The 288,358-nt window shown below is 38.4% G+C and overlaps 2 protein-coding genes and 2 pseudogenes across 2 annotated transcripts; 2 read left to right on the forward strand and 2 right to left on the reverse strand.

The window, feature by feature from the left end:
• Positions 1–11,596: 11,596 nt before the first annotated feature.
• On the reverse strand, positions 11,597–183,715 carry CCDC192 (coiled-coil domain containing 192). The gene is given in 7 exon segments (XM_060007165.1): positions 11,597–11,674; positions 11,677–11,918; positions 78,182–78,314; positions 159,514–159,570; positions 160,498–160,629; positions 179,946–180,053; positions 183,695–183,715. Coding segments are annotated over 7 exon segments (771 nt in total).
• Positions 20,053–20,625, forward strand: LOC132421618 (double homeobox protein B-like; annotated as a pseudogene).
• Positions 61,107–61,900, forward strand: LOC132421620 (rRNA methyltransferase 2, mitochondrial pseudogene; annotated as a pseudogene).
• An 82,080-nt stretch (positions 183,716–265,795) lies between the features above and the next one.
• On the reverse strand, positions 265,796–266,041 carry CTXN3 (cortexin 3). Its single transcript, XM_060006960.1, has one exon. The coding sequence runs from the start codon at positions 266,039–266,041 to the stop codon at positions 265,796–265,798; it is 246 nt and encodes an 81-aa protein (XP_059862943.1).
• Positions 266,042–288,358: the final 22,317 nt, after the last annotated feature.

Consider the following 288,358-nt stretch of genomic DNA (forward strand, 5'->3'; position numbering starts at 1 on the left):
AACCCCAGGATAAGGATAAAGAAAAAACAATCCTAAACAGACTGAGTTTTGTTTCCTATTAAATTTTTTATTCGAGATCATTATAGATTCACACGCTGTTATAAAAAATAATACAGAGATTCTGTACATTCTTTACCCAATCTCCCCAATGGTGATGCCTTGCAAAATTTAAGTATAATATCACGACCAGGATATTGACATTGATTCAGTCAAGGTACAGAACATTTCCATCACCATAAGGATCTTCGTGTTGCCCTATCATAACCACATGCATCTCTATAATTTTGCTGTTCTGAGAAAGTCTTTATTTCTCCTTTAATCTTTGAAGAATTATGTCACTGATATAAAATTCTAGGTTGATGGCTTTTTTCTTTCAACACTTATAATATTTAACTTTCTTTGTACTTGCATGGTTTCTGACAAGAAGTCCACTATAATTCTTATCCTTATTTCTTTATAGGTAAGGTGATTTTTTCCCTCTGGCTTTATTAAAGATTTTCTCTGTATCTGCTTTGTGAAGTTCGAATATGATATGCATAAGTGTGCATGGTATATACCTGCTTGGTATATTCTGAGCTTCCTGGATCTGTTGTCTATCATTAACTTTGAAAGTTCTCAGTCATTATTACCTCAAATATTTCCAAATTGTTTAGCTATTCTTGTTCCTTTGCTTTTACATACAAATTTTAGAATAATCTTTTCTATATATACAAAAATATCTCTCAGATTTTATAGGAATTATGTTAAAACTTTATATTATTTTACGGAGAGTTGATGTCTTTACTATGTTGAGTCTTCCAATCTGTGAACACAATATGCCTCTCCATTTATTTAGCTCTTTGATTTCTTTTATTATCATTTTACAATATTCAGTATACAAGCCCTATACATGTTTTATTAGATTTACACTAGCATTTTTTTAATTAAAGAAATAAGGTGATTGTAAATGGTAATGCATTTATTATTGCAGTGTTTTAATTACATATTCATTGCTACTACATAGAAATACAATAATTTTTGTATTTTTATCTTGTATCCTGAGACCTTGCTGAACTCACTTATTATTCCTATAAGTATTTTTTCTAGATCCTTGGGATTTTCTACAAATTTGTAATTTGGGACAGTTTTATTTTTTCCTTTCCAATCTGTATGCATTTTATTTCCTTTTCTTGCCTTATTGCACTGGCTATGACTTCCAGCACTGTGCTGAGCAAGAGTGGTGAGACTGGACATCCCTGCTTTGTTCTCAATATTAAGGGGAAAATATTCAGTCTTTTCTCATTAACTGTAATGTTACCTGTAAGTTTTTTGTAGGTGCTCTATATCAAGACAATAAGTTCATGAGGGAATAAGTTGAACAAATTTTTCTCTATCACTATTTCTCTGAGAATTTTAAAATTATGAAAGGATATTGAATTTTGTCAAATGCTTTTTGTACATCTGTTGATGTGTTATGTGATTTTTCTTCTTTAGCTTGTTAATATGGTAGATTACATTGATTTAGTTTTGAGTATTGCACTAGTCTTGTATCTCTGGAATAAACCTCTCTAGGTCATGATGTATAATTATTTCTCATTATTGCTGAATACTGTATTGCTAAAATCTTGTTAAAATGTTTTGAGTCTATATTTATGAGGGATATTGGTCTTAGTTTTCTTTATCTGGTTTTGACATCAAGGTAATACTAACTTTATAAAATAAGTTGGAAAGTATTCTTGTGATAATTAATTTTGTGTGTCAACTTGGCTAGGCCATGGTACCCAGATGTTTGGTTAAACATTATTCTAGATATTTCTGTGAAAATATTTTTTAAATGAAATTAACATTTAAATCAGCTGACTTTGAAAGCAGATTACCCTCTATGGTATAGGTGGGTCCCATCTAAGCAGTTGAAGACCTTAATAGAAAAAGACTGACTTCCCTTGAAGGAAGGGGAATTCTGTCAACACACTGCCTTTGAACTTAAACTACAACATTGATTCTTCTGTGGGTCTCCAGCCTACTGTGCAGAGTTTGGACTTACCAGTCCCTATACTCACATGTGCCAATTCCTTAAAATAAATCTCTCTCCCTTGCTTGCTCTCTCTGTCTCCATGAATGCATGCACACACACACACACATCTATCTATCTATCTATCTATACACACACACACACACACACACACACACACACACTACTGGTTCTGTTTCTCTGGAGAACCCTGTCTAATACATTTCTCTTCTATATTCTGGAAGAGATTACATACAATTAGTATTAATACTTTTAAATATTTAGAATTCACTGGTAAAATTGTTGGGCCTGGGGATTTATTTTTTGTTTTAAAATTATTAATTCACTTTCCTTAATATTTGTAGCACTATTCAAATTATCTGTTTTATATAGACTGAGTTGTAGTGGTCTGAGCTTTTTTAAGGAATTGGTTCATTTCTTCTAAATCGTCAAATTTCAGTGTGCAGATTCTCTTATTATACTTCCCAGGAACTGTTTTGTTCCTGATATAACATGCTGTGTCTCCTTTCTTTTTTCTTTGTCAGACTTGTGGAAGTTGTCAATTATATTGATCTATTCAAAAAACCATCTCTTTTATTGATTTTTTTAGAATTTTTATTCTTCTCTTGTTAAATGGAATGTTCTGTGAGTGTTGATTAGATACTGTTGGTTAATGGTGTTGTTGAGTTCTTCTATATCATTGCTGATTTTCTTTCTTGTTGTTCTATCAATTGTGGAGAGAGGGGTTTTAAACTATTCAACTACAATTGTGAATTTGTCTGTTTCCCTTTCAGTTCTATCATGTTTTATTTCACATATTTTGCAGCTCTGTTGTATATGCCAATATATATAGCATTGCTATATCTTCTTGGTGGACTCTTTTATTACAATATAATGTCCCTCTCTATCTCTGGTAATTTTCCTTGCTCCGAAGTCTACTTTATCTGATATTAATATAGCCACTGCTTCTTTCCTTTGAGCAGTGTTTGTATAATATATCTTTTTACATTTTTAAGTTTTCAACCTGCCTATATTATTATATTTGAAATGGTTTTCTCAGAGGCAGCATATAGTTCAGTCATATTCTAAATCTGCTCTTCCATTTCCTGTGTTTTAATGGTATATTTATATCATTTATATTTATATGGAACTGTTACTATGTTAGGGTTTAACACTATTTTATTTTTAAATTTTGTTTGTTTACTTATTTCTCTATTTTCTGTTTTTCTGTTTTCTTTTGGGTTATTTGGGCATTTTTAAAAAATCTATTTGATTCATCTGTCTCTCTTTGTATAGCATTTTTAGTGGTTACTCTAGATATTACATTATATATATATTACTTATTAAAGTCTCTTATTGGCTATGGGAAAGAATTGCACATTTTCAAATGCATTTGAAATGATAGTTATCTCAATCATGTGTGTATTGCTTTCAAGGTGAAAAGTATGTCAGTGCCATTTCATTATCCAACTGACTATAATTCTGTAAAATTCTTTAAAAAAAATGTAACAGAATGAAGAGTCTCATAATGAGCTCTCAAACTGGGAGCAAAATTAAATTGTTTATTTTATAAAGCTGCCATAATATTCCCTTTGTTCCAACACTACTTAGATCATCAGGAAGAATTAGGAATCATCCATGAGCATCTAATATATATAAGACATGTGCTTTACCAAGTTATCTAACTTTAGGGCAAATTCTAATCAACTTCATTTTGGGGAAAATTCCACCAAACTCATCTTAAAACAAACCTTTTAGTATAACTAGTACTAGCTGGCAATAAACAAAACATTTAACTCTCTCATTTCCTTGATCTGGGAAAGTGATGAGCAGTTCAGATTGGAAGTTCCCTGTTCTGTGTTTAATGATTATAATTAATTGTACCTACAGTTAGGGGTGAGAACAGCAGATTGAGGTGCTGAGTCACCAGCAAGGTGGGATTTCCATAAGTTTCTTGGGGAGCAGAACCCAATGGAAGTTTGGCCCCAGCAAGAATTTTTGGGTGGAGGTGTGGAGTCTTTGTGATTTGCATTTTTAATGGAGACTTTAAACAGTAGGGCTCATGTGAATCTCAATCTGCAAACTCAAGTCTGCACAAATTCCTTTCTTTATTTTCTATAAATTATTTGAATAGTGACTCTGAGTCCCTATCCCACTAAGGAGGCAGGAAGTTTGACTCATTTTGAGTCTTCCCTTCCCCTGGCTTCATGCCAGGATTCTTGGTTCTGAGACACTTCTCTGTCATTTGCTGATGCTGAGTCCCCTGTCTTCCCAGTCAACTTGGTCCCCTCAAGTCTGCTGCTTCTTCACATTGAAGACACACATGGGTATGAAACTCGTGGCAGGGCTTGAAATCCTGGTCCTCAGAATCCAACCTGCCTGGTGTTCCATGTGGCTGATCCCTTTGAGATCCTGCTGCATCCCTAAAGCAAGGGCAGGGAGAAGGGACAGGTTCTTGCTGCTGATGGGGCACACATGCCTCTCTTGATCTCCCCTCAGGGGTGGAGGGAATCCCTCCCTGTCTCCTCACACTCCCCTCAGAGACTCTTTCTCAACCCTTCTTTCTGCAATGGACTTAAGCTTTGGAAACAAAAGCATAGAAAGAAAGTCTCTCATGGTTAGCTTCTCCGTTTGCTTTTATACAAAACTCTTGGGTTCTAGGCAAGAGAGCAGAGAGCAAGCTACATTTTTAATGTGGGAATAGAATGAGATAAATACAGGGAGAAAAATGCGTTAATAATCTGAAAAAGCATTCTGTTACAGAGTAATAAAAGACATATGAGCTTATTTTTTAACCATAACCTGGTGAGATTTGGCGATCCCTGGGTAACATATTTTCCTTGTGATGCCAATCTGAGAATGAATCTGTGTAAACGTGTCTGTATCATAAGGAGTCAAACTGGAGTAAGAACATCACACTCAAGCCTAGTTCTGAAACTTACTAGCTGTATGACTTAAGGCAATTCATTTAATTTGCTCTAGACAAGGGGTCAGCAATTTTTTTCCATGAAGGCCTCGATATTTCGGCTTGCTGGCTATAGGTCTCTGTTACAACTATTCAACCTTGCCACCATAGCAGGAAGACAGCCCAGAGACAATACCTACACAATGAGCATGGCTGTATTCGGATAAAACTTACCTTATAGACAGTGAAATGTGAATTTCATATAATTTTTGTGTTATGAATATGATTTTTTTTGTTCAACCTTTTAAAAACGTAAAAACCACCCTAAGCTCACCAGCCACACAAAAACAGGTGGCAATCCTGATTTGGCCTGTAGCTGTAGTTTGCTGACCCCTGTTCTGGACTCTACAAGTCTAGCTCCAACGTTTGGAGCTCAGTTTTCCCATCTGTAAATAAGAAACACAGAGTTGTCAGTCAAGCAGAGGCATAATTTTTATTTATTTATTTATTTATTTTTGCGGTACGCGGGCCTCTCACTGTTGTGGCCTCTCCGGTTGCGGAGCACAGGCTCCGGACGCGCAGGCTCAGCGGCCATGGCTCATGGGCCCAGATGCTCTGTGGCATGTGGGATCTTCTCGGACCTGGGCATGAACCCGTGTCCCCTGCATAGGCAGGCGGACTCTCAACCGCTGTGCCACCAGGGAAGCCCCAGAGGCATAATTTTTAATTCTACTTTATAAATTTAAGGCATTACTACTAAATATGCTAAATGTGCTAAGGAAACCTAATGCCTAAGTTTTCATCTAAATAGGAGAAAAAAGTAACTAGAAATAGAACAAACAATCTTTACAGATGTCCCTTAATTGTCTTTGCTTCTCCATCTGCATGAAATAGAACTGATGCCACTGGATGCAAAGGGGAGTTTTGTAGATGAAATAAGTAGAACGTCTCTGTGTTGGATTTCTTCCTTTAGAAAATACCAGTTCTGTTAGTCATCATTTACCTACTTACTTGAGCTTTGTGGTGTGGGTCAAATGACATTTTTCTGTCAGAATTCCCTTCTGCACAGCACACACATTAAAAAAGAAATAGAGAACAAATGTATGGATAGCAAGGGGGGAAGAGGGGGGTGGGATGAATTGGGAGATTGGGGTTGACATATATACACTGCTATGTATAAGATAGATAACTAATGAGAACCTACTGCATAGCACAGGGAACTCTACTCAATGCTCTGTGGTGACCTAAATAGGAAGGAAATCCACAAAAAAGGGATATAGTATAATGTATAGCTGATTCACTGCTGTAGAGCAGAAACTAACACAGCATTGTAAAGCAACTACACTCCAAAAAAATTGATTAAAAAACCCCCAGAGATTTAGAAACTGTCCTGAACTGATGAGGAAGCTACAGTGAACTCTTGGTTACTTTCTTTAGGTCTTTGTGCTGCCTCTGTCATGCATACGGGAATATGCATTACCACTGAATGTAAAATGAAATAAAATAATCTATTTGAAAATGTTTTAATTAACAATTGAATGTAGGATGTAATGTACTCATTTTGTCTAAAATTTTTTATCGAAAAATTTCTTATTTTGAAAAAAAAAAAAAAATATATATATATATATATATATATGACTGTAAATCAAAAACTCAAGACATTTAAATTTATGGTAACAACATACCAAACTGGACCTGGCGTACGCATTGTATTCCAGACAGGGATTCCAAACCATTTATCTATAGGGCAAGGCAGTTAAGATAAATGTCTTAAGCAGCCTGGTATAAGACAATAGGAAATGGTGGGACCCAGGGCACACTGTAGAGTGCGGCCCCACTCTTCTTAAAAGCAATTACTTTAAAATAAAACACAATGAGCAAACCAAAGCCAAAACACAGTTTTGACCAAACCAATTAATATGATCAGTTGAATCTGGACAGCTTTTTGACTCCTTTTGTGGAATAAACTTGAGAAAGAAGGTACCCATGGAAAATTGTTTTTCCTTTAAATGGCAATGCGGGCTGACCTGAAAAGATGTGTAGACAATGAATGTCTTTGTTATATAACTGCATAGGGGTGGTGAGTGTTGTGAAAGTTATACTGGCCTGGGGCCCGCGGGCCCTTGTTCTGGCATTTCCTAGTTATAAGCTTGGGATTAATTACCTAGCTAAAACCTATCTCATGAAAATTAAATAAAATAATCTATTTGAAAATGTTTAGATAACTATAAATTGCTATGTAAATATTAGTTATACTCCTATATACATAACTGTTGGCTAGCAAATGCAGGTCCCTAGCAAGATAATAGGGCATCCACTATAGCTGTTTATTGTTTCTTTCACTGTTACCATACCAACATCATTCAAATAGGAGCTACACAATAAGGCACACCTTGGTTTCCCTGGTAGCGCAGTGGTTGGGAATCTGCCGGCCAATGCAGGGGACGCAAGTTTGGGTCTTGGTCCGGGAGGATCCCACATGCCGCGGAGCAACTAAGCCTATGCGCCACAACTACTGAGCCTGCACTCTAGAGCCCATAAGCCACAACTACTGAGCCTGTGTGCCACAACTACTAAAGCTCGCACGCCTAGAGCCCGTGCTCCGCAACAAGAGAAGCCAACGCCATGAGAAGCCTATGCACCGCAACGAAGAGTAGCCCCTGCTCGCCACAACCAGAGAAAGCCTGCACACAGCAACGAAGACTCAATGCAGCCAAAATTAAAATAAAATAAATTTATATTAAAAAATAAGGCACATCTTTTTAGTACAGGGCCAAAGATTATATTATCAGCTTTTTTCTTTTAACTAGAACTCACTGTTATTATTGTTTGGACCCCATATGACAAAGAGCTGGTGCTAGGCTAGCTCCTTCTCTCCCCTTCAGCTGTCATCTTTTGCCTGTGGTAACATCATTCTTTGAAAAATGTGACATCAGACAATAAACTTTTGTTTAAGCTTATTTGTGACTTTTAAGAAAATGGATTCAAGAGTTATTAGACAATACATCATGTGAGTTTTTTCACCCAAGAACAAGAGATTGGGTATTATTGGATTTGAGCACTAAGGGTCATTCTTGTTAAATAAAAAGCAAACTTAAACCTTTGGGATGGAAATGGTCAGACAATTCATTAAATGTCCTCTTGCCACAGGTTCATGTTTTTGGGAATGTACTGAGTATCTAACTCAGATGCTCAATTGCTCTGGAAACCTGATAAGAACTGTTTTTAGTGGTTTTTTTGTTTGTTTGTGTTACCGTAAAAGACCTAATTTCATTAGGTATGGGAAATCTCACGGCCAGCCCTATCTTTTGCTGTGAACTTTGTCCCAGTGTACTAGTACTTTATTTTAAAAAGGTTATTTCCTACTTGAACTAGAAAAAATGTTCTCTCGTGTATGGGAAATCTTAACAAAAGATTTTGTTGTAATAGCAGTAATAATTTAGCCTTTAAAAATTACTTTTTTCTTTTTTTTTGTCTAATTTTTTCAAATTATGAGAGTCGAATTTTTGAATCTCAAGCTGATTTTCCAAGTCCTTTAAATATGTTTCTTTTCTTATGTCTTTTGGAATAGGTTTGTCTCTGCAGTCCCCATACTTGATAATTGCCAAATATATATTATTTTGACTTAGGCCGGCAACGTTCATCAGCACTTCTCTATTTATTGCATTAAAGCAAATAAATACTTCAGTGTAATACTTCTTTACTTCAGTGTAACGTAGAAGCAAATGATTGGGTTTGGGGATAAGCAGAGAGTGTAAGAGATAACTAAAACTTGACTGAATTCATTCTTTCCCAGAAATGCATTTAGGCAAAAATATTATAGTTTTGCTGAACTTTATTGAAACCTAAGGCACCCCCTTCACATTTCCGGGTCAGTTTCTCCAGTGACTTACTTTTCTGCTAGTCTTTAACAGGTCTATTACTATGATTTCAGCTTGTCATGCACATAATAATGAAATTAAATTGTTAAAAAATCCAACATTTATTTAAATTGATTAGCCATACCACACGTTCAACTTAACTTCCTCCCTGAGAAAAGTTAATGACTGGTGAAAAAGGAGAATTAAAACTCTGCATATATTTCTGTAAATGTTTTTAGACTATTAGAGAATGGCTTTTGTTACTTGTTAAATAGTTTAAATTTTTAATTTCCAATTATTTTGAACCAGGTGTATTACCTGATGATTGCCTAAATTTTCTTTAAGAATAAGGGCATCAGCATGCTGTCTTGTGATATTTACAACAGATATATTAAAGATCAGTAAACTGTTTCAGCAATCCAACTGGCTCTTAAAAAATGAGACTTTGGCTTTACAGTGTGGGCTATAATCTGATTTGTAGTTTGTCTGAACCAGGTATTTGGCACAATCTGAAGTTTACTACCCAGTTCTCTGGAGGAATGGCAGAAAATGGAAATGAAATTTGGGGGGCACACAATGGCATAAATGTTCAGCAGGGAATGTGAAATTTTGTACTTATGAATGTCTCAGAGGCCAGAGGCCAGTAACAACTCTTCTCACCTCCCACCTCCTCATAAAACCTGGATATCTAAAGAATTCTTCTTGCTTAGGTGTCAGTAACAGAGATTAGTCTGTTCACCTTTGGACCAAATCTCCCCCCCCCCCACCACCGATTCTGATTTGAGGATAACCTAGACCTGAGTCAAGATCAGTTTCTTGTAAAGATGGGTTTGCAGGGTAATATGACTCTCGATGCTTTCTTCTTCAGTGGCTGGTCCTTAGATATGTAGAGGTGACAGGCTCTATTAATTATTAACAGCAGCTCCAGCTCTGTCATTTTATCTCCGCTGTAAGGCTACTTTCATGCTGAGGGTTGGCCAAGACATTAGCCAGGGGAAATTGATCTAGAAGTGAACACCCTCCTATTTGGGGTGTGATGAGGTGTTTCCCCCCCACCTCCCTGCTTTTCATCTTTCTCAGCCTCAGTATCCCATGGGATTAAGATAATCTTTGGTAAAATAAAGAAATGGAGACTTGGTGATCAAAATAACACAAGAAAATTGCAGGGAATAGTTTGTCTTGGAGATAGTCCACTCTTACCAAACTGAAAGATTTAAAGCTTTCTCACAGTAATATGCAGTAAAAACATGGCAACTTTCATTCTTACCATGGTGTCAGATGCAATGGGCAGAACTTCAAGACTGGAACAGGGTACCCTCATCAGTACCAGAGAAACAGGAAAGACAAAGGGGATCATAAGGTTTGAAGAGGTGAGAAGGAGGGACAGGAGAGAAGGGATTTCTGAAGTGAGGGACTGATGTAGACTCCATGGAAAAGCTTCTTTTGGAACCGTGGAAAAGTGCTTCAAGTCACTTTCTGGGGTAGGTGTGTATTCATGATCATAGAGTTGTAAGTTGGTTTCATTTCTGATAATGGACTGCACCTGTACATACTTGCAGACATTTCAGGTGAAATTCTGAGGTTATGTACAGATATGGGAAGATTCTAGCTTTATAGGAACATAGAACCTACTGGTAAAACCATGGTTTTATTTTGTGGTGAACCTGTAGAGTCAATATTGCAAAGCTATTATGAGTCCAAAACTCAATACTTCCTTAAAAAAAAAAAAGTCAGGTTTAAAAACTTTGTTTTAAGGAGACTCTTTAACTGTTCTTGTGAATTCCTGAATGATAAAAGTTGTGATTTTCATGTTTTCTAGGATATTGCTAACATCTACTATTGTGCCTGGTAGATAGAAGAGTTCTGATGAGTAGTTGTTGAACTGATTGAATTAAATCGAGAAGTAGCAATACAGTCAGACTCATGGGATAGCTATAGCTGTTTGCCTGAGTCCTGCAGTACAGAGAGAGTAAGAATTAAGCACCAAGGTCTTAAAGTTAGTAACTAGCTGGTCTTTTTGGATGAGAAATAGTTCATTTGAAGGGGATGAGTGGGATATGATATGAGGTCTTCTACTCCATTAATTACAGGGCAGCTTTCCTTTGCCCATCCTCTATTTTTCCTGATGTTATTTTGTGCCATCCACAGCTCCTCGGTACAATTGTAATGGTGTATTTTGCTTTGGTCTTAATGTTGCTCGTAAGGGAAAAATCAGTGTTATGTGTTTTCCCAAGGAGATGTTGTCCCAGGACACTTCTCCCAAAGGACTGCGGCTCTGATTCATCCATTCTTTATTTCTTTTGATTGGTTTGGTTTTACTTCATTTCTACCCTTGCTAAATGCTAATAAAATACATGCCATTGAGAAATATATTCTAGAGGATACGAAAAGACAGACCTCATGGCTATTTAATCTGTTGGCAATGATTCTGCTCTCAGTACCCCAACATTCCCCAGTTTGAAGCTCACCCTCCATGACTGCTTTCTGTTCACAGTTGAGCTGCATAATAAAATGGGATTCATGCCACTCTTCCCTTGCAGTGTGACAAACCTCTGGTAAGAGGATAATGCTAAGTTCTTTGACCATCTCTCTAGCTTTGTGTTTTTTCCTCTCCCTCTGTTATCAGGAATGTCTGAAAACAAAGTATTCTACAGCTGTGTGGATTATGTGACAAATGTCTAAAGGGGAAACATTCAGTGTTTGCGTCTGAGGACTTCCCTTTGTTTTGTTTCCTTCCGATATGAACCTTATAGAATAGGTCAAACCCGTGAACTTGAACTTGAGTTTGCCAGTGAGTCTGCTTGGGCTCTGGACTTTACCTTGATGACACTTAATAAACTTTTATTGTTTTTTTTTTACTGAGAATCTTTGAATATCCTCGTCATAGACCACAGGAGTGATGCTATTATTAAAGAAAATTAAAGAAAATTGGCCTCTTGTAAACATTCTGGAGAGTCTTTGACCTCTGGGAAAGGATGAGCCTCCCGCTCGGCTTCCAGCTGCTGAATCTTCCTTTCCTTTTCTTCTAAAATTTCTTCCAGCTGAGCGATCTTCTCGGTCTGGTGGGAAACCTGGGTCGACAACTCCACAATCAGGTTGATTTTTCGGTCACCTTCTTCCACAGGCAGGAGACCACCACAGCCCTCTTCCAGTAAGCTGTCTTCTAAAGCAAACAAGAAAAGGAAAATCTGAACAGTTTTAATTGGATTTCCCAGAACTCAAAGAAAGGGAAGATGAAAAAGTTTCATTTCTCACGTTCTTAAAAGAGAACACAGATGTTGCGTCATCTGGCCAGATATACTGAGAACGGAATCTGCACCAGTGTGGGGAAGGACCCTGGGTGCTCGTGAAAAGAAATCTTAGAAGCCTCTGGAGAGGGAGGAGAATCAATCTTTGCCAACTCTTGTTTATACGCATTTAACTTTCAATTAACCATGGGAATGAGCTGTCCTTGAAAATCCAATCTACAAACAGTAGCCATCCCAGACTTCGTGTTATCGTTTCTTCATAATTCTTCACAAGAGCTACAATCAAGTAGAAATACACTTCAATGTGAATTTTAATTTGACTGGGAAAAAAAAAGTTGCCATTGTCCCTTTTGGGAAAAGTGATAATGAGAAAGGACTAGTTTCTTAACCCAAGTCAGCTTTAGAGTTGGCAGGGGTGTAATTTGAGGTGATCAGGAAAACTCTGTAGCAGGGTATAGAGATTAATTTCTTTTAGGTCTGAATACTTTTCAGCATGTCAATAAAATCACAAATGCCTCCTGAATATAAAAACTTATCTTTATCAATTTCTATAAGGTAACCCCTCAGATAAGGATAAAGGTCTGAGTAAGGAAGGAGACAGAGGCTGTGTCAAAGAGATAAAAGATTAGTGACTGGAAGCAGGAAATCCTTGAAAACAAATATCACTAGATGGTCAAAAAAATTTAACTACTGAAAGGAAACCTCATTCTACTAGATTTTAGCAGTACCACCCTCCACATCACTCATCCTGAAATTTCTACCATTAAAATAATTTCTCTACGTTGTATAAAAGGCAGACTTCAGCTATAAAAAGTAAGGGACATCAAGGGCTTGGGTACCATGGTAGGATTAATTGAGCTAATAGCATATGAATGAACTTGACACATGGTGTCTACAGCTAATTGCTGTAATTGAAGGTCCAGCCTCTACTCAAACCGCAGTGAAAGCAAACCCACAGCTGCACTTGAAAGAAACATAACAGTAAGTCCAGGGTACAAAGGGCTGCTACTATTGTGTACCTATACACCTGTTAAAGCTGGGGCAGCTTTGTTGTGATAGCCAGTGCAGGCAGGGAATCACCCATTTCTCAGCAAATAAAACTAATTTGTGGCCATAATTTTCTCGAGAAGTCACGGGGTGAGAGCTTGAGCACCGCATTGCACACTGGACACAATGCTTTGGCTTCACAAAAGTGATGAGAGGAGAGATCAGGCTGGTCTCTGCTTTTAGAAATTACTGTCAGCAATGTACTACGTTTCAAGAATCTATGGAGAAATCTTTGTTCTGAACATATGAGATTCTAATGATAATATTTAAGGAGATGGTAGTTTGGGTATCTTTCTTAAAAAGCAATGAAAAAAATCTCAAATCGCAAAGAAGCATTTGATTTGTGCCCTCTTCAAGAGGCCTGTGCTTTCAAGCCCAGAAGAAGGAGTCCATAGGATGGGGTGGGGGGCTTCCTCATTTGCTGATATGCTGGGCCTCACCTTTCCTTTTTTCTGACTACAGCTGTGCTGCCCAATACGGTAGCCACTTACCACATGCTGCCATTAACCAACTGAATGTGGCTGGTTTGAATTGAGATGTGCTGCAGGTATAAAATACACATTTGATTTGGAAGACAGATTTGAAAATAACGTGAAATATCTTATTAGGCTTAAAAAATTGATTATGTATTAAAATGATATATTTTAGATTACATTGCACTAAAATATATTTTTTAAATCAATTTTACTCATTTGTTTTTACTTCTTAAAAATGTGGCTACTAGAAAATTTCAAGTATCATTTGTGGCTCTCATTATAGTTCTATTGGATAGTGCTGAGCTGGAGTTTCCTTTTGGATGAGAACTCTTTTTTTTTTTAACATCTTTATTGGAGTATAGTTGCTTTACAGTGGTGTGTTAGTTTCTGCTGTATAACAAAGTGAATCAGCCATATGCATACATATATCCCCATAACTCCTCCCTCTTGTGTCTCCCTCCCACCCTCCCTATCCCACCCCTCTAGGTGGTCACAAAACACCGAGATGATCTCCCTGTGCTGTGCAGCTGCTTCCCACTAGCTATATGTTTTACATTTGGTAGTATATATAAGTCCATGCCACTCTCTCACTTCGTCCCAGCTTACCCTTCCCCCTCCTTGTGTCCTCAAGTCCATTCTCTACGTCTGTGTCTTTATTCCTTTCCTGCCCCAGGTTCGTCAGAACAAAATTTTTTTTTTAGATTCCATATATATGTTTTAGCATATGGTATTTATTTTTCTCTTTCTGACATACTTCACTCTGTATGACAGTCTCTAGGTCCATCCACCTCACTACAAACAACTCAATTTCATTTCTTTTTATGGCTGAGTAATATTCCATTGTATATGTGTGCCAGTCTTCTTTATCCATTCATCTATCGATGGACACTTAGGTTTGGATGAGCAGTCTTTGAAACAAAGGTGGATGTGTTCCCTGCTGATGGCTCTTGTTAACATGTACAGTTGTTATTCGGGAGGGAGGATTGCTGGTCCTCAACTATTAGCACAGAGATCATGTCTTCTGTTACTCTAGAAGGTAGAGGCATGGAAATCTGGGCTTGGGAGAATGGGTTCTTAGGGGTTGAAGGGAGTTTCAACAGGAGAGGAAAGAATAGAAGGGAAATGGCAGCAAGCGGCAGTGGGAAGATGTTAAGGAAAGGAATGGCAGGCAGGATAGAGAGGGCTGGGCACCATGAGGCTCAGGGACAAAGGGGGCATCAGAAGCACCTCTCCTTGTCTATGTCTGTCAGATTCTCCTTTCTCGTTGACCTCTCCTTCAATACTTTCTTTCCCCAGTTTTCCCTCTCTTTTTAGGAGAAGTTATTTTCTACCAATTGCACAGGGAAGAAAGGAGTTTAGCATCATTCCCAAAGGCAAACTGGTCAAAAATATTTTTTAATTTGTTTTTTAAAAAAATAACGCAATATAGGTAAGACACTTCTTTCACTGAATTCTAATGATAAAGGGGTAAAAATGCAGCAAGGTGGCCTTACATAGGCAATCACAGTCACCAGGTCTATACCCTCTGTCTCTGCCCTCTCGGAAGAGTGTAGTAGAGGGAGAAAGTAGAATGACAGTGAGAGAAAGAGAGTCAGGGTGTCTTGGTTAGCTCAGGCTACCACAACAAAATACTGTAGACTGGGTATCTTAAAGAACAGAAATTTATTGTCATAGATCTAGAGCTTGGAAGCCCTAGATCAGGGTGCCAGTGTGGTTGGGTTCTGGTGAGGACTCTCAACCTGATTTGCAGACAGCTGCCTTCTTGCTGTGTCTGCACATGGTAGAGAAAGAGATCACAGGTTCTTCTTATGAGGGCACTAACCTCATTCAGAGGGCCCTGCCCTCATGACCTCATCTAACCTAATTACCTCCCAAAGGCACCATCTCTAAATACTAGTACATTGGGGGGTTAGGGCTTCAACATATGGATTTTTGTGGGGGACACAATTCTGCCCATAGCACAGGGAGAAGATAATTGGAAAAAGTGTAGAGAAGAAACATGAGGCTGAAAAAAGGAGAGATGGCATGAGACCTTTAATTCTACTGTAATGTTTTCATGTATTACATGAAAATGCCAATAAGGAGACAAGCTAAAGAATTGGTGTGCCAAAAAGGAGATTTCTCATACAAGTATATTTTACCATTAAATGATCTCTTTACACATATAAGAAAAATATTTTTGTTCCATTTCTAAACACGTATGAATAATAAAAGTGTTTTAAACTTTTCAATAAAGTGAGGGACTCCAGGATTCACATCCTATTTGTATTGGAAACAGCCCAAGGCCACTCCAATAAATTTTTCAGACTCTACCACTAAACTTCACATAATCTTGTCTGCACTGCTCTTCCCTACTCCAAACTCCCTCATCTGTAATAGGAAGGGATGTGTGTCCCTAAGGTCCTGACAGCTCTACATGCCCCCAGATCTCAAACACCTGTTGTCTTCCATGGCCTTTTGCTAGAAGCTCAGATAGTCTTGCCAAGGCCATGGCTGCCTGAGATGTGGAGGATTCTGTCTGCTGACCAGATAATCTCAGGTTTAACCTTATACCCAGAGGCAGTAGGAGACCCAGAGACAAGAGAGAATCTTCTCTCTGTCAGACAGAGGGGACAAACCTGACTAGCGACAGTCAGGGTATGACGTCATCACAATTGCTACTATTGTAGAGGTTTTTACAAGCGTACATTATTTTTCAGGATTTCCCCTCTTTCTGCCTTACAAAGGTGGGAAGCAGGAATGAGACTGCGGGTTTAGGGTCACGGCAAAGAGGAGGCAGGAGAAGGGGTGGTGATAGTTGTGCAGGTTTAGAAAGAGGACAGACAATAGGAGCCTTCTTCCAGCTGGGCCAGGCTATGTTCAGGTTTCTAAGTCACCCTTGAAGGACAAAATGCCTTTGGCCATTTGCAGCTTCCCATTCTTTATACCCTCAAAACCTTCATGCTCTTAGCACAGGGTCACATGAGAGTCATGTCAAAAATGACTAAATTGACAACAGCAGAGGTAATTGTACTTTGAGAAACTTAGGGACTTAGAGTTGGAATGTGTGCTTTGCGGGTGCTCTGATCTCACCTGTACAGGAATTATTTCTGCAGCATCCCTAAATGATGATTTTCTAAGTGGCTTGCAGACATTGGTGTCCCTCAAGCTCTTCCTGGGTCAGCTGCCAATTGTAATCAAAGAATGAAATTTGCATTTTGCCACAAGTGCAGCTGCCTTTTGTTATAGAGCTATCTGACAGGTGGAAGGCTGTCATGGACAGACCGGAGGAGAGCAGAGTACAACTTACAGCTAATCAGAGGAAAGAGGTGTAGTGTGAAAAGTGGCCAACAAATGGCTGGAAAGCTTTTTAAAATTTTTATAAATATTTCTTTCTAAAAAGGGGTGTTCCCCTTTTGATCCCTTTACTGATATCACCACCCAAAAATGTTCATTGAGCAGAGAAACGCTAAGAACCACTGATCGAGCATCTGATTCCAATACCTCTAACAGTGGGAAACACACTTCTTCCCAGTTAGATCTCAAGCATCCTTCATGGTCATCTTTTTCATTCATTCATTCATTCATTCAATAATTAGTTCGGTAACTGGGACCCTGCACATAGAGAATAAATCAGATGCCTGCTGGCTCCAGTCACAGTTCCACAGTTGGGTAGGAGAGGCAACACTGAGTTAGGCCCTAGAGGACACACAGGATTTAGCTTAAACAAGCATCTCCACTGGGTACTCACCTGTGGACATTTACTTTTCTCTCTGCCTTTCAAGCTGACTGCTGAGGCTGCCAGGTATTTAAGAAAGACGCCCACTGGTGAGGTGATTAAATACCTCGCTCCCCTCAGAGGCACCCAGGATTACTGTTTGGCCTAAAAGACTATGTCAGCTCCTCCTCTGCTCAAATGCCCATCACTCTGACTCACCTTCATGCTGGTCTTGAAAGCTGTGTATATTTCACAGTAACCACCGAGGGAGTACAATTTCATCTGTTGCCATACTTGGACTTGAACATGGGCACATCCTTGTAAATATATCCCTCTCGTTACTCGGATAAAATCCAAAATGACAAAAACCTTCCTAATTTTCTCTCCTTCTCTAGACTGTTGCAATGAACATTTGAGAATGGTAATTCTCTGCAATAAAATGATTCACTTACATTTTGCATTCTTGTAGCACAAATGTTTTACCTCTTGAAAATCAGGTTTGTCTTACATCCTGCAGACTTGTGTATCCTCCTCCATCAATGTTTTTATTTGAACGCTTAGAATACATTTGAAGTTGGCAAATTTGTTGACTTGGGAAAAAACCAAGTAGCATTATAAGAACAGATTGACCTGGCAAATAAGTTTAGTCAGCTAAAATAATTAAAAACAGTCTGATATTTGCTAGGAAGTTTTGATATGTATCACAAAACTCCCCATATCATAATGATGACCTGTCTTATAACAGGATTGTGTTTTAGAGGAAAAGTTTGAGGTGCAATTGTAGACTGGAGCAAATAGACATTTTCACCCAGCAACAGCCCAACAGTCCCATACCTAAGAGCTTAAAAATATCTGTCTGTTTTAATAAGTGCTTTGGAAGGACAACATACTTAGTTGAAACCTTGATGGAAAGGCTGTAGCCCTGATGACATGGGGAAGTGCTCCGGAGAGCAAAGGGATCAGAGAGCCTATAGAACACTTGATGAAAAAAAAAAAAAACACTAAGGAAAAGCAAGGAGTGAGAGAGACTGTGTAGGAAGTACTTGTTGCTTCAAGCTCCCTGGCCTCAAGCAGACGCTGTTCCTGCGCCAGTCCCCAGAGCCAGCATGTGGGGTCTGCTGATACGGATGCTTTGAGGACTTGTTTAGTGTTTGGGTACCAGGTGGAATGAAAAGCACTACTCACTAACCACTAGTGTCACTCCTGTGCTGGCAGGATGCTCTCACCGTGAGACGTGTGTGGGAGCCAAGCAGGCCGAGGGAACTGCAGATTCTCAGTGTCCTTCCTTTGTCACTCTGAAGCATGAACACACTGTGATATCCATGCTTAGCATTTATGGAGATGGTTAATGCTCTCTCACCCAGAACATGTAGTTGAAGTACTGCAATAGCTTCATATCTGGCCACACTGCTTCTGCTACTGCCCTTTCAGTCTGCCTTCAACTCTGCCCGGAGAGGTTCCATTAAAACATAGGTTGGGTATAAACACTCTCTTGTCCAAAATTCTTCAATAGTTTTTCATTTCATGTAGACTAAAAACCCAAGTGCTTACACCGACCCGTGTGATCTGGCCCCACTGTGCCTCGCTGACACACCTCCTATGCACCCTCCTCTCTTCATTCACCCTGCTACATTCCCACCAACATCTTTGCTATTACTACCAGACCCAGCATATTCCCACCCCAGGGCCTTTGCATCTGCTCTTTCCTCTGCCTGATAATTGTACCCCTGATCTACACATGGCCAATTCCCTCAATTCCTTCAGGTCTTTTCTCTCCAAAGTCACCTTCATATAATGAAGCCTTCCCTGGCCATCGTGTCTGAAATGTCAACCCAACCCCCATTGCTGAACACTTCAAATCCCTGTTCCCCACTTTAGTTTTACTGACAGGCTACATCTGACTACTCTATATTTTATTTTTATCTTGTCGCTAGTCTCTCTTCTCCACTAGAATAAAAGCTCGGTGAGGGCAGAGTAGCTTCACTACTGCATCCTCTTCTCCTAAAACAGCCTTGGCCCATAGTAGATACTCATTTGTTAAGTGAATAAATGAATGAAAGTTAAGTGCATAAATGATACAAAATCACCATGGCCGTGATCAGTCCAGAGGTTTCAATTGGTATATCACTAGGCTGGTCCCTCAGTTTTTTCGCCAGGCACATTTTTTCTTCAAACAAAATTTTTCACTACTGCAATTTTTAAATAAAATAAGCTGTTATGATTGTACAACATTGCAATTAACTTTTCTGAGTTTAATTTTTTTTAAATAGAAAAGTGGAAAAGTTAGAGTAGATCTCTTCCAGATCTGTGGCTTAGATTCTATAAGCTATAAAAATGGTTTTCCGAGTTGTCCACTCATCTTTTTAGAATCTGGATACCTCTTCCCAAGATGGATTTGACCAGCACTGCAAGTGACATACTATTACAAAAAGAAACCTGGCAAGGCAAGATTATTTACAACTAGGGTCAAAAGAATATCCTGCAAGCGTGGCTTGAACATGACCCTTACCCTGAAAAAGCAAACAGGAAACAAATGGCCAAGGAAATTGGCATTCCAGAATTTAAAATTCAGATTTGGCTTAAAAACCACAGAGCAAGACAGAGACGATTGGGGATCAGCTCCTCCCTAGGAGAAGACCAAATCCATGGACAGAACCAGCCTCAGCCTTATACTCAAGAATACTTACCAAAAGGAGCCACACGAGACCAGACATCCGTCCCAAGATCTCAATCAAACATTCTAGTTCAAGCCTTCAAGAGGAGCCAATTCCTTGATACTGCAAACAGGAAAACACTAGCCAAACAGGCATTCCAGAATCGAGAATTCAAATGTGGTTTCAGGACCCAAGATCTCTGTACCCTGGGCAGAACAGAAGTGAGCCTGTGAATTCCTCGGTGGATGGCCCAAATGGGAGACCTGGTCTGACAGCTCTGCAGCACGAAATTGACCTGTGAACTCTCCCAGGCAGATCTCATCATTTTCCTTCCTCCAGTTCTTTCAGCAGGAACCAACCATTTCTACCTTTCTCCCATCCCATGTATCCTCTGTCCCTTGTGTGATCCAAGGACAAAGTGTCATGATGCAGCCCATGCAGGCTGTGCAGGGAGGAGAGAACTCTCCTCTACTCTAACACTTGGGAATTATGTGCCAGGACTGCTGACTATAGGAGGAGACCCAGATACTCAGTATCCTTTCTGGCCCCAATACCAAGAAGAACGCCAGGATCACCAAGAACAGACTGACTACTGCAGTTGGAAGACTATTCTCAGCCTCAAGCTGAACACAAAAAACAACCACCACAGGATCTGGGCCAGGTGGACATATCTTACTTTCTGCAGTGGTGGGATGAGTGCTGCCAGGCTCTGATTGCAGAGTGGGATCCTCAAAAAGGGACCCACTGAGGCAGACTGTTGGCCACAGCACACAGAGTCATGCCCTCAGCCAACAGCACCAGCAATATATAGAAACCTCAAGAAGCCTTTAGGTCAACTCCTGCCATCCACAGATTGTCAGTAAAAGGTACAAACTTTTTTGAATCCTGATCCCCAGGAAGAGGACCCTCCAGCATTTTCAGGCTCTTCTGAACACTCTGCAAAGCTCACCAGGGCTTGGGCTTCAGAAGGAAGAAAATAGCATTCTGAACCTGATCCAGGCCTCCTTTTTTTTTGATGCAGATCAGAGCAACTTAAAGAACAATGAATTAGGAAATCATCCTGTCAGGGGCAAAACTAAAGCCGGGGAAAGGAAAAACCACTCGGAAACCAACATGGAGGTTGTTTTTCTTGTGGGCAGTGGTTATCTTCCGTACTCCACTAAGTGAAGGACTGTTTCCAAGCTCCCCACTGCCTCTGGAAGCACCATGGGCACTAGGTGGTGGACATGTCTGCTGAATTCTTGCAGAGAAAAAGTATCTTACTGACGAATATGACCTTCTCTCTGTAGTCACCACATCCTCCACAGTCTGGAAAATCCACAAACTGTAACCTAACTCAGGCAAGAACAGATCTCTGAGGGACATATTAGAACTTCTTTCCCTCCTGGCATCATGAGAGGGCAAACTTGAAATTAGTTCACTGTGTAGAAAATGAAGGGATGCTGTACTTCCTGATGATGTGAGCTCATAAAAGTGAGCTTTTCCCCAAAGCTCTGGGGGTTTAAATTGTGAACTAGATACTACCTCAGCATCCATCATTACGGGAATGATTAAATGGATTAGGACAAATCCATAATACTGAGTAACCTTCACTTGGAAGTGTATTTTTACTTTGACTATTTAAAACATACAAAAGATTACAAGGAAATTATAATAGCAATACCATATCATCACTGAACATAGTCTAATGACGCTAATATTTCCACATTTTTAGTTTTTTGTATATATTTGATATATGTATATATATATGTCCATAAGATTTCTCCTCTTACTATAAATACATTATATATTAATCTAAAACCTGGGATAATCATTCTCAGTCTTCTCCCTTTTGAAAAGGTAAATTCTGAAAACAGATTTTGGTATATGTGGGTTTACCTTGGCACTAAAAATGTTTAAAAAAAAAATGGTTTTCCAAGTTGGCACCTGGCAAGCCCTGTCAATATGGAGAATCCAGGGCCTCACTGCTGAAATTCTGCTCAGGTGAATCTAGGAGGATGTCTGGGAATCTATATTTTTATGAAGCTCCCTGGGTAATTCTGATGATCAGCTGGTTCTCGCACTTGAATTTCTGCTGACCTACGGTAGACGTGGCGAACAAAGCTTTTGGTGAAATCCTAAGAGGCAGGCCCAGGAGTCCCCTAGGCAAGCCCCTTCTTGACAAGGCTGCTGTGCACACAGCTAGAGGAGAGAGGTCACATCTGATGTGCTCTTTGTGTCGCTCTCTGTTTACCCGAAAGGGCTCTGCCTGCAAATGTAACTAGCTGACCCAATGCATCCGTGGTCCTCACAGCCCTGCTCCTCCTCTAATTGTCTTAAATCTCATCTTGCCAGTTCTAACGTGGCTAAATTATCTCCAGAATACCCAGAGAAAATGGTGAGTGTTTGGGAGTTTTTGTTTTTGCTTCTGTTTCCCAGGGCGTGGATGGATCCATTTCCTCAAAAGCTGATGTGGAGAGGAGTCTCTCTTTTCCTTCCCATGAGGAGTGACTCAGAGGAAGGGAAGGGAAGGGAAGGGAAGGGAAGGGAAGGGAGAGATCAAACCTTGGAGTGGAAGCATGGTGACCCCCAGCTTCCATAAGTGTTTAACAGCCACCATGGCCATATAGGGAGCAAGTGAATCCCCTCTGCAGATATGAATCCAGGGTTTTCTTCTTGGAGCTTGCTGGAGTCGTGACATGTCCAAGAAAACTGATAAGAACATTGTCGCAGAAAGACATGTGAATACCTTGGCTCTAGCTTGGGAGGTGAAGGAGAGTTATTTGTATGGGAAAGCAAGTGAGGACGTCTCAAAGATGGTGCCACAAAATGAATATAGGCTGGGACAGGATGGAGGGGGAACACCCAGGGGCCAGAAATTGCTGGGTGGGCAGAATGTAATGCTGTGTTCCACCTCCTACCTACACCAGTAGGGCAAAGGTTTTACTAGGGTGAGGGTAGGACAGCATAAGTTAACTTACTCCATCACTCCCTTTTGGTGCATGGTTCCTTCCCACCCACTTCAGGGTCTCAGATCACAGCAGACTGTTCTACAGAGGGGTTCTTTGATAAGACACATGAGCATTGTCAGCATAACAGTGCACCTGAGTTATGCCAAGAGGAAATCAACCTAAGCAGAAGAAAGGTGTTTTGGAATCTCTCTCACCTCTTCCTATGAGCAGACCTGAAGTCCCCTCCCATAGGTCTGGCTCCTCAGAAGATAATAATGGATGAACACAATGACAGACAGCCTGGCCAGAGGCTGAGAGGTAAATATGGCTCCTGGTAGGGAAACAGAAAATTCAAGGGAACGGGAGACCCAGGAGTTTGGGAGAAAGGAAGAAAAGGAAGAGACAATAGATGAAGGACAATTTCTATGCTTATCTGAAGTGGAATCCATATGGATTCTTCTGAAGTGAATCCATATGGACTGAAAGTCACTTGGAGGAATAAAATAAGGAAGATTTCCATCATTTGAACCACGTGTTGCACTAGAGTGACCAGCAGTGAGACTTTCCTGCTTTTCTTCTTGGGTGCACAGGGGTTATATGAGCCTAAGTCCTTATCAAATGAGGAATGCCAATTTACTTTGTTTGTGTTAATTTTCAAAAGATAATATAGTTTCTGGTGTTGTATGGCATTGAGAAATAAAATGATGCTGTAGTAATAATAGTATTGGCAAGGTTATTTTTTGCTAATGAAAATTAGCTGTGGAGAAAGATGGGCTAAAGGAGTCGTCATTTTTGTTGACCAGGACTTTGCTTGTGTAAACTATGTAGGGGAACGGGGTTTGTGGAGAGGAGGCAGAAGTCATTTTAGCGTCACTGACTTGACACTGCCATTACATGTCTGTGACGACAGGACCCTTGGGTGCAATCATTTTCCTATGCAAAATTTTGAGCGACTTGTTCAGCTCTGCTTCACAACACACAGCTCTCTTTCTTCCCTCTCACCTTGCCCCTCATTTTCTTCCTTTAGATTGATTAGCCCTGGGATGACTGTGATGCCACCATTGAATTTTTCCAGTCCCGTAGATACAGTGCTAGGTCTGGACTCAGTACTTCTTGAGTGGAGTTAAGGAATCTATGCATAAGGTGTAACAAATTGCAAAAAAAATACTACAGTGGCAAAGACTCTCTCCTTGACCAAACTTTAGTCAGGCTCCTCTGGGCCGTTTTCTTGACTAGACATCATCCTTGAGCCTTGTCCTCAAGAGTCCAGTTGTAGTAAGACTCCTGCTAAGTTACTTTAGCAAGAATCTCCCATCCTTTGTATCTGATCACCCTCAATTTCTGATCCAATTCCTTATCCTCCTCCACCCCAGGTGATATCTGGTGAGTAATGAGAAAAATCTATGCATTATCAGAGGCCCAGAAGCTGCTTAGCCAGGGGACTTGGATTTCAACTAAGGGAAGCTCAAGGTTCCCAAATGGATAGAGGTCTGGATTCCAGGCCCTCCCGTATCCTATGGAATTGTATGCCATTGTTAGTCCCCCTTCCTTGTCAATGTTAACTTTTTACTGGCTCCAAGCGATTAGCATTTAAATGTAACTCAGTTGCTACCATCTTAGAAAGGAAATAAAATCTTTTTACTACTTGAAGCCTCTTCAGCTGTTGCTCTACGACTGTATTACCCCCTTCACAGATACATCTCTTGGAAAGGTTGTCTATACTGTGACTCCCTTTCCGCATACCTGCCTCACGTTAACGCATTAAAAGCACTCTAGCTTTTGCTTTTAATGACATTACTAAGCTAGGATTTGCTGAAGTTACTAATGTCACTGAATCCAGTGGACTTGCTTCAGTGTTCATCTTGAATGACCTCTGAACACTTGCCACTGTTGACAGCCCCCCTTAAAGCACTCTTCACTTGACTTCTATAATATGATGCTCTGTTTTCCTCCAAACTTTCTGAATACTCCTTTGGTCTCATTTTGTGGGCTTCTCCTCAGAGCAATTACTGCAGGGAGATCCTTACATTCCTGGTCTTAAACTTTCTTCTTTCTCTCTATAGATAATTTCATTTACTCCTGTGGCCATGGTTGTAATCTGTTTGTGTGAACGATGCCCAAATGACCAACGCTAGGTCACCCATGAGCTCTGGACCTTAGACTCCTCTCTTGAGATATCTCATAAACATCTCAGATAAAATATGTCCCCAGCTGAACTCAGTATCTAACGTACAAAACTGATCTCCTTCCTAGCTGAGTAAAATGGCATCACCATGCATCTACTTGCTAAGGACAGAAACCTGAGAGTTACTTTAGATTTCTCCTTTACTCCCATCCTCTTCCATCCATCTTGTCACAAAGTCCTGTAGATTCAAACCTCTAAAGATTGCTTAACTCTGTCTAATTGTCTCCATACCCATGAGGTCAGGCAAGATGCTCCTGCAACATCTTTCACCTCTGTGGCCTTGTAATTCTTATTCAAAAATTATTTTTTATATCTCTGTGAGGTACTATTTTATCAAGGACTTTTCCAAACTCCACTATTTGCCCCTCAGGTTTAGTCCTTTATGGCCAAAAGGAACTAACAAGCTGCTGGGGACAGCTTATCAGGTGATACATAGGGGCTTTAGAGTGGTACACCTGAGCACTTGGACATTTATTGCTGGAATCTACGGGGTCCAATTAAGAAGAGACCAAGTGAAAAGTGCGTTTTAGGGAACGAACCATAAAAGTGGTTTAAGTGCATGAGAAGCAATAGTAGAATTGAAATGGGTAAGAAAATATCAAAGGAGGGAGGCCCTTGTACACTTGAGAGGAATAACAGAAACAAATACTGCTTATCAGTCTTACCTCCTATACAAGTAATTGTACCTACCTTTATTTTTATTAACTTTTTCTTTCACTTTTATTTTGTGCAATTGGTGTTAGTTTAAATTTCACAGAAATTAGACAATAGTAAGTTATTAACAGTTAACGGTACCTGAATCAGGGATGGGTGGGGACCAGACGTGCCTCTGTTAAGTTAAACTGGCAGCATAAAAATGCCCTGTTCCTGAGGACAGCCTGTGGAGCATGATTCTTTCAATTCCACCTCCCGGTGGAATGCCATTCCAATTTTATCAGCTTGATTTTATTTTTTTGAAATTTCAAGATGTAATTTCATCTTGAAATTACAAAAGATAATTCAAAAGCATTGGAGAAATTCCCCAAGAGGGAACTCAAACAAGCTGTTCTTTATTTAGGAAATCTTCTGATATTTCGTGCAAATTCATAGATGTTTTCTCATTAGTCACCTATGCTGTCATGTAAATTATATGCCTTGAGAACATGATCAAAGCTAATGGTAAAGGAGTTATTTTCAGGTTGGGCTTAAGTCCAAGGCACTTTAGAGAAGCACAAAAAATTGTCTAGGAGACTAGTGAAACACTTAGCAAAATGCTTCCATCCTGATACTAGGAAATTTTGTATCTATTTTGGATGTATTGTACATAAACTTTGGAAAAATAATATTTATAATTTTTAGAGATGTCAAAGAACTTCCATAGCTATGGTTTCACTTTTTTCTTTTTTCCATAGCCCCCTCCTCCATACTTGTAAGAGAAGGAAAAGGGGCGGGGGGAAGGGAAGTGGGGAAAGAATGAACATTTATAGAGCACTTACTTTATGTCATTTTACTAAGCACTTGTTTAGCAATCATAACAAAGCAGAGTAAATCTTTATTTCTGTTATTTTGTTTCTGTTATTATGACTGATGCCACTAGAATCCTTATATAGGACCAGATCTGAAATATGCAGGCCACTTTCCAACTTCATCACTCCACTCCCCCTCTGCTGTCAGGTATTCATGTAAATCCAGGCAAGCCTTGGCCCATTAGCATATCCTCCTGATCTGGGGTCACACCATATCCATAGGGGTCATTTTCTGAGCACTTCTCAATTGATTATGGAATATTCCTGGCTTTACAAGAATAAAATAACAAGCCAGGTGTCTCATTCTTTTTTGTTTTCATCTATTATTAATTTCTGATCAGAAAAATGCTAAGATAACAGGAATCCTAGGAATTGGCAGCAGGATTACCATTAAGACTTGTGGGCATTTGTTCTGGCCACTTTCCAAGATGACCCTCCCAGTGTCTCTAGGTTCTAACCACCTGGATAAACAAATGCTTAGTGACACGTTCATTTTCAGCAGGCCAAGTTCTCATTTTGTCTCTGGTTTAAGATATAGAAATTATTTAAATTTAATCTGTATTATGTATTATTTGGTAACTTCTATTCTTTAAACCACTTAAAGTGAACCTTCAAATGAGAAAGTGTGCCTAAAATTGTAAACGTTTCTGTTTTTCTAAAGACTCAGATTGGATTTAGTCAATCGTGTAAGGTGATTTTTACTTGAGATTAGCTTCAAAGAATCAATATCGTCTATGAATGTATCAGTCACGGTGATTTCAGCTTGGAATAACAGGACATGTGACTCGCAGCAACTTAGACAATGGGGAGTTTATTATTGCAGTGAAGTCTGGGGAATTCCAAAGTTAGCTCATTCTGTGGCTCACAGAAGCCAGGTTGGCTTCTCCTAGATTCTCTTGTTTCTCCCTCCTATTTGCAAGGTGGCTGTTCTTTACAGGGCATTGTCTAAAAGTTGGAAGACAAAGGAAAGTCTTGTCTTTTTAAGAGTTCGGAAATCTTCCATGATGCCCGCTGCAGATTTACCTTACGTGTCTTTGTCTATGATCATATCACATTCCTAAAGCAGCCCTTGATGCAGAAATAGAATCCCCATTATTGGTTAAGACTAATAAACCTTAACATTTTAGGGTGTGTGGGGAGGACCTTTGAAACACATTACCTACCTAATTATTAATAAAACTGGGATTCCGTTAAGAAGGAAGAATAGCGTTTTTGTTTTTTTTTTTTGGTGTGTGTAGGTGACTAACAATGTCTGCCATAGTGAATTAAATTGTTATACAAAATGCCAATAGTAGTGTGGCATTCAGTACTATTTTTGTTGCAAAAAACCTGAAAGCCCAACTCTAACTGGCTTACGTAATAGAAGGAATGTATTGAGATAGGACTAGTTTCAGGCAAGACTTAAACTAGTAGTCCCAGGAATGTAACTGGAGATCTTTTGGCCTCTCTGCTTTTTCTTTATAATGTCGTCTTCTTCCTAAGCCTGGTAGTATCCTGGTAGCCAGATGATTGCCACTGTCTTCCAGGGATAAACCTCCTTCTGTCTAATGTCAAAGAGAGTGTCTACCTGTATCAACACAGAAAAGTAGGAGGATTCTCTTTCCCATAAGCCTCAGCAAATATCCCTCACTGGCTCATATTTAATTACAAAAATCTCATCTCTGAACCAGTGGGTGGGCTATACAATTGACTTTTAAGCTTATAACATTGTAATGCATTTAAAGCAACACAATTTATGACAGTGATTTTCTGACAGAAGTGAAAGGAAGTGAGGCAGACCAGCAAATGAATGAATGAATAATGAAGAAATAAAGACCTTTCCCAATTATTATGAGTTTCATATTGCAGCTATTTCCCTAGCAAGAGTTCCAATAAATTAAATAATCATTGTCTGGAAGACAGCTTAAAATAAAGCAAATCATAAAAATCAGATTTATAGGAAACATCTAGTAATAGCCACACCGGTATTAAAATTCTAGCAGAATAAGAAACTGGTTGTTTTGGATGGAATTTATTGGTTTTGAAAAAGATGAAAAAGTTATGCACGGTGACATTTTGATATTGGGGAAATTGAGTTAATTATTTTTTGGCTAAAGAACTCGTGCAGAATTAGTTTAGGTTCGCATTTGGCTTGGACAGAAATAGTCACAGAAGTAGAGAACAAACTTATGGTTACCAAGGTTGGGGGGGGGCAGTGGGAGGAACTGGGAGACTGGGGTTGACATGTATACTCTACTATGTATCAACTAGAGAACTAATGAGAGCCTGCTGTACAGCACAGGGAACTCAGTGCTCTGTGGTGACCTAAATGGGAAGGCAATCTAAAAAAGAGGGGATATGTGTATACGTATAACTGATTCACTTTGCTGTACAGCAGAAACTAACACGACATTGTAAAGCAACTGTACTCCAATAGTATAAATAAATAAACAAACAAGTAATAAATAAAAATACCCCTCCCCCCAAAAAACCCCATATTTGGCTTTGATATTTGTTTATCATTTGAAGGGACTTTTAAAATCTAAATAAATAAGAAGAAATCTTTTTAGTGGCATGTACTTTTTAGCACACAGTGATGTTTAATGCCAGGAATGTCAGCATTTCTGAAATGTCTACTATATACATCACAGACTAGAAAAAATATATATTCGTACATTCTAAAATATACCCTTGGATAAATTAATAGTGTGTAAGAGCCAAAAAGTGAATTTTATGATTCAGCATGGAAAGAGAGGGCAGCTCCCAAAAGATGCACGGGGAGGGAGGGAGGGCTCAGGGCCTACACTACTTGGGTGGCCACTGCAATAATTTCCTAAAATCTTGGACAAATCAGCCTCTCTGTGTGTCAGCCTCTTCATTTATAAAACAAAAATGTCAGCCTATGTAATCAATGAAAAACTTTCCTGACTCTAGGATTCTATGATTGTATTAGGGACTTTGGACTTCTGGGCATATATTCTAAACTATTTTGGGACTTAATGTGTTGTTAGTTTACAAGTTGGTGTTTAAGTTTCTTAAACCTGGTATAATAGCCCATTCTACATCTATATTCCTCGGTAGTGGGTACATGGTAAGTGTCAGATCTTGTTGCATGAAATTGGAGGCGACGATGGTGATTATGACTCAATCTTCTTTGGCAGATGAATGGTAGGAGTGAATGGCTTATTTAGTATCTCCCTCCTTAATTAGTAGCCCCCCAAACTACTTGTCAATCTTTTCTTATAGGGAAACAGCCAAAGGGTGAGCAGAAATAACTTGGGTAATACTTCTTTAGTTTTTTTCAGCTTCCTGGAATTTATGAACCCTATTGATGATAAACCACAAAGTTACATATTTACGTTTGTAACATTTGTAATATGTAACATTACATTTCCCATATGGGGGAAATAAGAAAGTTACCAAGGAAGAATTTCAATTAAAATTGAAAAATAAGCTCTTAAAAATGATTCTGTGTTAATGGCTGGTTTAATAAATGTTTGTAAAGCCAATAGGACAGCTTAAATCTTCAAATTATCATCTCGCGGCAGGGATGGTATAGGAGTGCTGGCGTGTGTATCTCTGCATGTGTACGCACATGTCTGTGTGGTCCAAGAATATCCAGAGAAGAAGTAGATAATGTGAAACAGAAAGAAATAGGGTAAATGACTACTATTCAATGGGGAGTCCTTTGTCTGGACTTACCCCACCTGAAAGCTGCACTCTCTGTCAAAATAGCCCATCTGGCCCCTGCAGTACAGAATAGATAGAAGTACAGAGGGACAAAGGGAGGGAAGGAAGGAGAGAGGGAGATCTAGCACGGCACCATAGCAGAGGAAAAGCTATAAGAATGAGGAGTTATGGGTAATTTTGCAGAGGATGCTTTGGAAAAAAGTGACTCTCTAAAGTCCCAGCACTGTCCTATACAGTAGCAGAGTAGAATCTGCTATAGAACCTCAATGAAATAAACTTTGTGCTTTGAGAGAGAACTTTGAGCAACTGCAGATAGACAGACTGAGAATTCTCTGTGTGAGTACAGAAGCCCTGAAAAAAGTGATTCTACCATTTAAGTCTGAAGCTAGAACAGTGCAAGACATAGGAGAATCCTGTGGAGCCATGGCAATGGTGCAACATATGGCCAGGGCCAGGAAGGAATTGTTTTTTCATCCACAAATTCCTTAATGAATAGGATTGAAAATTAATAGGAGAAACTGAACAGTTTGCTCAAGGTAAATTTAGAAAACTGTATATAGTATGGCTTATAGGATGGTTTCTGGCACTCCCAATCTTTTCATCTTTACAAAGTTCTGAGTCAAGGAACTCTTCAGATATTGTCAGAGACAGGCATGGAAACCAGGTGGAAGCACCTGACTGTAGCAATCCAGTATTTGGAGTGGTGAAACTGGATAGGCAGCACCATTTCCCAAGTGCTGCTTGTGTGAGGCCTGATGCTATCTGGATGTGTCACACATTCCATGTGCATATGTACACTGTAAATACGTATACGTATCAGCGTGGCCAGGAGTCAGTGGAGCCCAGCTAAAATAATATCTACATTCGACCAAATGCAAAGTGGTTTACCTCCCATCCATTAATGCTATACTTTTATATAAAAACCAATCAACATAAAGTTTTGATCACATTAAAAATTATAATGAATTAACATCAATGAAGAGAAAATGTAAATAAATGGAATAACACAAGTTATCATTTTTGAGTGGGATTCATCTGGTTTGGGGGGGTTTGGAGATTTGAACTCATTGATTCATCTAACAAAGTACCTATTAGACACAAACCTCTAAGACAGGCCTTAGGGATAAAACAGTGACTAGAAATCCGTCTCTACCTTCAAGGAAAAATGTAATTGCTCAATTCCTCTTACATTACTCACAGTAAACTTGTTTGTGTCAGTAATCTGTTAATTGACTCAGTTTCAAGATAAAGAATTACAAATGCCCTAATACAAAAGACATTTCAGGATGAAAGCAAGCATCTTGAGAAATATTATAGTAACTTTAAAAGTAAAATACACCCCTTCGTTTCCTACAGGTGAGAGGAATGTGAATAGAATGATATATAAGAACTGTCTTCTTTGTGTAGAATATAAAACTGTAGTACAAATATTCAGGGACGGGAGCAATCTGTGTTCAAATTAGGGCGCCTCTGATCATTTGCTCTGTGTGCTGTGCAGGGTTACTTAAACTTTCTGTGCTTCAGTTTCTTCATTTGTAACTAGGCCTGTCAGTACATCAACACAGTATCTCATAGAATTATAAGAGACTTATGTGGGTTAATTCATGTTGAAATCTTAGAATAATGCCTGGCACATGTGCAAGAAATGTTAACTATCATTATTAATGTCTACCTACTGTTTCTAACCACATTCCCCAAATCAAAGTTCACCATCTTCCTGTAAATCACTTGATGTTTCTATTTAGCAGAATGGTCAAGTAGAAGTTTTCATTTGTACAGTTTCACAATCCCATAGCTCTATTTCCAAAATCCTAAAAGCTCTGGAAAATGAAAGTTTTTCCTAGCTCACCTGGTGGCAAAATCTCATCTGACCTGATCTGAATTCACCTGGCATCAAAATCTGATCTGAACTGATAGGAAGCTATTTATAGTATTTATACATCCCATTCAGTGTAAATATTAATATATTTGAGTATGAATATTATCCCCACCCCTGTTGGAATTACCTTTCAGATTTGAAAAATTCTGCATTCTGATACATATTTGGCCCCCAAGTTTCAGATAAGAAATTATAGAGCTGTACTAGTGAGGACAGAGAGGGTAGAAGAAATTTCCATCTCTGGCTCTGTAAGGCAAGATTTATTAAGTGAGGATGTGAGTTTCTCCAATTATAAACATCTTGGACCAATCAGCTCTCCAGATCTGAAAAAATGTGAAACTCGTTTCCTCCATGATATTCATTATCACCAGATCAATCTTCCCTCCTACTTATTATATCTGCTATAATTTCCAAGGAGCAGTTATTTTGGTTTGGGAACATTTATCAAGATACGTAATTCTATCCCTCCTCCAATTATTTTAATTTCTTACCCCTCTTTCCCATTCTCTATCCACATTCATACATATACACCATCAGATAGAGGTCAAAACAAACTCAAATTTTGGGGTGTGGGTATATGTCCCCTCAGCCCCTTTCCCAGTTGCCTTTTCCATTTTCCTCCACCTGGGACTAAGTCAAGCAGTCATGAAGGATGTGTCCTGCCAAGCCTCTTAACTCCATTTTGCCCTCCAGCACATGTACTATTATGAGTGAGCCACTGGTTTGAAGAACTGTCTAGTCTTTAGGCAATTTTGTCTGGTTTTGTCCCAGAAAGTTAAGAGCAGATCCCAATCTAAAAGGCCTATCCTTGTTAACAGCTCTTAAGATCTCCAGAGTTGTCCAGGAGAAAATTCTTCTAAGGCTTCTTCCTCTCTTTCTCCAGGGAGTCTGAAGTCATGTGTTTTAAAATTCTCCAAAATAGACTTAATCTCCACATCAGATTTAACCACAATAACTACAGCTGGGTTTAAAAATCTGCACCACCCCCCCCCCCCCCCCTCACGTTACTAACAGAAAGCAGCAGTCTAGCTAGAAGTGAACCTGAAAACCTCTTTTCCAGTGCACTCACGATGTTTTCTTTCCCTTTTGTGGTCAAGGAGGCCTCAAGATGTAGAACTACTTCGTTACTAAGGAGGCCAACAGTAAAGAGGCAAATGCAGGTTTATAAAGATATTAATCCAAACAAGTGGAACATTCATGCCCCAATGAGGCAGAGACCCAAAGGAAATATGGTAAAGAGGCATCTGCATTTGAATTCTCCCTGGGCCATTTACTCATTGTGTGTCCTACTTTAACTTCTTTGGGCTTCATTTGCTTGATCAGTAGCATAGGCACCATAATATCTGCTTTTGCAGAACTACCCCAGGTCACAGAAGAAAATTACTGAATGGGATTCAAGTTTATATCTGTTTGACTCTAAAAACACTGATCTTGTCCTTGCATCATGTGGTCCTTAGAAAGTTCATGTGTAAAACAGAACACTCCCTCTGCTGCTAAACAACCATGGCTAGCTGTCAATACAGCGTGAGAGAGCATTTGGACTGTTTAACTTTTGATGATGGAACCTGGTATTGATCAGGGCTACAAGCAGAGCATAGTGTTAACTCAGTGTTAAATCTAAAAGACTACCTTGACCTAAGTAACAGGGTGTCAACAGGTGGGGCAATCTGCAGCTGGCTGTGGTTCTTCTGTGGTAGAAGGTAAACCTGGTTACAGGGTAGCACGTAGCAAACCTTAGGAAGTCCCACTGAAAGCATCTGGAGCTCATTGAGAGCTGAACAGAAGAGGAAAAACTATAGCAGAAATTTCAGTTGCATACAAAAATCTAAACAGAGAGTGGAGAGTCCCTCTTCCGGAGCAATCCTGGGTGTCTCAGATATGATGGCTCCAAGGAATACTTCCTTATCACCAAAAGGAATCCATTTAAGACAAGAGACTGACTGCCCGCATCCCTTTCAAGAAGATTTTCATTACCTAGGAGCTAGTTTTCTCCCCTGGTTTCTGTAAAGGCAGAAGCCCTTGGCTTCCTGAGATACTTAAGTTTCAAAAGCCCTTTGGTATAACCCTTAACCACCACACTTAAAAAGTTAACAACAGGGTCCTACTGTACAGCACAGGGAACTATATTCAATATCCTGTGATAAACCATAATGGAAAAGAATTTTAAAAAGAATGTATATATATGTATAACTGAATCACTTTGCTATAGAGCAGAAATTAACACAACATTGTAAATCAACTATACTTCAATTAAGAAAAAGAAAACAGTAAAATATCACTTCTCTTTTTCCTAAACCCAGGAACATGTTCACGCTGGAGATAACAGGAAAACAGCTTTATAAGCCATTGTTGTATGCTGTTAATGAGGGTGTGCAATTTATGCTTTGAAAGGGGGCACCTGGAAGAACAGCCTGAAGACACCGTCTCAGGTCAGTGACATTTCCTGCTGGATATTGTTTGCTGACAAAAACCTTTTTTTGGTGAGAGGTTGAGGTGGTGGGTGTGTAACTAAGTGGGTATAGGTCTTAAACTAACGGGTGAAGGGCTTGAAATAAGGTAAAAATAGGGAACTGTGGTATTCATTCCCTCCCTCTTTCTCAGTTTTACTGTATGTTGTCACATCCCTTCTGTGGACCATGAAGAAAAATATGCTCCCTCTATATCTCTATTTCTATCAATAAATACATATAAATTATGGAGCACACCAACTGACTGAGAGGAATACATTATGTTCTGTTTTAGTTCCCCGTGATCAAGTTATAGGAGAGGGTATAGTTTTAGGGTCCATTTCGACTATAAGTAAGAGTAACACGTCCAGAATCACGAGGACCTCCCGAATTTATACAGTAGCAGCAGGTTTTCGACAGCCATCAGCGCACTGTGGATTATTGTTAGTATTTGCCCGTCTAAATCTCTGACCCCTCCTCTGGCCTGTGAACTCCTTGGGGACTGAGACAGGGTGTCACCCGGTTTCTGATCTCCAGGGTTTGCACCATTACGTGGCCCACAGTGGTGCCCCACAATGTTGGGACTCTTAGCAGTGCTGTCGGTCTCAGGGTATGCCTTGTGAAATTTAAGAAAGTGATCTCTGCTCTTGGATCTGATGATTGGACTGACTGTGGAGGGACATTGTTGGGAGCTATTTTGTGTTCTTAGTGGATGATGCGCCATATACAGCTTAAAGGTCACATTTTACATAAAAATAAATATTCCAGTTGACTAATAAGTCACTGAGAGCAAGTTTGTTTGTGTCTAATAAAATTGCATAATGCAGGAAGCTACAGGAAACTCACATTCTGCCTGTCTCCATTTTCCAGCTAAATTAGACTCCGAGAAAAGAAATAGGCTTCTCTCTCACAGCCTGCCACTTTTAAACAACCTCAAAGGTCTATTCCCTATGGGTCAAACTTTGGCAGAATACTGCTATTAGCCTGTGCATGGGGTCATGTGAAATACTCTGATCTGGACAGTTAGTGGTCCACCGTTTACTATTGGATACCACCTTTCTTATGGCTCCTGCATGGGAAAAGAACCCCCCAGGTTTAATGCAAATGCGAAAACAATGGGAATGGTTGGAGGTCCTGCATACAACTATTTAAACGGCATATTTATTCAGTTCTGAACAATGACTAGCACAACTCTGGGGGTTTATTATTGTCTGGATTTCCCTATCACACACCCAACCATTCAGAAGCACAGCTGGAAGTTTCCTTTTATATTACCTCATTCTACATCGATCACTCTCTAATAAAGATGGATACACTAAACATCAAACCTGAGAAGTGCAGAGCATTGGTTTCATTTGAACATGAGTTCTTTGTGATTATTTAGGAAGTCTGTATAAAGTGCTGCCACCCATTCTTGCCTGTTGAACTTTTGCATTTTCTATTTAGTGAGCATGCCAAGGGTTTCTGGGGATCCACTACACAGTGACCCAGTTTAAAGGCAGTTAGAGGATTTTGTAATACATCACCTGAAAAGCCATAAAGGCACATATCATTTTGCAGATGTACAAACAAGACAGGAAGGGTCTATCTAGCCCGTAACCTCAGGCAGAAGATGCAGCCCTGAGATCACTTTGAAGCTTTGGAGACTCAGGAAGATCAACTTTTCTTTGTAACACATTCTGATTATTTTCATCTTCTTATAGGCACTCCCTCTGGTTTGTCTAAGTTTGACATGTCTCTTTCATGCAGGCGCTTGACTTGGCAGACACAGAGGAAATGAGGAAACTGTGCCAAATTAAAATGAACACATTTTGTAAATACTGCAATTGGATCCTAATATTGATGCTTTTTCATAGGAGAGGCAATAAAAAACATCTTAGAGCTGAATTGCGATTCTGGTCTTCTCTGAGAAGTAAAAAAGTACATATAAACCATTCTATCAGGTTTTGAACTTTTCTATTTCTCTATCTTGACCAGAAAACTTAAAAAAATAAAAGATGTCATTTACCAGTTCAGTAAATTTCAGTGCATCACTGTCTTAGGTACTTTACAACTAAAACTTAAACAAAAACCTTCTCTTTATTAGAAAGAGACCAGGTGTCAGAAAATAGGAGTGCTGCTTCTAATTCTTTCATTAACTAGCCAGCAACAATGGACAAATTGTTTAACATTACAGTTTTATAGCTGTTGAGATTGGGACCATCATATACTAAGGGCACAAAAGACTGCAAATTAGGTAGCAAATTTAAAAGTTGCAAATGTTAAAAATAGAAAAAAAATGTTTCCTAAATGCAATCCATTTCAAAGAACATGTTTATCCAAATCTAGTGTGGCATAACTCAAAATTTAACTGACTTCTTTTTATTGGTCTCCTTTTTTCTCTTGGTAGCAGGGGGGAAAGGTGAACTTGAACTTGCCCACATAGGGTGACTACATGCTTGCAGTTTAAAACAGTAACTTCTCAATCCCAACCGGATTTAGGTTAGTCAGCTCTGGGGTCTTTTCACCCACCTTCTCCTATAATTTTCCATGATAAGTTCATTAAGAAGTTCATACACCATACTGCTAGGGTTTGGCAGGAAGATGCCTGGTACTTGTGTGGTCCCCTGTGGTCAGTACTGTCCCAAGGTTTGCCTGTGTTCTTTGCTGATTGGTGTCTGTTGAGCTCTGGCTGTTTTCACCTGCTTTTTAGATGTTGCTCTGGAACTGCACACGGAAGGCCCTGGTTTCTGACATAGCCCATCTTCTCTAGGTTTTCATGCCATCTCCTTGTCCCAACCCTAGACCTCTTCAGGTCTCAGCTTTTGCCCCTACCCTCTACCCTAGGACACACACTGACTTGCATATCTCCTTGATGGTACGTATGTGTGACACCTGGGAACCAGAAGTGCTCCTACTTCTGGCCAGCCAGCATGGGCTATTTTGAAGGGCAAACTCCTCAGGCTCTATGTGGTAAAGTGGTGAATTAGCCCACAATTTAACTGGGTGTTTATACCACTGCCCATTGCTTCCTCCCAGAGGTTTGACCTTGTCTCTGTCTTGACAGACCTTTTCTCTCTTTTTCTTCTTTGTCTCCTCCTCCCAGCAATATTAAGGAATTAGGTTTTGTTTTTGTTTTTGTTTTGCATCAAATTGCATGATCTCCCTTCCTTCTCTATAACGCAATCTAGGGCCACTTCTCCAAGGTTGGGTTTTTGATATATACTATAGGTTGAATAATAATAAATTTCCACTTTTGTAGGTAAAAAATGGTTAAATATTAGAAATTTCATGTGATTCAACCTATAAAAAATATGATTTTGAGAGTCTGAAAAAATTATTATTCTTCCTTATCAAAGCCTGATTTTCAGAACTATTATCTCCCTATAGAACTTAGAAATCTCAGTTTGAATGCCAAAGTTAAACAATTATTCTTTGTACTATATAATTGCTACTCTGCCCTATCCTGAGGAGTAACCCTCAGTCTCAAAGCCTATACTTAATGGCAAAAGGAAATTCATGGGAGAAATAAAAATAAAACTAAATTGCTGAGGTTAGAAATTATATCAGAGGGTGTTTCAAAACATTATTTTTCTACCACTACAAAAATTCAGATCAGAAACTGATGTGATAGTTCTAAGTTTTCATTGAGAAAGTGATATGATAGCGCTAATGCACCTATATTTTATCAGGAAGAAGTGATGCTGAAATTTATTTCTGACCTAATTTAGTTGAAGTTTGTATTGTGTTTTGGGAAAGTGAAAGATGGGACAAGAATGACTGGTAATGTAGTTTTAAGAATAATATTCCATTATACTTCTATAAATATTAAGATTAAGAAAACTTTTCATTATAAACTTTATTTCATTTAGTTCATGGTAAAAACATCTCTTAAATTTTTAATGGAGAAACTGGTTTGGCCCAAGTTAAAGCGCTGTTAAGTTACATGACCAGGGGAAATGACTAGGCTTAGACTGTTAGTATGTTTTGAGTATTTCCCTCCTCAAAATAATCATCCGTCCTGGGAAAGAACCATAAAGTCGTGTGTCCCAGAGCTGAATAAGCTGTGAGATATGGACAGTCAGCGTCTATATAAGATGAGGCATCCTGTGGTGTGACTCTTCTAAAGGAGAGCAAAATTATGGCATTAAACCACTCTGAGTTGTGATTCTCTTCTGAGAAAGCACCAACCTTGAGTAGACAATAATCTGCACTCCTTCACAACTATACTTCCTATTTATTACAACCCGATTACCCTGTCTGCAGAGTTTTACACCGTTCCTATTGTGTCTAGAAAGGCAGAATGCTGAGGGTTACTGAATCAAATATCAGGCTTGTCACTTTATATTAATTCAACTGATTATGAAAGGGCTAAGAATTCTTAAAAATTTTCTTGGTTGTGCCATTTAGAGAAGTGTCACCACCATACCAAAGATTCTTGGTGATTTTATTGTTCATGTTGTGTCTACTAGTTTCAGCTGCTGGCGGTATACTTAATGGAAACTTAAAACCTCTTGAAATAAAATTGAGGTAAAATTTTTAATTACTTGAAATAGCTGATTAAGATAAAGTCAGTTTAAGGTAAAAAAGTGAAATAGTTGTCAGACTTTAACATCTATCTGTATCAGTCTCTTAAGAAAGTAAATAGTTAAAAGGTTTTGTCATATACCTAAAAATACTGTGATACAATGAATTATAATGGCTAAAAAATTATAATATGCAAAAATTTTTTTCAATGTAAATTTCTTGGGATAAATTAATAATCTAAATCTGAGGTCTCAAGTTAGGTAAAATACTTCAATTTGTTCTAAAGGAGAAAATTTGAAAAAAGTTTGCCCTTAAATGAATTATTTTTATTTATTTTTTTGTGTTGCTTTAAAAGGATTAAAATGACTGCAAACTTGTGGGCTAGTTGGACTTTGTTCTTAGTATGATTCCTCTTGTAAGTCGTAGTTCAGACATTTCCAAATTCAAAAGGGATGGCACATTAAAATAAAAAGGCAGTGGTAGGGCTTCTCAGTAGTAAAACGATATGATTTTTTCCAAAACTACTACATCCCTTAGGATGGCTATTATGAAATCAAAGAAGAAACACCCCTAAAATCTGAGAAACTATTACACCGAATGTTGGCAAGGGTATGGAGGGAGAAATTGGAACCTTTGCACATTGCCTAGTGAGAATGGAAGATGGTGCAGTTTCTGTGCAAAACACTATGGCAATTCCTCAAAAAGTGAAACATTAAATTACCAAATAGCCAAAATGAGGAAACAACCCTAATGTCTATGGACAGATGAATGGCTAAACAAAATGTGGTGTATACATACAATGGAATATTACTCAGTTTTAAAAATGAAGGAAATTGATAACATGCTATGATATGGATGAATCTTGAAGATACAGTATTATGCTTAGTGAAATAAGCCAGGCACAAAAGAACAAATATTGTGTGATTGCATTGTAGGAGGTACTTAAATTAGTCAAATTTGTAGGGACAGAAAATAGAATAGTTGTTACTGAGGGCTAGAGGAGAGGAGTTATTGTTTAGTGGGTACAGAGTTTCAGTTTGGGATGAGGGGAAAGTTCTGGAGATAGACAGTGGTGATGATGGTTGCATAACAGTGTGAAAGTACGTAATGCCACCAAACTGTACATATGAAAATGGTTAAAATGGTGAATTTTGTGTTTTGTATATTTTGCCACAATAAATAGATGGTATTTTTGATCATGTAAATCTAGCTCGCCCCTAGCAAAATAGCTGCTTTCTACCTACACTTATATTTGCTCTCACATATTATCTCTCCCATTGGCTAGTGAAATAAATTATTTAATTTTTGTGGTCCTCAGTTTTCTCTTCCATCAAATGGAGAGGAGAAATTGGGCAATCTGTAGCTCTATTCGAGCTGTTATTATCACCTTGGATGATTAGATGGAAAATATTATGTCATTACTCTATTTAAAATAGACTATGGTTTGGTTTACTTTTTTGCATTCCAGTTCTCTAAGGAAAGGTTTACAGACTGTGAGTTTACTTTTCCTTGTCTCTTGTACCTTTTGATGGCCATAAGAAGACTGTTTTACTAAGGTTCATTAATATCTTGGCAAATGTCTTAAATGTGAAATATTGATAGAAAAGTACAATTTTCATCATAGAACTACATTTCTATCATATAAGCTTGACATGAAAGCATAATATCTGCATTATCATTACCTGTTCATGGCAGAAAACTGAAAAATTATTTATTAATAAAATGCAAAACTTGTTTTTATTTTCTAAATTAAAATTCATCACTGTATGATATAAACAGCAGAAATGAAAGGAATAGTCATTTATATAATATTGAATCTTTCCTCAAGTGCTATATAAAATTACATATCTCTCAATTGCATGTACAGGGAAATTGAGGCATAGAAGATATAATTTAATAGGTTAATTAGAGAGGGTTAGAAAGTAGTTTCTTTGTTAAACTTGATAGCTTGGATTCTTTGCCTCTTGGGATAGTCTTATCCTAAGCAAGTGCACTAGTCAGGATAGACTTTGTTAGGCTACAGAAACAATTAAACCTGGAAATTTCAGTAGTCTAAAACATAAAAATTTATCTTTCACTCATACAAAATCTGTTGTTAAGTCCAGTGGTTCTGCAGGCAGCTCCTCCCCAGCAGAGTCTCAGGGATCCAGGATGTTTGCGTCTTGTGACACCACCATCGCAGCATGAGCCTTGCAGTTCTCCCAGGCAGAGAACAAAAGAGCTGGGGGGAAGGCGTGCAGGGGCATTTTGTTGTATCTGTCTGGGACTTTACATATGTTACTTAAGCTCATAATCCATTGACAAGAGAAAATGATACTGACCCTACCTAACTGCACAGAGGCCAGGAGTGATACATCTGTATTCAGTGAGCATTAAATGTCTCTGCCAAAATGAGGTTCTTTGGTCTGAGCTGTTCCAAATGGTCTGAACTGATCATGTCCTGAGAATTGAGACCACACGATGTAAGATAGTGCCAAAATAGCTGCTACATTAGTTTTCTATTGCTGCTCTAATGAATTACCACAAATGCAGCTTAAACAACATGCACTTACTCTCTTACAATTCTGTAGGTCAGAAGTCCACCATAAATCTCACCAGGCTAAAATCAAGATGATGGCAGGGCTACATTCCTTCTGGCTGCTTTAGATCCATTTCTTGCCTTTTCCATTTTCCACAGTCTGCCCACATTCCTTGGCTCCTGGTTTCCTTCCTCTGTCTCTACCTTCAAAGCAATAATGTTGCATTTCTCCCTTCACTCATGATCACAGCTTCTGACCACAGCCAGGCAAGGTTCTCCACTTTTAAGGACTCCTGCGATCACATTAGGTCCGCTTGAATAATCCGGGATGCTCTCCCCATCTCAGGGTCCTTAACATTAAATTCATCTGCAAAGTCTCTTTTTCTACATAAGGTAACATATTCACAGGTTCCTGGGTTTAGGATGAGGGCATTTAGGTGGGGGTCATTATTCTACCTATCATATCTACTGTTTATCATGATGAAATTCACTCATTTACATTTGATATTAATAACTAGCTGTCTCCTTAGAACAAAACAGGTTTCTTTTTTGTTGGCATTGTTTATATATGTTTTTTGCTCCTTTTTTGGTGAGGGTTCTGCTACTCTATTTCTTAATTGAAATATAGTTGATGTACAATATTGTGTTAGTTTCAGATGTACTACGTAGTGATTTGACACTTGCATGTATTATGAAATGATCTCCAGGATAAGTCTAGTAACTATGTGTCCCTATACAAAGTTATTACAATATTATTGACCATATTCCTATGCTGTATATTACATCCTCATACAAAACAGTTTTCAATAGAAGTTTCTGTTTCTTTGGATTTTATTTCTTTTAAAAATTATTGGTTTATAATTTGGTCACATAAGACCAAATTTGAGATCAAGTTTTTAGCATTTCTGTTTGTAGTGGACAGCTATTTTTTTGTCTGTTTCTGTCAGGTAGTCCTATTCTTAGCAATACTGTTCCAATTTTGTTTGGGTAATCTTCCATTTTGGCTCTCAGGCTATATGACTTGGGTGCAGCTGACCTTACTCAAGGCTCTACTGGTGCCCGTATGAACCAAGCATGCCCATCCACAACTTGACATCACCCAATCACAATGATTCATTCAAAAAATTCCAAGACAGTGAACTGCAGAACTTAGTGAGATTGCTCTAAGAGTTCTTATCCCACTGGGGTTGCAAAGAGTGTACAGTTTAAGTGTGGAACCACTGGTGTCCTTCTCAATCTAGCAAGGGAAAGAACATGCCTAAGAATGAACTCGTTGTGGAGGAAAGCAGGGCTGGAAGACAAGAGACAGAGTCCTGGCTCCCACTGACATTATTCAAGCATCTAGAACTAGTCGTGCCTCAGATGTTTATTACAGAAGTCTATATATCCTCTTTTTTGTTTAAGCAAGTTTAATTTGTGTTCCTGACATTTGCAATCACATAAGTCTCGACTGATAGGGGCGATAAAGTTAAATAGTGGTAATAAGTTCACATGCTCTAGAACAACCTCTGGTAAGTAAGATTTTTGACCCACACACTGAAATCAATCACTGAAGCACTAGGCTACTTCATTGGCTTGACCTGCCCAGAATAACTGGTGTCATCATTTATAAAAATACCGCTGCTGATTGCCCAGTAGATTATTCCCTCTGTGATGTCACATAAGCTCAGAGAATTGTCTATAGCTATGGCAGGCAGCAATCTGTGCAGGGTGTTGAATGCTCTGCTGAAGACCAGTCCAACAATGGATACATCACTTGACTTTCACTGCCAAGTATGATGTATGTTTCATGAATGCATACAGATAGGAGGTATGTGAAAACTGGGGGTGATGATATAGTAAGGAACATTTGTGAAAGTTAATTGAAGAGCATTTAATAAACCGTTTGAATGAGGACAGGAAGTATTTTTTAAACAAGCATGCTGTGACTGTCAGGACCGAGATCCAAGAATGGAAAAAACTGTTTTATAGCTTCTGCTGTTATGTTCTCTTTAGATTATTTAGTTATTATTGTTAAAGATTTACATTCTTCAACAATTATTCTCTTATATATACAATTTATTCATCATTTTGGGATCCCCTAGTAATAAAATTTGAAAGATCTTATTAAAATAGCAGAACACAAAATATAATATTTTGATCATAAAAATATGTATGTGTATAAATATATTTATGTAGAAAGAGAGCTGATATGAAAAACATTTTGTTGGGGCAATAGGATGGTTACTTTTTAATCTTGCTTAAAATTTTGGTTAGTATTATTAATAAAATATTTGTTAGGTACTATATTTTTGGTAGAGATAACCAGCTATGTGTAAGAATGTCAATCTATGATCTGATTATGTGGATGTATGTAGCAGTTTCATTGTGGGTCATTGACTTAAAGTAGACTATTGTTAATTTTCAAGCATTTTCCCCCTGACTTCTGTTTCCCAAGGGTCAGAATTAACATAGTCTTGGGAAACTGTCCTAGTTTCGCCTCTTAAATTCCCTAACGACTTCTAGCAGCCTCAGAAGAGGTGACATAAAGATATATTGTATTGATTCCTTTGTTCAGCCATCAAACAAGGACAGAGCTTTGGGAATCAGTTCTTGGGCTGCTTGCTGACAGCTCTTTGGTGCGCTTAGAGAGACAGGCCATAAGCTTCCCCCAAGTTCCGAGAGACTGAAAGTAGCCACCTGCCATATTAGAGTTGCTCCATTTCTAACTTGAAGTTTTTTCTGAACTGAAGAAAATTAAGCAGAAGAGTTTTCCAGAAACATTTGTTAGCAAGTCTGATTTTTCAGAGGCTGCTGGTCCTCCCTCATCACAAAACCCAGAAGGCTCTCAATCAGGGGTTGAAAATACAAGTTCCTCCATGGGACAGTCAGGTGAATGTGAGTGAGTGAAGGGGGCTAGCAAGGATTGTAGTGAACTCCGACACTCAGTCCCCATGGAAAGGAGGTGGCCACACAGTGCTGGAGCCATTTCTCACTGTGCGTGAAACCAGCCCTGTGCACAAAAAGCCAAAAATCTGAAAATTGCTTGGAAGCTTGTTAAACCTGTGAATTCCGGGGCCACCCTAGATATTCCAATTCATCTAATCTGGGGTAGGCTCAGGATTCTGAATTTGTGTCTCTCATCCAAAGTAATTTTGATACAGAAGATCCCAGCATCATTCTTTAAAGAAACACTCTTAAAAGATAGTGAATGAATGATCGGACAGAACTTTTCGGGCTTTAACTGGTAGCTGGTGAAAGGGATTAGAAAATGTCACCCCAAAATATGGTGCTTTGGCTTATTGATTATTTTGAGCTGAAGGGAACTGAGAAACAGATGCAGGAAGGGCTCTCTACCCTTCCCCTTTCTGCCTAAAAGCAAAAAGCATAAATTTCCCATGAGAAAGGTGTCCTCCCTGTACCACTCTTATTACTGGAGACAGGGAGTTGATGCTGAGATGAATCTGTACCAACAAACCTTACTAAATGACCCTTATCTTCCATTAATTGCCCCCATATATTTACCTTCCAACAATTTATCAACTCTAAAAAGCCCAACCCCTTTGTTCAAATGGTATATAAGCTCTCAGGCCTAGCCAGTTCTTTGAGGTTTTCACCTCTTTCCTGTAAAGCTCCTGTGTCATGTAAAAATATTAACATCAAATACATGTGTATGCTTTTTTTCCTGTTAATTTGTCCTTTGAAGGTTTAATTTGCAGGCTCTAGGAGCTGAACATAAGAGTATAGAGCAAAAGCTTTTGCTTCCCTATACTAGTATTCACCTATCTGAGGAGTAAATTATCTGCCAGGTCCCTGACCACCTTATCTAAACCATTTAAGACCGTTATCTGTATGTGGCGCAACACTGAGGCTCCGAATCCCTGGGCAAGATGTGTGTGAAGACAGAGGTCGGGGAAAACGGAAGGTTTTGTGGTTTTGCTGGACTAAGACTAGGGATGGCGCCTGGTTAATGCTGCTTACTTGAGACTTTGGCCTTAGAGCAGGAATGTGCTCCAAGGACCTTTATAAAAAGAATACCTTGAGGGAATTTCACAGATTTTATCCTGCCCACCCTGCTACTCTTATTTGTACCTCATTTCACTTGACATGCTTTCATGTTGAGAAAACAAGGATACTCATGTCTCCTTTGACTCTCTGTTGTTGACCAACTGGTCCTGAATGTAGACTACTTAGTCGGTTTGACGAAGCTTATAAATATGATATTAAGGAAATGATAAAAATTAGAACAAAATCGAGGGCCAAAATAGGAAGGAAGCACATGATCTGGGCTATGGTAGGTAGGTCAGTAAGGGACTAAGTTAAAATAGGATTGGGATGTTGCAATAGCTGCAGGGTGGTGGGGTTTGAGGTGAACCAGTAGCAATGCATGGAATGGGGACAGATAAAGGAAAAGAAGGCCTGACTGATTTGAAGCATAGAGGAAGATTCTTGGAGGTAATGTTCTTCCCCTAAGCTTTCTCTGCAGCAGAAAAACAACCTTCTTCTCTTCTCTCAGTCCTTCAGTAATTATTTAACTATTTTTGGTTTAATTTTAATTGTGTTTGCTTTTCATATCTAAATAATAACTCTTCAATTTTCTTTATTAATTTTCAGGCTACTTCTATTTGTTCACTTTTCTAATCAGTCAAGTTCATAGGGAATATAATTTACGAGACCCCCATTACCTCACATACATATTTTTGTCATTAGCAAAAATTCTTACTAATCAGTAGTAAAAATACAAATGGGAGATAGTCTTGATAATAACCTCCTAAGCATTCCTTCTTTGGCCTAGGTTTATCCAAAATAACTGCAGAACACTGATGACTATTCATGCCATCATGATTTTTGGATTGACTGATTTTTGCCGTGTGAATCAGAATTCTTTTTCATGTCATTACCTAGCAATATTATGATTTAACAAAACAGTTTAATTTCTTGAGGAATATTTCAATGAAATAACATGGAATGAGTTTCTTTACCTAAGCTTCATGGAAGAAAGGAACACAGTTTTTTTTTGTTTACTGCAAGTAGATGCTCAATTTTATTGTGGGGAATACAACTGATTATAATTTAAGCCATGTCTCATTGTTTAGACTATTTTACATTTCTGCTTAAAAAATAATTTCTAAATACTTAAACTTTTTAAAAACCAAATTGTGTTTTCTCTGGGGAAAACAAGATTTATTCTGAACCCAGAATTTAAAGTCTTTTTCCTCAAATCTGTCCTTTTCCAGAAGAGACTATTATTTAGTAAGACTTGAGCTACAAAGTAATATCAATTTTATATAGCACTGCTTTAATTTAAAAATGATCTTAAAGGAAACCTAATTGAATGTAAGAGTTTGGGCTGCCCCTCTTACTTGTTAGTTAATCCTGTAGGAAGCCAGGCAATTCTGTCCATGAGGTCATGGCTCAGGAACCTTGTCAATTTATCTGAGTCATAGGTGCATTTGTGAGAATGTTTTGTAATATTTAATGTGTTTTTTTTCTTTTGTTTTCCTGAGTCCAAAAATCCTTTGATCTAGTCTACTGTAAGCATTTGTCTGACTCAGAAGAAACTGGAATTTGTTACAAAAAATTCGCAACAGGCTATAATTAGTGTTTGATCTTCAAAATTGGGTCATGCAAGCAAGCCACTTGTGGCTGACAGTATTTTCCCGAGATGGCCACAGCAATATGTCCTGTCCCACATGCTCTCTGAAATGTGAACCGGCCACACCCCTTCAAGAGGTGGAATCGAATTCCTCTCTCCTTGAATCTGAACTGGCCTCAGTGACTCTTACAACTAACAGAATACACATAATTCCGTTGTGCTTATACATCTGAGTTTAGGATGTCGCATTTCTAAAAGAGACACCTTCAAGAAAAAGAAGGAAAGGAGCACTCATGATGCAGGAGTTTTCAGATGATTTTTTTCAACAAAATCTTGCAGCACTATGCCAGTTTTACAGCAATGAACAAACCAAGGCACAGCCAGATATTAGATTAGCAGAGCTGGGGGATTTGGAGCCCTGTTCTTCTGTTTCTCTGCACTCTCCACTCTTTCTCCTGAGACCTAGATATTCAAGGCAAGTGTTAAAATGTCTCTGACAAGTAATGGATATACCTGCATGTTATACTAAACATCTGTGGGTGCAGGTGCCTTTTGGACCTGCTGGGGAGTTTTCGCTGGCGATCCGAAGCCATTACGTAAATGTCAGTGGAAACATGAACTTGAGGGTAACCGTCAAGGAGATCTGCCATCCCGCACGGAGTTCAGAGCCCTTGCCCCTTTTATGCCATTCTATGGGACATCCATACATGCAGGGTGTTTGGGTAAATATTCACAGATAAACATGCAGGTTGTTTTGAGAATTTTCTATATTTAAAAAGATACTACAAATAGGGAGTCTGGCCCTGCAAGGTCAAGATCAGGCCTGAATCTTTAACCTGAGTTCCTGCAAGCTCACAAATGAGCAGAGAGCAGGTGCCCTGCTGGGTGATCGGGTTTGAAGGGACAGCAGTTTCCTTTTTCTCATTCTGTGTGAGCGTGTGTGTGCGTGAGCGTGCACGTGTGTTTTGTGTGAACAACTTTTACGTTTATGTCTGCCAGCTGAGAGGCTGTGTTTATGTCCTTTAAGTTCAGGAACAGGCCCTCGTCTTGTTGACACTGCAGCTTTATGACTAAGCCAGCATCCCTGTCATCCCAGAAACTCTCTCTCCGAACATTTCCTCTCCTGCAAACATGTGTGTCCCGACGGGGCCCGGTCAGCAGCCTCAGCGCAGGGCCTGTTTTTCTGCTTCTGAAGGTGCCTTAACCTTTCCACCACTCTCTTTGCACACCTTCCTCCCCCGAGGCAAAGGTCTGTTCAGAGTGGTTCTCTCTTCACCTATGTATTAAACATTTCTTTTGTTTTATTGGAAAGAAGTCCCTCTATGTCCCCAAAATGCAGAACAGAGAAATAAAGACATAATTCCTAACTTTTACTCTGGAGCTTAAAATTATCAGCATTCTATAACTTTGGGAAGCAAATTTCAAAACATGTCTGTGACTCACTCCTCATTCATAAACTTTGTATTTTCTTCCTAAAAAGCTAGTTGACTCTAAGGAAACTACTCTCTTTTATCACTGCCCTGGAATCCAGAGGAGGCACCACAAAGAAAGCAAAACTGAGGCCAGGGACCCCTGCTCACAGTGCCAATCTCTCCTCATTAGATGTGACCCATGTGCCCTAGAGCCACAGGATTATTGGAAAACCATAATTCTGTCCTAAGTACTGAACTGCTACAGATTTACCCTGGAACCATTTCAGTCAGAGTGACCTCCATCTTTCTACCTTCCCTCCCGGGCCCTGTCAGCAGGATGGAGAGTGCTGTGCGGAGTTGGGAATAGGCTCCCCTAGAAGACCGGTCCTTCCATATCCTGGGTATTTCATAGGGTCAAACAAGCTTCTTGCTTGCTGGGCTGTGTTCAAGCCCATCTCCCGTCTCTCTATCCTACTTGCCCCTTGTTCCTCTACCTCCTCATTCCTGCAAAACAGGCTACTAATTGCTGCCTAAAGTAGGGCATGATTTCAGGGGTTTTTTTTCCCCTTAAATTACTGCATGTATAAACAAACTATTACATAGGGAACTCGGAATCAAGTAACTTAAGTCAGCTCTCCTCTACTAACTGATACTTGGACCATATTAGGAACTCTTTCAGGCCATTAAAATATTCTCTAACATGTTTTTAAGCTATCCAGTTCCGAAATTCCTGTGTTAATGATAAAGTTGGAAGTTAACTCTTGTAACTTATTACTGTTATACTACCCAGTACGTTAAGCTTCTCCTTTGATATCAGGGAGGGTATTTTTTTACTTTATTTTATTTTATTGGAGCATAGTTGATTTACAATGTTGTGTTAGTTTCAGGTGTACAGCAAAGTGATTCAGTTATACATATACATATATTCATTCTTTTTTAGATTCTTTTCTCATATAGGTTATCACAGAATATTGAGTAGAGTTCCCTATGCTATATGGTAGGTCCTGTTGGTTATCTATCTTATACATAGGAGCGTGTGTATGTTCATCCCAAGCTCCTGATTTATCCCCCCTCCCACGTTTCCCCTTTGGTAACCATAAACTTGTTTTCAAAGTCTGTGAGTCTGTTTCCCTTTTGTGAATAGGGAGGGTCTTAATTACTAGATAGAATCCTATCAGTTAATTACTTCTGCAGCACATTAACTTGTGTTCTATTGAAATAAAATTTACTTTTGAAGTAAAATACATTAAATATTTTCACATTCTCAAATGATGTTTTAAAAAAGTACTTTCATAAAGTAGAACACCGATTCTAAGGTAAAATTTTGAAAGGTAAAAAGGGAATGAGACAATTCTCCAAAGACTAAGTCCTAGGAGAAAAACTGAAAAAAGAAAACACTATATATGCCTTTTTTCTAAAACTGTATTATTCTATATATACAGAAGTTTTGTTTCCATAGATAATATTAAAAATCCTCAAGACCTTACCTCTTGCTATAAGAGTGGCCTAATGATATATGCCTGCTTTTACATCAAGAATTACTCTATTGTAAGCACTCATAACCTGAGAGCCTTAACTTTCACATTCAGAACTATTCTACTGGGAATTCAGCTCAATGCTTCGATGAAGTTTTTCTTCTTCCTCTTCTTTATCTTCTGTAATGTGGTGTTATTTCTGCAGTTTCCATATGGATTGATTGTGGACAGACATATTCCTTTTCTGCAATCTCTTCCCTCTAAGAAATGAATTTTTCGTTTGTGTTTTGTTTTTTTACTTTTTTTGGACTTAATATAGAATTTTTCTCTTTAAAATTTGTTTAAATAAGGTAAGCTTAAATGGCTTCTCATATAATATAGCACATGAGATACAGTTCAATTAGGTGGAAACAAATAATGGTCCTATGTGAGGGAACTACTGTGTAAAAGTGTTTGTTTGATTATATTAAACATCTGCTTAAAAGGTGTAGAAGATAAAGTATAAAACCTTGAAAGAACACAAGTTTTAGGGAAGAAACACAAAAGAAGTTGACTTGAAGTTTCAAACTAAAGTTATAAAATCTTCTGGTAGACTTTGTTCATAAAGGAAAACTTTTTTCAATTTGAATTGAATCTTTTTTTTTCAATTCAGAGAAACCATTCTTTGGAAAGAGGAGCAGTAGAGTGGGTAGGCGATATTGTATATTAGTAACCTAGTCACTGTGGTAAAAGCATTCAGATTGAGCAATTACATTTAGGTAGTTACATTTAGAGCCTTCATGCTGCACCAGTCATGATGTCTCTTTGTTTTTGTATTTTCCCCCTTAAACCACAAAGCAGAGAACATAGAAAAAGAACGAAAAGAATCAGGGACCACAGGAAACTTCTGTTCTGTGAATAAAGGGGAACCGAATACCATGCTTAAGATCTAGAGCTTAAGATCAGAACAGAAGAAGTGAAAGTCTAATGAGTAAATGTAATAAATCACTTGTGATATCATCAGAAATGCAAATTCCTGCATCTCCACACAGACATACTAAATCAGAATGTCTTTAGAAAGGGCCTAGGAATTTAAATTCCACTAATTCTCCAGGTGACTTTTTAGTATATTAACATTTGAAATCCAAATAAAGCCAATTTAGGGATTTTTATTTAAAAAAAAATCATACAGAGCCAATTGCCTGATAATAATTAGGCCTTATTCTAAGAATACGTTTGTAACCTAATATCAAGCTAAGTAGCCACTGATAATCAGTAATATTTTGTCTGAGGTGGCACAGCTTTTTACCTAAATGTTTCCTTTCTTATAAATCTTGCTCTAGATTATATTTTTGTGTTTATTCATCTTTTAAGAAGTAGTTAACAAACTAATACTCATTAAAGACTTCTCAAATGGGAGAGCCATAGTTGACTGGGACATCTGGGTTCTGGAACTAGCTTCAGTCTTTTGATCTCTCTGGGCTTTGGTTTTTCTCTTCTGTCAAATATCGTTTAGACTAAATCAGGAGCTGTGAAGTTAAGGACCATGGGTAGAGTTGGCCTGGCTAACCTATTGGGAGAGACGGGAGATGGGGCTACTGGAAAGGGGGCTGGCCCTGTTCAGCTCTAACCAAAAGTTGCCAGGAAAGAATTCAGACTCAGGATTGCCTGAGTGTCCAACTTTTCAAGAGAAGCTGGAAATCCTGCTTGTAATAGGAAATCTGATTGTTAAATGGTTGCAGCTAATGCAAAATATCTAACATATAGCACGGGCCAATACTTTAAAGAACAATTAAAACACTTTGGTTGGCTAGATTTAGCCTGTAGGCTAATTTGTGGCCTTGTTAAGATCCTTTCTAGTTCCCAAATCCTGTATATCCTCTACGTTTCACAGCTCTCCAGTTCTATATTGCCATATTGTCAACTCTAGGCACCTGGAGACAACATAAGTAGTAACTAAGAGAAGCTAGTTACAGGGTATTTCCTTATAGACTTAATTCTGCTTCAGTGTAGGACATTCATATTAGTTTCAAAGGGACAATACTAAGAAGATATATAGCAGAGCAGATGCCTGGTTGTAGACACTTAAATTGTCCATCCTCATTTAACATGTCATGGCTGATGACTGTGTCCATTATAAGTGAGTTAAGATTAGACAGGACTAAAGGATCTGAGCAATCAGATTGCCTGTAGTTTTTGAGTCTGTCCTGTAAGTTGTAGGGCCTATGTTTCCATGTCATGTACATATACAGTAAAGATAGGTAATTAGGACAAATAAATGTTTCTGCTGTCTCACTCTTTTACAAATCATAAAGCCTTTAGGAATCTTTCTTTACCTCTCTGTATAATTCATTCGATCTTTGAAGGTTTGGATTTTTTTCCAACTCAAATGTTAGATAAATCTAATGCAATTTTGTTGAATTAAAAAAAATAGACCATTAAATCAAAACTACAATGAGGTATCACCTTATACTGGTCAGAATGGCCATCATCAAAAAGTCTACAAATAATAAATGCTGGAGAGGGTGTGGAGAAAAGGGAAGCCTCCTACATTGTTGGTGGGAATGTAAACTGGTGCAGCCACTATGGAGAACAGTATGGAGGTTCCTTAAAAAAATAAAAATAAAGTTACCATGTGATCCTGAAATCTCACTCCTGAGCACATAACTGGAAAAGATGAAAACTCTAGTTCAAAAAAATATATTCACCCCAATGTTCACAGCAGCACTATTCACAATAGCCAAGACAGGGAAGCAACCTAAATGTACATTATCCTATGAGTGGATAAAGAAGATGCGGTATATATATACAATGGAATATAACTTAGCCATAAAAAAAGAAATAATGCCATTTGCAGTTACATGGATGACCTAGATATTATCATACTAAGTGAAGTAAGTCAGGCAAAGAAAGACAAATATCATGTGATATCACTTATATGTGGAAACTAAAAACACAATGCAAATCAACTTATTTAAAAAACAGAAACAGACTCACAGACATAGAAAACAAACTTATGATTACCAAAGGGAAAAGAGAAGAGGGAGGGATAAATTAGGAGTATGGAATTAACAGATGCATACCACAATATATAAAATATATAAACAACAAGGGTTTACTCTATAGCACAGGGAACTATATTCAATATCTTGTAATAATCTATAATGGAAAAGGATCTGAAGCTGTACACCTGACACTAACACAATATTGTAAATCAACTATAGTTAAATTTTAAAAAATAGACCATTGTATAATTGCCAAAACCTACTTTCGCATACATATCTGCAACATTGACACCCCATTCTCACACATATTTAAGTATAAAAGCTTAAGTTCAGAAAGATTCCTTCAGTTGTATTTAGAGGTGTTATCCCAAAGTTATTAGATTTCTACCCCTTGTGTTGAACTATCCTTTGCTATATTGAAGTCCTGGAAAATTTTAGAAGTACCATTCAGCATTTTATACAGTACTGACGGACTCGATATTTCCAGATTACTAAAGGCCTGAGTATTTATAGAAGGGTTACCACCCTCTCTGTTCACTCTGTTTCTGAGAAGAGATTTACTGACTGGGGAATCTCTAAAGGTATATTGAAGACACACTTGGATTGAGATGGGCATCCTTGTTCTGCCATGAACCCAGGATTTTGGGTAATAAGACCTGGCATTTGTTGATTCTCTCTGTGCCAGATACTTTATGTACATTATTCATAATCTTACAACCACCTTGTAAAGTAGCTATTCCCATATTACAGCTGAGGAAATTGAGGCTCAGAGATAGTAAGGGACTTGTCTGAATGACCAAACTGGGATCCGAAACTAATTCTGCATGGTTCCAAGGTCCATATTTTGTCCATTACTTCCTGGTGCCTCCCAGTATTGCAGAGTGGAGAGAGGGTTTTCTGGGCCCCAGTTTTCTCATCTGTAAAACATGGGAGTTGGACAGTATGATCACTGAAGTCTGTTTTACTTTTAACATCCTATACTGATATTTTAGGGCTTTCTGTTACAGAGACTATGACTCATTCCTAGGCAAAACCCGCTTTGAATGTTTTCAGATACCTCAGATCCTGGCTGAGATTTTCAAACAGGATGTTGACAGATATACTTAATATTAATCTTGTCTCTTGTGGTATTGGGATTCCTGCCAATTCTTTGTCACTCAAAACAATGGAGAGCATTATTTTCCGTTCTATTTTCACATAAACCTACTCTAGACTCTTTTTCTTCCTTACCCTGAGCTATGGGCTTATATTTAACCAGACTCTTGACTTTTTAAATCTTTATTTGCACATTTGTACAACTATAATAAAGATTTCTAAGTCTTTTTTAAAAATCCACAGTAATCTACGTTCTCTTTAGAATATCATATAAAACAATACCACATAAAACTGGACAATAATAATAAGATGATGTCAGACGATCACGTTGCTAGTTGCCAAGTGAACTATTAGAGTTAGTGAAGATAAAATTTCAATTCTCTCCATATTACTTACCTATGTATTTGAAATCTCTATACACACTTGCAAGTACTTCTGTTTATTAAGGAAGTACATTTTAAATTCACGTAGATTAAGGTATTTGGAAATCTAAGCTGCATCTCAACTAATGTCAGCATCTTAGATACTAAACCAATTTTTATACAAGTTGGAAATGACTACATTACCTTTCTCTACTGCTAGTTCTATCCAGGAATTAATCTTTCTAATGATTAGATTTGCATAGTAACAAAACAGAACAATGACAACAACAAAAAACAGCCCCTTAATTATCTCAGGATTGTCTAGCTTTTCTTTTTTTCTCTTCATTTATTTATTTATTTATTTATTTATTTACGGTACGTGGGCCTCTCACTGTTTTGGCCTCTCTCGTTGTGGAGCACAGGCTCCGGACGCGCAGGCTCAGTGACCATGGCTCACGGGCCTAGCCGCTCCGCGACATGTGGGATCTTCCCGGACCGGGGCACGAACCCGTGTCCCCTGCATCAGCAGGCGGACTCTCAACCACTGCGCCACCAGGGAAGCCCTAGCTTTTCTTTTGAGATAGTGAGGTTCTATGATATTTATTCTTTAACTTAGGGGTTTCCTCCATTGCTCCAAAAATGTAATGGCATCAGATAATTGTACAACTTAATTCTGAAAAAAAGAATGCAAAGTAAAAATCTTCAGATAATAACTATTGTAACCAACATTCTTTATAGCCTCTTGGCTATAAGTCATCATCATTCCTGATGATGATTCTCTGCTGAAAACCAACATTTATTGACAGTTTTCTTTATGCAAGGCAACAATACTGGATATTGTTGGAAGACACAAATATGCTAAAGATGTAATGCATGCCCTTAAAGAGCTTATGGTATAATAGGGAAGAGATGGACAAAAATTGTTAGATAAGCTAAAAGCTGATAAACACCATTAAAAGAGCACAGATAAGTGCTTAAGGGGTTCTGAAGAGCTGGGCATTTCACCTTGGACTTGAAGATCAGGAAACATTTAGACATTTAGGGGAGGATGTTCTAGAAACAGAAACAAAACAAAGATCTTCATGACTTTTATCATTTGGTCCATTCTTTTTGAATTTTCTTTTGCGGCCACCCCATCTCATGCATATCTCTCAACATGGTTAACACTCGTACTTATCATTTAAGACCCAATGGGGGTCTCATCCGTCAAGAATCCTCCTCCATCCAGGAGGTTATGAATTCTAATTCAGTTTGATTGAGATAAATGAATATCCTTCTCAAGTTTTCTCCATTTTATTAAATTAATCTCCTGCCACTTCTTTTCACGAACCCAAGGACTCATCTTTGTTACCTTCATCTCCTTCCTTCACCCCCACATCCAGTTTATCACCATGTCTCACTAATTCTTTTTCTAAAAATAAAGATTAAATCTATTTTAGATTAAGAAAAGGCATATGCATATACATATGGCATACAATACAATGGAATAGTGTTCAGCTATAAAAAGAAATGAAATTTTAATATATGCTGCAGCATGGGTGGACTTTAAAAACATTGTGTTTAGTGAAATAAGCCAGAAACAGAGGGATAAATATGATTCCACTTATATGAAGTACATATAATGGACAAATTCATAAAGACAGAAAGTAGAATAGAGATTACCAGGGGCTGGAAGGAAGGGGAGTTATTGTTCAATGGGTACAGAATTTTTGTTGGAGATGATGAAAAAATTTTGGATATCAATAATGGTGATGGTTATACAACATTGTGAATATGTTAAATACCACTGAACTGTATAGCTACAAATGGTTAAAATGATAAATATTCTGTTATGTGTATTATACTACAGTTAACACTTTTAAATTCAATCCATTTTCTCCAATTCTGCTTCTGTGGTCCATACCACCACTTCCTCTCACCTGGACTATTGAAATACTACATTTGATCTAGTCCCTGCCCCTCTTTACACACTCATCCCCTGCACTTTCCCCTTCATTTACTTACTCCACTTCAGGGATATTAGATTTGTTACTATTGTGAACATACATCAAACTGTTTCCCTGAAATAGCTTTATACTTGCACTTTCCTTTTGGAGTGTGCTTGTCCTCTTCCTCTCTATATGCTTGACTACTACTCATAATTCATGTTTCAGTTGAAATGTCATCTCCTTCATTTTTTTGTTTGTTTGTTTGTTTTTGTGGTACGTGGGCCTCTCACCGTTGTGGCCTCTCCCGTTGCGGAGCACGGGCTCCGGACGCGCAGGCTCAGCGGCCATGGCTCACGGGCCCAGCCGCTCCGCGACATGTGGGATCTTCCCGGACCGGGGCACGAACCCATGTCCCCTGCATCGGCAGGCGGACTCTCAACCACTGCGCCACCAGGGAAGCCCTGTCATCTCCTTCTTAAAGAGGCTTTTGCTGATCTACCTCATCAAAGTGTTCTCTACCCTACTCCAACTTCTATTTTATATCATAAAATTCCATGTAGTTTCTTCACTGCACTTACCCACTTTGTAACTTTTCTTTTTACCAATTTATTTATCTTGAGTAACGGGGTAAATGGTGGTGCCACAGCCTAAGATGGGAGAAGATAGTGTAAGACCATCTTTGAAGCATGATTAGGTTGGAAGAGAAAATGTAAAGTTGACCTGCAAACAGATGAATCTGGAGTTAAAGGGAGAGAGTTGGACTGGAGATACAAATTTAGGAATTATTAGACGATAGGTGATATTTAAGGCCATGAGAATGAATGAGACAATCCAGGGAAAAACTGAAAATTGAGAGAAAGAGGGGGCTCTGGACTAGGTCTAGAAAGTCTTCAGAGGTTCTATAAAGTAGAATTCAACACATTAGAGAAGTAACCAATAAGGAAGAAGGAAAACTAGGACTCTGTGGTTTGACATAGCCAAGAGTGGAAATGTGTCAGGAACAAAGCAGTGATCATCTGTGTGGTGTGATGCTATGAATTGAAGTAAGATGAACACAGGGAAGTTTACATTGGGTCTGACATCATGAAGATAGTTGGGGACCTTGGTTAGAGTACTTTCAGTGGAATACCATCATCTAAATGGGGTGGGAAAAACAAGATTGAGGTGGATTAAACAGCAAATGGGAGGGAGGTGAGGAAGTCAAGACAGTCTGGAGCTGTTTACTTTAGAATAAGAGTGGGAAAATGGTACTGAGTGATGAGGAATCAAAGAAGTTTTTGCAGGGATGTGAGATACCAGCATGTTCCCATGCAGATAGGAATGAGCTAGGAAAGAGTATATGATGCAAGCGTGAGGTTGGATAAATAAGTGACGTACCTAAGAAGGTGAGAACCGCGGGATCTGGAGCACTAGTAGGAGGATAGAACCTTGAATGAGAGGAGGGACACTTTCTCCACTGGTAACAGAAGGCAATCAGAAGAGCACAGGTGACCACATGAAGCAAGAATTAAATTCCGTCAGTAGTGGAAAGGCGAGAGTCTCCATTTGATGACCCGCGTATTCTCAGTGAGTTACAGGTGAGGTCATCAGCTGGGTGTAAGTGTGGAAGAGGAGAGGGAAATTTGAGAAGAGACAGGAGGGTACAGAATAGTTGTCTAGGAGAGGGAGAAAGCAACTTACCGGAAAAAAATCACAGCTGTTCTGCTGGGAAAAGTTTCATGCTCATCTGAGGTCTGTAGTCATACAAACCAATCAGGCAGGTTTTGTTATTTTGTCAGCAGATATGAAGAACAGAGATAGAGGGTTTCTATCAGATATTTTGTCAGGCAAGTGATGGAGAGAGGGAATATGAGTAGGTAAAAGGAGGTTTTAAGAAATAAATCTACAAAGGTATGTTGAGGCCAGTTCATGGAGAACTCTGAATGTCAGGCTAAAATATATGACCTTTATTTCACAGACAATGAGAAGCCATTAAAGTATGTCTCACTATGAAAGTGACATTACCAAAACTATATTCTTGCATAATTAACCTGCCTTTAATGTAAGGCAGTGAGATGGTTACAGAATAAAACCAACAAGAATATTTGTGAAGGACCAGGGGTTAGATAATCAAGACCTAAATGAAAGTAAGCAACAGTTGACTTGAACCAGACCACTGAAGGTTGAATTCTTAAGAGATCTTGGTATCTTTTGGAACTAAACCAACTTGATGGGATTATCAGGTTACAGGGGAGAGAATCCTACAAGCTGGACAGGGATTAGGCAGGATATTACTTAAAGCAGCTGGCAACAGCTGTACATCAAGAGACATACTGATTAATCACAGAATGAGTGAGAACTTAAGAGTCACCTTGAGTATTGGAACCAAATAAATAATCATTAAACTGTTGGTCATTGATAGGGCCAGTGGAGGTCAGGAAGAGTTCAGGAAGTGGTATGCATGATGCGTGGAGTCAGAAGGCATAGACTACAGCCAACACAAGGATGCCGGGTGCTGGCCCAAAGTGCTAAGTAGGGCAGGGAGGCCAGCCAGTTTAGAGAGTAGAATGGAAAGGACTTTGGATCTAATGTTCAGTTTAGTTTTTCAGGATTGGCCAGTTTAATGATAATGCTTGGATCTGAACCCTGAGTCCTAGATTTTATGCCATCTAAATATATGTATTTACCATAGTATGAGTTGAAATGGTGAAGTGAAAAGTCATAAAATAATATAGTTGGAGATAAATCAATATCAGCTTGTTACAATACAGTGTAGAAGAATTAGTAATGCTTTAAATCAATCCTAGGATTTGATAATCTCCTTCTACCAGGGAGCCAGCATCTGTGCTAGTGGTCCTACAGATATTACTGGCAATCTCTTCCCTGGTAAATCTGCCACTCAGGGTGGCTTTAAATTTTTAATTTTATAAGCAAACTTTCTCCAATGTGTAGGAGTTCATAACCATATTAGGCAACAGAACACTAGGACAGAATTCCATTAAATTTTATTTAATGTCCATCCATCCAACATTTCATGACCATTAAGTATCAGGCACAGTGCTAGGCTGTGGATACAATGAAAAAGTAAGATGCCATCTCTGTTTCTCTTCAAGGAAACTCTAGATCTGTTAGTAAAGAAAGATAAAGAGATATTTATATAATAGATGTTATGACTGTGGTATGCATAAGATTCATGGAAAGGCTAGTGAGTGGGTGGGGAGATGGTAGTGGTCGTGGAAGTGGTTGCAAAAGACTTTCTGAAGAAGGATCAGAAGACACGAAGGGGACAGGGCTGGGAGAGAGGTAAAGGGTTAAGGCATCTTACAAAGAGGAAATAGCTGGTGCAAAGCCTTCACGAACCGAGCAGAGTGGCACTTTGGGGGAAATTTCTAGTAGTTGCACATGGCTGTAACACTTCAGTTAGCCCTGAGTGGATGGTGGCGGCCAGAGTCGGACCCCCAGCCACACTGCCCAGCTAAGCCAAGAGTTTCATGGAAGCGGCATTGAAAATCTAATTTAAAATAGCCATGGCGAGAAGAAGTTGCTGCTGCAGGTGGCCTGGCTTTAGGAAGACCAGTTCTGGAGGCTGGGGAGTCCAAGATGAAAAGTGCCAGCTAATTCAGTTCCTGTATAAACTCCATGAAGCCAGACATTTTGGACTGCTTTTTACTACTGAAATCCACAGATCTAGATTAGTTCCTGGTTCATAATTTTCAGAAGGAGTGGAGAAGAGCAGAGATGAGAATGACTTTCAGAATTACAACAGCTTGGAAATCTTGAACAGAAGCCAGTCTGACAGGTAGAAAGTTTTGCTTTTACCATTTGGTTTAGGATTCTATCTGTTTGTTTTTTATTTTTCCTTTTTTTTCTTCCTTTTCTTCTGAGCCATGTGACTGACAGGGTCTTTGTGCTCAGGCCGGGTGTCAGGCCTGAGCCTCCGAGGTGGGAGAGCTGAGTTCAGGACACTGGACCACCAGAGACCTACCAGCTCCATGTAATATCAACCGGCAAGAGCTCTCCCAGAGATCACCGTGTCAACACTAAGACCCAGCTCCACCCAAAGGCAAGCAAGCTCCAGTGCTGGACGCCCCATACCAAACAACTAGCAAGACAGGAACACAACCCCACCCATTAGCAGAGAGGCTGCCTAAAATCACAGTAAGTTCACAGATGCCCCAAAACACACCACCATACGTGGCCCTGCCCACCAGAAGGATAAGATCCAGGCCCACCCACCAGAACACAGGCACTAGTCCCCTCCACCAGGAAGCCTACACAAGCCACTGAACCAACCTCACTCACTAGGGGCAGACACCAAAAACAATGGGAACTACGAACCTGCAGCCTGTGAGAAGGAGACCCCAAACACAGTAAGTTAAGCAAAATGAGAAGACAGAGAAATGCGCAGCAGATGAAGGAGCAAGATAAAAACCCACCAGACCAAACAAATGAAGAGGAAATAGGCAGTCTACCTGAAAAAGAATTCAGAGTAATGATAGTAAAGATGAATCAAAATCTTGGAAATAGAATGTAGAAAATACAAGAAATGTTTAACAAGGACCTAGAAAAACTAAACAGCAAACAAACAATGATGAACAACACAATAAATGAAATTAAAAATTCTCTGGAAGGAATCAACAGCAGAATGACTGAGGCAGAAGAGCGGAGAAGGGACCTGGAAGATAAAATAGTGGAAATAACTACCTCATAGAAGAATAAAGAAAGAAGAATGAAAAGAATTGAGGTAGGTGGTGGTGGCAGCTGGAGCAGGTCAGCATTCATGGCCAGGTCCTTGAAGCTGGTGTGGTCTTCCTTTCAGCGTCAAAGGTTCCACACTGGTGGGAGTTGCTTCAAGGGCCGGACCAGCGCTGAGCACCTGTGGCTGATGCGGCATTTGAGGGACCCGTTTGTGAAGGCTGCGAAGGTGGAGAGTTACAGGTGTCGAAGTGCCTTCAAGCTCCCGGAGGTGAACGAGAGGCACCGGATTCTGTGGCCTGGCCTCTGGGTGTTAGACTGTGGTGTCGCTCCTGGCGCGTGGAGCCAGGTGGCTGTGCACAGTGTCAACGCTGCAGGCACAGATCCCAGTGCTCCTGTTGGCTTTGTGCTTGGGGTAGATCTCCTTCACGTATTCCCCCGGAAGGAGCAACTTTTCTGTGCCCTGCTGATGTGACTGACCCAAGAACCTTCCAGAGAATCTGAGAAGTGCTACCTGCTGGGAGAGCAGATGTGATTCTGAGTGACATGGCACCCAACGCCACAGGGATCCGGGGCCTCGACCATGACAGGCTCATCAGCTTTTGCTTGTCCCTTCTGGACATGGCTCCAGAAGTCCTGCACCCAGGGGGAACATTCCTGTGAAAAACCTGGGCTGGAAGTCAAAGCCATCGGTTACAGAAGAGACTGACAGAGGAATTCCAGAAAACAAGGACTGTAAAACCTGAAGCCAGCAGGAAAGAATCATCAGAGGTGTACCTCTTGGCCACACAGTACCGAAGAGGGAAGGGGGAAGGTCTGTTAAAGAATGAGAGTTTCTTCTGCTGTTTCTGGTTCTTTTTCACTGCAAATGTAGCTTGAGCCCTTTCCTGAAGTGTGGCTGGGGAGATCCGAGCTTGATCTGGGATGCAGCGGGCAGGACAAAAGGGGGACCTTTTCTTAAAACCCAAAAGATATGACAAAACAATTCAGAGTCTAAGACATATGATAAAAAAGTCTCTATACCATGATTCGTGAGGAGGAAGAGATAGGCAAAGATTAAAGAATGAAAAGGCAGACTGAGGGAAGGATAAAAACATTGGGAGTCAGGCTTCCCTGGTGGTGCAGTGGTTGAGAGTCCACCTGCCGATGCAGGGGACACGGGTTCGTGCCCCGGTCTGGGAAGATCCCACATGCCATGGAGCGGCTAGGCCCGTGAGCCATGGCTGCTGAGCCTGTGCGTCCGGAGCCTGTGCTCCGCAACGGGAGATGCCACAACAGTGAGAGGCCCGCGTACTGCAAAAGAAACAAAACAAACAAACAAACAAAATACTGGGAGGCAGAGAAACATACACATGGACACCTTTATGTAACTTTCTCTTCATACCCACGTTAGTATGTTACAGAGAAACAGGCGGCCACCCTTGCTCCGAAACAACCCACAGGTTTCCAGGTGTTATTTTGGGTTTATCGTGTAATGTAGAAAAAATCTGAAGTTTCAGGCTGGGTATTTTTATCCATCTCTCTGGCGAATGATCTGGAAATACATCCATTCTTCAAGCAGTGAGAGTTCTCAGAACAATTAGGGAAGACATTTGGTATGAATTATGCATGGGGTGGGTGTGCTTTGTTTTTTCAATGGAATTGTTGCTGTAATACTCCAGCCTCCAAAGACTTAAAGGTAAGTGCCAAAGCAAGCAGAGAAGTGGTGTGTTCGTTTATTTCCTTTTACTCATACAGGAACTCGATGCAACTTTACAAAACAATATAGGCCATATTATTTTATGGTATTTCCATGTTTTTAAGTTCGTCTTTTGAAAAATTAATTTCTTCAAAACCATTTCCTGGAGGTGTGCTCATCTCTTAAGAAGAGTTTATTGATTGTAATGATGATTAAATGTGTAGACTGAAATAAAACGCAAAAAAAAAAAAAAATTGAGGCAGTCTCAGAGATCTCTGGGAAACATTAAATGCACCAATATTCGAATTATAGGGTCCCAGAAGAGAGAAAAAGAAACGGTTGAGAAAATATTTGAAGAGATTATAGTTGAAAATTTCCCTAACATGGGAAAGGAAACAGTCAATCAAGTCCAGGAAATGCAGAGAGTCCCATTCAGGATAAATCCAAGGAGAAACACACCAAGACATATATTAATCGAACAACCAAAAATTAACTACAAAGAAAATGTATTAAAAGCAGCAAGGGAAAAGCAACAAATAACAAACAAGGGAATCCCCATAAGGTTAACAGCTGATCTTTGAGCAGAAACTCTGCAAGCCAGAAGGGAGTGGCATAACATATTTAAAGAGATGAAAGGGAAAAAACGACAACCAAGATTACTTTACCCAGCAAGGATCTCATTCAGATGCGATGGAGAAATTAAAACCTTTCCAGAGAAGCAAAAGTTAAAGAATTCAACACCACCAAACCATTTTTACAACAAATGTTAAAGGAAGTTCTCTAGACAGGAGACACAAGAAGGAAAAGACCTACAAAAACAAACACAAAACAATTAAGGAAATGGTAATAGGAACATACATATCGATAATTACGTTAAATGTAAATGGATTAAATACTCTAACCAAAAGACACAGACTGGCTGAATGAGTACAAAAACAAGACCCATATATATGCTGCCTACAAGAGACCCACTTCACACCTAGGGAAAGATATAGACTGAAAGTGAAGGGATGGAAAAAGATATTCCATGCAAATGGAAATCAAAAGAAAGCTGGAGTAGCAATTCTCATATCAGACAAAATAGACTTTAAAATAAAAATTATTATGAGAGACAAAGAAGGACACTATATAACGATCAAGGGATCAATCCAAGAAGAAGATGTAACAATTGTAAATATTTGTGCACCCAACATAGGAGCACCTCACTACATAATGCAAATGTTAACAGCCATAAAAGGGGAAATGGACAGTAGTACAATAATAGTAGGAGACTTTAAAACCCCACTTTCACTAAGGGACAGATCATCCGCAATGAAAATAAATAGGGAAACACAAACTTTAAATGACACATTAGACAAGAAGGAATTAATTGATATTTACAGGACATTCCATAAAAAACAACAGAATACACATTCTTCTCAAGTGCTCATGGAACATTCTCCAGGATAGATCATACCTTGGGTTACAAATCAAGCCTTGGTAAATTTAAGAAAATTGAAATCGTATCAAGTATCTTTTCCAACCACAATGATATGAGACTAGATATCAATTACAGGAAAAAAAAACTGTAAAAAATACAAACACATGGAGGCTAAACAATATACTACTAAGTAACCAAGAGATCACTGAAGAAATCAAAGAGGAAATCAAAAAATACCTAGAAACAAATGACAATGAAAACATGATGACCCAAAACCTATGGAGGCAGCAAAACATCTCTAAGAGGGATGTTTATAGTAATAAAATCCTCAAGATTTTAGAAACCTCAAGAAACAAGAAAAATCTCAAATAAACAACCTAACCTTACACCTAAAGCAATTAGAGAAAGAAGAATCACCAAAAAAAACCAAAACAAACAAACAAAGTTAGCAGAAGGAAGGAAATCATAAAGATCAGATCAGAAATAAATGAAAAAGAAATTAAGGAAACAATAGCAAAGATCAATAAAATTAAAAGCTGGTTCTTTGAGAAGATAAGCGAAATCATAAACCATAAGCCAGACTCATCAAAAAAAAGGGAGAAGACTCAGATCAGCAGACATAGAAATGAAAAAGGTGAAGTAACAACTGAAACTGCAGAAATACAAATGATCATGAGAGATTACTACAAGCAACTATATGCCAATAAAATGGACAACCTGGAAGAAAAGGAAAAATTCTTAGAAAAGTACAAGATTCAAAGACTGAACCAGGAAGAAATAGAAACTATGAACAGACCAATCACAAGCACTGAAATTGAAACTGTGATTAAAAATCTTCCAACAAACAAAAGCCCAGGGCCAGATGGCTTCATAGGTGAATTCTATCAAATATTTAGAGAAGAGATAACACCTATCCTTATCAAACTCTTCCAAAATATAGCAGAGGGAGGAACACTCCCAAACTCATTCTATGAGGCCACCATCACCCCGATACCAAAACCTGATGAAGATGTTACAAAAAGAGAAAACTACAGGCCAGTGTCGATGATGAACATAGATGAGAAAATCCTCAACAAAATACTAGCAAACAGAATCCAACAGCACATTGAAAGGATCATACACCATGATCAAGTAGTGTTTATCCCAGGAATGCAAGTATTCTTCAATATACGCAAATCAATCAATTTGATAAACCATATTAACAAACTGAAGGAGAAAAACCATATGATCATCTCAATCGATGCAGAAAAGGCTTTTGACAAAATTCAACACCGATTTATGAAAAAAACCCTCCAGAAAGTAGGCATACAAGGAATTTACCTCAACATAATAAAGGCCATATATGTCAGACCCACAGCCAACATCATTCTCAGTGGTGAAAAACTGAAACCATTTCCACTAAGATCAGGAACAACACAGGGTTGCCCACTCTCACCACTATTATTTAACATAGCTTTGGAAGTTTTAGTCATGGCAATCAGAGAAGAAAAAGAAATTAAAGGAGTCCAAATCGGAAAAGAAGATGTAAAACTTTCACTGTCTGCAGATGACATAATACTATACATTGAGAATCCTAAAGATGCCACCAGAAAACTAATAAAGCTAATCAATGAATTTGGTAAAGTAGCAGGATACAAAATTAATGCACAGAAATCTCTTGCATTCCTATATACTAATGATGAAAAATCTGAAAGAGAAATTAAGGAAACTCTCCCATTTACCATTGCAACAAAAAGAATAAAATATCTAGGAATAAACCTACCTAAGGAGACAGAAGACCTGTATGCAGAAAACTATAAAACACTGATGAAAGAAATTAAAGACAAGACAAACAGATGGAGAGATATACCATGTTCTTGGATTGGAAGAATCAACATTGTGAAAATAACTATACTATCCAAAGCAGTCTACAGATTCAATGCAATCCCTATCAAACTACCAAAGGCATTCTTCACAGAACTAAAACAAAAAATTTCACAATTTGTATGGAAATACAAAAGACCCTGGATAGCCAAAGCAATCTTGAGAAAGAAAAACAGAGCTGGTGGAATCAGGATCCCTGACTTCAGACTATACTACAAAGCTACAGTATTCAAGACAGTATGGTACTGGCACAAAAACAGAAATATAGATCAATGGAACAGGATAGAAAGTCCAGAGGTAAACCCACGCACATATGGTCACCTTAGCTTTGATAAAGGAAGCAAAAATACACAATGGAGAGAAGACAGCCTCTTCATTAAGTGGTGCACAGAAAACTGGACAGTTACATGTAAAAAAAATGAAATTAGAACACTCCATAGCACCATACACAAAAATAAACTCAAAATGGATTAAAGCCCTAAATGTTAGGCTGGGTATTATAAAACTCTTAGAGGAAACCATAGGCAGAACACTCTTTGACATAAATCACAGCAAGATCCTTTTTGACCCACCTCCTAGAGAAATGGAAATTAAAAAACAATTAACAAATGGGACCTAATGAAACTTAAAAGCTTTTGCACAGCAAAGGAAACCATAAATAAGACGAAAAGGCCCCCCCAGAATGGGAGAAAATATTTGCAAATGAAGCAACTGACAAAGGATTAATCTCCAAAATTTACAAGCAGCTCATGCAGTTCAGTATCAAAAAAAGAAACAACCCAATCCAAAAATGGGCAGAAGATCTAAATAGACATTTCTCAAAGAAGATACACAGATTGCCAGCAAACACATGAAAGGATGCTCAACATCACTAATCATTAGAGAAATTCAAATCAAAACTACAATGAGGTATTACCTCATACTGGTCAGAATGACCATCATCAAAAAATCTACAAACAATAATTGCTGCAGAAGTTGTGGAGAAAAGGGAACCCTCTTGCACTGTTGGTAGGAATATAAATTGTTACAGCCACTATGCAGAACAGTATGGATGTTCCTTAAAAAACTAAAATTAGAACTACCATATGACCCAGCAATCCCACTACTGTGCATATGTCCTGAGAAAACTATAAGTCAAAAAGAGACATGTATCACAATGTTCATTGCAGCACTATTTACAATAGCCTGGACATGGAAGCAACCTAAATGTCCATCAATGGATGAATGTGTAAAGCAGATGTGACACATATGTACAATGGAATATTACTCAGCCATAAAAAGAAACAAAATTGACTTATTTGTAGTGAGGTAGATGGACCTAGAGTCTGTCATCGAGTGGAATAAGTCAGAAAGAGAAAAACAAATACCGTATACTAACACATATATATGGAATCTAAAAAAAGAAAATGGTTCTGATGAACCTAGGGGCAGGAGAGGAGTAAAGACACAGACATAGAGAATGGCCTTGAGGAGACGGGGAGGGGGAGGGGGAAGGGTAACCTGGGACGAAGTGAGAGAGTGGCATGGACTTATATACACTACCAAATGTAAAATAGATTGTGGGAAGCAGCCGCATAGCACAGGGAGATCAGCTTGGTGCTTTGTGACCACCTAGAGGGGTGGGATAGGGAGGGTGGGAGGGAGATGCAAGAGGGAGGGGATGTGGGGATATATGTATACATATAGCTGATTCACTTTGTTATACAGCAGAAACTAACAAAATTGTAAAGCAGTTATACTCCAATAAAGATGCTAAAATAAATTTTCAGTTAGGTTTGGACTTCATCTGTTTCATGTGGATTTTATTTCTCTAGTGTAATCTTCATGTATTATGTTTTTTACCCTCCCTCGATTTGAAATTCAATCGATTTTTATTCTTGCTTAACTTTCATAAGCAATGTGCTTAACAGTAGGTGCATGTAATAAATCAAGGAATAATATACATAAACTTTCACTAATGTAGAAAGACGTGTGAAATCAGTCATTTAAAAAGGATAAGAATATTAATTTATTGCCTTAAATTAAGCAAAAGGAAATGATGTAATTGAGGCAATAAAAAACTAGGTAGTCTTTTATTTTTCTTTGGGAATGTTTTTCAAGAAGGACCAAAGCCTTTTTATATAATATAAATTAGAGTGTTCATTAGCATGTGCTGATGGGGAAGGAAAAAAGAAAACCTTCAACCAGTTTTTGTTTTCTTAAGAATTTATTCTGAAGTGAATTTTTAGCATCTTGATACTGCTTTATTGGCAAAGAAATTAAGGTACTTTATTTTGTTTGCCAATATTCCCACATATACATCTTTGTTTAGAACCCACAGTTTCTGCTAAATAAATTAATTCCCTTTGGCTTTAGATCAAAGCAACCTCAAAAGGACATCTTTTCTCAAATTCAATTACTGACTCTTGGGACTTCCATGGAAAAGTTATGGTTATAAAAAAGGAAAGATCAGCCACTTGCATCTGAAGATGTTTATAGCATTAAGATAGATGGATTATACAAGGTCTGCTTCTAATAGTTTCTCTTCTGATGATACAATTTAAAAAGATAAGCACTGATTCTTACTTTCAGAGTAGTCAGCTCTGTATTTTCCTCATTGTCCCCTGACGTCCTCTTGGATTTGGGGTGTTAATTATATTCCACTAACCTTCACTTCTAAGATCCCAAGGCTCTTATCTGCTCAGATCCACAAATAACATCAATTAGGTAAATGTGGCCTTTCCACTCTCTCATGCAATCCTGTTTAACTATCAGTATCATGATAATACATCTAGGATTCTGTAGCATGGTCCTGGTTTCAAATATTTTTGAGTATGGATGTAAATTTATATGTTAGAACTCAGGCAGCGTTTTGATTTTTAGTTCTAATAATATAATCACTATAAATATATGAGACATTAAAACTTTGAAATGAAAAGTGCATTTTAAAAGAGTTCTCGGGCTTCCCTGGTGGCGCAGTGGTTGAGGGTCCGCCTGTGGATGCAGGGGACACGGGTTCGTGCCCCCATCCGGGAAGATCCCACATGCCGCGGAGCGGCTGGGCCCGTGAGCCATGGCCGCTGGGCCTGCGCATCCGGAGCCTGTGCTCCACAACAGGAGAGGCCACAACAGTGAGAGGCCCGCGTACCGCAAAAAAAAAAAAGAAAGAAAGAAAAGAAAAGAAGAGTTCTCATTTTAAAACTGCAGGTAATCTTTTAAAAACAGTTATATATGAATTAATTAACATTATATATTACTATAAATGAAAGTGAATAGTGTCTGGTGGTGGCATACATTACAAAAAGTAAAAACATATTGAAACTACCTTTTGTCAGAAATTTACTTAGCAACATGGCATAAGATGAGAGCTCTTGGCACTCATCTTGAATTAGAAAAACCTATTCACCCTAAAGAGCTATCAAAATTGTTACTCTGGTCAACTGGGATAAGGGCCTGGAAGGGATGATTTGTTAAACAGTTGAGGTCAGAATCCTGTCATAGACAGTTCAGTGTGATAAAAATTTTGCCTTTCAATTATTTTTTAAATTTAGGAGCTTTTAAGATTTAAGGTAATATTATGATTCTATAGAACTAAGTAAGTTTTATCCTACTGACCTGAGTCTTTTAATGCTTGTTCTGCCTTTGAGGACTCATAAGAATTCTTGTTTTCACCTATGCATGAAGCATATGGGTATCTCTGCACCATCTCTTTTGCATCCTTTTATTTCTTTGACCTCAGAGATTCACTTTTTGGAGTTATAAATGATCACTTTATGAGAATACAATTTCTGTTTGTGGCCGAGGGCTCCTCTCTTCTTTGTTTGACAAGTTCTATACAAAATTCCCTGGAATAGGAGCAGGGTTCCTTCTTTATTCACTAGAAATGACCCAGGAAAAAAGGGGCCTTTGGACGATGTCTAGACTGTCTGTCTTTGCAGAACAGGTGTTCTAACAGTGTGCCCAGGTTGAAATGACAGCATGTCATGGCAGGACTTCAGGTCTTACTGGAAAATCACAGCAACATTCTCAATGATAATTTCTGGGATTAAGGAAAGCATGTGCAGAAGAGCAATAATGTTTTCAGATCTTGCAGGCACTGATTATTATGCCAGCATGATTAACACACCTCCTGGATCCAATGCATATTAAGCAAATCAGGAATAATGCTGTGCCTCTTACATTAGCTCTTTATTTCTTCTTAGTTCTATGTTCTTTGTCCAGTATTAAATTGTGGCTTTATTTAATTGAAAAAAAATTAAAGGCATGGTAGGGTAATCTAGTCCAAGGCAGTATATCTTTAAAAACAAATATTCTTCCAGACTACTACACTGCACATATGTATCTAATATATACATAAGAGTATAAATTGAACCCAATCCCACTGGCCAGAAAGAAATCCTGTGTCTTCAGAGAGAAGTTTTCCACTCTCCAGGACAATCTGGTCCTAGGCATCCTTTCTAAATTTGATTTGATGAGCTCAAGCCCCCCACAAGTATCCACTCATTCCTCCAAATTCATGCATATGACCAGTGTATCTAGCTTCTAACTTCAACCTCCTATCAGGAAACACTGAGTCATTAAATAAAATAACATTGTGGTTTCTGGGGAATACAGGAGAGAACATCGTTCCCTTTTTGTACTTTGGCACCAAGAGGTTGGTATCAGGAATGGCTGCACCAGTATCTACAGCTGACTGACAGTTGTTTGCAACCTCAAACTCTCCAGTTTATCTTCTGTTGACAAATCTCCATCTGCTGTGTGTGACAAAGGAGTGCTATTTCTCTACACATTTCTTAGAAGGAAACATCTTCCTTCTCGCCTCTGGTCTGGGTTTTTTAGCAGTATTTCCAAATAGCACATGCTCTTCTGGTGATCATAGCACTTGCCACGGTTAAGTAAGAAACCTTTGAAATTGATCAAGCTCCAATTCCCATGTGCCTTGTCTGACATTTAGCTGGTGCTTGCCCTTTCATCCAAACTCTCTGGATACAGAAGCCAGGAGACTTTAAAAAAATAAAAAATAAAAAATAAAAAAAACTATTCCTAAGGGATGGACAGAAGGAAGGGAGCACCATTTCCTGATAACAGTATAATTCCAAAATTAGTCTTACAAACAAAGGAGGGAGGGGACCCTGACATCATTGAATTCCCACAGCTGATATAGCTAGCAAATACTGGACCTCAACCAAAAATTTCAGAATGGATCTTCTTACCCTTTGCTAATTATAAAATAAATAGATTTCCAGACTTTTTGCAAAGAAAGGGCTTAAATATGCACTTTGAAAATGATAGGGAGAGAAAGAAGAGAAATTTTTTACTTTCCTCACAAGATAAAACTCATCTTCATCGCATGGCCGTATTCTCCAAGTTTATGAGCTTTAACTAAAATAGATTAAAGGGGACAGTGAAAAGTATTTGGGTTTTTTTTTGGCTTCTGTCCAGAAAATTCTCCCATCTTCTTTTATCTGATAGTGTCCCCTAGCCCTTGACCTCTGGCACATGACCCAGGTGTGATAAAATCCCATTGCCCTGGCCAGAGCAGTTGATCCAAGGGTGATGGAAGTAGAGTCAGTCAAACGGCTTCCTTGAGATTTCTGTATAGATTCTGTGAGAAAGAAGTTCTGTTCTCTTTAGTTGGGTACAAATTAAGGTTCTTTGGTTGCAAGTATTATAAGCCAATGCAGACTACTTTAAGCAAAAAGAGAGTTTATTGTAAGGATATGAGAAAGCTCTCAGTGATGAAGGAAAGCTTCACAGCCTGACCTCGTGGAGTCAGCCTCTAGAATACGGGTATCAAAATAGACAATTTCTTCAGGCGGCAGGGCCCAACCTTCGGAATGAATTAGCTCTAGCTTTTTTCTACCCTCCCTCATTCAACTCAGCTCAAGATTCAAGTTCCAGAAAAAAAGCAAGTGTGATTGGCTCAGCTAGTCACTAGCCTTTTCCCAGGTTAAGTAGGAAAGGGACACTGATTGACAGTCCCCCTGGACTGCAGAGAGCAGGAGAGGCATAGTTCCCCAAAGGAAAACCATGTTTCTGTTACTAAAAGAAGGGGGAAGTAGTTCTGAGCAGGCAGAAACTGATGTTCACCAAAGATTGATAAGCCAGGGCAGCCAGGGGACCTTTCCTGATCTGTGCCTGCAATAGCTCAAATGGGGCCAATAGGCAAAGAAGAGCCAAACGAACAGTCCAGAAACCCTGCTCGGCCTCACTGCCAGCCTTAGCAGCTCAGACATTTCTGTTTAAACCAGTTTCATTTTGGTTTCTGTCACTTGCAACCAACAAAGTCCTGAGTGACGACTAGTTTTTAGGTGAGTTATTTTTAGGCCTAGAGGCCTCTGGAATGTCCTTTTGAAATTAAGAACCACCCTCAATTTGTACATATTGAATAAGTATCATTTCTTGGGATCTCCTTGCAATAAGTCCCTAAGTTTTTCAGGGACTCCTGGAGGAGTTGTTTATCCTTGAGGGAACTTCTGAAATCGGTGAGAAGACTTTGCCTTTGGGGTTCTATTCCAGGAAACAGCTCTATTTCAGGAAGACTTCAGTGGACAAAGGAAGAGGCAACCTGACGGGTAATCTCTGAATAAGACTAGGGATTATAAAGATAAATATAAACTATTTCTATGAGGTAAATACTAAAACTCCTTAGGAACTTGTTATACTTAAAAGGTACACCTTGAAGTTATTATTCGTACATTCTCTCATTTTTCCTAATTTTAATTTCTGGTGTTTATTGGCCTAAATATAAAATATCCCACTGTGGAACAGTTTCTGTATCTAAGGATTCAGTAGGAGTGCCTAAAAGAAAACTCTTTTCTGCAAATGTAAGGATAATTATGTGGGTGGGAAAATCTCCACCTTTTGTTTCCCTGAGTTCTTGTCACTTTCCATCAAGGCAGTAACACAGTTGGCAGCAATAGGAAAGTGCAGGCTGCCTGTTTGTGCTTTGATCAAATGTCACACTGAGCTTCACGCAATCTGATGCCATGGGTGGTGAGCAGTGCTTTTGACAAAGTCCCAGCAGTTGAAACAGTGAGATCCCAGGGCCCTCCTTGTTACTTTCTTAGAAAACTCTAGGTAGACAGATAAAAAAAAAAAAAAAAAATCTGTGTTCAATGGCAAAAGAAGGTTGTACGCAGAACTATTGGTCAAGAAATTGGTTCCTACTTTGAGGAATAGCAGCCTTTCCAAGAGCTGTGCTGAGAGACAGTAGGAGAGGATGGCATTGTTTAAGAGACTAGACACACAAGGACAACTATTCAAGACTAGCCTTACTCCAATAAATATTAACATGACCGCTCTCTAAAAGCTTAGAATTCTACCAGGGCAAGATTTTATTTAGGCCCAAAGCATTCTCATTAAAATACACTTGACAGGGTGTTACATCTTTGTGAGGATTATTTTAATCACTGTTTTTTTTTTCTAACTGAGATAAAATTCACATAACATAAAATTCACCATGTTAACCATTTTAAAGTGTGCAATTCAGTGGTCTTACTGTATTGACAATGTCTGTGCAAGTGTTGCCACTATCTTATTCCAGAACATTTTTATCCCCCTCAAATCCCTGTTTTCTTAACATCTAGTTGCAGTAGTAGTTTTGATCCCAAGGAGGTTTGCAGGAGGAGAATAAAAAGAGGGAGAGAAGGTTTGGGCTGAGTGCCTGGGGATGGACATCATGATAAAAAGATACTCTTTAGAATGCTAGTTAGAGTTGGCTCTGGGGTTTTGGCAAAGAGATATATCTCCTGACTTTCATAATTGTGTAGGACAGCAAGTATGATTCTTAAAATTAATGGGATAGTGTTTAAAAATAATTTTGTGTCACTGAAAAGTCAATCCTATTACAAGCCTCCCTCGAAAGTGTGTTTGGCTCTATTCAGACCATGAGCCCTGGGTAATGCCCAGGGATGTACCTGTACTACCTGGGAGAGTCTTCTTAATGAGAGTAAAACCAAGAGATGACTTAAAGTTGATACGGCTTTCAGTGGGACAATGGGAACTTGCCTGTGGGAATTAGATATATGTTATTTGATATACCAGCTATGCATATTAAGAGAAAAGAACTAAAAGGAAAATAAAATCCAGAAGAGTGCATTCCTTTTAGTATGCTAGCTTGAAGTCTATAAACCAGGTCCCGGACGTTTCTGGTCAAAGATACAAGCTTTCATCTTAGCAGGTGACTTGATGCTTATGTGCCAACAACAGGACTTAGTCACCAAGGTCCTTTACAAAGTAACTTAGTGCTCCAAAACCAAAGGGAGCAGAGATGGTTTTGAAATCTAACCGTAGGTTCCTGCCTACTAATGTTTACCAAAAGGTGGACACAAGCTTTGAACGGGTATAATAGGCGTTTCACTGAATTCTGTGAGTGAATTAAACTGTGAGCACTTCAGATGCAGGTTGTGGAGGTGAGGCAAGGAATATGCCCTGGGCTGTGATTATCTGTACAAAGTAAGATCAGCAAACAAGGATAGGCTGTAAGTAAGTTTCCTGCAGTGCCAGTTTTATAATAAAGGTGTTTTGCTTTTTGTTTGAACTTGCCATTGACTAAAATCATTTATTTCCTTGGAGGTAGTTTAAGTACATAGCCAACGAAATAGTTTTTCTGTGTTTACGTGTTAAAAAAAATTTGGTAGCTCACTGTTTCATCAATTTGAACATGCTTAAAAGTATTCCTAGTATTCCAGGACATTCCTCTGATCAGAGGTTGAATGGCAACCTTATAAATAGTCTTACTTAGAAAATGAACCAAACAGGGAAAAATTGTGCACCTTTGCATAAAAAGAAATTCTAATTTATTTGCATCCATCTCTTTAATCTGCTTGTTATAACTATAGGCACTGGTTTGTAACTATAGCAGAGAAGTAGCTTCATGTTAATCCAGATAGCATGTCAATTAGAATCAACACTTTTTCCCCTCCTGCATTTTCAATTGTTACAATAAGATCAGCTTTCAGAGTAGACGACCACGATGTCCCTTGATGGAGGCTGGAAGGGGTCTCCTTTCCCAAAGTGGTTCACTCTCCATCTACTGTGGGGTCAGAAGTTATACTGCTGGACATTTATTTGTTGGATCATGAAGATCTTTTGTTCATCAAGAAGAATCTACTTAAAAAGTGCAAATACACATGGATGGGTGACTCATTAAGCATTTTATTATATTTTAACTTGATTACCAGCTGAAAGTGGATCGGACATATTGATTTTGTGCCTCGCTCTTTCTTTCCTGCAATGGGCTATCCCTTCCTTTAAGGAAGTATTCTTCTCCCAGTCCAGCTCTGTGCTTCTGGGAGCCGCTATTCACAACATCCTCCTTTCCCCCTCTTATTTCCCTGTGCCCCTCCGCCCGGCGGCTGGTGCATGACCAGGCTTGTCCAACCATACTTCCCCACCCCTGGCTACAAAGATTGATTCATGGCCCTGGATGAGTACCCAACCCAAACCAGGACAGAGTATTTTCTTGTACTTTTTCTAACTGGAGCTGGTGGAAAAATGCTTTTTTTCCTCTCTGGAGGAGAGATAAGGAGGGCAGCCCTTAATTAATTGTGGCCATGTGTCCAGACTCTCCTGACATCCCACTTGAGGGAATGAAAGTCTCAATGCAGAGAGAAGCAGAGTGGAGAGACACAGGTGCCCTGATGGGATCTGAGACCCTGAATCTATGGGACTCTAAGGCTGATGGCATGCACTTTCTTAGTTTGTTTACGCTTCTGCCAATACATCACCCTTTCTCCTTAAGCTATTATAACTGGGGGCATCTGCCATTCACAAACAGATGTCTAAAAACCAAAAACAAGCATTTTATAAAAGGACACAGGACTAACTAGGGAAGGAGTGGTGTTTTGGTCAAGGACTATGTGTGGGAGCTGGGTCAACCCTAATTGTCCAGCGTTTAAATGGGATTCATTGTGTGTTAAAGTTACCTACATCTTTTCAGACTTTACTTTCAAATCAATTGAGAGGTAGGGCAAGGTGACCAAAGTCTCTGAGAATGAGAGCTCATATTACTCTGGGGCCACAACGGCCTTGACAATCTCCTGGGTTATTGAATGCAGGGTGAGGCTGCGTGAGACCCATGGGAGAGTAAGATTGTGCAAATATTTGGTTTAAGACCTTCCTGCTGTATGTCAGTTCACTGACTCAGGTTCTCCACCAAATAAAAGAAGCAACACATGGGTTGAAAAGGGAGTCCCTGCTTTCATCCATAATTGACCTTGGAGTACTTGACTTTATTTAAATTTATATCTGTTCATAATACATTAGGGTTTTTGTTTTGTTTTTTCCTGTACAGGTAGTTTTTTCCCCTTTTAAACAGAAATATAGAGAAAAAAATGGACAAAGAAGCAAAGGTGGGATTTAATGTTTTCTAACCTCCCTCCACAACCATTAGAGTCCTCGTGCCTCAGTACTATTTTAATTTTGACCCATCAAACTCTCAAAGGGACAAAATCATCATTAGATAGCAAATGATATTATTTTTGTCAAAAATGAGAGTAATGAGGGCTTCCCTGGTGGTGCAGTGGTTGAGAGTCCGTCTGCTGATGCAGGGGACACGGGTTTGTGCCCCGGTCTGGGAGGATCCCGCATGCCGTGGAGCGGTTGGGCCCGTGGACCATGGCCGCTGGGCCCGTGGGCCATGGCCGCTGGGCCTGCGTGTCTGGAGCCTGTGCTCCGCGACGGGAGAGGCCACAGCAGTGAGAGGCCTGCGTACCGCAAAGAAGAAAAAAAAAGAGAGAGAGAGTAATGAGAAGTAGATACCTTGCAATAAAATCTTTTTTTCCACTAGATTCAAAATACAGTTGAGAAGTTGAAAGCTTCTCTCAGGTGAGCTGGAGAACTTTCTCCAATGTGCTGTACAATCATCATGAGCTTCTTCTTATGCAACCAATTTGAAATATGGCCATGATACCTTAGAATAAAGACCTTTAAATGCATAATATTCTCTATTGGATTTTATTCTTTTAGGTTTCAAGGTGGTGAAAGCAAATTAAACTGTCTTTATGTTGTTCTGTGGAAAGAGAAAAGGCTGCGTTTCAAAGTGATGGTGTTACATGCCATTTCAATCTCGGGGAAGTGCTATTCAAAATTGAAAATTAAAACCAAACTCATATTAAACAGTTTCCCATGTGGGCAGGATGCTGGGAGTGTCTCACTTTCTGCAGCCACCACGTCACCTACTTTCTCCTCCTCCACTATTTCCACAGTCCTCCTCTTTTTTCATAATTACTTATGAGTAATAAAGGAAGCAGGAGTAAGAACAATTGCATGTTCCTGGCTTTACAAGAGTGCTGCACATCAAAGGAAAACATTCATCCCAAGGAATCATAGTTTTGCAAGAGTTCCACCCGGCAGAATGAGGTTTGCTATCGCTGCCGCAGAGCAGAGAAATAGCCTCACTGCACCAGAGCTGCGCAGGCGCCCTGGGGTGATTGCCCAGGTTGCCACACATGTCTGTCCTGGGGCAAGGTAATAATCCACATCTCTAAGTCTGTGCTTATTCTTGTGGAATCCGTAAATGTACTTGCTTCGGAGGTTATTCTGAGAATTAAACGCACATGAAATACTGAGTAAAATGCCTGCCATGTAGTATTAAATGTGAACTCATATTATTGCTGATGATGACAGTCCGAGGGGTTTTCTCCCCCAGGTTGGTAATCATCTCTGAGAGAAAACTTTTTAAAAAATCCAAACCAGAGTGGCTATTAAATTTTTCTGAACCACCCAGATTTCATTCCCAACCAGGCTCCGCTGTTTGTTTCTAGCTCGTTAGCCTATCGTTAAAACACAAATTTCTTTCCTTCCCCATGGCCGTCTTAGTCAGTCTGTTGGCCCGTCTACACTTTTAGAAAAGCCCCTCTCCTTGCCCCACTTCAGAGCCCCGTCCCTGGGGGCCTGAGGTCTCCTCCTTGGGCCCTGCTCTTCCCTCACGGCCACCCAGCAAGACACTTATCAGACCTGTTTCAGTCCCCTCTTCAGTCTCAGAGACTCTTCTTTAAGGAACCGCTTATTCATCCCCTGCCTCTCGCACGGTGAAATCACACCCAGCTTGGAGTTAGGAGTTTGCGTGCTGTCTCTAATCATGCAGAATGGAGATCGGGCCAGACCAGCACACTGCCTGGCACTGTGGCCTTGCTTTCTGCTTTGTTGCCAGAAAAGCTATATGCATCACCTAGGACCAAGGGCCAGTGTGTGACTGTCACATGGTAATACTGACCTCTAGGGGCTGGCTTTCCTTCACGTAGAGTCTTTATCTTCTCATTGAGTTCCAGGACTGTGATGGCAGCCTCTTGCTTAGCTGTTGCCAAATCAGTTTGTAGCTTTTCCAGTTTCCTTTTGTGCTTTAGTTTCTTAAAGAAATAAGAGTTTCCGTCACTAGAGACACATGCATCAAAGGAATAAAAAGAACTAATGATGTCTGAACAAACAGGGCCTTTGAAAGCCGGCTTAGATGAAATGCTCCCTGTTCATCTAGACTGGGTCCTGTCTGAGGTACATGTGCTCCTGTCAGAGACCTGGAATCACCAACAATAAAAGCCTACTCTCTGCATCATAGTATCATTCACCCTATTGAATGGTTTTTATCTGGATCTGAGCCTTGTGTTTTGGCTGCTTATATAGAGAGAGGCAATTAGAAAAGAACTCTAGCTGGCAGTCTGCATTTTACCATTGAAGTGCCCAAACCTGAAAACATCTGATTTTTTTTCCAGTCTGTACGTAGACTCACATGAAATAATCACCGCCTTGATTCTGTCACTTCTGCCCTAACACCATAACGGTGTGCATTCAAATAAACTCTAAAACATGTGATGCTGCCATGAAATGCTGATGTTTATAAATATTTACCAGGGTATCTATTTAGAGAATTCGAGACAGTGGTCAGTGGTAAGAGGGTTTTCAAGCAATTGAAATAGCAAGGACAGGAATTCCTTGCTATAAAATAATCTGATTTATGACATCGAGACCTTTGAAGGAACTACATTAAGAAGTTGTTACGTAACCAAAGGATTCCCATTGAAACTCTATGACTAGAAGGCTCCATTTATGGTTCTCACGATGGATTTGATTTATCAAACTTGGATTTCTCTGCAACTACAGAGAAGCTGTCTGTTGTGAAAAGTTCTGCGTTTGCATTTTTGTGTTGCTGCCTTTCCACTGAAGAGCTCACCTTGCCAAGTCTTTGTGGGCTGGTAATTAGGAAGCCCAGAAAATAAACGACTAAAATTTCTTGACATAAATCTTGAGATAAGGAAAGGAATAGTTTTTGCTCACCAGGGAAGATGGTGTTCCCTGATCTTTAAAAAGAGTACACTCAGGTAGCAGGGAATCACTCCCTGTTTTGAGAGTAAAGCCAATAAAATCAGTTTATCAAAGATGGGATTAGATAGTCACAGACCTCTCATTTTAAAGACAGCAAGACAGGACTTCATGAAAGCTTAATTAATGGCATATGCCCGGATAAAAGAAAATGCATTATTCAAAGGAGAATGGTGGTCATGGAACTTCATTAAAGAGCATCAGAGGGGTGGAAGTGGGCAGAATTTACTCAGCCCGTCCAGGTGAGAGGCGCCCTGAGCCACAGACGTTCCGCTAGAGGAGCAGTTAACATTCATGTGCTCATTTTATCATTGTACTAATTATGAAGCACCCCTTTGGTGTTAGACACCGTGCTGGCCAGCTGTTAAAACAGTGCTGATAAGATCTCTTCTCCATGTCACTAAGACCTTCTTACTCACTGTCTTTCTCTGTGTCTCTGTTCACCTAAACCCTTCACAATTTGGCCTGTCATGCAGCTTAGTTCAGGGAGAGACTGAGCTGATGGAGAGATGCAGGTGCCTAAGTATTTGGTAGCTGTGTTTCTGACAGTAAATTAAATTGTCTTGCTAATCTGTACTTCTCTCTCTTGTAAATTGGTTTGCATTAGCTTGTTCATGCAGACCTCATCTATCCCAGGTCTATGGTGATCACACCTGTGAGGGGCCTTTCCTGATGCTGCTTCAAGACGGCTCCGTGCTCAGATTTTTCACACTTTGCTTTTACCACTTAGGACATTGGGGATGGAAAGTGGGAGGAAGGATGTAGAAACGAAAATTGAGAAAGTGGAGGGAACGAGGGAAAGGATGGCAAGAGGGATTCAGAACAGAGTGCTAATGAGAAGTCTCAAAAAAGAACTGATAATGATATACCAGCTGAAGTGTCAGGGATTTGGTGTACTGATGAACACGATTTACACTGACACGTGTAGGAAGGTAAGACGGGTTGATGGATGGATAGAGAAACTGATAGATACGTGATAAAGTGAAGATAGCAAAGTGTCAGTTGTAGTGTCTAGCTATGAAGGATATAGGTGTTTACTATAAAATTATGTCAACTTTTCTGTATTGTGGAATTTTACATGATAAAATTTTGGGAGGAGAAAGAACTAAGGATTTAGTTTCCTTACATTGCCCCTCCCTTAATTCTTAATAGGTGGTATTCAAATTCTGAAAACGTGTCACATCTATTCGTATGCAGGTAAATATTCTTCCAGAAACTTTTCTCAGAGTAGACATTGATACTAAATAAAGCAAAAATAAATGCAAGTTGGTGAGAATTGCTGGCTGATCCCTAGGAGCTGGCATGGTGTCATTAAGTAAAACTCTTAACGAGCTACATTTCCATCCTGACGGGATGACTTAAGGGATAGCACACAGGAACTCAGTGGAAAGATATAGCGCTCCTCAGTATCACTTAAAATTTTCAGCTTTTCAGTTAAAAAGACAACTCTTTTTTTTTTTTTTTACATCTTTATTGGAGTATAATTGCTTTACAATGGTGTGTTAGTTTCTGCTTTATAACAAAGTGAATCAGTTATACATATACATATGTTCCCATATCTCTTCCCTCTTGCGAAAAAGACAACTCTTTTAAAAAATTCCCGTTTCCAGACCACCTTTTTGTCTTTCTCTTATTGTTTTTTGTCTCTTACTATTGTTATAATATTTGTCTATTTGCCTTATGATCTGAGAAAGAAGCTGAGGATATTTACTTTGGAGGAGACAGTATATATGGGAGTTATGACAATTGACTTCAGTTATCTAAGAGGTACTCAAGAGGAGAGGAGGTTGAGTCAAACAGTATTGTTCCAGAGATAGCATGAGAAACAATGTGGAGGAAACACAAGGAGGCAGATTGTGGCACAGCATGAGAAAGCACCCTCCAGCAGTTAGAGCTTGAATCCACAACAAGATAGGATGAGGCAAAGACCTCCTGCTCTGGGCAGACTCGGGCACAGCCTGCCGGGGTGGACATCTTCAGGCAGGCCCGGAGTAACCTCTGGGACCTGGGTCAAGAAGTAACTGGAGGTCTGGCTTACCCCCAACTCCTTCCACCCCTAGCCCTCCAGGGACACAGCACTTGCATGAATGGACACCTCAACCCTCATAGTCTCTAAGGTGGATACAGCTGTCAGAGATACTTTAGAGATAATTCTGGTATTTGTGAGATGTTGGCCAAGGAGGCCTGTGGGTCCCTCAGAATTCAAGAATAATGTGACTCAAAATGTATAAACTTTCTTATTCAGCTGTAAGAGAAAGGGGAGGGGAAATTTAAATTTAAAGTTGAATAAAGGACCTAGATTGGTTGCTTAAGATTTCTGTTTGGACTTTTTGGTTATTCAGATAAAGTTTAAAACAGTTTAACAGCATTGTCTTTTTTTAATTTTCTCCAGACAGAACTACTGTATGCTATTAATTCATAGCTTTAACCAAGTCCTTTGGGCATTTCTAAAAATTCCGTTTGCCAACATGTGTTTTATTAGTCATAGACATCAAATGATTTCAGTAACAATAATATTTTCCTTTGCTTTTTTGGCATTCTCTAGCCAGGCAACCAAGTGTTGTACTTGAATCTAATGGAGTTTGTTATGGTCTCCCCAGTAAGCAGGAGCTCCCCACAGTGATTACTGAAAGGATAGGAAGGCTTTATAGCTTAGAGGTAAATTCCTATTACCTTGCTCTTTTCCTACTTCTCCTACAGGGTGGACAGAGGGAGGAAATCATGTATTTGTGCAGTGTTTTGAAAAGGAAATATTTATCCATATCACATTGCTGAATAGCTTGCATTATACCAAGTCAGTGGGAATTAGGAATAATCAGGCAACTATTTATAGAAGAGTTTCAACACAGAGTTGCCAGCACTGTTTAAAATTTCTTGGTCTTTCTACACACTTTGAATCATGGCCTCGGATTCTAAAGCTGGGCTTTGTCAATTATTGGCCGTGAGAAATTAGGCCAGACGCATGACATCTTCAGGCTCTAGATCCCATTTCAAAGAGTTGGTGGGGATTAAATGACATAACACATAAATGACAGACCCCAGTGCTATGTTTGCAATGTAGTGGGTATGCCTTTCTGGTTTTTGTCATTATTCCTTGAAATACGTCAGGGAAACTCTAAACTGGCCACTAAAACACTAAAGTATCTTCTCTACAGATGACTCTGTCACACTTTACAAAAAATAAAATTTATACTTCATTGAAAGCAAAATTTTGTCTTTTCTTTCTTCTTTTCCTCCTCCTTTTTCTTCTTCTAAATTACTTTTCTGCCTGATTGCATTGATCTCCTCCTTACTTTGTATGGGTAGACAAAACTTAATGTCCTGAAACAGACATGCAAATAGCCTTGATCCAATCTCCTGCCAGAGCTGGCCCGACGCCTAGGCAAAGTAGGTGGCTGCCTTCCTGGAATGATATGAGGAGTGCTCTAAGGCCCTGCCTCTTGCTTCCTGTGGAATCTCTGTCTTGGGCCTGCCAGAGCACAGCTTCTTCCCATTTTGTCTGAAATCTACCCCATCCAGCCCACCGTCATTCCCTTAGAGAGCATGCATAACAGGTAGGTTTTGTCTCCAGAGGACTGCTGATAAAATGCTCACTACCAAGGACATATAAGAGAATGGTTTGAATACAGAAGGTATAGCTAGTTTTCTCCTTTCACTTCTCTTCTAACAACCCATCATTAATAATGAAACTATTAAAAGTGAGAGCAGCATTTGGATAAAACTTGGCTTAAACAATCAGTTTCACGTCTGTTGTTTTGTTTTATGTTTATACTGCCTCAGGTGAATATTTTAAAAGCCCAGGGACGATGAATATGTTCCATGGATGTTTCTTAGTGCTCTATGGCAAGCCTTTGATGTGGGGATCCCTTCACAGGTTGCACCTGTGGCTTCATCATCCTTAACCTGCACTCCCAATAGCCGCTGCTCATTGATGAAACCTAATTGTCATCTACGTTAGCGTCTCTATTTTGCAGAGGAGAGAGCTGAGGTCCCAGAGAGCTTGAGTAGATCTAATCATGGCGTCTAGTAAGGAAGTAGCTAAATTGACTTGAATCCAGGTCTTTCGATTCCAGATGCTGATTTTTATTTTCAATGGTAACATGAGGCTTCATTAATCAATAGCACCATTACTTTGTTAGGTTCGTAAAGGTAACCTTGGATAGTTACAGAGTGAGTACAAGTAGAAAGTCAATATAACAGAGTTGATTATAAAAGAGTAGGATTGAAGTGTGATGGTAAGGCCTTTATAGCTTGGGTTGTGATAGGCAGGCAGCCTTCCCTTATAGCCCACTTTTAACAGGAATTACTGGACTCAGGTCATTCTATATGATACATATGAGGGTTACACTTGATAGAAAGAATAATTTTTAGGTAATTGAGATCCTGCTAACTTCAAAAAAATAAGCTGCACCAATATCTACCAGCCAACTTGCTTTCATATAGCATCAGAATATCTGTACTGAAACAAATCCATTTCTGAGATAACGGGTACTGCTTGTACGTTCTTTCTTTATGTGAGTGTAACCCTGCCTCAATATTCTTACCCAGTAAACATTAATCGGGCTGACAACTGAGATTTTTTTTTTAACTTCTTTATTAGAGTATAATTGCTTTACAATGGTTGCAGCCGAGATTTTTGAGAAAGAACCTACAGTGCAATAAATAGATTTTTATATTATTAGCTGAGCACAGCACAGAACAAAATAGAGTGTTCAATAGGTCTTGTGAAAAGAAAACGTAGCCAGTGTTTGCTAAAGTCAAATCTACTTTTTGGGCTTACCATCTCAAATCACACCCTGAGAATGGCGGGAGAAGTGCACCTAAGTCACACACCTAACAGAGCCTGCTAGGAAGCCTATTTTTCAGTCCAACCCTCTCCGGCGACAGAGAAAGCCCAAAGGGCCAAAGATGTATGTGAAGCAATTTCAGCTTCTCAGCCCCACCTCTACAGGTGTGGGTAACATAGGCAAACATCCATAATGGAAGAGCACAGAAATCAGAGGACAGAATATACAGGTGGTGAAAAAGAGTTCCTATATCTGCCTTATGACAGCGCTGCCCATCTCCTCCAACATGATTATTAAAATAATGAAGAGCTTTTTCTCTGCAATGACTTTATTACTGGGCAGATACTTGTTTTGTTTTTCTGTGCTCAGCACTCCTTTGGAACTTGACTAAGGCTGCCTTCTGGGAAAAAATTTGTAGCTATTGGCCATCTGTGGCTTATCTTGAATCACAAAGCACAAGCATGTGTTCGAGGACTGAAAAATTAAGATCCTGAAGCACCAAGTTGCTTAACTCACCTTGAAGGGTTTTTCTGTGTGATAAAGAACCTAATTAAGTTAACCTTCCCAAGAAATATCCCTCTCCTTCAGAAACACCGCTCTTCCCTAAGAGCAGTGAAATTATAGGGGATATAGGCTTAGTGAGGATAGGAGCTGGTCTCAAAACAGCTTAACAAGTCATAAGGAAATCTAAGTAGAAGAGATGAAAATTATCATAGGAGAAATGATTCTCATATAGCATGAAATAGCTTTGTACAGTGTTTAAGAGAGAAAGCAGCAAAGTAGGAAGTTCTCTGTGATGTGTATTACTTTCCCATGAAAGACAATGTTTTTAAAAAACTGCTGCTTTCTTAATGCAAAATTGAAACAATTTTACAGCAGAAATTTTTAAGTTTAAGGTGAAATGGATCTGATCTCATATAAAAATGTTTACGATGTTAAAAGTAAGAGACTGAGTGTATGCGTGAATGTTTTGTAAATTGCTTAGTGGCATTGTATTAGTTAATACTGATAGTGATATTATTATTTTAGGATATTTATTCTTTATAAGTAGGACTTCTGAGATGTTGGTTCTTGGCAATGAATTATTGAGCAAAGGGCTTTACAGTGATATCTATTAGTCAAATATTCTCTAGGTGCAATTAAATGAGCAGTTTGTCCATTCTTTAATTTTTCAATTCCTTTAATCTGGTATATGTCTGGAAATAAAAATAATTTCATAAGAGGCAAGAATCTCAAGTTTCTCCCTAAAAAAATTTAAAGTTTCCAGTCAGGTTCATTGCAAGCCATGTCTGACGGTTAATTTGACTAAAGACATTTAAATGCATATGGAGAAATCACCAGGAATTAAAGCATCCAGCTTGACTCCTAGCTCAAGATTTGTCTAACTCTTTTACTTGAAAGGGAGGATTCACTTGAATATTAAACTAATCTGACAATATAAATTCAAGTGAGGAGAATAAATTGCTGAAGCAGATGTTCGGAAGTGACAACAGAATCAACGATACATAGTTCACATACGCTGAGACCAACTACTTTTATCTAAAACCTCAGACAGTGTTTAACAGTTCAGTTATTATTGCTTCCTAAACACTCTCTTTTCTTGATTTTCCTCCTCTCAGTTTCTTCTCAGCTATCCACTGTAATAAATAGGAAGTCATATTGTAAAAAAAGACTCAGAGGGGATATCAAGTGCCACTAAAACTGTGTCCTGGCCTTCAGTTAGAAAAATCGAATTCTTCAAAGATGCTACAGGAACAAAGCAAACAGTTGATATTCAAATAAATTACAAATATACAGTCTTGATGACTGTAGATATAACCCAATGATCAAAACTGAACTGCTTTAGGGTTCATTTGTCCAAGTGCTGCAAGGCAAGGTCACTTTGGGGGTCTCACTGCAAAGACATTTTGTAGTGCCCTCCCCCATTCTGTTCACATTCCTGATACCTTATGAATGTGTACTCATGATGCATGTGTGACAGATGACATTTTATCTAGTATTGGTGACACTGTAGTCTGTGTCCATTTGATAACAAGAAAACCATGTTTCCAATACTGCAACAAAAATTTTCTTTGGTTTTCTAAAACCTTTCAATCTGGTGATCATTCGCTTAGTCTCTCCCATAGGGCTTTCTTGCAGTTTCTGTTCTTGACCACTGGGGCAACCTGTACCATAAACCTTTAAAGATGACCCAAGAAATAGCAATGGTTTGCCACACCTGAAAACTTCCATTCTAAAAGGTGTCAGTCCTGCTCTGTGAAGGTGGCTGAACATTGGGGGAAACATTAAGCAACATTTACAACCTAAATTCAGTTTCACTCCTCATAATCCAGCTATGATTTTAGTTAAAATTTTTGGGTCTTTTGTGTCTGTGTGTCTGTGTGTGTGTCTGTGTGTGTCTGTGCGATTTAGCCCAGAAAACTTTTTTGTTTTTAACATCTTTATTGGAGTATAATTGCTTTACAATGGTGTGTTAGTTTCTGCTGTAAAACAAAGTGAATCAGCTATACTTATACATATATCCTCATAGCTCCTCCCTCTTGTGTCTCCCTTCCACCCTCCTTATCCCAGGAGGGATAGCTGGCCACAAAGCAGTGTTGGCCACAAAGCACTGACCTGATTGATCTCCCTGTACTATGCAGCTGATTCCCACTAGCTATCTATTTTACATTTGGTAGTGTATATATGTCCATGCCACTCTCTCACTCCATCCCAGCTTACATTTTCCCCTCCCTGTGTCCTCAAGTCCATTCTCTACGTCTGCGTCTTTATTCCTGTCCTGCCCCTAGGTTCCTCAGGACCATTTTTTTTTTCTTTTTTAGATTCCATATATATGTGTTAGCATATGGTATTTGTTTTTCTCTTTCTGACTTACTTCACTTGGTAAGACGGTCTCTAGGTCCATCCACCTCACTACAAATAACTCAATTTCGTTTCTTTTTATGGCTGAGCAATATTCCATTGTATATATGTACCACATCTTCTTTATCCATTCATCTGTCGATGGACTCTTAGGTTGCTGCCATGTCCTAGCTATTGTTAATAGAGCTGCAGTGAACATTGTGGTACATGACTCTTTTTGAATTATGGTATCTCACGGTATATGCCCAGTAGTGGGATTGCTGGGTCATATGGTAGTTCTATTTTTAGTTTTTTCAGGAACCTCCATACTGTTCTCCATAGTGGCTGTATCAATTTACATTCCCACCAACAGTGCAAGAGGGTTCCGTTTTCTCCGCACCCTCTCCAGCATTTAATGTTTGTAGATTTTTTGATGATGGCCAATTCTGACTGGTGTGAGGTGATAACTCATTGCAGTTTTGATTTGTATTTCTCTACTGATTGGTGACGTTGAGCGTCCTTTCATGTGTTTGTTGGCAATCAGTATATCTTCTTTGAAGAAATGTCTATTTAGGTCTCATGCCCGTTTTTGGATTGGGTTGTTTTTTTTAAATATTGAACTGCATGAGCTGCTTGTATATTTTGGAGATTAATCCTTTGTCAGTTGCTTCATTTGCAAATATTTTCTCCCATTCTGAGGGTTGTCCTTTGGTCTTGTTTATGGTTTCCTTTGCTGTGCAAAAGCTTTTAAGTTTCATTAGGTGACATTTGTTAATATTTGTTTCTATTTCCATTTGTTTCTAGGAGGTGGATCAAAAAGGATCTTGCTGTGATTTATGTCATAGAGTGTTCTGCCTATGTTTTCCTCTAAGAGTTTTATAGTGTCTGGCCTTACATTTAGGTCTTTAATCCATTTTGAGTTTATTTTTGTGTATGGTGTTAGGGAATGTTCTAATTTCATTCTTTTACATGTAGCTGTCCAGTTTTCCCAGCACCACTTATTGAAGAGGCTGTCTTTTCTCCATTGAACATTCTTCCCTCCTTTTTCAAAGCTAAGGTGACCATAGTTACATGGGTTTGTCTCTGGGCTTTCTATCCTGTTCCATTGATCTATATTTCTGTTTTTGTGCCAGTACCATACTGTCTTGATTAGTGTAACTTTGTAGTATAGTCTAAAGTCAGGGAGCCTGATTCCACCAGCTCCTTTTTTCTTTCTCAAGACTGCATGGGGTCTTGCAGGGGTCTTTGTGTTTCCATACAAATTGTGAAATTTTTTGTTTTAGTTCTGTGAAGAATGCCATTGGTAGTTTGATAGGGATTGCATTGAATTTGTAGATTGCTTTGGTACTCTAGCCATTTTCACAATATTCATTCTTCCAATCCAAGAACATGGTATATCTCTCCATCTGTTTGTCTTGTCTTTAATTTCTTTCATCAGTGTTTTATAGTTTTCTGCATACAGGTCTTCTGTCTCCTTAGGTAGGTTTATTCCTAGATATTTTATTCTTTTTGTTGCAAGGGTAAATGGAAGTGTTTCCTTAATTTCTCTTTCAGATTTTTCATCATTAGTATATAGGAATGCAAGAGATTTCTGTGCATTAATTTTGTATCCTGCTACTTTACCAAATGCATTGATTAGCTCTAGTAGTTTTCTGGTGGCATCTTTAGGATTCTGTATGTATAGTATCATGTCATCTGCGAGCAGTCACACTTTTCCTTCTTTTCTGATTTGGATTCTTTTATTTCTTTTTCTTCTCTGATTGCTGTGGCTAAAACTTCCAAAACTATGTTAAATAATAGTGGTGACAGTGCACAACCTTGTCCTGTTCCTCATCTTAGTGGAAGTGGTATCATTTTTTCACCATTGAGACCTATGATGGCTGTGGGTTTGTCATGTATGGCCTTTATTATGTTGATGTAAGTTCCCTCTATGCCCACTTTCTGGAGGGTTTTTATCATAAATGGGTGTTGAATTTTGTCAAAAGCTTTTTCTGCATCTATTGAGATGATCATATGGTTTTTTTCCTTCAGTTTGTTAATATGGTTTATCACATTGATTGATTTGTGTATATGGAAGAATCCTTGTGTTCCTGGGATAAACCCCACTTGATCATGGTGTATGATCCTTTTAATGTGCTGTTGGATTCTGTTTGCTAGTATTTATTGAGGATTTTTGCATCTATGTTCATCATTGATAATGGCCTGTAGTATTCTTTCTTTGTGACATCTTTTTCTGTTTTTGGTATCAGGGTGATGGTGACCTCATAGAATGAATGAGTTTTGGAGTGTTCCTCCTCTTCTATATTTTGGAAGAGTTTGAGAAGGATAGGTGTTAGCTCTTCTCTAAATGTTTGATAGAATTCACCTGTGAAGGCATCTGGTCCTGGCTTTTGTTTGTTGGAAGATTTTTTTTATTTTTTTATTGCGGTACGTGGGCCTCTCATTGCTGTGGCCTCTCCTGTTGTGGAGCACAGGCTCCGGACATGCAGGCTCAGTGGCCCTGGCTCACAGGCCCAGCCACTCCGCGGCATGTGCGATCTTCCCAGACCGGGGCACGAACTCATGTCCCTTGCATCGGCAGGCAGACTCTCAACCACTGCGCCACCAGGGAAGACCTTGTTGGAAGATTTTTAATCACAGTTTCAATTTCAGTGTTGGTGATTGGTCTGTTTATATTTTCTGTTTCTTCCTAGTTCAGTCTCGGAAGGTTGTGCTTTTCTAAGAATTTGTCCATTTCTTCCAGGTTGTTCATTTTATTGGCATTTAGTTGCTTGTAGTAATCTCTCATGATCCTTTCTATTTTTGCAGTGGCAGTTGTTACTTTCCTTTTTCATTTCTAAATCTATTGATTTGAGTCTTCTCCCTTTTTTTCTTGATGAGTCTGGCTAATGGTTTAACAATTTAGTTTATCTTCTCAAAGAACCAGCTTGTAGTTTTATCGATCTTTGCTATTGTTTCCTTCCTTTCTTTTTCATTTATTTCTGATCTGATCTTTATGATTTCTTTTCTTCTGCTAACTTTGGGTTTTATTAGTTCTTTCTTCTCTAATTGCTTTAGGTGTAAATTTAGGTTATTTATTTGAGATTTTCTTGTTTCTTGGGGTAGGGTTGTATTGCTATAAACTTCCCTCTTAGAGCTGCTTTTGTTGCATCCCATAGGTTTTGGGTCATCATGTTTTCATTGTCATTTATTTCTAGGTATTTTTTGGCTTCCTTTCTGATTTCTTCAGTGATCGCTTGGTTATTTAGTAGTGTATTGTTTAGCCTCCATGTATTTGTATTTTTTACAGGTTTTTTCCTGTAATTACTTGATACGATTTCAATTTTCTTAAATTTACCAAGGCTTGATTTGTGACCCAAGGTAGGATCTATCCTGGAGCCTGTTCCCTGAGCACTTGTGAAGAAAGTGTATTCTGTTGTTTTTGGATGGAATATCCTATAAATATCAATTAAGTCATCTTGTTTAATGTGTCATTTAAAGCTTGCGTTTCCTTACTTATTTTCATGTTGGATGATGTGTCCATTGGTGAAAGTGGGGTGTTAAAGTCCCCTATTATGATTGTGTTACTGTTGATTCCCCCTTTTATGGCTGTTAGCATTTGCCTAATGTAGTGAGGTGCTTCTATGTTGGGTGCATAAATATTTACAATTGTTATATCTTCTTCTTGGAGTGATCCCTTGATCATTATGCAGTGTCCTTATTTGTCACTTAAAATAGTCTTTATTTTAAAGTCTATTTTGTCTGATATGAGAATTGCTACTCCAGTTTTCTTTTGATTTCCTTTTGCGTGGAACAGCTTTTTCCATCCCAGCAGTCTGTATGTGTCCCTAGGTCTGAAGTGGGTCTCTTGTATACAGCATATATACAGTCTTATTTTTGTATCCATTCAGCCAGTCTGTGTCTTTTGGTTGGAGCATTTAATCCATTTACGTTTTAGGTAATTATTGATATGTATGTTCCTATTACCATTTTCTTAATTGTTTTGGGTTTGTTTTTGTATATCTTTTCCTTCTCTTGTGTTTCCTGGCTAGAGAATTTCCTTTATTATTTGCTATAAAGCTGGTTTGGTGGTGCTGACTTTTCTTAGCTTTTGCTTGTCTGTAAAGTTTCAATTTCTCCATTGCATCTGAATGAGATCCTTGCTGGTAGAGTAATCTTGGTTGTAGGCTTTTCCTTTTCATCACTTTAAATAGTCCTGCCAGTCCCTTCTGACTTGCAGAGTTTCTGCTTTGAAATCAGCTGTTAACCTTATGGGGATTCCCTTGTTTGTTATTTGTTGCTTTTCCCTTGCTGCTTTTAATATTTTTTTCTTTGTATTTAATTTTTGATAGTTTGATTAATATGTGTCTTGGCATGTTTCTCCTTGGATTTATCCTGTATGGGACTCTCTGCACTTTCTGGACTTGATTGACTATATCCTTTCCCATATTATGGAAGTTTTCAACTATAACCTCTTCATATATTTTCTCAGTCCCTTTCTTTTTCTCTTTCTCTTCTGGGACCCCTATAATTCGAGTGTTGGTGCATTTAATGTTGTCCCAGAAATCTCTGAGACTGTCCTCAATTCTTTTCATTCTCTTTTCTTTATTCTGCTCTGTGTTAGTTGTTTCCACTATTTTATCTTCCAGATCACTTATCCATTCTTCTGCCTCAGTTTTTCTATTGATTCCTTCTAGAGAATTTTAAGTTTCATTTATGTGCTGTTCATCATTGTTTGTTTGCTCTTTAGTTCTCTAGGTCCTTGTTAAACGTTTCTTGTAATTTCTCCGTTCTATTTCCAAGATTTTGGGTCATCTTTACTGTCATTACTCTGAATTCTTTTTCAGGTAGACTGCCTATTTCCTCTTCACTTGTTCGGTCTGGTGGGTTTTTATCTTGCTCCTTCATCTGCTAAATATTTCTCTGTCTTCTCATTTTGCTTAACTTACTGTGTTTGGGTTCTCCTTTTCACAGGCTGCAGGTTCATAGTTCCCATTGTTTTTGGTGTCTGCCCCCAGTGGCTAAGGTTTTTTCAGTGGGTTGTGTAGGCTTCTTGGTGGAGGGGACTTGTGCCTGTGTTTTGGTGGATGAGGCTGGATCTTGTCTTTCTGGTGGCCAGGACCTTGTCTGGTGGTGTGTTTTAGGGTGTCTGTGAACTTATGATTTTAGCTTCTCTGCTAATGGGTGGGGCTGTGTTCCTCTCTTGCTAGTTGTTTGGCTTATGGTATCCAGCACTGGAGCTTGCTGGTCATTGAGTTGAGCTGCGTCTTAGCATTGAGATGGAGATCTCTGGGAGAGCTTTCGTTGTTTGATATTATGTGGGGCTGGGAGGTCTCTGGTGGACAAATGTCCTGAACTCAGCTCTACCAACTAAGAGGCTCCAGCCAGAGCCTGGCCGGAGCACCAAAACCCTGTCAGCCACATGGCTCAGAATAAAAAGGAGAACAAAAAAGAAAGAAGGTAAAGAATAAAATAAAATAAAGTTATTAAAATTAAAAAATATATTATTAAAACTAAAAAAGTAATTGAAAGAAAGAAAGAAGAGTGCAACCAAACCAATAAACAAATTCACCCATGATAACAAGTGCTAAAAATTATGAAAAACAAAACCCAACAGACAGAACCCTAGGACAAATGGTAAAAGCACAGCTATACAGACAAAAGCACACAAAGAAGCATACACATACACGCTCACAAAAAGAGAAAAAGGGGAAAAATATATATATATATATAACAAAGGAAGAGAGTAACCAAATCACTAATCAAATCTACCAATGATAATAAGCTCTAAATACTAAACTACGATAAACATAAAACCAGAAAGAAATTAGATGCAGAAAGCAAACCCCAATTCTACAGTTGCTCCCAAAGTCCAACACCTCAATTTTGGGATGATTCGTTGTCTATTCAGGTATTCCACAGATGCAGGGTACATCAAGTTGATTGTGGAGATTTAATCCACAGCTCCTAACGCTGCTGGGAGAGATTTCGCTTTCTCCTCTTTGTTTGCACAGCTCCTGGGGTCCAGCTTTGGATTTGGCCCCGCCTCTGCATGTAGGTCGCCTGAGGGCATCTGTTCCTGCCTGGACAGGACGGGGTTAAAGTAGCAGCTGATTTGGGGGCTCTGGCTCACTCAGACCAGGGGGGCAGGGCGGGGGAGGGTGGGGTATGGAATGCGAGGTGAGCCTGAGGCAGCAGAGGCCAGTGTGACGTTGCAGCAGCCTGAGGCATGCTGTGTGTTCTTCCGGGGAAGTTGTCCCTGGATCACGGGACCCTGGCAGTCATGGGCTGCACAGGCTCCTGGGAGGAGAGGTGTGGATAGTGACCTGTGCTTGCACACAGGCTTCTTGGTGGCTGCAGCAGCAGCCTTAGCATTTTCATGCCTGTCTCTTGTGTCTGCGCTAATAGCCACAGCTCGAGACCGTCTCTGGAGCTCGTTTAGGCGGTGCTCTGAATCCCCTCTCCTTGCGCACCCCAAAACAACGGTCTCTTGCCTCTTAGGCAGTTCCAGGTTTTTCCCGGACCCCCTCCCAGCTAGCTGTGGCGCACTAGCCCCCTTCAGGCAGTGTTCACGCCGCCAACCCCACTCCTCTCCCTGGGATCCGACCTCCAAAGCCCAAGCCTCAGCTCCCACCCACCACGCACCCCGGCGGGTGAGCAGGCAAGCCTCTCAGGCTGGTGAGTGCTGGTCGGCACTGATCCTCTGTGCGGGAATCTCTCCGCTTTGCCCTCCGCACCCCTGTTGCTGCGCTCTCCTCCGTGGCTCCGAAGCTTCCCTGTCCCACCCAGCCCCCATGTGTGCCAGTGAAGGGGCTTCCTAGTGTGTGGAAACTTTTCCTCCTTCACAGCTCACTCCCAGAGGTGCAGGTCCCATCCGTACTCTTTTGTCTCTGCTTTTTCTTTTTTCTTTTGCCCTACCCAGGAATGTGGGGAATTTCTTGCCTTTTGGGAAGTCTGAGGTCTTCTGCCAGCGTTCAGTAGATGTTCTGTAGGAGTTGTTCCACATGTAGATGTATTTTTGATGTATTTGTGGGGAGGAAGGTGATATCCATGTCTTACGCCACCACCATCTTGAAGGTACCCCCCCAGTTTACTTGGTCTTGTCTTCCACTATTTAGAGAAGCTGTCTTGTTTATGTCATGAAGCCACATTTCACAGATGGTGAGATAAGGATATTTGGATTATGTGTAGTTACTTTCAATAGTCCTTAGAACAAAAGTTAAATTTCAGAATCTGTTGCTGTATATGAATCAACTTTTGTGCATTCAAGATGATGTTGCAAAGGTATAACCCCACTGAAAGAGGCATTGTGAATAGTATGCAAAGAGTCAAGGGTTGTGGGGGAGGGAAGGTGTGACAATCATTGGAACTTTTGCTATGTAGATATTTGCAAGTTTCAGATTGCATATTTCAACAAGTCTAGACAAATGTCTTTGTTTTAAGACAAGTCACCAGATATGGATCGTTCCTTGGTTTTTTGGACTCAAAAGTCTGTCTCTCTTATTTCCCTCTCTTGCATGGTGTTTTCTCTAATTCCGTTAAGAAAGCTAGCAGTGAAAAGATAGCATATGAATCTAAACTTCCAAACAGGAGTCTTTAAGTAGATCTCAAAGTGCTATCTGGTAGACCTCTAAGCCTGTTTCCCATCAACACACCTTTGTTTCTGAGAAGGGCGAGGATAATTCATAGGGCGGGGAACATGTGTACTGGGCTTAAAGCTACTTGCCTCATCTCTCCCTATTGACTTCTGGTGTCACACTCTCCAGAGTCTGAGACTGATTGTAAGATTTAGGGATAATCAGATGTGTTGTTCATCAGGAACAAGTTGAAGATTTCTCAAGTTAGACAAATGGTGAGTTTTCTGTTCTGGTCCTGACCTAGAAAACCCACAGGAGAAATATTTGATCAACGCTTCTTTAGATTTGAACTTCCAGGTCATCCTTAGTAATAGGGGGAACAACACTGACTTGACAGGAGACCACCCAGATCTGGACATGTCATCTCCCCAGAAATACATACTTGGGACACCCTGGACTGAATCTAATCCCCTCTAGATAAGAATGAGGCTGACTCAATGCCAGCCAAGCCTTTATGAAACTAAAGTTTAGGAGATGCACAACAAGTAAATACTTTTTAACTATCTAAAAGAATGGATAGATGAATAATATGCTCCCTAATTTTGCTGAAATATCATGTGTTGAAGTTAAAGCTGACAGCTACTTTCTCTAATTTCAATTCTAGAGTGCCTTATCTAAACTGACAATATCAGTTACTGAGTCACAAATGCACATGGCTTTTCAACTGAAGACAACTTTTTTCTTTTTAATTGTCATAAAAAGCACGTGGCATAAAATTTATTATTGCAACCATTTCTAAGTATACAGTTCAGTAGTGCTAAATATATGCACATTGTTGTGCAACTAATCTCCAGAACTGTTTTATTTTGCAGAACTGAGACTCTTATACCCATTATATAACAACTCACCATTTCCCCCTCCTACTTTCTGTTTCTATGAATTTGACTACTCTCATACCTCACATAAGTGGAATTATACAATATTTGTCTTTTTCTTATTGCCTTGTTTCACTTAGCATAGTGTCCTCAAGTTTCATCCATGTTGTAGCATGTGTCAGAATTTCCTTCCTGTTAAAGGCTGAATAATATTCCATTGAATGTATGTATCAGATTTTGTTTGTCCATTCAACCACTGAAGGACACATGTTGCTTGTACCTCTTGTCTTTGTGTTGAAGACATTTCTTGCAGTAGCGATCATAGTAGTACGGTAATCACTTGTCTTTCCTAGATGAACTGAAACTTTTAATTACAAATTGCATTTTCATTTACTAAAAATGTTTACTTTTTGTTTTTGTTGTCAACCAGGAACATTGGTCCCAAATTGGGAAGTCATTTAGAAGTCATCTCAGATATTATTAAATGATTTTGGTAAGATTTCTATCAAAGATTTCTAAATCAGGCATTTATTTTATGTCTGACATAGGGCCTTCCTCCTTTTTAATAAAGGAAAGTCCAGTGATACTGTCAATACGACTTACAACTCTTTTGTTAGGAAATGTAAAACCCCACTGACAAACAGTCCTGGGATCATCAGGCAGATATAACTCAAGAATGCAGTAGCCTAAGAAATAGGTGAATTTTGATAGGTATTTAGTGGTTGTTAGAAAAGCAGCACAGAGGAGCAGATGATTATCAGACAAGCTAATTCAATGATGAACCTTTCTTTTTCAACTGCCCTTTCAAAAAGGGGCTGTTAAGGCTTCCCCTCCTGCTCTATACGTCAACCGACATCTGCGTATCAGAGCCATCTGAGGAGTTTTGAAAAGAAATACATCGGCTCAAGCTTCTCTCTACTTCTACTCAATCAGAATTGGAAAGAGTTTGGGTATGGGGTTGATAATCTGGTTTTTAAGCTTTCTGGTTGGTTCTGATATGCATATCTGTATAGGTTGACTGGAGGAGTACCTATAGACAAGAGCCAAGTGCTGGCCGCAAAGGCAGTGTGAGTTTCCGGTGGACATTTGTGTGCTCGTATATCCGAGGGCAGGCAGGAATGTGAGTTGGGGAATTGGGAGAGCAGCAATCACAGTAAGCTGCAGATGGGGAGGTTTCCATGGGGGCTTGGTCTACAAAACGTCTATTTTTTCTTTAGTTTACCGGTTTCAGCTGTAGAAAGAAAGGAACTAGTTGGAGCAAAAGAATCTCTGGTTCTGGAAATCACACTATCCTATGGCAGTGCACTTAAGGAATTTGTGAAGTACATCAGCTTCCGTTCTTAGGGTAAATATGAAGAGATAGTAATCAAGGTACCAAAGGGCACCAAGCCATTCAGAGCTCCAGCACTCCCTCCCTCCCAGACTTGGTGCAAAACACCTCAGTCCCTCTGATTTCTGAACTCCCTTGAAACTCTTTGCAGGTCATAGCAGCTGAGGAAAATTCCCACACCTGCTTTCACACTCATTGCATTGTTCAAAGTTATTTCATCAACTTTCATAAGCTTCAAAGAAATCTAGCAGGAAAATTTTAAGTTCTGTTCCCGAGTCTGTCAACAACACAGAAATCTGAGGCGAGTGCCTTGATATTCACTCTCTAATGACAAATGGAATTTTTTAAACCACCTCAGGGTTTACATATGGATGAATTAACTCATTCCGTTTAAATGATTTGAGCCTTGAATATTCAGGGTGAGGTGGGGAACAGACACAATGAAAAGGACACTTCAGGAAAATCTCCTTTTTTTTAGCTTTAAAATTATATCTTCTTTTTCTTTTTTAAAAGTAATTCAAGATTTTTTAAAAAAGGAACCTGTGCCTCTTAAATGTTCTAAATCCCTTGATAATCCCTGTGTGCACTTAACACACATTCACACACACACACACACACACACACACACACACACACACTAGAAAAGAAAAAGAAATGTCATTTTTGTGGCACAAAACACCTCAAAGATCTTTGCTGGCTAGCTTAATTTTGGTGCATTATAGGGGGAAAAATACTTTATGGGACCTCAAAGTACTCCAAGGTAACGCCAAGCTATTCCAATATATGAAAAGGAGGAATCTTAAGTTGACTGAGAGGCTTAATGTGGAGTATAGTTCCTAGACAGTCTTTGATCATTTATTTCTGTTTATTTTTTTTTTCTATCTGAAACTGGAGTCACACTGTGCATAATTTTAAAGAGAGAAAAGATGGTATCTAATTATTTCTCTCTTATTTTCCAATGGGATTGTTATTACTATCTTCTATGATAGAGTAAATTAGGGAAAATCTGTAAATTAGATAAGAAATTATACTAGAGGTGACATTTCTAGCAACCTGGGGGAGCCAAGTGAGCATATCATCAAGGGTTGAATGTTTCTACTGGACTAATCCCAATTTTCCAAGTGCATAAACTACTAGAAAACTTTTTAGTCTATGACTTTTGAGGATATGTTTTTCTGACCAGGTTAAAATTTTCCAAAGTAGATAAAATTTTAAGAAAGAATCAAGCTCATTAGAAAGAGCTGGCTTTGTGAGATCCTCAATAATAATTTAGTTCAACAAACATATCTACTATGTGCTCAGCCTCTAAACTAGATGCTAGAAATACAAAGATAAAGCATAATCCCTTCTCTTTGGAAGCTGTTGTCTTGTGAAATAAACAAATATATAACAAAGTTTCAATATAATGTTTTATGGCAGAGTATGTATAGGGTCCTTTGGGAGCACAGAGGAGGGACACTTAACCCTGCCTGGAGGGTCAGATAAGGTTCCCTAGAGGAGATATTGCCTTAGTTGAATCTTGAAATATAAATAGGAGTGAGATAAGTGAAGAAAGGGGTATGTAGACAAGGTCATTCGCGTATGCTCAAGACTGATGTTCATAAACATTGTCTATGTAGGAACCCTCATGAGGTCAAGCTCACGATATCAAGATAAAAAGCAAGAGTGATAAAGGCTAGATTATGCATGATCTGTTATACAGTTCTGGGAATTTTGGGCTTTATTTTCCAGAGAATGGAAGTATTTTAGACTTGGAGAAATGCATGCTATAGATAGATCACCCTCATGGCCTGAGGTGAGTAGAATTTTAAGGGAGAAAGTCTAGATACAGGGATTTCAGTTATAAAAGCATGTCAATGGTCCAAATGAACTGAGGAGTAATAGGAAGACAAAAATATTTAGGAAGTAATATTTGATTGAGTGATTGGCTCTGTGTTTGTGGGTGGTTTGGGGAGGGGGTAGTGGTGAAAGAGAAAGTATTGAATTCCATCACGCAGTGACTTCCAAACTTGATGTATGATTTCCAAACTTTAGTGTCTATAAGAAGTACCTAGTGAGTTTGTTAAAATGGCAATCCAGACTATGGATCAATATGACAGATAGGATTGATCTGGGGACTCATCCTTTCCACTCAAGTCATATGGTAACACAGAAAAATACATTACAGGTCTAAAAACATATATATATATATATATATATGGCTCCAAATCTGGAAAGTAAAATATCTGGGTCTCAAAAATGCAAAGGAAACTCAAAGCAAGTAATCATGAACAGGAGTGGAAATGAAGCAGCCTGCAGGGATATTGTGAGCAGACATAAACCTTTAGGGGTGGGAGTTGTCATGGTCAGTTAGGAATGGGAGTCAAGCTTTGTAGGCCTTGTGTACACAGTTAGCAACTGGAACAGGGCTGTCCTTCCCCTGCATATTCCCTTGAGCTAGGAAGAGGCTTTTCAGTTGGGAAAAATGGCTACAAAGATACCACCTCCAATTCAGGGACAATGCAAGAATGGAGGAAATGTGTGGCAAAGAATCATCCTGGAGAAATATGAATCTCAAATCCATGTCATGTATGGTGTGTGATTCTGATTCATACTTGTCATACAGAAACTGTTAGCCAAATATACTTTTTAAAACGGTTCAGAAATAATGAAACATGAAGGGTTCTAAGAGAGGCCAACTTGGAACTGAATGTTTGGAGCTCCCGTGGAAGCTATTCCCACTGAAGATAAGCTCACAGACCAAAATTGCAAGGCACAAAAGTTGACTGCAATGAGTGAGAGGATGTCAGTATACACAACAAATAGAAGAACTCACACCCAGGAACTATTGACAGTAGAGGAATTAAAGGGGTTTTAATGTTCAAAAATAATTTTGAGACTCTTATGACAAAAGTAAGGGATTATAGAGAAAAAGAAAAAGTATGCAAAAGAACCAAGCAAAAATTTGAAAATAAAAACTATGATCATTGAAAAATGTATGTGTTAAAAGACAAGAGAATTAAGACATTGGTAGACAATCTGGGGATTCATGAGAACCTACAGAAATGAAGAGATGGGAAATATGGAAGAGCGTTTAAGAAACATAGGGTAGGGAGGAGAATCTCCAAGGTAAGTCTAACACGTTTTCCAGAAAGAAAGAAGAGAGAATGAAGGAGATGCAGTATCTGAGATAAAAATGGTGGAAAATTTTTCTAGAAATTAAGATATAATTCCTTAGGCTTCAAAATTACATTGAGTTCTAGCAGGAAAAGTTTAAAATAGGCTTCATGGGTCCTACTTCTAGAGATCCTAATTCACCAAATACTTATCACTATAAATATTTACAACCTTCAGAATCTCATGGCAGACCTAGAATCTGTTATTGTTACACAGAGTTCTCTGGCACCCCTGCTGGTAAATAAATTGTGTGAGATACACCAATAGCTAGACAGGCATGTGGGCTCAGGGCAAATCATTTTACGTAACCAGGAGCTATGTGGTCATAATCCAAATGTTAACAGGAAGGATCTAGTGAGAGGGTGAGTTTAAATATACAAGAAAGAAATGAAGAGTTGATATTCTAAGATTCCTGAGATGGTGCGAGAATGGGATCTAAAACCAGATGGGTGTTAACCCAGAAGAAGTAGGTATACCTATATGTGTGGTGGTAGGAAGGAGAAGAGTCCTGTCTGATAACCTTTCTAGGATAACTTTTAGCTCTAAAAGATAGAGAGGTACGAGAACCAAAGTACTCTCTGTGCTGATCCCTGCTGCATATGGTTCTTATTTGTAAACCACTGAGACCAATTTAAATACAAAACAAATTTACTGCCGAGAAACTTGGAGAATCAAACTGGGAAACATATTGGTCACAAGGGAGACTTTGCAGCAGCCGGAACAGCAAACACTCGACAGAACTAGTTTAGAGTTGCAGGCAGCGCAGCCTGCAAGTCCTTCATTACGGCCCTGAATGAGGGATGCTCGCTACAGCTCCTGCTACCCCTGCCTCTGCTGCTTTGGGAACTGAAATTTGCTCCTGCCCCTAGGAATCCTCCCTGACTTTTTCTGTGCATCTTCAACTCCCAATTCACAGTGCAGGGAATGTGCATCTGGTTGCTCGTATTCCTTCACTCTGGCTGCAAGGGAACCTGGAAGGTGATCTGGCCTGCTTGGCCCAGTGGCTCTGCTTTTTTTTGAAGACCTACATAATGGAGAATTCCCCCTCTTAGGTAAGGGGATTAGAATTCTAGGCAGCTCAAAATGTCCTCTGAGATTGTTGCTGCATCCCACGGAGCACCTTTGTGGGAATTGGTAAAAGGTGCCCCAGGGAGATAGGTGCATCTTTGTGTTAGCCATGAGAGCATCTTTTGAGAGAATTTTTAAAGTACCCGTTCCTCTAGGGGATCCTTTACCGAGTCAAGGTGCTCAGCTAGGCGAGCAGGATGTAGCTGGATACTAGTCCACACTTGCCAGTCAGCTGGGTGGCCTTGTTCACAGAATAACCTACCCAGCTATACTCAATGTTCCTGATGGCGCTACACCTGCCAAAGGTAAGGGGATTAAACGTGATCATGAAACCACATCACAGAATTGGCAGACTTAGGCGGCAGCACTGATCCCACACTGTATAATCCTTAAAGCCATAAACTATTGCTTCACAGTCAATCGGCAAAATGTTATCAGAAAAGGCAGATAAATTCCCTTTTTTACTCTTGTTGCTATTTTCTGAGTGCAGATGTCTGGCCAAGTATGATAAATTCAAGTGACCTTATTGTGACTCAGGATTCGAAGGGTCTTCCTTGGCTTTTCTGAGTCCTGTTTTGAGAGATTCTTCTTCACAAGAAAGTTTTCTTAGCTTAGAACATCCTGAGCTGTCGGTCTTGATTCAGGCTAGGAAGCAGGACTGGCTTTAGGAAAATGTATCACTGAGAAGTTGAAGATTCGTTTCCTCTCCCTGCACCTTGTATCTCTCCCACCTGTCATGGGTCTTGTGTGTCTCTAACCCAAGTCAGGTGTAAATTAATCATTTGGTGTCATTTTGATTTTTACAAGCTGAAGAAACTTAAGGCCAAGAGAATGAATCTCTAATGATGGAAATTAGGTATACTAGGCAGTAGAGAAATGTTCTCTGAGGGGTACTGAAATCACAACATCCCAGGAAAACCAGCTCTTTCTGTATTCTTGTATTCATGAGGCTGACTATCTTCCAGAAATTCTCCAAAACAGAGGTGAGCCAGGGCTATGACTGCCCTAGATCAGAGTGGGCCCCTAGCAATAAGCCAGATGCAGCCAGCGTCCAGCCCCTGTGTCTGTGCCGTGGGCTGTGGCTGGGCTGGGAGTGCCATGAAGGTGAAATAGTAGGTAGAAATTCCAGCTCAAGTATTAAGGCACAATAAGGCAATCTGTACTTACTAATTTCAAATAAATTCGAGGTAGGAAATAAGTATTTCTAATGTTTACACAGAAGCCTTTATCTCAGGGTAGGTGGTGAAGTGCTCTATTGTATGTTCTAGCTTCCACGTGAAATTTACATAACTAAAGTTTTTCCAGTTTCTACAATGGACACCACCTTTCTTCCCAAAATGAACTAAGTGTCTCTGCAGTAATAATGAGAGTTGACATTTATTCAGTGTTTTCTCTATGTCAGGCACTATTCTAAGCACTTTACTTATATTAACTCATGAGAATCTCATAAGAATTCTACATGGTAGAGACTCTTATTAGCATCCTTATTTTGCAGTTGAGGAAACTGAGGCACAGAAGATTGGCCAAGGCGAGTGGCAGAGCTTAGGTAAGAGGACATAGCTACTAAGTGGCAGAGGTGGATTTTGAACCCCAAAAGTTGGCTCCAGGTCTGGGTTCTTATGCCACAATGACTCTGGAAAGGAAAGCAGCCCAGGCTTTCCAGGAAGAAAGGATGAACGCTAGAGGAAGTAGAGTCAGGTATGAATAGCCAAAGGATGGGAGGAAAATGTGGATTGAGAAAGGGAAAGTACGGATATGGAAACAGACTCAGGGGACTAGGGAATTCAGATTTCACTCTCAAGTTGGACAAATGCTGACCTCCTCTGTAGTCCATCTGTTGTGAAGTTGTTTCATGACCCTCAGAATAAAAGAACTTGGGAGTCTATGACTACGTTGAGGGTTTACTACAGGACAGTTCAAGGAGGACGCAGAAATGCTTCCTAGACTGCAACCATGAGGAAGAACCAGGCCCATGCTTAGGAGTAGCAAAGACAAGAAAACAGCTGTCACTCAACAGTTTGGCCATCTAATATATAGAAAAGGAAAATCAACTTAAGATGAAAAGGAATGAAAGAAATTTGTTATTTAGTAGGGTTATTAAAGGAAGACCAATTACAGGTATACGTTGTCCTCCTGAGTGAAAATACCTTTGTCCTTTTCAAGTCAGGTTAAAAATAAAACACAACCAAAAAGGCCAGACCTCCCTCCCTCACTTCTTATTACTTCCTATGGCTTGACCCTCCCATGATGTTGGTAGAGATGTAAAACTCAGGTCTTAATGAGCCTCAGTAGTGGGTCCAGAATTTCTAGACAAGAGGCTTTGGGGCCAATCAGATGGCTGGGTGTGACCAGGGCACCGGTCTAGGCCTGTGCTTTCATAGAAAGTACAGTGTTAAGTTAGCTCATGGTTTTATCCGGGGTGGCTTGGGGGATGAGGGCACTTTGCTCTCCAAGCTACCCTGTGCTGCTGTCACTGATAGGCATACTGCAGCAGAAATGTCTCTAGCCTTACAGCCACTTCCTTCAAATCTTCTCCGATAAGGTCAGCACATATGTACGAATGCATGTTGCCTGAAGACAAATACTGCTTCACATTTCCTAACCAGACATTCCAAATCCTCTGGCTATAGACAGCTTGTTCACTTGAACCCTTCATAGGTTTTCTTTTCCAGAAAAACAAGCCACATTGTCCAGAAGAAACAAATTCATGGCATACAACCAAAGGGAACAAGATTTATTTACTAAAAAATCTACCCATTCCTGTTAGGATCCCACTCCTGTTTGAATCTGAATTTCTAATGAGAAAATGAAAATGGGGGCAACTGAGGAGTTAGAAACAAACAGGCCCACAAAAGAAACAATCTTATCAATGCCAATTGATACCTGCATTTACAAATTTGAAAGATGTTATCACAAAAGGGTGCTTTGTGCCCGCCTGGAGGGGTGGGATAGGGAGGGTGGGAGGGAGGGAGACACAAGAGGGAAGAGATATGGGAACATATGTATATGTATAACTGATTCACTTTGTTATAAAGCAGAAACTAACACACCATTGTAAAGCAATTATACTCCAATAAAGATGTAAAAAAAAGGCCTACCAACTCACATTCTTACAAGGTATTTAAGAGTGCATATGTCCTAGCATATCCTGTTTTTTAAATCAAACTTTTATATTTTGCCAACCAGAAAGGTGAAAAATTACATCTTACAGTTTTTTATAGTTATTTTGACTTAATCTAATTACAAGGGAAGTAAAAGGTTTTATCTGCCTACATTTTATGTCATTATATAATGTTTAAATATTAATTTAATTTTGCTATTTTCTATTAAACTCCTACACTAATATTGTTCCATATTTTTTAAAATTGGAGGGTTTTTTGGAGAAATACTATTAGCAGCAAAGGTGTAACTAAGAAGTCACCATTTTAACTTCAAGTGAAGAAGCTTATTGGAAGATGAATTAATAATAGAGGAAAAGTGTGAAGGATAATTATAATTTTATGAGATGGGCTAGGACGCAGGAGTTTCTAAGCAGAGGAAACCTGAGAAAAGGCATAAAATTAGAAAGTATGGGTTCGAGAGTTGAGCCCAAGCTTTAGTCCAAGGAGAGGCAATAGGGTCTGCTGTAGCTGAGTTTGAAAGGAGAAAGTTAGTGCAACCCATATGCTCTGTGGTAGCGGAATTTTTGGACATTTATATGAGGAAAGAATATGTTAAAAAAAAAAAAAAAAAGTATGGGTCCATCCTGAATGGCAAATGTGCAAAGTGGAAAGAGACAAAACCCCAAGCATAGCAAGGGTTTAGACTGTGAAACTCTTAAAGGCCATGCTAAGGAAATTTATTCTGAAGAAAATAATGGGTCATATTTTTAGCCAGTGGATGGGCATTTAGAAATAACACTGGACCAATGGGGGAAAAAATTTGGTCAGCGAACCTAAATAGAGAACCAACACAATAATCTAGTTGAGAAATGACAAAGACCTGCACAGAGCAGGACTGCGGGAACGCTGAGAGGGGAAAGTATTGATCAAACTTTTGCAAGACAAAATTGACAGGATATGAGAACCAACTAGTCCTAGAAATGGGAATGAGGGAGGAATCATGGATGGTTCCCTGTTTTTTCATTTTATTGACTAGGTGGATGGAAACACCCTTAACTGAATTAGGTAATACAAAGAAAGATCAGATTCTTTCATGGGGGTGGGAGTGTGTGGGGTGAGAATGGGCACAAAATGAATCCAGTTTTGACTTTAAGGTGCTGTTAAGAGGTCAAGGGGAAGAGTCAGCTCAGTTTCATGTATTCATTTCTTCAACAAATGTTATTGAATACCTACTCATCCAGGTCCTATTCTAGGTTCTGGGGATACCATTGTAGGAAAGACAAAGTCCTGGCTTCTACAGAGGTTATATTCTAGGGAAAGTAACTAGAACATTAATTTCAGGACAAGTTTATGACGCATAAGAATTAAATTTTATTCCCTGGGTACATTGAGCTATATGGAAGCCTTTCGTACATATGTTAATATGCATAACGCATATATGTTCCTGTTGAGTCAGCATAATTTTTGTATATTAAAATATTTAAAAGATTTATAGTTTTATTTTCTTTTATTACATACTGTTGTTTCTGTTTATCCATTTGAAGCCAAGGTTTGGCCCCACAATGAAATCCTCATTTATTACAAAGTTCATATGGGAAACTGGGAAGTACATTATAATGATTTGTTTGATGACATTAGTCTTCAGAAAAATCAGTGATTAAGCATAACCTCCCTGAGCCTCAATTTCCTTATTTGTTCACTAAGGGGGCTTGTAGAAATGATCTCAGTTACGACCTCCCTGAGATCAGTCAAGTCTAACCACTGTGACTCTTTTGTCCTGTCACTTCATCTCTCTTCTCGGTATCTGGCACAATTTAACTCTATCATCCTTCTCTTGCCACCTTCCTCACAGGCTGCCCTTGATTCTTGTCCCTCTGGAACCAACGTTGGTGCTGCTGAGTTCTGTGGGAGGAAATCTTCACAATCTTGCTTTTAATGACACTTTATCATCTTGGTTTCTAGTCTCACCTGAGTTCTCAAAAGGGCCCGGCTATTCTTCTGAGTCTCTCTTGCAGCTTCCTCTCATTCCCAGCAGTGGCCTGGTCAGGCCTTCATTCATGGTGACAAATCTCCTAAACTACTTAACCTCCTCTCACTCTCAACAGTTGACCTTGCTCACCTACTGCACAGGGAAAAATAACGAAACTCACTCAGGTAAACAACTGAGACAGGAGCTCTTCAAATTCAGGCCCCGAAGGCCATAGAGTTATTGCTTTGGACTCCACCCTATCCTCCTTCCCTCGCAGTCGCAGTGAAAGAGGTGCCCTCCTTCTGCATGTGGCTCATTCCTCCCCCTTTGCCCATATATGATCTGACTTTCTTTGCCTCTTACTTTCTCAGGGACTTTTCTCTCTGATCATATCATCCCTTCTCCCACATCTTCATACTGCCCCCCTCAGGCTTATTCTTAACAGCTATAAATATGCATAAGACTTTCTTCAAAACAAATTGACAAATCAACCACCTTATTCATCTCACATCCCCCTCCAGCTATCACCCTCTCTTTACTTTCACAATCAGACCTTTTTTTTTCTTTTTCTTTAATTGAAGTATAGTTGATCCACTATGTTGTGCCAGTTCCAGGTGTACAGCAAAGTGACTCAGATTAGATACACAGATAGATAGGCTCTTTTTCAGATTCTTTTCCATTATAGGTTATTACAAGACACTGAATACAGTTCCCTGTGCTATATACTATACAGCAGGTCCCTATTGTCCATCCATTTTATATATAGTAGTGTGTATCGGTCAATCCCAAGCTCCCCATCTATCCCTTCCCTGCTTCCCTACCCCCTGGCAACGGCAAGTCTGCTCTCCATGTCTGAGTCTATCTCTGTTTTGTAAATAAGTTCATTTGTATCATTTTTTTAGATTGCACATATAAGTGATATCATGTGATATTTGTCTTTCTCTTTCTCACTTACTTCACTTGGTATGGTAATCTCTAGGTTCATCCATGTTGCTGCAAATGGCATTATTTCATCCTTTTTTATGGCTGAGTAATATTCCATTGTATATATGTACCACATCTTCTTTATCCATTCATGTATCGCCAAGCATTTAGGTTGCTTCTATGTCTTGCCTATTGTAAATAGTGCTGCTCCAAACATTGCGGTGCACGTATCTTTTTGAATTAGAGTTTTTGGATTTTCTGAATATATGCCCAGGAGTGGGATCACTGGATGATATGGTGGCTCTATTTTTAGCTTTTTTAAGGAACCTCCAGACTGTTCTCCATAGTGGCTGCACCTATTTACATTCCCACCAACAGTGTAGGAGGGTTCCTTTTTCTCCACACCCTTTCCAGTATTTATTGACTTTTTTTTTTTTTTTTTTTTTATGTGATACACGGGCCTCTCACTGTTGTGGCCTCTCCCGTTGCGGAGCACAGGCTCCGGACGCGCAGGCTCAGCAGCCATGGCTCGTGGGCCCAGCCGCTCCGCGGCACGTGGGATCTTCCCGGACTGGGGCACGAACCCGTGTCCCCTGCATCAGCAGGCGGACTCTCAACCACTGCGCCACCAGGGAAGCCCTGTTTGTAGACTTTTTGGTGATGACCATTCTGACCGGTGTGAGGTGGTACCTCACTGCCGTTTTGACTTGCATTTCTCTAATAATTAGTGATGCTAAGCATCTTTTCATGTGCCTGTTAGCCATCTGTATGTCTTCCTTGGAGAAATGTCTATTTAGGACTTCTGCCTATTTTTTGATTGGGTTATTATTATTTTTTTGGTATTGAGCTGTCTGAGCTCTTTGTATCACAACCAGACTTCTTGCAAGAGTTGCCCACCCTCTCACTATTTTCCACTGTCATCTCCCACTCACTCCTCAGCTCTCTCCAGAATGGCCCGTCTCCACATCTGATCCAAAGGTGTGGAGTAAATGAAAATATGTTAGACTGATTGAATGAAGTTAAATATCCCAGACCACTTTCAGATTTTAAATAATTTATAAGAATGTACATTAAGAAGGTTTTCTATGTGAAGTATATAACATCACTCTTTCTTCGGGATAGTTTACATTGGGTAAGTCATTCTAAATACTTGATTATATTCTTTTGATCTAAAGCATTTCCTCTCTCAGAACTGATCATTTTCCTGAAATCTAGAGGCAAAACTACCCTCCTTTGATAGACGAGGTTTTGACTGAAAAATGACTCTGTTCCATAGATCCAATATTTTGAAGTAAATATGGAGATGGAGTTGAACTGTGGGTGATGGAAACTGCTCTCAACCTCAAGCTATTACCTCCCCAGAAGAAGTCAATGCCCGTCACAGATGTGCCTGCAGGGTACTCTTATTTTGGGCTATAGTGTTTTTCACTAATAGGACAAGGCTGAAACCTGCAGATAAATAGGAAGAGTTTGCTGGTCATGTATACAGTGACTTAAGTCTGCTTATGGGGGCCAGATCCCAAAGGCAGTCAGTCTATCTCACATTCTGCCTGTGAACATCATGCGTCCTTGAGGAACACCACACTGGATACACCGAGACATCCTATACCCGTCACGTAGTGTTTTGGATGATGGCAACTATTTCTTAAAATGAAAACTCCACCTTTTCCTGCTTTGCTTGGACGGTGGTATTCACGTGTTTTATTACAAGTGTGTCTGTTTCAAGTCAATCCAGCTCCCTCTTATTATGATGGGGTTATTTATCTTTCACACATGACCCTTCTTAAGAACAGAGAAAAGCAATGGAAACTTGCTGTCTTCAACGTACCACAGAGAGAAGGGTGGCGCCCTTTGGCTTAAAAATAATAAACAAGTAACAAAAGCCAAATGCCCTGTGAAATGGTGGCACGAGGCCCTATGTGACCACAAACATTATTTCCTCCTGCCTTCCCAGGGCTACTGGGTATCTTAGGGGCACCTGCTGACGGTATCAGCTGCCAGAGCACTGCTGGCACCACATGGTACAAAACAACAAAGGAGCAAACACAGGGCAGTGCTGGCCCGGTGGCCCAGCTGGTTGCCACCATGAATCCACAAAGAGCAGCCACGCCATCCACATCCTGCTGCGTCCCCAAAGCATCACACTTGTCTGCCACAGATCTTTCCAATCCAGCCTTTGTCTCTGCAAGAGGGAAATCCAGTCCAGTCTAGCCCTGGGCGTAAAAGTGCAGCTAACCACTTGGGGTGACCTGGGGAAGAACAGACACCCTCGCAGGGCAGGGTGAGCATTCCAAAGAAAAACTGCTTCAATTAAATCAAACCCTTCATCGGGCTGGGACTAGGGCTCCATTATATCCAAGGCACAGGTTGTCTGTTTGGCTTTGACATTTCCCTTTATAGTCTGTCAAATCCACTCCTGTTAACACCTGTCTTATCCAACACAGTATTTTTCAATTAAGTTGTGTCTAAATCCTACTACTCCATTAGAAAGTTTAATCGACTTTGAAAATGAAACTTTGAGGCACACAGGAATGAAATGATTACAGTAGCAGCTTCAGGTATAAAATTTCACTATTAGAAATGTAATCATTGCCTGCTCCAGGATCCGTCAAAGCGCATATTCAATTGCTAATAGCCTACCAGAGTTCTCTGAGGCCACAGGATGCCAAATACCAGGGCAGAGAGAAAGACACAGAAATGGGGCCAGAAAAAAAAAGACATTTAAACTGGGGGACTCTTGAAGGGAGATTGTGGTTTTTATTTCACATTCTTAAAAAATAGGGCTGGGTTCAACACAAAATTAAAATTCATAAAAATAGCCAGTCCTTACAATGTCCAGTAACCCAAGAATGCATACCTTTCTAATGTACTAATGATTAAGGAGATTAAAACACTCATACTAGAATATGATTATACATTTGTACATGTTATTTTTCCCCCCTCTTACATCCCATAACGTGTTACCACAGGTGGTGGCTTGAAAAAAGGAGGAAAGAAAGAAATTGTCCACGTAAAAGACTGCAGCCCTTCGGGCTTCCCTGGTGGCGCAGTGGTTGAGAGCCCGCCTGCTGGTGCAGGGGACACGGGTTCGTGCCCCGGTCCGGGAGGATCCCACATGCCGCGGAGCCTGTGCGTCCGGAGCCTGTGCTCCGCAACGGGAGAGGCCACGGCAGTGAGAGGCCTGCGTACCGCAAAAAAAAAAAAAAAGACTGCAGCCCTTGGATGTGATCTGATAGTATAGTTCCTGCAGCTGACTAGGCCCTAGAAATGTATAGACCCCTGCCTAGGTCAAGAGATGGTACTTGGATAATCACTGGGTAAATCATAATAAAATCAACAGTGGCTCCCAATCACTGGAGAAAACACATAAAGTTGAAAGAAACTTTCTTAGCAGATCCACCATCCACAAAATTAAAATGTTGAAGCAGAAAGCACACACTGTCACAGATGCCGTAAAACTCAGATGCCTTGTGCTTGGGAAGCATGTCCAGGAACAGCTGCTCCTAGCAGGCCCAGGATAGCGGATGTTATATATGACAGCCTGTTTTTATTTCTTGTGACTCTTGCCTCATCCGGAGGATAAGGGGGTTGGCCAGGTTGCATCAAAAAGCTCACAGCTCCAAGTTCTAAGATTCCAGGATAATCACTGAGACGATCCACAGGGTTAAAATCTGTTGCCTGCTGCTAGACAAGTTAGCTTGCAAATGTGTACCATTCACTACCTTTTAAAATTTGAATTAATTGACAATATTTAAAAATTGGAATATACCACAGAAAAGTATGGATGCCCAGTTTCTTTTGAAAACAGGACTGGCCACATCATTTGGGGAGTCTAGGACAAAATGAAAATGCAGCCGCCCTTGTTCAAAAATAATTAAGAATTTTATGACAGTGACAGCAGAGCGTGAGAGCAAGTGTGGGCCCGTCTAAGTGCCGGGCTGGCGTGCCTCCACAGGTGGCATACCTAAGAAGCCAGCATCGTGTGAAAATTCAGAGGAGCTGGCACTCAGGCCCATATTCCTCAGACAGCAGTCAGTGGGAGCTGAATGGCAGCTCCCCCTTTAAAATGGAGCCTGCCTGCCTACAGTCATCACAGCCTCCTTCACTCCCTTTATCTCCTACTTTGAGGCCAAGTGTCAGTCAACATTCATCATTGCACTTGCTCAGTTGATTTTTTTCACCCTGACTTCACTGCGCCATTTATACAACCTGCCTGTCCACTGCAGAAATACAAGTTTGTGCCCTCTGGTCCCAAGGTTATAACTGCCCATACAAAGACATGCTTACTGTTCCCCATTGGGGGCAGTGACCCACTATGAGGCTTTTATTGCTAATTGAAAATACGAGTCACCCACACACAGGTTGGACAACACTTTTTGTTCTAAGACAGTGCAGTTAAGGGAGGATGGTGAACATATGTCAAGAGGTAGCTTGGCATGACCTCAACATGCCTCTCTTCCTCTAGAAGGATTACATGGACCAATGCAAGACTGGAAGATGGATGAAACCCCTTCTGCTCTAGGTTTCAGGAAAGTCTTTCGTTTTATGAAAACCGAAAAGATTTTGTTCTAAAAACTAAAACAAAAAAAATGGCAAGCACAAATGTTTCTTTAAAAAATCACCCTTTTAAAATTAACACCCATATAGAGTGTTAACTATCGGTCATTCCCTTCGACCCCACCTGATGTACTTTGATGAATCTTTCTTCTGAAAAGAATAAATCATGCTCTTTGGGAACTTGGAGGATAAATCCAAAGGACTTAGCTCTTCCTAAATGATAATATGTCCCATAATGATGGGCTTTGTTCTCTTGAGCTTCAAAATTCATAAGCTTGAAGTCTATTACAGACCTCACAACACCACTGTTCTGTACTCTAAAACAGATTTGCCTGCTAAGGACACATAAAAACTAAAGGAAAAATCTTTCTGTCAACAGTTCCTTTTTCCCTTTGACCTCCCTGCGATTCCTGGCATCATAGAGTATTTCAATTTTCTGGGCCCTTTCCAGGCCAAGTCTGTTTCTATACGAGATTTGTTCTATACCAAACCTGAAAAGGTTCATTGGTCAGGGTTCTGGTTGACTCATTCCACCAGATTTCCCCCACTTGGTCAACATTCTTTACCTCATTTCCTAGCTGGAGCTTTTGCCAGCACTTTTGCATTCATCTAACTAAAGCACCGACGTAAGTAAATATTTGATGAGTACTTTATATATGAATAAATAAAGACATAATAGATTTATTCTTTAAGTGACCAATATAAAACATATTTCTTTTTAATGCTTTTAATAACTCTTTCATTATTGCTGCTCTTAAGCAAAGATAAGTATGCATACTTTATGTTCAGTCACAATAGGTCTTTTTAAAAAAAAAACACTTGAAGAAAAGCATTAATTTCCTCGAGGCTTGTTGCAGTTCAGGAAATGTGAAATAGTTTAATAAAATTTTGTTTTAGCATGTCCCATTTTTGCATTCATCTTTATTCAGTTCTACTATAATGTATACTGTTATAGGCATGTGAATTGCAAATAATGCTGCATGTATGCCTTTCTTTTGTTCACTTGTTTAGAAAGTCCTTACGAAAAGAGATTGCAAATGTGGTTTTTCCTTGTGGTTCCATCTCCACTACGCCCATGTAACCGTAGGGTTCTTTGTGTCCTGTGGTTACTCAAGAGACAGAGATAAATGAGATAATTTGATGACTGTAATACTTAAGCCACTCAACCTCAAACTTTCTTCCTCTTCCTCTTTTTCTCTCCTCAACCCTCAACATTTAACTTCTTACCCAGTTATTTGAGAATTTCAAGTTTTAAGACCCTAATGTAATATTGCTTTCTAAAACAATGGCTCCGTTTTCTCATTTATTGATTCATTTATTTTTTGAAGTATAGTTGATTTATAATATTGTGTTAGTTTAGGTGTATAGCACAGTGATTCAGTATTTTTTCAGATTCTACTCCATTATAGGTTATTACAAGATAAAGGGTATAACTTCCTGTGCTATTACAATATATATCCTTGTTGCTTGTCTATTTTATATGTAGTAGTTTGACTGTTAATTCCATACCCCTTATTTGTCCCCACCTTCCTTCCATCTTTCCTTTGGTAACTACAAGTTTGTTTTCTATATCTGTGAGTCTGTTTTGCATATACATTAATTTGTATTATTTTTTAGATTCCACACATAAGTGATATCATATAGTATTTGTCTTTGTCTGACTTATTTCATTAAACATAATATTATCTAGGTCCATCCACATTGCTTCAAATGGCAGTATTTCATTCTTCTGTATGGCTGAGTAATATTCCATATTGTATGTTTTTGTGTGTGTGTGTGTGTATCTCACGTTTCCTTAATCCAATTGTCTATTGATAGAAATAGTGCTACTATGAACATTAGAGTGCGTATATCTTTCCAAATTAGTGTTTTCATTTTTTCTGGATTTTTTTCCCAGGAGTGATATTGCTGGATCACATGGTAATTCTATTTTTAATTTTTGAAGGAAACTCCATACCCTTTGTCATAGTGGCTGCACCAATTTATAACCTACCAACAGTGTATGAGGGTTCCTTTGCTATACATCCTCACTAACGTGTTTTTTGTAGGCTTTTTCTACCTGTGGCTCTCAAACTTAGTTGAGCAAGGGCAAGATGCTCTGGCCTCAGGTCTCCATGACGAGAGTCACTCTTCCTTACTGCTCAGCCACATTCGCTCTTGTTTTAAATGTCCATCTACATACCCTTCTCAGGCCTCTCAAGCTGAGATCTCTACCTTCACCCTCAGGGTTTGTCTTAGTCATCTCAAGTGAGTCTGCCATATACCTCACACTTGTTAAGCATTTATTAAGTGTAATGGACTTTCCCAAGAACTTTACATGGATTATATTATTCAATCCTCACAAAAGCTTATGAAAGTAGGTACAATTATTACTATAATTCATCAGTTCTCTGACATGTTTATCTCACATTCCAAAATAAGAATGTGTCTTAAAATGGAGTATTGGTAGCATTTGAAGAATCTTATTGGCACATAAAATGCTGGTGTATGTATTTTACAATCCATGGAATCTTCGATTTGAAGAAATATAGTATCCCCATCCAACTGACAAGGAACACAAGCTCAGAGAAGTTAATTTAAGGCCATGAGGCCATACAGTCTTATTCCAAAGCCCAATCTCTTAACCACTACTCTGCAACTCAGGGCAGCGATCCTTGATACTTTTCTTTTCTCCATAATTTCCTTTTCATAATAGATTTAAGTGTATCATTTTAAAAACCAATGATTATTTTCCTTTTGTGATTTAAAAGTTAACACATATTAATTGTAAAATTTAAAGAGCAAAAAATTTGATGAAATAGAAATCATTTCGAATACTATAAGATAGTAATATTGTCAAAATGTTGGTATATTTCTTCCTGGCTTTTTTTCCCCTTATGCACATTCACATACAGTTGACCAGGGGTTAGTGGTGCTGACCCTCCATGCAGTCAAAACTCTGCATAAGGGCTTCCTGGTGGCACAGTGGTTGAGAGTCCGCCTGCCGATGCAGGGGACACGGGTTCGTGCCCCGGTCTGGGAGGATCCCACATGCCGCGGAGCAGCTAGGCCCGTGAGCCATGGCCGCTGAGCCTGCGCGTCCGGAGCCTGTGCTCTGCAACGGGAGAGGCCACAACAGTGAGAGGCCCGCATACCACACACACACACACACACACACACACACACACACAAAATCTGCATAAAACTTATAGTTGGCCCTCCGTATCCGCAGTTCTCTGTATCTGCAGTTCCTCATCTGGGTTCAACCAACCATGGGTCATGTAGCACTGTAGTATTTACTGTTGAAAAATATCTGTGTAGAAGTGGTCTGGCACAGTTCAAACCCATGTTGTTCAAGTGTCTGTGTATGTATAGCGTTGGTAACTTATCAGTGATGCAGTTTTGTATCGCTCTGTTTTAACACTGTATGGCGAGCATTTCCCCATGTTTTTACGTGTTGTATAAATGCAACACTTTGAATAGCCTTCTAACTTACCATTGTAGGGTTGTACTATAATTGAACACTTAGGTTTTTGCCAAGTGTTCACTGTAAGTACATGTGATGGGCAGCCTTATTACTGTCTTAGGATTCCAAGAACTGTTTATACTTCTTTTTAAGTTATCATGGCCTCCTCAGCTTATCAGTAGAATTAAAAGAGTATGCGCCTCCCACACAGAAGAAGACCTGTGAGCATGAAGTATCTGAAAAATCCAGAGCTCAGGTGGGAAACATTTCCCAAAGAGCACACCAGTGGCTTCCTGTGGAGCTGCTACTTGGCATTATTCAGCCTCTCTGGAAGAGGATTTTATCCTCACTAGAAAAGGCCCAGGCGTCAGTGTGTTTGAGGTTGAGTTACCATAGCAATAGACCTTTGGGCCATACAAGTTCTGGTCACGACATTGTGGTGGAGGCTACAAAGTGAACACTGCTCTCACAATGTTAGGTTCTAGAGTTTGGGGCACGAAGAAACAGTGGATACAGGAATTGGAAACTAGGAAATTTGATCTAAGCACTTCTAGGGCTCATTTTCTTAGTCTCATTTTCTTTTTACCTCTTCTCACTACTGACAAGAGAGAGGGAAAATCAGCAAGTAATCATTATAGCAGAGCTTAGCCTTAGAAAAGTCACAGTGGACCATATAAAGGGAGTTTTAAGAGAGCCCTTGGGAAGACTTCACATTCCTGACAGCTCATCCATTAATCCCCAGAAAGAAATTTTGTACATATTCCCACCTTCAGAAAATAACTACTGTCAACTCTGGATTTTATTTCCTGGGTACATTCATGTTTACTATGGTGATTAGAATGTGTCTTGAGAATTAATGTCTTTTGATGACTGAGGGATACTTTCTCAGTATCCCCAATTAAAAGTCTTCAGTAACATCTTTTAATTTTCAATTAAGCAACCTAGAGCTCTCTAAGTAATCATAACTTTTTCTAAGTGAAACTAAAGCCCCCTACTATCTGTAACTGTTCTGCGCTCATCAGTATCTGCTACCTGTCACCTATATGTGTGACCCTGTGCTAGGTGCTCTAGGGACAACCAAGTGCAAATACTGTTTTCCCTGCGGCTATCAACTGCTGCAAAGTTTGAAAGTCTATTGGGTATCAGGGAAATGAAACAGAAGAGTGAATGGGGTTTCTTACCTACATGGGGGTGAGTCAGGTAGATAAAATATATGTGTATAACTAATGCTTCTAGAATTCACATTTCAGAAATTCAGTATGGATTCTGGCCTCATTCTTATTATTCAGTATTAAACAATGAGTATTTGTTTTGATAGTAATGGTGCCATTTTTCAGGGTGGCTCTTAAAACATAGCTAAAGCATAATCCCTGTGCACGAAGCATTTACCTTCTAAGGGGAGAGAGATTTCTCTAGAATCACTATAACTCAGGGCATTATCTGAGGAGGGTCATAAGAGAGAACCATCATTCAAAGGAAAGGAAAACTGTTTGGTGAAGGGCTCGTCGGGGACTTGACTAAAAGCTGATTAGGAATTTAGCCATAGACATTGGGCAAAAGGAACTTTATGAGAAGAGATTCCAAAGGGGAAAATATTAGCGTGAATTTGGGAAAATTTGCAGATTCTAGGTTGACTGCTGAAAAATATGAAATATTTCCTGGTATGTGAGACCAATTTTCTCTTTACTATTTCAGTTTAAGCAAATGTACCACCTAATTGAGAATCCCTCTGAATTTCTTATTAAATGAGATGGGATGTATGCATACCTAATACATACCATAGGACCAAATAGAATGAACTAAACATATTTTTAAAAGCATGCCTGTTAGAATGATCATTATTTTTCTCTCTCCTGTCAAGTTGCATATGCTTTTGAGGCAGTTGGCAGACTTTGGCTGACAAGATAGAAAAAATGTTGGAACTATGTCATTTTTAAATTTTATATCAAGTTTTCCAATAATTTAAACTCTGCTTTTCTCTACTTTGTGAAAGAAAAATACACAGTGGCCCCTGTAGGCTACTGGAGCACTGAACAACACATTTACCCGCATTTCATGATTGTGCTGTCATATTTTCTTCACTCATTAAATGATAATGTTTTTATCGGTTCAAGACACTCACAGCTGCATTACCTTAACTGGAGGCTTAAGCCATTAGCAGGCAATCCCTCAGAGAAGGGATTGCTTGACTCTACTCAGGAGAGCTAGTTGTTTGCACAAAACAGTTGCTCCCTTTAAAACATTCTCCTCGTGATGATTTTGGATTGTTTTTCAATTTGAAATCTTTGCCTGCAAAGATGCTATGATTACGACATGTTATAGTATAAAACAAAATTGTATGATTTATAAATTCATTTAAGCACTATAATAAAGTGATATTAAAGTTTCACTTTTTGGTATTGTGATTTTCATTTCTTCACTCGATCTCAAATTACTTCTTTTGGATGGATGGTAAAATATGTGTAAGTTTTTTGATGTGTGATCAAAGAGAAATTTTCAAGTTCTCTGTCTTGGTTGGAAATGAAGAACGTTCCTGAGAGACAAAGAATTCAAGTTAATTGTTTTTATACAGTTCATTCTAACACTATACTGCCCAACGGCAGTGATTTGATCTTACATAGCTCGAAAATTAGCTTTTTTATTAATAGGTTTATTCTAAGAGCACAAATAATAAGTCATCTGCAAAAAAGTACTAATTTCAAGCATTGGAAGTCTCTGGAGGTCCATAAGTAGAGAGTTTTGCTTTGGTAAGGAAAAATAAATTTAAAGTATTCTTCTACCTAAACAATCATTCAAGCAATATGAACCAATTGCTATGGGTATATAAATAAGGAATAGTAAAACGTATAAGCAGAGTACACAGAAGATAATGTTCCTGCTCTCAAGAAGTTTATTATTTTGTCTTTATAATGTAGAATAAACAGAGACCAGAAGAAACAAATCGAAGTTCAAATCATTATGTATTTATTGAGCACTGAGTGTGCCCAAAACTGGATACTAGGACAGTGAATTAGAAGCTTAAATAATTTTGAAAGAGATGACCGCTTAAAATAATTTTAACAAAATACAATTTTGGTATAATAATTCAAATAATTAAACTACTAGAATAGAGGTATAAATTGTGTGTCATGAGAGAAGTAATTAGCTGATTATCTGCTATCAACCATCTGTGAAAGTGAACAAGGTGGGACTGTGAAATGAGAGAGAAAGAAGGGGCATAAGAGGATGTTAACACTTGAATTTTACTCCAAGCTGTATTTTGAGTGAGAACTACATGGGGGCAGCCAAAGAATAAGATTATCTCTTAAAAATAGGGCCAACCCTTTTTAATGTGGCCATAATTAAATTTTTCCTTCAATTTCTATCAGCCTGAAGAATCATCCCTTTCTTTGCTTTAAAAGATGGGCTATTTTGGCTACCATTTCAACTATCAGGAGGCTCAAGCCTCTTGAGAGCCCACAGTAGCTTGGGGCTTGGACAGGACCTGCTAGCACAACTAAGATGACACATGTGCTCCCTAAGATAATTCAAGGATTCCCAGGCTCGGAGGTACTCTCGTTTTGTCTGGTTGGTTTTATCTAGAAAAGAACAGAACATAAATATGTACTTTGGTTTTTGGTGATTTAGTTCAGAGGCAGTAATAGTTACCATCTTGTTGAATGCATCATTTATATACATTACTAATAAATTTGAAATCCACTTTGTTCCAATCCCCAGTTCTATTTCCCAAATTTCTTTTCCCCCTACAAGCAGCTACTACTTTGATTTCTTTGGTGATTCTTTCAGATTAAATTTTTTTTATTATTCTACTTTGTTCCATTGATTCTCTTAAAAGTAGTTTTACTATAGACATGTTTTTATGTCTTTATTGTTTCATATTTTTTAAAATTTCACATTAATGCTATTCTACTATCTATCATAGCATATCTATGTCTATATAATAGTTTTCAGTGATTATCCTGGTGCCATAATTTCTTTAGGGAATTTACCCAGAAGTGGCATTATAGGGATACAGGACATGTGCATTTTCAGCTATATTAGGTATTGCCTGATGGCTCCAGAGTGAATGCACTACTGAAAACTCCTGCCAGCATTCTGTGAGACTTTCTATTTCGCACGTCCTCTCCAATATTTGATACTTCTTTGATTTTATCCAATCAGATGAGTGTGAAATTGTACCCTTGTATTAATTTCTCTTTTCCTGATTACTAGTGAGATTAAAGATATTTTCACATATTTATTGGCCGTTCAGTTTCACTTGTAAGTTCTACGTTTTCACAGTTTTGTTTTTCATACCTTGCTGATTTGGTCTTTTTCGTTTTTAAAAAATGACACGTAGGAGTTCGTATTTTTTTTCTATTTATTTCACTCCTTCCATTTATTTGAATTTACTCTTTTATTCTTTATTTAGCATTTTAAAATTAGCAGTTAAATAAACTTATTTTCAGTTTTTGAGAAATAAGTACAGTAAGGTTATGATTTTCCTTCTAAGTATCACTCTAAGTTTTATTCGCAAGATTTTTAAAAGTATTGATAACATTCTCAGTGTAATATTTTTCTAAGTATTTCATGATGTCTGCTGTGATTTTTCTAAACTCATAGGTTAATCAGGAGTGAGTGAGTGTGTGTGCGCATGTCTGTGTGTGTATGTTCAGTCTTCAAATGCATTTTTAAGTATCTATTAATGAATTCAAATTTAATTCTGTTTCAATAAGAGATCATAGTCTATGTGATAACTGAATCTTTTGAGGAAATAACTAGTTTTGGAAAATGTTTTATGTATCCCTGAAAATAATATATTTTTGCTAATTAATGGATGCAGGATTCTACATGTTAGGAAAAATTTGTCAGTTGCATTTTTAAAAAAATGTTCTATACTCTTTCTTCTAATTTTTCTGATTTATCCATTGTTGCTGAAAGAAGTGTATTGAAATATCCAGCTGTAATAGTGCATTTCTCTCTTTCTTCTTGTAATTCTGTCAGCACACACAAATACTTCTTGATCACATCGAAAGAGTATTCATGTTCATTGAGTGTTAATGTCTTCTTGGTAGAAATTTTTTATCATTATGCAGAGTCTCTTTATGTCACTATTAAAACTCTTGCCTTTAGTTCTATTTTGTTTCATATTATTATTATTATGCTAGTTGTGGTTGTAGTTTTATCTTTGTTTAGTATAAATAAGTAAATAAATAAATCTTTATTTTATTTCATTCCATGCTATTTTGCTTTAAGTGTACATCAGGTGAATTCCACAGAGCTGGATTTTCATATTTTTAATCCAGTCTGTTCATCTCTGATTTTTAGTGCCGAAGTTAATATGTATACCTTTATTATCATTCATATTTGGACTTATTTCTGTCCCCTTATTTTACATTTTTTAGTACTTTGTTTATTTTCTCTTTTTTCTTGTTCCCTTTCACGTCTTATGCTGGATTGATCAAGCTTATTTATTCCTTTTTTCTTTCTCATTTTTGTCTCTCAGAATTCTCTCATTTATTCTCATTAGTAGTTTGGCAGTTATATACTCTATTTCCTACATTTTCATGTTAACCCTTATTATTTTTTAAAACACATTTACCTGAACTAACAAGGTCTAAAATTAATCGGTACCTTTACATCCTATTCCAAATGTTACAAGAACATTAAAAATTTCTTTTATCAATTTTTTAATTGAAGAATAGTTGATTTACAATGTTGTGTTAATTTCTGCTGCACAGCAAAGTGATTCAGTTATACATATACATATTCTTTTTTAAAATATTCTTTTCTATTATGGTTTATCATAGAATTTTTTTTAACATCTTTATTGGAGTAAAATTGCTTTACAGTGGTGTGTTAGTTTCTGCTTTATAACAAAGTGAATCAGCTATATATATACATATATCCCCATATCTCCTCCCTCTTGCGTCTCCCTCCCACCCTCCCTATCCCACCCCTCTAGGTGGTCACAAAGCCCTGAGCTGGTCTCCCTGTGCCATGTGGCTGCTTCCCACAAGCTATCTGTTTTACATTTGGTATTGTATGTATGTCCATGCCACTGTCTCACTTCTTTCCAGCTTATGGATATTGAATATAGTTCTCTGTGTTAAGCAGTAGGAACTTGTTGTTTATCCATTCTATATATAAAAACTTACGTCTGCTAATCCCAACCTCCAACTCCATCCCTCCCCCCAACCTCCTCCCCCTTGGCAACCACCAGTTTGTTCTCTATGTCTGTGAATCTGTTTCTGTTTCATAGATAGATTCATTTGTGTCATATTTTAGATTCCACTTTTAAGTGATATCATATGATATTTGTCTTTCTCTTTCTGAGTTACTTCACTTAGTATGATAATCTCTAGTTGCATCCATGTTGCTGCAAATGGCATTATTTTGTTCAGTTTTATGACTGAGTAGTATTCCACCATATATATGTAACACATCTTCTTTATCCATTCATCTATTGATGGACGTTTAGGTTGTTTCCATGTCTTGGCTGTTGTGAATAGTGCTGCTATGAACATAGGGGTGCATGTATCTTTTATATATCTGGATATATGCCCAGGAGTTGGATTGCTAGATCGTATGGTAATTCTATTTTTAGCTTTCTGAGGAAGCTCCATACTGTTTTCCATAGTGGCTGCACCAATTTACATTCCCACCAGCAGTGTAGGAGGGTTCCCTTTTCTCCACACTTTTTAATGATGGCCATTCTAACTGGTGTGAGGTGATACCTCATTGTAGTTTTGATTTGCATTTCTCTAATCATTAGTGATGTTGAGCATCTTTTCATGTGCCTATTGCCCATCTGTATTTCTTCTTTGGAGAAATGTCTATTTAGGTCTTCTGTCCATTTTTCGATTGGGTTGTTTGTTTTTTTGTTGTTGAGTTGTATGAGCTGTTTGTATATTTTGGAGATTAAGCCCTTGTTGGTCGCATCATTTGCAAATATTTTCTCCCATTCTGCAGGTTGTCTTTTCATTTTGTTTGTAGTTTCCTTTGCTGTGCAAAAATCTTGTAAGGTTGATTATGTCCCATTTGTTTATTTTTCTTTTTGTTTCTATTGCCTTGGGAGACTGACCTAAGAAAACATTGGTATGATTTATGTCAGAGAATGTTTTGCCTATGATCTCTTCTAGGAGATTTATGGTGGCATGTCTTATGTTTAAGTCTTTAAGCCATTTTGAGTTTATTTTTGTGTATGGTGAGTGGGTGTGTTCTAACTTCATTGATTTACTTGAGGCTGTCCAACTTTCCCAACACCACTTGCTGAAGAGACTGTCTTTTTCCTATTGTATATTCTTGCCTTCTTTGTCAAAGATTGGACATTAAAATTTTTAAACTCAGATCTCCTTCCAATGCCTACAACATTTCATGTTCAAGTTGTGTAAAATGGTAATTGCATCTAAGTTTACTCCATCACCAACTTTTTATTTTGACAAATATCAAACCTACAGAAAAGTTGAAAGACCAACACATACAATAAGCACCATGTACCCTTCACTTAGATTCAGAAATTGTTAACATTTTGCAACTTTTGCTTTATCTCTCTCTCTCTCTCAAGTATGTTGCCGACATCATGGCATATTACTCCTACATACAGGCGTCGTTTTATTGTGCTTTACTTTACTGCACTTCAGCAAACTTGATAAATGTTGTGTGTGTTCTGACTGCTCCATTTACTGGCCATTCCCCCATCTCTCTCCCTGTCCTTGGGTGTCCCTATTCCATGAGACACAACAATATTGAAATTAGGCCAGTGAATAACTCTACAACGGCCTCTAAGTGCTCAAGTGAGAGTAAGAGTCACATATCTCTCACTTTAAATCAAAAGCTAGAAATGATTAAGCTTAGTAAGGAAGGCACGTGGAAAGCTAATGTAGGCAGAAAGGTAGGGCTCTTGTGCCAAATAATAGCCAAGTTGTGAATGCAAAGGAAAAGTTCTTGATGTAAATTAAAAGTGTGACTCCAGTGAACACACTAATGATAAGAAAGTGAAACAGCTTTGTTACTGATAGGGTGAAAGTTTTAGCGATCTGCATAGAAGATCAAACCAGCCGTAACATTCCTTTAAGCTAAAGCCTAATCCAGAGCAAGACCCTAACTCTCTTCAATTCTATAAAGGCTCAGAGAGGTGAGGAAGATGCAGAAGAAAACTTTGAGGCTAGCAGAGTTTGGTTCATGAGGTTTAAGGAAAAGGAAAGAAGCTGTCTCCATAACATCAGAATGCATAGTGAAGCAGCAAGTGCCGATGCAGAAGCTGCAGCAAGTTATCCAGAAGATCTAGCTAAGATAATGAATGAAGGTGGTTACATTACACAACAGATCTTCAGTGTAAACAAAACAGCTTTCTATTGGAAGTAGATGTCATCTAGGACTTTCACAGCTAGAGAGGAGAAGTTAATTCCTGACTTCAAAGCTTCAAAGGACAGGCTGACACTCTTGTTAGAGGCTAATGCAGCTGGTGACTTGAAAGTGAAGCCAGTGCTCATTTACCATTCTGAAAATCTTAGACCCTTAAGAATTATGCTAAATCTATGCTACCTGTACTCTAGAAATGGAACCACAAAGCCTGGATGACTGCACATCTGTTTACATCATTGTTTACTGAATATTTTAAGCCCACTGTTGAGACCTACTGCTAAGAAAAAAAGGTTTCTTTCAAAATATTACTGCTCCTTGACAATGTACCTGGTCACCTAAGAGCTCTGATGGAGATGAACATGAGATTCATGTTGTTTTCATGCCTGGTAACACAACATCCATTCTGCAGCCCATGGATCAAGGAGTCATTTTGACTTTCAAGTCTTATTATTTAAGAAATAGATTTCATAAATCTGTAGGTGCCATATATAGCAATTCCTCTGATGGATCTGAGCAAAGTCAATTGAAAACCTTCTGGAAAGGATCCACCACTCTAGATGCCATTAAGAATATTCATGATGCATGGAAAGAGGCACAAGTATCAACATTAACAGGAGTTTGGAAGAAGTTAATTCCAACCCTCATCCATAACTTTGAGGGGTTCAAGACTTCAGTGGAGGGAGTAACTGCAGATGTAGTGAATATAGCAAGAGAACTAGCATTAGAAGTAGAGCCTGAAGATGTGACTGAATTGCTGCAATCTCAAGATAAAATTTTTACAGATGAGTAGTTGCTTCTTATGGATGAGCAAAGAAAGTGGTTTCTTGAGATGGAAACTACTGCTAGTGAAGATGCCGTGAACACTATTGAAATGACAACAAAGGATTTAGAATATTACCTAAACTTAGTCGATAAAGCAGCAGCAAGTTTTGAGAAGATTGACTCCAATTTTGAGAGAAGTTCTACAGTGGGTAAAATGCTACCAAGCAGCACTGGATACTATGGAGAAATCGTTTGTAAGAAGAGGAGTCACTTGATGTGGCAAGCTTCACTGTTGTCTTACTTTAAGAAATTGCCACATCCACCCCAACTTTCAACAGCAACCACCCTGATCAGGCAGCAGCCATCGACATGGAGGCAAGACCCTCTACCAGTAAAAAGATTATGACTCACTGATTATGTTCAGATGATGGTTAGCATTTTTAGCACTAAAGTACTTTTAAATTAAGGTATATACATTTTTTTTCCGGGGGGGACCGTGCCGCGCGACCTGTGGGGTCTTAGTTCCCGACCAGGGATCGAACCGGCACCACCTGCACTGGAAGCATGGAGTCGTAACCCCTCAACCACCAGGGAAGTCCCTATACATTGTTTTTTAATAGACTACAGTATATAACTTTTGTCTGCACTGAGAAATGAAAAAATACATGTGACTTGCTTTATTTTGATATTTGCTTTATTGCTGTGGTCTGGAAGGAAACCCACAATATTTCTGAGGTATGCCTGTATTTCAGCAAGCACCTCCTAAGAAAACAACATTCTTCTATAGGACCACAATGCCATCATTACACCACCAAAATTCATATTGATACAATATCCAGTCCACTTTCCAATTTCTCCAATGGCTCTGAAAAATAGCCCTTGTACATTTTTCTTTTTAAATTCAACATCATTCCAAGGATCATATGCTCAATGCCTTTTGTTGTCATGTTTCTTTAGTTTACTTTAATCTGGAGCACTCCCTGCCTTTTATTTTCTTTCATAATCTTCTCATTTTTGAAGAGTTCAGCATAGTTGTCTTGTAGAACGTCTGACAGTCTGGATTCACTTGACTGTTTTTTTCTTATGATTAGGTTAAAGTTTTGGACCAGAAGACTATATAGATTATGTTTTATAGCTCTTATCAGGAGGTACATAATAACATGTTGTCATAGTACTCATGATGCTAGGCTGGATCACTTGGCCAGGGTGGTGTTTTCCAGATAGCACCATTGTATATGTCACTTTTCCCCATTTCTCATTAATAAGTAATCTGTAGCGGTGCCTGTCCTTTAGTTTTTTTGCTTGTTTTAATTTTTTGTTTTTTTGCAGCATACTACGTGCAGAAAAGTATACATATCATTAGTGTGTTGCTCAATGAAGTTTCACAAATTGAATGCATCCATGTAACTAATCAGCCTCCAGCCTGAGATACAGTATATCACCAGCACTCTAGAAACTCCCCTTATACCCTTTTTCAGGTACTTCCTAGGTAACTACTATTTGAACTTCTAACATCATGATTGATTTTGTCTGATTTTATACTGTGACTAAACACAATCACACAGGATATACCTTATTGTGCCTGGCTTATTTCACTCAGGATTATTTTTGTGAGGCTCATGTGTATTGTTGTATGGTGGCTTAATTTTGTTCATTCTTCTTGCTGTTTAATATTCTACTGTGTGAACATATAAATGATTTATCCATTCTCCTATTATAGGTTTTGGGTAGTTTATAGTGGAGATATTATAAATAGAGATTCTGTGAACATTCTAGTACATTTCTTCTGGTTAAATTTTCATTTATGTTGGGAATGTTCCAACAGAACAGAGTAGCTGGGTCACAAAGTAGGCCCAAATTCAGTTTTCAGAGTCATTGTGTTCATTTACCTGCCCACATAAGTGTTTACGTGTTCCAGTTGCTCCTTATTCTTGCCAACACTTAATATTATTAATTTCTTCCATTTTAGCCATCTGGGGAGTCTACAGTGGGTCCTACCTCACTTTTTAGGCTCTCTAAATTAATCTATTCAAAAACATTTTAAAGTGGTCAACAGTAAATTATATTTGCCAAAATCTGTTACCTATTTTTTTGTTCACCATTTATTTTTGCATCCAGCTACTGTGCTTCTTGGTTCAATTTCCTGCTTGATGAAGAATATTAGAAGTTCTTTCCATGGGAAAATAGTATAATCTTTTGACTCCGTTTATCTAATTATTTTAGTTCACTTTTATTTGAGTGATAATTTAGTTGTGTATGGAATTTGGGGGTAAATATTATTTTCTCTCAGCTCTATAAAGATTTTTTTTTCCATTGTTTTCTGCCAGTCATCATTGTTGATGAGAAGTCTGCTATCAGTTTTTTTCTTTACAGGCATATATCTTTTCTCTCTGGTGGCTTTTAAGATTTTCTCTTTTTTGACTTCGATTTGTCAAAAGGTCACATTATTACTTTTTGACATTTTACTACAATGTATCTATATGTGAACTTACTTTCATTTTTCTCCTGGAAACCTTAAATTCTTCAACTTGGAGATGTGTATGTTTCTTATATGCTAAATATTCATATTCATTATTACTTTGAATATTTCTTCTCTACTCTCTCTAGGAATTCTTAGCTTTTTTCATTCTTTTTTCCATATGTCTTAAATTCTCTTTCATGTTTTTCATTTATTTGTGCAGGATTCTGTGTGATCCAAGAGAATCTTCTCTCTTCTAATTCATTTAGTCTCTCTATGTTAGTTTAATGTTAAATTTGTTCTTTCGAACTTTTAAAACTTATAATTACTACATTTTTCATTTCTAGAATTTCTGTTAGGTAATTTTTCTAATCTTCCTGTTCTTTTTCATACCACCTCACCTTTGTTTTATGGTTTTCTTCCTTTCTATTTTGAACATTGTAAATGATTTGAAATCCTTTTAAAATTGCTTCATTATCTCCATTCCCAGTGTTCTACACAAATCCTCTGTTTGTTTGCCAACTCACTCTTATGGTGGTTACTTTATTCAGAGAGGTCATCATTTTTTTTTATTATAATCTCTTCTTTCTTGGGGTTCATCTCTGTGGCAGTCATATTTGCCCTAGTCTTTGGTAGATTTTTACTGTTAATTTCTCAGCTTGGGGACATAGGGCCTTGTGTATCACATGAAGTCAGACCTCTATTCTTCAACAGAGCAGGCTTAGATTTTCAGTTTCTTGTGGTTGATTATATTTCAACATACAGCTGTAAGTAGATAACAAACTTCCTCCTAGTTATTCCAGAAATTTCTTGTTTCCATTTCATTTGTGGAATAGTTTTTCCTAGCCCCTAGATTTATGCATGAAGGTCAGTTCCAGCTCTCTGCTCCCAGGGTCCCATGGTCTAGTTTCCCTTCTGACAGTAATCCAAGTCCCCGGCCATTAATCAATAACTTGTTCCTAATTTCTGTTGAGCCTCTTGACATCAGCTTCAACTCAGCATTTTCACTTTGAGTTACACTGGATGTCTGGCATCTGAGAATTTCCTCTTTTTTTTTTTTCTTTTTTTTTTTTTTTAGTTTCAATCTGGACTATGTATTCAAGGTTTTTTTTAATGGGGTGGGTGGATTGTTATAACCCAACATTTCAACATCTTCACAGCAGCTTGGGAGATTTCCTGCATCTGATATGTCTTCTTTAAAGGCTCAAAGTCCTGGGTCATTGTCATTGGCAGGTTACTTCTTTGCCCAAAAGTCTGCTAAGGGAGTTAATTCTAATATGGGAGGAGTAAGTTTCTAGTTATTTGATAATGCCTATTTTTACTAATTCAATATCCTTTTTTAATGAAGATAAATCTTCAGAAATATTAAAAAAAACTTGAAGTTTGACAGTGTCACTGACTAAGGAAGAATATCAAGGATATATTTTTCACCACTATGTCATAATATTTGAAATTCTACCATTAGGAATCACTTTTATGTGGTTATTATTTTATTTCCAAGACTCTTAAAAATCAATATGTTATATTCAGTGATTAATACCTCAAAAAATCATTTCCTTTTTGGCATTATCTGATTTCTAATAACAACTATCTAAAAAAACCCATGCACACATTATGCATGTTGATTTTTTTTTTTTTTTTTTTTTTTTTTTGCGGTACACGGGCCTCTCACTGTTGTGGCCTCTCCCGTTGCGGAGCACAGGCTCCGGACGCGCAGGCTCAGCGGCCATGGCTCACGGGCCCAGCCGCTCCGCGGCATGTGGGATCCTCCCGGACCGGGGCACGAACCCGTGTCCCCTGCATCGGCAGGCGGATTCGCAACCACTGCGCCACCAGGGAAGCCCTATGCATGTTGATTTTGATGGGAATAAAGTTATGTGAGAAAGTTCAGACTACAAAACTATCTCACATGAAAGGTTGTTTGCTAATTCTATAATTGGAGATGTATATGTATACATATACATATATGTGTGAATATATACACACACAGCATTTTAAATATTCTACAGCATAATTTATTTTTATATAACTACACATTTGATTTTAAATTCATCTCTTTTTTTTTTACTATAGTTAGTGCTAAATGCTTATGAACTTTAAAAAATATAGTATTTCTTAATTCTTGACAGCATAAGTAATTCAAAAACATTGAGATAGAAGAAATAATTGAAATTTTAGGGGAGAAAATTTATTTTGCTCTTCAGATTGATCTTTCGAACTGTCAATTATATTTAGAAAGACGCTAGCCCTTAAAAACAAACAGCAAAAATACCATGAGCTACAGCTTGTACAGATTTAGAAGTGGCATCCCTCAGAATTAACTGTAAACGACTCACCAGACCTCAGGTTTTGCCTCTGTGCCAAGCTTGCTATAGGTGAGTTTACTGAAAACAGTGGATTAACAGATACTCAGTTATGATTTCCATGGGTTGCCAAACTATGTCCTTAAACTATCATTTAACATTCTGTATTTAGATAACTTTAAATTTTTACTTTTCCATAAAGAAGAATTTTTTTAGTTCATTTGTGGATTACAAAGTCATAGGAGTAGGAGGAAACAGTGCCCATTTCCTTTTGCCTCCCAAGCCCTCTGACTGTGAATTTGAGGCAAGCATGGTGTTATGGGCTGAACTGTGTCCCCCGCCCTTCCCCCCCCAGAAGATCATATGTTGAAGTCTTAACCCTCAGTATGTGACTGTGTTACATTTGGAGGTGAGGTCTTTAAAGAAGTGCTTAAGCTAAAATGAGACCTTCAGAGTGGCCCCTAACCCTCTCTGAGTGGTGTCCTTAGAAGAAGAACAACAGGCACCCATAACAAAGAAGGGCCATGTGAGGACACAGCAAGAAGGTAGCTGTCTTCAAGTCAGGAAGAAAGATTTCAGGAGAGACCAACCCCGACAACACCTTGATCTTGGACTTTTAGCCTCCAGAACTATGAGAAAATACATTTCTGTGTTCTAAATCACCCAATCAGTAGTATTTTGTTATGGCAGGCTTAGCAAAGTAATATATAATCGCTCCTTTTTTTCAGTCTTCCACAGTAATTAATGGAAATCCCTGCCAGAGATCACTTTCTTTACTAGTCTTAGAGGCCTGGTAAGGACAAGAACGTATCCATTGACAAAAAATTAACAGGACAAAACACATAAGCACACTAGAGGAAATCTCTGTTTTCTAGAGACTGCAAAGGCAGCTGTATAACTCGTGCATGTGAGCACTTGACTATTTTTGTTTCTTTGCTATACAGAATGTATCATGATCTAACCATGTATATTGCTTTAAAAACTGACTTTGAGAGATGAATTTGGAATGACTAAAAGGTAGGTAAGAAATAGGTGTTCACATTTTATTTTTCATTCCGCTTCAATTTTTTCCAGGAAAATGGATAATTTGTTGCAAAAAAAGTACATTTTTTTCTTCATGACTCCGGTTAAACCACCACTATGTTATTCTCACTTGTCACTGATCCTTGTCTGCGTCTATATTGCCATCAGTATACAGTTATGGGGGTTACAGTTGGGAAAATGATACTGCAACTACATTTCAGTGTATTTAATGCCTCTGTAGAAATCAACAAAGACATGAAGCCCTGATTCTGGAAATTATTTATCTGAGAAGTAAAGTAACCTTAAAAAAAAAAAAGATAAAAACCCAGTAAAATATTCTATTTCTTCATGAATCTAATTTTTATTGCAAATATTTTATGAAATCGGAAAATTTTCACTGTGGGGATTTTAAAAATACATTTCATGGTGTTAGCTGTCCTTCGCCCAGCTCCTCCTATAGCAATTTCTTTTGTTCCTTGCTATCTTTTCTCTTTGGTTACCAGCAATGATGTTAAAAATAAATTCATTAGAAATTATAGTGCTGTCCCAGATATTTGAAGGACAAAGATGGGAGGTAGTTTGTGTTTTCTTCTTTGCAGATTCCAGAAAATGTTTATAAAGTTAATTGCCATAAGGCAATTCTGAGAAAATCATGTCAAGGAGGATCTAAATTGCCCATTTTCTTTACTTGACTTGTACTTGAAACTGTTTCCAACCCTGCTCTCACTTTTCACTTCAGATCCACAGTTTCAACTTACTTCTCACCAAGTGTACTTTTCATGTCCCATAGGCAAATCAAAGGCGGTGCGTTCAAGATCAAATTAATTCTCTTTCCCCCGCCTGCTCTTCAACAGCTTTCCCCCTTCGTGAGCGGCACCACGTTCCACTCCCTCCCCAAGCTTTTGCATCTGACAGCGCTCTCCCCTGTTCCTTCTGCACATCTCCAGTTCTCACTGTCTACTTTCCTTTTTCCTTCCCTGTTGTCTCTGTCCATGGGAGGTACCTCCCACCCAGGTTCCTGCAGTAGGTCTCCTGGGCTTATCCTCTCCAGTTCACTTTCTACATTGCCCTCAGTTTGATATTTCTAAAATACCAATCTGATTATATCTACAACTGTTCAGTGGCTACCATCTGCTCTTAGCAATACCTACCTCTTTAAACTTATTTCTGGACACCTTTCTGTTCCAAAATATGCCCATGCTCATTTTTAAAAATTTATTTATTCATTTATTTATTTTTGGTTGCGTTGGGTCTTCGTTGCTGCGCGCGGGCTTTCTCTAGTTGCAGCGAGCGGGGGGGCTACTCTCCATTGCGGTGCGCGGGCTTCTCATTGTGGTGGCTTGTCTTGTTGCGGAGCACGGGCTCTAGGCGCACAGGCTTCAGTAGCTGCGGCACACGGGCTCAGTAGTTGTGGCTCCCGGGCTCTAGAGCATAGGCTCAGTAGTTGTGGCGCAGGGACTTACATGCTCCACGGCGTGTGGGATCTTCCTGGACCAGGGCTTGAACCCCAGTCCCCTGCATTGGCAGGCAGACCCTTAACCACTGTGCCACAAGGGAAGTCCCCTGCCCATGCTCATTTTTGAAGAAATGAACATTATACTCCTTTGCTTGATAGTCTCTCTCACCTGTACTCTTATGCACACCTTGTGTCTCAATTTATATGTCATTTCTTCTGGGAAACCCCCTCACCTGCTCTCAGCCTCAGTTAAGGACCCTTCTCAGGTGTTGTCACAAAGATGTGTATTTACCCTGTCTTAGCACTTTTCATACTGCATTGCAAGTGCCTTTGAACTTGATTATGTCATCCACCAGCCTGAAAGTGCCAGAAGGCAGAGGCAATCTTTATGTTGTTCACAGAGCCTGGCACATAATAGACGATGAATAAGTATTTATTAAATGAACAGATAAAAAGTAATTAGAAAACAAAAATCACACTATTTCTGATGGACCCCTTGTTCTGTCTTTTTGTTTGAATATTTTAGAAGTGTAACAGTTTACTCAAATGTGCTTGAAAAATCCAGAGGTTACCTTAAGTGAACCTTTATCTTATTCCTCATACAACTCTCAAGGACAGTGTGATGACAGGGAAGGAAAGTTAGATGGTTCTGATTCCAAATGGATCAAAACATTGACTCTTTAGTCCATTCCTGTTATTTAATAATAGAGCCAATAAATAAGTGTCATGACTCACTGCTCTTCTCAAGTGTAATGTATTCTTCCCAATGGTTCCTAATTATTCAAGAGAAGTCTAGCCTTTTTTCCAGAGTACGTGCATAGAAAGTGAAGGATACATTTCTTTACAAGATTGGATGGAGATTTTACAAATGAATTGATGAATCAGAGCTGCAAATTGTTAGTAAATAAATGTGTGGGAAGTTTCTGACCTTGATCAAAGATTTTACACAGGGAGAGTCCAGGTATATGTATGCCTCTTATTTTTCTGTCTGGGAACTGTTAGGACTGCTCCAAACGAGTAGGAAGTTACTATCTGACAGAAAGATCAAGTTGGAGGCAAGAGTTCCTTTATTGTTTTGACGTTTATATGTTGGTCTAGTGTTTCAATACAGTCCTTGTACATTGCACAGCTGTGTCTGGTGCAGGGGAGACTTGCCAGCATTAATGACAGTCAACAGCACAAAGAGTTCTTCTGCTGACCATGCCTAGTGCTTTTACACTGATTAAATATTTAAGAACAGAAAGGTTCCTTATTTAAAGACAATAAAACATGCCGGTCTAAATCAAAAAGTTTTAAAATGTCAGACATCTCTAAGACTTTGGGCTAATCATTCACCATTAGAATGATAAAAATAAACTAATTTTCTAAACTGAAACTGAGTTTTTTCTGTGCTGCTATCAAGAATATCTGAAGTGGGAAAACTCCAGGGCAACATTCTCTTCTTTCAGGCTTTATTCCCAAAGGACACAGTGAATGTTATATGGGGCCCCCAAAAAGCAGATGCTAGAATAAAGCATTAGAAACTGCCTTTGAAGTTTACTACCAAGATCCAAGGTCTTGACAGACCAAATGTGTATTTGGTGCCTGCAAAAAACCTGTATTCCTTTTACTCTTCCTAGAAGAAATGAAGGCACAACTCAACTCTTCTGAAAAAGGCTCTGCACTTTGGGAATTTTCATGGCTGACTTTGTGAAGCCTGCCCAGTCCTCCACATATCTTGCTTCTTCCACTGCCAACATCTTGGACCACAGGCCTTGGAGGGAACATAAGTGGCTTATTTCCTCCACTTCACTAATGTTTTATTCAGCATTCTGTTTCATCTTGATTGATCATATTTTAAAAACAAGTATAAATGTTTTAATAGTTGATTTCAAATTATTCATAGAAAGGTATACTGATCAAAATATGGTTCTTTTAAAAAATTACTTTATTAAAATTATCACCATGTCATCAGGACATTGGAGGTAGAACTTGAGATGTGGTTTTTATTCTTGTTCTCTAGTAAAAGGGACTTATTTCTAAGTTCATTACAGAATTCAGTTCAAGATCACTATGGGTCAAAACTCAGCAAGAAGAAGAAGGACCAGGTTGAAACCATAGAGGAATTGGAGACAGTTGTTTCTCGAAGACATAAATTTCAGATTTTCTTGAAGCCAAATTTTCACTAAAGTCTTGAAGTACTTTTAAAAGATAAATGAACAGCCCATTTTATCTGTGGTTCAGAAAACACACAGACTGGGCATAGGACAGCCAAAAGGAGATAAGAATTTTGTCACTTGTTTATTTTCATCTATGCTAAAATGGTTTCTTTGGCAATCCAACTGTGTCCCCAGTAAAAAATAAAAAGCTTATGTTTGTACCTCTCTGACTTTAATACATTTCAGAGTTTATTGTGATTTAAAGCAGTATTTTCATCTATGCTAAAATGGTTTCTTTGGCAATCCAACTGTGTCCCCAGTAAAAAATAAAAGGCTTATGTTTGTACCTCTCTGACTTTAATACATTTCAGAATATATTGTGATTTAAAGCAGTGGTTCTTTCACTTTAAAAGAAAAAATCAGGACCTGCTTCAGTGAAGCGGGATGGAGGGAAGCCAAAAGTTCTAGTCCATCTACGTGGTTCATTCCTCCTTTTCAATTGATAAGAACTCAGTGATGACGATAGAAGAAAAAGGTAAACAATTTGTAGTTTGAGCTTATACACATGTGCTATAAAACAGTGCCCTCTACACCAAAAAATGATACATTTATTTTATCACACTTACCTTGATAGTGTGTTGCAACTCACTTAATCTGCACAAATTCAATTAGTACACCTACCAACAAGGTGCATGTACTTAGCCATTTGATGGAGGTGGGCTGAGGTGGTGGTATGTGGGTTGTACACATCTTCTCTAGCATTAGCGACGTGGATGATTCCTATTTAAACCTCAATAAGCACATATTCTAATAACTAGTTATTTGAAAGATATAGCTAAAAACATCATTAATGCAAATATTCATTAACAGATCATAACCAAATAAGCTTTAACCAAATGATCCTCAGTAACCAAAAAATCCTCAGTAAATTAAATTGAAAATTATAAAGCAAACTTGACATTAATTTATAATTACAAAGCAAAAATCAACCACAAGGTTGATGAAGTCCTGAGAACAAAGAATACTAATTGTTTACATGCATACCAGTAGCTTTCCAGTATTGCAAGAGTTGCCTCAGACTACTTATAAAATACCTTCTTCCTGAAATTCTAACAATGTGCTAAGTTTAGTTTATGAACATCAAATATTAGTAATGCATACTAACTCGTCTTCTGTTTAACTAGTAAAAAAATCTTCAATTCTTTACTAAAGTGAATGTGTATGGAATTGTACATCTTTGGCAATAAATGGAAGAAAGGATTCGTAGTTTTGGATTAGTTGAAGGCCCTGCCGAAAGAACCTGGGGCTGTGGGCCATTCTGTCAGAAACCTAGGTGTAACAAACTGAGGACAGCTGTAGCCTCCTGGGCTGTGAGTTGAAGGGCTGGTGAACTTCTGGGAGCCAGAAGCATGCCTAATGGGGCATATCTGGTCATCCCTCAAGCATTGGGCTGCTGCTGAGACATTTCAGCTGCTTATGGGCTTTCAACCAGATGGCCTCCAAGGCTCCTGCTGTCCCTAGGAGTCACCATTTATGACCGACGAGGAGATGACTGCACATGTTTCTGCTCAGAGTTTTATAAGCTATACAGTTTACTTCCAACTGTTTTGGAGACGGATACCACAAATATGACCTGCTGGCTTCTGGGCTGTGTCTCTGAACTGCTACTCTGATGCCAGTGTGGGTAACTTGTTTTTATATTCATTGTAAATTGGGAATGAGTTTTAATAGATAAAACAGAAGTAGTTCTATTAGCAATCCCTTTCCAAGTGACTATCCATTCTTAGTCCTTCACATGGCTCTTCAGACCAATACTTACTGAAGATGCTTTAATTTTTAGTTTTATAAGAGTACCAAAAACTGGTCAAAGAGCTGGACAGTTCTATCGTGGTATTCCTGTCAAAATATCCATATTATCTTAAAGGTCAGCTCATGTGCTTGAAAACTACCAAATTTGTCCTCTCCCATATTAAAGCCATTTAATAAAAACTTTCATTGTTTCTCTTGAAACAAATATGTTTGAATTCAAAGATATGGCACCAATACAGCCTCGTTTATTTTAATGCAGGTGGTGAAAAATAAGCTACTTTGTAAGGAGCTGTGTGACTTCCTGAACATTTTCTTTTCCAAGAGGGAGTGACTCTGACTGGAGGACAGCATCTCCCATGGGGCAGGAGGAGAGAAGGTGGGTGAGTTATGCGGTGACCCAGCATTCTATAGAACACACAAGGCTCCCATCTCCATGAATCACAACTGGTTTTTTAACACAGACTCTGATTTCATCTTGTTCTGTCTAAGACAATGTTGAAATTAATGCTCTCTAAAATCTGGGCAACTGTATCTTTGTCCTTAGGTCTGTGAAATTCCATGAGAAAAGTGCTCAGAAAGAACTTCATTCAGTGAGAGATTTGGGGAGTTTTGGAAACGCTCAAACAAAACCTGTTTAATTTATATGAGCCCCCAATGAGGAACACGTTAAGAACAGGAGTTTTGAAAGAAAATTTTTCCACATTATTTCACAGGTCCTGCTTCCTTTTTGAATATTGCTTGTTTGCTTTTATAAATAATATTTTCCCCAGCTGGCACATTTAAACAGGATCCATTCAAATAAATTTCATGGGACATTGAGCAATTCCAGTCCCTTTCTCAGTCAAAACTAAAGGTTATATTATTTGCTCTATCCCTCCCTTTGAGTGGCTAGGAAAGAACTTGTTGATATTATTGTTAATGTTTCAAAGAAAACTACAGCTGCTAAGTGTTTTCTTAAGTGAAGCCCAGCTTTCAGCCTTGGTCGTGTCCCTGAAGATAGGCTCTTTTAGGTGTTACTACCATTTCTCAAAGAGCGAGGGGTGGTAATAGAAGTCTTAAGGCTTCCATTTATTGGCTCTCATTTCCTTCCTGAGTATGTTCGTGGTTAGGAATCCTGCTGTTGGGTTGGAGGTACATGCTGATACGAAAACCTCACTGGCCTGGTACGCTGGGTGGCATGAGGACTGAGCATTTTGGAAATGCCCATGATTTCCATCAGCAAAGAAAAAATTGGCTAGCTGGCGATTAAATATCAAATCAATAATGATTCTTTTGTGTGGGCACGGTTGGAACAGAAAGCCTTTCACCAATTTTAATAAAAACTCTGAAACGTGATTGTAAAGGAGCATTGGGGAAAATCCTGTGATCTCCTTGGAACGTATAAGAAGGACACTCAGGGTGACCCTAGAGGTGAGAGGCGGATGGAGATTTAGGGATGGCTCCTTCCAAAGACAGCATCATGTTCTCACTGGCTGTTTTAGAAGTAAGGCAGAGACCTCAACAAGGCTTGAGAATAGAAGTTATTGATTAACATGGGGGAAAGTTGGCTCAGTACAGCTTTGTAGACTTTAACCCATATGTGGAGAGAGGCTAGTTCACTAGTAAAATAATCTTCAGTGTGGGGAATTGAACTGAGAACATAAGTAGAGAGGAGCAGAATATATTTAACATTTAAGGACATATTAAAATGTGAATTCTAACAAGGTGGCATATGGAGACTTCTGGACTATACCAAGGGTGTACGGGTCAACCTCGCACTCAGTAATAAAAAACAGAGGCCCCACTTTTAGGATATTGTGATTTTTACTTATACAAGAAACAACCATTGAAGCAGAGGCTTATAGTCAGAGATTTCTTTTCTTTTTAACATCTTTATTGGAGTATACTTGATTTACAATGGTGTGTTATTTTCTACTTTATAACAAAGTGAATCAGCTATACATATATTCCCATATCTCCTCCCTCTTGCATCTCCCTCCCACCCTCCCTATCCCACCCCTCTAGGTGGTCACAAAGCACCGAGATGATCTCCCTGTACTATGCGGCTGCTTCCCACTAGCTATCTATTTTACATTTGGTAGTATATATGTAAGTCCATGCCACTCTCTCACTTCGTCCCAGCTTACCCTTCCCCCTCCCCGTGTCCTCAAGTCCATTCTCTACGTCTGTGTCTTAATTCCTGTCTTGCCCCTAGGTTCTTCAGAATCTTTTTTTTTTTTTTTTAGATTCCATATATATGTGTTAGCATACAGTATTTGTTTTTCTCTTTCTGACTTACTTCACTCTGTATGACGGACTCTAGGTCCATCCACCTCACTACAAATAACTTGATTTCATTTCTTTTAATGGCTGAGTAATATCCCATGGTATATGTGCCACATCTTCTTTATCTGTTCATCTGTCGATGGATACTTAGGTTGCTTCCATGTCCTGGCTATTGTAAATAGTGCTGCAATGAACATTGTGGTACATGACTCTTTCTGAAGTATGGTTTTCTTGGGGTATATGCCCAGTAGTGGGATTGCTGGGTCATATGGTAGTTCTATTTTTAGTTTTTAAAAGAACTTCCATACTGTTCTCCATAGTGGCTGTATCAATTTATATTCCCACCAACAGTGCAAGAAGGTTCCCTTTTCTCCACGCCCTCTCCAGCATTTATTGTTTGTAGATTTTTTGATGATGGCCATTCTGACTGGTGTGAGGTGATACCTCATTGTAGTTTTGATTTTCATTTCTCTACTAATTAGTGATGTTGAGCATCCTTTCATGTGTTTGTTGGCAATCTGTATATCTTCTTTGGAGACATGTCTATTTAAGTCTTCTGCCCATTTTTGGATTGGGTTGTTTGTTTTTTTGATATTGAGCTACATGAGCTGCTTGTAAATTTTGGAGATTAATCCTTTGTCAGTTGCTTCATTTGCAAATATTTTCTCCCATCTGAGCGTTGTTTTATCGTCTTGTTTACGGTTTCCTTTGCTGTGCAAAAGCTTTGAAGTTTCATAAGGTCCCATTTGTTTATTTTTGTTTTTATTTCCATTTCTCTAGGAGGTGGGTCAGAAAGGATCTTGCTGTGATTTATGTCATAGAGTGTTCTGCCTGTTTTCCTCTAAGAGTTTTATAGTGGCTGACCTTACATTTAGGTCTTTAATCCATTTTGAGTTTATTTTTGTGTATGGTGTGAAGGAGTGTTTTAATTTCATTCTTTTACATGTAGCTGTCCAGTTTTCCCAGCACCACTTATTGAAGAGGCTGTCTTTTCCCCATTGTATATTCTTGCCTCCTTTATCAAAACTAAGGTGACCATATGTGCGTAGGTTTATCTCTGGGCTTTCTATCCTGTTCCATTGATCTATATTTCTGGTTTTGTGCCAGTACCATACTGTCTTGTTTACTGTAGCTTTGTAGTATAGTCTGAAGGCAGGGAGCCTGATTCCTCCAGCTCCGTTTTTTGTTCTCAAGATTGCATGGCTATTCGGGGTCTTTTGTGTTTCCATACAAATTGTGAAAATTTTTATTTTAGTTCTGTGAAAAATGCCAATGGTAGTTTGATAGGGACTGAATTGAATCTGTAGATTGCTTTGGGTAGTATAGTCATTTTCACAATGTTGATTCTTCCAATCCAAGAGCATGGTATATCTCTCCATCTGTTTGTATCATCTTTAATTACTTTCATCAGTGTCTTATAGTTTTCTGCATACAGGTCTTTTGTCCCCTTAGGTAGGTTTATTCCTAGGTATTTATTCTCTTTATTGCAGTGGTAAATGGGAGTGTTTCCTTAATTTCTCTTTCAGATTTTTCATCATTAGTATGTAGGAATGCAAGAGATTTCTGTGCATTAATTTTGTATTCTGCTACTTTACCAAGTTCATTGATTAGCTCTAGTAGTTTTCTGGTAGCATCTTTAGGATTCTGTATGTATAGTATCATGTCATGTGCAAACAGTGACAGCTTTACTTCTTTTCTGAGACTCAAATCAATAGAATTAAAAATGAAAAAGGAGAAGTAACAACTGAAATACAAAGGATCATGAGAGAATACTACAAGCGACTATATGCCAATAAAATGGACAACCTGGAAAAAATGGGCAAATTATTAGAAAAGCACAACCTTCCAAGACTGAGCCAGGAAGAAATAGAAAATATAAACAGACCAATCACAAGCACTGAAATTGAAACTGTGATCAAAAATCTTCCAACAGACAAAAGCCCAGGACCAGATGGCTTCACAGGTGAATTCTATCAAATATTTAGAGAAGAGCTAACATCTATCCTTCTTAAACTCTTCTAAAATATAGCAGAGGGAGGAACACTCCCCAACTCATTCTATGAGGCCACCATCACCCTGATACCAAAGCCAGACAAAGATGTCACAAAGAAAGAAAATACAGGCCAATATCACTGATGAACATAGATGCAAAAATCCTCAACAAAATACTAGCAAACAGAATCCAGTAGCACATTAAAAGGATCATACACCATGACAAAGTGGGGTTTATCCCAGGAATGCAAGTATTCTTCAGTATACGCAAATCAAGCAATTTGATAAGCCGTATTAACAAATTGAAGGAGAAAAACCATATGATCATCTCAACAGATGCAGAAAAACTTTTGACAAAATTCAACACCCATTTATGATAAAAACCCTCCCGAAAGTAGGCATAAAGGGAACTTACCTCAACATAATAAAGGCCATATATGACAAACCCACAGCCAGCATCATTCTCAATGGTGAAAAACTGAAACCATTTCCTCTAAGATCAGGAACAAGACAAGGTTGTCCACTCTCGCCACTATTATTGAATATAGTTTTGGAAGTTTTAGCCTCAGCAATCACAGAAGAAAAAGGAATAAAAGAGATTTCTTTTAATTTCTTAATTCCTTGCTGTAAATGTGTACTTGCCTATATTTAATAAAAGTTCTATTTCCAAAAAAAAAAAGCAAAAATGCAGAGGGCCTTTTTGTGACCGAAGACCTGGGCAGATGGTAGAGGAAAGAGGTGTGGTTGCAAATAGCCCCAGGCTTTGTCAATATCAACTGTACCCACAGATGTGAAAAGACAGACTTTCTCCCTACAAAGTGTGGGAGAAACACCTGTATGGTCAGATGACCAAGTGCACCAACGCTTTCAGTAACTACTCAGAGAACAAGTACAAAACAACCAAATGCCTTTGTAGACACTATTAGGGGAGGGGCAGGTTGGCCTGCATTTCTCTCTGGCAATGCAGAGCCGATAGGCAAGGTATTTCATTGGGTTGGGGCACTTCTTGAGAAGCATTAAGGGATACTGTTTCCTTTTCTCCCTGGAAATCTTGCCTTGAGGCCTGACTCTGAGGATGGTATCCAGCCTGCAACGCAGACATAGACTAACCCTGAAGCTAGATATCACTCAGTGTGCCTCAGGGGCCTGAGGACGTGTCGCAATGTCTGGCCCTGCAGTAGCAGCACCTCTGCTTGAGGGCCATCTTATCTGTCATGCTTCAGAACTCTTCAACTGCAGAGATCTGTGCTCTAAAAGGAAGCATGTGGGCTTTGCTTTTTCTGGAGCCTCTGGTGTAATGTCCTTCCCCAGACATTCCCAGAGCTCCCTCCCTCCCTTTTCTGCTTTGGTATTATCTTACCAGTGAGACCTTTCCCTGTCGCTCTATATAAAATAACCCCCCTCTCCTAGGATCTACCCAATTCCCATACTGTATTTTCCTGTTAAGCCTTTTTGTACCATCTGACATTTTATACATTTACTGGTTTGTTTGCTTATTACCTTTCTTACCCCACTAGAATATAAGTTCCATGAAGGCAGGGATTTAGCCTATTTTGTTTACTATTTCCTAACCATAGGCATCCTTTAAATATTTGGGAAATAAATGAGTGAGGTCTTAAGCAAAGCTTTTAACTCTGATCTCTCTGAGTTTGGGCATCAAGGGAATGACAGATGGAAAGGGCTTTTTTTTTTTTTTGCAAAGGATGTTATCTGAATGGGGCCAGGGTCCCAAGGTTAAACAATGTACCCACGGGACAAAGTGAAAACCTCTTCATTTTGAGAAGGGCAAGCAGTTTTCAGTGTTTCTTGATTAGGTGATAAGGCAGGGTCCTACCAAGCTCAGAATATTGTCCTTGGTGGAGTGGCAATGGTAAGTTTCTTGTCCTTAGGGGAAAAGAATCAGGATAGTTGATTCAAATGTGGCCTTAGAAAATGCCAGAGTCCAATAGTTATTGACTTGTCTCTAGATTTTAATTTATTTAAATCTTCCCTTTACTGTCCCTTGATTTACATTTTGGAAACCAAGGTAGCCGCTAGAGCTTGGGAAATATGTATAGTTATATCAAAATTAAGTTTTATAGTATGATTCATAATTGACTGGATTTTTTGTTAGCCCATCTGTTCCCTGGCTTCTGGATACCGTCTTTTATGTGAAATCTCTCATGGCAGTTACGGTCATGCTGCCATGGAGGAAGTAGTCAGCCATTAGGAAAGGTTCTTTAAACATCAGAGGGCTTAAGGACCACCTAGGAGGTACCTGATCTTCCAAGCTTCCTTCTTCTCTGTCACTCTAAATTCCACATGCCAGGGACAGTAGTTCTGAGGTGGACTTTATGACTTCCTGCAGGATAAACTCATAGCTTCAATGTTGGTAAAATGGAGATAAACCCATAGAGTCCAGGAAAACCTGGTTGCCCAATCCCACATTAAAGATGCCTAGGGAGTTTAGAAGAGATTCACGGGATCCTTAGAAAGATCAGTTCTCTAACCTCCTGTAGAACTGGATCAAGAAAAGGGGCTGAGAAGATTTTTGGATTTCTGAAAAAAGAGGCTGGTCCTTAGATGACTCCTCTAGCCTCAGGATGCCCTACACAAGTCACAGCACCTTCTGCTGTTAGCACTGTGGCCTCAGTCAGTGGCATTCTGGAGCCAGCTCGTACAGGCTCACGAGAGCAAGTTGTTAACTTTCAGGAAAGTTAGGAGCTGCATGATCTAACATTGGTATCTTAAAAAGGGCCAGAGTGGGTGGGAGTATGAATGTAAACCACTGAAATAGGCAAACACTATAAATTGGGGCTCCTCCCCCTCTCCCAAGAGCTGGTAGTTAAACATTCACCAGCACAGCACTAGCCCTTCGTCATCACTTAACATTACTGTGACAGTTTGCCTCCTTGGACTTGGTGTGTGTGTATATGTGTGGAGACACATGTAATATGCGTATACTATGGGGATAGGAGGATAAAAGGATGTTTGAAAAAATATTAGCCGTATGGTGAACAGGGGGCCTGGGAAGTATGATCTAAAAGCTAATGAGACATTTTTATGTTAGAATATATTTAGACTAATTCTTGTTAAAAATTTCACTAGTTTAAGAGTAGGTCATTAAAAAGAATTATTATAAAGATGCCTATGACTTATTGATAAGGAGCCAAGGTGGTACATATGGTTAGAAACTGATACATGTGGAAGATCATATTTTTATAAAAACAAACAAAATCATACCAACTTTAAAAAATTTACATGTGCATATGTGTTTTTCTATGTTACGGAGTATAGAAATTACATGCTATTGACATAAGTAGTGAGAAGGTAGGAAGAAAAAGAAGGAAATTTTAAAATTCATATACCTTTATCTTATTGACCTTTTAGCCAGGTATTCATTGGTTACATTTTGGAGTTGCAGAGCAAGGGCCTAGCAAAATGACTTTTAAAGAGTGACTTACTTAGAAATGTCAATAATATGAATGAAATGTCATAAATGTAGATGAAAATTTTTGAGAGAAATTATCTTCATTCAGTTTTACATACAACATTCGCAGTATTAGCTACTCAAAATAGGAAAAATTTAAAATAATACAAATCAGTAAGTGTATGAAGATGATTGTACATGAAATGCTAAGGTTAAATGAAAAATATTAGAGGGTGTGTGTATGTTTGTAAGTGCTTTAAAATCCTTTGTGAAGGGGCTTCCCTGGTGGCGCAGTGGTTGGGGGTCTGCCTGCCGATGCAGGGGACATGGGTTCGAGCCCCGGTCTGGGAGGATCCCGCGTGCCGCGGGGCAGCTGGGCCCATGGGCCATGGCCGCTGGGTCTGCGCGTCCGGAGCCTGTGCTCTGCAGCGGGAGAGGCCGCAGAGGTGAGAGGCCCACGTACCGCAGGAAAAAAAAAAAAAATCCTTTGTGAAAACAAAAAAGGATAAAGGTATCCCGGAAAATGGAGACCAAGGCTGCTTAAACACATACAGGCACCATGCAGACAATGGACAATTAATTTGTGCTGAGGAACTGGAGCCTAAGTGTCTTTCTGCCTGTCCCAAGTAAGACACAATGACTCTCTAACCTTGGACCAGCTCTTGAATCTCCCTGTAAATTGTGGGGATCCAAGGAGAGAGTAAGCTTCTTTATGAAAGGATCTCAGAAGCCATGATGCAGTACATACAATTTAGCCGTAGAGGTATGTAAACAAACAAACAAAAACCATCAGGAGGCCTGGCTCCTATGCTCATATTCACTGTGGTGTTAAATGTTTGCTGAGATGTAAGCTTTCATTTCAGATCTTTAAAGCATATTATAGAAGTGACCACACAGACTCTATAAAAGAGAACATATATAATTGTATCACTGACTCCACCACATCAGATAAAGGCAATCTCCCTACAGTCTCAACTATTCCTCTGGAAATAACATAGATTGTTTACTCTACCAGAGAGCCACCTGTATTTGTCTGTCTATCAGACTTTAAAGATAATGAGAGCACAGGGCCAGGAGCCTAAAGCTGGGTCTGTTGACATAATTAGGTGGTAACTCTCCAACTCCCAAAGTTCGTTTAGGAATAAGGTGGAAACAGGCACCTCTTGCTCTATAAGGACATTTCTTTTTAGTTTGATTCCTAGTAATATTTGCCTAATTTGTGTCCTCTCTGCTGTTCAGTGGTTAGTTAATTTAGGGATGACAGAGGATCTTTACCTGGGACATGGGCTTAAGCACTTCTGAAAAAGTGGCTCTGCAACTGATATGAGTAGACCTGTAATAAACACTTTACAAAACACATAATTCCAGGATTCACTTCAACAGCTAGTAACTTCACCAGGAAAGCCCAGCACTACTAAATTCTTTACTGTGGATCCCTGATACAGTGTACTAAGAAACTGCTGGCTTTCCTCAAATGCAATAGAAGATGCCATGACCTGAAAGTCCCAGCATTGCCCACCCCAGTCAGTTTCTGAGGAAACATCTAATAGCATAGCCAGCTATAAAATTATGACACGTCTGTTGGCCTTTTACTTCAGTCTTCTCCTCAAGATAACAACTAGGCTTTCACCTCTTCTTGCCTCTGCACAGTCTGCTTCCCCTGCCTGGATCTCTTTCATGCTCACCCCCATTTTCACTTGGCCAATTCCTCCTCATAATTTAATACTCAGCTCACGTATCAACCCCATACGTGAAGGCTTTACTGAGCAATCCCCATCTCTAGTCTGGGTTAGGGATGCTTCCTGTGAGCTCCCCCATCGTAATTTTTGATTACTGTGATAACGTGCGATATGACCCGTGTTTGGTCAATCTCTTTCTTATAGCAGTGGTCTTTTAAAAAAAATTTTTATTGGATTATAGTTGATTTACATTGTATTAGTTTCGGGTGTACAGCAAAGTGAATCAGTTATACATATACATATATTCACTCTTTTTTAGATTCTTTTCCCATATAGGTCATTACAGAATATTGAGTAGAGTTCCCTGTGCCATACAATAGGTCCTTATTATCTATTTTATATATAGTAGTGTGTATATGTCAATCCCAATATCCCAATTTATCCCTCCCCTCCTTACCCCCTGGTAACCATAAGTTTGTTTTCTACATCTGTAACTCTATTTCCATTTTGTAGATAAGTTCATTTGAACGCCTTTTTTAGATTCCACATGTAAGCAATATCATATTTGTCCTTCTCTGCCTTATAGTAGTGGTTCTAAATTTTGGTTGCACATTACAATGATCCAAGGAGATTTGTAAAGCCTTAATGCCCTGTCTGCACTCCAGACCAACGAAATCAGGGTCTCTGGGGATGGAACCCAAGATTCAGAGTTTTTTAAAGCTCTCAAGTCGATTTCAATGTGTAGCCAAGGTTGAGAACCACTGCATTAGATGGCAAAGTCCTAGAGGGTGGGCTGGCTCTTTTGTGCTTCAACCCAGCGCACAAGCCTATATGATGACAAAATTTTGTTAAGTTAATACAAGTGAGAATATTTTAGACTTTTACCAAGTGATATTAAGAGGTATCAGATTATTTTTTCTGGAATACAAGTGGGTTAAAAGTAAAAATTACAAATATCATATTTACTAAAAATCATTAAGTCCGTTGGCTTTACATCAATTATTTAGGAGAAAGCTATTGTGTTTTTTTCATATATTCTGAAGACTCTTCTGATAGTATTCTATATTATTTTTATGTACATTTTCTAAGGTAAAATAATGAATTTGAAGAATTGCGAATTTGTATTAGTACTTCTACAGTGTTATAGTTTAGATTATATGTGTAAGGCCCAGGTTCACTGTTTCTCAGTGTTCTGCATAGGGCCAGCTGCATCCACATTAAAATATGATTCCAGACTCCATACCAGACCTGGATTTAGATTCTTTGGCAAAAAATGAGAAATCTACTTGCATCTTTTCTCTTTTTTATTGAAATATAATTCATATACTATAATATTAATGCTTCTAAAGTGTACAATGCAGTGGTTTTTATATATTCACAAAGTTGTGCAACTCTCACTACTATCTAATTACAGAAACTTTTAATCAACACAAAAAGAAACTTCTTCCCATTAGCCCCCATTCCCCATCTACCACCTACCCCTCCCTCAGGCCAATAGCAACTAGTAATCTATTTGCTATATCGATGGATTTGCCTACTCTGTACATGTCATATCAGTGGAATCATACAATATGTGGATTTTTGTTTCTGGTTTCTTTCACTTAGCATTGTATTTTCAGGATTCATTCATCTTGTAGCATGAATCAGTACTTCATTCCTTTTTATGGCTGAATAAAATTTCATTGTTTAGGCATACCACATTTTTTATGGGATAGTCATCAGTTGATGGATATTTGAACTGTTTCACTTTTGTCTATTGTCAGCGATGCTGCTATGAATATTTGTTTACAAGTTTTTGTGTGAACAAGTTTTCAATTCTCTCAGACGTATACCTAGGAGTAGAATTGCTGGGTCATATGGTAACTCTTCTACCTGTATTTTAAACAACCTTTTCAGGTGATCCTAAGACTCACTGAGATTGAGAACCACTTTCCTAGTGTCTCTATTTCCTCCAAGGCACTGCACCTGCAATCTTAACAACTGCTAGCTGGTGTGAAATTGTATCTGCTAACAGGTGGAAAAGAAGGGCTATCATAGCATCCAATAAATGATGATTCATAAATAAAAAGATAACTGCTAAGCTAGTATAAATAGCTAATAGTATCACACTGCTGTCTTTGTTTGACAAATTTAAATCCTGATGTAACAGACAAGATTTAAAGAAACAAATAACTAGTAGTAAGTCAATCATTAAGAACTCTAGTATCCTCCTAGGCTACAGTTAAATTTGCCTTGATTTATTTTTGTCTGAGAACCAAGAGCTTACCTGGTCAGGCACCCCAGGAACCAGATTCTGGGTTTGGTAGGTATGGTGGAAAAATGACATTTTTTTTGCCTTCCAAGCATTTTGAGCATGTTTCCTAAACTTGGAGGTTTCCCTACCTATGAGTCCTCACCTTCTCAAGGTAGAAGCCTAAAATTCACTTGCCACCTCCCTTGCATCCTCAGTGCATGCTGGAGCCCTGCTCTCCACCAGTCAAAAGCATCCATGCCAGAATCCAGATCAGAACACTTTTGGGTGCACTCCACTCGCAGCAGAAGCACCCTGTACACAAGCAGAGGTTCTAGAGGAAGCGTCCAGGGCTGGCATCAGAGGTACTATTGGGGGCAACATGGGGGTGTATGGTTCCACCAGGGCAGTTCTATGTAATTTAAGCCTCATTCCCAGCTTCAGTTTCCAAGTCTGGCCCTCTGGCCCTCCTAGAGGGTTTGGAAGTCACTCGTGATCTTCATTTAGTTCCTATTCTGTTTAAATTGGTATTTCTGTTAAACAAGAATACAGTTGGTATCACAGGACTCTACGTTAGAGGCGCCACTGATGCTGAACTGTCTAGAAGCTTGCTCCAAATACACTGGTTAGCTTTAGGGCCCTGGCAAATCTCTTTGACAGAAAAGCCCTCCTTTTTGGGTTCAGTTTGACAAATTCTCTCTACCACTCAGAGTATAAGAAGTTTCACTGATGCAATCTGAACACTTTGTGATATTTGACACTAATTATAAAATATTTGCCTACACAACAGTAGGCTGATTTCTAAGGTACTCTCTGCAAAACACTAATTCTGAATCATGATCTCTTTGCCAAGTCCATCAGTCTAATAAGTTTAGGTGGTCTTATTTCTTAATCAACCTCCCTGTCCCACTACCTTTCTTTAACACATATGTATGTACAACAACAGCTTTAGAATACAATGTCTGATAGCTTTATCTAAGCATCAAGGATAAATGGAAAGTTTTAAGGAAAAATATGAATCTGTGAGTTTTGAACTTTGTATATACATGTTGTATATTTAATAACACCTAATCAAGAATATATCCAGCCATTGCTTTCAACAAATTCCTTCCTATACTTTCTGATATAAAGAAACTCCTTAGACTCTAGTGAGCAATCTGGAACATCCATAAGAAGATGGTTTCTGTGATGTCAAAGAAAATCCCATGCAAGAACCTGTGAATGTACTGAAATGTACTGTTTATGTCAAACCTGATTCTTTCCCCAACACCCTCCATCCTCAAACAGACTACTGCCCATAACGAAGAGACCAGGTTTTGGGTTTCTTAAATCACTCTGAAATGAAATCCAGAAGAGAAGTAGTACTTCGGTTGATGTTTTGACATTTCATCTTTATCTTCTTTGGGTTTGGTTTGCTCTGGCATGTGGGAGTCCACAGGAAATGTCACAAATATCAATTGTTACTTTCTAAAATATAGTGAAGCTGATGTCTATAATAACTCCCAAGGCACACAGTATATGTACACACCATATAGACCTAAGAATACATCTGCGAACCTACAGTTTCAGACTGAGAAACACCAACCTGGAGCCTTGCTACTGTGCATTTTTAAGGCAACACATAGTCATTGCAAAAAGAGAGAGACCCTGCTGTCATAATGTTTATTCATGAGGGCTGTAGAGAATTATATTTTTAGACTAGAAAATTTTCCCAGAACGTATGCTCTTGAAAATAAAACAAATAAAAATTCATCCATGAAAACTAATCACAAAGTATCCTAAGAAAACAAATTTGGCATACTTATTTTGAATACAATTGTTTATCCTCAACAATGCAGATACATAAGACCTGAGTGGGGGAGCAGTGGGGTCCAAGTGGCATATAATTGTACTGGTGTGAATGCCCAAGGGTCACACTTGAAACTGACCAGAAAAAGATCCATTTGCTAGGAAGTCATCCTGAAGTCTAAAGTCTTATCCTGAGATCCACCGCGGAAAGGCAAAGTAAACACCCCAGGCAACATACTTTTGGGGAAGTTATGGAACTATCTTCAAAATGTTCCTGAGTCTCTCCAACTAAACTTTGAACTATTCCAATATGCTAAAAAAAACCTACACATTTATGAGCATTTAACATGCTGGTTTTTCAGGCTGAAATCCACCTCAGTCCTAGGTTTCCATCCAGTGTAACTTTTGTCTACAGCAATGACTAGCTAAGGGTTTTAAGGGTTACTGTGATAAAGCTCTTTAATTACTTTTCTATCTCCAGGGATGGGTATGTTTCAGGTGTGGAAGAGTGTTCAGGAGGAAACATTCCCCTGAGCTCAAACTGGACATAACTTGTTCTTGATGCTTAATGCCAACATCTGGCAGTATTCTCATTAGCAATTCCACAAAGCAGAATAATGCCTCTTATTCTCATTTCTGCCCAGTCCCTCTTCTGAACTTCCAGTCTGACTGTTTGCATTGTTCCCACTCCCACCCACAGCCTGGTGCGCCCTGCTTTCTCCCCTCCCTGGACAGCAGCCTCCCTGTTTGATCTCCAGGGTTCTTCCTCCTCCTAACACTTCCTCTTAACTGGTTCTTCCGTAAAAACAGACAATAACAATTCAATCAAGAAAGACAATTCATTAGCAGGAACAATCAAGTCTCCCTGCACCCAATAAGCCTGAAGGATGAAAGACTGGCTTGTTAGGATCAGCACAAATAGTTGAAGGATGAACAATTAATAACGATATCTTTTGGTTTTGCGTTCCTTAGCCTCTTCCTGGAATCTTGTGACTGACTTCTTTCTGTGAGAAGCTCAAGTTCTCCTTAGTTCCTGCCACACAATTGCCATAAATTTTTCATGAAACAAAGTTCAAAAGGTGTAGAGCTATTATTTTAGGTTTTCTTCCTTTTTAAGATGACTCATACCTAAACCATTTGTCAACTCTCTGACTGGTTATCCTCCTTTGAGAAACCACACCCGTCTAAACAAGTCTGTCCAAATCATTTACGTTATGTGGTTGCTGATTATTGTTACAGGTTCCAAGGCTATGACAATACCTTTTCACTTATAGAGGCTCAAGAGAACTCGCCTGAGCCCTTCTCTCTCCCTGCAGTCTCCCAGTGGGGTTTATGTCAGTTCTCAATAAAGGGACTTAAAACAAGAGAAAGAGATTGGGCAAAAAAGCAGGATTATTTGTATTTCAAACACTACAAGTGATAAACATCTGCACATAAGCAGTTATTAACATTTAAAATGAGAAACAATTTCCCTTTTCCATTTTGCAAAAGAGGAGACTGACATCTCCAATGATTTCTAGGAAATGATATTAAAATGTACTTGCTTAAAAAATAAATTCTTGACCATTCTGAGGTCCCTTATTCAATTCAATTGAGGGTGCTTCTATTCTAGAGGAATTCCTGACGGTATTTGAGAATGCGAAGGCTAAAGCAGGAAAAGGACAGAAGAACAAAATAGGGACGTGGAAAAGTGTGTGCCAGCTGACCCTCCTCTGCCCTCCGCTGGCTCCCCTACCACAAGCACACTGATGTTTTCAGAGATGTGCATCCAAAAACGAACGGCAAAAAAACTTTGGCTAAGTCAGCTGCATTTCATTTAGTACTACACATGGGGAATATGCGTCATCAAAACTCCCAGGTGGGATGTTTGTTTATGGGGTCAAGCAAGAATCGGATAGAATCAGGTGAGATGACATTCTCCAGGGGGCCGAGTAAGTAAAGCTTAGGAAGGCGAACTTAGAGGGACAGGAGTGTGGTCAGAATTGCCTCTTAGCATCAAAGATGATCTTTTCCAGTTGCAGCTCCTCAGCAGTAGTTTTCCATTCCCCATGGCACTGACAGCTGCCTAATGCAATCACTGTGTTTTTACTCAGGTGACAGGGAGCAAAAATGCCCATGTTCCTCTGCGCCTCCTCTGGCAGGTACAGACAGTGTCCTTCAGTTCTCCCAGTGTGCAAAAGGAATATGTACTTTTCCAGGTTCAACAGGGACATGTATTTATTGTGAAGGCAGTGAAGTACTTATGAGTCAAACTCAATAAAAGGGAATCTGGTGCTGAAAAATATATGCTTTCACACTGTTAGAAAAATGTCAAAACACTTATTGCAAATGATGATCAGGATAAAGTAGCAGCAGTAAAATTAATATCAAGGGACTTCCCTGGTGGCACAGTGGTTAAGAATCCGCCTGCCAATGCAGGAGACATGGGTTCAAGCCCTGGTCCGGGAAGATCCCACATGCCGCGGAGCAACTAAGCCCGTGCGCTGCAACTACTGAACCTGCACTCTAGAGCCTGCGAACCACAACTTCTGAGCCTGCGTGCCACACCTACTGAAGCCCGGGCTCCTAGAGCCCATGCTCCACAACAAAGAGAAGCCACCGCAATGAGAAGCCTGCGCACCTCAAGGAAGAGTAGCTCCCGCTCACTGTAGCTAGAGACAGCCTGTGCGCAGCAAGGAAGACCCAACGCAGCCAAAAAATAAATAAGTTAAAAAAATTAATGTCAAGATTAATGAGGGTTGGCTGTGTTCCAGGCACTGGATCCTTTACCTGTATCATCTCATCTGGTCCTCACAATAACCCTACTGAGGCAGGTTCTATGATTATCCCGTTTCACAGATAATCATGATGCAGAATTCTCAGAGCGTTCTCTCACCACTGATGCTGTTAAGGTCAGCAATGAACAAAGCCATAGGGATGTTTGCTGGGTTTTGTTGTTATTGATTTTGTTTTGTTGCATTAGTTAGCCAACACTTATACAAGATTTGCTGTATGGCAGGTACAGTGCTAAGAACTTGGTAAGTGTTAACTCATTTAATCTTCACAACAACCCTGTGAGCTAGATACACGTATTATCATCAATTTGAAGTTGTGGAACTTGAGCCTCAGGGATCAAGCAACCTACTCAAGGTCACCCAGCTCGTGAGCCAGGGGAACAGGGCTCTCACCCCACAGTCTGTCTGGAATGTTCCGAGGGAAAAATGTCTTATACAAGCAGTTGATGCTCAAGCGTTTCTTAAATATTTAACCAATTTTCTGAATTTGCTGGGGCAGGGATGGGTGTGGTGGGTGTATGGGTATTGTGAAGGAGAGGTTGAGGAGGGGAGGTACAGGCCTTTTTCCCATCTCTTTTCTTCTTTTCAGACCTTGACAGTGACTCTTATACCTCATGATGATTGGTGTGAGAGCTCACATTTCCTCTTATGAATGTTACTGCCTAGTAAACCTAGTAGTGATGATAGACCGATCACTGGGGATTAGAAGTTCTCTAACATGTGACTGGTCAAAATCAGTTTCAATGCTAACAGCTAAAGTTAACAGCTCAGAGTTTATTTTACTTAATAATTTCAGTACTGCACATTTAACAACAAAATAAACTACAAAATAGGCTATATTTTCCCTCAACTATCAAAGCATACATTTATACCCAACTCTTTAGACAATCCGTTAAATTTCAAATAAATCCAAACTGGAGACTTCACCATCCTGAAGGGGAGTTGCCCCTGCTCCAAGACTGACACCACCCACCTAGCACTGTCCTGCAAGGAGAGGAAATTAACACTCGCTGATGGAGGGTTGAGCATCTGGAAAGCCTGTGGTTGAGAGGCCTGACCTCATTAATATAAGAACCTACAAATATCTCAAGTAGTGGGGGCTGGAGTTCATTGCTTTGAGAAGGAAATGAAAATAAACCAACTCAAGGGGAGGAAGTTGGTTCATTCAAAATAGAAAGGATGAGGTACTGGGGGTGCTTCAGATGGCAGGGACCATACTCCACTTCTACCCAAGTCCTTTGATTAATATGACCTCAAATAGGCAGGAATGTTAAGGAAGGATGAATCCTGACTGCTGTACATAGACCAGAAGCTCCCACAAATCTTCTGGTAAGGCTTAGCACTGAACAAAAAGGCCACTGGTCTTTGAAGGGCCAATAGGCAGAGGGAACGGCAGCCATACTTCACTAGAAAATAGTGCCCCCCAACTTTGGGATAGTAAAATCCCTGGGAATCCTAGGCAGATCCCAAGAAGGAGGGAAGACCACTCTACCTACCAAATGCCTGAAACCAAATTTCTTCTTAACAATGACAAGAGAGAGCCTTGTCAGATTTGTATTTTTTTTTTAAAGCAATTTGATATTTTTGTCCTTTGAATATCATGCAGCAAGATGTGGAGGGATATTGTACATTCTCTTTCATCCCTCTTCATTCTCTGGAATTTATTGCATAACTTTTAATCTCAAGTTTTACCTGGTTTAATAATAATAATAATTCTTAAAATAAAACTATTTCTAACGTTGCTCACTCTGAGGTCATGTTGTGGATACCTATAGATCCAAGATAAGATGAATGACTTAAACACTGGTGTAGCAGAATCTGACATCCACTCATCAAAATCCATGCTTCCCTCTTCTTCCTGGGTGCATGGCTAAACTGCCTCTCCCAGCATAATTAATGTGGCCTCATGACTGAGTTCTAGCCAATGGAACATGAGCAGAGGTGAGGCGCTCCACCTCTAGATACAGCCCATTATAAACCTCCCAAGTGAATACCTCCATGATCTCTTCTCCTCTGGCCAATGGGAATAGAGAGGATCCCAAAGTAACCTGGGAATCTACACATCAAAGAGGGCAAAGGGTCATTCAGTCTTGAATGACACTGAGTTATGATGAATGAGCAAAACCTGCCCATCAACAAGAACATTCACAATAGACTCTTACTGGAATGAGCAGGAAATAAACTTCTGTTGTGTTGTCACTGAAATTCTAGAGTCCCTTTGTTACAACAGCAAGCTGTATCCTAACTAAAAACGTCAACAACTATAAAAACAAACTCCCCTCATGTGTAATCACACACTCATGTCCTTTGTAATGAACATCTTTAAAATTATAGAATAGATGTAACAAAACAGCCATCTAAATTAAAATCCAGTATTAAGTCCATATTTAGGCCACCTATAAATGTGTTTGTTTGCCACACAAAGCCCTCTACTTTGTTTGAATTAATCGCCAACATTTATAAATGAGGAAATTTCACAAAAAACTTGGACTTTCATCTGAAAAACTGGATAATTTGGTCAACTGGGGCTTCATTTTCCCTTTTGTGCAAGTCCTGCACTCTCTAGATTAACACAACTTGTTCTGGCCATCCCCCCCTCCCTGCATTAATTACTTGGCCTTTGAATGCAGTTGAATTTGCCTGCTGGATTATTATAAATAGTTGGGGATTAAAAAACTATGCAGTCCAATCAGACTACAATTGCAATGAGTAAAGATTACTTTATCTGCATGTTATGCCCGGGGCTTCTTTTGATGGAACTTACAGAAGCAGCTATATAAACCTCATTACGAAAGATCTATTATAAAAAAAAAAAGACAAGACAAAAAACAACAACAACAGAAAAACAAACCCATTACTGCATTTGCAGATCTGATATTTTTGATGGGTTTTTCCCCTTCACTATATATTTCAATATTCCCTATATGAAATCCAATATAAACTCTCATTTCAGAGTTAACTCATTAGAAAATAAGTAGTAATATCTCCTACCCCTAATAAGATAAGAACTATTTATCTGATCATTTTCCTTGCTTTACTTTTGGCTTTTAGGAAGATCAAAGCTATATTTCTGTTTCAACTATACCGTATGGAAATTTATGACTTAAACATGAATATTCTATTTTTTTCTCCTTTTATTGCTATTTTATTTCAATATATATGTTTTTAATTATGTTTACTTATATGCTTTTAAAAATTCAGCTATTTTATACTTGTATTTCTTATGGGCAACCTCAAACTCTTTGTGAAGTTAGAATATAAATAAATATGGTTAAATTAAATATTATATTTAATGTTTAATGACAGAGTAAAATTATATCAAGGGAACAGATAAAGTTTAATATTCATAAAATGCCAGGCTATGTTCATTTAAGATATACATTTTTAAAAATTTTGTTTCTTCCCTTTTTAAAATAGTATAAAGTTATAAATAAATAATTTCTTGGTATTTCTGGATGATTTGCTGTAAACTAGAGGGACATTCTTGTTTGTTGTTGTTTTATTTTAAAAAATTAACATTAAAAAGCAGCCAGCATATACAGATAGATATGTTCTCTCAGTTGCTTGTCCATTCACTCTACAGGTAAACCTATTTGTGTCAAGAACTATGTATATTGCAGTTCTATTTACAATAGCCAGGACATGGAAGCAACCTAAGTGTCCATTGACAGATGAATGGATAAAGAAGATGTGGCACATATATACAATGGAATATTACTCAGCCATAAAAAGAAACGAAATTGAGTTATTTGTAGTGAGGTGGATGGACCTAGAGTCTGTCATACAGAGCGAAGTAAGTCAGAAAGAGAAAAACAAATACCATATGCTAACACATATATATGGAATCTAAAAAAGAAAAACAAATTGGTTATGAAGAACCTAGGGGCAGGACAGGAATAATGACAGAGATGTAGAGAATGGACTTGAGGATATGGGGAGGGAGAAGTGTAAGCTGGGACGAAGTAAGAGAGTGGCATGGACATATATACACTACCAAATGTAAAACAGATAGCTAGTAGGAAGCAGCTGCATCACACAGGGAGGTCAGCTCGGTGCTTTGTGACCACCTAGAGGGGTGGGATAGGGAGGGTGGGAGGGAGACGCAAGAGGGGGAAGATATGGGGATATATGTATATGTATAGCTGATTCACTTTGCCTCTGAGGTGGGAGAGCCGAGTTCAGGGCATTGGACCACCAGAGACCTCCCAGCCCCATGTAATATCAATTGGCGAGAGCTCTCCCAGAGATCTCGGTCTCAACACTAAGACCCAGCTCCACCCAACAGCGAGCAAGCTCCAGTGCTGGACGCCCCATGCCGAACAACTAGCAACACAGGAACACAACCCCACCCATTAGCACAGAGGCTGCCTAAAGTCATACTAAGTTCAAAGACACCCCACAAAACACCACTGGATGCAGCCCTGCCCACCAGAAATACAATATCTAGACCCCCCACCAGAACACAGGCACCAGTCCTCTCCACCAGGAAGCCTATACAAGTTACTGAATCAAACTTACCCACTGGGGGCAGACATGAAAAACAACGGGAACTATGAACATGCAGCCTGCAAAAGGGAGACCCCAAACACAGTAAGTTAAGCAAAATGAGAAGCCAGAGAAACACACAGCAGATGAAGGAGCAAGGTAAAAACCCACCAGACCAAACAAATGAAGAGGAAATAGGCAGTCTACCTGAAAAAGAATGCAGAGTAATGATAGTAAAGATGATCCCAAATTTGGGAACTAGAATGGAGAAAATACAAGAAACATTTAAAAAGGACCTAGAAGACCTAAAGAGCAAACAAACAATGATGAACAACACAATAAATTAATTAAAAATTCTCTAGAAGGAATCAATAGCAGAATAACTGAGGCAGAAGAACGGATAAGTGACCTGGAAGATAAAATAGTGGAAATAAATACTGCAGAGCAGAATAAAGAAAAAAAGAATGAAAAGAATTGAGGACAGTCTCAGAGACAACATTAAATGCACCAACATTCAAATTATAGGGGTCCCAGAAGAAGACAAAAAGAAAGGGTCTGAGAAAATATTTGAAGAAATTATACTTGAAAATTTCCCTAATATGGGAAAGGAAATAGTCAATCAAGTCCAGGAAGAGCAGAGTCCCATACAGGATAAATCCAGGGAGAACATGCCAAGACACATATTAATCAAACTATCAAAAACTAAATACAAAAAAAATATATTAAAAGCAGCAAGGGAAAAGCAACAAATAACAGACAAGGGAAACCCCATAAGGTTAACAGCTGATCTTTCAGAAGAAACTCTGCAAGCCAGAAGGGAGTGACAGGACATATTTAAAGAGATGAAAGGGAAAAACTACAACCAAGATTACTCTACCCAGCAAGGATCTCATTCAGATTTGACATAGAAATTAAAACCTTTACAGACAAGCAAAAGCTAAGAGAATTCAGTACCACCAAACAAGCTTTACAACAAATGCTAAAGGAACTTCTCTAGGCAGGAAACACAAGAGAAGGAAAAGACCTACAATAACGAACCCAAAACAATTAAGAAAATGGGAATAGGATCATACATATTGATAATTACCTTAAATATAAATGGATTAAATGCTCCAACCAAAAGACATAGACTGGCTGCATGGATGCAAAAACAAGACCTGTATATATGCTGTCTACAAGAGACCCACTTCAGACCTAGGGACACATACAGACTGAAAGTGAGGAAAATGAAAAAGCTATTCCATGCAAAAGGAAATCAAAAGAAAGCTGGAGTAGCAATTCTCATATCAGACAAAATAGACTTTAAAATAAAGACTGTTAACAAGAGACAAAGAAGGACACTACATAATGATCAAGGAATCAGTCCAAGAAGATATAACAATTGTAGAGATTTATGCACCCAACATGAGAGCACCTCACTACATTAGGCAAATGCTAACAGCCATAAAAGTGGAAATCAACAGTAACACAGTCATAGTGGGGGACTTTAACACCCAACTTTCACCAATGGACAGATCATCCAAAATGCAAATAAATAAGGAAACACAAGCTTTACATGACACATTAAACAAGATGACTTAATTGATATTTATAGGATAGTCCATCCAAAAACAACAGAATACACTTTCTTCTCAAGTGCTCATGGAACATTCTCCAGGATAGATCATATCGTGGGTCACAAATCAAGCCTTGGTAAATTTATGAAAATTGAAATCGTATCAAGTATCTTTTCCGACCACAACGCTATGAGACTAGTTATCAATTACAGGGAAAAAAACTGTAAAAAAATACAAACACACGGAGGCTAAACAATACGCTACTAAATAACCAAGAGATCACTGAAGAAATCAAAGAGGAAATCAAAAAGTACCTAGAAACAAATGACAATGAAAACACAATGACCCAAAACCTATGGGATGCAACAAAAGCAGCTCTAAGATGGAAGTTTATAGCAATACAATCCTACCTCAAGAAACAAGAAAAATCTCAGATAAACAACTTAACCTTACACCCTAAGCAATTAAAGAAGAAGAAAAATACCCCAAAGTTAGCAGAAGGAAAGAAATCGTAAAGATTAGATCAAAAATAAATGAAAAAGAAATGAAGCAAATGATAGCAAAGATCAGTAAAACTAAAAGTTGATTCTTTGAGAAGATAAACAAAATTAATAAACCACTAGCCAGACTCATCAAGAAAATAAGGGAGAAGAGTCAAATCAACAGATTTAGAAATGCAAAAGGAGAAGTAACAACTGACCCTGCAGAAATACAAAGAATCATGAGGGGTTACTACAAGCAACTATATGCCAATAAAATGGACAACCTGGAAGAAATGGACAAATTCTTAGAAAAGCACAATGTTCTGAGACTGAACCAGGAAGAAATACAAAATATAAACAGACCAATCACAAGCACTGAAATTGAAACTGTCATTACAAATCTTCCAACAAACAAAAGCCCAGGACCAGATGGCTTCACAGGAGAATTCTTTTTTTTTTTTATTTTTAACATCTTTATTGGAGTATAATTGCTTTACAATGGTGTGTTAGTTTCTGCTTTATAACAAAGTGAATCTGCTCTACATATTCATATATCCCCATAGCCTCTCACTCTTACATCTCCCTCCCACCCTCCGTATCCCACACCATGATTTTATCCAGATTAGCTCATTGCAAATCCCAAATGGATGGTGACCAGAATTTATTATTTTGCAGTCTTTTTTGTTGGACTTTGGGGCTGCAGCCTCTCAGGTCTCAGATGGGTCTGAGTTTGTTGTTGTTCAGATTGGCCATTGAACATGACTGGCCACTGTTCTTAATCAAGAAGTCATCCCATAACACCCAGGATATGGATGGAGGACATAACTAAAAAGATGGCGATCAACTCTTTGAGGAAACACTTAAGGCATCAGGGTTGTTCAGATCCTTGGGAAGGGACAGTGGCAGGGTGACGACCACTGGTTTATGCACGTGGATACACAAGGCTATTGTGACAAGAGATGCTCATTAGTTGTTCTCCGAGTGAAGACAGGCTAAAGTAAAAATGAAAATTTTCCTGGAACTTCAGAGGGTCTCTCTCTCAGGGGAGGACTTGTAGCACAAAATGGACAGTTCCATATCTGATTTGTTTATATGAGCACTTGCCTAAAAATCACAAGACTGGGGCAAAATAAATATATATAAAACAATGCTTCTCAAAATATGGTGTAAAGATGGGCAACAGCACAGCATCTGAATCTAGCATCCCCTAGAAATACATATTCTCAGGTCCTATCCTAGGCATATAGAAAACTCCAAGCTATTTGTTCTTAAAAATTTTCCAGATACTTCTTGATATACTAAAGTTTAAGAAGCACTTCCCTAGGCCTATATGTGAGGTATCTATAATTTCCACTTCTGTTCACTCACTAAACTATCCTGACTTGCTTGTCTTTCTACCCTTAGTTTCCAGTTCTCTTATCCTGATAGTACCTGATTAGACCATCTGATTATATATAAGAACTCAGTTTTGTAATTTTTATCATCAACACAAACCAGAATTGAATTTATAGAAAGCAGCTTTGTAGAGGTAATAAAAATACTGATTCTTAGCTTTGTGATTTGGTTTGCAGTGGAGAAACCGTAGTTATAACTTCTGAAAAGTTTGTGTTCGTTTCCAGAATAACATTGATATAAATTAAGGGATAAATAAAGGAGAAAAACACTTACATAGGCTACAAGTTGCTCCTGGGAAGCTTTCACTTCAGCTTGTAATTTTTCAATACACTGAAAAGGAGCAAAGTTTAGAAACAAAGTACATAACTCTTCCTTTTACACGTTCAAAGTGTTCCAGATATAAACATGTACCAGTTCTCATATCTTATGAATGGCAGCATTATCTCAGCTAGATGTTTTTAAAATCATCATTAAAGAAATCATCGTTCCCTCCCCCCAGAAAAAGAAAGAAAGAAATCATCACTCCCATCCCTCTTTCTCTTCCACTCTATGGAAGAATCCAGCAACAGAGTACATGAATTATTAATAATTAGCAGATGATTGGGAAAAATAATGTTTGCTTGATGTACTGTAGGTAATGTTAACCCACCTTTTATCATATATACATACATGTGGGAGCCAATGGATTTGTATCTGCCTTTGGAATATATGGATATATTTTGTGTGAATATACATATTTACATATAGATACAGATTATCTATCTATCCCAAAGGCAGATACAAACCAATATGATAAACAAACAAGAGATAAATTTATGTAATGACATACATAAATATCTAGAAATTCAGAGATTGGTAATTTCTTATAAAGTGATTTATTAAAAGTCAATGAAAAATTTTCTGATCCACTTGTTTCACTACAGAGAAAGAAGCTATTCCTTGATTAAGTTCAACCTTGAAAACCAAAAACCATTTATGTAGTCAATATCATGTACAAAATAAATAGAATATTCAGCTAATATGGTTCAAAAGAATACATGTCAAGCAAACTTTAAAAATATCACCAAGAAAGTTAATTTTTGTATGTGAATATTCATCAGGGAATACAGTTACATTGAGCAAATACAAATACTGTTATTTACCATCTTAAACTTAAATATGGACTTCCAACCCAGCCAGAAATAACTATAGAATTGTCAGTTCATATAAGTTTAGGTAATCTTTAGAAATAAAGATTATTTCTCTTCTACAGCATACCTGGTCTTTTGCAAGGACCAGTTTTTCATATGGTTCCCCACTGTCTTCCTTTCGGTCCAGAGCCTCTAGTTTTTTCTCCAGCCAGGAAACTTGTTCAAGCAGCTTTGATTTTGTTCCTTCAGAGGCTGAAAGCTAAAGACATTTGCTTGTAAGTGTATGGAAGTACAATGATGTTTTTTAAAGCTCCTTTTAAAAGTCCGACTTATAAATGAATTGCCTTCCACCGATATCTATTAAATATGAAAATGGCTTTTGAAACATTCCTCATAGATGACAAATGACTAGTATAGAGAGTTAAGGAAATAATGTTGATTTTATTTATTTTTAATAATAAAGGTCTTTCTGAGCAAGAGATGAGACCACATAGTTCAGCAGGCAGAGAGATTTGTGGTGCAACAATCTCAACAGTCATCTTTATTATGTTTAAACATTGCACTTTACTTGTACGGCTGAACCTGAAATCTGTATTGTGGTTTACATAGGGTTCTTGAAACTTAACTCTTGGGGGACTACAGCTGTCTAGAAAGAGCAGGAGTTCTGACTCCCTTGAATCTTTACCATTAAGCAGTGAGGTAGAAGGAGCTGAAGGGAAATGCAGGAATTTCTAGTTGAAGTCTGATCAATGGCAGATCTATGCTAAACCATAACCAAAAAATGTCTAGAAGTGACTGTTTTACTGTTTCCTCTTGAGGAGAGTGGTAGTTTCATAGTCCCTATTCCCTTAACTCCCTTGGAGAGCCCCTGGACTAGCTTCTTCTTTCATTCAGGAAGCTTATTGTGCTTTTTCTCTATAGCTCAGCAACAGTTCTGAAAGAGTTCCTGGAAAGGGACACACAACCTTGTATTCATTCCAACTCTCATGCTCTTAGGCGCGGCTTATCTCTAAGTATGTCTTTCGTATTACTCCAAGTATTATTGCAAAGCATACCGTCTCATCTTGAAAAGGGCAACAAATATTTAAAGACAGTTTACCAGATGGAGAAGCATTATGAGATTGGTCTGCCATGGAAATAAGTTGGGCACATCATATATACTGGTATCCATCCATCCATCCATCCACCCATCCATCCATCCACCCACCCACACCATCAGTCACTCAACAAATATTTGTCTAGTTGGCTCTCTATGCAACCATTGTGTTATATGCAGGCGATTATGAAAGTGCAGCAGGAGGGTCAGAGGGAACACATATGCTATGAACTGTTGGCTTTGCTTTTCAGCTCTCAGTGACCTGGGAGGCCTGCAGTGCTCCACATGGGCACTAACACGTCTAACTCTCAGGTACATGATGCTTTGGAAATGTAGTCTGGTTTCTCTGAGCACCCTTCCATTTTATCACACAGTTTAGTGTAATGGCTAAAGACACAGACTGTGGAGTCAGAGCCTTTGGGTAAAAGTCCCAGTTTTCTATTTGCTATCTCTGTGATTTGGACAAGTTGCTCAGACTCTCTGAGTTTGATTTTCCTATCTGTAGATGGGAATGGGGATAAAAAGAATAGTACTTACCTCATGCATGTGTTTTGAGGTTTATATGAGTTTATACAAGAGAAACACTTAGAACAATGCCTGGAATAAATCAAATACTTAGTAGCTATTATTATCGTTTCTTCCACCTCCTCTAGACTTCTGTAAGCGTTCATATGGGTTCTACCCCAATATTTATTATTTATCAAATTGTAAAATAAAGTATCTGAAGACATCCCAGCCTCTGTGATAGCAGCATTATTCTTAATAGCTAAAAGGTGGAAACCAAATGTCCATTAACAGAAGAACAGATAAACAAATTGTGTTGTATACATGCAATGAAATTTTATTCAGCCATAACAAGGAATGAAGTACTGATACTTGCTGTAACTTGAATGAACATTGAAGACATCGTGCCAAGTGAATGAAGCCAGACACAAAAGGTCACATATTGTATGATTCCTCTTGTATGAAATATCCAGAATAGGTAAACCCATAGAGACAGAAAGCAGATTAACGGTTGTCAGGGGATGGGTGGTAGGGATTATGGGGAATCATTACTTAATGGGTACAAAGTATTCTTCTGGGATGAAGAAAAAACGTTGAAACTCGAAAGAGGTGGCAGTTACACAACATTGTGAACACACTAAATGCCACTGAATTGCATCCATTAAAATGGTTAATTGTATTTATGTGAATTTCACCTCCTTTAAAATAAAATGACTTTCTAGTTAGCTCTCAGTGGGTAAGAAAATTGTCATCATTACATCCATTCACTGAATGTTATTTGAAAAAAATAACAAAATTGGATTGGTTTAATTTTAAATTAATGAACTCAAATCTCAGACAGGTACTCTACATTCCCCTGACATCAAAATACCATATTTTACTACTAGTAAATTGGCTTTCCTCTTCTCTGAGATAACTATTTATTACTCTCTACTCTTTCCTCAAGTATCATTTCATGCTTTCTTTCCCTTCAAAATTCCACCCTCAACCCTCTCTCCCCAAATGATCACCTCATCAATAATTCACTGAAAAAATAGGGGCCAGATGGCTACTCCCTCACCTTCTCATCAGCCAATATTTAAACCTTACTGCAGCAGGCCCTGCTAATCTGTTTCCCATTGGTTGTTTCCCCATTTATCCCTTACTGCCAGACACCCAATTTGGATTAACCAGCAGCCATGTGTTTAGGGAAACTTGGTCTTGTCCAGCTCCAGGGAATGAATCACAATTGCTCAGCCAGCCTTGTTGGTCTCATGCCCATGCATAAAAAATGACTTTAGGCATGAGCCTGCAATCCAGTAGCGGCCCTTGGAGCCTGGGGAGAAGGAATTTACCAGATTTTTTAAAAAGACATACATGAGGAAGAACAACTCTTTTTCAAAGGATGTTCTGACTGCATGTAATGCTTGGAATTGTTGCAGACATTGTGGTAAGACAGTCAACACTGAGGATGGTAGAGCAAAGGATGGATAACACCTGTGTTCTTGCTGACATTCTTGAGCTATAGAATTAACCAGCCCTGGAACTGCTCCATCTCTGGACTTAATCTTATGTGCGATGATAGCGGGCCTTAACATGTTACTTTAATTGGGTTTCTGGTAGTTGAAGGAAAAAGCATTCTTACTGAACAAATGGAGAAGATATTCCTCTACCAAAAGCCAAACCTTTTGCTTGGCTTTGAATCTTATCTCCTCTATCTGTCAAAAGCCTTTGCTCCTGTAATTTCTACAGCCCACGCCCCCATCCATTTCTTCATTCTCACCCTTTCTGGATGATTCTGCTCAGCATATAAACATGTTATAGTAATTCCCATAAACAAAAGCTGTCTATTGAACATTCCCCCACTTCCTCCTCCAGTCATCATCTCATTTCTATGCTTCTTTTCCCACTCAAACTTCTTAAAATGATTGCCTACCCACACTGTTGTCACTTTCTTACAATCTTCTCACTTTTTTTTAAGAAAAAAATTATTGGCTTATATAAGTGGGGAGTCAGAAGTAGATTTTTGTTTCACTCACAACTAGATTCCACAGAATCCAAAAAAATCATAGTATTCTGTCTCTTTTTAACCTCTATATCTTGGTCCTATGTGTTGGCTTCATGATTTCCCAGTGCAGACAAGATTTCTTCACACTTTGGGGAAGATGTTACCTATTGCCTTCCAGGTTCAGGTCCTCAATAGTAAGACAATTTGACCTCCAGTAACAAGTTGAAAAAGGACTTATTTTTGGCCCCACCTATGTTCGTATGGCCACTCCTGGATTGTTCTTTATTGTCAGGAAAATGGGATATCATAATTGACTGGACCTCAGTCATATGCTTAAAGACCATTCCCTCTAGTCAGGAATACTGTGGTTGACAGCCCCAGGATTATTAAAAGATTGGAGCCTAAAGGAGCTGTTCTCCAGAAAAGGTAAACATGAAAATAGAGGCCAATTAAAATTCACCCTCTGGGTGTTCAGCACAATCATATCCTCATGCTCATGAGGATGTACTTTTCCTCAAATGCTCCTGCATAATATGATTCATCTATTCTACATTAATCCGAAAATGCACTTCCCCTCTCAAAAGGAGATAACCCAGTGTCATCTCGAGTTCCTACATCTGGCTTCACATTTTGTGTGTATCTCTCTAAATCAAATCCAGATGAGACTCACCATGATAGGCACCTAAAGACAAAATTTAAATGTCCCCCCCCCCCGCCCACATATGTCTAAAATACAGGGAAAACAGGACAATCACAGTGTTATTACCTTTTTAAAAAAAGGAAAAAGGGAAACAACTTACAGTTGTCATAGGCCATTGCCAATGTCACATTCTATCAATATTAGTCAGCAATGTTAAGGCCTGTCCTGGTTTCTGATCTGATTGATTCTGTTTCTGACCTCTGGGAGCCTTCTTTGCCCTTTTCTTCCATGGTCACAATCAAGAAAAAGGCCAGAGGGTATTCCTTTGGTAGGGGTTGTACTAAGTTTTAGTTTTGGGTATGCCACTTATTTCTCTATTTATCAAGACGATTTCAGTTGTGTTATAGAAAGCTAATGCCAATTGCTTTAGATTAAAAAAGATAATTAATTGGTTCATTTAACTGAGAAGTAGAGGCACCCCTAAATTCTGAGTCTTAAATTAGATTCTCAGAATTCTCTCTCTCCCTCTCTCCTAACCTAACTCCTTTTTATGCTACAGAAAAAAAAAAAAAGAAAATTTTCTCAGTGGCTGTGACGAGGGCTACTCTGGATTATTTTCCTCTCTTAATCTCTCTTCGATTGCCTTCTGCCCTCCACTACTCCCCTGAAACTGATCTTCCCTAGGTTGCCTATGATTCTCATTTTTCCAAATGCAGTGGACACATTTCTGGTCATATTATTCAATCTCCCGGTAAAATATTACACATTTGAGCATGCCATGCCTTGTGAAACACTCTTTTTACTGCTTAGAGGACACGAGTCTCTGGATTTCTTCCTGATTCTTTGTTTCCTTGGCTAGATTTTCCTCCTCTTCCACTCCTCTAAATATCAAAATCTGAAAGTCCTAGCTGATCTCATTAGGTGCCATGGTTGAAACACTAGTTATACACATGTTTATGACTCCCAATTTTTTTACATACAACCACTTGGCTTGTTGGATACATATATCCAACAACCTACTTAATATTGTCACTTGAATATTTGCTAGGCAACTAAGAATTAATATATTCATTTAAAAAAATGAAACAATGCCATTTGCAGCAACACAGATGGACCTAGAGATTATCATACTAAGTGAATAGGTCAGAAAGAGAAAGACAAATACCATATGATATCACTTATATGTGGAATCTAAAATATGACACAAGTGAACTTATCTACAAGGCAGAAACAGATTCACAGATATAGAGAACAGACTTGTGGTTGCCAAGGGGGAGAGAGGGTGAGGGAGGGATGGATTGAGAGTTTGGGATTAGCAGATGCAAACTATTATACATAGAATGGATAAACAACAGAGTCCTACTGTATAGCACAGGGAACTATATTCAATGTTCTGGGATAAGCCATAATGGAAAAGAATATGGAAAAGACTGTATATATATGTATAACTGAATCATTGTGCTGTACAGCAGAAAATAACACAACACTGTAAATCAACTATATTTCAATAAAATAAATTTAAAAAAAGAATTAATGTATTCAAAATGAACTCCTTATATTTCTATACCTTCCCCAGACTTCCCTCTCTTATGGAACCACCCATCCATATGTTTAAGCCACAAATGTATTTAAATCTTCTCTTTCTCTCACAGTCCACCTAATCCATCACAGAGGACAATTATTAAAACCACCCCATTAAGTAATGTGAATTGTTATGTTTATCTCCTCTTATTGATGGTTCTCTTAGATCATCTCCCCCACAACCCATGCCCACAAACACAGCAATTAATATTGTAGACGAGGTTTCCAATGTCACTCAAAAACCACTCAAAAACAAATTGAGTCTTGGCAACCCTTGTAGAGCTCACGCTACAGAGAGTAGTGACTTTGTTGAAAAACAAAGGCTTCCTTTGTGCGAAAAGTTTTGCAAGCTATGTTGGACCACAAGCTATGAAATTCCTTGGCAATAAATAACCGAGGCAAGCACTGGAAAAATTACCTATCCTACCTGTGGAATGGGCAGGAACCCCTAGGTCTGAAGATACTTTTAGATCACAGAACTGGTTTGGTCTCATTTCAATTTTACAGCTAAAAACAAACAACAAATTCCTCATGCTACCCCCATTCCTCATGCTACCCCCATCCTAGACAAAACAGACTTTTACATTTATTAATATTTCTACTTTAACAAGTTATTTCCAGCTGTTCCTAGGTTTATGCACATCCTAAAATAGACTCCCAAAGGCCCTTAATTTAGAAGCATGGTTACCCCCTGTTTTAGTTTGCTAGGGCTGCTCTTAAAGAGTACCACAAACTGAGTGGCTTAAAAATAAATTTATTATCTCACTGTTCTGGAGACTAGAAGTTCAAGATCGAGTGTCGGTAGAGTTGGTTCCTTCTGAGGGCTGTGATGAGGAATCTGTTTTATGCCTCTTCTCTGGCTTTGGGCAATTTGCTGGCAATATTTGGCATTCCTTGGCTTCTAGAAGTACGGCCTTTTTCTCTGACTTCATCCTCACATGATTTTCTCCCTGTATGTCTGTGTCCAAATTTCCACTTTTATATGGATGCAGCCATATTGGATTAGGAGCCCATCTTATTCCAACGTGTCCTCATTTTAACTAATTACATCTGCAAAAAATAAAGTCGTGTTCTGAGGTCCTAGGAGTTAGAACTTGAACATTTGAATTTGGAAGGGACCAAATTTAACCATAACACCCCCAAATTGGAGTGGGAGGAAGCAGGGAACTCTGAGTAATGAAGAAACATTTAAGCTCTGACTGAAAATAGAAATATTCACCAAAAAGTCAATCGATAGTTGAAATATAAAGTTAGGGATCCAGACATAGAGATTTCTAAGACGCTTTTAATCTTCAAATAAGTCCTCTGGGCTGTATGAATAGATAAATATACCAGAGAGAAGTGGGACACGGGAAAAGGTGAGGCAATTAATCACTGACTTGCATGTAAAGATAAAGTGTTTGGTTATAAAAGTCAAAAAGCAATAGTATCAGGTTCTAAGAAATTAAAGCCAACAACTGAAGAGGCCTAGGACCCATTCCTCAGGTACAGCTAGTCCCTTTAAGTTCTGGTCCATTCTTGCTACCGAATCCAAGCTTGCTCTGCTCACCGCACGACAGGCCAGTAAATCAGAGACGAGGTGTTGAGGCAAGGAATACGACTTTATTCGGAAAGCTGGCAGACCAAGAAGACAGCAGACTAAAGTCTCAGAATAACCATCTTATCAGAGTTTGGATGCCAGTTTCTTTTATAGCACAGAGAGGGGGAAGAGATGAGGAAGTAAAGTAAAAAGGTCATGAGTTTTGCAAATATCCCCTGGAATGGCCAGCCTCCAGGAGGGGATGTGTTATTTTCTTTTCTTGCATCCATCTACAGGTGGGCAGGGTCAGAATGTTTCCCTGAACAAAGACACTTTGGTTTAACATTCAGGCAGAGGAGCAGGGTTCCCTGAGGCAGGCCATTATGTAGAGACCGTATCCGTATCCGTTTAGAGAACAAGAGCAACAGTAAGTAAAAGTTAAAGTAAAATAAACATATCCAACATGTAGTCAGATTTGGCTCTTCCCTGTTACATTCTCAGAGCACTTTTGTGGAACAGGGCAAAGGCTTTCCCTGCTGGTAGGACTCACAGAACCGACTCTCCACTCTCTGGCTTGTGGTATATGCATTCTGCTATCCTTGAGTTTCTTTCACAGGTCTTTCTTTCTCCTCAGATCTCCTTAGTGTCCCACTTAATAGAGGACAGCTGGATTCTCATACCTGATCTGTGTTGTCTTTCATGTAACATCTAGAAAACTTCTCTTTCTACATGTGAAAGAATGATAGTAGAAAAGGTCAATAAACTATTAGTACTATTACGTAAATAGTTTTGACTTGGATAGCCCCTAAAGGGTATCAGGGACAGCCTGTCACTATACATCCATTCAGTAACTGCAAGAGACTCATATTTATACAACTCTAAATTTAAGCACTAAACTGTTCCTGAAGCTAATAAATGAGATCTTCATACAAAACACATGGTCATCTAAAATTTTCTTCTTGAAGCCCCAGGCCCTGAAAAACGGGAAAAAGAAAAACTATTTCTAAGAAACAGGTTAAGGGTCTGATGTATCAAAGGACTGAAATATTCAGAAGACTTAAATGAAGAAATCCAAATTACAAAGCGTCGAGAAGAGTCCAGGGCATACATGGGGTACATTGAGCCTACATGGAGCCTACCATAGGAAATGTCACCTTTAACATCTAATGATTCAAACATAAGATAACTGGGGTGACCACAGATCATCCGGTCACCTGAAACTTGGGATCAGTCTTTTATTTTAAATTGAAGTATGTACATACATATATATATATATATATATATATATATATATATATATATATATATATACATTTATCCCTCCCCCCTTTCCCCTTTGTTAACAATAGATTTTTTTGCAATGTCTCTGAGTCTATTTCTGTTTCATAAATAAGTTAATTTGCATCATTTTTTTAAGATTCCATGTATAAGTGATATCATATGATATTTGTCTTTCTCTATCTGACTTACTTCATTTAGTTTGATAATGTCTAGGTGCATCTGTGTTGCTGCAAATGGCATTATTTCATTCAATTTTATGGCTGAGTAATATTCATATATATCACATCTTATATATCATATGTATCATTTATGTGTGTGTGTATATATATCACATCTTCTTTATTTCTTATTCATCTGTCAATGGACATTTAAGTTGCTTCCATGTCTTGGCTATTGGAAATAGTGCTGCTATGGACATGGGGGTGCATTTATCTTTTTGAACTAGAGTGTTCATCTTTTCTGGATATATGCCCTGGAGTGAAATTGCTGGATCATATGGCAACTCTATTTTTAATTTTTTAAGGAACCTCCATTCTTTTCTCCAAAATGGTTGCACCAATTTACATTCCCGCCAACAGTGTAGGAGGGTTCCCTTTTCTCCACGTTCTCTCCAGCATTTATTATTTGTAGACTTTCTGATGATGGCTGTTCTGATCGGTGTGAGATCAGAATTTGCATTTCTCTAATAATTAACAGTGTTGAGCATCTCTTAATGTAACTGTTGTCCATATGTATGTCTTCTTTGGAGGAATGTCTGTGTAGGTCTTCTGTTCATTTTTTGATTGGGTTGGGTTTTTTTTGATATTGACCTGTATGAGCTGTTTGTATATTTTGGAAATTAATCTGGTCTTACATTTAGGTCTTTAATCCACTTTATGTTTAATTTTGTATATGGTTTTAGAGAATGTTTTAATTTTGTTCTTTTACACATGAGCTGTCCAGTTTTCCCAGCACCACTAATTGAAGAGACTGTCTTTTTTCCATTGTATATTCTTGCCTCCTTTGTCATAGGTTAACTGACCATAAATGCATGGGTTTATTTCCGGGCTTTCAAGCCATACTGTTTTGATTGCTGTAGTTTTCTAGTACAGTCTGAAGTGAGGGAGCATGATTCCTCCAGCTCTGTTCTTCTTTCTCAAGATTGTTTTGCCTATTTGGGACTTTCTGTGTTTCCATAAAAATTTAAAATTTTTTGTCCTAGTTCTGAGAAAAATGCCATTGGTAATTTGATAGGGATTACATTGAATCTGTAGATTGCCTTGGATAGTATGGTCATTTTAACAATATTGATTCTTCTAATCCATGAACATGGTATATCTTTCCATGGGTTTTTGTTGTCTTGATTTTCTTCATTATAGTTTTCAGAGTACAGGTCTTTTGCCTCCTTTGGTAGGTTTATTCTTAGATATTTTATTCTTTTTGATGCGATGGTTGGGATCAGTCTTGAATACTACTTTTCCATTTAATTAATTACCAAAGAATCTTGTAAATATTTCTTGTCTCTTCCTTCTCTTCGCTACAAATAGGAACTTATCATTTCTAAACTGGATTTTTGCAAGCCCTGACACATGATATACCTGACACTGGTCTCCTAATAAATCTGTTCTCAGTAGACACAGAGTTTTCTGTCTGAGGGCAAATCTGAATACACTTCAAACCCTTTAATGGCTCCCCATTGCCTATAGGATCAACACCAGTTTTTATAATGGAAAGAGCATAGATTTGACATCAGAGAGATGACTGGATGAATCCTAAGTTGATTTGAGACCTCAGGGAAATCACTGTCTGTACTTCTATTCCATGGAACATATGGTGTAATGGGAGATATAGACCATTCCAGTTACTGGGGGTGGGGTGGGGAAGGTGGTAAAATGGGAGAAGGATTATGAGAGCACCTGGTGAGGACATCTAACTCAAACTTGAAAGAGGAAGAAAAGCATTTTGGAGTAAGTGCATCTAATTGAAGACCTGAAGGGAGAAGTTTGTTGGGTTTTGTTGGTTAATGGAAAAGGGGATGAGAGGAGGTGGTGGAAACAGAGCAGAGCAATTCTCTGCAGAAGTAGAGGGAAAGGGATGCATTAATTAAAACTTGACTGTAAGGAACAAGGCCTTTTGGTTTTTTTATAGATAAGAAAGTAAGAGAGAATACATTCCTTTCAAGAAATTGAAAGTGGTTTCATAGTAATATGCTGGCTGTGGTATAAGATAAAACTGGAGAAATAAGTAGGGGGTTAGACCACAGAGGATTATAAAATCTGTTAAGAAGTATATATTTGATCCTGACGGGGCTAATTTAGGATTTAAGCGAGGAGAAATAGGAGGTCTGCGTTGTAGAATCTTCACTCTGGCTATAGTGTTGAGGAGTCATCAAACAAGGACCATAATGAAAGTAAAGTAGGGAGAAGTTTCTGCAGTTGGTGGCCTGGACAAGGGTAATGGTGGTAGAGATAGAGAAAAGAAGATGAACTGAAGAACAGTTTGAGAGAAATTATTCATAGTACTTAGCAATTGGATGTGTGGGGTGAGGAAGAAGAAAGAATCAAAGCAGCACAGATTTCTCATATAAGCCACAGGGGGTGCAGGTAGCACCTCTCCCTGGCCTAGGGGATTTGAGAGCAGGAACAGATTTGGGGCAGGAAGCTAATGGACAGGTAGAGTTTGAGTTGCCTCTGAGAACCTTGGTGGGCCTATTCGGTAGGCAGTTGGATATCCAGGTCAGGGGTCAGGAAGAAGATCAGGACTAATGATGAAAACTTGGTTCTTCTCTGTGGATTGTCCTCTAAAGGCAAGTCACTAAGGGAGAATGTATAGAAAGAGCAGACAAGCAGGCTGCAATCCCACAAAAGAGCTTTCATCATTTGCAAAATGGGAATGCAAATTTCCAGGACCAGTGGGAAAAATACACAAGCTAACATACGTAGGAGTACCTTGCAGAACACTTGGCTCACAGTAAGGGCTCAATAAATATTTTATTGAATGAATAAATGAATAATTCAACAAAAGCGTACACCTAATTTACTAATTTCCTTGTAGAGGTTAAGCAAAGTGAAAGTTAGTTGGCCATCTCTGAGAAAATTTTATGAAGAAAATGTAGGTTATGCCCATGCAAAAAGATACTTGCTCTTACCACCAGAGCCAAGACTTATAAGGGGCAAGGCATTTGCTTTTTCTTAGACAAGAAAGTCACATTTATTAGCACTGGGTCAGCTATTTAAAACTGACCTCTGTTTGATCTTGACATTTACAAGCAAAAGGAAGTCTTTAGTTATGTAACAGGCCAGAAGTCCACGCATCCCTGACAACAGAAGCCCATTTGTCATTGTGCTCAACTCTACTCAAAACAACACATTTCTTCACCAGCTTGTATTCTTTCCTTACATTCTCTGAGGTTCCCAATTGGTGTGCAACAATCCAGTAAGAGGGTTAAAATTGACAACTGCTTAGACAGGAGGGTGTGTGTGTGTGTGTGTGTGTGTGTGTGTGTGTGTGTGTGTGTGTTAAGAGGGAACTCTTCTGCAATAAAATAAACTAGAACCAAATTGTTTAACAAAATTCTCAATTGCTTGGTTTCATGGTGATTAGGAAACGCATTCCAAGTCAAACAAGCTGCTTGTGATTTTGTGGCATTAAAGTAGACTTCCAAACGGATTGGAAAACAAAAACTCATTCACAGAAACTCATGATTTCAGATTGGCATATCAAGCATAATTTCTGAGCGTTTGCAGAAATGAATACTCCTACCAAGGGCACATTACTTATTTCAAATAAACTTGACATCAAGGGATCCACTGTTGCATTTAAACAATGGAAAAAGAACCAGAACATTTTTGGTGGCAATCTCAATATGTATCAAATCACTTTTAGCTACTTACACACATATTCAGCAACTAAAAATTTGCTGGAGATCTATATTCTTTCTATTCCTAAACTTAAAGAAAACGTAGATTGAACACTAAGACGCAAATAATGGGAGTTTATTTTAGAGCCTTAGGTACAAAATGATGAATAAATATTGGTTATTAGAGTCAAACATACTAGCCTTTTGTCTTTCTGGTTTTCTGCTTACTTTTCTCAGTCGTAAAGTTAAAAGATCAGTTAGAAGCTTCGTTCAATCGCCAGAAACTTTTGCATATGTCAGAGGGGTTCATGATAGTTCTCACACTGAGAGGAAGTATTGGTAAAGGACCCAGAAGACTGACTCTAAATTCCAGCTCAAAAATTCACCTGAGATTTACAACGAGAAATAACTGCTGAAAGTCATTCCATTATAGAGCATTGGCATTGAATTGAGAGTCCATAGAGTCATGCATCTATGAGTAACTGAGTTTTGACAAGGCTTTCAAGACCATTCAAAGGGGAAAAACCGTCTCTTCAACAAATGGTGCTAGGAAAACTGGATATTTACATGCAAAAGAACCTTGACGAGACAAAGCACTACATGCAACAGTATGGTGAAGGGGTTGGATGAGCAAAGCAGGTATTTGCTAACCTAATATCCATTCTCCCCTTCGTAGTAAAAAAAAAAAAAAAAAAAAAAAAAAAAAAAAAAAAAACCCTATACTCTTGGGGTAACAATGTGCCCAGTTAAAAATCCATATTTCCTAGGCCCCATGATATTAACCATGGTCAGGCATATGTAAGAATTCATTAGGTGAGTTTTGGAGAAAAGCTCTTCAAAGAGGCTGCTCAGCTGGCAGTTGTCCATCCCTATTTTGCACTTGCCTTTTTCATCTTCATGCTACTTGACTTCATGAATGGCTGCAGCTGCAGGTACCTCTTGGACCCTGAGGATGGGAGCTATGTTTGTGAATGCACGGAGACCAAGCCCAGGCCTCTGAGAGCTGCAGAGCTCCTGAGCCTATTCTGGGCTCCCTGTGTCCAGTCTTACTCAATTACTTGTTTAGGCCACTCTTATTTGGGTTGTTGTTTTATGTACCCAAGATTAATCCTCACTGATTCACTTAGTTACTGTGGAGCTGGGGGGCACGAAGCAAGAGTGATGGTTCCTCTTCACCATTTGGTTTGGGTTAGGGCTGGAAATTCAGTGTAGAGTGAGAACTTGTTAGAAATGCACATTCTTGACCTCCACCCCAGATGGACTGAATCCTACACTCTAGGGGTGGGACCCAGCAATCTGTCTAACAAGCCTCTAGGTTCCAGTTTGGGAACCAGGGTGAGTTCTTTTTGTTCAGTGCTGCTTGAGTAGGAAACTTCTTTAAATGGCTTTGACCTATGACCACACGTTCTTAAGAACAGGGTCTTTGAATTTTAAAAATACTTATGTTTGAATATCAGCCTCACTGTTTATTAACTGTATGACCTTGGGAAAACGGCTTAACATTTTTGAGTCTCGTTTTCCTCATGGAGATTATAATAGTGCCCCTAATAAGGTTCTTGTGTGGATCAGATGAAATGTCTGTCAATCGAAGCACAGTACCTGGAACACTATAGATGCTTAATGAATGTCAGTTTCTCTACTCTGCCTGCCATTGGCAATACACTGCAGGGGTCTGGTACCAGGCCTGAATCCCTGTAGGATGTGAACTTAGCCACCACCCCACTACAACCCCTTTCATGGTTTGTCTCCATTATTGCTTCTGCTATTCTTTAGGATGGAAGAGAAACTTAGGGAGATCCCAGGGGAAAAAAGAAAGGGAAAGGAATCCTCTTGGAATATAACGTAATTGATCCAGTTCAGTAAAGAGTGAGGATACAGGAAGCTGCTGTTACTAGTTTTATTTGGGGCTTTCGGAAATGTCTCTCTCATCAGGTGAGGGGGAAACTATGCCTAACTGGCATATGAGCTATGACTAAGAAGTAAGAAAAAGACTCCCATGTGCTTTTTTCAAAAGTTGAGAAATAAAACTAGCATGTTTTTCTCCATTGAAATTTCTCTGCACTTTGAGTGTCACCAATAAATCTCTCTTTATGAAAACAAAAAGGGCACAATTATTTTTATGCTCCAAAGACCATCAGGGGCCCCTTGCTGTGTCTTGTCTATGTCTTATTCCTACCTGGGAAACACAGTTGGTAGAAAAAAAGATCAAGTTCCCCACCGAGCTTCCCACCTCCTAGCTCCTGCTTCAAATAATGACATCTCTTTCGCAGCTAGCATATATGCCACACTTAATATATAACTAATGTTTTGCTAGGTATGGTATCCGAAAGACGCCTGAAGCTAATTCTGACTACGTAATTGTTACTGGATTCACCTCCTTGGTGAGAAAATGACCACAGATTCCCCTCACCCCCCAGTTTCTGCCCGCCCCCCTCCAAACTGAAAAGACCAGACACTGGAGCTGAATGGGCAATTCAGCTCCCAATCTTGGCAAAATCAGAGAATGGGCAGAAACAGATAGAAGACTTAAGAGATGAAGCAGAAAGAAGGTTAAAATACTAAAGTCCCTTTATCAAATGAGGAGCTGAGGAAGAAGATAAGAGAAAGCTGGGTGGTAAAAAAAGCCAGCTAGGGCAAGGGAGCTGGGGTGGGAAGGGGACCTTTTCTGGTTGAAAGACTCTGAGATTGTGAGCACTAGAGAAGAACCACTGTGTTGAGATCTGGGTGTCTTTCAAACACTTTGAGAGACATCAGTAAAAAAGGAAACTTACACACACACACAAGCCCATGACATATGACTCAGAATATACAGTTCTGTTATGACCACTAGCAGCGGTAGAGATAAATTAACATTAATCGAGAACCTACTAAGAACCAGGTTACACTCATCTCGTTCAATCCTCACTACAGCCCTATGAAGCCAATGTGTTCACCCTCTTCTGCATAAGACCACTGTGACTCAGAGAGACTAAGTGAACTGCCCAAGGTCATAAAGCTAGCAAGTCCTGGAGCAGAAACAAAGCCGGAGCTCTCCTGGGTCTGCTGCTGGGAGCCGGGAGCCAGAGGCTGGTGATGACTGAGACACACTGGGCCGATGCTGCTCCCAGAGGAAATGTCTCAGGAACTGGCCTCCCTCGTCCCTCTGAGCTGGTGGCTCTCTGGATCTGTGCTCCACTGTGACACTGTGGCTTCTCCTGATACTCTCTTAGCACAAAAGCTGTGCAATCTCTTAGCTTGCATACAGTCATCAACTACAACCCCCGGAGCCCCTTTCTTTCTCCCTCCCATGCGCACTGGGGATAGAAGCCAGCACACAGGCAAAAACTGCCTTTTTTTGAGTTTCCCCTGAAACCTCTTCACGCTTCTTTTTTCTCCTCTTGACTCTTTTCCTCCTTTCCTGTGCCTCCTTCTAGTCCTTTCTCTACTACCTAATTTCCAGGCATTTCCCCCCACGGGTCTTAACCTGCAGGAAATATAATCAAATATTTTCTTTAACAAAACTTGGCAATGTTTTGAATTATCTACAGTTATTACCCAGGAAAAGAGATGGATTCTTATGTCCCTTTCTCACTCTGGCCAGCTGACTTGCTGCAAACTTACTTCTTAGAGCTGTGAACAGCCCAGATTAAAAGTATTAATTGCAAATTATCCTGCTGTCATATTTCTTTTATTTTGACACTAGTGGCATGACTGCAGAGAAATAAAGAATAATTGTTAGCTAAGGGAATCCAACAAGAAAGTCTGTGACCTCACAGAGGAAGCGCCACACTCTCCTTATCTCCTCACTAAGTTCCTTCTTTTGCATAGTAAGCCAACAGAGACCTTGCTAGAAGGGACCCTAGAAAGGTTCAGTTTAAGTAACCTGAGGCCCAGGACCAACAGGTGTTTAGTGTAGATGAACCCCGAGGCATCTATCTGGGTTAGTTCTATGTGCATCACTAAGAGGCAGAGCCGGGAGGTAAGAATTCAGCTAATGTCAAAATTTAGCCATTTCGCAAAGGCAGGACCCACTGGTTGACAATACCATGAGCTTCCACTCCTTAGTTCCAGCACAAATCTTTGTCCTCGACATTTCCTCTCCTCTTCCCACTTGTTTCTAGCCCACCAGGCCAGCCCATCTGACAAAATGATTTGGATTACCAGTGAAAGCCAGCTAGCATTCCCACTGTCTTTGTGACAAATCCTAAATTAATGGTATTTAAAAGAAGCCTTAACTCAGCCATAAAAAGAAATGAAATTAAGTTATTTGTAGTGAGGTGGATGGACCTAGAGTCTGTCATACAGAGTGAAGTAAGTCAGAAAGAGAAAAACAAATACCGTATGCTAACACATATATATGGAATCTAAAAAAAAAACAAAAAGGTTGTGAAGAACCTAGGGGCAGGAGGGGAATAAAGACGCTGGGACGAAGTGAGAGAGTGGCATGGACATATATACACTACCAAATGTAAACTAGATAGCTAGTGGGAAGCAGCTGGATAGCACAGGGAGATCAGCTCCGTGCTTTGTGACCACGTAGAGGAGTGGGATAGGGATGGTGGGAGGGAGGGAGATGCAAGAGGGAAGAGATATGGGGATATGTGTATATGTATAGCTGATTCACTTTGTTATAAAGCAGAAATTAACACACCATTGTAAAGCAATTATACTCCAATAAAGAAGTTAAAAAAGAAGCCTTAACATGTATACACATAAACAGGAAAAAATACTCCTTCACATACACATACACACACACACACACACACACACACACACACACACACACACACATCATTGTCTGGACCACTAAAGACAGTTTCTCTTTTTGCAACCACAAAGTGGCCTAGCCTGGTAAGGAAGACAGTGGCACCCAGTGGACAAATGTTTGATTGTTTGAGACAGGTGTCCCATTCAGAAATATTCTCCTTTCTTAGCTTGAAGAAAGGCTATTTGCTCCCCTTACCTTTCCCTATCCTTCTGCCATCACATTTTTAAAACATCTACTGAATTTAAAAATAGGGGGGAGGGGAGTGTCGTTACAGTTTTTATCTCTTCAAGAATAAGACTAAACTGAAACACTGGAGAAAGGAAAAATTTCAGGATTAAATCCTCTGAGAACAGTGTCTATATTTGATTAACCTATTTCAACAGTAACAGCGGAGACAGCCAAATCTAATAAAATATTCAGCTTAATTAAAAATGTAACGTTGAAAATGCCTGTAATGTGCTTTTCTTCGCACATAATATTCTCCTTTTCCTCACACCATTGCCAACTTCCAATTAAATTGCCTTGGTTATATGCAAATTTGGCAACTCCAGGGGCAATACTTCAGGAAAATAACATACACAGATCCTGCAACTTGATACTATGCTGCAGTCTATCTGGGAACCATACAAATACCTACTATTTTCACTCTCCAGCCCCTACAGTGATTCTTTTGGTTGTGAGCTACTTGGGTAGAAAAGCTTTGCTTATCTATCTTTCTTCCCTCAAACTGCTAACTAACATCTTACTCACGGTAGTTAGAAAGAAGTTGAGTGAAATCCAGTTTCCATTTTATGTAATTAATCTGCTAAACACTGAAAAGAAGTATCTAATTGTTTGATGTTACATAAAGGGATCATCCAGTTAAGAATCTTAAATATTAGGGGCTATTTGCGCTGGAGAAAAACATTTTATAAAGAACAAAAGGGATGAGGACTTTTATGGGTGAACTGAATTTTACTGATTTAAATCATTAAAAGACGTTCAATTACAAAATAAGCATACATCTTCTTAGTGTAACCTAATACCAGCAAGGGTGCCCTTTTTAGTTAGCCATTCAAAATTTCTTCCAAGTTTGCGTGCTCTGAAATCCTTAGTTTTTATGCTTTGAAATGGTACCTCATGTTTATCATTATATTCTTTGTAATTCAAATTTTGCCACAGTTTGAAGCTTGCTTTTTCTGTTGTTTTAAAGAAAAGATGAGTTGGCAAGCCAGCGTTATGACACATGGGTGAGATGGAATCTTTCCCCAGTGGGTCTGGGCCTAGGGCACCACGCTTTTGTTAATTGACAGAAGGCCCCTGTGACCCCTTGTGTCTATCACATTTAGGTAGTCAGCAATAAACACATCCCGAAGTAAGAGATGTACTTTTTTGGTAAGCTGAAAAAAAAAATGGAGGCCATTTGTACATGTATCCCTACAATACACGTTAAATGTACTTCTTTTTGTCATAACACAAGCACACTTTCCCCCTCGTCTCTGCAAAAATTCTTATAAAATTCTGATGCACTCAACTTTTGCTATACAGACCTTTCTTATTAAAAACTCAAAATTGTTTTTCAAAAGTTTCTAAAAATTTATTTGCAAAATGTCTCAATCCATGACAAATCAATCAATGTTTATAAAATCTCAGGGTCTGTGTCCTTTTCCTCCACTGACTGCCACCAACAGTGAGCACTGGTGCCCTGTGCTGTGGGAGGACCCACACTCCTGGCAGCTTTGCCCTCTGCCAAGCCCCCCTGCCCAGGGGCAAGGGCAACGGTAACAGCAGGATTTGTACCACGTACACTGTACTGTTTGCAAAGTGTAATTGTGTTGGGAAATGGTCTGAGCTTTACTGAGAGCCATACTCCGTGTCTCCGCACTCGGAGACCTGGTGTGTAGGCAGATGACATATAAGGCAACCCGACGGCCGGTAGAGGCTACACTCCACCTATGACTTGCTTTGCTTCTGTGAGTGTCACAGCCCAAGAGGGATGCCAGGATTTGAAAAACTCTCTTTCTTCACATAATTGGAGAAAGTTGCTCCTGTGTAGTTCCTATAGGTTTTATCTTACTTTGGGGCTTATCTGTTTATAATGCAAATATGTTTCACTTATTCAGAAATCTACTTGCTTAAAGATGGCTTTCCTAACTCATGGGCTGTGGCGAATGAAAATCAAAATATAAATCTAAGAGGAGTTTTAAAGGCTGAAAAGCTCCATACAGATTAAAGTAATTATTGTTATAACTAAAATGAATGAAATGGGGTGTGTGTGTGTGTGTGTGTGTGTGTGTGTGTGTATGTGTCATTAGGTACAGAGGTTAAAACACGTATTTAGATTTTCCTTGCTCTACTGCACACTGAGGAACATATATTTCCAATCCCAGTGACAGGTATTACCTGTTCGGATAAGACTCTAGCCTTTGCTTCTGCTTCCATCAGGCAAATCTCCAAGGCCTCGAGCCGTGCCAAGGTAAACGCCATCTGTCTGGTTTCCAGGGACTCTTTCTTTAAAACAATAATCAAGTATTACTTTTTGACATGGGTAGTTTCCTGAGTGCATCTCAAACAACTCTGGGGACTAAGGACAGTCTTAATAAACTCACACAAATCATCTCCTTTTCTTCTTCAACATAGCAATAAAACAATGAAATGTTACAAAAACAATAGTGTTATTTAACAGTTTAGAGTCTAAAGGCAGAGTAAAAAAAAATGCATATTAATGAGCAATGAACAGCTTTAGAAAGGTAGAATAAAATATCCATGTTGAAATTTGGTTAGTCTGCAACTTTTATTCCTGATACAGAGCTTTTCTTCAAGAGGTTAGAACCAGAATTTCACATTCCCAATAAGAGATGTCATCTAGAATGCCTACATTTTTAACATTCACCTAGCTTGGGGGTCATAGTCATTTGAATTCAGAGAAGCTCTTGGTTCCTTTGATTGTCACCTTCTTATCACAAGTTTAATTAAAGCAAAGATACTACATGGTTTAGAATCAGATCATTCTTCCCCAGAACGTGGCTAATATGACTCAAATCAGCAGATGTGTAGACTTTCCCTCTCAAAATTAAGTTACTCTTTATCACGTACAAGCAGAAAAATGTGCAAAGTTGGTATGAGAATATGTTACCAGCACTACTGAGACTAGAGCACTTCCTGACTACTCTTTGGCCATTGAGACAATTAATTAATAAAGACACAGCAATATGGAAACTTCAAAGGAAAACCTCATATGTGCTAGGATTATGAGGTTCCTATAGCTTCCTGGGATGTGTCCTGTCTTCTTGTGAAAGTTCAGGCTGCTGCAGCTGCTTCCAATTAACCCCACAGGAAAAAAAGAACTGAGTTCCTACATATTAAAAAAAAAAGAACAAAAAAAATACCCCTGCTGCTTTATTTCCCCTTTGGTTTAGGAGCCCACCAATTTTATACATATGTGCATTTCCTGACGATACAATAGAGCCATCTGGTGGTAAATGAACCAGCCATAGAAACAAAGCATTTATTCAGTTCCTATAATTGTTCATGCCATCCTTTGAACCTTAGGACCCTGGCAAGGACCTCTGATAGAAATAAATGTTGCTCTGTTCAAAAACAGCATGGCTCCTAAATCACACATGGCTGCGTAATCTCCCCGAGGTCAGCCTTTGGGGGGTGAACATCTTGGGTTAGAACAGTGATATTCGGGATGAACAAATGACCCTCAGCCTCCCATATATGATTCCAATAATTTCAACAGTCAGTCCAAAATATCTCAAAACAAAAGCCTCAGAACAAAATTCTTGTGTATTTATACTTACAGGTAGTTTATGCTACAAAACATTTTATGCATAAAGGAGAAATTGTCAAAAGTCCAAACTTTTCCAAAAAGGTTAAGGATCCCTGACCTAGATTGCTATTTCCAGGGGGAATCTTCTTGTCCAGTGTTTGACCTCGAGGAAATTTTTAAAAGTAGACCCAACAAGATCATCTAATCTATTTCTCTAGGTCTTTTTCTCCAAACATCCCTAATTTTCCCTGACAAGAAGGACAACCATTTCCAGTAAGACAAAAGCATTGCAAGTCAAAGCCAAATGAAACAGGCTTGACTGGAGACTGTTATTAAATAACATAGGACTTTTTGTACAGGTAGATTTAAGAAATCATCATGTGTTATAGAACAAGGAGAGTCCTGAGCAAACTGTGAGGAATGCAAAGCCTGTCTCCACCTTTACCCCAGCTGTCACTCTCCACTCCCTGGCTTGCCTTTCTGTCCCCCTCTCCTTTAAGGGGAAGAGCCATGAATGTATCTACACTGGAGAAAGAATGGCTTAAACAAAGTCAAGCACTTTTTAATAGGAGACAACCTCCATTAACCAAAGGAATACAGATTAAATCAAGAATAATCTCGCAAATAAGTAAATACCAGGCATTGGAAGTTTTGGAGGTAGGTGTGTGTTTTCAGGGACTCTAAACAGTTAGGTGTAGTCAGTCCTTGCCCCAGTTTTGCAGGATGCAGTGGTACGAGAGCAGAAAGTTAGGATTTATACCCTGAAGTTCATTCTCCCTCAGGCACATGTGGACACACAGTACATAAATTGATTTATGTTTCTTATGAACATGAAACTGTCTTGGTGGTTAAAGTAATGGCAGAGTGAATTATATTAATCAAAACTGAAAACATATGATATATATAGGTGTTTGGGGATTGAACCTGTGTCTGTGGATTTCCAAATGGTAAATTCCAGCACTTCAAGTGGGTAGTCCAGTTTTTAACTTCTACTCTTTGTCCTAAAATTTTCTACCTAAATATCCATCAGTAATCTAAGTGCATGTATCTAAGATAACCAAGATGATCAAAGTAAAAGAATATTACAAAATATTAATAATTCTATAAACCTTTTGGTTACAGTAAAGACACTAGATTACTATGCATGTGTGTTAAAGTTGACAGTCTACTAATTGACAAACCTTATGGAAAATTGTAAGAGTAGATTTTCTTTTAGCTGCAATGTTTCCTCATTTGAGAATCTGGAGGAAAATCTACTCTTTGTTCTAAGTTAATTTTTCTTATTTCTCTAACCCATCTCAGTACCTTTTCATTGTCCCCTTCCTTACTTTTAAGTCATTATTTCTTTGTCTTACAATGACCTTGCTCTTTCTCAGCCAAACAAATCCCCTCCACCCTTCAGGACTGGTTCAAGGTCTCTGATTCGTCGAGATCATCCACATCCCTCTGAATCCACGTGCAGCACTTAGAAAGGCGCCTGAATGCAGAGGCTAGACTGGTCACTGCACCGAGCATTTAGTAGGAGCTCAATAAGAGTTGTTGATTGATTGAAGGCTCAGCAGTCAGAGAAGGGGAACTGCACCAGATAGAGCGGTCCTTCACGCTGAGAGGCTGTAACAGTGACTCCTTTGAGCAACACTTCCCCTGCATCTGGCTTAGAACACTGACAAGGATCAGAGCCCCAGAGACAGAGAAAGTCCACTTGCCAAGGCCAGGGGCCAGACAGCGTAGCAGAGGGCAAGGAGGTGGCCGTGGCGTTGGGTGATGATGGCAGGGCTGATGTGAGGATTAAATGACGTAAATCAGGTAAATGCTTGGACAGATGAAGTGCTCAATTAATATTATTTTGAATAATTCTATTCTCCTAATTCTTTTAAGGGAATCATTTGATATTAAAACTTTCTAACTTGTTTTTAAACCCTAGTAAAAGAAAGTTCCCATAGAGGCCCTTTGGTAACAGCAAACGATCAAACCACAGCAGTGAGAAATTCAGTCAAGTATGCAATTAGAACAAAGCTAATATGTTAAATATGTGGGTGCATTTCTTTAAAAGCAAGATTGCTAAATAATGATGTGGCTATGGCAAATTCCACCTTTACACAAGAGCAATTTGACATGAGTCAGTTGAAGACAATTAAATGTTTCTAGCAATCTGGAGCATCTATCGTGCAGGGTTCCAGCAGCAGCCCCTGCCCCGTAGTGCGGTAACTTCCCGCCAGGTAAAACACGCTTTCAACACATTTTGCAACAAACTTCCTGCTTGATGTCTCCCCTATTTATTACCATGGTCCATTCATCTTTCCCAGTGCTTGACAAGCGCCGAAGGCCCTAAACTTCCCTCTACGACCTGCTCATATTGCCCACGCTAGCCCCTTACCTCCGGGCAGACTTTTTCCATTCCTCCCTCAGTCTCTGGTGATCAGAATTCATTTTACAGTGGAAAGTTCATCACTCTCATGTCCTTCTGTGCTTAGCATTTGCAATAGTTTCTTAGGTTAAATTGCCAATTTCTATTTAGGCAACAATTTAACAACTCAGTTCTCTTGATTCCAGTCCATTCAAGTGAAAACAGTATTCCTCTGTGTTTGGGGTTGTGTCATTAATCACTAAATAAGATATTTAAATTCAAAACTTGAACAAATTACAACTATTGTCAAAGCCCAGTGGAAAGGGTTTCTAAGTAGAAAGTGCCCATCAATATGACCCCGAAAGGGATGGTCATGGGAGGATGACAGATGAGCACTGACTAAGGGGAACTCTGCTTGGATTCTGGAAGGACACGTTCCTTACCTGACCTGAGTCTCACTGACTGTGTGTCTTGGGCTATGTGACTTTGGGGCTTCACTTCTCGGGGCCTCAGTTTTTTCATCTTTAAATGAAGAATACACTGGTCAGGTTGCAGAAGAAAACAGGTGGTCATTCCAAAGGAGTGATTGAGGGCAGTGTGATGAAGGGAAGAGCATGGGTACGGTTATGGAAGTCAACAAAGGATGGTGAGATACACCCTGCATGCAAAGATACTTTTTGCCTTACCTTGACCTGAAGAGGTAGGGGGAGAGGTAATAGGAGAGCATTATCACAGGATCTAGAAAGAGAGCTTGGGAGAGGGCCATGCTTTAAACCGAGACCTTGGGCAGAGAAATACAGCCACTGCCAACCTGTGCCCAGGCAGTAGTGGTTGATGGACCAGTGGAATAAATAGCCTGACCCTCCTCTCCTCTCACCCGCTGTACTTCTGTCTCTATCTTCCTCGGGCTGAACCCAATGAGAAATCAGAGGGCAAGAGAGCTTCAACAAGAAGTGCAGAGAGACCAGCTCCCTGGAAAAGAGCAGAGTGGGGGAAGGGTGGAGGGTGGATAATGGAGGGGGCAACAAAGATATCTCAGGCCAGAGGGGTTTAATGCTATTAGTGGTTCCCAAATGCCAGCCCATAGATCAGTGTTGGTTTGTGATAACATTTTCACCAGTCAGCAGGAAAATGATAAATGCTAACTTTTGAAAAGGACATTGTGAATTTTTCATGAAGCCAAATTTATTCCATTTAGATGACTGTCCTTTATTCTGAGCTTATGATCATTCTATATATTTTGGTGTTAAGAGGATGTGTATTTAACAAATGATGGTGATAGTACATGGGAATTTTTGTGTTTTACTGTTTTTTCTTGAAAAAAATTGAAAAATTGGCAGTCTTACAAAAACTAAACCTAATTATTTTTTGATGGAAATTTTTACTAGTTTATGAAATCTGAAAGTGTAGAGACCCTCTATCTAAGTGATCTCTGTTAAATTCTACATTAACTGTTTTGTCAGGTGGCTATTCCAGAGCTACATTCCCTGAATTCCATTGGACTAAGTCCAAGATGGACCTGAATTCGGTATCAAGTTGTTTTAGCACAGTTCCAAGATAGTTATTCTAGGAAAAAACCCACACTTGTAAAGGTCAACCTTTTACCCTGTGAAAGATTTAACTCCTTTTCCATTTCTATAGCATCACCGATAGAACAAATGAAAAAGGTATTTGAAAGGAATTGTTAACTCAGATTTTAATTTATAAAAAGATTGTTGGTGGGCTTCCCTGGTGGCGCAGTGGTTGGGAGTCCGCCTGCCGATGCAGGGGACACGGGTTCGTGCCCCGGTCCGGAAGGATCCCACATGCTGCGGAGCGGCTGGGCCCGTGGGCCATGGCCGCTGAGCCTGCGCGTCCGGAGCCTGTGCTCGGCGACGGGAGAGGCCACAGCAGTGAGAGGCCCGCGTACCGCAAAAAAAAAAAAAAAAAAAAAAAAAAAAAAGATTGTTGGTGAGGAAGTTAAAGAAAGAGAAGTGGCCCTGTGACATATGATAGTTTCATAAATAACTTTAAATAATGGCTTACCTGAAACTCTTAACAGGCCAAGTCATTTTAGTTCAATTCAAAGCAATTCAGTTCATTTAAGTTCAAAAAATATTAAGGGCTCACTATTCGCCAGGTACTGTGCTAAGCAATGGAGAAATAAATAGTAACCAGACATACAGGATTAATACCCTCACCAGATTCTCAGTTTAGAATTTCTCTCCAATACAAACATCCTAGGATTTAGTTTTATGTAAAAATCAAAAGAATGTCAAGAGTTTGGTGATTAATTTAATATTTTTATTTTTATTCTCACTCATAAAATATTGCTCTGTGCTTTGGGGCCTTGTTCTTTTCTCTTTGATGAGGATTCTGGTAGATGTTAGAAAGAGGTAAGAGGCAGTCCTAACCTGTTTTCAAATATTCCAGATCTATCTCAAACAATATTGATTTATAACTCCTTACAGACTGTGAACCAATAGTATAAGAGGAGAAAAGGACCTAGTAAATAGTTCGTATCTTGCATCATTTCAGCTAAAGTTAACAGTAAAACAAGGACTGGGTTACAGGACACCTGAATTTGGGGTCATGTTATGTTACAGAATTTGTTCTGTGACTTAAAATAGCCCTCCAGCGTTTTGATTTTATGGGTGGATTTCTTAAAACTTTGGGCATCACAAATCTCTTGGACTACCTGATGATATATGTCAATTCTCTTACTAGGAAAAAAAATGCCTATGTACATGCTTGTGTACACACACACACACACACAATAAGCACACATGCACACTATTTTGCCTATACTTTCTGGGTGCTTAAGTGTTTTTCTCAGTGCTATTCATGTAGCCCAAATTATGAATTCCTTATTTAGAGGGAATAGTGTATTCCAGCACCTTTAGTTTTTATTCTAAAATAAAAGACCAAATATTAATGAATGAGAGTATTAATATGTTCTTGGTGCCTCTACTGTAAATCATGCAGATGAACAAACGAATAATCTTCTCTTCCTAGAGACATACTCCAAACTCAAAAGAAACAAAATGGCTCTTCCTTCTGGAGAGTAGAGCAAGTGGCATACCTTCCCAGGGAAGCCTGCTTCTTGTAACTGAACTACACAGCAACTAGTGCTAACCCATTCTGCTGACGGTGAAGTAAAGATTTTAATAATGAGAATATATTTCTTTCATAATAAAAAAAGAGAAAGGACATAGCAAGGTAATTCGCTATTAAAAAATAATTTTTATTTTTTTATTTTTTATGTATAAATCATGATTTACTTCTTGTACCTGAGTTCATTATAAACATCCAAATAAAGATTTTATTAGCAAGGAAGAGATGACAAGAGAGGTTGGGTAGGCAGCTAACAGGGTCTGCCACAAACAGCATAAATAGCTGATAACCTTTTTCAATTTATTTGCCTTTGATGTGAAGCTCTTTACACCGGGGGTAAGTAAGCTTTTCACAGAGCTTTCACGTGATCTATCCTGTACTTATAATGTTTTTCTTTCCCGTTTTTTATTGTCAGAGGAAAAAAGCATTTTTTTGACATCAGAGGTGACACTAGCAATTAAGCATTAGTAACGACTTCATTTCTTCAGACGATCTCTTTGAAACTCTAGGGCTAAAGTCAGCAGCTTTGTGTACATTGTCTTATGTTGTCATTTTTTCTGTACCGGCAGTATGGGCCCATGAATATTGTGTTTTCTGCTTTCTGAATATCTGCGGATTGATCTTCCCCAGTAAATCAATTTAGACTGGGTTTGTTCTAAAATCACTGGGAGCAGGGAGAGTAACTTTGAATTAGACAGTGTTGGATGTTTCTAAAACAAAAACAAATAGCACTTGGTACTTCCTGTGGTTCTTGGTTAATCATCAAGTTGTATGCCAAATATCTTGAGAACTGTGACTGGCCTTTGATTATTCCTCTTTGATTAGCACTTACATTAGAATTATTGAATGTATTTCAGATGTTTGCAGGTATTAAAATGTTATATATTATGTGATTTTATGAACAATTTGTCTTATGTTTTATCCGTGCTATAGGCATCTATCAAAACATTGGTAGTATGTTTCCAGAGACATTAAAACAGAATTTTCCCCTCTGTGAATACCCTGACCCATTGTTCTAATTGCTTCAATGTTTGTAACATTTGCTGCTTTCTTTTTTTTATTAATTAATTATTTTTTTTTTAATTGGAGTATAGTTGATTTACAATGTCGTGTTAGTTTCAGGTATACAGAAAAGTGAATCAGTTATACATATACATATATCCACTCTTTTTTAGGTTCTTTTCCCATATAGGTCATACAGAGTATTGAGAGAAGAGTTCCCTGTGCTATACAGGAGGGTCTTTATTAGTTACATATTCTATATACAGTACTATGTATATGTCAATCCCACTCTCCCAATTTATCCCTCCTCTCCTCCTTCCCCCCAACACCAGTAACCATAAGTTTGTTTTCTACATCTTTGACTCTATTTCTGTTTTGTAAATAAGTTCATTTGTACCATTTTTAGATTCCACATACAAGCGATATCATATGATATTTGTCTTTCTCTGTCTGATTTACTTCACTCAATATGACAATCTCTAGGTCCATCCATGTTGCTGCAAATGACATTATTTTGTTCTTTTTATGGCTGAATAATATTCCATTGTATATATGTACCACATCTTCTTTATCCATTCCTCTGCCAATGGACATTTAGGTTGCTTCCATGTCCTGGCTATTGTAAATAGTGCTGCAATGAATATTTACGTGCATGTATCTTTTCGAATTATGGTTTTCTGTGGATATGTGCCCAGGAGTGGGATTGCAGGATCATATAGTAGTTCTACTTTTCATTTTTTAAGGAAGCTCCATACAGTTCTCCATAATGGTTGTACCAATTTACATTCCCACCAATGGTGTAGGAGGGTTCCCTTTTCTCCACACCCTCTCCAACATTTATTGTTTGTAGATTTTTTGATAATGGCCATTCTGACTAGTGTGAGGTTATACTTCATTATAGTTTTGATTTGCATTTCTCTAATAATTAATGATATTGAGCATCTTTTCATGTGCTTTTTGGCCATCTGTATGTCTTCTTTGGAGAGGTGTCTATTTAGATCTTCTGCCCATTTTTTGATTGGGTTGTTTGTTTCTTTGATATTGAGCTGTATGAGCTCTTTGTGTATTTTGGAGATTAATCCCTTGTCAGTCGCTTCTTTTGCAAATGTTTTCTCCCATTCTGTGGGTTGTCTTTTCATTTTGTTTATGGTTTCCTTTGCTGTGCAGAAGCTTTTAAGTTTAATTAGGTCCCAGAAAAATGATTTTTATTTTTTACAAAAATAAAGGAGAAGATGAAATGGAGACTTATTATTTAATAGATAGGTGTTGAGTTTCAGCTTTGCAAAATGAAAACCTTCTGGAGATAAGTTGCACAAAAATGTGAACATGCCTTACACTACTGAACTACAAATTAAAAATGGTTAAAATGGTCAATTTTATGTTACACATATTTTACCACAATTAAGAATTTTTAAATAACTTATAAAACAAATGTATAGAGCAGATAAATTATGGAGTGGAGGAATTAGTCAATACTAAAATTAATTCAACTACTCTACCTATGCGTCACAGGACTGCTGTGAGAAAGAATTAAAAAAAAAAGACTGCTCATAATAAAAACTATGAAATTTAAGAAAAGGAAAAAACATAGTAAGGCAGTCTTACTGAAGAGAAAGATTTTGATTCCTTTAATTTAAAAAAAATTCAAAAAATACTAGTTGTTTTAAATTAAATTTTGATTTAGTGGGACATATAATAATGCAAAGACTTTCCCTGTTTATAAAGTTAATGCTTTGTATAACTGAGTTTTTTGTGACAGGATTGCTTATTTTCTCCACATCATTTATAAGTTTAGATTTTGAATACTTTGGCATGTTGACCAACAATGTTTTCATTCTCCCATTGTATCCCAGTATTTTAGTTAATGCACATGCCTGTAGGAAGAAGGATTTTCAGGTCAGCTTATGAGTAAGGTGATGGAATTTTATTGCCCAAACTGAAGTTTTTCAAACTTAGTTTTGTGAATAAATTTTTGCTATTCTGTGTGTAATAAAGAACAAATGGTTTATGATTGACATTATTCAAAGTGAAAGTAATGTTTTGTCTGCCGGTGAATTTTAGGCTCCAAATAAGTAAACTTCTAAAAAAAGTCCAAAAATTTAACTGTAATGATAAAAACTTAAAGACTCTAATGATGCGGTTCCCAAAACCTAGCAGGGAAGTCCTTAGTTGAACTTGATGTTCCATGAGAAACATTTTCCATGATCAATCTCCCCTTCCCCCAACCCAGCCTGACATTTGCTCAGACTGCCCTCTTTACCAAGATCTGAAAGAGAAATGTGTTATGCATCTTTCTGGATCAGATAAAAGTTCAGCCACAATTTCCATAGTACATTCCAATGTGATAAGGTAAGAGCAGGACAGATGAGAGAGCTCTTTTTTGCTGTAAGTTTCCACTTCTTTTAAGGTCTCCCAGTCAAAATATTACTAAGAGGCATGGCCAAAGTATCAGAGAAGATGGCAGAGCTTACTCAGTGGGACTCAGTTTTCTCGCCTGTGAAATGAGAAGATCATTACTTCTAATTCATCTTGCACTCGGCGGTGGCCATTTGTCATGCTATGTCTTTCCCTGTTTGCAGTATTTCCCATCTCATGAATCCCATCTCTCTGAAGTATAAACCAGGAACTCCTTTTCCAGCCTCCTTTGCACCACGTCATAGGCATGTGACTCAGCCTCCCCCAATCAGACACACCAGCCTAAGAATTCAGTATAAATTAGAGTGATATGAAAAAGGTGCCAAATAGAATGGAATCTGGCCAGGTCGACAGGGTCATTCTGTTTTCAGAGGATGCAGTGACAGAAGACTTAGAAGTAACCTCTCATACTCAGGGGTAGTAGTAGGGCTGTGATGCCTTTGTCCTGTGGTGGCAGTAATAGGTCCTCCACTAGGGAAGGGAAGCTGAGTATAGTCTCCAAGACTGATGCTCTGACTCTCCTAGGGATCCTCTGAAATCCATTTTCTCCTTAATACTAACTGGAATGGGTTCTTTTGGTTTCACATGCAAATCTGACTGATTATTACTTGTTGTTCACGTGATTTTAAGCAAGTAGTTTAATTATCCTGAGCCTCCACTTCCTCCCCTCTACAAATGGAAGAAATGCTAACTCATTGAGGGCTGCTGTGGTGATTAAATGTGGTCATGCAGAAAAATGCTGAGCATAATGCCTGACCCACAGAAGAAAGTTTGTTTGTTTGTTTTTAATCTTCTTTTTAAGCTCTAGACTTTATGAGTCTGTGGTGTAGCTTCTGGGAGCTCACAGCTTTGGAAAGAGCCTGAGCTCTTGATCATAAGGAACAAAAACTCTTAGAATCTCTGGTGGCCTTGGCATCATGCAGCCACACCTAGCCTGGTTACTCCTTGTTGGAAAAGTAAAACATTAAGTATAAGAGCAAAAATTCAAAAATGTAGTAGGAGAGGGCACAGCCTGTACCCTCTTCTGCCTGCTGAATAGGGTTTATACTTGGTCTGCTCCATTTCTTCTTTTTCTTGACTTTCTTGGTAGATGTGGTTTTGGGGGCTTCTGAGATGAAAGGGGGGAGATTAAAGAAGAGCAAGAGGGGTGTGGACTAGGGCTAAAGGAAAAAGTTTTCCAAAGAACTTTTGAGGAGAAAAGTTCAGAAAAGCTGTCATGTGAAATAGATGCTTATGGAAAAGGAAAGAAGGACTTTTAAAAAATGGATCTCTGAAATTTTTCCTCACATACTGTTTAATTAGTGAAATTTAACCCTCAGTATACCATCAGAGTTTATTGGACCCAAATTAGTTTTGAGTTTCTTTTTTTGAGCCATTCTCTTCATAAAAATCTATATTTCATGTCTTTTATTCTTTCTTAGAGGTCTTACAAACTATGTGTATATATATATATATATATATATATATACACACACACACATATATACATATTTTTTCTTTTATATAGAATAAAACTCATTCTATCTTATAATTATCATACAGATCCATTGGAGCCTTTTATATAATCCAAGATATATTCTGGGCTCTCAGTGATCTTGTTTTCCCTATATTTGAAATATATTGCTACTTAATCATCCTAGGAGTTATTTTTTATCATTATTCATTGAGTATTTCTAACTATGACTTAGTAAAATTAATAATCATCCTTCAATTTCTTATTGTGTTGTCAAAAGCATGATGTCACCTTTCAAGGTACAAAAGGGGAGACACCATTTTTTAAATTTGCTTTATTTTAATTTTTTAAATTTTGAAACAAATAACACACTTAGAGAGCAGTTGGAATACAGAGAACTTTTTCTTTTTCCCTGTGAGTTATGTTGTGCCCTTATGCCCCATCACCCTGAACCTCTCAGTGTCTATTTCCTATACAGAGGGACTCTTTGCTACACCATCACAGCATGGCCTTCAGTCAGAAAATTCACCCGATTGTCACCCCACCCCATCTCCTTCCCTTCCCCCTCAAAACACGGGCTCCACTAGCGAAACATCATTTTTTTTTTTTTTTTGGTGAAACATCATTTTTATAGCACATTTTTTCTTTCATTAATGTAGTTGAGCATGCTGAATTCTCTTTTCATCCATAATGCCCAAAGACAAGAAAATTGGCAGAGACATACATTTCACAATTCTTACACAAATCAGAAGGTGAATGTGAACAGTAGCATTCTTGACCAGCATGGTCCAATGCAGTAGCCACCAGCCACATGTGGCCTTGAATATTTGAAAAGTGGTTGGTTTGAATTGAGATGTGTTGTAAGTATAAAATAGATACGAGATTTTGAAGGCTTAGTATAACAATATATGAGAATATGAGAGATCTCAATATATTTTTGTACTGATTACATATTAGTGACAGTATTTTGAATATATTAGGATAGATAAGATATATTATTACAATTTACTTTTATCTGTTTATTTAAATTTTTAATGTGGCTACTAGATAATTTTAAATTATATATATGGCTTTTAAACTACATATTTCTATTCAACAGTGCAGCTCTAAGTGGTGGAATTAATCATGTAAGTGAAATAGACTATGCATCTTCAGGTCATGACTACCGAGGGACTTAGATGAATGTCCTCAAAGTCATGAATCAGTAAGTGAAAAACATACCTCTAAGGACAAAAAAGGAAATAGGGTATTCTCATACAAGACAGGCTATATCACACAGAATTTTGTGACAAGAACTTGGACTTTTCTCTTTTGTTAAGGGGATGTGTGACAGCATTCTGCCATATTTTATAACATTTATGTGCCAAAAGTTTTACTTGGTAACAAATAGATTTGCTGTGTTTAAATTCTGATCAAAATTTCTAACGAGGTTCTTTTTTTAAACCTACATCTTTATTCTTCTGTAAATTATTTGAAAATGATTTTAAAAATAAAAAATTTAGGTGGGTTTATTTAATTCAACTAGTCAGTGATGATGACTATTTTCCTAGTATACTAAGGGTTAAGAACTTGAGTAATTTGAAAGTTACCTTATGGGTACTAGACTGCTTGTTTGTGTTTGTTTTTACCACAAAGCAGTTCTGAGATCAGACCATTTAGATCTCGGCATTACATGTTAAGCAGTCACAAAGAAAGGTATTATGGGAGACTTTTTGTATATTTTCAGTAATGTGATTATCAGAAAAGAATGTATGAACACATTTGAAGGCACAAGGCCAAATGCTGCTTTATTCAAAAGGAGAAAAATTAATAGGATTCAGAATATAGTCACCACCATGGACACAGATATTTCTTTTTTAAGAAAGATTCCAAGTAGAAATAGCCCCTAGGGAAAGCAGACTATTCTAGAATTTATAGCATTTTTCTTAGGCATTTGAGGCAGGCAAAACAGGGCTTACTCCTTGCCAAAGAATGTTTCTGAACTACATTTAATTTTAAAATATTTTACAATTTAATCTTCGTTTACACTAAGTGTATGATTCAAGAGCATTTTCTTCCCTAACTGACAAATGTGTCCAGCTCTTCAATAACAAACACATGAGAATCTCTCACATATTGACTGAGTGCCTTTCATATGTAAGGTCCAGAGCTAAATCCTGGAGATAAAGGTGAATTCATCAAATTCCCAACCCTCCAGGAACTCATAATGTGAAAAAGGTTGAGATAGGGAGGAGAGATGTTGAGATAAGTGGACTTCAATATTATAAGGATGAGAGAGGAGAAGGGGAAAAAAGACATGTATTGAGCACCATCACTGGGCCATGACTTTTCAATATATTATGTCCCTCAAATTCAGACAATATAAAAGGTATAAACATGGAAGCGAAAATCATCCAGAATCCTACCACCCAGAGATCACCACATGTTACTATGGACTGAATGTGTGTGTTCCAGGTGCCCTCAAATTCATACGTTGAAGCTCTAACTCCCAATGTGATAGTATTAGGAGATGGAGCCTCTGGGAGGTCATTAGGTTTAGATGAAGTCAGCAGGGTGGTATCCTTATGATGAGATTAATGACCTTATAAGAAGAAACCAGAGAGCTCTCTCCTTGTGTCACCTTCTCTCCCTCCCCCTCCCTTCCTCCCTCCCTTCCTTCCTTCACCCTTTCACCCATGTGAGGATATAGCAGCAAGGCAACCATCTGCAAGCCAGGACCCAGTCATGCTAGCACCTGATCTCTGACTTTCCCATCTCCAGAACTGTGAGAAAACAATGTTTGTTTTCTAAGCCACCCAGTCTGTGGTATTTTGTTATGGCAGCCTGAACAGACTAGGACACCATATTTGGTGTATAATCTTCTAGACTTGTGTGTGTGTACCTGAAGATGCATAACATATAAAACATTGATTCATACTCTACATGGTTATATATGGTTAAATTACAATCATTTTCAGTTAACAGTATATCATAGGTAACTATATTTGAATAATAATGAATGTCATTTTCCACACATTGTAATTTTAAAAATTACCATAACTTTCAATGGTCACAATAAATTGTATTATGTGTATATGCAATTTTCCATACTATTGGACAACCCTGTAATAAGCATTATTTATGCATCTTTGTGAACTTGTTTTTTATTAATATAAATGGAAAAAGTGGTTACTGGATTTTAAAGAATATATACTTGATACATATTTAAGATTACATCCCCCAAATTCATCCTCCCACCACAGTACATGAGAGTCAGACTTTTCTTACACCCTTGCCAATAATGATATTTTCAGTACTTTTTATGTCTGTCAAAATTGCAGGCAAACATCATATCTAAGTTTTAAAATTTTTTATTTCTTTGCTTTCTATTTGGACATCTTATTGGATACTTGCAAGCTTGGACATCTTATTGGATATTTGCATGTCTTCTTATAAATTGTAATTTGTGTCCTTTGTCCATTTTCAATTTAAGGGCTAATCTTTTCCTCATTGATTTATATGAGACCTTAATATATGAAGGACATTATGTTGTAATAGATGCTATAAATATGTTCTAATACTTACTCTGAATATTTATAAATTCTTCCTATATGGGTTGGAATACTGGTACATATTCTTATGAGATATAGAATTTCCAGAGACTCAATTATCTTTTCATCTTTGTGCATTAATGCATAACTTTGTTCAAGAAGAGACTGAAATTTTTGAAGAAGTAAACTCTATTCAAAACTTGGAGAAAGCTCCGTTTCTCTGAACCTCATTAAGTACAGATAACACATCACACATTGATTCAAATTGTTAGACATACTTTGAAACAACTGATTCACTCTGTTACCTAACCTAACATAAACAGTTCAGCTATTGACATGAGGACTTGGGGCTATTATTCCCAGCAGCAAATTTCAGTTTAACAAATCTATCTAAACAAATTAAGCTGATGTTATCCAATCTGCCTGATGAGACTGAGGGAAGCCAGAAGCCACGCTTTATGCCTGAGAGCCCGCATCCTTGTGCTTCTCACTCCCAAGTCACCCCACTCTCTTCCAATTTCTCTCCAAGCATCCAAAGAGAGCCTCCCAAAGGTAGACTTACTCCTTTGGGAAAGGCTAGATTGAATAACTGTCCTAGCCGCTTGGGAGGATATTCTCTCTCAAGGAAATGTGGAAGTTAGGGGAAATATTTTTCTTCAGACCACAGCAATTGAAGTGTGCTCTCATACTCAGACTGATTGACTACATGGTCCCCGAAACACATTCTTCCGTTGCCCTGTCTTCCTCTGATCTAAACATTCAGGTTTCAGAAAATGAGCAAATTATACATGAAATTTGAGTTTATCCACAATATTAATTCAGAGTAACCCTTGCATTCGACTAATATAATATATTTAACTTTTATATAGTTATATATGCATTTAAATTCTGTCTCCGTTTTACATTTCAAAACTTCCTTCCTTTTGTGTATATACACAAACTTCTCAATATTTCCAACCTCACAGAAAAAAAGTGTCAGCACTACACAGAACAAATTACCATGCTTTCCCCAAATAATGCCTATTGTTTGGAAATTTTTGCCATTTGAAGAAGCCAAATAGAGAAAAAACATAATGGGCATCTGACGAAACAAATTTGCAGACACTCAAATGCTTCAGTTTATAGAGGTCCTTTGCACCACTGATGCCTCTTGGGGAAATTCTGAAAAACAATCTATCTGTAAACAATCTGATTCCGTGCCACATGTTTTCTAAATTCCTTTGCCTGTTGACATTTTAAAAAAGAAATAAAGGGATACATTTGCATGTGAAAACAGGACCTTTTGTTTCTTACACATTTACTCTATCAGAAGAATTGAAAACAAAATGGATCATCTTGTCTAATCGCTTATGAAGGATCATCTTCTAAAAGACACTTTCTAGTTCTTTGGCCAATCTTATTTTAAACAGCTAAGATCTTTTCTATGGCCTCTGTTCTCAAGTTAAATAGAACTTATTATTAAAATGAGAAATTCTGGAGGTAATCTTTTTATTTTGTATCTATCTATACCTTTTGCTTTCTTTGGTTTAATTATTTTCTTTTTTTATACCTAATTTTATATTGCTGTAACCTTTGTCCATCAATACATTTCTGAAAATTCTCCTAGGTACATGGTACGATTTCACTTGCCCAGTCCTTTGAAGTTCTTTTTGGCCACGCAACTTCTTTGACCAATGGAAAAGAAGGAAAAGTGGTGTGTGTAACTTCTGGGCTGAGCACTCTCTGTGCAATTGGCCCCTCCTCTCACTGCTGCCTGCCCGGATTGCAGCAGTGCACTCCCAGGTGAAGCTTCCATCCAGAATAACTCATTGGTAACTATTTACCATAGTAAATAGTTTATTAGTAACTATGACTAAGTAACTGATTACTAACATCATTAGTAACTATGATGAATAGAGTCCCTCTGCCTCTCATCTTGGATGGGTATTGTGAAGAAGAAATAAATTACTCAGAAAAATAAAATATTAAGATAAGTCATTAGCCAATTACAATGGATAACCTTCCAAAATGTTAATGAAGTTTTGATCTTTCTTGATAGTAGCCAACGGAAAAAATATATTTCTCACCAATGATTCCATTGCTACTACCTTTCTATGTACAGCTTGACCTGAACTCTCTGTTGAAGTTGTTGCTTATAGAATTTACACTATTAAACTAGGTGAACTTTGAGATGATTGTATAGGGACAACAGTGGGATGGGAGCAGGAAAGCATTATGTTGGATCAGCCCCTCATTTATGGCAAGATCTCAATATGAAAGTAGTTATATGAGAGGTTGAACAGTGTGTAGAAACTCCAGCTAACATCTCAAGTCCTAACATCTGGGGAGATAACATTACCTGCCCAGATACAGTAATGTTTGTAATGTTAGATATTATCTAGATAACTAGCAGATGTCTCTAGAAGTAAAGTTTCGATTTCTATACTATTCATGTTCTTTTGTGGAAAAAATTTTAGATTAAATGAACGTTACAACTTTTTTTTTTTTGGTTGCATTGGGTCCTCGTTGCTACTCATGGGCCCCCTCCAGCTGTGGCAAGCGGGGGCCACTCTTCACCACGGTGTGCAGGCCGCTCACTGCAGTGTCTTCTCTTGTTGCCGAGCACGGGTCCTAGGCACACGGGCTTCAGTAGTTGTGGCACGCAGGCCCAGCAGCTGCGGCTCACGGGCTCCAGAGCGCAGTCTCAGTAGCTGTGGCACACGGGCCTAGCTGCTCCGCAGCATGTGGGATCCTCCCGGACCAGGGCTGGAACCGATGTTCCCTGCACTGGCAGGTGGACTCCTAACCACTCTGCCACCAGGGGAGTCTTTTGTCTTGCCCTCAGTGACAGCACAATGGCTGCTTTGCATTTCCTATGAATTTCCATTCCCAAAACCTCATTCATTCAGGTAGACCTATTCTGATTTTGTTATTCTATGGGGTTAGAGTCCCTGGGACACAGACTGAGAGATCTGGCTACAGAGGGCTTACTGGAAATGGTTCTTGGGGGCAACACCTATAAAGGAAGGAAAGAAGCAGGAATGCAACAGCAGCCTCAGCCAGTTCCACAGGGGAGTCCTGGAGCTGGGCTGGCTCTTCAGAATTGTCCTCAAAGGAAGGCGGCCAGGTTCTGCAGCCCTGCATCAACCAGTTATTGGATGCAGGTTGATTCCATGGAGGGGGATGACTTTGGGGCAATGGAGTGCCTTCATCGGAGGGAAATGTCTGGTGATAGACTCAGCTGTTAGTCATCATCAAGCAAAATTACTGAAAGTAAATCATAGATCTAAATGTAAAACCTAAAACTATAAAACTTCTGGAGGGAAAAAGGAAATATTTGTGATCTTGGGCAAAGATTTCTTAGATCATATAGCAAAAGCATGATCCATGACAGTACAAATTGATAAATTAGACTTCATCAGAATTAATAATTTTTGCTCTTCTAAAGACACTTGAGCAAGTGAAAAGACTAACCATAGACTGGAGAAAATACCTGCAAAACACACGTGAACTCTCAAAACCCAATGATAAGAAACAAACAGTACAACTTAACAATGGACAAAACCTTTCAATAGATACTTCTCCAAATGAGATATAAGGATGGCAAATAAACAGATGAAAAGATGCTCAAACACCATTAATTATTAAGAAAATGCAAATTGAAACCACCATGAGATACCACCATACCTATTAGAATGGCTAAATTTAAAAGGCTGACCTTGGAGAGAATGTGGATGAACTAAAACTTTCATACACTGCTGGTGGGAATGTAAAATGATACTATGACTTTGGAAAATAGTTTGACAGTTTTTAAGAAAGTTAAAAATACACCTACCATGTGATTCAGCCGTTTCATTCTTAGGTATTTACCCAAGAGAAAAAAAAGCATATGTCCATACAAAGATTTGTACATGAATATTTATAGCAGCTTTATTTGTAAAGAGTCAAAAACTGGAAATAACCTAAATGTCAGTCAGCGCGTAGAGGCATAAACAAACTGGTACATTCAGTTCAGCAGGATACTGTTTAGCAATAAAAATGAATTATTTATACACACTAAAACATGGGTGAATGTCAAGATAATTTTACAGAGTGACAGACGTCAGTAAAAGGGGTACATACTGTATGACTTTGTTTATATGAAGCTCAAGGAAATGCAAAATAATATATATAATGACGTGAAACAGATTGTGCTTCCTTGGAAGTGAGGTGGGAAGAAGTGGGTGAGAGGGATTACAAAGGAGCGTGAGAAATTTCTGGGAGTGATGGAAAGTTTCATTATCTTGACTGTGATGTCAGTTTCACGTGTGTACACATATGTCAAAACCCATCAAGTTGTACACCTTAAATTTGTCACGTATGCTTAAGGAAGGAGAGGAGAGGAGAGGAGAGGAGAGTGAAAAAGGAAGAATGGAAGGGAGGGAGAGAGGGAGAGAGGGAGGAAAGAAGAAAGGAAAAGAAAGAAAAGAAACAAAACCCAAAACAAAAAGTTCTGAGATATTTCTTACCTATTAGAGTGGCAAAATAAATAACCTATTTCTTTCAATGGCAACAAATCTTTATATTTAAATATACACAGAAATGTAATTCTATATTGATCTCATTTTAAGATAAATAGGAACGTCTCCTTTAAATGATTTAAAATGTTCATTTAAAGCACAAGTGATATATTAACAACTGTAATTCACTAATGATTTGAAAGTTTGCTCATCAAAGGGAAGAATCTTTTGAAAGCCATTTCAGAATGCTAAAGTTTAGAAATATCAGAAATGTGACCAAATATACACTTCCTGAAAAAATAATGCTATATTATACCAAGTACTAGAAGAACATAAGTTATATAATTTGACACAATTTAAGGCATTGCTTGCATTTCCCAGTTTATCAAATGTAATATTTTTTAGCTAATCTAAGGTTGTTTTATAAAGCTGACTTCCTATATAGTGTGCTATGAGTTTGACCTTACAAATTAAAATTTTAAAGTGCTTTAATATTTTTGGCACTTAAAATAATAATTCTTTAATGAAGCCGTCACTGAATTACAACTTGAACACTAAATGGCTTATAAGGTTTTATAACAAGCCTAGTTTTTGCACAATGAGTGAAATACTTCATACATATTCTAGCATTAATGAATTCATACCCACACTCTCATTTTTGGATGTGCCACTCCACATAACCAAAGATCATCTGGTGTTTTTACATCATTCATTTCTATTTGTCACAGTTCTCAGGAATAGTTCAAGGGGAGAAACCCTGAGCCAGGTATCCAGTTCAGGTCACGCCTCCTTGCGATAGAACTTTTATTTCCTAAACAGTTTCAAATGAGATGATTTATAAGCACTAGCTGTTCACTGTCTGAGGATGTTAAAATGGAGCAAAGGCAACGGTTCAAATAATATTCTAATCCTCCAAAGGTATAAGGTCCAGATAAACAGGGACAACCTGGCACCTGAAAAGTGGATCTAAGTAAATTCTCACTGGATTATATCTCTTAAGGTTCTTACTCTGTAGTCAGCACATGACTCATTCATCACTCAACAGCTGGACTCTCCCTCAATCTCCCTTACTCTAAATTTCTTAATTTCTAAAGTAGCAATAATAGTAATAATAATATTTATGGAGGAGGAAGCAGAAGAGAGGGAAGGAGGGAGAGGAGGAGAAAAAAGTATCCACACAACGGTGATGATTCTTAGAAACCACCGCCGTCTGCTGCTGTAAGGATTCAGAGGGACAGCATCTCTCAGTCACCTAGTCCATTTGTTCTATTTCAAATGCCGTTTTGATATCAGGGACTTTGTCTCAGGGACATAGAGATGAATAAAGGCTCGAAGAATGCACAGTTTACTGGGAGAGTCGAAACGTTAAGGTATTATTCAGAGACTGGATGCCACAAAGGTGGAGCGTATTTCATTCTGCTTGGGTGGTCGATATCCTCACAGAATTGAAGAGATTTTTATCCTTCATCCCAATCTTCTCTGCCAGAACTCACCACAGCTATTTAAAAGAGGCATCTGAGATCCACCGGCAATTGGGTTCCTCATGGTACGGAGCAGAATCTGTTCTGCTGAGTGACCAGTCTTTCAGTTCCAAGACTTAAAAGGGGTCGTGGGGTAAGGAGGCAGCACTAATCATGACTGTCCTATGGCCTTCAGGGCCCTAATCCTAACCTCTACCTCGAGCTAAATGCATTCTTTTAAAAATGTAAGAATTCAGTAACTAGAGCAGAACAAGTTACTTGAAGCCCCAGGGCTCCCACCTATGTGAAATGTAAATTGAAAGGAGATAGATTCTGGGCTCCAGGAAGCTAATTGGGAGCCCTAGGCAGAAATCCTAAATGTAGTAATTGACACCTTGTCCTTTTCAGTGTCTTAGGCAGCCAGGGAGAGGGTTACCTCTAGGGCACTAATTGATTAGCATTGTTAGAGGAAAGGCAGTAAACCGAGATTGGTGAGCTGAAGTCTCCCTCTTCCAAAACTCCAATTTAACTACTAGCTCAAGGGTTCCAACTAACCAGAGAAAACATGTTTTCATATAGTGCCAGTGAGGGACACTCTTTCTTTGGCCAACAGAATTGTAAGTAGATCCACTATATAAAACAAAAGCTCACTGACAAAAAAGTAATATAATACTAAACTATCACTAGAGTTAGAACACAAAATTTTAATTAAAATTATATTCTACTAATCTAAGTTGTTTCCCTTTGATTTATACTTCTTCACCGAAAACCCTCTTCCTGAAAATTATTGTTGGTTTGAGATATATGTCCAGTCTGTCTGGGGCCAGATTAAATGAACTCTTAGAAAAGAGATGTTAACCTTGAACAAAAATAATTGTGTGGAAGTGAGATTCTGAATATGCACCTCACTAGATCAAATGTTCTTAGCTGGTGATGCGGGGGTGGGATGAGAGTAGAAAAGCAGAATGCTGAATCTAGAAAGAAATAGAGAAATCAAAAGGCGAGGTCCCGTGGTCCACAGGGGAGCCTGGTTGAATTGAATCGATTCTGAGTAGCTATATACCTATACACTTGTAGATATGTTCACAACCATTTTCACATCCCAAACATCTTATCTGAAGAGACTATTAAAGTCTCATCCTCACTCTATGAATGAAAAACAAGGCTCAGAGAGTTTAAATGACTTGGGTATCATCACACAGCTTGCAGGTGGCAAAGTTGGGCCTAATTCCTAGTCCTACAGTCTTTCTTCTATACCACACTGCCTCTGCATTAAAGCTGAAAAAGTTATTCCAGAAATGTCTGTGGGTGGAGACTAGGGGATACTTACTAAAACTGAATCGAGGGCATATAGAGAGCTTACTTTTTTCTTTTTAAAGGGAAATTCTCAAACTTACATAAAAGTAGAGAACTAGTATAATGAGCCTCCATGAACCTATCACCCAGCTTCAACACTTCTCACCAACCTACCCTGTTGTCACTTGAGGCCTCGAGAGGGACTAGAGGCTTTTGTAGAAAGGACCCAGCTGTCCCAGGATGACTTGAAAGAGAATGAGCTGAGAATATCGGGAATAGACTGTGATTAAAACCCAAGCCTAAACAAACCAAATAAGATGAGTTACCCAATCTATATCATGTCTGATTCCAGAATTTCCTCACATACAGGCAAATACTTTGATGTAACCCAGGATGGCTGCAATAGTGTAGGGCCACAGAGAGCAGTGTGGGATCACAAGTACAAATGGGGACAGGCACCCCACACCAACTTCCCTCCTGCCCAGCAGCATCCCTTCGTTGGCACTCTGGCCACTTTACCTCCTTCTACTTGAAAAAGAACATTCTATGTTTTATTTTTAAAATGTTTACTAGTAAAATGTGAAACTATATTAGGAAAATATCAACATTAAAGAAGTTACAGTTTCACTAACTAATGCTTTTTTAAAAAAAGGAATTCATGCAAACTTTGTTTCTTACCGATATTTTGTTCCTTTGTTGTGTATTTGACTCTGAACTTCCAGATGTGGTGCTGAAATAAAGTAAGGGTTCGGAATTCCTAAATTTTATTTCAGACATGCACACACTCATACACACACATACACACCCCACATCAAATAGATCTTTATGCTGTAACATTGAAGATATATTTTCTAAAGCATTTCCTCCCAATGTCATTTTCTAAACATTCCTAAAGGAAATCAGAACTAGGGAATGTAAACTTTACTTGAAGAAGATAAAATAGCCTTTAAAGGTCCTCTTGAGAGTAAGCAGTCCAAACAGTACAATCTGTTCTGAAAACCTGCAAAATATCTTATTTCAACTAAAAAAAAAAAAAAAAAAAAAAAGGAGAGAGAGGAAAGAATATCCTATGAAACAGCAGACTTAGGGAATTCTTTATCTTCTACACTTTTTCTCAATCAATTTCTCTTTCTCTCTCTCCTGGATCATTTCCAATGGTTTACCAACATGCTGTTATTTATTGCATCTTGAGCCCTCTTAACCCTTTAGTTTCTGCTTGATTACTCTGACCCCCATTAAAGCAAAACTATATTCTCACTGTCTCTAATTCTTCTTCCTATTTTTTGTTAAAGCCACTCCATTCAGACTCTCACAAGTACCATTCCACAGAAACTGCACTTATGGAATTCACTAGTGAGCTCCACATTACTGTATCCAGTGGTCATGTATCACAACTCATCTTAAAACTTTTGACATGGTTCAACAGCCCCTCCTTGAAATGCTTTCTTCACTTGGCTCCCAGGACATCCTAAGGTCCCAGGCTTCTCGTTCTCACTTGCTGCTCGTTCTCAGTTTCCTTTGATGGTTCTTTCTCCTCTTCCTGAACCCTCAACATTGGCATGCTCCAGGGCTTCCTCTCTTCTGTACTCACATTCACTCCCTTGGTGAACTCCTCCAACTTCAGGGATTTAAATAGTATCAATATGCTGATCGCTCCCCAATACCTATTTCCAGGGCAGACTTCTGCCTTGAATTCCAGATGCATTCTTTCAGTTGCCTTCCTGACATCTCCACCAGGATGTCTAATGGACGTCTCACTTTCAACATTTCTAAAACCTAACTTCTGATTCCTACTCCAAATCTGCTCTACTTGCAGTCTTCCCCATCTCGGTTGATGATGACATCATCCTTCCTGTTGCTTAGGCTAAAACCTTGACCTTCCGTTTCGTCTCAGAACCCAAATCCAATCCAACAGGAAATTCTGGGCTCTGCCGTCATAATATATCCAGTACCCAGCCGATTTTCACCACCTTCGTTGTTAACGAAATGGTTCAAGCCTCAAGCTACCATCCAGCTCTTACCTGGACTGTTGCATTAACCTCCTAAATGGCTCTCTCTGGTTGCATCTTTGCCCCCTACCTTCTATTTTCAATATACATCATCCATAAGAAAAATGATGGGACTTCCCTGGTGGCGCAGTGGTTAAGAATCCTCCTGCCAATGCAGGGGACACAGGTTCAGGCCCTGGTCCAGGAAGATTCCCACATGCCGCGGAGCAACTAAGCCCATGTGCCACAGCTACTGAGCCTGCGATCTAGAGCCTGCAAATCACAGCTGCTGAAGTCCGTGTGCCTAGAGCCCATGCCCCGCAATAAGAGAAGCCACCGCAATGAAGCCCGTGCGCCGCAATGAAGAGTAGCCCCCACTCGCTGCAACTAGAGAAAGCCCGCGTGCAGCAACAAGGACCCAACACAGCCAAAAATTAATTAATTAATATAAATAAATAGAAAAATTATTTCACTCCTCCGCTAAAAAATCCAATAAAGGATTACATTTCACTCAGAATAAAGGCCAAAGCCCATATAAGGACGTACAAGGTCCTACAGATTTCTCTGCCATTCAGCCTTCCCACCAACCGTAGGACTCCATTCCATACCCTTCTTCCCTTCCCAAACACTGGAGTCACACTGGCGTCCTCACTGTGCTTCCATCACCTCTGCCTGGAACACTTCATCCACACTTGTCCACCTGGCTCTTTCCCACTTCCTTCTTTTCTTTGCTCAAATATCCCTTTCTCAAGCATGCCCACCACATGCGCTTCATTTAAAATTGAACTCCTCACTCCTATATACTTTCAAATCACCTTGCTTGATTCTTCTCTGCAGTACTTACCACCTTCTAACATATTATATAATTTGCTTGTTTATTATATTTATTGTGTTGCGTCCCAACAGAAAATATAAATTCCTTGAAGATAGGGAATTTTTTTCTGCTGTTTTTTTGTTACCCTATCCTTAGCATCTTGAAGAGGGCTAGAATGGTCAATAAATATTTGTTGAATGAATAAGCCTCCAATCTTAGTAAGTCTCATTCTGCTGTTACCAACCAATAAGTCTTACTTTACAACACTGGGGTACTTTTATTATTTTCTATCCTACTCTCTCCCTGAGGAGTGTATTATTTTATTCTCATTTCTGTACAAGTCTCTTACTTTAAAAAAATTGAAACCATTTAAAATGTTCACAAAGTAATCAGTGACTCTTGAACAAAATTAATTAAATTCCCACTTAGTGGAAGGACACACTGGGGTTTTGAGAGATGTAATTGCTTTTCTTGCATCATACCTAGATCAGCAAAACCTGGTACTTTGGTGCTTTCTACTTGACAGTACCTCTTTATCATGAAATGGAAAACACACTTTTGATCATTACAGTTGCTGGGCAAAACAACAAATGCTTTGAACAAGACAACAACCTTAATAAGTGGGCCCTTTTACCTTCTAACTGATTTTGTCTTCTATCAATGTAACTCACAAAACTGGTATTTTCACTAAATGTACTACCCCTAGTTCCAGGGAATGTGTTTATCCTTTTCTTAGGTGTTTCCTCTGACCAGAATGTTCATGCTGTCATCTCTGTTTGTTAAAATCTTGCCTATTCTTCACACCAGGACTCAAAGACTGCCTCCCCTGAAGCCTCTTTGGTCCTATTAGTCAGAACTATTTCTTGCCTCTGTGTCCACAAGCAGTTTTTGGATGTCTGTCTTTTATAGTTCCTATTACATTTCATGATGTGTACAATTATTTGTCTACCTATGTTTTTGCGTTTCTCAGTGACACCTCCCAGAAAACAAGGACTATACCTTGTCAAGAAATTAATATTTGGTCACTGAATGAAGGCAAGCCAAAAAAATTGAGTACAATACATGTGCATATTCAGATGTGCCACAAATAGGCAAGAAAAAAGTACTGTTTGCAGCTACCTTCTTTTAATAATGCCTGAAACAAAACTACTGGTTTAAAAGTGAAGGAGCTTTGGCTGCCTGACAATAATATTTAAAGATCATAAGTCATGGCCTCAGAGTAACCATAGTAACTCAGCATACACAGTGTAAGTCATGTTGTACCATAATTAAGGGAACAAAAGCTTTAGAAAGCCTATTAGCCTTGAGAGAAAACAAATTAGAATTAACAAATGTGTTTATGAAACGTTTTTATTGCAGTGTTTTCTTCAGGGTTCATAGAAAAGCTGAAACAAATCTTTAAATTTCTTTCGGCAGAGGGTAATCATATGACATATAAGCCTTATAGTTGCTTTTTTTTTTTTCAGTATTCAACGAGAACATAAACACTTCCTTCCTTTAAGTGAAATATCTTTATATCTGTTCTCCCAACTTTTTACCCTGTTTTTTATGATGGAGTAGTAATCAGTCATCAGTCCATGTTAATAAATATTTTAATAAAATTGATTTGGTTCTATTGAGAATCCAGTTTTTCTAGGAGAGGATTTCCTGGGAAAGTGCTTTATTTGTTCCCTAGGTTGACTGCATCCAAGGTCTAACCCTCCCTGGCTTAGACAACATAGGCTCAAGTTCCCATCTGGTTTATATAAACTATGGAGAAGGTCTGTCTCAAGGGCATGAGAAGAGGAGTGGGGAGAGAAAGTAGGGTAGGCAAACAGACACTTGGGACCAGTTTGTTGCTGCTTAGAACTGAAGGAGCTGAATCGAACCTTCCTAAAGGTGAACCAAGGTATCATGGTCCTCCACTGTCTCCTTCATCAAAGCCCTGCTCTATGCTTGCACAGAACACTCAGCTCCATATGCCAGGAGAACAGAAACACCAATGATAATTTACAGTGAGAGCAAAGTCATGCTTTCCACTTGGCTTCCCTGCTGGTGGTACACTATGCTATTCGTTTCAAAGTTGTTAATCACAGGCCATTTTTCCTCTATTTGGTAACATTATGCTCACCAAAACTTCCTCCTTCGGAAAGATTGTTACTCTTTTGAGGGTCACAGGCTTCTTTGCACATAGAAACATTTCTCATAAAATTTGGAGGAATTTGTGAATTTCCCACATCACCTATGGACCATAGACACAAGGTTAAAAATAAATGAAAACAAGGCCCACACATTTCATGTAATGAAATTACATTTTAGATCTTAACAAAGCAGAACTACGGTTACATGTGTACGTATCACAAGGACACCATTTTCTAGGATACAGCTCTTTCTATAGAAAAGGCAAGGCCATCTCTCATTCAAGGCTTAAAAGAAAATTCTAAATGGAAGGTATTTCCACATTTTAAGTGTAAAGGAATATTTTGTCAACATGCAAATTTCCTAGTGATTAACTATAGATTGATTATAAAGGTGAACTGTACTTCCATATTTGTGGCCAGAGTTGGTTTGGGTTTTTGTTTGGGGATGGTTGGAATGACCTAGTTTCTTCTTGACATTTCATTCCAGTGGTTCTGAAAAAGGGCTGGCTCAGCTCCCCCTTTCCACACCAGTATAATGGTTGGGGTGAGTATGTGATTTTGAGACGAGCAAGTGAGGGACATTTTATTCATTCAACAAATATTTATTGAACACCTACTGCATGTCAGACCCTGCCCTACGATCTGGGAAGACATCAGTGTTCAAAGAAAGGGATCATTCTCCAGGAAAAGAGAGAAAGTCTGTCTGATGTTTTCCTCAGACATGAAGGAAAGGTTTTCTTTGAAGCACAGAGTGAAGGCTACTTTATCTATAAATTCCCATGAATTCTTTTGGAACAGGAGGAGCTAGGAACTCACCTGCTTCTCCTTGGGGTTTCATACCCTGGGGCTACAGATGTCCTGCTATAACATTCTCCCATCTCAAATCAGGCCCACTGAGGTACCCTGTCCATGGGACAGACATTGACTATCCCCATTCCTTAGAGGTTTAGAATCCCTGTTACTGCTCTGCTGTCCCCTGTTGCTAGGCAACCACAATGACTGTGGAAAGGACAGTTAACTTCCCAGAGAAAAAAATTTCAATTACAAAGCCACAGTAACCTCTAAAAACATCTCACAAATCAGATCCAGGCAGGAGTATAGATAAAAATTCACTACATATTCATCATTTCTGGAAAATGCTTTCAAAGTGGGCCAGAAGCAGTGGTTTTGTGCTCAAACCATGACATGTTTACATCAGAGCCAGCGCTAAGGAAACAATCACACTGTCTGAGAGGGGTGCATTCACAGAAATGGATTGGTTTACAGGCTAGCAGTAGTTTTCGCAGCAGACCACCTCTCCTTGTGATAATCTTCCTTTTCTGGGACCCACAGACCCCAGACAGAAGATCTCACCTGGCCACATCCTAATGAAGGCTTCCTTCTTGAGCCAAGATTGCAGAAGTGATAAATTGTGCTGATTAGCTGGCGATCTGCTCACTGTCACAACTCATCTGCAGCCACTGCTCCTTCTTCTTTATTGTTTGTTCGAAACACCCCAGCCGCTTTCTCCCAGACAGTTGCTACATCTCTCCCTGGAAGCATTTGTAGACCCAGGTCAGCTTGTGTTCATTCCACTTCCTGCTCTGGCAGGAAGTACATATAGGACCTTTGCAGGCTACAGATCAGAATCACTCCTGGGTTTTGATCCCTTATGTCCTGGGCTTACCCAAGCCTAATCACACAGCCCATCGCAAAACAAATTAGGTTGGTCGGACAGAAATTTTTCTAATCACAGAGTTTGTTTCTAGGGATGGAGCATATAGACCAAATAGCACTAATAAGAGTGGGAATAGTTGAAACTTATCATTTAAAGAGTGTAATTAGCATTTACTTCTTCAATAGAACTTTAAGTCACCCAGATCCTTGGTAAAACAACCCTATGAGTAAAGTTATGAACTACTGAGCAGCTGGTGTTCTGGGTGGAAAAATCAGCACTAACTAGGTAGGTGTGGAAAGATAAAGATTGGGGTATTAGCCTTGCATCTAGGTGGCAGCCTGTGTGGAATTCAGAAAATCGTCTTACCTCTCTATGACTTCATTTTTCTTTTAATTTATAAAAGACTCACTTGAGTTGTTTCTGTCAGCCCTTCCAGCTTTAATATTCTGTTCCATTTCCTTAGCCCATCTTATAAAATAACCCACACTGTGGATTATACTTTAGTGCATTTTAGAGGAATGTGCAGATGTTCACTATGCAGTTGGTTCATAACAATTTATGAAAGGAAGGTCATCTCAGTAATGACTGGTGAAAGGCAGTGTAAGCACTAATTATTTATAATGCTTATTAATCTTATCTTACATCTCACTGATCAAAAAGAGATGGGGAGATATGGCTGGTACAAAAACAGGCTTTCAAAAAGTCCTTGAAAACAAAGTGACTTTTCCACTATTACTCCTCCTTAAATGAATACTATAGGGAAGGATTTCAGAAGAAGATGGTGAAGAAATTAGCAGATTTATTTTTAGACATATTGGTCTATAGAATTTTTGACTGAACAGGCTAAGTAATGAAATAAATGATACTATCCTTGTGTGATTAAGTTAAAGGAAAGTGCTTATTAATGAAAGTCGTTGAAATGATCTTATTTTTAAAAGTTGGTTGTTCCTATAAAAGGGTTTCATCTTCAAGGAATTCATGGAAAAGACTCTGACGAGTACAGGTTTCTGGTAACTGACCATACTGCTGAACTGAATGAATAAGCATTTTCAGAACTCTAATGGAAAACTGATGAATCCATAAAAGTGCTAACAAAAGACCAAGATGAAAAAAATTAATTACATGGGACTGAGTCAACTGATGAGGATGATTATAACTTTTGTGACTTTCTGTTTGAATAAGAAAAAAACCCCACAAGGACTCAAAGGCCAAAAATATACAAATCAATTTTCACTGCAAAGTAAAGGCGCTGTTATAGTGGAGGATTACTGGACTGATTGTCAATATTATGACATAGTATGAGTGTGTTTCGTGTTTGGTAATTGCAATCATTGTTGCTTTCATTGTGGTCATCCATTTACAATGCTTGGCGTCAGTCTATTTATCTCTTGTAAAAATAAAATACAGTGTGTGTGTGAAAAAAAAAAGAAAAAATTGATAGGTGATAAACATTTCTGAGTCTAAATGTAATTTAATGTTAGTATGTCAGTCCACAGTGGAAAGTAAATATAGGATGTGGGTAATACTGGTGGGAATACAAATAGAATTTTTCTTTAAAAATGGATGAATCAGGGCTTCCCTGGTGGTGCAGTGGTTGAGAGTCCGCCTGCCGATGCAGGGGACGCGGGTTCGTGCCCCAGTCGGGAGGATCCCACATGCCGCGGAGCGGCTGGGCCCGTGAGCCATGGCCGCTGAGCCTGCGCGTCCGGAGCCTGTGCTCCGCAACGGGAGAGGCCACAACAGTGAGAGGCCCGTGTACCGCAAAAAAAAAAGGATGAATCAGATAGTTAACTACAATTAATATTAGGTTAGGGTAGACATATTCTGGATTTTCTGCATGGTAGCCATTCTTATTCTAATTACTGGCTTATTTTATGTCTAATCATTAAGTTCATTTTGGAGTTGTATTGTTTTATGTCTCTCAACTCCCATGACCACACTTGATTGGAAGAGGGATGTTAGCAGTTATAATATGGATTAGTGAGTTTTTGTCTAAGGTTTTAGATATTGGGTCTAAAGAAACCTGCAGTTAATCTCATTTATATGGTTAATAAAGTTTTTTTAAAAGTTGAAAAAAAATTAAAAAATAAAAAGAATATTTAACTCTAATTTCCATTTTTTTCCCTAAAATATTTAATGCAAACTAATACTATGTGAGTTGTCTGTTAGGGAAGAAATTAAATAAAAGTCCTGACTTTCACTAAGGTATAAGCAGGACAACACAAGTGAAACACAATATGATTCCTAAATTTAATTAATTTAGCAAAGCAGGAGCTCAGAGCCAGCAGAAACCATGAAAATGCTAGAGTCAGGGAATGTGAAGCACAATCTTTGAGAGGACATTGTTCTGTAGGGATGCAAAAAGACATCTTAAATATTAAGGGACAAAGAGACCATAGCTGGCATCTGGTTATAAGTGCAAGACTTCTGTTTTAAAAGCATTTTCCAAGGTGTTTTAAGGAACTGAGAATCCTGAGATAAAGTTAAATATTGGATATTAGTTCAACTGTCATTTTGCTTCCAAAGGGATGCTAAAATTTAGTTATTTTTTGCTGAAAGTATTCATCTTCTTTTTAATCCAAAATACTTTTATTTGTTCAGAATCAGATGTACTTTTAGAAATAGTGGGAAAAACAGTAATGCTGAATATTTTAGAAAAATGTGAGTCATTGACTAAAAGTGAAAAGATATTAAAAATTTATTTCAGTGGTAAGATTGTAATCTTATTGGAGGAGAATGGTAAGATTGCAGTTAATGCTGGGAATGAGGCTCAAAAGTCCAAGCCATCGAGTTTGGAAATACCATCCTGGGACGGTGCAGTCTTGGAATATTTGAAAGTCAATTGTTCCAAACATTCAAATATTTGAAAGTCATCATGAATTTTAGTGATCTGTTCTTCCTGAAAGGAAAAATCCTACTGCTGGTAGAATAAAGAAACCAGTTGAAGAATAGCCCATTGCTTAGTTACACAAGTATTATCAGTTTGTTGACTATATTTCTTAAATCTGAACTTGTTTTGCATTTAATAATTATGGTCGATATAATATTAAATGTTCTCTCAGCTAAAAAAAAAAAAAAAGTTGGGCTGAATTTTTAGAAAAACTACCAATTCCCCTAGTCTAGAGGAAAAGAGGGGGTGTTAAAACAAAACTTCTAGAAATATATATAAATCATTGGCATTTCCACCATTAAAAGTACTTTAAACTCAAAAAAAACAAAAAATACTGTGAGCTCATCAGCTCATCAGGGCTCTTAAAGACTACTATGCACAATTTGAAAACTTAACCTGTGGTCTGTCAGAAGTGCATCTTTTCTTAGAATCAGAAATCATATATATGCATATAAGGAGGACTCAAGGATTATACATACTTTATGTGCTCTCATCCTAATACTTCTCAGGATGCCTTATCAAACTTAGGTCAGAGCTGAAATAAGATAAGACCAGAAAGGAAGGTAGAAAAAGAAACATATAATGAGGAGAGAGCAAGACAGAACAGATAGTAGATTTACAATGAAGTAGAATGGCTGAGGAGAGAAGACAAAGCTGCAGTGGAGGTTTTTAGAGTTTGTGCTTGGGAAATAGACCTTTGGCTTTTATCCGTCCACTCACTTTCAATTGTACATTCACTTCTTCAATAAATATTGAAGACCCGTTGTGTACCAAGCATGGTGCTAAGCATAAATAAAATTGATACGGTCCCTGTTCTCAGTATCAATTCAGCTGATCTGTTCATCATTCCATCAAGGTTGTCATACTAGTAGCCATGAATGTTCTATTGCAAAAAGAGCAAATGAAGAAAGTCTTGGATTTCCCAAAGGGTATTCTAACTTAAGAGATCCCTAGCACCAAAAAGAATAAGTTAATGAAAGCAAGCAGAAGTACCTCATAGGTATTCCTCCTGTGGAGGTACCGTCCTGTGGAGACAAATGACCACGTTTCACAGAGTTGACCTAGGGAAGTTGGCTATGTTTTCATTGTAATGGACACAAGGTGACAGTGCCTGTGGCTGGGAGTCAGGGTGTGTCTGAGCTATATGGGAGGACAAGAGGAGGTCATGAAGGTGAGAAAAAAACCACAGTAACATCTTACAAACAAGTACACGAATTGCTCATTCCATGAACCTTAACAACCCAAACATTTTTCAACTGATTGCAACGATTTTCCTTCTGTTTCTCTCAAGAATTAGCCAGCTCTCTTGTCATTTTTGTGACCTCTTCCCTGTGTTGCTGATTGCTTGGCACAGTGGGTCTCATTATCTCCAGGCTTCCAGCCTGTTTTAATGGAGAGGGATGTTTATCTGTGTGAGCAGAGAGACTTGCTTACCCCTTGGTCCTAAAGTCTTTTGTCAGGAAACAGGAATAAATTGAAAGCAATTAGCTGATGAGCAGGAATGTAAACTTTTCATTTATGGCTTTTTTATGGCAGGAAGTAAATATTCCTTTTCCCTCCTTACAATTCTGTATTACATGAGCATTTGTCATTTGGAGATCCCAAATAGCCCTAATGTCTCTGTAGGAATTGTCTCTGTCCCCTTGTACTTGGTTTTAGAGGGACAGTAAATTCATGTACTCAGCACCCACCATATAACCCAAGGAGGGACAAACCCTGACCAGACAAAGCACTGCATAGCGTCTGAACTTGGCTATTCACCAACTGGATCCTGGGACTTTGAATCTCAAACAAGTGATATAAGAATAAAAGAAGCAGTTGAAGTTCTAGTTATCCATTTGCTCATTAATTTTCCCACAAATATTTATTGAGGTTCTGCTACATGACAGGTATTTTTCTAGGTGCTGGTGATATAGTGGTAATAAGAAAGACAAAGTTGCTGCCCTTAACAACTTCATACTTGAGTTGGTGGAGGCAATAAAAAAATTCAGAAGGTAATTTCAGACAGAAACGAGTGCTGTAAAGAGAATAAAACAAAGATGTACAACTAGGAGCAGGTGATAGCATAGAACTGAAACATGAAGGATGGGAAGAAACCAGCCTAGGGACCCTTGCAGGGAAGAGTGCTCTAGCCAGTGGTTCAGTCCCATTGTCATAGAAACATTCTGAGTAGCAGCATGAAAACCTCTCTGACCTCATGTCTTTGTGTGCTCCCCTTCACAGAAAAATGCATCCAAAAACTTGCTTATTTTTCCAACTCTCTTCAGTCTTCTCCAGCCATTCATAGTATCCTCTGGAATGGCTTTCATTCAGGCCACCACCAACTTCCACCTTGTCACCTCCCTTCAATAGCTGCATCCTGACCTGAATTTTCCCTATTATGAGTCCTGCTCCTTAGTCTCTGGAATGGCCTTGGTTTCTGCCCATTCCTAACCAACCCTAACTGCAACCTCTGCTGATTTCATAAGTCCTAATATACTGCCAATTAATTCCATTTTTCTTTTCTTTGCCAGCATTGGTTTCTGTTGCTTTGAACCAAAGTCTAATTCATGCACTTATATTTTTCATATTACTGTTGACTTTTATCCAGGAAACCCAAATGTTCAACCTACAGCACAGTCCTCATTCATTCTTCCGCTTACATTCAGTGCTCTTGTTGAGGACATACTCGCGTTCCTTCTATGATTGACCTACTGTTCATTTATAGTTATTCACTTCTTGAGAGTAAATCATTCATTCATTTAAAAACATTTATTATTATGTATGTTCCTATCACAGTGTAAGATATTGGAGATAGACATAGTTAAAAACAGTAATGGTTCCAAGACATATTTGTTAGATTTGTACACTCACCAAAAAATTTCTCTTTTAGTTTAAAGTATTTTAAAATATTCTTCATGTTTCTCCTAATGCTTTGCTACACTAGGCTCTGTAGACTCTATGTCCTTTATAACTCTAATTGTGTCTCTGTTAAAATTTCTTGTAGATTTGTTAGCTGTAAGATTAAATATAATTTATTTAAATATTATATTTTTAGCTCTTTAGTGATTTTTTATACTTCCAATAAAGAATCTAGACTCAAACAAGTAAAACCAAACAAGGTGACAGTAGAGAATCCTAAGAAGCCATTTCTCAGAAAAATCATCTTCCCCACTAGGATTTTTTTCATGGCTCACAGCCAAATGAATGAACATGTTTTGATGAACATTTAATTGTGAAGGACACTTTCAGTTACAAGTAATAGGAAAGGCAATGCACAGTAGTTAATTCATAAGGGAATTTGCTGGCTCATGTGAGTAGGAGGTCCAGAGATTAAAGGTTCTTCAAGGTTAACCAGTGATGGTATCAGCACATAGTATCTTTCTATCTCACCATTCTTCTATCAACAGTGTTGGCTTCTTCTGAAGGCTTGCTTTCCTCGTGGGCATAGAATGGCTGCCAGTAGTAAATGTGACTACAGGTGATTTTGTTCATGGCTAGAGATAGAGAAAGAGTGTTGCCTTCCAAAACTTTAAAACAAAAGTCATAAGTTTTGTTTTAATTGGGTGACCCTAAATAATTGAATCACTTTGGCTGGGGAAATGTTGATTGACTCAAATCTTAAATATATACCCACCCTCAAACCAACTACTATGGCAACAGAAAAGGATCCATGAGAACCCACCCTTAGGACTGGGGATGGGATCAATGTCATTCAGATCACATGGCCACTACATAGTGAGGAAGGATGAAATATATTTGGGAGGCTTTAACACTAGCCAATGCAGGCATACGTTTGCACATAATTTGTATATAATTCACATATGCATTTCTTATTTGATTATTTTATTAGAAATAAGAATGATTATATCTTACAAATACAGGATGTTGCCATATAAGTGCTTTACATATTTTTTCATGTTATCTAGACTAGAAAAATATTCAGTAAGATTAATTTACTATTACAATCCTTAAGGTCATTATATCTCTATTTTTGTGTTTTTATTCTTTCTCATTGAGGTATATACCAGCAGGAGAAACAAAAAGTTAAAGGGTAAGAACACTTAATATTTTTATCTGAAATATAATCTGAGAAGCACTATTTTAGATAATACTATGTAGTAAATAAACAGTAACCACGTAGTAGTTTATATATCATTTATTTTCAGAATATAATATTTCTACTTAAAATACATTGTACTCACTAACCCTATTACATTTGTGAAATTACCAATCATCTTGTAGCTATAAACTAGAAATTATTTTAAAATTTTTATGTCTAATGATGTGTTTATTTACTTTGGAAAAGACATCCATTTTAATCTCTCTATCCTGAGAATGATGAAACTTTATCTTTACTGTCATAGAACCAGCAACAAAACAAAACATCTTGATCAGCTCAAAAATTCACTGAAACCTTCCTTCAGTATAGTTCATTATTATTTTAATGTAGTTCATTATTATTCCTTTATTTAATGTAGTTCATTATTATTTAATGTAGTTCATTATTATTCCTTTATTAATGTAGTTCATTATTATTCCTTTAATGCAGTTCATTATTATTTAATGTAGTTCATTATTATTCCTTTATTTAATGTAGTTCATTATTATTCCTTTATTCTTTCTACCATTTATTGACTGCATTCAATTGATTGAACACTTAGTTTGTGCCAGGCACTACTGAGCACTGAAAGTGTGTGTGTGTGTGTGTGTGTGTGTTACTTGTACAATGCACAAGGATTTTGAGAGGTTTCTATACCCTTCCCAAAGTACATAGAACACTGAAAGAGAGGTCAGAAGATTCAGAATTGGGATAAGGACAGGAGAGAATGGAGATATGAGAAAAGTACACGCATTTTCCTTACAAAAGGGCTTATATCAGGCCACTGAGTAGCAGGAAAGGGTTCTCAACTCCAATTACCAGAGTCTAAATATGACTGTAAGTCACATCTTCATTATCCTTCACCAAGAAGACAACACTTTGGAACTTGACATGAATGTGAGTTGAAAGTAAATGACAAGTAGGAAAGACAATCAGCACCACCTGTACTTATTCAATGCAGGGAACGTTTCGCCATTCTAGAAGTATTCGTCATCATGAAGTATCAGCACAGTGGAGAAACGATTCCTCTTAGAATCTGCCCATTTCAGCGCAGGACAGTATTTGTGTGTTTCCTAGACAACAGAAGAAAATTATTCAAAAATCAGTTAAGCTTAAACAACTAAAAAGTATTGAGAATGTTTTATTTATTATTTTAATTTTAAGGAATAAATTTGACCTTGGTCAGGTTAATGTATGGCCGGTAAAAAATAAGGGAAAAAGTTTAAATAGAGCAACTCAAAAAGGCAAGCAATTTTGTCAGTGTTCTTAGTGTTAATTAGGAACACCCAGCCTATACCACACAGGGAGAAAAATGCTCACAATCTACCAGACCCACTTCAACAAGTGAATTATTGCTTGTCCTTGTAAGACTTTGATTATTATTTTATTATTCTATGAGAAAGTTTGTGAGATTCTTGCTGAATCTAAAAGCAATTCAGCAAGAGTGTGAAGTCCCAGAAACTGGTAAGATGGAGCTACCTTACCACTTTCAATATATCACACTTGTTACTCACCATTTGCAAAGGATTATTTTGGCCATTCTGATTTGCATTAGTGAAAGAAGTTACATGAACTGTAAATCCCAAAATTGGGTAGAAATTATAGGTAAAGGAAAGAAAATAATGCAAGAGAATAAAAAACATAACGAAGTGCCTTAATAATTGTCATTCTTAATTTTAACTACAATTAATATACAATTATTTGCTTTCATCTAAAGGCTCTTATAAAAACACAATAGCTTCTAAATTGGTTTCTAAATTTTAGTTACTAAATGAATTTTGGTGAACTATACTGCAAGTCTAAAACTTAAAAATTAAAAACGTAAAGAAATAGCAGTTACATTCCCATGTCTGCTTCTTCAGCAGTATATTGTTTATAAGATTAAAATGCCATATGCATTATTATAAGGATTTACTAGGGGTAATTTATGAGATGACTGTGCCGAACCTTCCAGGAGCCATCTTTCAAACTGTGCTGCTGAAAACAGACAAAAAACAAATATTTAACAATGAAATATTTATTGACAATAAGACCAATTTGTCAAGAGAAAACCATTCTCTATGTAGTAGACATCAGCTGTCCTTTTAATCAAGACACAGTCTGATAAAAGGGAGGCGTTCTGAGGCTGCTCTGAGAACAAATGTATCCTCATGATAGAATGGTTCCCAAAATAAGCTGACACATTTGGCTTCTTCCTGTGGGTATATTGAATTTCCTGAATGATCTTCCTATCATTTCACACATGGCAGATGCAACAGATCAGCAACCAAACAAAACTCCTGCCAGTGGAGGTGGTTGTTCAGTTATCACTATGGGAACTACTTTCATTTGTCTATTAATTTACCTAATGACAATTTTTTTAAAACTCGTAAATCTCACACTGAGGTTTCATGAATTTGCTTATGAAGAAAAAAATGAAGCAAACCATCAGACTCCCTTAGTTGAAGCTGGAAATATAAAGGAGATCAAAACCACAAATGAGATGATACTGTAGCTTATCCTAGGTTGAAAACCTCTCCTTTAAGTAAAATATTTCTGTGGTTAATTTACAACTTCAGAAATGAGAATGTAAAAGTTAACTAGTAACTAAACTCTATTTCCTCAAGATTTTTTGTATCTTTCAAAACTTACCTTTAAACGTATATTCAGAAGTTGTTGTGATTTGTTTTTATTAGCAGAAATGACAGATTTTGCTGGCAAGGAAGTCTTTAAAGTCTGTTGATGTTTGTTATTTTCAAACATTGAAACACTGCATTATTACATTAACTTTAATGTAGTATTGGCTATAGGAGCAAAGTCAAGTTATTTAGTGGAAAACTTGTCACCTTACTGATTCATTTTAAGATTCAAATGTTCAATTACTCCCATTAGATATGTTTTTAATATTTATTAGATAAGATATACTAGAAAAATAAGTACTTTACAGAAATTTCTAAGAGAGACTTATCGAAAATATAAAGTTTAAAAAAACTGTTCTGGAAAAGAAAAAAAGGCCATTGTGTTTGCTGCTGGCTCTTTGGTACAGAAAAAGCATAAAAGAAAAGTATTAATCAGATTGTATAATTTCGTATTACCCCCAACACTAATATTAATGGTACTCCAGTGACTGTTCACTGGATACAAAACTGCTAGGTACAACATAGTTAATAAGCCTGGGATAAAAATGGGTTTTTTTGGCAAACGTTATGGCACGTGACTATGTTTCAGACCACATTAAACATCAATAGTCTATGCGAGGTACTTCATTAAATGTCACTATGTGAAAATTTGAATTTCTACAACAGATAGATTAAGGATTGGTTTATTTGAAATACTAATTATTTATTCACCTCATTAAAAACCTCAGTTTTTTTTAGAGGAGGTCCTTGTGCCCCCTTAACTGTACACAAAGTTTTATGTATGTAAGGATTTGTGCGTTTGGCCAAAAAAAAGGACACAGAGCTGTCCTCAGATTTCTGAAAGACTATATGTTTCAACAAAGTTTAAAAATTATGTTTCTTTAGTGTAATGCCCATCCCTCATTATCAAATGTAATTTGATTTACAAAATATTGATTTAGTTTGTTTTGCCAAAGAAAGTATACCCACATAAGAGAAAAATGCTGCTATAAAATGACAAATTTATATGTGTATTGATTATGAGGATGAATGGACTCAGAACCTTAGGAATATCATTAAAATATATCACAACATCTTCATTTTTATACATAAGAATGCATAAATGATAACAATATAAACAGAGTTATCATTTATTGAGATCTTAGACAGTGCCAGACTTAGTTCTATTTTACATTATTTCATTTTAATAGTGTGGTGACAGCCATTATGATTATTGCTGTTTCCCATATGAAGAAACCAAGACTTGGAGAGGTTAAATAATTTACCGAAGATCTCACAGCTAGTAACTAGAGGGCCTGAAATTCAAATATATGTCTTTTTGTTACTAAAATCTATACTCTTTGCCACTGTGCTATAATATATTTCCTATAGCCCACCACCACTCAAAATGTTATCATGGATATTTTTAGGTTGTGAAGTAGAGTACTCTAATTGACCCACTGAATATTTAGAGTCCTGGCAATCACATTTACTTCTGGAAAACTGGAGAAGTAGGTACGATTCCCCTTCCCTACATATCAGTGCCTCAGATCTTTTCAAGAACAAATACTAGCTAGTATAACCTCAAGCTTCACTTTTATTTTTGCATTCACTTTCTTTTTTTTTTCACATCTTTATTGGAGTATAATTTCTTTACAGTGGTGTGTTAGTTTCTGCTTTATAACGAAGTGAATCAGCTATACGTATACATATGTTCCCATATCTCTTCCCTCTTGCGTCTCCCTCCCACCCTCCCTATCCCACCCCTCTAGGTGGTCACAAAGCACCGAGCTGATTTCCCTGTGCTATGAAGCTGCTTCCCACTAGCTATCTATTTTACATTTGGTAGTGTATATAAGTCCATGCCACTCTCTAACTTCGTCCCAGCTTACCCTTCCCCCTCCCCGTGTCCTCAAGTCCATTCTCTACATCTGCATCTTTATTCCTGTCCTGCCCCTAGGTTCTTCATGACCTTTTTTTTCTTTTTTTTAGATTCCATATGTATGTGCTAGCATACGGTATTTGTTTTTCTCTTTCTGACTTACTTCACTCTGTATGACAGACTCTAGGTCCATCCACCTCACTACAAATAACTCAATTTCGTTTCTTTTTGTGACAGAGTAATATTCCATTGTATATATGTGCCACATCTTCTTTATCCATTCATCTGTCAGTGGACACCTAGCTTGCTTCCTTGTCCTGGCTATTGTAAATAGAGCTGCAATGAACATTGTGATACAAGACTCTTTTTGAATTATGGTTTTCTCAGGGTATATGCCCAGTAGTGGGATTGCTGTGTTGTATGGTATTTCTATTTTTAGTTTTTTTAGGAACCTCCATACTGTTCTCCATAGTGGCTGTATCAATTTACATTCCCACCAACAGTGCAAGAGGGTTCCCTTTTCTCCACACCCTCTCCAGCATTTATTGTTTCTAGATTTTTTGATGATGGCCATTCAGACCAGTGTGAGATGATATCTCATTGTAGTTTTGATTTGCATTTCTCTAATGATTAATGATGTTGAGCATTCTTTCATGTGTTTGTTGACAATGTGTATATCTTCTTTGGAGAAATGTCTATTTATGTCTTCTGCCCGTTTTTGGATTGGGTTTTTTGTTTTTTTGATACTGAGCTGCTTGTATATTTTAGAGATTAATCCTTTGTCAGTTGCTTCATTTGCAAACATTTTCTCCCATTCTGAGGGTTGTCTTTTTGTCTTATTTATGGTTTCCTTTGCTGTGCAAAAGCTTTTAAGTTTCATAAGGTCCCATTTGTTTATTTTTGGTTTTATTTCCATTTCCTAGGAGGTGGGTCAAAAAGGATCTTGCTGTGATTTATGTCATAGAGTGTTCTGCCTATGTTTTCCTCTAAGAGTTTCATAGTGTCTGGCCTTACATTTAGGTCTCCAATCCATTTTGAGTTTATTTTTGTGTATGGTGTTAGGGAATGTTCTAATTTCATTCTTTTACATGTAGCTGTCCAGTTTTCCCAGCACCACTTATTGAAGAGGCTGTCTTTTCTCCATAATATATTCTTGCCTCCATTATCAAAAATAAGATGACCATACATGTGTGGGTTTATCTCTGGACTTTCTATCCTGTTCCATTGATCTATATTTCTGTTTTTGTGCCAGTACCATACTGTCTTGATTACTGTAGTTTTGTAGTATAATCTGAAGTCAAGGAGACTGATTCCTCCAGCTCCGTTTTTCTTTCTCAAGATTCCTTTGGCTATTTGGGGTCTTTTGTGTTTCCATACAAATTTTGAAATTTTTTGTTCTAGTTCTGTGAAAAATGCCATTGGTAGTTTGATAGGGATCGCATTGAATCTGTAGATTGCTTTGGGTAGTAGAGTAATTTTCACGATATTGATTCTTCCAATCCAAGAACGTGGTATATCTCTCCATCTGTTGGTATCATCTTTAATTTCTTTCATCAATGTCTTTTAGTTTTCTGCATACGGGTCTTTTGTCTCCTTAGGTAGGTTTATTCCTAGGTATTTTATTCTTTTTGTTGCAATGGTGAATGTGAGTGTTTCCTTAATTTCTCTTTCAGATTTTTCATCATTAGTGTATAGGAATGCAAGAGATTTCTGTGCATTAATTTTGTACCCTGCTACTTTACCCAATTCATTGATTAGCTCTAGTAGATTTCTGGTAGCATCTTTAGGATTCTCTATGTATAGTATCATGTCATCTGCAAACAGTGACAGCTTTACTTCTTTTCTGATTTGGATTCCTTTTATTTCTTTTTCTTCTCTGATTGCTGTGGCTAAAACTTCCAAAACTATGTTGAATAATAGTGGTGAATGTGGACAACCTTGTCTTGTTCCTGATCTTAGTGGAAATGGTTTTGGTTTTTCACCATTGAGGACGATGTTGGCTGTGGGTTTGTCATATATGGCCTTTATTATGTTGAGGTAAATTCCCTCTATGCCTACTTTCTAGAGGGCTTTTATCATAAATCGGTGTTCAATTTTGTTGAAAGCTTTTTCTGCATCTATTGGGATGATCATATGGTTTTTCTCCTTCAATTTGTTAATATGGTTTATCACATTGATTGATTTGTGTATATGGAAGAATCCTTGCATTCCTGGGATAAACCCTACTTGGTCATGGTGTATGATCCTTTTAATGTGCTGTTGGATTCTGTTTGCTAGTATTTTGTTGAGGATTTTTGCATCTATGTTCATCAGTGATATTGGCCTGTAGTTTTCTTTCTTTGTGACATCTTTTTCTGGTTTTGGTATCAGGGTGATGGTGGCCTCGTAGCATGAGTTTGGGAGTGTTCCTCCCTCCAGCACTGTAGATTTTGGTTAGTCAAATAAGGAAATAAATCTTTGGTTGCCATAGCTAATTCTTCACTCATAGTTTATTCTTCATACCCTCAACGTTTTTGATCATCTACTATGTGCCAGTCCTTAAGCTAAGTGCTGAGAATGCAACAGTAAATCAGAAACATATTGCACCTGCTCTTACAGCCTAATAAAGACAAATCAAAGAATTTCACTGCTGAAGATGTCTCAAAGGTCATAGTCCAGAATTTCCCAATGCCCATTTCATGAATCTGAGAAGCAGATTTTCACCTTCCCTTCTTTACATATATTGTTTGATAGAAGACTCGAATACATTTCTCTCTTCCATCTTGTGATGGGCAAAATTCTAAAACGAGCCCCACAATCTTTGCCCCCTTTTGTTACTCCTATGATTGTGTTGTTTTACAATGAAAGGGATTTTGCAGATATAGTTAAGGTTACTAATCAATTGACCTTAAGGTAGAGAAATTATCTGAATGGCTTAACCTAATCACATGAACTCTTTCAGAACAGAGAATTCACCTGCATACTTACTACACAACCATCAAAATCTTCATATCACATTCATCTCTTGCATCCCATTCAGTTTTTACATAGTATCCAAATAATATCCTTTAGAGTCGGAGATCCAATTTGGAGTTAAATATTGTTTAGCTGTCACCTCTCTTTAGACTCATTCAACTTGGGACATTTTCTCATGCTTTCCTTGGCTTTTATCATCTTGAAACTTGAAGATCACAGGCCAGTTATGTCGGAGAATATCCCTTCGTTTGGATTGGTCCAGTTTTTCTTCATGACGATTGTGCATATTGGAGAAATGAAACTGTTTTCTTCTCACTGATTACTTTAAAATAGCATACAATTTCTACTTTTATGATTACTAGTGTTGTTAATTTTGATAACAAGGTGGTTTCTGCCAAGATCCTCCATTGTAAAGTATTCTTCCCTTTGTAATTAAGAAATATTTTGTAGGAAGGTAATTTGAGACTATGTAAATATCTCATTCATTACCAAACTTTAAATTTATTTGTGTATAATAATTGTATCAGTATGGACTCATGATTTTCTATTTTATTCATTGTTTTATAATATGCTACTATTATTACTTATTTTAATACTCAAATTGCCAGAAATTGGTCAAATGGAACTTCTTTTTTTTAATTTTATTTTTTTATACAGCAGGTTCTTATTAGTTATCTGTTTTATACATATTAGTGTATATATGTCAATCCCAGTCTCTCAATTCATCCCACCACCATGCACCCCCCCCCAGCTTTCCCCCCTTGGTGTCCATATATTTGTTCTCTACATCTGTGTCTCTATTTCTGCCTTGCAAACTAGTTCATGTATACCATTTTTCTAGATTCCACATATATGCATTAATATAGGATATTTGTTTTCTTTTTCTGACTTACTTCACTCTGTATGACAGTCTCTAGGTCCACCCATGTCTCTACAAATGACCAAATTTCATGCCTTTTTATGGCTGAGTAATATTCCGTTGTATATATGTACTACATCTTCTTTATCCATTCGTCTATTGGTGAGCATTTAGGTTGCTTCATGACCTGGCTTCTTCTTTTTTTTTTAACATCTTTATTGGGGTATAATTGCTTTGCAATGGTGTGTTAGTTTTTGCTTTATAACAAAGTGAATCAGCTATACATATATCCCCATATCTCCTCCCTCTTGCATCCTGGGTTCTTAAAGCTGGCTTTGCTGCAGTGTTATTTTGACAAGACCCCCTCTATACTCTGAGCACTTCCTTACTTTCTGACAGCAAGATTTCTTTGCCTCATCTTGTACTTTCCCATCCCTAGCCCTGGAATTGGCCATTTTTCCAGGGAGTCCTGGTTATGGTTGCTGATACATGATATTTAGAAACCAAGAATCAAACTCTGAGGGTTGTTGCTCCTTCGATTCACATTAGGCTTTCTTTACCTTTTCCAAAACATCATGCTCTCTGCTGCCTAAGGCTTTTGTATATGTTATTCCCTCTACCTGGAATGCTCTTCTCTCCTCTTCACATAGTGAACTCTTCTTACTTATCCTTCAGATAAGTAAGAACTTAAACCTTGCTTCCTCAAGGAGACTTTCCATTGGTGCCCAGACTAGTTGAGGTGTCCTGTCATAACATCATGTCCCTTTAAAGAACTTTAGAGTATAGTCATCATTTTGTGTCATGTTTCCTTCTTGCTCTGAAGGACAAAGGCTGGTTTTTATCAATATGGTATCACTAGTGCCTAGCACATAGTAATTCCCAACAAGTATTTGTAGAAAGAATGAGTAATGTGAGTGAGTAAATGAATGAATGAATAAAGAAATTAATGAATGAAGCTAGAACTAGACCCCAGTGCTTTCCCAGTTAGTCCACAGTGGACACTTAAAACTTTTAAAGGTAAAGAACTCACTGAAATAGTACTCCCTAGATTCTCAGACATAAAGGCACAATTTGATTCTTTCTAACAAAACCCAGAATTTTTCATACTGGATCAAATGATTTTCCACATTATTGCTGATGTTAGTTCTTCTTGGAATGGATTCAGACAAAAATGGACAACCAAGTACCCTCTGAAAAGGTCATAGAGTTTGCCACTACTGATTAATCACTTGGTTTTATTCTCCATTGGATTTATTATATTCCGAGTAACTTTGCTAAGCTGTTAAGAAAACAAAAAGCTTCAGAAGACTATTTAATTTGATTGCATAATGCTAAATCTTTGCCACCTCCTGGCTCCCTAATTAAGTCTTGTTTTTATACAGAACCTTGTTCTTGAATGTGGGCTGCTCTACGAGTCTCAGGAAGGGAATTTATGGTAGATAAAATCCAGAAATTTGCTTTGAGACATTGTGGAAGTCTAATAGACCTACAATTGTCTCTACAGGAAGGGCAAACATACAATTGTCTTCTTGGCCTGATGCATTTATGGCTTTCCTCTGGTCTTGAATCAGACCTAGACTCAACAAAGATGCACCTATAGTTTCTGCCTTTCCCCAGCAGTAACTCCAATAACTGTCCCTGTGAATTATGTCAAACCCTTTGGCATCCTTCGGAGAATTTGATTATTGAATTCTGTTGACTGGCTAGAAGGAAAGTGGGATCAGAAGTGCAGACCTAAAATAGTTATAGTTCTTTCCATCCTGAGAGATACATTAGGAGAATTTTCAAGCGTTTTTTTTCTCATTTTACATTTTCTGAGGTGGGCTTCTGAGACCCTTGGCAATTTCTCTTCTATTCACTTTATGTTATGTGGTGTCTATTATAAAAACAGAGAATCTCATAACAACTTACACAATGGAAAATGATTATTCAAATATTTTTCCTTTTCCCTGACTTACAGTGTGCTTTTCTTCCAATCTAAGATTTTTGGCAAAAGTGAAGACCTGGGTGAAAAAATCTACCTGTGTTTCCATTCAAATCAGATGAGAAATGCAGAATAACCCCCACCCCATGTGAATTAGGAATCTCTCCTTTGTTTTTCTGGGGCTGCAGTGAAGGAAATATTCTTGGCCATGTCGAGACCCCTGTAACTTGATATTTTAATACTTCCCACCAGAGAACTTAACCAGTATTTATAAATTCAAGAGAAATCCCTCTACTTTTTAGCCCCCTTCCAGTGGTAAATTTTCCTCACTCAGTCATGTTTCAAGTGGTTTAGCCTTCACTCATGACCCATTTAATTTAGTTATTAAAAGGAACAGTTATTAGTATATCACGTCTCAGAAGTAATTGAGATGGATGCAATTGATTGATGTGATTTAATTAACTAGAAGTTTTTGCCTACACTGAGAAAATCATAAAGTGAGCTTTACTAAACTAAAATAACCTGAGCAGGAACCAACTGAGTATTCAAAGAATCAAAGGCAAAGAATCAAAGCAAGCTTACAAAAATCTCCTCTAATGAGAATGCTGTTTGAAAATACATTGTTCAGCTTTGAAGTAGAAAAAAAGCTGAGCAACTGGGCTCTAATATTTTCTAAACAGAGGTACATTTTAATTGTTGGATTACTTTTGAATTTTAGAAGGGTGATTGGCAATTTATGTGCCATTTCTAGCAAAGGAAAAAAGAGAGGTAATGAGATTCTGTTCACCATGCCTTCAGTAGTGGCCTGGAAGATGGAACTGCAAAGGCCCATTTTTCCCTCCAGGACTGTATTTCATTTGTCAAAATGAATATGGGGTATCGATGCATTCCTTTTTAAACCAACAAAGCATCATAGACATTAGCAGAGTACAGCATACCAACAAAAGCAGAGATGCTGGTAATATTCTAGCCTTGTAAAATGACGGTCTCTGGCCATGAAGAATGTTGGGTAGGGCTCTGTTAAATTATCCAAAGAGCTATTAGATATCTGGTGTATTTGTCTGTATAGAGACTTTCTTTCACATCCTACTGAAAAGTATTTAAAGTAAAATAATATCCTACAAATGCCATATTCTAGACTCTAGAATGTCTCTAGAATGTCTATTTATCTACCAAGGCAGTTGAGTAGGAGTGATGTTATGATGGTAAATGTGTACATTTCTGACATAAATGTTTACTTGCCTCTGCTTCTCAACAGTTGAGTAGTTTCTCTGTCTTCCCACTTGAAGTCATATGATATCCAGTGAACATCACCTCTTTGGAGGCTGCTAGTGTTTATCTTCTAAGTGCTAATATTAAAACAAAGCTCTCGATTCAGGCGACTGTGAGCCTGAGTTTCTGAGCATCACTTCTTCTCTTCTAGAGTCTTCCATAGGGGCAATTATCTTTGAAAAGTATAAGTCACTGTGCTGCCTCTTTCAACACAAATCACAAGTGTCTGCTTGGCCAGAAGTTAAAAAGCAAATACATATTTTAAGCCAAAATTTAAAATAGTCATATATTTAGGAAATTCTATTGCTCTTTTAACTTTTAAGCATATTCATGAAATATTTTTAAAGTTTCTAAAAATGTTTACAAATATAGAGCTATTTAGGGAGTTTACAAGATACCTGAAAAAATTCTTATTTTGATTATAGTCCTTTCTTTTTTGTTGTTGTTTTCTCAAAGCTTTTTAGAGTCTTATTGCCATTTCTTTTAACAGATAACATATGGGGGAAAAAAGAACAAAAGTAGTAGTCAAAGGTTACAACACTTGCTTGAGCTAAAAAGAACAAACAATAATTTGAAAGAGTCCTATCAGTGCCATACAATATTGTTTATTAAAATTAACCAAGATATAAACACACCTACATACAATATTGATATGTCAAGCACCAAGAGAAAAAGGAACAAAGCATGAAAAAACGTATTTTCTTTTTTTTGTTTGTTTTTTTATACTGCAGATACTTATTAGTCATCAGTTTTATACACATCAGTGTATACATGTCAATCCCAATTGCCCAATTCATCACACCACCATCCCCACCCCACTGTGGTTTTCCCCCCTTGGTGTCCATACATTTGTTCTCTACATCTGTGTCTCAACTTCTGCCCTGCAAACCAGTTCATCTGTACCATTTTTCTAGGTTCCACATACATGCGTTAATATACGATATTTGTTTTTCTCTTTCTGACTTACTTCACTCTGTATGACAGTCTCTAAATCCATCCAATTATAGTCCTTTCTGACATAGAAAATTGGTCAACAGAATTAGAAACTCCAGTTTTTAAGTTCTGTGATGGCAGAGACCATTGTAACCTCAATACCTAGCAAGTAGTAAGTATTTAATAATCATTTGTTGAATGAATGAATGAATGAATAGATGGATGTAATACTGACAAAATCACGTCTTATTAGTAAGACAAAAATAATAGAATAATAATACAATTATATAGTTCTTTTTATAATTGAACATAATTTTCATCTATTCATTGGAATGTTTAGTTATTTTTATCTACAAGAAAGACATTCTGAGAAATTATTATTATGGTTGGTATTAATAACATATCTAATTGTTCCTCCAATCTCTATACTCATGCTATACTGGCCTTTCTTTGCTTTATTAAACATATTTTTGTACCCATGCCTTGTAAAGAGAACTTTAAAATGGCAAGTATAACTGACTCAGAAAACAGCATAACATGATGAAAATCAGTAATGGCAAATACACAGAAGCAAACTAGACTGTTTCCTTGGAAATTTTAAATGCTTGTCATATCTATGATCATTATTTCATTGTAAATCATTAGGTAAAAATTTAGGAAATTGGCTTTATTCAATTTTGGTTTCTCAGAAGCCTTTTATGTCTCCAGGAAACAGAAATCAAACTGTTATTGAAACTTAGAAAACAATTGACAACACTGCTTAGACTTCCATATTTCTTTTTAAACCAGTGTAGAATGATGAATCAGTGTTTAGCATCTACTATGTACCAGCATCATAATAAACAATTCACAGCATATAAATAGAGTATGTGGCATGATCACTACATTCAAGTGACATATTCTTGTAGGGGAAAATATGTAACAATCATGAAACAAATCCTAAACAACTGAAAACAGAAGGAATTAACTTTTAGCTAGTTAAAGAAGAGAGATGCTTAGGAAAGATGTCATGAGACAGCTGAAATTGACCTTATGTCTTGTGGATAAGAACCAGGAAAATGAAGGGAAGATTGGACGTCTCCAGTCTGTGAAACAACAGGAACCAGATGACGGAGAGGGGAATGCATGTGGAATGAATGAAATCAGAATACTCCTCCAAGGAGAGCTGGTGGTGCTCTATCAGAGGAGTGTATGAGATGCTAGAATGCTTTTCAGGGTGCCCTGCAAGCTATTGTTAGCAGAGTTATGAATGGAAGGAATTCTATTAGAAGACACATTAGACCTGAACAATATTCACTTGTCAGGGGAATCATTTGATACCAATTCATCTTTTCCTCCTGTGCCCATTCCATGTTGGGTCTTGAGATATAGGGCTGTCATTCACATAGGATCTATTCTCTGATAGGGCCGGAGAGCAAAGACTCCAAATTCTTGGCTCCTAGGTTCAAAAGCATTGATACAGGTGTAATGTATGACCAAAAAGTCTTGAAAGGAAAAGCAATCTGGTAAAGCTCATGCATGCTTCTACCCTTGCCCTCAGAGCAGAAAACCATCTGAGCTGTGCAGGAAAAGAGAGAAAATCTGGAAGAGAAGCAAGAACCTACAGACTTTTGTCTGTTTCTGTGCCCTGCCCCTCCCCTTCCCCATCTCTCACCCCACACCTGAAGATGGAGAAAAATACAGTGAAATTGTCATTTAAATTTTGATTTCTGATAACAAAAGGGACACATCTCTTGCATCCTGGGTGAGGCTTACTGCATAGAGAAGTTCCTGACACCATGATGATAGAAGCGAATACCTCACAGGTCCAGTCTGAACTCTAGGAGTAGCCACCAAGCCAGTGTCCTAATGAGAGCAGAGTTTGTAGATAATAGAGCAGAGATGGGTCAGAGGCAGTGTTAGGGATGCAGTGAGAGTCTCTGAGTATCCCTGAACCCTGAATCTCAAGATGGGGGGAGAAAAACTAGGACATGGAAAGGAAGACCAAAAGAAGCCTAGAGGTTGGGCTAAGGAAAATGTAGTGTGACAACCAGAGACCATGGCAACGCCACAAACTTCTAAATAAATAAACCCTGGGCAGAGTCTAATGATCAAACTCTGACTGTAAAATTGTGCATTTTGGCAGGTGGTAAAACATGAGATATGCCTGAAAATTGAAGCAGATTAGTAACAGCTCAAAGGACATCTGCATAGGATAAAAACACATCAGAACTAAGAAGCAAATGGCTTCCTTCCCAACAATATACTGCATGGCTTTGGAGCAAATTTCTTTATTAACCCACCCCATTCCTCCAACTTAGGCTCAAATCCAGGGAGAAGAGAAGGGAGAAAAGCCAAAGAGGAAGCTCTATCCACAGTGTGCCTGCATTATAAACTAGGATTGTCTGAGAAATTACCATATTTTCACTGAGTTTACCTAAAATAAATTATGATTCTGTTTGTGTGCATGAAGACTCAAAGTCAGAAGATATATTTTAATTGTAGAAAATAGTATTATATTTTTGAACTTCATTCCATGCCTTTGAAACACAAGCCTAATAAATTCATATTTGGGGTCCCTTAGTTGCCAGTTACTTCATTCTTCCCACCTACCCATTCTTCAGGGAACCAGGGTTTGGAATTCTCTGACCCAAAATAACTGTAGTGGTGCTGTTGAGAAAGACAGTTGTAGCTGAATTATCTTCATTTACTGAGCAATAAAATGAACATATTAGTTCCACTTCTACCTATGGGTGGAGAGACCAGAAATAGTCTTTCTGGATTCAGCCACGGATCTGTAGTGTCTGAGTGGAACCCTGAAACTTCCAAGGCTTATTTAGCTATAACTTTTGCCCTTACTCATGGAATATTAACAAATTGTCATGAAAGTTCTTTCAACTTTCATCCTTTTAGCTGCTTTGTTATCCAGTGTCTTTGTGGGACACCTCTGCACAAAACACCAGTCTGCTTAGATGTGGCTTAACATCATCATCATCATCATCATTATCATGACATAAACAAAGGCTGCCATTTATCAAATGCTTTCTCTGTGCCATGTTCTTGACATATACATTTCCTCATTTAATGTGCATAGTAACTCTATGAGGTAGGGTGTACTATGCTGAAACCAAGGATCAGAATTAATTATCATTCCAAACCTCACATCACTGGGCAGCACCAGAAACTATATGATGATAAAAACTGTGCTAATGACTATTCTATACTCCACTATCCCTGTGTACCCTTTTTTTAATTGACTATTATTCTCTGGGAGTTAACATATTCATATACCATGCTTTCCCACTTGGCTAAACTGGATAGTCTGTATTGCTCTAACCCATATGATATGGCTTCAATTTTGAATCAGGACTGTCTAGAGATGCCTTTGGTTTTGCAGACTCACCAGATTGGAGATGAATGTCAGCACAAACTTAAACTATGCCTCAGTGTACACATTCCTTTGACAATTTAATTTGGAGAGCTCCATTTTCTTCCTCTGTCTCCACCCACATGCTACACAAGTTTCCATCTTCAGTGCCCCTGGAATAACCCATCCTAAGGCTAGATTTGTGGCCCTGGTTCCAGATGTGGAGATTCTTGGTTTCACTTTGTCTCATTTCGTATAAGACTGTCATATTAACATTCCACTAACATAACAGCACTCCAGCATTCAAACCTACAGAGATAAGACATTTTTCTGCTATGCCATCACTGCTTATTTGGATATGTAGTATTATATATTTATTGGCTTGTTATTTAATAGCTATGAAGATAAATGGTCTACAAATGAGTAATCTGTCCCAAATTTTATACATATTGAATTGACATCTAAATGATGGGATGGGAGACTTCTATCTTTGTATCTTTACATTTCTATCTATAAAACATAAATAAAATGAACAAAATCAACAGAGATATTCAATGCTCAACATAGACCAAATTTTCGTGACCACAATTAGTTCAATTTGGAGGCCTCAAAATTTGGAATAGTTGGGAATGGCTAAGTAATATGTTTTACCTGTTAGCTTGTTCTTCTGACAGTTCCTCTACTACTAACTACTTCCTAGTCTACACTCTTAAAATTTACATCTTCTCTGTATAACTACTCCTTGGTAAATTATTTAAAGTTTTTTTTTAAAAAACCTGTTATCTTGAATATCACACTTATAAAAAATTTTCTAAAATAGTATTGTACGATGCCTGTATAACTTTCATCCAGCTTCCTTAAATGACTATACTATTAAGTAATCTACATATTTTGTTCAGATTTTGCCAGGTTTCCCCTAATGTCCATTTTTTTGGAGTAGAATCCAGTAAAGGACCCCATGCTGTATTTAGTTGTCACATCATTTTTGTCTCCTTTAATCTGGGATGGCTTCTCTGGCTCTCTTCATCTTTCATTACCTTGACTCTTTTGAAGAATACAAAATATTGGTTATTTTGTAGAATGTCTCTCAGTTTGGGTTTGTCTAATGTTTCCTCATGATTAAATTCAGTTGTGCATTTTTGACAAAAATACCAAAGACATAATATTATGCCCTTGGTCTAGAGATGAAGCTGAGGATATGACAGCAAAATCTTTTATTAGGACCTTAAGTAAGATGAAAGGTAGGGCCTCAGAGAATTATTCAGTCACACAAAAGTCCCTTTGAGATTAAAGATGTACCATGCCACCTTGGGTTGAAAAGGACACAGACAATCTAAAAGTACAAAGAGGCAAACAGGTCCCCCAAAATATCAGAAAGTAGGCTGGGAAAACTACTCATCAGCAAATGTGACATCTTTCATGAAAAAGGAACGATGACTCAGCAGGCTGAATTGAGAGCCCTGTTCTGAACTGCATTATATCTCCCAAAATTCATATGTTGAAGCAATAACCCTCAGTATGACTATATTTGGATATATGGCCTTTAAGGAGGCCATGAGGGTTAAATGAGGTCATGAAAGTAGAGTCCTAGTTGGGCAGGAACAGCATCTTTCTGAGAAGAAGAGATCCCAGATCTCTCTCTCTCACTGCACATGCAGAGAGGAAAGACCATGTGAGGACATGGCAAGAAGGTAGCTGTCTGCAGACCAGGAAGAGAGGCCTCACCAGACATCAACACTGCTGGCCCCTTGACGTTGGACTTCTGGACTCCAGAATTGTGAGAAAATAAATTTCTGTTGTTTAAGCAACCAAGCCTGTGGTATTGTTATGGTAGACCAAGCCAGCCAATACAAGTCCAGAGGGCATCGTCAAAAGCCACAGAGAATGATTGCTGGGCCTAATCAAGGAATTTCCAACATTTTCCCAGTTAGATTTCAGAATTACACTGCATCAAATTCTCCTTTGTGGCCTCCCATTTTTCACTTTTTCTGACTAGGAATGTTTGTAATGGTTATCCTATAGGTCTGTTTCACCATTGTATGTTGAGTGTGTGAGGAGCAGGTAACCTAGATTTTTAGTTTCCCAGGTCCGTATGTTGAGAAAAATTTCACACAAAAAACTATATTTAAGAAACTACACCTGAGGGCTTCCCTGGTGGCGCAGTGGTTGAGAGTCTGCCTGCCGATGCAGGGGACACGGGTTCGTGCCCCGGTCCGGGAAGATCCCACATGCCGCGGAGCGGCTGGGCCCGTGAGCCGTGGCCTCTGAGCCTGCGCGTCCAGAGCCTGTGCTCCGCAACGGGAGAGGCCACAACAGTGAGAGACCTGCGTACCGCAAAAAAAAAAAAAAAGAAAAAAAAGAAAAGAAACTACACCTGAGAAACCTCATCCATACCTGGACCTGATTTAGATGATGAGATTCTGGACTTTGAGCTGATGATGTTAAGGAATGGGACTCTGGGGACCTTGGAGGGGGTGTATGCATGTTGAATGTGAGAAGAATGTGAATTATTGGGGCCTAAAGTGCAGAATGTAGTAGACAGCCTCCTTTACGGCCCGCAATGATCTCCACCTCCTGGTATTCTAACTTTATGTAATCCTCTCCCTTCTGGGCTGGATTATTGACATGCTTCTAACAAACAGAATATAACAGAAGCAATGGCATGTCATCTGAAATTACGTGACAAAAAGACTGTGGCTTCTACCTTAAATTTGCTCTCTTAATCACTCTCTAAAGAAAACCACTGCCATGTTGTGGAGCTACCCAGTGGAGAGACACACGTGGGCAAGGAACTAATGTCTCTGGCCAACAATCAGTCAGGATCTGAGACCTGCCAAGAGCTACATAAATGAGTTTGGAAGCACATACTTACCTAGTGAAACCTTGAAATGACTTAAGTGCTAATCAACAACTTGCTTGCAGCCCTGTGAGAGACCGTGATCCATCCATGGTCAGATTCCTGACCCACAGGGCTTTGGGATAGTAAGTATTTGTTGTTTTTAGCCACTAAATTTTGTTATAATTTCTTGTGCACTGGAAGATAATACATTTGTTATCACTGCATCTCTTCTTAAAATATTTCTAGTGTGCCTTTTCCAAAATTTTTTTTTTATATTGGAGTACAGTTGATTTATAAGGTTGTGTTAGTTTCAGGTGTACAGCAAAGTGTTTCAGTCATACATATACATATATCTATTCTTTTTCAGATTCTTTTCCCATATAGGTTATTACAGAGTATTGAGTAGAGTTCCCTGTGCTATACAGTAAGTCCTTGTTGATTTTCTATTTTATATATAGAAGTGTGTGTATGTTAATCCCAAATTCCTAATTTATCTCTCCCCCCACCTTTCCCTTAGGTAACCATACATTTGTTTTCTACGTCTGTGTGTCTCTTTCTGCTTTGTAAATAATTTCATTTGTATCATTTTTTCAGATTCCACATATAAGTGTTATCATATGATATTTGTCTTTCTCTGACTTACTTCACTTAATATGATAATCTCTAGGTCCATCCATGTTGCTGCAAATAGCATTATTTCATCTTTATGGCTTAGTAATATTTTATAGTACATATGTATCACATCTTCTGTATCCAGTCCTCTGTCGATGGACATTTATGTTGATTCCATGTCTTGGCTATTGTAAATAATGCTGCTATGAACATTGGGGTGCATGTATCTTTTCAAATTATGGCTTTCTCCAGGTATATGCCCAGGAATTGCTGGATCATATGGTAGTTCCATTTTTCATTTTATAAGAAACCTCCATACTGTTCTCCATAGTGGTGTACCAATTTACATTCCCACCAACAGTGTAGGAGGATTCCCTTTTCTCCACACCTTCTCCAGCATTTATTGTTTGTAGACTTTTTGATGATGGTCATTCTGACCAGTGTGAGGCAATGCCTCATTGTAGTTTTGATTTGCATTTCTCTAATAATTAGCAATGTTGAGCATCTTTTCATTTGCTTTTTGCCCATCTGTATGTCTTCTGTGGAGAAAGGTCTATTTAGATCTTCTGCCCATTTTCTGATTGGGTTTATGGGTTTTTTGTTTTTTTGGTATTCAACAGTATGAGCTGCTTGTATATTTTGGAGATTAATCCCTTGTAGGTCACATCATTTGCAAATATTTTCTCCCATTCTGTGGCTTGTCTTTTCGTTTTGCTTCTGATTTCCTTTGCTGTGGAAAAGCTTCTAAGTTTAATTAGGTCCCATTTCTTTGTTTTTATTTTCCTTACTCTAGGAGGTAGAGGCAGAAAGATATGCTGCACTATATGTCAAAGAGTGTTCTGCCTATGTTTTCATAGTATCTGGTCTTACATTTAGGTCTTTAATCCATTCTGAGTTTATTTTTGTGTATGGTGTTAGAGAATGTTCTAATTTCATTCTTTTACATGTAATTGTCCAATTTTCCCAACACCACTTGTTGAAGAGACTGTCTCTTCTCCATTGTATATTCTTGCCTCCTTTGTCATAGATTAATTGACCATAGGTGTGTGGGTTTATTTCTGGGCTTTCTATCCTGTTCCATTGATCAATATTTCTGTTTTTGTGCCAGTGCCATACAGTTTTGATTACTGTAGCTTTATAGTATATTCTGAAGTCAGGGAGCCTGATTATTCCAGCTCTGTTGTTCTTTCTCAAGGTTGCTTTGGCTATTCCAGGTCTTTTGTGTTTCCATATAAATTTTAAGGGGTTTTTTTTGTTATCGTTCTGTGAAACATGCCATTGGTAATTTGATAGGGACTGCATTGAATCTGTAGATTGCCTTGGGTAGTATAGTCATTTTGACAATATTGACTCTTCCAATCCAAGAATATGGTATATCTCTCTACCTGTTTGTGCCATCTTTGATTTCTTTCATCAGTATCTTATAGTTTTTTGAGTACAGGTCTTTTGCCTCCTTAGGAAGGTTTATTCCTAGGTATTTTACTCTTTTTGATATGATGGTAAATGGGATTGTTTCCTTAATTTCTCTTTCTGATCTTTTGTTGTTAGTGTGCAGAAGTACAACAGATTTCTATGTATTAATTTTATATCCTGCAACTTTACTGAATTCATTGACGAGCTCTAGTAGTTTTCTGGTAGCACCTTTATGATTTTCTTTGTATAATATCATGTCATCTGCAAACAGTGACAATTTTACTTCTTCTTTTCCAATTTGGATTCCTTTTATTTCTTTTTCTTCTGATTGCTGTCACAGAGACTTCCAAAGCTATATTGAATAAAAGTGGCGAGAGTGAACATCCTTGTCTCATTCCTGATCTTAGAGGAAATACTTTCAGCTTTTCACCATTGAGAATGATGTTAGCTGTGGGTTTGCCATATATGGCCTTTATTATGTTGAGGTATTTTTCTCTCTATGCCCACTTTCTGGAGAGTTTTTATCATAAATTGGTGTTGAACTGTGTTGAGAGCTTTTCCTGCATCTATTGAGATAATCATTTGGTTTTTATTCTTTAATTTGTTAATGTGGTGTATCACCCTGATTAATTTGTGAATAGTAAAGAATCCTTGCATCCCTGGGATAAATCCCACTTGATCATGGTGTATGATCCTTTTAATGTGTTGTTGGATTCTGTTTGCTAGTATTTTGTTGAGGAGTTTTACATCTATGTTCATCAGTGTTATTGGCCTATAATTTTCTTTTTTGTGGTATCTTTGTCTGATTTTGGTATCAGAGTGATGGTGGCCTCATAGAATGAATTTGGGAATGTTCCTTCCTCTGTAATTTTTTGAAATAGTTTCAGAATGATAGGTTTTAGCTCTTCTCTAAGTGTTTAATAGAATTTTCCTGGGAAGCCATCTAGTCCTGGCCTTTTGTTCATTGGAAGTTTCAATTTCAGTCCTTGTGATTGGTCTGTTCATATTTTCTATTTCTTCCTGGTTCAGTCTCAGGAGATTGTACCTTTCTAAAAATTTGTCCATTTCTTCCAGGTTTTCCATTTTATTGGCATAGAGTTGCTTGTAGTAGTCTCTATGATCCTTTGTATTTCTGTGGTGTCAGTTGTAATGTCTTTTTCATTTCTAATTTTATTGATTTGAGCCCTCTCCCTTTTTTCTTGATGAGTCTGGCTAAAGGTTTATCAATTTTCTTCATCTTTTCAAAGAGCCAGCTCTTAGTTTCATTGATCTTTTCTATTGTTTTCTTCATCTCTATTTCATTTATTTCTGTTCTGATCTTTATGATTTCTTTCCTTCTACTAACTTTGGGTTTTGTTTGTTCTTCTTTCTCTAGTTGCTTTAGGTGTAAGGTTAGGTTGTTTATTTGAGATTTTTCTTGTTCCCTAAGGTAAGGTTGTATTGCTATAAACTTCCCTATTAGAACTGCTTTTGCTGTCTCCCATAGATTTTGGATCATTGTGTTTTCATTTTCGTTTGTCTCTAAGTATTTTTTGATTTCCTCTTTGATTTCTTCAGTGATCCATTGGTTGTTTAGTAGCACAAACTAATATGTTTGTTATCATTGCAACTCTTCTTAAAACACTTGTAGTGTGCCTTTAAGTTTGTCTTTCATCCAGTATTTGCTTACATCCTCCAATTTTTGTCTATTAATCTCTTAGACTGGTTTATACTAATTATATGTATTATAATTATATATAGTAGAATTATTAATTATATAGTATATATTATATTTATATATTATAGTATATCTTAACTGATGATATATAAATTATATATTATATATATTTATATATATCAGGTAGAAAAAATTTAGCTTGTTATTATAGAGTATTTTAAACATATACAAAAGTAGAGTGAAAAATATAATGGACCCCTTGTATCCATCACCCAACTTCAACAGTCATGATCAATATTGACACAACACAACAATACTGACACAATAACCTATAGTCACTGTTGTTTCATGTCTACCTCTACCTACTTCTCTCTCTCAGATTATTTTGAAACAAGCTCCAGACATATCATTTCTTCTGTAATATTTTCAGCATATATTACTCTTTAGAAAAACATTTTAAACGTATGAGTTAACCACATAAATAGTATCAAGGAGTGTTTTGATGATGAAGATTAGGTCTTCAGAGCAGAGCCTAGTGTAACCATACTTGGTAATATTCTTCTACTTGAAGATATACATAAACTATTCTAGAGAAGAAGTGAACAGGAATTTGGGTGTTAAGGATTAGCAAGATGAAGAGAGACAAAGAGTTGAATGAAGAGAGGGGAACCCAGCAACATGACAGTAGACTGCAGACAAAGTCAAGTATTTAACCAGTAAAAATTAACTCAGTAGGAATGATCAAGTTTAAGAACAAACCTGTCTAACATTGAAGGTTAAAGTCGGTCAAATATGCTGCATATTTTATATAACTCTCCTTTAACACCTGAAGTGCTTCCAGAAAATCTGCTAGGCACATAGCCTAGACTCAAATGTATTTTGCTAGTAGAGAGATTCAGACGGCGTAAAGCAGAGTGAAATAGTGAAGAAAGGGGCCCGACAGCAAGTGAAAGGCTGAGAAGAGATTTCACATATTGTTCACATTTGCAGCAATATGTGAAAAGAGGAGTCAATGAATTTTTTACTTAAACATTAAAGGAAAGGTGACTCGAATTCTAGAATATGTGTACTTACTCCAAGAAGCTACTGTCTTGGTTACACACCTGGACATGAAGTCTCACATACAGATAGACTTCCTATGGATGGAACCAGAAATAATGCTACTGCTGATGCCTTTTATCACATCTATAAATTCATGATGGGTTTTGTAAAAGAAAGGAGGAGAGAATCAATTTTGTCCCCTGGTTATACCATGTCAGTGAACTTACAGATTTCATTGGCCCAGTTGAGTACAACTGCAGAATACAGCTATGGCTACTCATCCACAAACTGCTTATGGAGGTTGTTAAAGATACAATAAAACAACAAGAATATCATACTCAACTGATGTTGGAAAAGATAGTTTTTAAGTCCAAATCTGTGAACTACAGCAGTTTTGAGGTAAAGATGAAGTAATATATTTTTACCAGTTGTAAAAATTCTGTGGCAAATCCAATCCAATTTACTATGTCTCAAAATTAAAAACAAACAAAACAGAAATGTTGGTCCCTTTGTTTTACACAAACAAGGTAGCAGAAGACATTGTGAATTTTATATAAGAATTCCTTCCCCTGGTCTTAGAAACCTAGATTTTTGGTAATAGCACCCATGATTCACAACTTTACTTCAACCTATAAAACTGAATTTTCATCTCAGTCACCTAACTCATTGTACTGGAGGAATATTTTATTTTTCTTAGATTTTATTGTCAAACACAGAGGGATGATATTACAGAGCAATTTTCTCTCTATTGCCCATAGCAATGATAAACCAAAAATGTGTACAAGTAAGACTAAAGTATGGTGTTAATCAAAAAACAATCAATTTTGCCATATAAAGAGTCCTTTTTTAATATAAACATCTTCCTGTTGTAGGTGTTGACCTGTCCCTGATTTCTGAAAGGAGGATGGTTTTGTTGGATTTAGTCAGGGGCAGCCAATACCTCATTTCTTCCTCATGCCCTCTCATTTTATGGGTTAGCCATAAAATGCAGATTTAAAAATTATAGATTGTCATCATCCAGCAGCATATCACGTTTCTGAGTTTATCAGAAACATTTTAATACTGGTGGGAGACAAGTATTATTTGGAAGTAAACCTATGTATATTTACCTACATACACACTCATAGAGCCATAAGCATGTGTCTATGTATGAATGTGTGTGTGTACAGAGAGAGGGAGATAGAGGGAGAAGATGAAGAAGATGAGAGAGGAATGAAGAATAAAAACTCTCACACCATGCTCATTCCCCTCCCTGAGCTCCCATTTATCTTTTTTTTTTTTTGGTATGTTTCATAGATTTTATTTTTTAGAGCTGTTTTAGGTACGCAGAAAAGCTGAGCAGATGTCAAAACTTGGAAACAACTAAGATGTCCTTCGGTTGGTAAACAGATAAATAAACTGTGGTACATCCCGACAATGGAATATTATTCAGTGCTAAAGAGCTTCCATTTATCTTCATCTTGATCTTCTTGACAGGTATATCCTTCTATCCTGTCTCCTCATCCAGCTTCTCCCTATCATTTAAAATCCATTGAGAGTCTTTCCCAGCCCACTGGCCCTCTGCCTTCTCCCTCTTCTTGCCTGTCTAGTATACGATTTTACGCACCACTTGACTTAGCATTTAACTACATGCTTTTATTGCTCTCTGAATGATCTGTGCATCAGTTTTGTCTTCACAACTAGATTATAGATAACTCAAGGGCAAGAACTCTGTGTTACCATTATGCATGACCACGTCTTCCATTGCTATGCTGTATCATGGATGCTAAGTAAATGAGCATTGATATAATGAAAGGACAGAATTTCCAATTAGCTTGTGATTTTGATTAAGAAATTATAACTGGTTCTTAAATTGCAGCCTAAACTTTTTAGAATGTTTCTGTGCATTTCAGACATCCATTTCCTCTATTTGAAATGTAATATAACTTATGGGTTAAAGCCACACTCTTTTTGAATCCCACTCTCCAATTTACTTATTGTGTGATTTTGAGCAGATAGCATAAATGTCCTCTGCCTAGACTTACTCTATAAAATAGGGATAATAATAGCATCTAATTCACAGAATCTTGGGATAATTACAGTAATTAATTCACAATCATCTTATAGAATACCTGGTACATAGTACACATGCTGACTATTTTGCTATGGTTGAATGAAAATCATAGCTCATATTTCCAAATTGGCAACTTGCACAAAAAGTTGGCTATTATTGGTTTGAAAAAACCAATGTTATTTTAGGCTCAGTTTTTTGAAGATCAATAATCTATTTAAGAAGATATGGGGAGGCGGGATCTTGAGTTAAATCACAGGAGGTTTATGCCAAACACAAGGTAAGAATGATCAAGTTTAACGGAGTTTAACTAAAGTCTAAAATGTAATGTCTTTCCCCTGTCTTGGACATTTTTAAGATCTCTGACCAAAGAGAGTTTAGACCAAATTAGTACAGCAAAGTTGTTTTCAGAATCAACCCTCATATAATAACTTGGTGTTTTGGCATCAATGTGCCCAGTATCCTAAGAAAGTATGTTGTTAAGCTGATATAAGCAGTGTTTTTTGGGGGGGGGATAAAAAAATACATGTAAGTACATGAAATAAATTTATCCATCTGCTATTTTCCATGCCCCATACACATCTGTCTACCTCTTGAGAGCTTCATTAAGAAGAAAGATGTCTAGAATAATTTGTAAATGGATCCCTTGGCCATATCATCGTCTAATAATACTCTATCACAGCATAATCCCTAAAATTTATTTCAAAGGGCTTTTGTGAAAACTAAATAAGATAATGTTTGTAAAGCTTTTAGCACAGTATTTGGTTCAGGAGAGGAAGCAAGTAATATGTCTTACCTTCTATTATTTTATTATTACAATTAGAAAGTGGAAATTCAGACAGTAGTTTCTCTAAAGTCAGTGAATAGCAGAATGAAACTCAAACTTAAGACATGCCTTTCTTACTAAAACTTTCTTATTGTGCTTCCATTTCCCTCCAGTCCAGTGTGCCTTCTGAATCCTGGGTAGGCTCCAGTGCACTGGCCCCTCACTCTGGCTCTGCCAGACCTGGATCTCCTTCCAGGCTTCTGCTGTGACCCTTTTTCATTTACCAAATTGCATTCCTTCTTGTACCCTACAATTGCAGCATTTCTCAAGGCTCTTTCCTCTCCCTGTGCTAGGTAACCCATTGAATATCACCATTCCATTTGTCACTCCCTTAGAACCAGTTCCCAAGTCTGTATCTCCATTCTGAGTTCTGTCTTCCAATGCTGAATTTTAACCCTGCCTTTCCAACTGCCTGCTCCATATTTCCCTATAGTTGTTTACTGGAACCCTCAAGTCAAAATGATGGACTCATTACTTGTTCGTCCTCTAGATCCACTCTTTTTCCCCAACCACAAGCATCTTCTAACATTTCCAGTTTTAATAAAGGAGCCTCTCTCCTTCTTCCTTTAGACTCATGTCCTCAGATTCTCTCTCCTCTCTTCTTCCATGTTCCAGTTCATGTATGATTTGTTGTCATTCTAGAGCTGCACTGAACAATATGGTAGCCATTAACCACAGGGAGCTATTGAACACTTGAAATGTGACTAGGTTGAATTGAGATGAGATGTAAGTGCAAAGTGTACACTACATTTTGAACACTTAGTACAGTATACAAGAGCATAAAATATTTCTTTAATACTTTTTTACATTGATTTCATGTTGAAATGACAATATTTTGGATATATTGTGCAAAGTAAAATATATTATTAAAATTAATGTCTCCTATTTCTTTTTGTTTTATTTTAATGTGGCTACATGAAAATTTAAATTACATCTGTGGATTACTTTATATTTCTATTGAACTGTGTTGTTCTAGATTATTCTAGTCTTCCTCCTCAATATTTCTTGAATATCTTCTATTTCAGTCTTATTATTATCCTCTAGTTCAAGCTTCTTACAATGTATCCTAGCAGGTTTCCCTGTCTACAATCTCCCTCCTCCAATGTCCCTCATCCATGTTGCGTTCTTTCTCCAAATCATTGTTCCTAGAAAATGGTTCAAATCAAACTATTCCCTACTCAAAAATTTTAAAAAATTACTTCTCTCTGTTCATCAGATAAAGTCTAAACTGTTATAGCCCCCAGCATTTTTTTTTCTTAAACATCTTTATTGGAGTATAATTGTTTTACAGTGGTGTGTTAGTTTCTGCTTTATAACAAAGTGAATCAGTTATACATAAACATACCTCCCCATATCTCTTCCCTCTTACGTCTCCCTCCCTCCCACCCTCCCTATCCCACCCCTCTAGGTGGTCATAAAGCACTGAGCTCCCGGTGCTATGCAGCTGCTTCCCACTAGCTATCTATTTTATGTTTGGTAGTGTATATATGTCCATGCCACTCTCTCACTTTGTCCCAGCTTACCCTTCCCCCTCCCCATATCCTGAAGTCCATTCTCTAGTAGGTCTGTGTCTTTATTCCCATCTTGCCCCTAGGTTCTTATGACCTTTTTTTTTTTTTTTTTTAGATTCCATATATATGTGTTAGCATACGGTATTTGTTTTTCTCTTTCTGACTTACTTCACTCTGTATGACAGACTCTAGGTCCATCCACCTCAACACAATAACTCAATTTTGTTTCTTTTTATGGCTGAGTAATATTCCATTGTATATATGTGCCACATCTTCTATATCTGTTTATTGGTTGATGGACACTTAGGTTGCTTCCATGTCCTGGCTATGGTAAATAGAGCTTCAATGAACATTGTGGTATGTGAATCTTTCTGAATTATGGTTTTCTCAGGGTATATGCCCAGTAGTGGGATTGCTGGGTCGTATGGTAGTTCTATTTAGTTTTTTAAGGAACCTCCATACCGTTCTCCATAGTGGCTGTATCAATTTACATTCCCACTAACAGTGCAAGAGGGTTCCCTTTTCTCCACACCCTTTCCAACATATATTGTTTGTAGATTTTTTGATAATGGCCATTCTGACTGGTGTGAGATGATATCACATTGTAGTTTTAGTTTGCATTTCTGTAATGATTAATGATGTTGAACATTCTTTCATGTGTTTGTTGGAAATCTGTATATCTTCTTTGGAGAAATGTCTATTTAGGTCTTCTACCCATTTTTGGATAGAGTTTTTGTTTTTTTGATATTGAGCTGCATGAGCCGCTTATAAATTTTGGAGATTAATCCTTTGTCAGTTGCTTCATTTGCAAATACTTTCTCCCATTCTGAGGGTTGTCTTCTTGTCTTGTTAATGGTTTCCTTTGCTATGCAAAAGCTTTTAAGTTTCATAAGGTCCCATTTCTTTGTTTTTGTTTTTATTTCCATTTCTCTAGGAGGTGGGTCAAAAAGGATCTTGCTGTGATTTATGTCATAGAGTGTTCTGCCTATGTTTTCCTCTAAGAATTTCATAGTGTCTGGCCTTACATTTAGATCTTTAATCCATTTTGAGTTTATTTTTGTGTATGGTGTTAGGCAGTGTCCTAATTTCATTCTTTTACATGTAGCTGTCCAGTTTTCCCAGTACCACTTATTGAAGAGGCTCCCTTTTCTCCACTGTGTATTCTTGCCTCCTTTATTGAAGATAAGGTGACCATATGTGCATAGGTTTATCACTGGGCTTTCTATCCTGTTCCATTGATCTATATTTCTGTTTTTGTGCCAGTACCGTACTGTCTTCTTTACTGTAACTTTGTAGTATAGTCTGAAGTCAGGGAGCCTGATTCCTCCAACTCTGTTTTTCTTTCTCAAGATTACTTTGGCTATTCGGGGTCTTTTGTGTTTCCATACAAATTGTGAAATTTTTTCTTCTAGTTCTGTGAAAAATGCCAGTGGTAGTTTGATAGGGATTGCATTGAATCTGTAGATTGCTTTGGGTAGTAGAGTCATTTTCACAATGTTGATTCTTCCAATCCAAGAACATGGTATATATCTCCATCTATTTGTATCATCTTTAATTTCTTTCATCAGTGTCTTATAGTTTTCGGCATACAGGTCTTTTGTCTCCCTAGGTAGGTTTATTCCTAGATATTTTATTCTTTTTGGTGCAGTGGTAAATGGGAGTGTTTTCTTAATTTCACTCTCAGATTTTTCATCATTAATGTATAGGAATGCAAGAGACTTCTGTACATTAATTTTGTATCCTGCTACTTTACCAGATTCATTGATTAGCTAGAGTAGTTTTCTGGTAGCATCTTTAGGATTCTCTAAGTACAGTATCATGTCATCTGCAAATGGTGACAGCTTTACTTCTTCTTTTCCGATTTGGCTTCTTTTTCTTCTCTGATTGCTGTGGCTAAAACTTCCAAAACTATGTTGAATAATATTGGTGAGAGTGGGCAAACTTGTCTTCTACCTGATGTTAGTGGAAATGGTTTCAGTTTTTCACCATTGAGGATGATGTTGGCTGTGGGTTTGTCATATATGGCCTTTATTATGTTGAGGAAAGTTCCCTCTATACCTACTTTCTGCAGGGTTTTTATCATAAATGGGTGTTGAATTTTGTTGAAAGCTTTCTCTGCATCTATTGAGATGATCGTATGGTTTTTCTCCTTCAGTTTGTTAATATGGTGTATCACATTGATTGACTTGCACATATTGAAGAATCCTTGCATTCCTGGGATAAACCCTACTTGATCATGGTGTATGATCCTTTATTTGTCTTGTTGGATTCTGTCTGTTAGTATTTGTTGAGGATTTTTGCATCTATACTTATCAGTGATATCGGTCTGTAGTTTTCTTTTTTTGTAGTATCTTTGTTTGGTGTTGGTATCAGTGTGATGGTGGCCTCATAGAATGCGTTTGGGAGTGTTCCTTCCTCTGCAATTTTTTGGAAGAGTTTGAGAAGGATGGGTCTTAGCTCTTCTCTGAATGTTTGATAGAATTCACCGGTGAAGCCATCTGGTCCTGGACTTTTGTTTGTTGAAAGATTTTTAATCACAGTTTCAATTTCATTGCTTGTGATTGGTCTGTTCATATTTTGCATTTTCCCTGGTTCAGTCTTGGAAGATTATATCTTTCTAAGAATTTGTCCATTTCTTCCAGGTTGTCCATTTTATTGGCATAGAGTTGCTTGTAGTAGTCTCTTATGATGCTTTGTATTTCTGCAGTGTCTGTTGCAACATCTCCTTTTTCATTTCTAATTTTATTGATTTGAGTCCTCTCCCTCCTTTTCTTGATGAGTCTGGCTAAAGGTTTATCAATTTTGTTTATGTTCTCAAAGAACCAGCTTTTAGTTTTATTGATCTTTGCTATCGTTTCCTTCATTTCTTTTTCATTTATTTCTGATCTGACCTTTATGATTTCTTTCCTTCTGCTAACTTTGGGTGTTTTTTTTCTTCTTTCTTTAATTGCTTTAGGCGTAAGTTTAGATTGTTTATTTGAGATGTTTCTTGTTTCTTAAGGTAGGATTGTATTGCTATAAACTTCCCTCTTAGAACTGTTTTTGCTGCATCCCATAGGTTTTGGGTCATCATGTTTTCATTATCATTTTGTCTAGGTATTTTTTGATTTCCTCTTTGACTTCTTCAGTGATCTCTTGGTTATTTAGTAGCATATTGTTTAACCTCCATGTGTTTGTATTTTTTACAGGTTTTTTTCCTGTAATTGTTATCTAGGCTCATAGCGTTGTGGTCAGAATAGATACTTGATACAATTTCAATTTTCTTAAATTTACTAAGGCTTGATTTTTAACCCAAGATATGATCTATCCTGGAGAATGTTCCATGAGCACTTGAGAAGAATGTGTATTCTGTTGTTTTTGGATGGAATGTCCTACAAATATAAATTAAGTCCATCTTGTTTAAGGTATCATTTAAAGCTGTGTTTCCTTATTTATTCTCATTTTGGTTGATCTGTCCATTGGTGAAAGTGGGGTGTTAAAGTTCCCTACTATGATTGTGTTACTGTCGATTTCTCCTTTTATGGCTGTTAGTATTTGCCCTATGTATTGAGGTGCACCTATGTTCAGTGCATAAATATTTACAACTGTTATATCTTCTTCTTGGATTGATCCCTTGATCATTATGTAGTGTCCTCTTTGTCTCTTGTAATAGTCTTTATTTTAAAGTCTATTTTGTCTGATGTGAGAATTGCTACTCCAGCTTTCTTTTGATTTCCATTTGTGTGGAATATCTTTTTCCATCCCCTCACTTTCAGTCTGTATGTGTCCTAGGTCTGAGGTGGGTCTCCTGTAGACAGCATATACATGGGTCTTGTTTTTATATCCATTCAGCCAGTCTATGTCTTTTGGTTGGAGCATTTAATCCATTTACATTTAAAGTAATTATCGATATTTATGTTCCTATTACCATTTTCTTAATTCTTTTGGGTTTGTTATTGTAGGTCTTTTCCTTCTCTTGTGTTTCCTGCCTAGAGAAGTTCCTTTAGCATTTGTTGTAAAGCTGGTTTGGTGGTGCTGAATTCTCTTAGCTTTTGCTTGTTTGTAAAGGTTTTCATTTCTCTGTCAAATCTGAATGAGATCCTTGCTGGGTAGAGTAATCTTGGTTGTAGGTTTTTCTCCTTCATCACTTTAAATATGTCCTGACACTCCCTTCTGGCTTGCAGAGTTTCTGCTGAAAGATCAGCTGTTAACCTTACGCCCCCCAGCTTTTTCCTCCTTCACATATTAGCTGTGATGCCTTGGGATAACAGGGTATTGCATAGCAAGATGAAGCTCTGCTTAGCTGGAAAAATCTTATTCGTTTTTTGAGGAGGAGCTGGGGGAGGGGTCATGTGGCATCTCCATAGGGGCTGTTCAATTACTTTAACTTGAATAAGCCTGACTCAGAAAAATTTATCCTTTGCAAATATTTTATAAGCTGAAATAATACATCCTTTATGAATCCCCAAAGCCACCAATCTGTTGACAAAACCCAGTAATTTGTGTAAATACAGGATAGAAGGAGGGGTTCCTGATGCCACTGAAGAGGGTTTGCTCCTCCTTTGAGATGCCAACATTGTGTCTTAAAGATCCCAAATACCTAAATTTTACCCACCAGTGCGACCGGTTCCTCTCTGAAAAGAGCAAAAAGCAACCAAACCTTTCTGAAGCAATTATACATAACTGGAAGAACAAACGGATGAGTAACAAAACCTAATGTAAATATCAGGTCATTCAGGATGTTTTCCTGAATGACAACCGATGGGTGGAGAAGACTCAGAAGTTTTTGTTTTTCCACACGAAAATCTAATACTGTTTAATAGTAGACCTTGTCATTATTGTTAATATTGTTGAAGGTAGTCTCCTCAGTTTGATATTCAAGACCAAATCCTACTACCGTTTCTTCCAACATGAACCCCTACACACCAGCTCATCTTGATTACTGCTCATTCCAGACCATCCATACAGATTCTATGTCTTTCCATGGCCATAGGATGATAGGACTGTAAGGGAAGGCAGAGATCACCTAACCCAATTCTTCACTTTATGAATGAAGACCCTGATGTCCTACAGCCCATGAAGTGAATTTCTGGCAGTTTCCAGAACTCAGATCTGTCACTTTCCAGTCTTGTTCCTTTTACACCACATCATTCACCCTTCCTCTGTCTTCTGATTTTGCTTATTGAAATTCCATCTATTCTTCAAGACCTAAGATAAATGTCACCTCTTTCATTATGACCAACCAGCAGAAGTCCATCCTTCTTTGCCCACACTCAGTCTGTAACCTGCTGTATGTTTGTGATCCTTAGCTCCCTTATTGGATTTTAAACATTTTGAAGCCAATGATGCTATCTGACTCAATGTACATCCAGTAAAATGCCATCCACGCAGGAAACTCTCCAAGCATTTCTGTCAAAAAAATGATTGAACAAAGGAATATGACATAGCAAATTGAAACCTTGGCTTTTGAATCTATAATATGAGAAAAATGGATGCATGAATGGGCAAAAAATATAAGCCATAATCCAATGCATTTTGGTCTCCTTGAATAAAAGACTCCACATTCCTTTCAAGGTTTGTTAGTGATTTTTTTTAACAAAAACAATAATTTCATCCCTCCTTGCTAAGCCTTTCTTTTCATTAGAACAAGCAGAAGGGAATTAGTGAATTTTAGCAGAGACCAAGCTATTAGGGATTTAAAGATTAAGTTTGGAAATCCGTGTGTCTCTTTAAAATATGAGGAGTGCCAGTTCAGCTGAGTGCAGAAGGGCAGCCAGCCAAAAAGATCCAGTCAAGTTAAATTGAAAAAGAGTTGGTTAGTTTTTGCCAGTGGATGTTTAAATGTTTGATAATCCATCATCCAATTCTTCTGTCCTGATATAGTTTATTAAGTAAATGTTTATTATACGAAACTCCATTTCAAACTAGGGTTGTAGGGTAACTTTTCAAAAGCAGAAATTTCGTATAAGATGAGTTAAGCTTAAAAGAGACAAAATCACCAATATATTTCTATTTTTAAATATGTTCGTTACATGGGGCTCAAAGGATGGTTAGAAAGTAAAACTTATTCCCCAAATGAGAGTTAGCCCTGAGGAAAATTGCTGCATACACACACACAAAATTCCCTCATAGAGGACTTACTAATAATTTTTTAAATGGGAGGGGTTGGATAGAAAGAAAGCAAAAAAAGAAAAAGACATTAACAGGTCTTTCATGTTTTTGACCTTAAGAGTCAAAAGTCTGGAAGTTTATCACAGGCAGTATTTAGTGGCCACAGGGATAAGTAGATATTCGGGCACTTACCTCAATTAAATTCACTTCTATGCAACAAATAATTACTAAGTATTTGTTATATCTAAATCAGTGTGCTGACTAGGAAATATGTGGTCAATAAAGATGATTACAAATAATTCCTATCATCAGATTAAGCAGAGATTTCAGGTACTGTGGATACTATTTATCTATCAGCTGATCTGAGTGTCAACCCTCTCTCCATTTACAGACTTTAGCACTGTTTCCTTAGGGGGAGAAGAGGTCTGAATTACCTGGATAACTTTTTCTATTCATCATTTAACTGATTTAATTTGGCTTCCTAGAACTTATGGTTCATCATTTGGCCTAAATCCAAGTGTTTTCTCTAAATCTATCTTAAAGACACTTCCAGAAATACAACATTGGGTAGTTCTGAGATCTGAAGACATCATTTAAGACATTTATATATTTCAATAACATTTACTCATATGTTACATTTTACTGAATTTTATGAAATGTTTTTAAATTATACTCATTTAAAAACTAATGGAGAGTAATATTGTTTCTAGAAAGTAAATTGAAACAAATCAAACTTAAGGAGCATCTTGGGCAAAATTTTATCAGAATGTTAGCTTCTTCAAAAAGTAATAAATAGAAGTTGAACCATTTTCTGCTTCCCAACTAGAATGTCTCCTCCTCAAGAGTAGGTACTTTTATATATCTCTGTAAACTCAATGAGGCCCTAGTACAATGCCCGATAGCCATTAGGCACTCAGTAATGTATGTTGATGAATGAATTAATTGATTAATGCAAAATGTGATCTTGCAGCATTTGGACACTTTCACTTCTTAAATTTAAATTACCCAGAAAGGTAAGCAAAGGTAGAGAATGACTCAGTAATATAGAACAATCCAAGAACACAGGCAGCTGTTTCCCAGGGCATAAGGGAGAAGTTACATTCTGAGAAAAGTTTCTAGGGGAGGATAGTAGCTGGCCACAGGGGCTAGTCTATGCATTCTCACAATGACATCCTATAGGATGCACCAGTCATAGATTTCTCCCCAGAGATGTTTACCCCATAGAAACCTCACCACCAAAAGCTGTGGCCAATAACCTGATATCCTGGAAAACTGTCCAACGTACTAAGCAGACCTATCCAATTCTGAAGAGTCAACGAGATTTATTGCCAAGAATTCCTTTGCAAAACTTAGAGGACATATCCTTCTCATATTTTGCCCTCCTTGGTGAGATATTTAAATAAACACATAGTTTCATTCCTGGACTCACTAGCTGGGTATTCTTTGAAACTTCACTTACAGACCACTCAGAGGAACAGAGTCGCCTCCATGAAAACTCAGTCTTGGAATTCTGTGAGGAGGGTAATCACAAGATTAGTGTTTTCCCTATTTAAAACTAATTTAAAACTAAAAATAGCTGCAAAAGGCTCTACTTATCTTAGAAGGGGGTGGCAGGCTGGCAAGGGGCAGGGATTATACTGCTAGAGAACATCCACAAAAAATTCTCCAATATTTCAGGATTAAATACATTACTCGGGGACTATGAAGTAGCATTTCACGTGCCATGTGTGTTGTTTTATCAATAAAATGTGTGCTTAATCTATTTCTTTTGGGGCCATAAAAGAAATTATTTTCAAATATACACATTTTGATATTTAATGTTTTGGCAAGATTTTGCACACTTAAAAGATCATTGATTTATTTGCCAAATAGTCCCATTTATTACTTCCATTTTATGGGGAACATGAAGGAACTCAATTGACTTTACCAAGATCACCAGCTAAGTAATGATAAGAAACCTGAGAGTGAATCCTTTCTGCTTCCAAATATTTTCAAAGTTGGCTCATGTAAAGCAAAAAATTTGTATGATCAAAGAGCACTTCTGGGAATGAAAAAGAGAAACCTTGTCTCTCAATGCCTAGAGGTCTAAACTAGTTCCAAAGATAAAGCTTTTATTTTAGGTACTGAGCTCAAATTAATCATTACTTTAACTGGATATTTCTTCATTTTATCCAGAACTTGGAATCACAAAAGCACAGTTTTATAAAATTTGCCCTTAATAGCCTAATTTTTAATGGCAGAGTTTTGTGTTTGGTGTGCCTATTTACACAACTTAGTGTCTCAGTGAGGTACACATGTAAAATATCCCTCCTGCATTGAAATCGTTATTAAGTCAATATTTGTCAAAAGCTTGTTAGTTAGGTACTAGTCTCATCTTCTCATTTAGTTCTTGTAAAAACCCCTGTGGGGAAGATGTTATTAATAGCACGCCCATTTTACAGATGAGAAATGAGGTATACAAAAGTTAAGTCACTTTCCTGGGCTTCCCTGGTGGCGCAATGGTTGAGAGTCTGCCTGCCGATTCTGGGGACACGAGTTCGTGCCCCAGTCCTGGAAGATCCCACATGCCGCAGAGCGGCTGGGCCCGTGAGCCATGGCCAGTGAGCCTGCATGTCCGGAACCTTCGCAATGGGAGAGGCCACAACAGTGAGAGGCCCTCATACCACACACAAAAAAAGTTAAGTCACTTTCCCAAGGCCACAAAATGAATGAGGGTTGGAGGCCAAATGTAAACAGGCTGAGTATCCAAAACAAAGCAAAACTTAGTATGTTAAGTCAACCTCACAGTCCTGTGAAAGGCTCCATAAAATCTTTTTTCCAGGTGGTTTCTTAAAAATAATAATAACAACAACAGAAGTGTCAGGAGAATGTTGATTCAATTTAGTATTTCTAGAAAACCCTATTTCTATTTCTAGAGTTTGTCTTACTTATAGTTTTTGCTATTGGTTTGATTCCTGGGGCTATTCTGTAGATAGGCAAGCGTTCCATGGCAAACTGAATTCACATTCTCACTTTGCCTCACACTGGCCATGGGACCTGAGATATATTATCTAAGTTCTTCAAGTCTCTTTCATATTTGTGTTCAGTAAATGGTTCCCAAATTTCTAGCTATAAATGCTTTTTTTAGCACTAAAAGGGTATTTGGAGATTAACTAGTCTAAACTTCTCAATTTACAAGTAAAGAAAGTGAGGCCTAGAGGAATGAATGGACTTTAAAAAGCCTCTCAGCCAGCTCCTTGCAGGACAGTAAAGAACCCAAGCTGCCAGATGTGTGCTCTTTCACTATTCTGTGCTATCTCAAGTGGATTAATATATGATTGATGATCTCTGCCACCAGGAGGAATTTTCTCCGGTGGATATTGCATGATTATTTTTATGTGTAACCAGAGTTACAGTGCTGGGCAGAGAGGTGGGTGTAGCTAAAAGTCTTTTCACTGCCTATGAGTTTTAAGCTCTAGTAAATGTAGAGTCTCTTGTTGCCATTTGTGTGACTCCCATTTGCCAATTTGGATCCACAGCACATCAGCTGCACTCTGAAAGTTATGCAACTATCATTTTGATGGCTTCACTGTCTTCTGAAGCTTTGCTGCAGACTTGAATGAGTCATCATGCTTCACAGATTTCCCCTCAGTTAAACATCTCCGTGGAGATTACCATAGGGGGCAATTGCTTATGATTACTCCTGCCAACTGAACTCCTAAAATGCATTGAGATCTCTGTGGCATGGCCCAGGGCTCTCTACTTGGCTCTGATATATTCAAAGTTTTAGCATTAATGTGGATAAAAATATAGAAGGCTTGCTGAACCAACATATGGATGACACAAAGATGGTGAGCACAATGAATATGATAATGAGGGAATCAGATTATAAAAAGCCTAGAATGATGGACCAAATGGAATACAATGAAATCAAGAAAGAGAAATGCTAAATTCTTAGACTGGGGTGCAAAATTTTAAAACTGTACAAGAGCAGAATGGGAATTTACGTTTGACATAACATTTGACATAACATGGCATAGGTAAATTTCTACCTTGGTATAGATAAAAATGCCTGAGAGTTTCAGCTGACTGTGAATTTGGTATGAGTCAACAGTTATGTGGTGGCAAAAAGGATCGTTTCATCTTGGGCTGCCTTATAACATGTGCTTCTCAGAATGAAATAAATCATAATTTGGTTTTACTCATTTTAGTCAGCCACATATGGGCTATTATTTTCCTTTCTATGCAGCAGGGACATAGTTAAACTGAAGAGCATCCAGAATGTTTGATAAGAACAAGAGATGATTCAAAACGTATGACAAGATGAAGGGTGGTTGAAGGAAGTGGAGTTTTTTATCCTTGGGGAATAATGGTAAATGTCAAAAACGCTGAAGGAGATGAAATTTGACCATACTTTCAAGCTGACATGTTAGCCTGACATAGTTTCATGGATGCTGGTAGAAGTTCATTACTCACAGCAATCATAGTACCCAGTGTATCAACACTTCCCGGTGTCAGTTTCTTAGCCCAGTTCCCACAGGGCAATGCAAATCAGACCAGATAATGCTTGCACACACAGTGGGCTGCCTTATAGGAGAGGAACCCCGAGTTAGGAAATCCCAATATTTTATAATAGGCTACAAGCAAATCTGCCTAACCATCTTATTAGGGAAAAGGAGATATGATCTCTAAACAAACATCTTGGAAAAGAACAAAATGCTGTCAGTGACTTGGCTGGAAAGACATGCAAAAAGAAGAGGGATCCATGGAGAATTTTCATTCAACAATAGCTATATCTCGAGGGTTGTCCTGTTAAAGAATATTAGAAATCTGTCACTTCAGAAGAAAAAAACAGTGTCCAATTAGTGAAAATTGCCAAAATACAAGTTTATAGTAGGTTAAAAAATATTTTATATAAAACAGAACAAGCTCAAAATGGACTCCTTAAGAAGTTAGGCATGTTGAGGCAGAAGTCAGGCAGCCGTTTGTTGTGACTATTGAAGAAATATTCACATACCAGAGAAGTACTGAATTTAATGTTGTATTAAGCTCCTTCCAGAACTCTACTTATCAGAAAACAGAGGGAAAGAAAGAAGTGAGGAAACTAGGAAAAAATGCATGACAGAAAAGGATATTTCAAACTTGAAATACTTCATTGTATAACTTCTGAAGTTCTATCTATGTCCTAAGAGGACCCAGACATCTCTTTGATAAACCAGAGACAGGGCTAAATCCAAAGCGTTTATGAACTTTATGTTGTAATCTCCCTTGGTGGGTCTCTTCAGCTAAGAAAAACAGCTCAAAGATCTATTTGGAAATAAAGAAACTTTGAAGGCTTATCCTAGATTGATTATCCTTTGTCTAGAGAAAGAGAATCTTTGCTAAGGAATCCTTTATAATCTACCTGGAAATACTTCTGGTTGTCCAGATGCCTAAACTGGAGCTTGGGAATATCCCAAAGGAAAATATGTTGTCCATAGGGTTGTTTTTAAGAAACACACAAGTGTCTTCCCCCCTCCAAGAAAAAAGAGATTATTTAAGAATAACCCTCATGTCAATTAGCAAAAGGACATTTTTCACTTCATAGATTTATTAACTGCTCATCCTGTTTGAATTCATGTGCACACACAACACATATGTAAGATGACACAACTATGGGTGGAGATGTGACCGTGGGTATGCCATTTGACCTCTTTGCCTCTCTATTTCTTTATATGAAAAGTAACAGGGGGTGAAATAGATGACAGCAGCATTTCTTTCCAGCTTTGAAAACTCCAAAGAATCCAGGAAGAACTGCTTTCTTAAAAGCTGGCTAAAATTCAGAGTTCTAAGAATGTAATAGGGCGTAGAAGAAAATAATGGGAATCTTAGAAGAAAAGAAGTGGAAATTCCCTTTGAAAGATGGTTTAAGGGAATCTCTCTGAGGCTAAAGCATAGACACATCAATCAGGATACTGGAAAAGTCTATGGGATGGAATTATATAAGAATATCTTGTGGTGTTTGTTGTGACAAGACATAAGTGTAGTTTATGGCAGGAAACTGGAAGCAAAAGTTCCATTCTATTATAAATTCATCAGGAAATCCTATTCTAAAAAGTGACTTTGGTAAGGGCCCCAGACTGGCTGAAGGGTTGGATGCTGACTCATCAGGCCAGAGCAAGCTGTAAGGATGGGGAGGACTTGCTCCTGAAGAGGTAGACACCTATCTGGAAAGAATTAATTTATTCTTTTAAGTAACAGGAGACACAAAGTTTAGATGGTCCTTCTTTTGCATCTCAAAACAAGCAAATAACTAACCTCTTCTGGCGTGGGCCAGTTTGATCCACATTACATATGCACATATAGGGATTTGAGTATATTTTCTGGAGATCACAGCTCTGCACTTTGTGATGAATCAATAATTGAGACATCCCCCTTTGCATAATTTGTCTCAGAAGACATACATCTCCGATCTCAAAAATCAGGTAGAATTTATTCAATGCTTTGGAGCTTAAAATATTTTTTGAAAAGAATTGTGTTTCAATATGTTTACATGTCAATTCTGAAAGCTGACCTCTTCAAACTACAAGTTTTTTTTAGGTGATTTATGGTGGACAAGTAAAATTTCTCATCAAACCAAATTTATCAATATAATATAAATGTTTCACTGTTCCAGTAAAACACTGTGAGATGAGACAAGCCTCTTAGATAGCATTATCCACCAGAGGGCAGAAAGCAGAAGCAAGAAAAACTATAATTGTACAGCCTGTGGAACGAAAACCACATTCACAGAATGATAGACAAGATGAAAAGGCATAGGGCTATGTACCAGATGAAGGAACAAGATAAAACCCCAGAAAAGCAACCAAATGAAGTGGAGATAGGCAAGCTTCCAGAAAAAGAATTCAGAATAATGACAGTGAAGATGATTCAGGACCTCAGAAAAAAAATGGAGGCAAAGATTGAGAAGATGAAAGAAATGTTTAACAGGGCTTCCCTGGTGGCACAGTGGTTGAGAGTCCACCTGCAAATGCAGGAGACACGGGTTCGTGCCCTGGTCCGGGAAGATCCCACATGCCACAGAGTGGCTGGGTCTGTGAGCCGTGGCCGCTTAGCCTGCACATCCGGAGCCTGTGCTCCACAGCGGGAGAGGCCACAACAGTGAGAGGCCCATGTACCGCAAAAAAAAAAAAAAAAAAAAAAAAAAAAAAAAAAAAAAGTTTAACAAAGACCTAGAAGAATTAAAGAACAAGGACCTAGAAGAATTAAAGAACAAATAAACAGAGATGAACAATACAATAACTGAAATAAAAAATACACTAGAAGGAATCAATAGCAGAATAACTGAGGCAGAAGAACAGATAAGTGACCTGGAAGACAGAATGGTGGAATTCACTGCCACGGAACAGAATAAAGAAAAAAGAATGAAAAGAAATGAAGACAGCCTAAGAAACCTCTGGGACAAGATTAAATGCAACAACATTCACATTATAGGAGTCCCAGAAGGAGAAGAGAGAGAGAAACGACCCGAGAAAATATTTGAAGAGATTATAGTCGAAAACTTCGCTAACATGGGAAAGGAAATAACCACCCAAGTCCAGGAAGCACAGAGAGTCCCATACAGGATGAATCCAAGAAGAAACACACTGAGACACATAGTAATCAAACTGACAAAAATTAAAGACAAAGAAAAATTATTGAAAGCAACAAGGGAAAAATGACAAATAACATACAAGGGAACTCCCATAAGATTAACAGCTGATTTCTCAGCAGAAACTCTACAAGTCAGAAGGGAGTACCATGGTATATTTAAAGTCATGAAAGGGAAGAACCTACCACCAAGATTACTCTATCCAGCAAGGATCTCATTCAGATTCAACAGAGAAATCAAAAGCTTCACTGACAAGCAAAAGCTAAGAGAATTCTGCACCACCAAACCAGCTCTACAACAAATGCTAAAGTAACTTCTCTAAGTGGGAAACACAAGAGAAGAAAAGGACCTACAAAAACAAACCCAAAACAATTAAGAAAATGGTCATAGGAGCATACATATCGATAATTACCTTAAACATGAATGGCTTAAATGCTCCAACTAAAAGAAACAGGCTTGCTGAATGGATACAAAAACAAGACCCATCTATATGCTGTCTACAAGAGACCTACTTCAGACCTAGGGACATATACAGACTGAAGGTGAGGGGATGGAAAAAGATATTACATGCAAATGGAAATCAAAAGAAACCTGGAGTAGCAATACTCATATCAGATAAAATAGACTTTAAAATAAAGAATGTTACAAGAGACAAGGAAGGACCCTACATAGTGATCAAGCGATCAATCCAATAAGAAGATATAACAATTATAAATATATATGCACCCAACTTAGGAGCACCTCAATACATAAGGCAAGTGCTAACAGCTATAAAAGAGGAAATCAACAGTAACACAATCATAGTGGGGACTTTAACACCTCACTTACACCAATGGAGAAATCATCCAAACAGAAAATTAATTAGGAAACACAAGCTTTAAATGACACAACAGACCAGATAGATATAATTGATATTTATAGCACATTCTATCCAAAAACAGCAGATTACACTTTCATCTCAAGTGCACACAGAACATTCTCCAGAATAGATCACATCTTGGGTCACAAATCAAGCCTCAGTAAACTTAAGAAAATTGAGATCATATCATGCATCTTTTCTGACCACAATGCTATGAGAAAAAACGTTAAAACACAAACACATGGAGGCTAAACAATACATTACTAAATATCCCAGATATCACTGAAGAAATCAAAGAGGAAATCAAAAAGTACCTAGAGACGACTTACAATGATCCAAAACCTATGGGATGCAGCAAAAGCAGTTCTAAGAGGGAAGTTTATAGCAGTACAAGCCTACCTCAAGAAACAAGAAAAATCACAAATAAACAATCTAAACTTACACCTAAAGGAACTACAGAAAGAAGAACAAACAAAACCCAAAGTTAGTAGAAGGAAAAAAATCATAAATGTCAGAGCAGAAATAAATGAAATAGAAACAAAGAAAACAATAGCAAAGATCAATAAAACTAAAAGCTGGTTCTTTGAGAAGATAAACAAAATTGATAAACCATTAGCCAGACTCATCAAGAAAAAAAGGGAGAAGACTCAAATCAACAGAATTAGAATTGAGAAAGGAGAAGTAACAACTGACACTGCAGAAATACAAAGCATCCTAAGAGACTACTACAAGCAACTCTATGCCAATAAAATGGACAACCTGGAAGAAATGGACAAATTCTTAGAAAGATATAATCTTCCAAGACTGAACCAGGAAGAAATAGAAAATATTAACAGACCAATCACAACTAATGAAATTGAAACTGTGATTAAAAATCTTTCAACAAACAAAAGTCCAGGGCCAGATGGCTTCACAGGTGAATTCTATCAAACATTTAGAGAAGAGCTAACACCCATCCTTCTCAAACCCTTCAAAAAATTGCAGAGGAAGAAACACTCCCAAGCTCATCCTATGAGGCCACCATCACCCTGATCCCCAAACCAGACAAAGATACTACAAAAAAAGAAAATTACAGATCAATATCATTGATGAATATAGATGCAAAAATCCTCAACAAAATACTAGCAAACAGAATCCAACAACACATTGAAAGGATCACACACAATGAGCAAGTGGGATTTTTCCCAGGGATGCAAAAATTCTTCAATATACGCAAATCAATGTGATACACCATATTAAAAATTTGAAGAAGAAAAACCATATGATCATCTCAATAGATGCAGAAAAGGCTTTTGACAGAATTCAACACCCATTTATGATAAAAGCCCTCCAGAAAGTGGGCATAAAGGGAACCTACCTCAACATAATAAGGGCCATATACAGCAAACCCCCAGCAAACATCATTCTCAATGGTGAAAAACTGAAAGCATTTCCTCTAAGATCAGGAACAAGACAAGGATGTCCACTCTCACCATTATTATTCAACATAGCTTTGGAAGTCCTAGCCACAGCAATCAGAGAAGAAAAAGAAATAAAAGTAATGCAAATTGGAAAAGAAGAAGTAAAACTGTCACTGTTTGCAGATGACATGATACTGTACATAGAGAATCCTAAAGATGCCACCAGAAAGCTACTGGTGCTAACAATGCATTTGGTAAAGTTGCAATATACAAAATTAATGCAGAGAAATCTCTTACATTCCTATACACTAATGATGAAAAATCTGAAAGAGAAATTAAGGAAGCACTCCCATTTACCACTGCAGCAAAAAGAATAAAATACCTAGGAATAAACCTACCTAGGGAGACAAAAGACCTGTATGCAGAAAACTATAAGACAGTGATGAAAGAAATTAAAGATGATACCAACAGATGGAGAGATATACCATGTTCTCGGATTGGAAGAATCAACATTGTGAAAATGACTCTACTACCCAAAGCAATCTACAGATTCAATGCAATCCCTATCAAATTACCAATGGCATTTTTTACAGAACCAGAACAAAAATTATTAAAAGTTGTATAGAGACACAAAAGACCCTGAAGAGCCAAAGCAGTCTTGAGGGAAAAGAACAGAGCTGGAGGAATCAGACTCCCTTACTTCAGACTATACTACAAAGCTACAGTAATCAAGACAATATGGTACTGGCACAAAAACAGAAATATAGATCAATGGAACAGGATAGAAAGCTCAGAGATAAACCCACATACCTATGGTCAACTAATCTATGACAAAGGAGACAAGGATAAACAATGGAGAAAATACAGTCTCTTCAATAAGTGGTGCTGGGAAAACTGGACAGCTACATGTAAAAGAATGAAATTAACACCATCATAAAAATAAACTCAAAATGGATTAGAGACCTAAATGTAAGACCGGACACTATAAAACTCTGAGAGGAAAACATAGGAAGAATACTCTGACATAAATCACAGCAAGATCTTTTTTGATCCACCTCCTAGTGTAATGGAAATAAAAACAAAAATAAACAAATGGGACCTAATGAAACTTAAAAGCTTTTGCAAAGCAAAGGAAACAACAAACTAGACAAAAAGACAACCCTTAGAACAGGAGAAAATATTTGCAAATGAATCAACGGGCAAAAGATTAATCTCCAAAATATTGGAGATTATGCAGATTATGGAGATTATGCAAAACAGCTCATGCAGCTCAATATTAAAAATCAAACAGCCCAATCAAAAAATGGGCAGAAGATCTAAATAGACATTTCTCCTAAGAAGACATACAGATGGCCAAGAAGCACGTGAAAAGCTGCTCAACATCACTAATTATTAGAGAAATGCAAATCAAAACTACAATGAGGTGTCACCCACACCACTTAGAATAATCATCATCAGAAAATCTACAAACAACAATGCTGGAGAGGGTGTGGAGAAAAGGGAACCCTCTTGTACTGTTGGTGTGAATGTAAATCAATACAGTCACTATGGAGAACAGTATGGAGGTTCCTTTAAAAACTAAAAATAGAACTACCATATGACCCAGCAATCCCACTACTGGGCATATACTCTGAGAAAACCATAATTCAAAAAGACACATGCACCCTACTGTTCATTGCATCACTATTTAAATAGCCAGGTCACGGAAGCAACCCAAATACCCATTGACAGATGAATGGATAAAGAAGATGTGGTACATATATACAATGGAATATTACTCAGACATAAAAATGAATGAAATTGGGTCATTTGTAGAGACATGGATGGATCTAGAGACTGTCATACAGAGTGAAGTAAGTCAGAAAGAGAAAAACAAATATTGTATATTAACACATATATGTGGAACCTAGAAAAATGGTACAGACAAACTGGTTTGCAGGGTAGAAATAGAGACACAGATATAGAGAACAAACGTATGGACACCAAGGGGGGAAAGTGATGGAGGGTGGTGGTGGTGTGATAAATTGGGAGATTGGGATTGACATATATACATTAATATGTATAAAATTGATAACTATTAAGAATTTGCCATATAAAAATAAGTAAAATTAAACAATTTTTAAAAAACACTATGAAATGAATTCAATAAAAAACAAACTTGAATACATATTTTTTTCCTGCATACATAAGTATCTGCTCTAATTTCTGCCTCTAAAAGCTGTTGCTTATTTTGTTTCAGCTTTAACCCTTAAATATAGTAAAAGAATGATCTCACTTGGAATGTTCATTAATTTAGCAGCAGGAGTCAAGTTAATCTCCTTCAAACCCCATATTCGACTTACTTTCCAGTATTTAAGATGCTTTAATAAAGATGTCTCTTGGAGGGAGAAATGTTGATCTAGAACTTGGGGTCTCTTGGGAGAACAAACCAGTCAGAGCCCAGACTGAGAATGAGTTTGCCACATTTTTCTGAATCAGAAGTCAGCTTTATTCTACAGTGACCTTGGGAAAGTAATTTTTGTCATCCTGGGATGCAGATATACATGATAGAGGGCAGCTGCACTCATTATAAATATCCTGTAAGGTAGGCAAAATGCTGCACTGTAACTCCTGTAGCCAGGAAAGAGAGGGCTTCTGTGACCTTTTGAGAATATGCTGTTCACCCCAAGGAGCCCTGAGTAATTAAAACAGAGAGTTAGCACTTCTCACAGGAGGGATCAATTTACCCTGAACAGCCCAAAGCATTTCATCACCTGTTCTGGTCTCTTGCTCTGGATGATGGAGGGTGGAGAACGGGGGACCCAGCGAGGGGGTGGCTGAAGAAGGAGCAGTAATCTGAGAAGGGAAAACAAAAATAGAGAGGAGGATAAAGGGAGGAAAGAAAGAAGAGCAGGCTTTGGGAGGCCCTGTGGCACTTACTGGCAGTCGTATTCTCAAAAGCCTCGTGGAGGGCTATTTCAGTCTGTTCCCGTTATAGAAGCAGATCCTAGCGTGGCCCCGAGGGAGGGTACTGAAACCGGCCTTGACCACCACTCCTCGTGTCATTTTCTTTCTCAAGAATCTACAGGGATTCTTGAGAAAGAAATCACTTTCATTTTGACTCTTAGGACCTTTGGATGTTCAGCTCCACCCTCATCCTGCCTATGTGAGTTCCAGCTACCCCTCCGGCTGTCTTCTCAGCCAGGCTGCCCTCCTGCCTAAAAGCCCCACAGCCACACCTCCTTCTCCCCTTCTGTGGCTTTCCCTCCTCTCTTCCGTTGCACGTATCTAAAACACGTCCATCCTCTTAGGTCAAGATAGAATTTATTTCAGAATAATAACTTACATTGCATAAAGCTTTATACCAAGCACTTAAACATGTACCATCCTCACCTGAGCCATTATTTCCTGGGACATTTCCTTGACTATCTTGGCCCACATCCGTCTCTCCCATATTCTATCTCCTGAAGCACTTGTTCACTGATCCACCTCTACAGAATCAATCTCTAGATTGATTACAGGAAGAGTTTACAGGAAGAGAAACTGAGGCGATCTATTCTAATGAACTAAGGAGGCAGAATGTTGACTCTTGCTATTTCCTTTATATTTTTCCATATTGTTTCTACATTTTTACTGTGATCATATACACCTTTTATACTAAAATTAGTGTGTGTGGAGGCATATATCTTTGTTAAGCTCCCAGATGATGCTGATGGTGTAGGAGCCATAGGTTGCCACAGTCATTTGAACAATGATTCAGACACATGTCTTCTTGCATTTCTCAGCTCTTCAATGAGGTAGAAAGTTACTCAAGAGCAACAACTAGCCCTGCACTTTTCCTATCTCTCCAGTGCTAGAAATGCCAGGCTCAAAGCAGGTGCTCAATAAATACCTGAATGGGTTTTAATAGACTCCCCATAAAAATAGGAAAAAAATTAAATAAGGTTACACGACATGGTACATTTGAAGAAAAAAGAAAACTTTATAATTAGTGGGTTAAAGAAAGATGTAATAGTAAGACAGAAAAAATACTCAGGTGACTTAATAGAGCACAGAATGATCAGAGATCAGCATCAGTGTTTTGTTTTAGATCTAGAAGCAAAGGATCTTTGAAGGCATCAATTAACTTGTAGCATGAAGGAACTATGAGGTGGTTGTCTTTTTAACCTGACTCCTTCTTGAAGTGATGTGTTCAGTTATAAATTCTATAGCTAAAGAAGAAATCTGAGTAGTTGGGAAGAGTCAAGAAAAGAAGCCAAACGTATATACATTGCCAGTGGGAATGTAAAATAATGCAGCTGCTTTGGGAAATAATCTCACAGTTCTCCAAAAAGTTAAACATAGAATTAACATATGGCCTAGCAAATCCACTCATAGGAATTTACTCAAGAGAATTGAAAACACATATCCATACAAAATTGTGTACAGATATGTTCATAGCAGCATTCTTCAGACTGGCCAACGGATTACCATGATCGATGATGAATAAACAAAATGTAGCATAACCAAACAACGGGACATTATTTGGCCATACAGAGAAATGAAGTACTGATCATTTTACAACATGGATGAACCTGCTTTAAAAACATGCTAAGTGAAAGAAGCCAGACACAAAAGGCCATGTACTCTTTGATTCCAATAGTATGAAATGTCCAGAATTGGCAAATCCATAGATTAGAAATTACTGGATTAGGAATTATTGGGTCTGAGAGAAAGAGGGATGGGAAGTGACTGCTGGTGAGTATAGAATTCTGGAATTATATTGTGATGATGGTCACACAAAATTCTGTGAATATACTAAAAGCCAATGAATTGTATACTTTAAAAGGCTAAATTTTATGGTATGTGAATTATATTTTAATAAAGCTGTTATTTTTTTTAATGAAAAAAATCAAGAGGGAACATGGGGAGGGGGGAAATCTGGGCAGAAGGACCATCAAAATGTTAAAAAAAAAAAGAGAGAGAGAGAGATACAAGGGAGCTGGTTTACTAAGGGCTGTCTTTTTAGGCACAGTTGGGTTTTTTTTTAACTTTTTTTAATGTAAAAAATGATGGCTAGCTGAGGAGAAAATTAGAAGACATAGACTATAAATACAACCTAAGGAGTTTAGATGCAAGCTTTTCCTATCAGTACAGAAGCTGGATTAAGAGGTTTTCATATCTCTCTTTTGGGGGGACTTAAACAGTGCTTAGAATAGGTCTTACATGTCAGAAAAAATTGTGGGAGCCCTTCCTGAAATGGGAGAGAGATGAATTACATGACATTTTGTGGTCTTTGCTCTCTTTCTCAGAACAGTTAGCCCTCAGTATTCAATGCCACTCTCTGCCTCCCGAGCGCTGAAATAAGAGAGGAGACACTTCTGTTTCTTGAAAAGTTTTATTTGGTTTCTATTCAGTCATAAACACACATTCCTTTTAAGACTGTAAAAGTCTTCTCCTCTAAACAATTAACTTTTTATTTAAAAAAAACGTTGAAGCAGTACTTGCAACCTATTATTTCAACCAGTTGTGCAAAGAAAGTAAATTCAGGTTATGTATAGTTACCTCTACGCATGTTACTAATATGAATACCCAGAATGTACTTGGCCTGGTAAATAGTTTTTAAACCTCCGTAAGCCTTTGAATTCAGTTTTATTTGAAAAGTAAAATGATATCATCCTCACCCATATTTTCCAGGAATCAACCACCTCTTCTAAGCATTCCAATTGCCTTTCAGTGCTCTTTGCTTTAGGAGAAAACAAGTACCTGCTTTGGGTCCACTCAGCAACTTCTTCCTCATTCTTTGCCCAGGACCCAGCTTCCCATGAAAATAAAACAAACTGGGAGACATGATTAGAACAAGGAAGTCTCTTTTGGCCCTGCCATCAGATTCAGATCAGATCATTTCTAGTCTTTTTCTCTGGTCAGGTCCGGTAGGGCTTCATTTTAGGCAAAGTCACTATAGATGTTCTCAGTTGCACCATCACACACATTCAACATTCATTCATTGAGTAAATATTGAAATTTAAACCTTCCTATTTGGGGTTAGGAATATAAACTTTCATTTCCAATATCCTCAAAAGTTCACCAAATAAATGAATTGTGGTTCTAGAACCAGATACGGATAAAATTTGAGTTGCTGAGAACGTTGACTAAAGAGAATCCTGCGCCAAGACATGAAGCATTTCTCCTCCTCAGGATGGGTTCCTGCTCCTGTCCTGTTAAGCAAGGGCATGGTCAAACTGCCCTTTCTCCAGGCCTTCAAGTCCGTCAGCCCAGGTCGAGGTTGGCATGCTCCGATACGGATCCAGAAGAATCCGGAAGCACCTGACTATGAGGATGCCCAAGAAAATAAACAACAAAATCACAAAAACAAATGTGGTTTTCTGCTCCAGAGACATGCTAGAATCTGATGACACGTTCCCAAGGGGCACTAGGGGTGAAGGGACAGGCTGTCCTCCATCCATCATCCAGGGAAGCTGGAGCACAGGGTCTCCCAGGTTCCTTCTCTTCCATCATCAGCCTGCTGAGATCATGGTGGCTGCACCTTGAAGAAGCTGCGGAATAAAGAAAGGGAAGGAGAAAGAGTCAACGCCAACAGGCAACTTTATTTCTACGCTCACCATCATATTTTTCAGAGAAAAGAAGGAATCTCTACACTTTCTCCAAGGGCTGGGCCAAAAGAAAGCCATGTAGTGATAGAAGAATAGATGCCTAGGCAGCGCCTACCATGTTCCCTCTTGTCTTTTCATATCCTATTCAGGACCCCTCCCTTTGGTCCCTGCCATCCTCACTGGCTTACTAAAATCCCATTCTATGTCCATTTTCCCTCCAGCCCAGATGAAGCCAGAGCCCTTGTCTTTGTCTGTTCTCAACACAGCTGAGGCAGGTATGCATTTTCAGGAAGTTCTTTATGAAAACACTACCTAATCCAAATGGGAAATAGAAGAAAAATGAGGACCATTAACTGTGTACATTTACAACATAAAGATTGCTAGGTCTGTGAAGTTCAATGGAAACAGTGGAGAACTGGGTACAGAACCTTGTGAGCCTGTGTTAATGACTCCCTAGCTGTAAGCTGGCTGACTAGTATAGCAATACCTGTTCAGTCCCTCCCTTCCCACCACTGGTCTCCACTCAGTGAGCGCCGCTGTGACTCCCTGGACCAGTCTTCTCCAGCCTCGGCCTTTGTACGAGGCAAAGTATCAAGTCTTCTTCTCCTGGCTCAACATCTTATAATTTCTAGGTTTATCCCATAACTCAGGTTTTAGAATGGGTACACAATTCATTTGGGGGCTGCACTGATGGGCAGCCATTCCAAGAAGATCCAGTAAATAACTAGTCATCTTAATTCAAATTATGAGCCACATCTCCCTATAAATAAGTCTGGGGTCTCGCTTCTTCACAGGGAAGCCACGACTAGAATGATTTAAAACTCAGTTTTAATTTGCAATTTTACCACCCTATGCTGATTAAAAGGCAGATGCAAGGATATGGTTAACCCTCTTTGCAGCCTAATCACGTGTTTTGAGAGGCCTGCTAAAATATAAATATATACTCTTATTCTCTGACCCTTTCACCACCAACCCCTTTTAGAATACCAAATTGAGGAGACATTAGAGATGAAAGCATTTTGAGAACTCTACAAATCTTTATAAACTGTAAGCCTCTCCCTTCCCAGCATATTGTGTGGTGCCCAAGTTCCTATTAAAATAACTTCATTTGGTCAAATCATCAAAGGTCTCTATTAAATTGCAGTATTTTATCAAGGAAAGTGATACATTAACACATTAGTAGGGATTTGTCTTTGAATACTGTTCCTATTTGAAGGAGGGAGAAATGTGGTAGATAGAAAGGAAATTGAAGGAATATCTTGCCGGGAACGAGGGGCTGCTGGAAAGGACTTGTGGGAAGCAGACATGGGTACTGTGAGCAGATCGTCCAGCAGGAGAGTCCTGGGGAAGGATGAAGGAGACTGGGTAGAGATGAGAAGAGCAGGAGATGGTTATAAAGGGAGATGGAGATCCAGAGGTCCAGAAAGAAATGGCAACTGTTTCACAATTTTGCCTGGGACTGATCGAAATCCCTAGAAAAGCCTGCTTGATTTTAAACCTGCCATCAGCTAATCAATAATTTACAGATTTGGAAAGCTCAACAGCATGTTTAAGTTAAAGGAAGCATCAGTATAATAAGATGCAGAAATAGAAATAAATGTAAACACTTGGCCACCACAGTACAAAAATATTCAAAGACCTCTAAATTTTGTAAATGTCTGTCTTAGAGTAAAATGTCCCTTTTGGGTAGAAATGATTCTTAGGAAATGTTCACGATTGCTTTTACCTAAAAAATGCAATGTTTCTTTTAGATGAACAGTGGAATTTGGGCGAGTAAATTATTTCGAAAGATTTTGACACAACCATCATCAGTGTTAATAAAAATAAAAGGCAGTTATTTTAAGTACAAGAAGGACCAGAGTTACTCGTGGCAGTATTTTAATCCTGACTGGCTTCCCCCATCACGCAGCATACCTGTCTTCCCTTTGCTGGGTCCATTTGTGTGTGCTTAGGAAATAAAGTCTAATTTTAATATGGACTAAGGAAACCTTAGTTAAAAGATGCCATTTTCAAAAGTCATATAATACATCCCTTTTCTCAAACCAAGCTCCCTGGACTCTGATGTTCACAGTGTATACACCCTGAATTAGTCACGAAGCCCTGTGTGAGCAGTCCATCCCAGCCATGGTCCTTCTCACTATAGGCCACTCACTTTGGTTAATTTGCAAAGAAGCCCTCTCTTTCTTTCCCCATACTTCCTCTATACTGCGTCATGATTCATCATTCTAAGCTCAAGTCTTACCACTCCTCCCCTCAGAAAACCCATATGCTCCCATGTCCAAGATCCTAACCCACCCATTAACCCCCTTATGGACCCAATACCCTTGTTTTCTGGACCACAAATTAGATCATATACTCTGACAGTGGAATTTTTCTAAGGTATTACTATATTTTCAAAATAAGTTCAAAGATCAAATCACATTTGGTTTTGAGTAAAATGACCAGTGGACAAAAACAAACTTACACGTAATTGATCTGCAGACACCTAAGGAGAGCGTCCTGACTCTGTCTGCTCTGCAGCTCTACCTGACACCTGCTATTCTTTGAACACCTCCAGGTTTCCCACCTCTGAGCTTTGAGTCGTGATGCTCTCTGCCTGATCCTCTCGTCCTCGCCCTGTTCCCACCTTCGGCTTTCTCTCCCTCCCTCGGGGTCCACACCAAATCCCACCTCCTTGGTGGAGCCCCAGTCTCTCCCTTCACCCAAGGCACCAGGGCTTCCTGCTCTGTCCCCAGCAGCATTTCACCTGCATCCTGTGGCAGCATCTATTACAGGACATGTCTCCCCGGTGTTCGTCAACTTCCCCTTATTAAACAACAAGGTCCTTGAGGAATTCCTTGCTGCTCTGGGGTCACTGTCTCTCTAAATAGAGGTTGAAGCAAATCTCTGGCCCCTTAGAGTCCAGGGAACTGAATTCAAACTTGGAGGTGCCGGCTGATACAGAGAAGGGGAAAAAAAGCACATGTCATCCAGCCTAACTGGGATGTCAGACCATTGTGTTTGAAATAGATCCTGTTTCAAAGAATCACAAATAGTCTGGGTCACAATGACACTTTAATAGTCATAAAGCTCATGATTTAAGAAGCAGTTGTTTGGTTTTTTTAATTTTCTTCAGCCTCAGTGCTGATGGGTCCAAAATAGAGAAATCAGCTAGAATTAAGCACTCTCCCTATGTTTAAGGGGTCAATCCTTTCTTACCTATCTTGCTTTTTTGGTGGGGAAGGGTAGTCATTTAAAATATCCTAAATCCCATTGTCTTACATGGAAACTATCAATGTCAGCACGTACCCATCTCAAGCTTGGGTCCTTCAGACTTTTCATCTCATTAGCATCTTATTTTATAATTTCACGGTAAGAAAAAATATTTTACCTGGAGAAAATCTATCTTAAAACAATGACGTGTTTCTTTTCTTAGTTTTCAAGTGGCAGCAACAGAATCAGTTCAGTGCATGTGCCCCCTTGTCCTGGGAAACCACACCCAGGTATTTGATTTCACCATCTCACTTCTGTGGTCCTCAACTCAGGCACCCTCCCTCCCGCAATGAATTGCAATAACAGCTGCAGTATATGCAGTACGTGTGTAGTCCTGCTGGGCACACAGTGTGTGTTCAAAAAATAGGTGATGATGAGCGACTGTTTTCTCTTTAACTGATTTTTGTGCAAAATGAGATTTATTTCTAATTTTCCAGGCAGGAATGGAGATTGTAAGTAAACCACCCCAAGTCATAAAATTCAAAAGAGTAGCATCCCCCAAAAGAATGTCAGAATCAGTAGGAAGTTGTCATCCCTCAGCTGTTAATGGCATGCAGGGTACAGTGACACAGTGTAGTCTGTATTTTAAGTACTCCGAAACCACATAATTGCTGTACCTAATTTTTGAAACTTCTAGGCCACAAACCTAGTTATATGACTTGACATAATTTCAAAAGTAGATGTAAAAAGTAGTTCGTCCATTGAACAAGAACACTCACAGGCTTGTCCAGTATACACTCACACATGACGGACAGGATACTTTGTCCCACAAAGACATCCTGTGTACCTTGTTTATATTTATCTGGCAGCGTGGTGAGACCAGTCAGTAGACTGTAACAGGAAGGGAATTGGCTACGTAAGCGGGACTGAATTTGCAACAACTGGCAGGGACGAACTTCCTCAAAGTGCTGCACTATCCTGCAACCGTTCTGAAACTGGCTGTTGAAATGTTAACCTGGCTTTTAATGATTGAAGTAATACATATCCTGAGACTGACGCAGAAGAGAATCACTGTCGACTTTCTGAGCTAAAGGAAGCCTCAGCTGCATGGCTGTTTGTATAGCTGGAGTGTCTGGAGGCACTCCCCACCCTCCATCCCACCCAGCCACCCCAGACGTCTAAGCATCCCATCAACCCTATTATGCATCTCCTCCCACAATTGGGAGCCCTCCATCAAAGCCACCTCATCTCTTTTGGAAATTCTGTGGCTGAATCCAGTGAACAGCAACTTGCTTTCCAGGATATATATGCAAAGATGCAAAATATTTCCTATAAATTCAAAGAATTCATGGCCCTCTTGGTGGCCAGCCAAGACCTTCAGGTAAAGACTTCCTGGCTCTTTCTAAGTACTTCCTGCGTTTTAACCATGACTCCCCCCACACCATTTTCTCAGCTCACATAATTACATGGCTACTTCCATATTCCTCTTTTCCAAATACAGAACTCCTGTTCCAATACAACAGTCCTGATGCTTCCGAATTCACGGGATGGTTAAGAGTAAAATTATTTTGAACACTCAAAAAATAGACCAAGGCTAGTAGAAAGTCCATAAATAATGATTTTAAAGATAAGCGAATGTGGTCAGCTACAAATGTCAACAGGCAGTTTCAGAACTGCTGCCAGCCCCCACTACTGCACCAGAAAGTCTGTTTCCTCTGCCCATCCCTGCAAAGTCAGCCTGCAGACACGTTTGCTTGGGTTTGCGAGTAAACCCTGTTGTACCTGGTTCACCATGCTGGTCAGCAGGAGACCTTTGTCTTCAGCCTGAGCCCTAACCTCAGTTTTACTTCTTCCCTATCTTCATCTTCCTCCTAACATCTGCTTAAAGAGTTTTAAAGGCACTGCAGGGCAAGGTTGCAGCCTTGCTGAGAACAACAGAAAAATACCGTGCAAGAGCCCAGTCAGTAAACGGGGATATCAAAAGGCACCACTAGCAAACCGGAACTTTTAACTTCAAACGATAAACCTTACTGTTCTACTCAGTTTTCTTTCCCTTGTGTGTTTCCTAGCGAAAGAGAGTGCTTGCTGATACCTCAAAAGGCTAGGGCTGCACACTGCTCATCAGCCAGGGACAGCAGGGACGGTCAGCACCATCATTATGAGTTGTTGGGTTGTGATCCTTTGTAAGCAAATTAGAACATCCCTGTTACATTTTGGAAGGCTGGATGTTTTAGGTGAACAGAAAAAAATATATTGTAATGGGCAAAGAGCTTTCAAGAATAATTTACTGCAGCTTAGCAAAGAAAAAAGCGTTTTACTACTCTTTATCCGATATCTGTAGCATTATAAACGTAAGCATGCTTTAAAAATAAAGGCATCATTACATTTCACCCGCTCGCATTAACTTTACCTAGCAACTATTTAATTAGACTTTATCTGACAGCTAGATCTAAATTCAGAACTTGGATCCAGAAGGCATCCATGCGATCATGGCTCATGCATATATTTAAAGTTAGAGAAAAGCGTTTAATTAGCCCATCAGAGATACAGATTTTGGTCAAATACCTGGATCTGGCTGAACAAACACTTGATCCATTTCCTGGTGGAACAGTTACAGGTAGTTACAAGCCTCTTTAGTTTCCATTCTTCCCAACCAAGCTGTGTTAAAGCAGTAGACAGTGGTAAGCTGCAAGCAGCTGATGACATACCCCAGAGCTAAAGCTGTTGTTTCAGGCTTAGAAACTTCCCATTAACACCCCGAGTTAAAGGAGCATCCTCTTTCTGTGTGAGGCATCATTAGCGGCCAATACAGCTGCTTCTCTGAGGCGAGCCATGATTTCGGTTCTGCCTCAGCAACTCTTCAGAGGATTCTGCTTCAGCGAGTAGAGGCAGTATCCTAGCAGTGTGTCTGAAATCATCTTCAAGAAAGCATTAACATTCAAAAGGAGTATGGGGGAAAACATCACAGGGCATTCCCATACCTTTTCAAAATCAAAGCCATAAATCTACCAGGGCTCTGTTCTTCTCTATTGATTGTTGACACTGTTCCTCTTTGGGGGTGTTAATTAGCACCTTGCAGCGACCAGCCTCCAAATTGATCATGGTTTATGACCTTCAGGCCAACTTAATTAATAGGAAGACTTCTGGGGAAGGGCATCAACTTAGCATTTGGGAGGTAAAGGGAAGACTCCTTTTCCTAAAGAAGACAAAATTGCCCTTTCAGAAAAGCAGCAGTTATGAGGGGCATTGAGGAAAGAACAATTAAAAGAGAACAAAATCCTATTTTTACCACCTGTTTGTAAATTGACTAGGTGGTAGGTCGCCAGATCCAGTGTCTCCTTTGGGCAGCCTGCATAACTGTGACGTTGGCAGTCACCTCACCCCACACAGGCCATCAGAGACCACTTGATGAATAAAGATAGACCTTTGTTAAGAGAAAGTTGTACTAATTCTAAAGATTATAGTTACACGGCACAATACTTATTTTCCTTGGATAGAATGCCTGAATAAATTTGGAAAATATTTTTGGATAAAATTCATCTTAAAAAAAAAAAAAAGGTGCTTCTCTGGAAAGAATTCAGCCTAATCCTTAAGATGGAACATCCTTGTTTTTTTGGCAACTCACCACGTTCTTTGTTTAAGGGGAAACACAGCAACAATACCCACCCACCAAATGATGGGGTGCATGGTATTTAAAGCTAACTCTGCCTGTGCCTGTCAGCTCTGCTGTCTCTTCAGCTCTTGTGAGAAGCTGGCCGTGACCCAGTAGCTCTAGGGGACTGGAAGGGAGCTCATTTTCTAAGAGGAAAACCCCCATCTGCTAGCAAGAGACAACAATCCCGGATAAGTCTCAGACCCAAGGAAATTCAAATGCTAAATGTTAGGATCTAATGTCAGAATCAAATGCTTGACATTAGAACCTAACCTCACGAGAAACATGAAGGTTCTTTCCCCAGATGTTTTCCAGATTTTTAACAGAAATTCCTTTCCAATTAGTGTAACTTACTGTATCTTCACACACACACACACACACACACACACAACAGTGGAACAAATGAAATCCAACAGAGCACTGCCATTCAATACAAACTGGTGTCCTTCATGCTTTTCAGCCGACGGTGCTGGCGGACAGAACTCCCTGTCTCAGTAATGCTAACAGAGTGTGGTTCAGGGAACATTCTGACCTCACCCTCACTTATATACTTGTCGTTCCATGTGGCCATGTGGTAAGAAAGGACTCTAGTTAGAAACAAGCCTGGATTACTGCAGGCTCCCCTGCCCGGAGGCCCCCTCAGATATTGTCGCCTTGCTATGGGTAGAGGTGGCAGGGAACACAAGAAGGCTGTAGCTGTCCTCTAGCTACTCTGCAGGAGGAGGCCATCCCAGGGAGATGAGTGCCTGGCCTATTTTTAAAACTCTCCAGAGAAGTAGATTCCAAAACCCTCTCTGACAACCTCTGTTTAAACTAACTCCTCCGTTGCTTACTTAGTCTAAATGAGTCGGCCCATTTCTTTTTATTCTATCCCCGCTGCAGTCATTAACCACCACAAGATTCTGTTGGAATGCGCTTCCCCAAGGAAGCTGAACTAGGTAAACCAAAGAACATTTGATGAAGATCTGATGCTACAAAGATCTTCCAGCCAAGTTTGGATATTTCTTTTCTAGAATACTCATCATTGGAATGATTGGTATCAGCCCCTCTCCCATGCAGTTACATTACTTCAATCATCATGAATTCTGAAACAATGAATAAGGATTTACAAAAAGTTTATTTCTTTGAAAATTTCACAGTAGGTCCTAGTCGTTTAGTCATTAATCATCTTTATAGCTCTTCTCTGAATTCCTCCCCAGATTTCTGCTTTCTTGTCCAGCTTTAAACGGGGAGCATAGGAGGGTACACAGAGCTGTTTCATGTTTCAGACTAACATGAAATTGTGATGACGTAGGACGATTTCATAGGTTATATACACTATGCTTCTCTGATCCATTCTGACCCCAGGGTTATTCCTGGGTGTCAATTCAATCTTTCTTTTTACTACACAACACCATGAGTTAATATTGTTGGAAATCTGTTTTAAGAACTTTCCCTACCTTCTCTTTTCCTACCTTTTGTTTCACTTTTAATGTTCTTTAGGTTACAGTTCTTTCCTAAATTTCCTATGCTGCACTTTTCCATAAAGAAATAAACAGCGAATATGAAAAAAAAAGTTCATGAGCAGTCAAGCTTTATGCCAACACAAGGCTGTGCTGTTATTACTATCATTATGTTTCCTCTGACTCTGCCTAATTCTCAAAATAAAATTGAATTGATTCTTGGTATAATCTTCAAAACAGAAACATGATTTTCTTTTCATTTTCATCACTAGATTCTTGGTAAAGAATCTTTTCTTCCTTCTTTTGGGTACATTTTTCTTTGATGTCATTCAAGGAACATTCATTAAGTTCATTCATTAAGGGTCAGTTATGTTCTGTGTTCAGTGTTGCAAAGAATAAAAGCTATGGGTACTAGGTCCCTGCTTGACTTGGTTCAGATTGTGCACTGCACAACTCTAGGAGGCTCCCTGGTAAGGGGCCCCAGGAGCTCACTTTCTAGCAATGGTTGCTAAGCTTCCTGACAGATGAGCCCACCTCCACCACTATTTCCCACTTCCTCACCTCCCCTTCACTATTCACCCAGCAGGCATCTGAATTATGTCCTTACCTCTCTACAGAACTTGATTTCACAAGGTTATCTGTGGCTTCTAATTGCCTCAAGCAAAAAAACCAAAACCAAAACCAAAAAAAACCTTTAGCATTAATCTTTCTTGTTCTTTGTGGCAACATTGGACATGGCTGACCACACTCTTCAAGGAAGGTCCAGATGAAAGAATACACAGAGCAAGATGGATGGAGTGGCAGGAACTGACATCTCAGCCCTTAGAGCCCCTCTTCTTTGGTGCCTTCTGCCTTCAGAGGCTCTCTTTTGCCTTCTGAGGCTCAACAAGTATAACTCATGTGACTAGCAGAAAATGTGAAATTGAGGATGTAAAAACAGGCAGACTAGGATATACATTAATGACTCCATCACCGTCAATTCATTAAGAAAGAATTGAAAGTCAGTTTAAGTGTGTCATTTTTATTTTCAGGTCTTCTTAGTTTAAAAAAAAATCAATACATATGTAACATGAAGTTAAAAGAAAAAATTGAGATTAGCTCAATTTCTAATAGCCCTCTGATTTGCTGGGTCTAAGTATAAATTTATCCACTTGGCTATCTTCACAGGTCAGTGAACATTCAAAGTGCAAGGGAATAGTCAGGAAGGTTTAATACTAGTCACACCAAGCCTATAAATTAGGATCTATATTCAAGCATTATTAAAAGCAAGCAGGTTAAAGTCCAACTGCAAATTGGCAACCTCCTGGTTTAATCTTTTCTTGAATGCATTTCTGTACACATTGCATCTGTGGTATGGTGAATACTCAATTAGCCGATGAAGCTGGAACAGAGAAGTATTCTAAATGAAAATGGGAGACAAACAATGAGCAACTCTGTGGAATTACCTTTGAAAGAAGGAAAACACTGAGAAATTTATACTTGTCAGGATTACAGATTGCCCTAAAAATTATCATTTGTTTATTTATTCCTTTCTAACTCAAAAATAATAAAGCATATGGGAAGGAAATACATCATGCTCATGAAAATGCTGATGTCCAACCCTAAAAAGGAAAACTTCACAAGATACATTTTATTAATTTTATTTAGAGACAATATTTGTAAAATTTAAGTTATTAATTCTAATTACAGTATGAAAGTGTAAGAACATCACTATGGATTATTCACTGTTCAAAGGAAATTCATACTGAGGAGTTAATAGCCTGGTGGGTAAATTTATTCTTTTAAAATGACTTGTGCAATAATAACAATTTTCTTAATGACTTTGAAATACTTAATGCCTTTAAAATGTCATATAAAGTGCCAATTAGAGTTTTATGCAAACCATCCCTCTGAATCTTTATGCTGTCATTTTGGCATTGTTCTTTCCTTCTGTTCAACGGCTGCATTTTAGAAGGGAAGCTGCATGGACAGTTTGAGGATTAAGCAGCTTAGAACATTAAGATGATTTAGAAAATGAAATAGAATGTACCTGAGAATTACTGACCTTTTAGCCTGACTTTTATACCTGACAAAATTCTGGAACTAAAAATCTTGCCACTGTAAAGTTAATTTGAAAACAGAGGAGAAAAAAATCATATGAAGTAGTTTAAAAATTCTTGTTGAAAAATTATGAAAAACCAAGCTCAATTTCTGATATTTATAAACTTGTAGAAATTATGAAAGGAGGCTGAGAACGTGGTAATTAGCAGAAGTTATGGTGTGTGATTACTGAATGCAAATTTCAGCTGCCTCAACATTTGATAGATTATGTATGTAATCAGTTGCTGCTTGCAAAAATATTTAAGTTTACAAATATTTCAATGAGATCAATCAAAAGTTCCAGTCATATAGCATATTATGTTAAAAGGCACATAATGAAGGTACACGTTTCTCTTTCAGTTCTACATTCCAAACCTTGATAAGAGACCTACCATCTATAATTTTGCCTTAAAATAATACATATTAAATGTTTATGTATAGCAAGTATATAAATGTTATAAATCATGTGTTTCTGTTATTAATATTAAATTACATCAACTCACTTATAAATAAAATAAATTAATATTAAATTACATCACAAGCTTGTTAAGCATGCAGATTTGAGGGGCCCGCGTCCAGATTATTCAATTCAGTAAGGCCAAGAATCTGTATGTTGAATAAGAAACCAATATGATTAATGATGTAGTGAGTATGAAGTCTACACTTTGAAAGTAACATAGTTAAATGTTTTTTTTCCTCTCCTTGAATATTTGGTCATGTTAGGCATTTTAACTCTGTGAGGAAAGAACCTTAAGCTTAAAATTTGGGGTATCACAGACCTCTTTGAAAAAATGGATTGAATGCATGGACCCATCGTTAGAAAAATGCATATATCCTGCTATGAGAACCCCTGGCTGAAATGCCCATTCAAAATACATGCATCTCCTCTTTCTTCCTTCCCTCCTTCCTCCCCTTCTTACCTCCTGTTAAAGTGGTAGTAAACACGACCATAATAAAAGCCCATAGTGGTAAAGACAACAGGGTAGAACAAGAGGCAGAGAAAAGCCTGGTCTATTTCTGGGAGAGGAGAGTGGATGGAGGAGTGCTGGCTGGTGACGCCAAGCTTAGAAAACATGCACAGGAGGCTGCAGCTGCGTAGGAGGTGACCGTGCAGCAGGGAAGACTAAGGTCAGGAAGAGAAGTGGGGCTAAAAATAAGAAGAAGTGGAAGGCCTGGGGAAAAATGAGTGACCGCTCTGCCCTCCCGGGTTGTAACTAACTAGTGGGCCAGGAATCCTGATGTAGCTATCAAGATGGGTGGTGGTGGGGACTGAGCGAAATCATCACTTATGACGGCAGGAACAGAATAGAGGTTGTCAACATTGACCAAATAGGCAAGAGTGAGGTCGATTATTTAATTAAAAAAATCAAGAGAACTAAAAAGGGCAACTGTTAAAATTTCGTTCTCCCTGGGGTTAGATCTAAGAGATGAGCAGTGCACAGAGTAGCTACTTTTCAGCATAAGCCTTTCTAAGCAATTTGGCTGTCTAACCATGTGCATGTTGTTTAACTATGTGCAATTTCTCTTTGCAAAGATGGTCAGTGTAGTATGAGCAAAACATTAAAAAAATAAATAAAAATCTTGCCTGAAACCCAATGAGTCTCTTTACAGTGTTATCCTAAGTACCAGCAGCAAATGGATGGATAATTCTTTGAGAACAAAGGCTTCCTCACACACCCAGAATCTCCCCTCAAGGGCTGTGGTCCATTCTGCATATAAGTAAAGCTGATCCTTCTCCACCCTCCTCAAGCATCTTGTGTGCACTCAAAATCTGAGTTTTTTTTTTTTTTTTTTTTTTTTTTTTTTGCGGTACGCGGGCCTCTCACCGCTGTGGCCCCTCCCGTCGCGGAGCGCAGACTCAGCGGCCAAGGCTCACGGGCGCAGCCGCTCAGCGGCATGTGGGATCCTCCCGGACCGGGGCACGAATCCGTGTCCCCTGCAGTGGCAGGCGGACTCCCAACCACTGCGCCACCAGGGAAGCCCAAAATCTGAGTTCTTGTAATCACACGCAGTGCCATAGGATCTAAGCTATCGCCCTGGTTTTCCCATAACATGCAGTGTCTATTTTATGCGTTATCTGTTTATTCATTTATATGGCTAACTTGTATTTAATTATTTATTTGTTCATTTATTTATGTATATGTATTTATATCCCATTAAATTTCAGAACTGTTTGAAGAAAGCTATGAAGTAGATTATATGTCATTAGTGGTAGCAGACTTTTTTTAAAATTTTTTTTATGTATTCAATGAATTTTCTCATTGCTAGGAAAGGCTAGATATACTTGTTTTCAAGTTTTGAAGGATAAAGTCATTTTAGAAGGGTTGTGTGGCTGAAGCACTAGATAGCATGTTTAATCTAAAAGAAAAAAACTAGGTTTTTATAAACTTTATTTTGTAGCAATTGTACATAAACAAATGCATAGCGTATATTGATACTTCAATATGTTCAGTGTAGATGACTACCGCAGAGGTGAAAATGCTACATGGCGAATTAATAGGGACTGAATAGAGTTCAGTAACAATTTTCAAAGAGCCGTGAAAAAGTCAACTCTTCATTTGAAATGCTCAAGGATAGCACCTTAAAATAAGCTGAGACAGAGCAGATTATCAGCCAAGTCTCACTTCCATCTGCCTTTGTCCTCATGAGAATGCCCTTCATTGTTAGTTTCAGAAAGGGCCCTTGTTTTTGTTCTCAACATTTTTCTTACTTCAAAAGTAGATGTGGCGTCAACTGAGAAAAATGAACATTTAGTGTTCCCAGTAACCCCATAATTGGTGTTGCATATCACGAATATGGTTAGGGGCTTGGGTCAAATACCAATGCAGTATTCAGTGGACTATGGATTACTAATGTGCAAGCCAAGAAAAGCTGTGTTGGCAAATGCGAAAAGGATGAAGAAAAATCTCTCCATCATTCCCTGCACATGCCCACGTTCATAGGCCTAGTCAGGATGGCAGAATGGGACATTCATCATTAACAGAGACCCCTTCCCTAGTCTTACCTTAAGGATTAGCTTCTATGATCTGAGACGAGCTCTCACTGGCTCCTGGGGCTCTGTCTTGATTTCCCTCTAGGTTGGAGTCCATGCCTTGTCTGGCTCCCTGATTACAGTTCCTTGCATCTTTTTTTTAAACCTCTCTCATTCTGTAGTTCCCATCACTACAAAACCACTTCCCTATTCCTAGGCCCTCTATTTATCTAAAATAATAAATTACATTTCTTCCTTCAAGTATTGTCCATTCAAAGGCTACCTGGCTCAGAGAACTAAATATGGCAAAGAAGAATAATGGAACTTATTTTTTCAACTCCTGTCAACAACTGCTCTTTTTATATCTTCTTAATATCTAACATCACAACAACAACAGTAAAATAATGATGATGATGATGATAATTAGAATAACAGTACAATCACAATAATATAACTCGGCAAACTTGTACCTTTGGTCTTCTTTGACTTTGGACTCTTACAGTGGCAGGACTTGAACCTTTTTACATGTTTTTATCCAGTGAAAGTAGTGTGTGTGTGTGTGTGTGTGTGTGTGTGTGTGTGTAATTGTTCAGGCTTTCTGATTAGGCTGAATACTTAGATACTTGAGAATAAAGAAGGCTGGATCTCCTATTAATGTATTTTTCCACTTGACTGGCTATACTATTAGCAGAAGTAATAATTTATCCACAGACTTCACTCTTTGTTACAAATCATCCTAAGTAAACATTGTAGTCGTATTTGTTCCTAGTTGTTTTCTCTTGCAACATCATTGTCCTACTTTGCCTGTCATATTAAAATAAGTCTAACCAGGCATGACCATTAATTACTGGCTTCCAACCGGTAATCTTCATTTGTATCAGTCAAGAGCAGTTAGATAATGCTGTGATTTAAAAAAAATTTTTTTTCAGTGGCAACAAATAACAAAAATTTTATTTCTTGCTACATGTTCATTAAGGGTCATCTGGGGACCCTGCTCTGCCAAGTGGCTTAAATTGCATTGGACAAAGCAAATCTCATGGCCACATCTGAATTTAATAGGCTGAATGGTATAATCCTTCCCTAGGTAGGAGCACAGAACACTGTCAAACAGTGGCATAGTCCACCATTACTAGACTATGTAGACTGTTAACTCGTTAACTAGAATTCTGCCCTTTACAAAGTTACCCCTCATAGATTATGCCCCCACAATAACCTTTCTTTGGCATCTCAGCATCCTTGAGCTTCAACCTGCACCGAATTGTCTCCCATCCAGCTCCAGCTCCACCTCATCTAGGTCAAATCTCCTGCTTAAACCTTCTTGCCTCCCCTTTGCTTCTAGTCTCCGTTTGGATTTTTTTTTTTTTTTTTTTTTTTTTTTTTTTTTTTTTTTTTTTTTTTTGCGGTACGCGGGCTTCTCACTGTTGTGGCCTCTCCCGTTGCGGAACACAGGCTCCGGACGCGAAGGCTCAGCGGCCATGGCTCACGGGCCCAGCCGCTCCGCGGCATGCGGGATCTTCCCGGACCGGGGCACGAACCCGTATCCCCTGCATGGGCAGGCGGACTCTCAACCACTGCGCCACCAGGGAAGCCCTCCGTTTGGATTTTGATGCCTGGGTTCCTTTGGCTTCTTTAGCCTCTGATCTGTTGGGTCCTCTTTTGGATGCAGAAGACAGCATCATTAACTCAAGGATGTAGCTGAAGGATACCCTGTACACTCTACTGGCCTCCAAAGGCATTCAAGGGATCATCAAATATGTTGGACACCTTCTGTTCAGATCTTGATTCAGGCATCTTCTGTGAAGATTGACTTTTTGGTTTGGTTGTTAGCCTGGATACCAGAGGAGAAGATATCATCCATATCATCATCAAATACAGACTTAACTTCCACTTTCTTTTTGGACTTTTCTTTCGGTTTTACAGTTAGGTCAGCAAAGATATCAATGTTATCATCAAACAAGTTGGAGTCAAATGTATCATTTCCTTTCTAGCTCGGCACAATAAGGCAGTCTATTGAGCATGTTGCCTTTCTGATGCAATCCCAGAACCTTCGGCTCTTTCATAATGGGCTGTCACAATCTGACGTTTCCACACCCACTCCCACACTGTGGCTCCAGCCTAATGGGTGAGGTATCATACCTGGTACCTCACAGGGGCCATACCAACCCAGGATACAAAATATCATTATTACTCCAATTTTATATCTACATAGACAGAGTTTGGGGAGGTGAAGTGATTTGCTCAGGAACACGAAGATCACATTTAAAATATTTTTGCCCACCTCTCACTTTTATGCAGGGCCTAAGATAAATAGACATGGCAGTGTCTTAAAATAACTCAGAGTTTGATAGAGGCTTTTGGAGAAACAGTGACATTCATTTCTTAGTGGGCAGGAAAGGTGGATGTGGACACTGCAAGAGACTGCATCCAACCTGAATTCTGAGCATTGCCCCTCTGGTCTGCAGGAACGTCTCGTTCCTGCAAATGGAAAGACAGAGCGTGGCCTTGGTGAGTTTGAGGGGTGGACGGTTGGGAGGGAGACAGCGAGCTGGATCTCTGCAATAAGGCAGCCAACGATTTCTTGGGTTTGAGATCCTAAGGGGAAAGTTATTTAGGTGCCTTTTTTTCATCATTCTGACCTACTTGCAATGTTTCAAAAATAATTTTTTGTTAATCAGAGATTATTCGTATTTGTCTTCCTTGTTCTCCTGTACCATCTTTTATTGTTCTACTGATTTTTTCCAGTTGGACAGAACCTCTGAAATCCTTCTTGTAACCACCATGACCTTGGCCAACCCCTCTCCTAGATCCATATAGAATCAGAATTTTAAATCAGCACCATTTCTAATAAGGTAGAAGTGATCCTTTAGACTAGACTCCTCAAGGCATAAACATCGTGTAATGGATTTTGCTACTTTGCTGTCCTCTGAAGAGAACATAAGCCTGAGGCCTTCCTGAGTGCAGAGGCAAAAAATCTCTTCAGAACAACAAAAAAAAAGAAAAGAAAAGAAAGAAGGAGAAGAGAGGGAACAAGGGAGGGAGGGAGGAAGGAAGGGAAAAGAAAACCCACTCTCATACCTGAAGTTCATGTTCTTAATGGGGACTGACCCATTCACCTTCTTGCATGGATTTTGAGTTTTTAGGTTAATATGGGTCTTGAAGTGACCACCATGTATGTAGCAGATGACTAACCCAACTAGTGGGCAGCTGAGTTCTCTTGGTCCTTTGCTACCTACCTCCACCTCTTACATTTAGACAGCTAAATTTGCTCTTGAGTTAAAATATTACATTATAGGTGGTTCCAAACTGAGCATAGAACTGGGTCTGGGGTTGGTTGGGGGAATAGATCGTCTAACTTACAATTCCACGTAAATTATTATAACTTGATTTAAAGAAGAAATTTTCATCAATTTTTTTATGTTAATGTTTTATATTATAAAATCATTTCTCAAAACTGTACTCTAATTAGCTTGGAACCAAATGAGAGCTCCATGCTCCATGGCTATGATGTTTTACTGTAGGAAGTATCAATAAATAAGGCAATCAGTGTTTTGCTACTCGAAGAATATCGAGTTCCTTTATGTCAAGGAGAATGGTTTTGAGTCTCAGCTATATATTCTAACCAGAATGCAAACTAGCTGTAATTTGGAGGGACTCTTATACAGTTTTGGATATGATAACTCACGAACAGTATAATCTACTACTCATTACACTCAGAACAGTATAATCTGCTACTGAGAAAAGAGGAATTAAGAGTTACCTAAGACTCCTGGACCCTTTGAGTTGTGACCTGGAGGAGGCAAAGTAGCACAAGGAGATCTGCATTCTTACACTGGCTGTGAAACCAAGTCATCCTAAGCTCTGGTGTCCCATGCTCCCCAGCTGTTAAATCAAGAAGGGTATAACTAGACCTAAAATTCTATGATTCTCCATCTATCATGTGCTCACAAGAAAAAATCACCACTGTCTTCCCACGCTTGGAAGAGCTTACCAGAACACTTACCACCTCCATCAGGATAACTGGAGGGAGTACAAGCCCTTCGGGAACTCCACCTCTGCCAGGCGGAATGGTTCCACCAGCACTTCAGGAGGAAAATTAGAAGGAAATTTCCATCTGGAGGATGAGAGAGATTTCTTGAGTTTTCTCGCATGTTTTTCAGAAAAATATTTTGCAGTGTTGCCTTATAGACTGCTTCACTCAAAGACAGACGGAATAGGGTAACTCTACATTACTATTTGCCTTGAGTCTTCACCTGCGGAGTCAAAAGTCAGACGTTGGAAGTTGAGGAGTGAAGGCTCTGAAGTGTGGTGAGAGGCAGGAAGTATCTCTTCCTTTTGCAGGAACTTCTATCCAGTTCTAACATGTACGCCGGCCATTCTCTGGGGGCAGAAGAGAGAAGTAGGTCTGTTACAGTTGAAGCACAGTAGCAACTTCAATATACAAGCCAACCTTTAAAATTGAAAATATCAGCTATCTAAAAGTAGTTTCCACAATCCATTTGAGTATCAAAATAGTTCAACATCGCTTGTAAACCAATCATAGGGAATTATACTCTTATTCTGAAATACTTGCACTTTCCTCTTACTGATAAATGATGGAAAAGAAAAATTCAGTTCCACAAGCACATTTTCATAAACACAAAGAAAACTAATTCAAATCCATCATGATTTGAGTAATTGGTTCAATTCAAACTGAGTGGGTGGTAATAGCACTGACTATGTTCCTTTCAAAGGTCACTGTTTATAATAAGAAAGTAAATTCATGGATTTCAAGCAGAAACATATTCTAAGAAGACCTAAATAAAGAGTCGTTTCAGAGAATAGCTAGAAATCATGACCCTTTTATTGGTACTTCTGATGGAAAGCTTCTTGGGATGCTTTGCTAGATGAGCTTTTGCCATTATGAGCTACTCATAAAATGATTGACTAAGTACCTAGGAAACATGTTTAACATTTTGGAATCTGGTTATATTAAACCAGAAAGTAATTTCAAAATTACTCTATTGTTAGCAGTTGTCATTTGTGTTGGCTTCTCTAGTTCTCTGACCCATCTGTTAATCATCCCCAGAAACCACCCAGCCACTGAAATCCATTCCTCAGTCAGCTTGGCCCTGTCCTCAAATGACCCTCCACGGAATAAACAATCAACAAAATCCTAATATAAATAATTCATAGATGAAACTTCACTTTAAAAATTAAATTAATTTTAAACATGTAAAAGAATGAGATCTAATGAAAGGCCAAGAGTTCATAGTTACCATCAACATAAGACAAAAAACAATCCAAATAATGGCATTGTTCTTCTCTCTCAGTTTCTCTGTGCCTATATTCCCGTGTATGTAAAATGGGGATAATAATAGTACTTACCTATCTCCTAGCATTGTTGTAAGGATTAAGTGAATTAAATTTATATAAAAGAGCTTAGAATAGTTTCTGGGACATAGAAGTATATGCTATTATATAAGTACAAGCTATTATATAATCATAAATTTTACTTTCATCTTTTCTCTCTGATTGTACCAATGATAATGGCACATCTTCCCATGATAAAGTGCATTATAATTTTTCATTTCAGCATATATCCAGCAAATTCAAATGCAAGTATAATTTTAAAAGCTACTGCTTATGCTCCAATTGGAATTGGAACCCTAAAGAAATATTGAACTGTATACTGGATCATTAATGTATATGTTATAGTTATTTTTATTGAATTTTCACTATGTGTCAAACAACTTAAATGTGCTTTACATGTGATAGTTTATTTAATCCTCACAGATTAGGTATTGTCCTCCTAGTTTTGCAGCTGAGACACAAACTGTTTGTATGACTTGCCCAATATCACAGAGGTAGAAAGTGGTAAATGAGAAATCCAAATGGAAGCAGCTGGCCTCAAGAGACCACTTTTTAACCTGTACACTGTTTCTTTATGTGGATGGAAAATTCCTCATTGTACTTCCTGAGCTAATAGCTACTATTGTGCAATAACAGGCAAGTCAGTATATAGCTATTACCATCTATAACTCAGAAGAGCTGCCCAAGTTCAGATTCTTTACAAGGGGCACAATTTTATTTAATGAGAACACTGTCACATAATATATGTCCTATCTCCCTAATTATACTTTAACCTCTCTGAGGAGCTTTATATCCTCCAGAAAGTCCAGTATAGATTAAGACAGCCCTGCGTAAATAGGACTTCTGTGATACCTTCCCACCTGATGGTAAGCATTACAGAATTCCACTTGAATGAGGGGAGTTTTTCCACTTCTGACTTAGGACTGGTTTCCCCTGCCAGTACTCCTTCCCTGTGCCACACATCTGGTCGAGTCTGCACTGAGTTATCTGGGGGGCCCCACCTGGCAAGACTTTGTCTTCATTCTTCTGTGAGCCATCTGCATCTATCTTGCTTTTAAAAGAAAGTTATCATTCAGGCCTTGATATAAATATGGAGGTCTCGAGACAATGTTAGCTTAAGAGCTGATATTGTCAGGTATAGGGCTTCAAGACCTTCCAAGGGGCCCTGTGTTGGGTGATACAGATCATATGATGGGTTTCAGGGTGATTTTCTTGCAGAGATACAATATGCTAAGTTAATATATTTAAACTATGTCCAACAGAGAGCTCTGTCCAACAGAGCTACGTCTAGACATGTAGCTTTCATTATATTCTATAACAGGGAGGTAGCTGTGATAAAGTAGAAGGAGCTCAAGATTTCTACCCAATGGTATACGTTCCAATTCTGCCACTTCCCAAACTCTATAAACCTGGGTAATTCGTTAACCTTTTCAAGCCTCAGTTTTCTCAGATGTCAAATTAGGATAGGTGTGCTAACCCTCCCCATTTGCTATTCATGAGTAGGTTTTTGCTCTTTAATTCCAGGGAGCACTTTCACAGCTAAGTGTGCCTTTTAAAAGGCATACTGTGTAAGGAGATAATAAAGAATCAGGATCATCATTCTTTTTTGTTTGATTGGTTTGGTTTTTGGTTTTTATTGAAGTATGGTTGATTTACAGTATTATATTAGTTTCAGGTGTATAGCATAGTGATTCAGTATTTTTATAGATTATGCTTCATTAAAAGTTATTACAAAATAATGTCTATAATTTCTTGTGCCATTCAAGATATCCTTGCTGCTTATCTATTTTAAACATAGTAGTTTGTATCTCTTCATCCCATACCCCTTTTCTGCCCCTCCCTACTTCCCTCTCCCTACTGGTAACCACTAGCTTATTTTCTATATCTGTGAGTCTATAAACTTTTTCTTTTACTGTATATATTCATTTTCTTTTTCAGATTCCACATATAAGTGATATCAAACAGTATTTGTTTTTCTCTGTCTGACTTATTTAACTAAGCATAATATTCTCTAGGCCTAACATCCATGTTGCTGCAAATGGCAGAATTTCATTCTTTTCATGGAATTTCATTCTTTTTATTCCATTTTATATATATATATATATATATATATATACATATCACTCTTTCTTTATCCATTCATCTGTTGAAGGACATTTGGGTTGCTTTCTTATCTTGGCTGTTGTAAATAGTGCTGCCTTGAACATTGGGGTTCATGTATCTTTTAGAATTAGTATTTTCATTTTTTCCGAATATTTACCCAGGAGAGGAATTGCTGGATCATGTGATAATTCTATTTTTAGTTTTTTTAAGAACTTCCATACTGTTACCCATAGTGGCTGTACCAATTTGCATTCCCACCAACAGTGCACAAGAGTTACCTTTTCTCCATACCCTCTCCAACACTTGTTATTTGTGGACTTTTTGATGATGGCCATTCTGACAGGTATGAGTTGATATCTCACTGTGGTTTTGATTTGCATTTCTCTAATAATTAATGATGTTCATGTGTCTATTGGCCATCTGTATGTCTTCTTTGGAAAAATGTCTATTTAGGTTTTCTGTTCAATTTTTTCATTGGGTTGTTTGGGGTTTTTATGATATTAAGTTGTATGAGCTATTTATATAATTTGAATAACAACCCCTTATAAGTTCATATCATTTGCAAATATTTTCTCCTATTCTGTAGGTTTCTTTTTGTTTTGTTGATGGTTTCCTTTGCTGAGCAAAAGCTTTTATGTTTAATTATGTCCCATTTTGTTTATTTTTGCTTTTATTTCTTTTGCCTTAGGGGACAGATCCAAAAAACATATTGCTACAATTTATGTCCAAGAGTGCTCTGCCTGTGTTCTCTTCTAGGAGTTTTGTGGTTTCAGGTCTTACATTTAGGCCTTTAATCCATTTTTGAGTTGTGTTTGTGTGTGTGTGTGTGTATGATGTTAGAGAATGTTCTAATTTCTTTCTTTTACATGTAGCTGTCCAGTTTTCCCAGCACCACTTATTGAAGAGACTGTCTTATCTCCATTGTATGTTCTTGCCTCCTTTGTTGCAAATTAATTGGCCACAGGTGGGTGAGTTTATTTCTGCGCTCTCTATGTTATTTCATTGATCTATGTGGTTTTTTTGTGCTAATACCATCGTGTTTTGATTACTGTAGCTTTGTAAGGATCATATTCTTGGAAGCTAGTTCTTTCTTCCCTCTTTCTCCCACTGTTCCTCTCTTTAAGACATTAATCAGTAGACAGGATGCTCAGAAACTTTACAGAGGAGTGGAGTACTAAAAATGCTCATCAAAAAGCATGTACCCAGCTAAATAATGATCAGGACCTGATAAATGAAAGCAGCATGCAATGGGATTAAGCATTGTAAGTCTCCTTAATCTCAAAGATAAGGGATGATTGACCCCAAAATGGCTAAATAGGCAGAGGAGAAGGGACTGAGAATTTAGAAATCAGCTATGTGGAAGAATCTTGGGAAAGCATTGC

The sequence above is a fragment of the Delphinus delphis genome, chromosome 3 (genome assembly GCF_949987515.2).
Source record: "Delphinus delphis chromosome 3, mDelDel1.2, whole genome shotgun sequence".
In the NCBI taxonomy this organism is placed as follows: domain Eukaryota; kingdom Metazoa; phylum Chordata; class Mammalia; order Artiodactyla; family Delphinidae; genus Delphinus; species Delphinus delphis.

Coding starts and splice junctions, on each gene's coding strand:
- CTXN3 (XM_060006960.1), bottom strand. CDS start 266,041: ATGGATGGAGGACAGCCTGTCCCTTCACCCCTAGTGCCCCTTGGGAAC.